The sequence below is a fragment of the Mus musculus genome, chromosome 17, assembly GCF_000001635.26.
Source record: "Mus musculus strain C57BL/6J chromosome 17, GRCm38.p6 C57BL/6J".
NCBI classification, from domain to species: Eukaryota; Metazoa; Chordata; class Mammalia; order Rodentia; family Muridae; genus Mus; species Mus musculus.
The window spans coordinates 88,963,611-89,251,968 of record NC_000083.6 but is presented as its reverse complement, the minus strand read 5'-3'; the positions used below and the strand labels follow the sequence as shown (position 1 = coordinate 89,251,968).

The 288,358-nt window shown below is 40.3% G+C and overlaps 1 protein-coding gene and 1 pseudogene across 1 annotated transcript; both read left to right on the top strand.

The window, feature by feature from the left end:
- Window positions 1-51,293: 51,293 nt before the first annotated feature.
- Fshr (follicle stimulating hormone receptor) lies at window positions 51,294-267,017 on the top strand. The gene is made up of 10 exons (NM_013523.3): window positions 51,294-51,508; window positions 154,588-154,659; window positions 205,265-205,339; window positions 206,824-206,898; window positions 240,883-240,954; window positions 242,625-242,702; window positions 250,006-250,074; window positions 250,184-250,258; window positions 263,360-263,545; window positions 265,575-267,017. Exons 1-10 carry the CDS (start codon window positions 51,357-51,359, stop codon window positions 266,797-266,799), a joined length of 2,079 nt encoding a protein of 692 aa, NP_038551.3. The 5' UTR covers window positions 51,294-51,356; the 3' UTR covers window positions 266,800-267,017.
- Marcksl1-ps2 (MARCKS-like 1, pseudogene 2) lies at window positions 268,869-269,472 on the top strand (annotated as a pseudogene).

The following is a 288,358-nucleotide window of genomic DNA, read 5'->3' as shown; positions in this document are numbered from 1 at the left end:
AATAAAATGTTCTTAGGAGAAGCCCACCCCTCTTCTAGATGTTCACTACTTGAGAGGGCAGAGAGCCATGTGACTGGGAGAGCAGGTCTAGAGCAGGAGTGAGGTCAAAAGGTCTACAAACCCTAAAAATTCTGAGGCTGGTAGGAGTTAGGACTGTGCCCTCCTTGCTCTGAGCATGCTTGTCCCGATGCAGGGAGCCATATGACCCCCACCTCTGCCAATGTATAGGTAGTCATGTAGCCTGATAGCCAAATTATAGGTTAAAGTTCTCTCTTTATAAAGACAAGTCCAGCAAGAACCTGGAATTTGTCTTCATGAAAATGAAGCATTCTCAACATCTTGGCATTAGCCAATGATGTACACTCACCCTGATACTCCCTACTCACACCCTAACGTTTATATAGCCTTTATTAGCCCCAATAAAGGAGAGCTATTCCATTGAAAACCGTGTATGAGAAGGCTGTTTCTCCCTGTACTCACCACTGACCGAGGTCCTGCAGAAACCACTGGCCCAGCTATGTTTCATTACTTCCACAGTGGTGCCAGGATACTCTTGAGAAGAAAATGTATTTTTCAATTAACCAGACTTCCATAACATCACTTTAAGTAGATATATGGTTAAAGGAAACTTTCTTCCCATTTGACTGCTATAACAAAGATAATTTCCTTTTAACTTTCTGTCCTCGGGGGACTCCAAGAGACAATGGTTGCTATTTTAAGGATAAATTGTTGGGCAAGTTGATGGTTCAGATGAATGGGCAAGTACTTTGGCAGTGAAGAAAGAATAAACGCTAGGGTGTTAGGAGAACCATTAAGAAATGCCTTGCCCAGAGGCTGAATAGAACCATCTATGGTGACATTATTCAAAACTATAGTCCAAACTGCAATTGTCTGGCAAATAGACTCTCACACCATTAAGTGAAATGACAGGTGGTGATGGCGAAATTGAATGATCCTACCTGTTATAGATACAGAATGCCAGGGGTCATTTCTCAACGTGTGGATTTCCATGTGAGGTTGACTCACTCTGACATGCTAGGTACCTGGGCAGCTGTTGCTAAGCACCAATGACATATATTAATGAAACAAATATAGCCAGAGACAAAGTGTAGTCGTTGAGGAGACAGAAGAGGTCAAACAAACGTTCATGATCTGAATGTTATCCCCTTGTCTCTTCAATCACTACTCTCTTATTATAAATTAAGGTGTATTTTTTAAACCCAATACCTAGAAGATACAATAGTAGATCTGAAGGATAAATATCCACAGGTACTCACCCAAAGACTACCTTCTGACCAGTCAAACAAACAAGAATTTACAAATTATGCTAATTTATTGCGATCAAAGGCTTATGCCTTTACTAGTCTTCTTAAGCAGTCATTTTCATAAAAATACTGTAGTATTTCTTTATAGATACTTTGTTTAATGTGAAATATCTCACCTAATGGAGATAGCTAAGTGGATTGAGTGAAAAATGATCAGACTTAGTCAAAAGCTGATCTTTTAGATTTTTTTTTAGAAAGAGAAATAAAGCTGAGAATTAGCATACACCTTAGGCTGACCAGGTCCAACCAGATTCACATAATTGCCCCAATGTAATATGCCAATAAGATGAGAAATTGGCAGCATCCAAAATCTGTAGTGAATTGGAGGAACTCACCTGTCCATCCATTTAGGCTCAAAAACCCCAACTCCATTTCAGGCTTGTTATCTTTCAGAGTTCACTCATTTAAAAAAGTAAGATGAATTGTCCTTTATATTTCAAGAGTAACTTTCAACTATATATTTCAAAACCAGTCAAATTCTCACATCTTTCCCAAGAGAGCCACAGAATATGAAATTCTTCTTAAGCTGATTGTGCTTTTTGTATAAAATGATCAGAAATCATTAGAACATAGACTTTGTGGGATGGATCATCTTTAGAAATTGTTCATTGATAAAGAACAATTCTCAGAGACTTCCCACGGAGAATTCATAACATGGTGACTTGTCTCAAAATGCTGCCAGTGGTGAGATAAATTTTGAGGGAAACAAAAGAAAAAAAAGCTCTCCTTTCTTCAAGTAGTGTGGCAAAAACAAAGAGCAAAGCAGAAACATCTATGTTTTTGTACTACCTCAACACATTTCTGGATGTGTTTGAACCTTTCTGGGTCTTAGTAGCCTTATGAGGATTCTGCAAGCTAAGGAACTGAGTTTGGATCTCCTGCATCTACATAAAATCTGGGTGTGGTGATACACAGCACTCACCCTGGTGAAAGATACGAGGGTCAGAGACAGGTATATACCAGAGCTTTATGTTCATTTGTGGGGAATTGCAGGCTGGTCTCCAGTTGAGCTGAGGTGGTGATAATTCATGACATGGTAGGTGTTCCCTAAAGCTCGTGGAACTCTGTCCCCTGCCTAACTTACCACCCCCCCCACAGCCCCCACAAGAGAAACATGGTCAGTAGTCACATAAGCAATGGCCCAAGCTTCTGACCTTCAGGCTAAACTCTTCCCCACTTACCTAGCAACAGTAAAGACCATAAAATGGGCTGTTAGGCCACCACTTTGCTCTCTCACTCCTTTGTTCTCTTACCTCTCACTTCTGTCACTACTCTCTCCTCTTTCCTTTCTCTTTGTCTTCTTCTTCTTCTTCTTCTTCTTCTTCTTCTTCTTCTTCTTCTTCTTCTTCTTCTTCTTCTTCTTCTTCTTCTTCTTTCTCCTCCTCCTCCTCCTCCTCCTCCTCTTCCTCCTCCTCCTCTCTCTCTCTCTGTCTCTCTCTCCGTGTCTGTCTCTGTCTCTCTCTCTGTCTCTCTCTCTGTCTCTCTCTCTCTTCTCTTCTCTTCTCTTCTCTTCTCTTCTCTTCTCTTCTCTTCTCTTCTCTTCTCTCTTTCCCCCTGCATTTCTATAATAAAGCTCTTAAACCATAGTCTCTGCTCCATCAAGATCTGCTGTGCACTCTGGTCAGTGTTGGGAAACTCTTCCCTTCTCCCTCTCTCCCATAACTCTGGGGCTACAGGGTGTCACCTTGGGGTCCCTGGTCAGGGACTGTTCCTTGTCCACCCGCAGTAGATTGGGTCAGAGGCTTGGATGCCCACCCGGGGCTGAGTGGAAAGCGTTCGGCAGCCCTCCCGTGTCTGCCTGCCCAGAGCACAGGAACTCTGGCCAGACGTGAGCTATTCCCCTCTTATTCCCCAGGGGTCCCCCAAGCTCCCCTTTTTTTGTTCCCACTTTCATTCAATTGTTCTAGGGCAAACCTCATACAATAGGATCAGTGAGTGATCCTGCCTCAAAGAATGATGTGAAGAGCAATGGCAAAAGATAGTAAAGTTGATCCCTGACCTCCATATGTGTCTGAATGCATAAGTATACCCATGTATACATAAACATATACCACACCCCCCACACAAAATTTAATCAATTAATAAAAAAATGTATATGGATGATACACTGTTTTTGTCCAATCCTTGCTCTCCTTCCTCAAGCTAGAGAAACAAGGTATGTCTGCTTTCTTGTCATCATGACTGGTTAGTTCGTATTGTTGTTCCACCTATAGGGTTTCAGACCCTTCAGCTGCTTAGGTACTTTCTCTAGCTCCTATATTGGGGACCCCGTGTTACATTCAATAGATGACTGTGAGCATACACTTTTGTATTTGCCAGGCACTGGCATAGTCTCATACAAGACAGCTATATCAGGGTCCTTTCAGCAAAATCTTGCTGGCATATGCAATAGTGTCTGAGTTTAGTGGCTGATTATGAGATGGATCCCCAGGTGGAGTGGTCTCTAGATGGTCCATCCTTTCGTCTTAGCTCCAAACTTTGTCTCTGTAACTCCTTTCATGGGTATTTTGTTCCTTATTCTAAGGAGGAATGAAGTATCCACATGTTGGTCTTCCTTCTTCTTGATTTTCTTGTGTTTTGCAAATTGTATCTTGGGTATTCTAAGTTTCTGGGTTAATATACACTTATCAGTGAGTGCATATCAAGTGACTTCTTTTGTGATTGGGTACAGAGAATTTTAAGGCATTTATATGTTAACTATTTCATTCAAATGTCCATTATCTGTTCTATGCTAAGCAAATGAAATGAGTGTATTGATCAGCTGTCTTTCACTGTAACAGAAACTAGATATGAATCCACCTAGAAAGGGGATTATTTTGGCCCACAGTTTCTGGAGGTTTTAGTTCATATTCTATCCCTACTGCTTTCAGAACTATGGTGAAATAGCCAGCAACATTGGCAACACATGGTGGGGCTGGTGTTGTTCACCTCAAGACCTGGAATCAAAAACAAAGAAAAGAGTGACTTAGTGACTGGAAAACATTCCCAAAGGCTCTCCCTTCTTTAGGCAACAGCCACTTTCCAACAGCACCAACCATACTGGGAACTAAGTTTTTAGTACATGGGCCTCCAGTGAATATTTCACAACCAAACTGTAGCATGTCTGTTCAATGTTTTGCATCTCGTCTAAACTTTACTAGAGCTAGGCTCTACGGAGACTATAGTAGGGAGGCTGCTATTCATTTTAGCAGTGGATCTTCTGGGCTGTCGGGGTCAATACTTTCTCCAAACTCTCTAGAGCAGCAGTTCTCAACCTCCCTAACACTGTGACCCACAGACTGGGAATCTCTACTCTAGAGACAAGCATGGTGACTATACCTACACTGACCAGGAGCCAGGAAAGGGAGGGGTCTGTCTAGACTAGAGGAAACAGAAGACATTTGCACAGTCTGGATGTTAATACAAACCAGTTTGCAAAGTTCTTCAACGGAATTCTAAGTTTCTGGTGTCTAATCTCAGGGGAAACACTCCCCCCATAACTCAGAAGGATCACGTCTCCCTTTACTGTCTCTTCCTGAAATCCCTTTATCATTGAGTCAAAATATCATTTACCTCTTGGGTAGCTGCTAAAAATGAGAGAAATTGCAATTCCAAATTGTTAAATGAGTCCTGTCTCTTGTGTCTTGGGGCAGAATTCCTGCAACACCTGCCATTGCCTGGGGAAAATAGAGAACAAGGCTGACTTCACCAGGGCATGCAAGTATATCCATTCCAATATGGCTTTACCTTCCCTAGCATGCAGCTCAGGAGTCTCTTCTTATTAACTGCTGGCACCTTGAATCTCATTTACATAGTCCCATAATGCCTCATCTACTATTTATACTAAACCTCCTTATCTACCAATCTATCTCCCAAAGTTTCTCTGCACAATGTACTTCTCAAGATCTGTGTTCCTTCACATCAGAAAGATGCCCTACATATATTTTTCATTAAAAAAAAAAACCTGATCACTCTAAAAACAGCTTCAGCCAATTTAAATCACTTTTCATAAAATATCATTTGCATCAGGTTTGACAAGCTGCCATTTTCCCCAGCCCATTATGAAATGAAACAGCTAAGCTACCAACTCTGGGAACAGCTGATTTTCTGCTGTGCCACTCAATAGCAGTGGTCACTACAAGCTGGCTTCAGCTGCCACTATAGAGCTTACTTAGCCTTGGAAACTGGGGAAAACTAGAGCAATCTGAAGAAGCTAGGAAGGACAGAGTCCTAAGTACTGTCACTGGAGAAAAGATGCCACTGATCTTCCACTCTGTGGGCCAAATGATGTTCAAGTTCCTTGGACTTTGGGAAAGTCTCTGTGGGGGACTTGAACCCCTTTCACTAAGGTGTGTAGGATGACTTAATAAATGCCTGCTTGCTCAGCAGAAAGAACTCCCCAGCCATAGTTAATAGTCAAACCTTGAAAACAGTTTGAGGACTTCCTGGAATTAAGGAACTGTCTAGGACTCTGGTTATTTTTTATGTCTCCCTGCACATTGTTTTATCACAGAATTAACATATCCCAAATCTGTCTGGTTTTGTTGTGAATCTCAGGCTGGTCTCAAACTCATAGCTCTTCTGCTACAGCCTCCTCAATGCTGGTATTACAGATATCCAACACAGTTCCCAGCTCGTGACCCACCTTCAATAGAACTGTATAATTTAGACAAGCACACAAAGGTTGGTGGAATATACTCTAACTTGTAACAGGAGGGCTTTGCTCTTCCAGTTCCAGAGATTAGGGAAGGCAGAATGCAGGAAGATTACAACTTATTGTTGCCTACCCAAGAAAGCTCTGTCTCAAAACACCTAAGGAATAAAGAAAAGGAATCTTCCCTATTTCTCTTTAGGAAGCAAGCTCAAACTTGCCTTGACTCCAATCAGCCTGCTCTTCAAGGGAAGGAGAGGACCCAATCTCCCTCCAACCCCCAGTTTCTTCAGAGGTTCTCAGACCTGGGTAAGGAGCTGTCCTAAACTTCTGGAAAAATTCAAAAGTGTACAGATAGTTCCTCCAAACGCTAAATCGTCCACTTGAACTGCCCCTTTCTCCTGGTTGATCCTAATCCAGGGCTTCTTAACACATTCCCTCAACCATGCCCCTGACCAATTTTGACTTCAGTCCACACCTTTGGCAGAGTACAGTTAAGGTTGTCCTGCCCAGCCTGACCATAATTTGGGATGGAAGGCTATAATCTCTTCTCACTTTCATTAGACAGAGTAGTGGTCTTATGACCTGTGCCAGGAGATCAGCATGCACCTGTTCAGGAAGCAGTATTTATTGACACTGTGCCAGGCACTATTCTGGGGCTTAGAGAAGGCAGCCTTGAGCAAAGAATAAGAAAAAGAAGAGGAGAAGGAAGAGGAGGAGGCAGAGGAGGAAGAGAATGAAGAGGAGGAGGAAAGTAGAGAAGAGAGGAGGGGAGAGGAGACACCCCTTTATGGGAAGATTCTAATAAGCAGAAGGATCAATGACTTTAAAGTCTTTTAAATTGTCCTTTAAAATATTTACTTTATTTCCTACATTTTCCAACAGTCGCCCCCACTCTCTCTTATTTCTGTTTCCCCATAATAAAAACAAAATTCTGTTGCTTAAATTTAAACATGAAACTGAGACTTCCTATGTATTTTCACATATTTATTGGAAACATTTTCTGAACTTATTTTGACATTATTTCCATTTACAAAAAGCTGGAAACATGATGAAAATAATTCAGGAAGACTTCACAGTGCCAACATCTTGCCAACATCTTACATAACGAATGCATACCTCATGAGATGGAAGTTTATCGTTGTAACGTCACTAACTAAAGTTTAGACTGTATTCAGATTTCACAAACTTTCTTCTTTCTCTAATTTGTCTTCAGTTCTAGGAGTCATCAGGGGCCCCCCATATCACATGTACATTCTTCCTCTAGTCCATTTGTTTGTTTTTCTTTTTCCTGAGCATTGAAGTGTGCTGGTCAAATAAAAAAACAAAACAAAAACAAAAACAAAAAAAAACAAAAAACAAAAAACAAAAACAAACAAAAAAAACCAGAAAACAAAAAAACAAAAAACCATTGTTTTCTTGTTGTTTTCATGAGATTTGCCTATGGTTTGATGGAGATTCTAGATTTGGGGACAAAGACCATAAAAAGATGGGCCCTCTTCATTGCACCTGCTCAAGAATACGTGATGAATCAACATGACTTAGTATCCATCAGCCTGGAGTGATCACTTGGCTAAATGTGTCCCCACTATAAAGTGAAACAAGTTTCTTTTATGTGATTTGTTACTAAAACAAAACTTCCAGTCCAGTCAGCTTTCAAAGAGATAGAAAGCAACCTACACCTGATAGAAATAAAAATAGTGAATAGCTTATAGGCACATTAAAATTACAAATCCAATACACATTTTGGGGTACATTCTTTCAGTATTGGTTATGAGAGAGTCTAATTAAAGTTTCACTCAGGAGTTTTAACAACCACTTATGAATCTTTGTAGCACGGTAATCTTGTGTTTTCTCCATCCTTTGCCCTCCCAAGCCCCACCTCCTTCCCTGTCTAGCAACCACCTACTCTGTGTGATGCTGTTTGTTAGCTACAGAGAAGTCCTTCCTTGAGTTTCAGTTCATAGAGTGCAGGTGCATTAAACCTGTTGTGATTTGACTACTGGAGACACTCTTCAGATCCTGCCAGGGTTTGTAGGGAATGTCTCAGTGTCTACAGACGCCAACTTATACAACTAATAGGAACATACAGAAATTGTTCAGAACAGAAAGCATAGTGGTTAAATTGTTTATTTTGGTGGAGGAGAAACAACACGGGCAATTACGGGTGTTATTTCTACTTTCGTTTCTATTACCTTAATCACTTACAAGTCCATCATTAGTACATAATGGCCCACAATTCCCTCTTCTCTGCTTGTGTCCACCTGAGTTGGTTTGTCAAGCAGGAAAACACAATGTCTGTGCCTTATAGAGATCTAACCCCACTTCCAAGAAGAGGAGAAGTAATTTGAAGAGCAAGCTCTTGCCCAGTTTAGGGGTTCCTGCTTACTGTTTCACTATAAACCCCTGTGTCTAATACAAAGCTCTTCACACTCTCTGACTCCGTGAAGATGGAGACTTGAAATGTGAGGCCTATTCCATTCTCCTCCAGGTGAGACTTGACTATATCAGCTTCTACCACTACCTCCTGTCCTCCAAGCATTCAGCAGAGCAGTGAGCAAAATGCACTTCCCATCTCAGCAACAGCTATATTGTGGCAAATTTCTAACGATAACTCCATTCATCTAATTCAGTCTACAATTATTATTTAGACTTCCTCTACTCTATTCCTTCTGCTGTTTGCTTATTTGATCATTTATTTATGCCACCTTGGCTTTGTGGGTATTTATTTCATTCCTGTTGCAGGACCCTCTGGTAATTACGAAGTGCAGATTTTAATCCACTTTAATTCCACAGCTAAAGAAAATGGTATTCAACAACTGCCAAACAGGATCCATATTTGAGTTTCCTCATCTCAGCTATCAGACCTGTCTGGCTTTGTTGGGCATACATATTGCTGTATACCATGAAGAATAAAAACTAAACAAATGAATAAACTAATAAACAAAGTTTTAAATTTGCGAATTTACTTAACAATTTAAATTGGCATGTAGCAATCTTCTTCTAATTGTACAGAAACATAGGACATGCATCAACAGAGTTTCAACAACAACCAGTACACCAATTCTATTCAAAACCAAACAGGCATCTCTGTCTATTCAAAGAGTCTTCTGTGGCTTTGACTTTGCCCAGATATTTGAATATATCATTCCATTTGGCCTGACTTGTATGAAAGAGAAACTGCAAATGAGTGCCCTGTGTAAGGAATCTCAGCTGCAGGTGTCCTGACAATTAACTGTGATCCCAACATAGAAGCCTTTCAGTGTTTCCAGGCATCTGTGAGCGCCACAGAAGATTGAGAGCATGCCATATTATTTCAAAGTTGCACTATAAGCACTCAGCTTATATTGTTGGGTGTATCTCTTGGTTTTTTTTTTGTTTGTTTGTTTTGTTTTGTTTTTTGTGGCTCTTTCTGTGGGACTTTCACATAGCCAGGGCCCTCCACGTGTTTAAAAGTCAACAGTTATAGGGAGGTTAAGTAATCAACAGATCATGTCCTAGAAACTGATCTGAGAGAAATGCCTAGTTTCTTGTTTCGCTAGTACACAGGAAGCACTAAGTGAATTTTGCAGACCAGACCCATGAAGAAATGAATGAATGACCTTCAGTAGATCAGAAGGCTTCATTACAAAAAAAGGGGGCTCCAACAGGATCAAGAATAGTGCTAGGGACAAAAGTGAATAGTGTTTCTTCTATAATTATAGGCAATGCCAGTTGATAATTGGGCATTTCCCTCTATAAGATTTCCTGATAATCATATTGAACAAATTCCTTCCAATGTCCCTACAACTATCTTTCAAGTACTCAAAGGGCCTGCTTAGTGTGTGAAATTGATCTGTAATATCAAGATCTAGCAGGCAATTACTCAGAATGCCCCCTCTCCCAAGGTACTTGTCTAATTCCACATTCTTAGCACAACTAATACTGATCTTATTAACCTGAAACAAATCACTTCTGAACTTTAGGGCTTGGTACCTCATGTCTATTTTAGTTTTTTCAAGATAATTTGTGTGTCTATATCTATATCTATATATCACAACATGAACTTACAGTAAAAGACCTCTTTCTCCCACTTAACTGGATAGACTCACAGAATCAAACATATAGACAAGGTAACAAGGATAGCTCTGGGGTCACCAAGAACTAAATCAAAGACTTGACACTTGATTATTTCCCTGTGCACCTGTCAATCAAATCCACTTGTGTCTGATTTTATTTTCTTCTATTGACAGTGATTTCCCAAAGCACAGTAGAGGCAAAGAATGAAACAAAATTGGCTAAAACTGCAAATAATTAAAACACCAAATATACATTGAGTAATTTCAAGTAATTGTAGAAATGAATGAAGCTACTGGAAGAATGAGGAAAGCAAATAAATAAGACAGACTTGAAGAGAAGACTGAAAACTGCCCTAACATTGAAATCTCAAAACCAAACTGACCTTGAAATTTTCTCATACTCCAGCATTTTTACAATCGAAGATCACAGACATTTGACACCATGCCCAGCAGAAGACTGTCCAAATATGTCTTGTGTCCTTCAAAACTTATTTTTGTTATTTATGTGGTTCTAGGAATCGAACTCAAGGTCTCTTGCATGCTAGGTAAGCCCTCTACCACTAAACCAGACACTCAGACACAATAGGGAGCCTTTACAGCCCTTTGTGTTCTCCTGAACTTGATATCTAATGCACAATTATCACTTGAATAAAGTTGAAAGTCAGTGATGTTTCTAGTTGCAACTATTGGAAGTGTTCTTTTGAGGTGTTCAGTAAATGAGGAACAGATCTGCTTTCTAATGAAGTCTTTGTAAAGAGCTTGAACAAGCTAACTAACACATCTTCATTTTTGTTGTTGCAACCTGATAGCAGAGATTTCTAAAAACTTTTCCTCTATGCATGAACACAGGTCTCAGATGCTTTGCAAGAATACTATGGCCTCTTCCCTGCCGTCGTCTGTGGAAACAGAGTGATCTGACTATGTTTCTCATTTATTGGCTAATTTTGTGATTTTCTAACATCATCTTAGTGTTCATCATACATTTTCATGTTAGATTATATCTCTTTGAATGACTAAAACATGAATCCAAGCACACACACACATGAGTTACAATGAAAGAGACTATAAAGCTCCCGAATAGAGGAGAGCAAAGAACCATCCCTAATGGTCTCCCACACAGCAACGATGGCTAGAGCATTACAATAGAGCATACTTGAAATCAAGAACTGTAAGGGCCATTATTTAACTCCAGATATTATATCCTATAACACGATAAAACACAGAGGGGATCACTGAGCAGAGGCTGGAGCGTCTTGATGCCTTAGAGGTGAGCACAGCAGTAACACAGAGAACATGCTAAGCACTCTTATCTAATCCCTATGAGACCAGGACTAAAGAAACACAGACAAGGTATTTATCCTGGCCTCTCTTTTCCTATTGAACACGGCAGTACATTTTCAGAAAAGAATACCCTGTAAGACTGAAATACAGGTCAGAAATATCTCAATATACTTGATTATAAAAATTCGGGGATTCAGCATATGTGTAAAGAGACTTTGAAAGTTTATTAATAAGCTACTATAACATATATGGATTTCACATCCCTTACTATCAGAAAACATGGGGAGTTAAGCCAATCCTGTAGCTGTGTCATACCTGAGGCAGATCTAAGCATCCATTCATGCAGAGGGAAACTAATGAAACCTTGTATATGTATGAATGACAGAGCAATAAACATTATAACATACTGAAGAAATATAGAGTTCACAAAGGTAGGTGTGTGTGTGTGTGTGTGTGTGTGTGTGTGTGTGTGTAAGAGAGAGAGAGAGAGAGAGAGAGAGAGAGAATGAACACAAGCCATGACTTTTGTGTAATTCAATAGTAGTGTCCTTGAAGGTCTGAAGAAACAAGGGCTCAGGCACATAAGTACTAAGTCTAAGTTTCTTACACTATCACAGAGAAGGAAGGACGAGATGTGCATATAAAAGACATCAAATTCAGTATTCATACTTAATAGGTCAAAATTGAAAACAAGAATATATACCAAAATCAACAAACTGGTTTCAGAATGACTCAAGAAGGTTCTAAAATTCAAAATATGATCACTAAAAATATTCAAAGAGTTAAACACTGGAACAGGCATTTTTTAGAGAAATAAGAAACTAGGATGTCAGTGTGATAAAAATGTACAGCAAATGGAGACCTTGAAACAGAAAAGAGTACTTAATGATTCATCACAGCATCTTCTACTTAAGTACAGAAATTATTAACAGGGAATCTTGGTGGGTAGTACTGAGATAATGCTTACCATATTCCCTAAAATTAATGGAAAACATTAATCCTCAGTACCAGTATTTCAGAAACCTTCCAAAAAAACATGAAATAATAGAGCTCTGTTTTATGCTATAGCACAGACTCAAATTGAAGCAATGGTAAAAATAAATTTTTAGAGCAAAGAAATAGTGGGTCTACAGGGCAACACTGAGATGACTGCTAGTATTTAAATGAGAAATATGAATCTGCATATGCATTCTTGTGAGACTATGCCGGGGCCTAGCAAACACAGAAGTGGATGCTCACAGTCAGCTAATGGATGGATCATAGGGCTCCCAATGGAGGAGCTAGAGAAAGTAGCCAAGGAGCTAAAGGGATCTGCAACCCTATAGGTGGAACAACATTATGAACTAACCAGTACCCCGGAGCTCTTGACTCTAGCTGCATATATATCAAAAGATGGCCTAGTCGGCCATCACTGGAAAGAGAGGCCCATTGGACTTGCAAACTTTATATGCCCCAGTACAGGGGAACACCAGGGCCAAAAAGGGGGAGTGGGTGGGCAGAGGAGTGGGGGTGGGTGGATATGGGGGACTTTTGGTATAGCATTGGAAATGTAAATGAGCTAAATACCTAATAAAAAATGGAAAAAAAAAGAAATTATCAAGAACACAAGTGCCAAGGAGATCATGAGTTTAAGGCCAGTCAAAGCCCCCACGAGAGTTCCAGAAGAAGTTACAAGAAAATAAAAAAGCAAAAAAAAAAAAAAAATCAAACAGAAACAGAAATAAAATAAAAATGAATTCATACACTTAAAAGATAAGTTTGTCATCAAAATGTTATTCGAGAAACAAAAATTGCCTTAAGAATAAAATAATGGACCAGCTTGTCTACTCCTCTGAAGACACCAGTCTCAAGTCCTCCCAGGAATTCCACTGCACTCAAAGGCAACTGGTAATGGACCATCCCAAACAGCTACAGCTACTAGAGACCCCAAGAAGCCCAGTAAACCTAGGGCCCATCATCCCCCAAACTCCCTGGCCCTATCCCCGAATTCCACTCCCCTTCCAGCCAGCTTCTTCTGCCAGGGCAGGTCACCAACTTGCCTGCTCCTCTGAAGACCCCACAGTCTGAAGGCTTCCTAGGAGTTCCTCTGCATGCAGAACAACAGACCCCACAGTCTGAAGGCCTCCCAGAGGAACAGCTACACACAGGGCAACAGCGTTATTGTTTCTCTGAAGACCCAAAAGTCTGAAGGCCTCCTAGGAAATCTGCTGCAGCAGGGCAACAGGTCAGCAACTTGTCTGCCCCTCTGAAGACCCCACATTCTGAAGTCCTCATAGGAGGTCTGCTACAGCCAAGGCCATAGGCCTACCATGAGACCTGCAGCAACCCAGGGACAAAAGAGGCAGGCTCCAGACAGAGACACACAGACCAGCTATCACCAGGGATAACCTGATGGTGAGAGAGAAGCACAGGACCATAAGCTACAGAAGCCAATATACTTTGGTATCATCAGAACCCTGTTTTTCCATGACAGCAAGTCCTAGATACACCAACACACCTGAAAATCAGGAAGATGACCTTAAATCCTATCTCATGAAGATAATAGAGCCTTTTTTTTGGTATTTATTTCCTTTACATTTCCAATGCTATCCCAAAAGTCCCCCACACGTGCCCCCACCCACTCCCCCAACTACCCACTCCCACTTCTTGGCCCTGGCGTTCCCCTGTACTGAGGCATGTAAAGTTTGCACAACCAATCGGCCTCTCTTTCCACTGATGGTAGACTAGGCCATCTTCTGATACATATGCAGCTAGAGACACGAGCTCTGGGGGGTACTGGTTAGTTCATATTGTTGTTCCACCTATAGGGTTTCAGATCCCCCCAGCTACTTGGTTACTTTCTCTAGCTCCTCCATTGGGGGCCCTGTGATCCATCCAATAGCTGACTGTGAGCATTAACTTCTGTGTTTGTTAGGCCCCGGAATAGTCTCACAAGAGACAGCTATATCTGGGTCCGTTCAGCAAAATCTTGCTAGTGTATGCAATGGAGTCAGCGTTTGGAAGCTGATTATGGGATGGATCCCCGGATATGGCAGTCTCTAGATGGTCCATCCTTTCATCTCAGCTCCAAACTTTGTCTCTGTAACTCCTTCCACAGGTGTTTTGTTTTTAAAGAGTGTATAAATAACTCACTGAAAGAAATACAGGAAAACACAGGTAAACAGATAGAAGACCTTAAAGAGGAAATGAATAAATACTTTAAAGAAATACAGGAAAACACAATCAAATAGGTAAAGGAATTAAACAAAGTGGTCCAAGACCTAAAAGTGGAAGTAGAAACAATAAAGAAAACATAAATGGAGACAACCCTTGAAATGGAAAATTCCTAGGGTCAGGAATTACAGATGTAAGCATCACCAACAGAATACAAGAAATAGAAGAAAGAATCTCAGGTGTACAAGATACCTTAAAAGACATTGACACATATGTCAAAGATGATTCAAAACATAAAAAAACTCCTAACTCAAAATGTCCAAGAAATCTAGGACACAATCAAAAGACCAAATCTAAGAATAATAAGAATAGAGGAGAGTGAAGATTTCTAACTCAAAGGACACGAAAGCATCTTTAACTAAATCGTGGAAGAAAACTTCCCCAACCCAAAGAAAGAGATGGCCATAAATATATAGAACACCAATAGATTGGACCAGGAAAGAAAATTTTTTCATCACATATTAATCAAAACATTAAGTGCACAGAACAAAGAAAGAATATTTAAAGCTGCCAGAGAAAAAGGCCAAGTAACATATATACAATCACAGGCCTATCAGAATTCTACTAGACTTCTCAACAGAAACACCAAAAGCCAGAAGATCCTGGACAGAGGTCATACAGACCATAAGAGAACACAAATGTCAGCCCAGGCTACTAGACCCAACAAAAATCTCAGACAACATAGATGCAGAAACCAAAATATTCCAGGATAAAACTAAAATTAAACAATATCTATTTACCAATTAAGCCCTGCCGAGGATTCTAGAAGGAAAACTCCAACACAAGGAGGATACATAGACCAAACAAAAGCTATTAATCATCTCACAACAAAAACAAAAGAAGAGAATCACATGCACATTATGGCAACAACAAACATAACAGGAACTAACAATCATTTATCTTTAATATCTCTCGATATCAACAGACTCATTTCCCCAATAAAAAGACATAAGATAAAAGACTAGATACACAAACAAGATCCAGCATTTTGCTGCATACAAGAAACACACTTCAATAACAAAGACAAACACTACCTCAGAGAAAAAGGCTTTAAAAAAAAACTTCTAAGAAAACGGTCCCAAGAAACAAGCTGAAGTTCTCATTCTAATATCCAATAAAATGACTTCCAACCAAAACTTAGGAAGTGAGATGAGGAAGGACACAATACTCATCAAAGGAAAAAATCCACACAGAGGAAGTCTCAATTCTGAACATACATGCCCCAAATGCAAGGGCACCCACATTCATAAAAGAAACTTTACTAAATCTCAAAACACATATTGAACCCCACACTATAATAGTGGGAGTCTTCAAAACCAAACTCTCACTTATTAACAAGTTATTGAAACAGAAATTAAACAGAGACACAGTGAAACAATTAAAGGCTATGAACCATATGTATTTAACAGATATCACCAGGCTGTTTTACCCTAAAACAAAAGAATATACCTTCTTCTCAGCAGCTCAGGGTACCTTCTCAAAAACTGACCATATAATTGGTTACAAAACAAGCCTCACCCTATACAAGAAGATTGAAATAATTCCATGCATCCTATCAGATCATCAGGGACTAAAGCTGGTCTTCAATAACAACAAAAACAACAGAAAACACACATACCCATGGAAACTGAAGAACTCTACTCAGTGATAACTTGGTCAGGGAAGAAACAAAAAGAAATTAAAGACTTCCTGGAATTCAATGAAAATAATGACACAAGATACCCAAACGTATGGGACACAATAAAAGCAGTGCTAAGAGGAAAATTCATAGCACTGGATGCCCTGGAAAAGATACTGGAGAGATCCAACACTATCAACTTAACAGTACACCTGAGAGCTCTAGGACACAAAGAAGCAAACACATACAAAAGGAGTAGATTGCAGGAAATTCTCGAATTCAGGCCCCAAATCAACCAAATGTAAACAAAGAGAATGATACAAAGAATCAAAAAAAAAAAAAAAAAAAAAAAAAAACAAGAGCTGGTTCTTTGAGAAAATCAATAAGACAGATAACCCCTAACCAAACTAAAGAGCCCAGAGACAGTATCCAAGTTAACAATATAAGAAATAAAAGGGGAGACATAACAACAGAAACTAAGGAAACTCAAAAAATCATCATATCCTATTACAAAAGCCTATACTCAACAAAATTCTAGATGAAATGAATCATTTTATAGACAGATACACATACCAAAGTCAAATCAAGAACAGGTAAACTATATAAATTATCCCATATCCCCTAAGGAAATAGAATTCTAGCCCAGACCTTTAAAGAATAGCTAATACCAACACTCCTCAAATTATTCCACAAAATAAAAACAGAAGCAATACTACCTAATACTTCATTCTATGAAGCCACAATTACTCTCATACCTAAAACAAGCAAGGATACAACAACAACAAAAAAGAGAACTTCAGAACAATTTTGCATAATAGTGTCAATGCAAAAATACACAATAAAATTCTCGCAAACCGAATCCAAGAACGCCAAAACCATCATTCACATGATGAAGTAGTCTTCATTCCAGGGAAACAACACCCTTCACAATAGTCACAGATAATATAGAATATCTAGAGGGTAACTCTAACTAAACAAGTAAAAGATCTGTATGACAAGAACATCTCAATACAGAAATCAATGAAGACCTCAGAAAATGGAGAGAACACCCACACTCATGGTTTGTAAGAATCAACATAGTAAAAATGGCCATCCTTCCAAAAGCAATCTAGAGATTCAATGCAATGCCCATCAAAATTCCAAAACAATTCTTTAAAGACATGGAAAGAGAAATTCTCAAATTCATCTAGAAAACCCCAAAACCCAGAATAGCAAAAACAATTCTTAACAATAAAAGAACCTCTGGGGGAAATAATCATCTATGACCTCAAGCTATGCTACAGAGCAATAGTGATGAAAGCTGCATGTTTTTAGTATAGAGATGGACAAATTGATCAATGAAATAGAATTGAAGACTCAGACGTAAAACCACACACATGAGAACACTTGATCGTTGACAATAAAGTAAAAAATATACATCAAAAAAAAAAACATGTTCTATATATGGTGCTGGTCTACTGACATTCTGTATGTACAAAAATGAAAATAGATCTATATTGTCACCTTGCAGAAAGCTCAAGTCCAAGTGGATCAAGGACCTCGCCATAAAACCAGATACATTGATTGTAATAGAAGAGACAGTGGGGAAAAGCCTTTAACTCACTGGCACAGGGGAAATTTTCCTAAACAGAACTCTAACTGCTCAGGTTCTAAGATTAAGATTTGATAAATGGGACCTCATGAAACTGAAAAGCTTCTATAAGGCAAAGGACATAGTCAATAGGACAAATTGGCAACCTAACAATTAGAAAAAAATCTTTACTAATACAACATTGGATAGAGGGCTAGTATCCAAAATATATAAAGCACTGAAGAAGCTACCAATAAAAAAAAACAATTAAAAAAATGAGGTATAGAACTAAACATGTTCAAAGAAATGTTCAAAGTCCTTAGTCATCAGGAAAATGCAATTAAAAACAACCCTGAGATTCCACCTTACACCAATCAGAATGACTAAGATCAAAAACTCAGGTGGCAGCACATATTGGGAAGAATGCAGAGAAAGAGAAACACTCCTTCATTGATGGTGGGTTGCAAACTGGTACAACCACTCTGGCAATCAATCTGGAGCTTCCTCAGAATACCCAGATATACCACTCTTGATCAAAAGGATGCCCCACCATGCCACAGGGGCACGTATCCCACTATGTTCATAGTGGCCTTATGTATGATAACAAGAACCTGGAAATAACCCAGGAATTCCACAATGGAAGAATGGATACAGAAAATGTGGCTCATTTACACAATGGAATACTACTCAGCTATCAAGAATGAGAACATCCTGAGTTTTACAGGCAAGTGGCTGGAACTAGAAAATATCATCCTGAGTGAGGAAAATCAGACCTAAAAGGGCATGCATGGTATGTACTCACTAATTATATATTAGCCAAAAAAGTACAGAATGCCCAGAATACAATCCACAGAACTCAAGAAGGTGAAAGGCTCAAGTGAGGATGACTCAATCCCACTTGGGAGGGAGAAGAAAGGAATCATGGGATACAGAGGGAGGGAGGGATCTGGGTGGGAAAGGGAATGGGGAAAATGATCAGCTATTGGGGGCTGGGGGAGAACTGAAGCCCTGAAGGCTAGCAGAAAGAATGGAAACAAGAGGTAGGAGGTGGAAGGACCTTTTAGAATATACCAGAGATCTGGGAGGTGAGAGACTCTCAGGACTCAGGGAGAGAGACCTTAGATGAAATGCCCATCAGTGGGGAGAAGGAATTTGTAGCGTACACATCCAGTAGAAAGACATCAAGTGAGGGATAGAGTTGCTATCCCACAGTCAAAATTCTGACTCAGAGTTGTTCCAGTTTGAAGGAATTGCAGGGACACAAATGGAGAAGAGCCTGAGGGAAGCGAGGTCTAGTGACCAACCTAAATTGGGATTCACCGAAAGGAGAGGATCTACTATTACTGATACTATGGTGTGCTTACAGACAGAGGCCTAGCTTGACCTGAGAGGCCAGATGAGCAGCTGAAAGAGTCAGGTACGAATACTTACACCCAACCAATGGACAGAAGGCTGAGACTCCTGTGGTTGGAATAGGAAAAACATGGAAGAAGCTAAGGAGGAAGGTGACCCCAAAAGCAGGCCAGCAGTTTCAACTAACCTGGACCCCTGAGATCTCTGACACTGAGCCACCATACTAGGCAGGATACACCAGCTGATAAGTCCCCTGGCACATATACAGCAGAGAACTGCTTGATCCGGCCTCAGTGAGAGAAGAATCACCTAACCCTCGAGAGAATTGCGGCCCCAGGGAGTGGGGAAATCTAATGGGGTTAGGGAGTGGGGACATCTGCTTGGAGTCAGAGGAGGAGGTATGGGATGAGGAACAGTCAAAGTACAAACCAGAAGGGGGATAAAGATTGAATTATTAAAAAATAAAAATAAAAAAGATGAAAGATTAAAAACATTTCCTTCTTTACTAATTTTGTGGAATATTAAAAGAACTGCTTTAAAGAGAAATAAGGATAAAATAATGACTAAAGAAAATACTAAATGTATGATTTAAACTAAACAGATATTATTTGCAGAAGATCATGAAAAGTAATTATTAAGAGCAAATAAAGAATTGAAACAGAATGTCTAGAGAATAACGGAAGGTAGATTTGGGATGTGTCCAGTTAAAGGATTTACCTAACTATAAATGGTGAGCATTTATTATAAGTAGAAACTATGCACTGGGTTAAGCAAAGTCAACAGTTATAAATAATTGCCCTAATCAAATTTGCACATGAATAATAGGTGGAAAGCAAGAATTCAAATAATACAATTTCTGTGGAGAAAACCATGAAAAGATCTTATCCCTTTATATGTTTCTTTACATGGTCATACATTATTTTTTTAAATACAGTGATATATAGGAAATTATCCAAGAAATTTTTAATTTTTGAAGAAGAGTAAAATAATTACTGTTAAGCATGTGAAAGAGAGGATATATTTTGAGATTGCACATGAGGAGAGATGTAGAATCTAATTGGAAGATGAGTCAATCATTCAATTAAAGAAAAAGTGAAAAATATATGAATATAAAAGAGAAATAATAATAAGATAAGTAAATCAAAATATTTCAGGAATTACAGTTAATGAGAATGGGCAGACTTTTTCTGAATAAATGGCATGAAATATCAGAGATGGTTACATAGAGCAATGCAAATACAAATTAAATGAAACAAGTATCATAACAGAGAGAGAGAGACATCTATGATAATGAAATAAAATAAACATATAAAGTGTATTAGGTAAAGACATCTCTTTTTCTCTACACCATTCAAAAAGGTGCCTATGAAGCTATAGCTGAAGAAAATGAGAGTATAATGAAAGGGTCCACTTTCATAAGACAGGTATTACAGCACCAATCTCCAAAATAGGTTTAGAAATATACATACATACATACATACATACATACATACATACATACATACATATATACTGGACCATGAGGAAAAATTTATAACATATCTTTGTATTAGCTTATTCAAGTCATCTGCAGATCAAAGACAACAACATAATAGCAAGCATGGTGGTATTTAAATATTAAAATGTGTATTTTCTAACATTAACAGAGGCTACTGCTTCTCAGACATGGAAGAAGGCAGACAACAAGCAACAGTGAATTTCATGGGTTTTTGAAATCTGATTTTTACTGTTGTTGTTTCTTTTTTTTTTTTTTCTGTTCATTACTTGTTTTGGTTTTGCTCTTTTGTTATTGGTAGTGGTGGCTGTTGTGGAACAATTTTAATCTCAATCAGGTGCTTCTACTCTGCCTTTGATGATTCAGTCCCCATATAAAAAACACACAACTTTTATATTCATAATGAGCCTTAATCAGCACTAGAGCTTGGCAGATATCTATCTATCCTCTAAGCTATTTGTGTTTACCTCCCTATCAATTACCCAGAGTTATGACTTGCCATGTTTCCTGTGGGCTGTTCTTACTCTGATTGAATAGCCTACATGGACAGTTCCTGCCATTGCTATGACATCTTCCTACCCTCACCACCTTCTCTTTGCCTCACAGTCTTCTCATTTCCCTGCCTATCTATTTTCAGCCCAACTGTTGGCATATGCATCTTACTTCACTAATCAAGGATAACTTGGGGGACAGAGTTGCATAGCATCACTTGAGTACCTCACTTGGGTAGTTGCAGAAGCTCTCTTTCCTGGGGCAATGAGGCCTTGGGGGCCAGTATTTACCATTACAATACAAGAAAAAAACCAAACCTCAAAAGGTGAGAGTGTGGATTTGATTTGACTTTTGCTTGTTTTGTTTTGTTTTGCTCTGTGTGAGATAGGGTCTCATGTACTTCACTGTTGCCTTGAGCTTGCTAAGTAGCTGAAAAAGTCCTTGGACTTTTCATTCTTCAACCTCTCCTGAGTCACTGCTGGGATTACAAGTATGTGAGACCACATCCAATTTCTGTGGTGATAGTGGTAAGACCGGGAGTTCTGAACATACTAAGCAAGGTCTCTATCAACCAAGCTACATCTCATCCCAATATAGTAGATTTTTAGATACAAATAAGTAAAACAACAACAAAAAAGTCCAAAAAAATGTGAAAAGAGACTATATCAAGATAATAAACATATTTAAAGCTACAAAAACATTTCTTAGAAAATTTACCATTTCCCTATAGCTAAATTTTTTATCAGAAATAATTTGAAGACCAATATCATTACATAAGCACGTAATCCCACCACCTGGGGAAAATAAAGTGGGAAAATTGAAAAATTTAGCCCATCTTGATAACAGGATCCTGTTTCAAACAAATAAGAAAATCAAGGTCTTCTGTAGCTCAACTAATACTGAAGTTACGGAGAACGCTGATGCTGACTGAAGAAGTGAGCGGGTGTGAGAAGGAAAATTCATACATTATGTGCATTTGGAACACAGGACATGGATGCAAAAACTACCACAAAAGAACCAACTAGAGTAAGCAGCATTTGAAATGCAAATCAGAGAATGATCAGATTGGATATATCTTAAGTCATAAAATACATGTCATTTAAAAACTCTATTATGATATTTACCATAGTGACATTGAATTGGAAAATCAAATGGTCACAGAGGATGAAGGAAAGGATTTTAAACAATTTAATATTGACTCATAACAAAAAAAAAAATGGAACCAACTAACAAGAAACTAGAGATTCTTTCAACAAATTGTATAGCCTCCAAAATGTATAACATGGCCACTAACTACTCAAATAGGAGAGTTATCTCCAAAAAATTTCAGGAAGGCTCATTATTTAATATTCCAACTGCGTATTTATTGGATACTTTTGTCATCAGTGTAAGTATGAAAAGGTAAAGCTTTATTAGAATTATCGTAGAAGACAGAAAATAGCACTAAATAATTGAATTGCTGTATAAAATGAACATCAAAAGGATTCTATAGACAAAATGTCAGCATTAAAAAGACTTGTGAAATGCAACTAAACAAAGCATTAATATACAGTTGATTTCTATATACCCAAAGTGGTTCTTAAATGCAATTTTAAAGAGAGTTTTGTGTTTACATATATTTATATTTTACTCAGAACACACAAAAATATGAATAAGTCATTTCATAAAATAAAACTTAAAATTTAATTTGAAGACATTAGAAAATAACCAAATAAACTTTGAGTTCATCAATAAGCAGTGATCTTGTATTAGAATATAAATAATGAAGGCACATAAAACAGTCTTAAATTAGACTCTACTTTGAGTGTAATTTTAGCCCAGTTTCCTAGTTTTCTTTAAATGTTTCAACAAGTTAATTTTCATGTCTGTAAAATCAAGACTGAGAGAATCGGTGCTTTTATGATTTTTAAGGTATGCCTGTGTGTGTGTGTGTGTATTTGTGTGTGTGTGTGTGTATTTGTGTGTGTGTGTGTGTGTGTGTGTGTGTATACACAGTATAGATTTTGAATACTACAAAATCAGATGAAAGGAACTCCAGTCTGTTGCTATTTGACTGAAAATTGTGAGAGTTTATTCTTTTCTTCCACCATGTGAGTCCCAGGGATAACATTGCCAGACTTGAGGGTAAGCACTTTCCATACCGAGAGCCCTCTCATGAGCTCCAGAGGAACTCACTTTTAAGGAAGAAGGCTTTGCTCTACTAGAAGAAGAGATTTATCATTAACTGTAATAAATACAGCAATAAGAATTCATCCAATGCTAAATAAACTCATCGTCAGAGAACAGAACCCAGAAACAAAATCTTCCATGGACACAGCTTATTACTCTGACGGGTGCAGTTTACCATGAGGGAAATGGGCTGTTTAACAAATGAAGTTGGAAAAATTGCTTGTCCATATGGAAAAACTGAAATTATACCTCTGAGGCCAAAGCACACATGCAAAGCAGTTTCTAATATAATGCAGACTTAAATAGAAAAAGCAAACTTTGAAACGCATCTCTGTGACTTTAGGGTAAAGAAGCAAGGGCTAATCACAAAAGGAAAACATTTTAGTGAATTGAAAATCATAAATGACTATGTTAATATTGAGGACTTCTGCTCATCAAAATATTTCAGAAAGAAGATGAAAATAGAAGAGAGAAACTTTTAGATAAGCACAATGATTATAGTCTTAAACACCTTCGGCAAATCAAGTGAGATGCAAACTTACATAAAGTCAGATAAAATACTGAGGATCATTCAAAGAAAAATAAACAAAAATGAACATTCACTCTAACTAGTAAGCAAAGAGTTACAATTTAAGATAATAAGCTACAATTCGTGACCAGCAATATGACAAATTAAAAATAGGACAATACTGTATGTGATTGGAATATGAGACAATAAGTATTAACACTCATTAGAATCGCCCCTTCTTAGAATTAGGAACAAAACACCCATGGAAGGAGCTACAGAGACAAAGTTTGGAGCTAAAACGAAAGGATGGACCATCCAGAGACTGCCGCACCCGGGAATGCATCCCATAATCAGTCACCAAATGCTGACGCCATTGCATACAACAGCAAGATTTTGCTGAAAGGACCCAGATATAGCTGTCTCTTGTGAGACTATGCCAGTGCCTGGCAAACACAGAAGTGGAAGCTCACAGTCAGCTATAGGATGGAACACAGGGCCCCCAATGGAGAAGCTAGAGAAAGTACCCAAGGAACTGAAGCAACACTATAGGTGGAACAACAATATGACCTAACCAGTACCCCGGAGCTCGTGTCTCTAGCTGCATATGTAGCAGAAGATGGCCTAGTTGGCCATCACTGGGAAGAGAGGCCACTTGGTATTGCAAACTTTATATGCCCCAGTACAGGGGAAAGCCAGGGCCAAGAAGTGGGAGTAGTAGGTAGGGGACAGGGGAAGGGTATGGGAGACTTTGGGGATAGCATTTGAAATGTAAATGAACAAAATACCTAATTAAAAATTGGAAAAAAAAAAGAATTATTACAACTGTTACTGTCACCTCATAATGCTTGTAAGTGAAATTCCAGGCACCAGACTTCTATACATTCACTATACCCAAAAAGTCCAAACTGTTTAATGCAAGATGCATATGTAATTTATAATTTTATAATATCCATATTCAAAATAGCATATAAATAAAATTGTTCTTATTAATGCTCAACATTTTTATTTAACCCAGTATAACCAAAGTATCATTTAAGCATGCAATCATTATGAAAGTTATTAACTAGATATTTTATATTTCAGCCCTAAGCTTAGTACTAAGTTCAGTACTAAGTTGATACAGAAGTTATTGATTTAGGCTAGCGGTAGTTCAAGTTATGAACATCCAAATTACTGGTTACCATGGCATGTAATCCAGTTTAGGACTCACGGGAAATAAGTAAAGCAAGGCTTATATTCACAACAACACTTTCCTTAATAGAAATAATCAAAATGCCCATTAAAGATTGTTCATGTGATGGAAATGTATGCAGCAACCACCATGAAGAAATGGCAGTCACAAAACTCAAGGATGCATCCTAGAAAGTAACGAGGAACAGAAAATCAGCTCTCTCAGAAATATGGAGAATGCAGCATTATTTCCGCAAGGCTCGGGGGAGAGAACTAGCTGTCTCCATTTGGGGGTGCAGACAGATATGCTAACACTGTGGAGAAAACAAGAAAGGGAAATCACTCCGAGGTAGTGCTTACCTCTGCAGGAACACAGGGAAACTGAGGGAAAGTTAACTTACAGAAGTTTTGAATAGTTTATTAAGTTTTCATTATTAAATGTATTAAAATTTTTTATTCTTAGTTACAATTTTTAAATTTAATCACAGAACCTTTTAGTATGACCTCCTCACAGTCCTCCTCCTCTCTCCGTCTATGTGTGTGTGTGTGTGTGTGTGTGTGTGTGTGTGTGTGTGTATGTGTTTGTCTGTGTGTGTGTTTATCTCATGGTACACTGGTAATTTTTCTCCACACATGGTACTCACTTCTTTTTTTCCTCTCTAGTACCCTTCGTTCTGCCAGGTAGCCTCCCTCTGATTTCAAATAGTATATGCACATTTGTGTTTATGTATAAAGTTAAAGCTAGACTCGACATTTAATAAAAAACACCTGACATTTGGTCTTTCTTCGACACATTACCTTCTTCTGCTGTAACTTACCTTCCCCTATGGCCTCTTCCTCCCTACTCACAGTACTCCATCTACCTTCATGTTACATTCACACATATGCACAAAATATTCATGTGTGTGCACATATTCAGCAGATAAGAGAAACTGTTTTGTTCACTTAACATACTTATCTCCAGTTTTGCACATTTTTTTTCACAAATGGCATAATTTCATTCTTCACGGCCATTGGGTACACAGATCCACGGTTCATTATCCATTCATCTCTCGATGCACTTCTAGACTTGTCCTGTGTCTCAGCTATTATAAACAGTGCTGATATCAACATGGATACTCAAGTATCTCTGTGTTACACCACTTAGAGCCTTGTTATGCCTGCACATTCTGTAGCTGCATTGTGTGGAACTTCTCATTTGGGTTTTGTAAGACCCCTGCACATTGATTTTCACAGTGACTGAATCAGTTTACCCTCCCACAAACAATGCAACAGGATTCCTCTTTCACCCACATCTGCACCAGCGTTTGTCAGCAGCATTTTGACAGCCTGTAATGGCACTATCATAGTTAATCTTTTTAGCATTCTGAGTCATAAGTCACATTGTTTTTTTTTACTTATGGTTCATTATGTGTTAAAGTCTATATGCACTCACTGATAAGTGGATATTAGTGCAGAAACATAGAACACCCAAGATACAATTCATAAAACACAAGAAAATCAAGAAGAGGGAAGACCAAAGTGTGCACACTTCATTCCTCCTTAGACTAGGGAACAAAATACCCGTGAAAGGAGTTACAGAGACAGTTTGGAGTTAAGACGAAAGGATGGACTATCCAGAGACTACCCCACCCGGGAATCCATCCTATAATCAGTCACCAAACCCAGACACTGTTGCATATGCCAGAAAGATTTTGCTGAAGGGACCCTGTTATAGCTGTCTCGTATGAGGTTATTCCATGCCTGGCAAATACAGAAGTGGATGCTCACAGTCATCTATAAGATGGAACACAGGGCCCCCAATGGAGAAGCTAGAGAAAGCACCCAAGGAGCTGAAGGGGTCTGCAACCCTATATGCCCCAGTACAGGGGAACGCCAGGGCCAAGAAGCAGGAGTGGGTGGGTAGGGGAGCAGGGCAGAGGGAGAGTATAGGGAACTTTTGGGATAGCATTTGAAATGTATATAAAGAAAATAACTAATAAAAAATAAATAAGAAAAAAAAAATAAGATGAGGGAACAGTTAAAAGACTGCTCTGGAAAACATCAGATTTCTTTGCCAGTTATTTCTTCCCTTTTCAATGTTTGTTGTTGTTGTTGTTTTTTTTTTTTCTAAATTTATCTACTAGCTACAGAGAAAGCATGGGATGGATAGACAATGACTGTAAGCATCAGGTTAAAACAATTAGATAAAATGAGTCACTGATGAAATAAAAAAAAAAAAAAATCCACTTGCTTAGGAAACAGCCTATAAAGGATTTAAATGAGAGCCTGAAAGGCGGTGGAGTTTAAGTCCCCACCAAGCACTTGTTAGAAATGATGTCATCGCTCCTTTTCAAGTTACTGCTCTTGCTTTTTTTTTCTTGTGAGCAGAAGTTATCAGGTGCCTTTAATCTAGAAAATAGATATTAAACAAACAACTGCCATTCATGGGGCATATTCTTTTTTTTTATTGGGTGTTTATTTCAATTACATTTCCAATGCTATCCCAAAAGTCCTCCACACGCTTCCCCACCCACTCCTACTTCTTGGCCCTGGTGTTCCCCTGTACTGAGGCATATAAAGTTTGCAAGTCCAATGGGCCTCTCTTTCCACTGATGGCCGACTAGGCCATCTTCTGATTCATATGCAGCTAGAGACACGAGCTCCAAGGGGGGTATTGGTTAGTTCATAATGTTGTTCCACCTATAGGATTGTAGATCCCTTCAGCTCCTTGAGTACTTTCCCTAGCTTCTCCATTGGGGCCCTGTAATCCATCCAATAACTGACTGTGAACATCCATGTCTGTGTTTGCCAGGCCCCGGCATAGTATCACAAGAGAGAGCCATATCTGGGTCCTTTTAGCAAAATCTTGCTAGTGTATGAAATGGTGTCAGCGTTTAGAAGCTGATTATGGGATGGATACCCGGATATGGCAGTTTCTAGATGGTCCATCTTTTTGTCTCAGCTCCAAACTTTGGCTCTGTAACTCCTTCCATGGGTGTTTTGTTCCCGATTCTAAGAAGGGGCAAAGTGTCCACACTATCGTCTCCGTTCTTCTTGAGTTTCATGCGTTTAGCAAACTGTACCTTATATCTTGGGTATTCTAAGTTCCTGGGCTAATATCCACTTATCAGTGAGTACATATTGTGTGAGTTCTTTTGTGATTGGGTTACCTCACTCAGGATGATGCCCTTCAGGTCCATCCATTTGGCTAGGAATTTCATAAATTCATTCTTTTTAATAGCTGAGTAGTACTCCATTGTGTAAATGTATCACATTTTCTGTATCCATTCCTCTGTTGAGGGGCATCTGGGTTCTTTCCAGCTTCTGGCTATTATAAATAAGGCTGCTATGAACATAGTGGAGCATGTGTCCTTCTTACCGGTTAGAACACCTTCTGGATGCCCAGGAGAGGTATTGCGGGATCCTCCGGTAGTACTATGTCCAGTTTTCTGAGGAACTGCCAGACTGATTTCCAGAGTGGTTGTACAAGCTTGCAATCCCACCAAAAATGGAGGAGTGTTCCTCTTTCTCCACATCCTTGCCAGCATCTGCTGTCACCTGAATCTTAGCCATTCTGACTGGTGTGAGGTGGAATCTCAGGGTTGTTTTGACTTGTATTTCCCTGATGATTAAGGATATTGAACATTTTTTCAGGTGCTTCTCAGACATTCAGTATTCCTCAGGTAGAATTCTTTGTTTAGCTCTGAGCCCATTTTTTAATAGGGTTATTTGATTTTCTGGAGTCCACTTTCTTGAGTTCTTGGATATTAGTCCCCTATTATTTAGGATAGGTAAAGATCCTTTCCCAATATGTTGGTGGCCTTTTTGTCTTATTGATGGTATCTTTTGCCTTGCAGAAGCTTTGCAATTTTATTAGGTCCCATTTGTCGATTCTCGATCTTACAGCACAAGCCATTGCTGTTCTATTCAGGAATTTTCCCCCTGTACCCATGGGGCACATTCTTGACAACATTGCTGAAGTGCTCTCTCTCCATGCTTGGTGATGCTGCAACCAAAGCTTTGCCATGCTGCTGGATTGCCCTTGACTTCCTTCCAACAAGAAAAAAAAATTGAGGCTCCAGTATTAGCCTAGGGTTGTGCATTTACACAGTGGCCATCACAGGATATAAATGAGCTATAACTCTAGCAAATGGGAAGCAAAGGTGCCAAGGTAGCTCAATGAAGGAGGGCTGGCATAGAAGGCTAACAGTGCTGTCCACCCCTAGCACTACAAAACAAACAGAAAAACCAAGGAAATACAAGCACATAGTGAATTCTGTCAGAAGAATTTGCAGATGAGTGAACACCCACCAAGTGAAGTATTAAATACCTCCTTTTGCGCTGGTGCAAATGCTTAAAACTGAAAATGATGCACAGTGCAAAGTACACCTGTGGGCTCTGCTTGCCCAAGTCAAGAAAGGAGGAACACATTCATCACTGTGGGCAGGAAAGGAGGTGAACTTGGCAGTGGAACCAGATGAACAAAAGGATGGTGAGGAAGAAAACTGCACGGTGATTCTACAGGATGCCTGGCCAGCTAATGAAAATGAAGGCAGGAGCAGAGTATTGGGCGATTTAAGTAGTTTTGCTTTTAAAGGTGTACTCTGAAACTCCGTGATGTGTATAGTGAATAATTCATGTTCCCTGGGATCTCAGAAAAGCTTTCGAGATGCTCTAGGAAAAAGAAGAAGGGAGAAAAATCTGTCTAGAGGGGTTTGTGGGTTTGGAGAGGGAAGCTTATGTGTACTACATGCTAATACAACCAGGAACTGGATCAGCAACTCTTACCATGAACCACATGATAAGGAATCAGACTGGCTGTCAATGGGAATTCAAGCAGCTTTCCAAAGTGTATTTTAAAAGTAATCTTCACACAGAGAACATTCTGTGTTGGCTGCAAACTGAAACGGCCTACCCTTTTTCTTCATCTCCTATTGTGTTGTCTTTCCAGGTTGCTGTGTTTTTCCCTCCAGGGCACCTGTGTCCATTAGGTTTCTGCTGTGCAGCCCCCCCCCCACCTCCCTGACACTCTGGGCAGCAGTTCTGAGGCACTAGAACAGAAACTGAAAAGCTTGAGATTCAACAACCACAAGAGAGGGTCAAGGGTCAAGGGAACCCCAGTGGAGCATCGGGTGAGGCTCTTTTGTCTGCTCTGTGACAACGGTCTGAAGCGTGTTTCAGCAGTCCTTCAGGCATTATGTCTGTGAAGTCCACCCACGAGCCATCTTCTTCCTCAGAAAGCCTCCGGTGTTCCCTTTCAAGGACCAGAGGAAATCCACAGGTCACACACACAAAGGTCCAGGCAACACAGTGAACGTAGCTAGAACATTCTTTGAAGAGAGCTGAGCTGACAGAATATTCAGGGAAAATTAAGAGCCAAGACCAGGAATATTTTATGAAAGGCCAAATGCAATGGACGATTGAAAGAGAATCATGATGATATCCATGTCCAGAAAATTCTAGAAAGAGACGTTAAGGACTCAATGACCACTTCCCAACTCTAAGGCAGTGCATGTTACAAGAAAAGGTTAAGACATTCAGGCAATGAGCAACAAGGGTATTTCATGTGCTCTTCTATATATAATGCTCTCTGTTGTATAGAAAAGTTTCTATACAAGAAGATCATATGCCTCAGTACAGGGGAATGCCAGGGCCAGGAAGTGGGAGTGGGTGGGTTGGGGAGCAGGGCGGGGGAGGGGGGAGGGTATAGGGGACTTTCGGGATAGCATTTGAAATGTAAATGAAGAAAATATCTAAAAAAATAAAAAATTTCATAAAAAGTGTCCTTGATGAGGGATGAGAGCTACATTTATCTCTGGGATAAGAGCAAGTGTTTAGAGTGCCAATAGGGATTATGCTGGCTTAATAGAAAGGTCATTGTAGGTTCTTCTCCAAGGTTCACGCCCTCAGTAGTCCTGAGAAGTTGGGTTAGGAGGGAGAAAAGAAGGAAGAGAGAAATAATAGAATCATACTATATCTCAAAAAGAAAAAAGAAAGTGGGAAAATGTGATCATGATGATTTTGTTATGCCAGTTATTTGCTATGTAACAGGATCCGTCTACTTAGAACCAGTTATCCACAAGGACCCCATGATGTAGTTGTTATGATTATAATGACTGTGGTGGAGGTGATGGTGAGAATGATGACAACTCTGACGATGGTGGCGATGCTTCATTCAGCAGATTATTGCACAGTTCAGCTAAACAACTGTTTCATGTTTAAACAGTGTTTAAGTATCAACATTCACATTTGTACTGTGGTGAGAGTTTGGACAGCCAGAGTTCAAATCAACACATCTCTTGATGTCTTTCCATCAGTGCCTAACAAAAGTGTATGATTTCTATGTCTGTTTTCAAAAGAAAAGTACTTGTGAGTCTCCAGTATTGCTTAATGCTAGCTATAGACTCCTTATAAGAGTCACCAAACCAAAACCAAACATACATTAAAAGCACTTAATAACTAATTTATAACATCAATAAAATTCAAATTTAAAACATTAATTCACTATGCTGAGGAATGGTATTCTACTTAAACTAGATCACTATTGGTTTTTAGGGGAGTCTTAAGTCAGGTTCTATACTGAATATTTTGTGTATATTTTGGCTTTAGTAATTCAGATAAAGCCCCTTAGCATAAGTATGCATTTAATTATTTCAAGATTTCACTTGCCAGTTCAAAGTAAATAGACCACATTTTCCCAAAACACTGCCAACAAATAGTTGTCAAGTGTCAATTTTCATTAGGTGTCAAGTGGTAACTCTGTAGTGGTGTGTTATGTGCGAAGAAGAAGAACATGGCACTGCTATTGAAATGTTCATTGAATTAATGCTAGCTGCCAGAAAGCCACCTCACTTCATGTGTCTGGCTGTGCTGAAAGCATACGGTTCTCTACAGGGGACCTATAAACGGTGAGTGTACAATCCAGAAGTTCCCGCCCAGGACACATGGAGGTTGATATTTTATGTGACCAGAGTGAAGAACTGGACTAGCACTTGAGTGAAAGGCTGCTGCTGGCTAATCTCTACCATCATGTTTCTTCCTGTGATGTTTTTTGTTAATGCATCATCTGGACCGTATTTGATGTTCAGTCATTGTCAGTGAGCAAAACAAAATGCAGCCAGGCAAGGTGGCCTATGCCTGCAATGCTGGTGCTGGGGATCTCCAGGCCTCTCTACGCTAGAGCACGAGGAACTATCTCCTATCACCTGAAAAGTAAATATCCACCCCAAAGTTATTTGGCAAGTCCTAAAAACCATAATCTTCAAAATGACTCATGGCATGCCTTAAAAACCTTCAGATTATCACTGAAAAAACACCACATTTCAAAAAAAGAAAACAGTTATAAAATGTTTGGACTTGAAATTTTGTGATCAGTTTGAGAGACATAAACAACACGAGCTAGTTTCCTAGCATCCAATAGGTGGGAAGCAGCTCTTTCAAGGATTCCCTACTATGAAATTTTGGTTTTGGAATCATCTTCAAATAAACAGAGCTCTGTCTGTTCTTATTCCCTTTCCACCTGACCATTAGCATAGACCCGTGTCTCTGTGTGCTCATGCTATGTGTACACGGTGAACACACAAGCATAGGAACTCCTGCTGCCCAGCATCCAGTTTGACCCAAGGAATGCCTGTAAGTAAATGAGCAGTCCCTCTGCATCCCACACTGATTCACCTGGAAAAGTGAGGCTCCTCGTCCTCTGAGAAGAGATGAGCAAATACAGCCCAAAGAATCCATTCATCACAAATCAGCAACGAAGGCACTGGCTCCCAGTTCTTGTTTATCTCACCAACATTATGCTACCATTGAGTAGCAGCTGAAGAAGTTAAAGATTCTTACATTATCCACATGTTCACGGAGGAAAAATGACTAATAAAAATGAAGGAAAGCCCTATACCTGTATCTCCATTAAAATCTGTGCTCTTCTTACCACTGTTTAGAGACAGGTTCTTGTTGTACAGCTCAGGCTGGCCTCAAATTCTCCACTCTCCTGGGTCAAACTTCTTAGTGCTCTCTTAAGACTTAATGTTTGACAAAGCTTGAACCAGAGTATTACAATGTTGAGGCCATCCTGAGCTAGAAACAAGATGTTGACTTAAAAGGAAACAACAGAAATGAATATTGATTGATATTGGTACCTCATATTTCATATATTAGTAAAGGTCACAGTAACAATCCTGATGGTAAAAGATAATTTTAGAATAACTCATTAGGCTAAACTGATCTATCTGTGGTCAACTCAAAAGCAAATTTTGAGGGGCATTTTTTCATCACAAGAGTCTAGCATCTACTTATCAATTCAGCAAATACTTATGTGATAGAATACACAGACTAACTTTACACGTTTGCATTTAATTTTGGTAAAAACTTTATTATTTGTTTATTTGACATAAAAGAAACTTCAGTTTAGAAATCATTAGGGGTTTTTGGAAGCAGATTTCCTTGTGGTAAGAGAATTCAGTTGACTGGCCCCTTGAGTTATCCCCAAACAATGCAAACACTGACAGTAGTTCTCAAAGAACAGTGATTCCCCCACCAGCACAGATGGCAAAAGTGTGTGTGTGTGTGTGTGTGTGTGTGTGTGTGTATGTGTGTGTGTGTGTGTGTGTGTGTGTGTGTGTGTGCATTTAATTGAGTAAATTGAGTGCACCCAGACTAGCTCCTTGAAGATTTAGCTAATTGTTCTAAATAGCAAGTTTAATAATTAATGTTCTTTAAATGACAGTATTTAAATTAGAATATCTCAGACTTGGAGAAATATGTTACTTAGTCTTACAACTAATCCTTTCTATGGAGTCCCTCTAAAACGAATGGATTAGTAAAATCCAGCAAACTGTTTCAAAGGAACATAAAACCCTTGCAGTAGTGCCTGTGAGCCACAGAAGTGATTGCTGTTATGACCATACACATTAAAGATGGGCTGTTCTGCCATTCTATTTGCTGTCAATAAATGTTTATGAATGTAACTGTGACACAACAACATGGTAATGTGGCACATGATGAAAGCTGTGATGTGGAGCAGAACTCACAGACAAGGGTTTTTATTTTCTACCAAGATATTTTTGAGGAGTCTCCAAATATGCATGTGGGACCTCCTTTGAAGAGAACTCATAAAAGAAATTAGACTTTTTAGAATTTCAATCATAAAATATTTTGTACTTATTTTAAGAAAAAAATAAGCAAATTTTTCTACTTAAGTGTATCACATCCACCAGAAATAAGGCTAAACAAAGGTAAATTAAAAATCAACATCACTCCATCTCAAAACACGTGGTGGATGTATGTGTGCATGTGTGTGCATGTGCATGTGTGTGTGCCTCTGTGTGTGTGTGTGTGTGTGTGTGTGTGTGTGTGTGTGTGTGTGTGTGTGTTGAAGAGAAGGGAATAGTAAACTTGTTGGGTACGTTTCAATAATAGAATTTCAGAAATAAGCTTGCTGCTTTAGAGTCAGACTACAGAAAAGTATTTGATATCTCAAAGTTCTAATTTTCTTCTGTTGCAATATGCCACAGGTTAACCTAGTGTAGGCAGAAATGACAGCAAAAGTTACAATAACCTCCTTCACACCCTTCTGTGTGTGTGTGTGTATCTTTTTCAAAATACACACACAAAGCATAGGCATTTCTCAGTCACAGGCTCTTGAGAGGTAAAGATTCCCCCTCAAGATTTCATGGGAACTGTGGTTTATCCCACTCCTTAAAAACTACATATATTTTTTTAATATACAGAAAAAGACTGAATTAGCACTTGGTTAAGATATCAGAAGAATACAAATGAAGAAAAGGAGAATCTCTGTGAACTGAATGCCAAAAAGAGAAGAGAAGTACGTAATTAACTCTGCCAACTGCTAAGTAACAGGAAGCTTATCCTCTGGGTGTCAGCATCTTTGGCATCTCTAACTCCTTTGATATGTGATATGGCTTTCACATCTTCCTAAGGGTAGCTTATATGAGGACAGCACTTATGATGCCTGCTGCAGACAGCAATAGAAAATTCACCTTCTGCATCAATGTGTCTTGTGACAATGGCTCATGTAGAGAAATCAGAACATGTGATTTCTACCTAAGGATGTAAAGGTCAAATCACCCACGCAATGGAGAAAGGAAATTTCTCTTCCCACATCTCTACCATCGCCATTGAATTTTATTGACAAGTTATTGAAAGATTTTTCATAGCTTTCCATATATATATATATATATATATATATATATATATATATATATATATATATATGGAGAGAGAGAGAGAGAGAGAGAGAGAGTCAGGGATTTGGGTTCTTGTGGTGTGATAGTGAAAATTAGGTTTCTGAAAATTTGTTCAGCACTGTCTCTGTTGGGAGGAGATACCTGTTTTCTGTGGCCTTTAAGGATGATTTGGTCCTGTGAGTGCCCAAATTCACTCTACATGAATTGTAATTTCCTCCAAGTTCTGATCTCAAGAGACTGAAGGCCTAAACAACAAATGCTCCACCAATGTTCACCAATGACACTCTTGTGGCTTTAACACTGAACAGACAAATTTGTCCTCCAAATTCCACTTTACTACTGACCACTACTAGGGATTGTTCCCTCTGAAACACATGTGCCCATTGTGAGGTATAAGGAGCCAGAGTAGCCCCACTTCCTTCTCCAACTTTCCCGATATCTCCTCTGTCATATCTCCTCTGTCATATCTCCTCTGTCATATCTCTCCTCTGTCATATCTCCTCTGTCATATCATCTCCTCTGTCATATCTCCTCTGAACTCCCTTTCTTCTTACCATGTGATAACTTGTGACATCATAAGCATGTAGCTTTTGTTTTACAACTACTCATTACAAAATAATAATAATAATAAATGGACATTGTGAAAAAATTCCCAAAGACATTTTAGACATCTTTGCATCTTCACATCACAGATCCAAAGGACAATAAGAACAAAATCATTTCAGAAAATCTTGGAAACTTTCCCCCAGCAACTACTCCCTAGGTTCGCATCGATCCCAGCACATCTCTCAAGTGAGTCCAGAAGTGGCTTGTTTCCGTTGCTCTGTATTGAGCATAGGACAGACCTTAGTATCCACATGACTAAATCTACAGCCAAACAGAATGGCAACATATGAGATTGTGTGAGATTCCAGCAAAATCTCAAAGAAAAGTTAAGGCATCCAGGGATAGGTCTCTCAGGATGTTACTGCCAAAGAGGTCATCTGATGAGGCAATGCTTGCTGGAGTCAGGGTAGCCACTAAGACCCAGAATTAGAAAACAACTGGAAGGCACCAGCCTGGAATAGGCATAACCAGTAGACTGAACAGAAAGATCTGAAGGCCAACAAATCCATAGGGCTGCTGGAGAGTTGGGGCTTGACTCTATACCAGCACACAACAGATGTTGACGTAGAGCTGTGAGATTTAACATCTGTACTTCCAGATTCAGACTCACCATAGCTCAATAAGTCTACACTTGTCTATCTGCTTGTAAAATGAGAATATAAATTGCAAGCCTGCCCCATCATTCTATATTGTAGATATGTATCTTGTTTTGATTTCATAGGTAGCAGTTCACATTTGCATCATGGGTGATCTTGTAATTTGTTTTTATAAATTTGTGCTGGGATGGAGTTTGGGAATATATAAACGACATGAATGTATTATTTGAGAAGAATGTCAGAGTCAGGAAGGTTAAAAAAATCATCATTAGCAAAAGCACAAAGACAACAATTCATTCCTTTAATATTCTCTCTTTCTATCCTCTTCTGATTCTCCTATAAGCTCTAGGGCCTTTCTGTAAATCATTTTTCACAAGTTTTCCCCCAGCACAGCATCAGAGGGACCCTCTGCTTCAGCTTCAGCCTCTCTTCCTCTTCATGCCACATTGTCTACACTCTATTTCACTTCAGCATAAATTAATGTAATGAGTTTCCTCTTCGTCCTTATGACCATGATCACGTTCTACCATCCAGTTTCTACAGGGCTGCCAGAAGACTTTTGCAAATGAGACCTCATCAATCACTCTTTACCTCAAAGCATTCCAAGTTCCCCATTGTCCAGTTTTCCATTGTCCACAAAAAAACAGTTCATTGACCAGGTAAAAATTAATATTATGATCTGACTCTAACCTCTCCAAACCTACCTTCTACAGCTCCCAAAATATGTTTTATGATCCCAACACACTGGACTATCTGTAGCCCCAAAATATTTCAAACCATCTCTCTACAATATTTTCCACTTCCCCCCACCACCACCTCACCTGTCCCACAACCCAACCATGACAGTGAGCCAACTGAAAACTTCCCAAATGAAATAACATGACTGAATGGTGAGATAGGACCCTGAAGGGGTCATAAATATTTTACACTTTCAGAGCAAATACCTGGTGCATAAATAGGAACCCAGAGCATATTGGCAGAAGCCCCTGTGTAAAAGGACAATGGCTATAAGTAGAAGCTACCCTCCTACAAACTTTGGCGTATCTACTAGTTAGAGTTGACCAATGTGCTTACAACTAAGCTCATTACCATTTGCCAGTCAGAAAAGAAATCCTCTGCATGTTAGATTGTTTGTTTGTTTGTTTGCTTGCTTGCTTGCTTGCTTGCCTGCATGAAATATCTGAATTGGAATTTCATGGGAACTCATAGGTTAACATCCTCTTTTCTTGTGTTTTGAGAGCTGTTTGCCTCACTTGGTTTGGTCAGGACTGTGCCTCCCACTTAACTCAAGTAGATGCCCTAATAAAGTCGATCTGCAACTCTTTGAATCTGGCTTCATATCTACCATTACTGGACCCAGGTCCATCATCCATTTTAGGATAGTGTTCCTTTCTGATTTTCCTTTGTGCCCACTACCTATCTTTGTTATAATAGCCCTTTTTACTAAAATAGATTCACCATAATCTACCGTAAGTATCCTCTGAATTTACAATTTATTTTTAGGAGTGTGACATTATGCAACTACGGGTGAAGTTGAGGAAAAGAAAATATGGAAGGTGGAAAAAGATCGTCAGAAAAGTAGTCAATAGCCATGATGTTCCCTGTAGATATAGTGTGCAAAGATGGATTGGATCATTGAAGGAAATCTAAGATTCTGTCAGAGTGGACCACAAACGAAGAGGTATGAATGGACATGGAAACTGTCCCTTATAAAGAAGAATTTGCCTTGGACAGCCAAAGTATTGGTGAGTTCCTTAGCAAGAAAATGAACCTGGGGTCATAGTTTGAAAGAAAAAAAAGCCAGATGATGGATAAGAGAAAGAAGAAGTTGGAGTGAATCAGAATCTTGGCATCTGTTTCTCATTATTTGGTAGTGGCAACCTTCTGAGAGTAATGAGCTCTGCTTCATTCTGCCAATCAAATCTCAATTTATTCTTTTGGAAAGCCAACAGAAAGAGTTATCCTGGGAAATAACAGTTCCCAGCTTTAGCCATATTCATCTAACATCTTTTTCTGGCAATCATCGCTCTAGATGATGAGATTGGAAGACAAGGAATAATATGATTTGTGTGCTTTAAACAGTTGAGAACTGGTGCCTGCAACATGGGAAGCAATGGAGGTATGTTGGTATGCAGAGTGATTTTGCGATTGGTGTAGATTTGTGTCTTTATTGTCAGCACTTAGGTAGATATGGGGCTCTATGTACTTGGGTTCAAAATTTTTCATGTACCAAGATGGAATTTCAGTGACTTAAACAATACAAAAGACTCCATTATGAGAGGTAAATTTAATTAAATGCCTAGATGTATCATTTATTTGTAATGTAAAGAAATAAAGAATGTTTTTCTAAAGTCATCTTTATGTTTTCAGCACCCCCAATTTTCTTCTATGGGCTGGTTTTATAGTGGGCACCGACTTTTGTTTGGTTGCTGTTGGTTGCTGCTGATGTTTTCAGGGTTGTGACAGTAATACCTACAATGACAATTCATATTATGCGGACAGACTTATTCTGAGGGTGACTGTCCTTATCATAAGTCAAAATGAGCATGAAAGTCTGAGCTAACAATGCCAGTATTTCACCTTGCCTGTCTTACATCATAGAAAGCAATGCACGTCTCTACATCAATAAAAAGAGGAGAGCAATTTCAAATCTTAAGAGTCTTACTGGACAGATTCCAGATGCTTGAGAGGCAGGAACTGGTGCAGACATCACACTTGGGGCTGAGTACTCCAAAGCCTCTCTTTTTTTTTTGCATTTTGCTCCGTTATGGGTTTCTGTGTTAATTGCTAATTACTGTAAGAACAAGCTTTTCTGGTAATGGTTGAGCAATGCACCAGTCTTTGGGTAATAACAATATTTTATTCATAATCATTTTATTGCTGCATTTCTTTAGAAGAATAATAGTAGGTTTATCCCAGGGGACATGACCTCTAACCTGAGGTGGAAGAGGTGGAAAGTAAAATTGAGAAAAGGTGGATGACTTCAAGAAAACTGTTTGCAGACACAACAGGACAATTGCAGGTATGAACTAACAGAGATAATACAGCATGCTCAAGTACCACTCAGGCTCAAGCCAGACCAGATCCTAGCCAGGAGAGGAAACATAGGCACAGTGATTCAACACTAGCCAAGAATCTTTTGGCATTGCTGCTGAATGAGGGAAAGTCAGTTTTCTTCAATGGACTGACATTTGGTATAGCAGCCACATCCCAAGGCAGGCTCCACACTTAAGAGTAGTCAGAAATATGACCTCATGGTGTTGCTGTTATTGTTGTTATTATTGTTGTTTTGCTTTGTGTGTTTTATTTTAATCTTTTGTTACTATTGTTTTGAGAGAAGGGAGAATCTTTGAAATTGTGTAGTAAAGATGTACAGTGAAATCTGGGAGGACCTGATAGATAGAAATGAATAGGTCAGAAGATACTGCAAAAAAAAAAAAATCTAAAAGAATAAATGAAAACTTGTTTTTTTTTTTTTTGAGACAGGGTTTCTCTGTGTAGCCCTGGCTGTCCTGGAACTCACTCTGTAGACCAGGCTGGCCTTGAACTCAGAAATCCACCTGCCTCTGCCTCCCAAGTGCAGGGATTAAAGGCCTGTGGCACCACTGAAAACTTTTTTAAAAGAGTCTTTGCAGGGCATGGTAATGTAGCTGTAACCCAAGTACTCATGGGAAATGGAGGATGGAACTTTAAAGGCCAGCCTGATTACATAATCAGACTTTCTCAAAGCAAATCTGCATAAAATTTTGTGAGTTGATTTCAACTCTACTGTATCCTGAGATTAAAATTTATAAATTGTGATTCTAGTGAAAACCAATGGAATATTAAAGATAATGAAGAATTTCTGGAGAAGTCACTGTGTGTGTTTTTACTTGATCAGAGTTTTTCCATGCTCACTCACTTCAAAACACAGATTCCCCTCCTCCTGCCGGTTGGTTCTTCCTAGAGGAGAAACCAAATGTCAAACACCCTGCTTGACCATGATAAGATCGTCATTTGACCAAATAGTGCATTTATGGGGCAAGTAGTATATTTATATTATATTATTCTTTCTAATTCTTTTTTTTGGGGGTGGGGGGAGTTCGAGACAGGGTTTCTCTGTGTATCCCTGGCTATCCTAGAACTCACTTTGTAGACCAAGCTGGCCTCGAACTCAGAAATCCGCCTGCCTCTGCCTCCCAAGTGCTGGGATCAAAGGCGTGTGCCACCACCTCCCAGCTCTTTCTAATTCTTAAAAGCCTTTTAACTGTGCTTAAAATTTGCAAATTGTACTACAGAAAAAAAAAACCACCACTCCTAGGTAATAATCTAGCAAGAATGTGAACACTATCACATATTATAGGTCTGGACTGTAAAAGAAGGCAAGGAGATAAGCCATGAAGAGGGGAAGAAGACAGATTCGGTGAGAAAATGAGCTATAGGGAAAAGAAGGGACTCCAGGTGGTTTTATCCAAATGGATCCAAGAAAATATATATACATGCAGGAAGTATGCATGTGATTCCTCTCCTTTGTGCTCTCCCAGTGTTCTGTGTAGAAATTTCCTTCAATTGCATGTATTTCTGATTTAACAACCAATTCTGAGACAATTTGAGAAATAAAGTTAGTATGCCCAGCTTTTTAGTTAATGATTATAACATCACAACTTTATGTCCATAACTCTCAAAATAATTACCTGTCACCTTCTGCCAACACCGCTGGGTTTACACCAAAGGTAGCATGAAGTAGCAAAGTAAAGATGTCTTCTTCAATCTTTTGCACATAACTGTTGCTGAAAATATTTTGAGAACTTTGAAATAAATGTCAGTGCAACTCTATTATCAGTAAAATATAAAATTTGCATATATGCCTAATATAAAATAAGAGACACCAATGAAATGGCAGCCTTTATAGCCATCTCTTCCCCAAACCTGTCCCTCATTATATGTGGTTGAATAGGCAGCATCAAAGAACCTCATCAAATCAAACACCATTATTTGCTTAATTTACTGATGGAACAAAACGACAAAGAGGATTTATTCATTCCCAAAGAGATTGAGATGAATGGAAGTCGCTATCTAAACTGTCAAGGTAACTAAGAAGTGGAGTTATGCTCCTTTTAATAAACAATGTAACACAAGGCAGTGTGTTATTAATCAATGGTGTTATCATAAACCAACAACCATTTGACAAAGTCAGTGCCCAAAACAGATGACATGAGGGTGAAGGGCAGAAGACAGGAGGGGTGGATATGGAGCGAAACTGCCATACTGGAATGTGTTCTAGAATCCCTTCTTCTCTGTACAACTCATCTCCCCACCTAGTGTGCCTTCATCCTCCACCTCATGGCTCATCTTCTCGACTTCTTTTAGAGCCCAGATCAAAAACATGTGTTATTGTACACATTCTTGCTATATTGCCACCTAGAAGAAAATGGTGATTTTCTGTGGTACCATTTGCAATTTTTAAGCACAGATTACAAGTTTTTAAGAATTAGAAATAATAAGTGTTTGAATTGGAATAGTCTAAATATACTACGTAGTCCACAAGCAAGTGGTTACCCTAGTTTCCCTATGTCTCCCTGACATGGTGAATCAATGACATAGCTTAGAAAGAGCTCAGGGAAGGTTGGGGAGAAAAGTCACCTAAGCCTGTGGTCTGACATCCTGCAGGAGACAACCATTGTCATTGCTGGAACAGATGAAGTACATTTGCATTTGGCTGCTTCATATCCTGAAGTTCTTTTCTGAAAAATGTGGGTTTATTTCTAGGTTAACTATGTCCTCTGGTCTCATTGATAGACTGCTATTGAGTACTTAGGAAGGTGGTGCTGGGGTTGTTCACGGAGCTCAGAGTGACCCTTCACCTCCCCAATTGTGCTGCTTTACATGGCAAGTTAGTCATTATTTTGAAACCCTCATGCTAAAAACTGGTGTTGAAGTTGAGCTATTTTATCTAAGTCAGAGCCACCAAAAAGTCAAACCACAGCTCCAATGCAGGAAACTTGGCCACATGGAAGTCAGATTGATTCTTCCTGTATATCTGGAAGGAACAAAAGAAGGAACCCATCCTTTCAGGGTCAAGGGGTCACAGAAAGAGAGTCTTGTCTCCCTAAAAAGGGCAGAAAGGCAGTTCAGTGAAGTAACTGTCAGGCTGACCTCAGAACTCAGAGGTCCACCTGCCTCTGCCTCTATAGTGCTGAGAGCAAAGGCCCCAAGTACACCACTCCTGCCTTGCTATTTATTCATGGCTTCAAAGCTAACCATCTGAGGTCCTCTTGGAAAAGTTTGGCATACTAGATTGTGGTACATGGTAACTTCTAAGACCAGGCTCTTGGCAGATACTGTGTGTACTTGTCAATTCCTAGACCTAGGCCTCTTGCAGACACTGGGGTCTATGTACCAATTCCTAGGGTTAAACCTCTTAGGAGGCAGTAGATCAATATGCATTTTACTGTTAGTTTCACTGCAAGCAATGTGGTGAGGTTTCATCTACCCTGGATTTTTAGTGGAACATTTCAGGGTTCCTACCCTTCCCACTGGTATCTGGATGTCCCTTCTGGTTCTATTTCTTATGAAGTTTAGATGTGGTAAGAGTGAAAACATTGACTCCAAGGTGACTTGCTCTGCCTGGAATGCATTCACATTCACTCCATATTTGAATGAGACAGACTTTCTGTGAAACTTTATGCAAGGCAAGAAATTAAAAATTCACTTTGTTCACTCAAAGGAACTTCAAATTCCCCAGTAAGTTAAAAAGAACACCTTCCTTTTGCTTATCTCTGGCTATTGTTGTAACTCTTTTTGTTGATATAACGTTTCCTACACAGTCTGTTATCAAAAGTAGTCAAGGACAAGCTTCTAAGAAAAGCATATTTTCACTCAATCCACAATAAATTTGCCTTGAGATGGGCATAGAGGCCCATGCTTTTAATCCCACAGTAATAGTTCAGAGGTAGAGGCAAGTGGAGCTCTGTGAGTTCAAACCCTGCCTGGTTTACATAATGAGTCAGAGATATAGAATGAGACCTAACCCTGAAATTCTACCCCTCCAAGAGAAAGTTTGCCTTGACCTCCTCAAGTCCTCAGTAGAGAATGGGTCCAATGAGGGAGTGTAGGGCAGTGAAACCACATGCTGTCATTGGAAGGGTCTGTGTACGAAAGATTTAACTGAAATGGTCCATCTGTCATTCACCATATAAACAAAGTATACAGCTTCCATAAGACTTTCATTCTCAGGTAAGCATGATAGCACATGACTATAATCCCATCACTTGCACAGAAGCAGCCTTGGCCACATAATGGGTTGGTATACAATCTGGGCTATATAAGATTCTCTCACTAATACAAAGGCAAAATTGTGTTGGGGTTGTAGCTCAGTTGGTAGAGTGATTTTAGATCATTCACGAAACATGAGCTCAATACCAGAACCTCAAAAAAAAAAGTAGGTATATTGGTGCATACCTGTGATCACAGCACTATAGAGGTAGAGTTAGGAAAACCAGAATCAAAAGTTATCTTTGATATAGATAGTTTAAGACCAACATGTGCAACATAAAATATTGTCAAAACAACAACAGCAATATAGACTTATTTGCATAGCAATGGGCTATCTGTCTCTATCATTCATCATGACATCTTGGAGGAGAATGCTATACATTCCTACAAGACTTTCTCACAGCACTGACACCTGCTATCATTCTTTCACACTTACATAAGTGTTTATACCTTCAACTCAGAGAAGAAGAAACTGAATTATAGATGATTACAAGTATTGTGAGATGTCATAACGGTAACAAAGTTATGACCAGAGCCTGGGTCTGAAAATGCCAGCATATTGCTCTTCTTTCTCAGCTTTGGAGAATACGAAATGCAGACAATGGATTGAATGCAATCCTAAATGATAACCATGCCCACCTACTCATACCACACACTCACCAGTCTCTCTTCTGCAGCCCATACACCAAAGTCTAATGAATTCTTACTCCCCAAGCCCATCTCTCAGCTGGCACTCACATGCCACTACTGTAGGGCTAGAAAGGACAGTTGTGTCTTATACACTTCTCAGGTCAACAGGCTTCACTAATATTCTAACTTGTAGAATGATCCTATCTCATTGTGGAAAAGTATATATAAGTACATTAATATATAATAAATGTATAATAATATATAATATATTATAAATATTATGCTATTTATAAATATAGTATAAATAAAATATAATATAATGTAGTACAAATATAATATACTATATTACATATATTATTAGCCTCCTATTTTTACATAATCCTTTCTATCCTTAGCATCCAAATACAAATAAAATATCACTTAAAAAGGCTAATATTAGCCCTAGCACTTGGGAGGCAGAGGCAGGTGGATTTCTGAGTTCGAGGCCAGACTGGTCTACAGAGTGAGTTCCAGGACAGCTAGGGCTACACAGAGAAACCCTGTCTCAGAAAAACGAAAAAAAAAAAAAAAAAGGACTAATATTTAAAAGCAAATGTATGTTAACAAATAAATTAATACTCTTAGTTTTATAATAATATAGTTATGTAGAAAGAAATTTGTGTCTTTATTAATCAGAGATAGAAAACAAGAATTAATAATGTAATTTTAAAAAAATGGACTGTATCATTTTTTCCCTTTGGGCATAACAAAATACTTAGCTACTAGTTTAACAAACTAGTAAAATCTGAAGCTGAATATTCAACTTTATCAGTATCACCATGTGAGTAAGCTTCACTTTGAAAAAAACAATAGAAAAAAAAAAACCCAATGCCCTCTAAATACTTCCGTGCAAGAGACAAAAGACCAGTAAAGGTGGGTGACCACAATTGTTTACACCCTTATTTGAACTTTGCTATACCATGTGTCACAGCATTGTTTTCATTTGTTGCTTCATATGGCCTAAGAGGCTACAGCAAAATTAATGATATGCAAATTTGGAGTATTTAGAATATAGTATCACATGAACAAAACCAAACCAACTTGTAGCCCCACTGAAACCATTTCAGGACAAGACCATTGTAGATCTATAGCTTACTGTAAACATGGGTGTGAACATGGCTAAGTCTCAAAATACTCAGCCCAACTAAGACCAAACTACATATCCCTGGAAGAGCAAATGAAATAATAGGTTTTTTTATAAAAAAAAAAAAATCCATAATACTGGAGGCTGGTGAGATGGCTCAGCGGGTAAGAACACAGAATGCTCTTCCGAAGGTCCTGAGTTCAAATCCCAGCAGCCACATGGTGGCTCACAACCACCGGTAATGAGATCAGATGCCCTCTTCTGACGCGTCTGAAGACAGCTACAGTGTACTTATGTATAATAATAAATAAATCTTTGGGCCGAAGTGAGAGGGGGTTGAGTGGAGCAAGCAGAGATCCTTAAAAATTCAATTCCCAACAACCACACGAAGACTCACAACCATCTGTTCAGCTACAGTGTACCCATGTACAGAAAATAAATAAATAATTTTAAAAAGGACATAATACTTTGAACCTGACTGTTACATACCGAATCTGTCTCAATTCAAAGAAGAAAACAACATTGTTGCATGATCTTCATATTTTATTTCCTTCTGATAAAAACACCCTGGCAGAACTTTCTCCACTCCATTTACAGTAAAGCTTAGAGAACTGCACCCATCATGTGACTGCTTCACCCTTAGGTTGGCTTTATCCCAAGGCAGGAAGACCAAGGAGTTCACCTAGGGATGCTGTTTCCACACGACTACACAGAAAGAAGAAAACGCTTTGGAAACCTGTTGATCAGATACGTTGTGAGCATTGCCCATTCTGACCTATGACAGACATTTCCTCATGAGGCACTAGGTACCTTTTGTGATGGCCCTAAGCGTCAGGACTAACTGAACCTACCTGAAGAAACTGCTTCATTCCCAACGCTACCCCAAGCAGAGAAATGTCTGGAGACTGTCACTGTTAAAAACTGACAAGAAATTGTTAGAGATGATTTCTATGACAGTAATCACAATCATGATAGTCTTTCATTTTCATATTTCTTCCTCTCTAATAAATAAATCTATAGAGAAGCCTGAACGATGTGGAGGAAGCTGCCATATATAAGGTAACCTTTGCTGGAAGTGGGAAGAAGCAAATGAGCTCTAGAAAATGAAACAGAATAAATGGAAGGGAAGTTGATGCCAAAATGAAATAATAAAGAAGGTCAAAGGAGAGATTCACAGAGGAGGAAATGGGATTTGGTTTTTTGGGGGTTCAAGGTTCAAATCATGACTAAGGAAAGATTTAATTCAGGTTTATCACCATTTTCCATCTAAGTCCACATAAAAGTAGAGTTTTTCTCCCTTCTGCTTATCAAAATAGTGCCATACCCTGCTCTCACAAGTGCTACTCTGCATCTCTAACTGTCATGAGTAGGGTTTGTTCCCACAGTACACGAACACAGCTCTATAGAGCTGCAGTAGGGAGATGCCACATACATACACCCCCTCAAACACAGGCCCACCCCACAGAACAAAGTCAACAATTGCAATAAAATGCAGATAACTAAGTTCATCCTAAAAAACAAGGAAATCATTGTACTGCTTCAGTCTGCCTGCATCCCTGGGGATGCTGTGTCCTTGTGTGAGCCAGGGCACTGCTAGCTCTACCCCATCCCTAAAGCCTTTCCTCTGAGCCTCCCTCTGTCTGATTATGTCACCTGCTGATTTGAAGAAGCCCTCTTTACCAAGGACCCTACAGCCACCAACTGCATGAGAACCAGACTGGGTTACAGTAACTAGTAATAGTCACAGAACAATAGTAATAGCAATGGGACATGAACCCAGCAAAGATGAAAATAAATATCTACACCAAGAAACACTTTAAATATCATAACTCCCGATGCTAGATCTCAATGCAAAAAATATAAACACAGGCACTCAGGACAGGATGCCTCTTCCAGAAGTCAGAAACCCTACTGCAATCCGCTCTAAGAACAGCAATTCAGCTGAAGCACAAGAAAAGGACTGCAAACTAGAAATTATATGTTCAGGAACCTTAAAGAGGATATAGACAAATGCCATACTGAAGATTGTAAAAGCACACAAGTGAACAAAATAATGAAAGCCATTCAACACAGGAAAGTAGAATTTAACAGAGAAATATACCATGATAGAACTCCAAACTGAAATAAAACTTAATAAAAATGTTAAAATCACAAGCAAAAACACAAAGGTAAGTAAAACTTACCAGAAGAATAAAAGTCATGGAAGGGAGGATTTTAGGTCTTGAAGACAAGAGAGGAGAAATATATCTCTCTGTCAAATAAAATAATAAGTATTTTAAAAATCCAGGCACAAAATATTCAGGAAATCTTAGAAACTATTAAAAGACAAAACCTAAGAATAATAGTTATAGTGGTAGAAGAAGAAACTCAGGCCAAAGGTACAGCAAACACTTTTTAACAAAATCATAGAAGAAAGTTTCTCCAGTCTGAAGAAAGAGATGCCTATTAACAAACAAGAACCATACAGGACACCAAAAAGGCAGAACCAAAAAAGAAAGTTCTCATAGCACATAGCTATCAAAAGGCTAAGTGTACAGACCGAAGAGACTTATAGCAGCAAGGGAAAAAGACCGAGTCACTTATGAAGGGCAGCCCCATTAGAATAATATCTGACCTCTCAGTGGAGACTCCAAGAGCTAGAAGGACCTGGAAGGATGTTCAACAAGATCTGAAAGACCACAGATGCCAGCCCACACTACTACACTTAGCAAAACTATCAATCACAATCAAAGACAAGGGGGAAAAAACATTCTATAATAAAATTAAATTCAAGAAATTTCTTTCTACCAATTCAACTCTAGAGAGGGCAATACAATAGAAAGTTCAGCCCGAAGAAGCAAGCTACACTCAAGATGACAGAAGAAAAAAAATTATTCAAGAACAGTTCACCAGAAGAAGGGGAGCCTACAAGACAGCAAATTATCAGGAGTCAGCAACACTGGTTCATGAATAACTCTCAGTGTTAATGGTCTCAGTTGCCCCAATTAAAATACATTAAAATAATCACAGACTAACAGATTGGAATACAAAACTTAAGCCATCTTTCTGCTGCCTCCAAGAAACAAATTTCACCATGAAGGATAAACTTTTCCTGACAGTATAAGGAGGACTTTAGGTCTTGAAGACAAGATAGGAGAAATAGATCTCTCTGTCAAATAAAATAATAAGTATTTTTAAAATCCAGGCACAAAATATTCAGGAAATCTTAGAAACTATTAAAAGACAAAACCTAAGAATAATAGTTATAGTGGTAGAAGAAGAAACGCAGGCCAAAGGTACAAAAAAATATATTCCAAGCAAACAGACCCAAGAATTTCCACTAAAATCAGGAACAAGATAAAATTATCCACTCTCTTCATATCTATTTGATATGGTACTTGAACAATTAGCTAGAAAAAAAATAATACAACTGAAGGAAATTAAGGGGATAAAAACTGAAAAGGAAGAAGTCAAAGTATCTTTATTTGCAAATGATACTATATTTTTTTATTAAGGTATTTTATTTATTCACATTCCAAATGTTGCCACCACTCCTGTTCCTCCATCCCAGCGTTCTTTACCCCGTTCTCTCTCCCCTTTGCCTCTGAGAGGGTGCTCCCCCACACCCAGAGCCATCCAACACCCCATGCACTCACCCCTCCTACCCGACCCCCACAAACATTCCTCTTCTCGGAGACATCGTCTTTAAAGGACTAGGTTCATCTTTTCTCCCTGAGGCCAGACAAGACAGTCCTCTGCTACCTATGTGCCAGGAGCCAAGGATCAGCCGGTGTAGAATCTTTGATTGGTGGCTTAGTCTCCAGCTGTTGGGAGGGGTCAGGGTTAGTTGACACTGTTGTTCTTCCTATGGGGTTGCCGTCTCCTTCCGCTCCTTCTGTCCTTCTCCTAACTCTTCCATAGGGGTCCCTGACCTCAGTCCAATGGATGCCTGTGAGTGTCTGCATCTGTCTCAGTCACCTGCTGGCAGAGCCTCAGAGGACATTAGTGATATTAACTTTTGTAAATAAAACAAATGACAAGAACAAACTTCAGATTAGCTGCACCTCTGTGCACTAAGTTGTAAAGAACTGACATGGAAGGTTCCATGAACTAAAAATGCAGTAGAATTTGTCACCTCCTGTGACTTTACCACACACTGTTTATTGTGTTGTGCATGTGTATTGTGGGACCATGAAAGGCAGCCTGGTTTCTGCTTGAGCTGTAATTAAAACCACGGTGAACCCACAGGTGACCCTGCAAGGGACAGTAGGCATTTTGCCACGTTCCTGGACACAAGGCCCCTGACACGAGGCCACAGCTCTCCATAATTCTTTGGCCATCAGTCATGCCAGGCAACCGCCCAAGTCCCTCCACAGGTAGAGGAGGTGACCACAGATCACATAGCCTCAAGCCAGATCTCCATTTTAATGAGGTACTTAAAAGCCTGAAGAGCTTAGCCAAGTAACCTCTCCTTCCCAGACAGTCCTCCCTGCAAAAGGTATTTAACCTCAGGCCCGCCCCGAGAAAGTAGGGTAAAATCTACTCATTGCAACTCTCCACCATGACAATAAATGCCTGAAAACCATGGACTCTTTTCATCAGGAGCCGCCTGGGGAGCAATGGAACAGACCTTCGTCCAAAGAACTGGCTGCTAATCTCTTGCAGAAGGCCTCTCATCAGCTCCCAGCCATGGCCTCTACTAAGACAAGCCACCCACTGAACAAGCCAAGGACTCTTTTTCCCACAGGACCCAGCCAGAGCACTCCTCTCTTTTCCCCCTCCTCCGTGGGCTAGATCCAGCCTGTGGACTCCCAACAACATCTGGGGTGCCCCAGAGTCTGAGAACCAGACAGTCCCAGCATCCCTGCAGGCCCACCGCCGAGCTGGCTCTGGAAGTTGCCAGGGACCTCAGTCTGCACTGCCCTACCCTTGGAGCAGGGTCCTATGGCTTCTCATGCTGGCGGTGGTTTAGGGAAAGCTCCTGCAGCCTGCCCCCGAGTGGTCAGAGCCCTGGGACTGATGCAGGCCACCATTTAACCCACAGTGTGTAACCATTTTCAGGAGATGATGTTTGCTGTGTGCAAAGATGGTACTGAAGGTAATCTTAGCAGGTAGTAAGTACTAGACATGATCTTAGAGAGGTGTACGTTTTTAGTGTTCATAGACTCTGGGTGGAAAGAAGATCATCCCTTCACTTTTGTTAAATATTCCTCAAACCCTTTATTACTAAGCTTAAAAATGCCACTGTTGCAAATACCTAGGGTGTCACTCACAGGAAATCTCTAAAATTAAAAGTATAGATGTGATACATTTATTCGTGCCAACTCTTGAATTAGGAAGAAAGGACAGTTCTTAGAGTTAGCAAAGGAAAAACAAGAGATGCCAGAAAGACTACGCATGACTGGTGAACGCTGTGACCAGAAACAGCCCATGCCTGAGGTCTCAGAAGTGAATTGTCTCCACAGAGAACCCTATCACCCACCTACAGCGGCTTAGTGCTAACACTTGCTTATGTTGTTAATCACAGGCTAACTATAGCCCAGATCTATGGTTTATAACAGATAGGTCACAGGAAAACAGCAATGCAAAATACTAAAGGTAAATTTTGTCCCCTTCATGTCAGTAGTACATTAGAGATGTGTCATATGGATGTACTTGCCGGGAAAGGGACGAACCCTGATATCACTGAGAAGAGAGTAGTGACCAGTAGGGACCTCCATGCAGTAAAATAATGTGAATCTGCTGATATCAGTCCATTAGACTGATATCTCTAAATATGCACCAAGTTTCTACTTGTTGTCATTTTGGGGTCAAGGAATAGAAAATATAGGTCTTGAAGGATAAGACAGGTGCTTATTGACAAATATTAATCACATTTCAATCATGTATTAATACATATAGTTACTACGGACACATATTAATTTTACTTGCCTGGAAGCGACAAAAGAAAAAAAAAAAAGCATCCTTTAGTGGGTCACGTGACTTTGCTGTCCTCCAAGCAGATCTCTCTTATCCGGACAGTGTGTGGAGGAGCCTGGGGAATCCGTGGAGGTTTTCGCTGCTGGAGCAGGCAGAAAGCAGGTGGATGGATAAATAAGCATGGCCTTGCTCCTGGTCTCCTTGCTGGCATTCTTGGGCTCGGGATCTGGATGTCATCACTGGCTGTGTCATTGCTCTAACAGGGTCTTCCTCTGCCAAGATAGCAAGGTGACCGAGATTCCGCCCGACCTCCCCCGGAACGCCATTGAACTGTGAGTATCGTCGCGGGGACAGCTTTGTGGCTCCCATTTGAGCATTGAGTACTATTATTATTTTCCTAATAGACTGATATCTGCTGGACTGAAATATTTCTGTCCTAACCAAAGGCTACAATAGAGTACACTCCCCCAGACAGACACTTCTGTCCTGTGGCTTTCCAGGGAGAGTTGGTGAGAGTTTATATTGGCGTTTGTCAGGGAAGGCCATAGTGGAAACTTGAATCCCAGGGAAAAGGGGAGGGGGTAGTTTGGAGGACACATTTACTCTAGGGGTCCGCACTCCATAGAGAAGCTGGAAAAATAAAAGGGAAAGCGAAGTAGAAAACTTAGGAGACCTACACTTAGAAGCAGGAGGAGCTGGCTGAGGCCCTCTATACACACAGGATCTCAGGGAGAGCACCTGAGGCGTGGCAAATCGCAGCAGATAGTTCTGAGTTCTGAGGTTCTCCTTAACTGGGGAAAGGGAGCCTGCGGAGAGCGGAGAGAGTGTGATTGAGGAAGAATGACCAAGAGGGGGAAAGAACACAGCCGGGAAAGTGATGCCAACTTTAGATTTTGATCAACTATTTAAACAGGAAGTATGCATTCTCCTAGAATTGGGCAAGAGCTGGGATGGACTTATCTCTTCCCTTTGCAATTTCGAATCTAGTGGCCACACAGTAAAGACGTTTCCAAACTCTCACAGTGCGGTAAAAGAGATCCAGTGCATATGATACAGAGGCCTGCCCTCCCCGCAAGTTCTCTTCTGCCACCCTGGCTCTTTGATTGTTCAGGTAGCACTTCCCTGAGAAGTGCAAGTATGACTCAGAGGATAAACAACCTCGGGCTTTCACTCCGAGCTACGACTGTGAATCTTAGATTGTCTCTTTAGGAGAATGTGTGGAACGTAGCATGCTCCGTTGACCTCTCAAGTCAACAGGGACTGTGCAGAGGCAGTTGCGCAGAAGGGAAAACATCGCACAGCTCATTATTTTGGCTCCACTGCCCAGATGAGACTGCACTTCCAGACTATGCGGGAGAATGTGCTGTGCACAAGTCCAGTCTGGTGGATGAGGTTACTCCAAACACAAGGAAGCCAACGCACCCTGAACTCCCGCAAGTTATCTGCACCCGAGTGCTTCAAGCCTACCCTTCCGGTGCCTCTGCCTTTTACCTCCAAAGCAATATTAATGCTTGGTTGGGAGGCTGTGCCGTATAGATAGATCCCTACCTATGTCTCCTCAATGAGTCGCCTCTCTTTGTGGCTCCCCTATTGCCTCCCATGTGACTCTGTGGGCCAAACAGTGGCATCCATGTTTTAAAGTAAATATTCCCTATATATGTAATTGTTGAGTAGCATTCCACTACTCTCTTGGACGCCCTCCCATGCCTGGCTGTCTAGTGGTTGTAATTTCTTCCTAAGAAGATAGAATTGTTTGCAGTGAAAACCTTGGGTAACGAGAAAAAGAAAAGGGAGGGAAAGAGGAATAAAAACAAAGGAAGGGATAAAAGAAAGGAGAGAGGGGGAAATGTGTATGTGATACATAATGAACCCCAAGATGGCTTGTTTTAAAACTTATTCTAACATATGAATGAATAAAATACATTCCTGTCCAAGAGCATTTCATAGCCAAGGAGCAAGCATGACTTGCTGTGATTTTATAGAAACTGAGAGAACCTTAAACAGAACGGCAGACAAATTCCATGCTCTTGACTCTTTATAGCTCTAATTATGTATATACAATAGAGAATAATGCATAGAAATTAAAAGACAAATTGATGCTGACTTGGCATTCCTTGCCACCAGCTTTGCCAACTAGGGATGAGTGTGGTTGTTTGGAAACTCTGAGGATTACATGAAGGAAAGTTCTTCCTCCCCATAGGGCTTAATCAGACTCAACTAAGTGTAGCCTGGCAGTCTTCTTGACAAAGTGCGCTGTGAAAAAGAAAATAAAGTGGGATAATGACTAGAAGTGTGTATATGTGTGCATGTGCATGTGTGTGCCTGAGTGTGTGTGTGTGTGTGTGTGTGTGTGTGTATCTCAAAAGAGAAGATAAAATGCCAAGAACAGACATTCTGTGTGAGAGAACAATTATGGTAATTTTTTACTGCTTTCATATACATATAGACTTAGGATCAAGTGGACCTTTGTCAAGGAGGTGAAATCAAGGGTTCAGCCTGGTGTTCCTCTTGCACCTTGCAGGGACAAACTCCTGGGTTTGAGTAATGACCTTAGTGATGGTCATGTCAGGGAAGGGTGGGGTGACCAGGCGAGCGTCACTGACTACAGTGGAATAATCCACCAACATGGAAAAGGGGTACTGCTCACCTAGAGGAAAGCAACGGCGTTTCCGTTTCTCCAAGTACATGTTTCTCCAGCCTTCCTGTCGAGTTTTTAGCATTTTCTATTCATTTCTTATTTTGTAATTGGATATTTCATTTATTTACAGTTCAAATGTTATCCCCCTTCTTGATTTCCCCTCCAGAACCCTCCTATCCCATCCCCCCTCACCCTGCTTCTATGAGGTTGCTACCCTACTCACCCACTTCTGCCACCCTGCCCTAGCATTCCTCTACATTGGCGCATCAAGCCTTCACAGGACCGAGGGCCTTTCCTCCCACTGATGCTCAACAAGGCCATCCTCTGCTACATATGCGGCTGGAGCCATGGGTCCCTCCTTGTGTACCCTTTGGTTGGTGATTTAATCCCTGGGAGCTCTAAAACCTGAGAGAACCTTAATAGAGTCTGGTTAGTGGGTATTGTTGTTCTTCCTATGAGTTGCAAACCCCTTCAGTCAGCTCCTTCACTCCTTTCTCTAACTCCTCCATTGGAGACCCTGTGTTCAGTCCAACAGTTGGCTGTGAGCATCTGCCTCTGTATTTGTCAGGCTCTGGCAAAGCCTCTCAGGAGACAGCTATACCAGGCTCCTGTCAGCAAGCACTTCTTGGCATCCTCAATAGTGTCTGGGTTTGGGTGTCTGTATATAGGGTGAATTCACAAGTGGAGCAATCTCTGGATGGCCTTTCTTTCAGTCTCTGTTCCACACTTTGTCTCTGTATTTCCTTTAGACAGAAGCAATTCTGGGCTAAAAATATTGGAGATGAGTGGTGGCCCATCCCCCAACTGAGAGTTTTGCCTATCCTCTGGATATGGATTCTTCTTCCCCTTTGTTGGGCATTTCAGCTAATCTCATCCCATTTGGGTACTGGGAACCTCTTGCTTTCCTGGCATCTGGGACTTGCTGTCAGCTACCCCCAGTTCCCCGTCCCCCATTTCTATACACCTCTGTTCAAATTCCTGACCCTCTGTAGACCATTCCTGTTTCCTTGAATACTTGATCCTACCCACTTTCTCTGCCCCCCTCATCCTCCTTGTTTCTTCCTCCCAAGTCCCTCCAACCCTCCAGCTTCCATGAGTATTTTGTTCTCCCTTCTAAGAAGGGCTGAAACATTCACACTTGGTCTTCCTTCTTCTTGAGCTTAATATGGTTTGTAAATTGTTTCTCGGGCATTCTGAGCATTTCCTGCTCTCTACTATGCCCATGCTGGGTGTAATCAGCAGGTACATGAATCAAATTTTCCTCAAAAAGCATTTTTTGTGTACATTGAAATTTAAATTTTATATCACCTTAAAATACAAAAAAAAATGATTTTTCTAAAACAGTAAAATAAATAAATAATAGATAGATAGATAGATAGATAGATAGATAGATAGATAGATAGATGCATAGATACATGGATACATAGATACATAGATAGATAAAATAAGAGGTAAAGAAAATACTTATAGCTCATGGCCTTAAAATGATTCCTGCTTAGTGTGAACCAGAAGCAGGAATCCTGGCTCCTGACACAGTCCTAATAAACATGACCCCTTGTGTAGGTCTCCATCGTATTGTGCCAAAGAAGTGGCAGTTTAAAGGTGTCTATTCTTATCACCAAGGTGCTTCTAACACATAGACTGTAACCACTAGAAAAACAGCCTCTTATAGTCACCTAAGTTTCAAAATTACAAACTATCTTCCTACTGCTAATAGCAAGCGTTCTCTTTCCATTGTGATGACCTTCATCCTCTGACAGAAGGACTAGTCCTCCAAGGATTTTCTATTTCCTCATTTATCCCTTCCTCTTAAATTCCTCTTCTTTCTCCAAATCAGCCTGCTTATTGCCACCCATTTCATCTGCAAAAAAAAAAAGCCATCATCACCATGTTATGAGGCATTATTTTTTTTTAAAAAAAATCATTCAATAGCTTAATCCCTTCACTTACTGGCTTATATCTCCTCACTCTCTGATAGATGAACAAACTCATCGGCTGCAGGGTTTCTCTCAAACTGCATCTCTAACTGTGTATCTTTATAAAGAATCTTGCTTCTGTTGCCCTTTCTTGGCCTCCTGCTATGCACATTAGTTAACATGATCACACTGGCAGTGAGCGTCTTTCTTGACATCATCTATGGTTACTCAGTCTTTAGTTAATCTTTCCTTCATCTGAACCAGGATGCAGCTCATTTCACACTTAATCTTGCTTTGGGTTTAATTTTTTATATGTGTCTTATTTTTCCAACTGCAGGGAAAATTTCCCTTGTGCTACTCTTTGCGTCTGAACCAATGCAATGGGAATTCTGGGTCTTCAATTATGTGTTGAACCAATGATTTAATAAATCAGGCAGAATTGCATCTGTTTATTTGCTCTGCTACTCGGTATTGAAGAAAATTTTTTTTATAAAAGATGATTATTACTCTCTCCTGCAGTGAACTATGACAGGATTTGATGATGTTCTTGTTTTCCTTGCTTTTCTTTTTTTTCTTTTATTTTTTTTAATGTTTTTATTAGATATTTTTTATTTACATTTCAAATGTTATCCCCTTTCTTAGTTTCCACTCCCAAAATCCCCTATCCTCTCCTCACTCCCCCTGCTTCCCAACCCACCCATTCCCACTTCTTGGCCCAGGCATTCCCCTATATTAGGACATAGAACCTTTAGAGGACCAAGGGCCTCTCCTCCCATTGATGACCAACTAGGCCCTCCTCTGCTATATATGCAGCTAGAGCTACAAGTCCCTCTGTGTGTTTTCTTTGATTGGTGGTTTAGTCCCAGGGAGCTCTGGGTTTACTGGTTAGTTCATATTGTTATTCCTCCTAGGGGGCTGCAAACCCCTTCAGCTCCTTGCGTGCTTTCTATAGCTCCTTCATTGGGGACCCTGTACACCATCTAATCGATGACTATGAGCATCCACTTCTGTATTAGGTGCTTGCCGAGCCTCTCAGAAGACAGCTATATCAGTCTCCTGTCAGCAGCTATTGCTGGCATCTGCAATAGTGTCTGGGTTTGGTGGTTGTTTATGGGATGGATCCCCATGTGAGGCAGTCTCTGGATGGTCATTTCTTCAGACTCTGCTCCGAACTTTGTCTCTGTAACTCCTTCTATTGGTATTTTGTTCCCCATTCTAAGAAGGAGCAAAGTGTCCACACTTTGATCTTCATTTTTCTTGAGTTTTGCAAATTGTATCTTGGGTATTCTAAGTTTCTGGGCTAATATCCACTTATCAGTGAGTGCATATCATGTGAGTTCTTTTGTGATTGGGTTACCTCACTCAGGATGATATCCTCCAGATCCATCCATTTGTCCAAAATTTTCATTAATTGATTGTTTTTAATAGCTGCATAGTACTCCATTGTGTAAATGTACCACCTATTCTGTATCCATTCCTCTGTTGAGGAACATCTGGGTTCTTTCCAGCTTCTTGCTACTATAAATAAGGCTGCAATGAACATAGTGGAGCATGTGTCCTTATTATAAGTTGGAGCATCTTCTACCCAGGAGTGGTATTGCTGGATCTTCTGTTAGAACTATGTCCAGTTTTCTAAGGAACCACCAAACTAATTTCCAGAGTGGTTGTACCAGCTTGCAGTCCCACCAGCAATGGAGAAGTGTTCCTCTTTCTCCACATCCTCGCCAGCATCTGCTGTCACCTGAGTTTTTGATCCTAGCAATTCTGGTGTGAGGTGGAATCTCAGGGTTGTTTTGATTTGGATTTCCCAGATTACTAAGGACATTCAACAGTTTTTAGGTGCTTCTCAGCCATTCAGTATTCCTCAGTTGAGAATTCTTTGTTTATCTCAGTACCCCATTTTTAATAGGGATATTTGGTTTTCTGGAGTCCAACTTCTTGAGTTCTTTATATATATTGGATATTAGCCCCCTATCAGATTTAGGATTGGTAAATATCTTTTCCCAATCTGTTGGTTGCCTTTTGGTCTTATTAACAGTGTCCTTTGCCTTACAGAAGCTTTGCAATTTTATGAGGTCCCGTTTGTCAACTCTTGATCTTACAGCACAAGCCATTGCTGTTCTGTTTAGGAATCTTTCCCCGTGCCTATATCTTCAAGGTTCTTCCCCACTTTCTCCTCTAAAAGTTTCAGTGTCTCTGGTTTTGTGTGGAATTCTTTGATCCAATTAGACTTGAGCTTTGTACAACAAGATAAGAACGGATCAATTCACATTATTCTATATGGTAACCGCCAGCTGAGCCAGCACCATTTGTTGAAGATGCTGTCTTCTTTCCACTGGATGGCTTTAGCTCCTTTGTCAAAGATCAAGTGACCATAGGTGTGTGGGTTCATTTCCAGGTCTTCATTTCTGTTCCATTGATCTACCTATCTGTCACTGTACCAGTACCATGCAGTTTTTATCACAATTGCTCTGTAGTACAGCTTGAGGTCAGGGGTGGTGATTCTACCAGAGGTTCTTTTATTGTTGAGAATAGGTTTTGCTATCCTAGGAATTTTGTTATTCCAGATGAATTTTGAAATTGCCTTTTCTAACTCTGTGAAGAATTGAGTTGGAATTTTGATGGGAATTGCATTGAATCTGTAGATTGCTTTCAGCAAGACAGCCATTTAACTATATTAATCCTGCCAATCCATGAGCATGGGAGATCTTTCCATCTTCTGAGATCTTCTTCAATTTCTTTTCTCAGAGACTTGAAGTTCTTGTCATACAGATCTTTCCCTTCCTTAGTTAGAGTCACACCAAGGCATTTTATATTATTTATGACTATTTTGAAGGGTGTTGTTTCTCTAATTTCTTTCTCAGCCTGTTTATCCTTTGTGTACAGAAAGGCCACTGATTTGTTTGAGTTAATTTTATATCCAGCTCTTCACTGAATTTGTTTATCAAGTTTAGTAATTAATTTTAATTGCCTAGAATCTGATTATAATGAGATTTGGATGTTTGTTTCTGCTCTGACCTCTCCTTGAAATATCTGAAACCATGCTTTCTGTTTCTGACCTGGACATGCCATTACCTTGTTCTTTCATATAGAATATGCCACTGATCTGAAACTCATATGTGTATATATATATATATATATATATATATATATATATATATATATATATATATGAAAACCAAGCCATGGACTTGAACTCAATTAAATTTTTAGCCTTATGAGTGGCTTGAGTTCATTCTCCCTCATCTGTTCTCTCAAACTTTCTCATCGAACAACAACATAGAGCTCTTACATCGAGTCCTATTTCAACAACTGCAATAAATGCACACCTCCATAATGTCCCACTTGATGAAAACCATTACAAATTACAGGCCCCATATGCTCAATTAAGCCTCAAAGAAACAGAAAAATCAACTGACTGAAGATACCGTGGAGAAAATTCTTATGTAGGTTGTTAGAAGATGGAACTAGAAGGATTCTGGTTCCTTTGATTCTGAGTGCTTTCATTTTATGAATACCATCCAGGCAAATAATAGACAAACCTATTACTGGATTTCCTTAGGTCTCAGATTCCAACATTCGACATTTGAATAATAATTCTAGTTGTTGGATTAAATCGGTGAGGATGCCCTTGGGCTTAATGCGCAGTTTTGTTGTGTGAAAAGCAGTTTGGAGAATCTATGTACAGACAGATTATAAGACCTAAATTCTTGTTATAGATTGACAGGAATTTTGAACAAGAATTTGCTAAGAATCTCAGACCCGACAGTGGCTTTGTGCCTAAATAAACAAAGCTGAGAGATTGCTGAGCATGCTGCCCCTCTAAAACCCACTTGGAGGACAACAGCAGTAGGAAACAGAGGTTCCTGATACTGAAGGGTCACATTCTGGAGTTCCAAAGTGTCAGGTGTAACATTACACGCTATGAAAGCATTTGAGATTGGCCTCAGAAAGGCAGATCTCACCCCTGGAAGACAGCATGGCCCATACTTGTGTTTCCCTTTACCTCATGCTCAGTCTGTCAGTCTGTCAGTCTGTCCTCTGAGCCTTCTGCCCCTACTCTCTTGGATCCCTGTGCTTAGCTCTTGTCCTGACTTGTTACCTACTGTGATCCAACTCTCAGATTCAGGACAAAAAGCCAGATGTGTTCTGGCATCAAGTCAACAGTACTGTATCCTTCCTTGTCCTTTCTGACCTCAACCTTGTTAGGTTCACACTATTATCACAGTTCTACCTCCCAGGTATATCTTCTATTTCCCTACCTAAACACAAATATTTCCTCTCATCTAAATATACTCTTCTATTCCAATATTATTCCATTTTGAGACCACGGATAAGTGGCTCATTTTTCAATACATGTTTTTTTTAACTATTAAGCACTTATTGATTATATATGTGCAAGACACTTCTCAACGACAGGCAATGTCCCTTTTCCTATGAAGTTGCAAAAAAAAAGCATCAAGTAACAACAACTGCAGTTTTCCTTATTACTACTCATAACAAACAACTCCCTAAAGAATAAACCTTATGAAGTCCACCAACATGATGGTTTATTGCATGTTGGTTATGTAATATAAAGGACATCTTATGAGAGCTAGAATAAAAGGATACCAGTGTAACTGAGTGAGAACAAGGGCTGTTGCCTCACACTGAAATAAAACTAAGGAAGACACATCAGTCTGTCTACATCTTTCTTGTTGACCACCCTTCGGTTGATTTCAGAAGCTATGTTGGGCCACTTTTCAAATGCCTGTGACTTAAAAGGTTGGAGACCATTTACTACATTTTATAAGGACAACATAGGCAAGAAAAATGATAATAACAAATACACACCAGCAAATTAATGGTAGGACATAATGGAACATGTTCATATAATTATATTTGACCTTAAGTTTTCAAATTATGAAAATGGCAAGGTTGTGTCTTCTGAGCTTGGATATGAAAGACTGACATACAACTTGGAAAGAGCAAGTAAGAAAGACTGGGCTGTTGTATTTCTTTCTCCAAATTCTTACTTTTCTCCAAAGCTACCGTGTTCCTAGATGGTGTCATGTGTTTGTTGGGTAAAATTTTGTCTATCAGTATGATATGTTTGCCAGATCCACCCAGCCATTTCCAGCAGCATCACAGCAATAGCACCACTAGCTAGGACCACCACCAGCAGCAGCAGCAGCTCTACCACCACCACTATCACAACCACCACCAGCAGCAGCAGCAGCTCTACCACCACCAGCAACAGCAGCAGCTCTACCACCACCACTATCACAACCACCACCAGCAGCAGCAGCAGCAGCTCTACCACCACCACTATCACAACCACCACCACCAGCAGCAGCAGCTCTACCACCACCACTATCACAATCACCACCATCAGCAGCAACAGCTCTACCACCACCACTATCACAACCACCATCAGTAGCAGCAGCAGCTCTACCACCACCAGCAACAGCAGCAGCTCTACCACCACCACTATCACAACCACCAGCAGCAACAGCAGCAGCTCTACCACCAGCAGCAGCAGCAGCAGCAGTAGTTAATGCATTCTCTTCAGAGTTGAAAATTTCAGTGCCTGGCCTCACAACGTCCATGAGCCTCCAAAAGCAATACACCTTCTACTATAAAGGGACACAAGTAGAGGATCCCTGAGCACCCTGGACTCTTAAGGAAATTCTCTTTCTTCTTGGTTTTAAACTCTTTTGTGTGTTTATGTTAGCTTTAAACACAGACAGATTAAATACAATACAAAACAATCACTTTCCATTTTTCAGCCCACTGCCTGAACCATCCCCAGACAACTTCAGGAGATTGCCACTTCCATATAACTGCCTGTGCTGGTCTTAGACCAGAGAAAAGAGATGCTTTGTGGGTAAACAATGTACATTTGTCTTCATGCACATACTGAAAGAGGGAGAAAATCATGCAATAAGAAATACTGGCTTAGGTTATAAAACTGAGACAGTAACAAAAAAATATGACTATTGTGACAGACAGTTGAGAGGTCATCTGGAATCCTGCCTATAGTAGCCACACTGCTTATCATAGCCCTGAGCATGAGAAATGCCTGAGTTCCTTCGAGAGGAACACACAGTCTTAGAAAGGCAGCTCATGCCCCCAAACAAACACTAGAAACAAGTGGAAGAAGAACAAACAGTTCTGATAGCCAGATAGAAAGCTCCTAGAGCAGCTCTTGGGAGTAGATCTCTTGGGGAAGACTCCTAAGAGAAAATAACAACAGTGGCAAACACTGTAATAATCACAGCAGAAGACCTAGCTGGGTCATTAAGTCGAGGGAACATCAAATCTTGGATCTGGACTGAGGCAGGTCATGTTCCCTGGAGAAAATCTTTCAGATTCCTGCAGGAGGATAAAGCTTTTGTTGTCAGCATTTTGGCACCCTGATGGATGAGTAAGGGCTCTGGGAGAAGTAACTCAGCATCTGTATTCATAACAGGTACCTCGTACCTATAAATCCACAGACTCCCTTTATGACCTATGAAGAATGCATTTTCAGCACCTGCGCTGCTGGCCTGTGTACCTAAGTTCAGCCACTTGGGAGGTTGAGGCAGGATTGCCAGCCTGGCTAGCTTGGAGTTTCAGTCTCATTTTTGGTTTGGTTTGGTTTGGTTTGGTTTGGTTTGGTTTGGTTTGGTTTGGTTTGGTTGGTTGTTTATTTTGTTTTTTTTTTTTTCCTAATCTAAAGAATTGGATTATACAGCTCAATGGCAGAGTACTTGCTTAATATTTAGGAGAGTCTGGTTCAGTCCTCAGTACTACACACACACACACACACACACACACACACACACACACACACACACACACACGTATATGAAGATGACACATGAATAAATGCAACTTTGTTGTTTTGCTAATGTGAGTAAGGGCTCTTACCTAACAACTCTCAATGGTGTCTAGATTCTAGCTGCCTATTTGTTTGTTTGTTTATTTATTTATTTATTTATTTATTTATTTATTTATGATGGGAAGGGATTTGAGACATGATCTCACTATGTAGGCCTGCTGGTCTAGGACTCTCTATGTAGAACATGCTGGCCTCAACTTCAGAGTCCTCTTGCCTCTACAATCTAAAATCCGGGATTAAAGATGTGTACCACCATACCTGGCATCTTAAACAAACTGCCAATCTTTATCCAGCTCACCTTGTTTCCACCTCTTCCCAGAGTTACTCCAGAGTTTGGGGGCTGTGCATCACCAACCACATTGCTTTAAGAGGTCATTGTGCAGAGTCTGAAATGTCAGCATGGATCTGCCTCAAAACAAAAAACAATGTAAGGCTTTCAACTCTGACTGTGCATCCTTGGGATGGTTGAGGTTCTACACGATATCCAGCCTGAAGAGGACACCACCACAGTGTTGGTCATTGGTCACCAAATCTTATTTACCAGCTTTACAATCTGAATATTTGGTTGCTCTTCTTCCTATGACCTTATAGCTTCGTACTTGAGAAAAAAATCCCCTTATGATCTCCTCAGTGGGGTTTTATGAGGAAAAAAATTGTTTGTTTAACATGTCCTCCCCAGCCAGGAATCCCCATTCATTATTCAGTTGACTCAGTCTTTCATGGCTTTGTTTTCATGTTTCCATTGAAAATCTTTCTTGTCACAAGACTGGTAATTTACTCTTTATTCTTAGTACTTTTTGATACAGTGATTTATTTTTTTGAGTTCTAATTTTTTATTAGATATTTTCTTCATTTATATTTCCAAATAGAAAAAAAAAGGTCCAGTACCAGAGGATTGCCCTCAAACTCAAATAGCAGATGTGAAGACTGCTTCCCTGTCCATGGGTTCCAAGGCCTTGGAGGACTCCAGAGAGCTGGCCAACACCTGCCCATGCTGTTTTCTCCTGACTCCATGCTCGAGCTTCCCTTACATCTCAGGCCAAACCTTAATCTTCTCTGCCAAGTTCTGCACTGATGCCCAACCTCAGATACTAGGATTTTTTTTCTGGACCATCTCTGCTGTGATCTGCATTCTCTATGATCAGCTCATCCAGTCTGTAAAGTCACATAATATATACATTGTGCCATCATCAGCTGCTTCATGGAGCCCCAAACATGGAATGCCCAACTAAAGCCTGGACACCTATACTTGGATCCCTACTTAGAGTTTCAAAATGAACATGTACAAAAAAGTACAATTAACTTCCTTCTACCAAGATCCCCACCTCTCCCTGTGTCACCAAGTTTAAGCCCCCAAATCATCCCATCACCTGGTAATAGGGATTTAGACCCTGGAGTGTGAATCTGAGGTCTTCACTTCTCCATACTGACACCACCACCATAGCTCCGGCTATTATCTCTTTCATCAGTGCTACAGAAAAAGCCCCCACAACTCTCCATATTCTGGTTCCAGTGAATCTATCCCCAGTGTGACAGCACAAAAAGCTCTAGAGTCTCCCTTAGAGTGAGATTTATTCAGCCCACATTTCATGACATCTGACTATGACTGATATGACTATACTTGCTGGAGCACCAACTGAAGGAAGAATACAAAATTCTTTCTCTTGTAGAGATCATATTCTTTGCCATGAGTACAAAGCCACCCCTGGCCAGACTTTATCTTCAGTAACATGATACCCATCATGCACTGCTTTCCCATCACCACCGAATTCCAGTCAGCCTAGTCCCACTCTGAGTGCAAACGTTTTCACTTCAGCTCTTTCCCTTCCCTTTCTCTCTACCTAGATATGCTGATCTTCTTGGCAATTTCTCATCTTCCAGCTGTACCCAAATGCCACCCCCTAAGGCAATGGTTCTCAACTTTTCTAATGCTGTCACCCTTTAATACAGCTCCTCATGAAGTGGTGACACAAACCATAAAATTATTTCAGTGCCACTCCATAACTAGAATTTCCCTACTGCTATGAATTATGGTGTAACTATCTGATATGCAGGATATCTGATATGTGACCCTCACAAAAGGGTCATTCTATCTCCCAAAGTTTCATGACCCACAGGTTGAGAACCACTGCCCCAAAGGATCTTTCTTGACACTCCACCACAGTTGCATCTCACACTACTCTAGCCTGTGATCCTCATTCTTTTCTATAAACTCATTGTAATTTATGTGTTTCATTTTCCCCTTGTCTCCCACTAGCCCTACCTCTAGAAACTGTAACTGAAGTTATGTGATGGCAAGAATTTCCTCATGCTTGATAGTTCCTGCCAGCAATTATCAGAGACCCATCCATGTCTGCCTTCCCTGTGCTAAGATTCTAAATCCAGGCCATAAATGGGTTCTAGAGACTGAACTCAGAGCATCATGTTTATGCAGCAAACGTTTTACCAGCTAAGCTATCTCCCAAGGCTAAACATGCAAAAACTTATAAGGCTCAACACACAAACGTTTTTTATCTGTTAGTTTTAAGACATAGTCTTGTCATTTAGTCCCAACTGGCTGACCTGTTTTTTGACACACAGCCCATGTTGGCCTCTAATATCCAATATATATCTCCTGTCTCAACCTTCCAAGAGCTGAGATGATAGTCATGTATGATTATGACCTGTTAAAATCCAACTATTTATGATTTTTCAAATAGTGTGCTCTGAACAGCCCTAGTTTCAGGAGACACTATACAGAAAATAAATTCATTGGAGTTTCTCTAAAACCAGGTTTGTGAAAATGCTGCATGCTATGCCTCCAATTGTAAGCATTCAAATGCACATAATAAACTAGGAGCTCTCAAAGGAAGTCTAACTCAGATAACCCATAAGAAGCTGGGATAGTGATGTAGTTAACCAAGAATATGCTTGGCCAAATGAGCTTCCATATGTCTTCTGAGGAACTGGGGACTTGAGAAAGGTAGTCTGTAGGTGGCAATGTAAAGTGACAGCAGCCACTATGGAAATCAGTATGGGGGTTTCTCAAAGAACTAAAAGTAGAAGACCACCTGACCCAACTCTCCCATCTGGGAATATACCAAAGAGCTCAGACTCCTGCTACAAAGATCCTTGTACAAAGATTCAGGTTATTGCATCACTATCCACAATAGTCAGGATGGGGCATCGGACTAGATGTCCATTCACATACGAAGGGCTAAAAGAAACACTGGTACATCTACACAATGGGATTTTATTCATTCATAAAGAAAAACATTAGCATGTGTTGGGAAATGCATATGGAACTGGAAATCATACTGTTAAGCAAACTAAGGCAGAGTCAGAAAAATATTTAATCATATGTGCATATCCTAGACTTTTATATATATATATATATATATATATATATATATATATATATATATATGCATGTATATATGTATATATATGTATACATATATATGTGCATGTAGAAAGAAAGATGATAGATAGATAGATAGATAGATAGATAGATAGATAGATAGATAGATAGATAGATAGATAGATATGGCATATGTCATGACATTAGAAAGAGGACCATGAGAGAAGAATAAGAGATCTTAAGGCAGAAGATAGGGCAAGAGCAAATAATGGGCTATATATTACATGGAGCACTACTGGGGAGCTGGAAGCAGACTACCCTGAGGAGGTCATAAAACAGAACACAGGAGAAGGAACAGAGACTGATAAAAACAACCTATGCCTGCAAATGCCATAATGAAGCCCATTGCTTTGCATTTTTATATACTAACATAAACATCAAATTCAAAGAGAGATGGAAAGGACGTGAAGCAATCATGACACATAAAGGGATTTTATCAGTGGACACCATACACATGTGTGTAAATATCTCAACAAATTTTATTAATATGTACAATTAGTCACAAAATGTTTGTTAAAGATGTGCGCACATGCACACATAGAGTGAGTGTGTTTGTGTGAGTATACGTGCACATGTGTGTTTAGGTCATAAAACTAGAATGTAAACTGTAAGAGGAAGGGAAAACTCATAAGGAGGAAGAACAATATGAAAAGTTATATGCATAATACGAAGCAGGTACTGGAACCAGTTTTCCCTCACCTATTTGGGGGGGGGGTGGTTGCTTCAAATTTTCTCACTTTTTTATTGAGACATGGTCTCTCTCTTTACCCTATACTTGCTTAGGACTCTCAATATAGCACACATTGGACTCAACCTTGCCACAATCCTCCTGAATACTGGAATTACAGGATTTGCTATGCCCAACATCCAAAACACCCTTTGAAATTCTATGTGGGGACAGGTCTTTTGTTTTGCAAACCCACTTTGTCTCACAAATCACATATTTTTCCACTAGCTGAACATGAGTCTGCATGTGAACTTCCCTCTCCTTGTTTGAAGATTGAAAAAAATAAAGCCCCATTCAATGAGATGACTTATCTGAGGTTAGGCAGGTCACTACAGGCGTGCTGTACATAGATCCTCTATTCCCCAAGACAAAGCCTTTATGTGTGCTATACCCAAACTTCTGTGAAAGACTTAGTGAAGATGAAATATACCTGCCATCCCACACAAAACCGTCTCATTCTACAACTTGTAGCCCTCTCATCCCCAAATCAAGAAGAGACCTTACAGATATTGTGGACAATTAGCATTCGATTGTCAACATTGCATAATTTTTTGAAAGAAAGCTTTCAGATGAAGTTTACACAGAATATAGCTAACACTTAACTCAATCCCAGTACCACTGATTTCCCAGCAGTTTTACCAGTGATTTAGTTCTCTACACTCTAAAACATGGTTATCATCCAGCCAATCCTTCTCCACACTCAGCACACACTAGTCTGGCTTGTCTGTTTGTAGGTTTCTCTATTCTGGTCTTGCATGTAGGTAGACTCGAACAAACTCTTAGTAATTTCGAGTTTCATTTAAGCTGTTAAACTTCACTAGTTGTAGACAGACTGAATATTTCCAGCAATTCTCTGGGGAATGAATTTCTCTACAAACAAATTCTTCCAAGTAAGATTTCTTCTACGAAGTCATTTCAGAGTGCAGAGATGGTTATTTGCTTAGAACCTAGATTGGCTCCTTTCACCTATCTTGCTTGCACAGAACCTCCTGCAAAATCTTTTACTCTACATTAGAATTGCAAAAGAATGCATGGATCTAAATGAAATTTTTTTCTGATTCTACTATTCAGGCACTCTAGTGTTGCACAGTGTAGGGAAGACACTGGCTTAAGATTTAATTTCCTTTAATTTTCTAGCATGGAACACTACCCCGTGGACTGGGCCAAACGTAAGGTCCCACTAGTCTTGAGCAATGCTCAAGTTATAAGTGAGTAAAAGCTGCCCCCAACAACATCAGCAACAGGAGGTTGGCAGCATTGTGAGAAGCACTAATGTCCTACAACTTCAGCTTGGAGTTAGACAGAGGGAAGCTATATCTAGACTGGACTCCCTTCATTTTTTGCTCTTTTTTTTTCCCCAAATTTTTTATTAGATATTTTCTTAATTTAAATTTCAAATGTTATCCCGAAAGTCCCCTAAAACCCTCCCCCGATCCTGCTCCCCTACCCACCCACTCCCAATTCTTGGCCCTGGTGTTCCCCTGTACTGGGGCATATAAAGTTTGCAAGACCAAGGGGCCTCTCTTCCTAATGATGGCCAACTGGGCCATCTTCTGCTACATATGCAGCTAGAGACACAAGCTCTGGGGGTACTGGTTAGTTCATATTGTTGTTCCACCTATAGGGCTGCAGACCCTTCAGCTCTTTGGGTACTTTCTCTAGCTCCTTCATTGGGGACCCTGTGTTCCATCCAATAGATGACTGTGAGCATCCACTTCTGTATTTGCCAGGCACTAGCATAGCCTCACAAGAGACAGCTATATCAGGGTCCTTTCAGCAAAATCTTCCTGGCATATGCAATAGTGTCTGCGTTTGGTGGCTAATTATGGGATGGATCCCCAGGTGGGGCAGTCTCTGGATCGTCCATCCTTTCGTCTCAGCTCCAAACTTTTTCTCTGTAACTCCTTCCATGGGTATTTTGTTCCCTATTCTAAGAGGAATGAAGTATCCATGCATTGGTCTTCCTTCTTCTTGATTTTCTTGTGTTTTGCAAACTGTATCTACCCCTGCATTTCTAAGGTAGGAAGTGGAAGGAAGCAGTGTTCTTGGTTCAAATAACGTGTGTGTGTTGCACTGAATTATCATACATTTTGATGATATATTTCTCACTTAATTTTTGCCATTATAGCATTTCCAGGGGCCCTAAGTATTTTGTTGTTATTTTAATAACTTTCTTAAGTTTCGCCATGGAGTAGACCAGCTAGTCTCCTTGTACTGTGGCACCTGAGGTCAATCCTACTTCATTGTTGCTAATCAAGGAAAAAAAAGTGGGTGTGGATTTTGACAGAAACAAACAGTGAGGAACCAAGATCAATCTTACGTGGCATTCCTGGTGTGCCTCTGAACAAGAAAGCAGTTGGGCAAGCCAGAAGGAAATAAAACATTACCACAACCAAATTATTAACCCAATGTTTGACTTTAGTATTTCTATGTGCATTAATAGTTTTAAATAATTCAGGACATATAGGCTCTTTCTTTCCTATTTACTCTCAACTTTTTAATTCTACCAGTATAGAAAAGCATATATATATATATATATATATATATATATATATATATATATATATGTATGTATGTGTGTATGCATATATTTATATAGAACACAATACAATAACATAGAGCACACATAATACATATACCAATAGTGTCGCGAATTATGATTATTAAACAAATATGCACATATATTAAAAGATATAGTTATAGATATTTTCATGTACTTATAAATGCATACATATGTTATTCATGAATAAGAAAGCATTTTAAAGGATAATTTTCTTTACATATTCTGCTTTCAAATATCATATTTAAAAATTTGGATGAAAGCACCACTTCAATTTTAATGATTACCTTGTGGTGGAGAAAATTCCTTCCTTTTTTTAAAAAATAAAAACAGATTCTTTTCTCATATAATATATCCTGATTATAGTTTCCCTTCCCTCTACTCCTGCCAGTTGCTCCCTACCTCCTGTCCCCTCTGGATCTACACCCTTCTGTCACTCACTAGAAAAGAACAGGCTTCTAATAAATAACAAACAAACAAAATACAATTCAAGATGAAACAATAACTTTCATATGAAAGTTGGACACTGAAACCCAACGGGAGGGGGAAAGTCCTAAAAGCTGGTAAAAGATTCAGAGAGCCACTCACTCAAAGATTCAGGAGTTGCATAACAATACTCTGCTAATAGCTATCATATATGTGCAGAGGACCTGGTGCAGAACTCTGAAGGACCAGTGCTTGCTGCTTTAGTCTCTCTGTAAGTTTATATGTACTTTGCCTAGTTAACTTAGAGCACCTGGTTCTCCTGGTGTCCTCCATCCTCTCTGACTCTCACAATCTGCCCACCTCCTCTTCCACAGCTCTGAGGGTTAGCATATGATGGAGACCTCCAGTTTAGGCTCTGACTGCATAACTTCAGGCTGTGGGTCTCTGCATCTGTCTCATCTTCTGCTTGAGGAAGCCTCTCTAATAATGATTGGATATAGCACTGATCTATGAATATGGCAGAATATCACTAGGGGTCATTCCATTGATTATTTTTAATACCAGTAGTGCTTGATTTTACTTTATGTCTCTTGACCATTTAGTCTCTAGTTCTTGGTTCCCCAAGCAGTGTCAGATGTGGGATACTTCTTGTGCAGTAGATATTAAGTCAAATCAGACCTTGGTTGACTATTTCCTAAAGGCGATCCAAAGGAGAACTCCTAATAATGAGGGATACAGAGTCCCAATATGTATACAGTTATCTCCTGTATTCAAACAAGGCTTCTACAAGAGGTACTAGGTTTCATTCAATTGACTTGTTTACCAAAGGGGTTCCATGGAAATCCCTAAATAACCCAAGCTGATGGCATGACAAAGGTTTGTTCTCTGCAAACTGACAACGCAGCCACATTGCAATGGACATTATCCATACTACTCACTGAACATGGAGAAGTTGATCTGGTGCCTAGATGGAGCCTTCACCCCTACATTGTAGTCTCTTTGATGCAGGAAAGTATTTTGCAGGCTACCAAAAGAGAAAGGTGAATACCAAGTTAGCCATAACACCTTTGATCTATAATCTGTCCTGCCTGTGAAATACACTAGGGCAATAGTGGCACAGAACTTATGAGACCTATGAGATCTATATCCTGAACATTAGTATGGTCCATGGTAATGGCTCTATCAACTGCAAATATGACATGTTTAATGAACATTTTCAATGTGAACAGCCATTTTAAGGAGGGCCAAAGCACAAAGTTTTGTGAACATGCCATTTCAGTGCAGCTAAAGATAGTAGAAGCACCCACAAGCACAGGTACATGACACATCAAGAATTTTCAAGCAACTGTGTAAAAAACATAGTATAGGCAGGAAAATATTAGCATCCTGAAATTCTTTTTTAATAGTATACATATAAAATACTATAATATATATTTATAAAAAGCTGAGATACATGCTTAATTAAAAAAAAGATTTAAATATCTGGTAGTAAGAAACTGTATACCTAGAGATCTTCTGAAATATCTGGTTAAACAGTTTTTACTCTGAAGGAAATACACTCTCTGAATTATCAGTTTTGTTCCCAGAAATCTCCTAGAGTAGAAATGGGAGAACCTGAAGTATTTCTATTCCATATCTTTTTCTGATTGTCCATCAGAGAAAAATAATGTGGTTTTCTTTTAACAGTTTTCAAAGATGTATGTAGACAGAATGAAGGTAAGATTCAGAGAAAGGCAACAGTGTAATAAATGTTTTTTTTTTTAATCCTATGACTTAAGTCCTATAAGTTAGGCTCTGCCTAAGTTTGCAACTGAGAAGTACCAATGACTTCATTTACCACATATCTTTCAATATAGAATTAATTTTTCATTCATCTCTTCAAACTGCCTATAAGACTGGCTGAGATTATATTCTACCTAGAAAGTCTTCAAATATAAAGCCACAGGTTTCTGAAATAAAGATTACTTTTGGATAAACCTTTGAGGTTTTTTTTTCTTTTTTTTCTTAGATATTCTCTTTATTTACATTTCAAATGTTATCCCCTTTCCTAGTTTCCCCTCTGAAAATCCCCTACCCCCTCCCCACTCCCCCTGCTCCCCAACCCACCCACTCCCACTCCTGGTCCATATTGCCAGACGATGTTCCAACTTGTAATAAGGACACATGCTCCACTATGTTCATAGCAGCCTTATTTATAATAGCCAAAAGCTGAAAAGAACCCAGATGTCCCTCAACAGAACAATGGATAGAGAAAATGTGGTACATTTACACAATGAAGTACTACTCAGCAATTAAAAACAATGAATTTATGAAATTCATAAGCAAGTGGATGTATCTGGAGGATATCATCCTGAGTGAGGTAACCCAATCACAAAAGAACACACTTGATATGCACTCATGGATAGGTGGATATTAGCCCAGAAATTTAGACTACCCAAGATACAATTTGCAAAACACATGAAACTCAAGAAGAAGAAAGACCAAAGTGTGGATACTTCGTTCATTCTTAGAATGGGAATCAAAATACCCATGGAAGGAGTTACAGAGACAAAGTTCAGAGCAGAGCCTGAAGGAATGACCTTTGAGTTTTAAACATTGAGTTAATCAGCCTTTTACACTTGAAAGTAAATTGGTAATTTTCAATTAAATAGAAAGTGTCCCCTAAATTGACTTTAATTTACTATTTTATTTGTCCACCTTCAACTCCTCTTTGAGAAAATAAAAAAAGAAATTAATAAATTGAACACTTAGTATGAAAATTGAATACCAAGGACTAGAGAGATTGTTCATCAGGTAAGAATTCATACTATTCTTGCAGAAGACCAGAGTTTAGTTTTCAGAGCCCCTACTGTAAGCACACGATTGTCCATAACTTCACTTTCAGAGAATCCAGTCGTGCCTCTAGCCTCCAGAAGCACCTACATCCGTGTGGATATACAAACTCACATAGAACACATAATTCGATGTAAGTTTTAAGGGGCTGAAGAGAAGACTCAGCAGTTAAGACTATTGGCTGCTTTTCCAGACATCTTGAGTTCAACTCCCAGGAACCACGTGGTGGCCCACAACCATCTGTAATGGTTCTGTAATGCAAACCTCTGGCTTGCATTAAGACAGAGCACTCATATATATATATAATAGCTAAAACTTTTTAAAGTAGTTTTTAAATTTCTTTTAGAAGTTCAAAAATAACATACTGACATAAAAATAATAAATATCAAGAAAAGCATGTAAATATCCTGCCTCAATTTCTTGAATTTCTCTAGCTCTGCCTTCAGGGTAGGCCATCAAGATCAGCCAAGATCTGTAGCCCATCTCATTTTATGTTTGCCTCACTCAGTGAAGTTGTCTCTCTTCCAATAATCATTATGGTACAAGTGACACTCCAGGGAAAATCAATTACTTTTGACTAAATAGAAATGGCTGTCTACCTCCCTGGAATCATAATCGGTGTTTTGTTTATGTCATTGTTGTTTGAACCTTGCAAGACCCACAGTTTTGTTTTCACCAAAGTTGAGCAGCTTATCTGCTACAACCTCCAGAATAGGCTTGCCAGCATTCAGGAACTCCCCCCTCAAGGACAGAATAATTAGAACCACTTAGTTATTACAAGTGAATTTTCCAGCAACTAGCTAAACATTATTGTTTTCTTCATGATTTAAGGAAAAGGGCCTTTAAGTCCTTAAGGGAGTAAAGGTTTTTTTTCTGTCCACTAGAAAGGATGTATAATGACAGAGTGTGTTGAGATTTGGGAGACCCTCAGAGAGGAAGATCCATCACCAGTGGCCTTTCTACTTGACTTAGAAATGCCAAGTACGTTATGAGTCTGAAATCACAGGAGATTATTCTGAATGAGTGTAATTAACACCTCATCGTGAGATGATGATTTATATTGAATTGGATGGTACTGCAGTGAATTGTAAGTGTGTGTTTACTAACTGACAGGTGTCCCCCGTGAGCATAGAAGAAAAGGTGTAGTGCTCTAAATGAGTAATGCTCCCCATAGACTAAGATATTTGAGCACTTGGTGCCCAGTTGGCAGCACTGTTTGAGGTGCTTATGAGCCATGTTGGAGGAACTACACCTCTGGGTTGTGCGGTGGGTTTTGGGGATCTATAGCCTTGCAGCACTTCCAGCCTGCGTTGTACACATCCTGTAAAAAGAGATGACCTCCTGTCTACTGCCATGCCTCCCCCACTGCCTAAGCCAAAACAAATGTTTCTTTCTGTACTGCTTTTAGTCATGGCATTTTATCATAGCAATGAAAATGTAACCACGACAGAAGGCCAGAGTGTTGTCTAGTCACTGTATGATCAAGGCCAGAAGTTAGAATGTCCAGGGTGTCACCTTGAGGAAACTGATTTTAAGTGACTTGGTCAAGGACGTACAGGGAAACAGGAGCTAGCTGACACTATGGGCCTGGTAATACAAGCAACACATTGTCCTCAGTCATACTGAGAGCACACTGTGTGTCAGACTCAGCTCCATACTTCACCCTCTTATCCTGAGTCTTCCCAGTGACCCAAAGAACAGGACTCTACTGCTCTGTTTTCAGCTGAAGAAACTGAAGCATGAAACATTTAAATAACTTAATATCCAGGGGGAGCATCCAGGACGGGAGCAAGGATATTAACACATTTCCCTTAAACCTTTAAGGACATGGTCAGCGGAAGAAGAGTTTATAGCTTGGCAAATTAAGAATTTATAATTTATTAAAAAGTAGAATAACAAGGTTTGAAGGAAATGGAGAAACAGAAAGTTTTTTTTCCAACTTGAGAACTTGAAATTATAAACTTTTCCAATCATCTTAACTTAACATTGTAAAGTATTCGGATTTGCCTCGATGGAGACTTCAAGTTCATTGCTGTGCAGAGCTTGTGCTGGCTTTTCATTTCTGGAGAGATCATAGAGTAAAAGCTTCCAGGAATAATACATATTCTCTTTTATGTATTTATTGATTAGTTTTAGAACAACTCTATAATGATCAATGCTTAATTGTTGTCATTGGTTCAGAGACCTTATCAGTGTTGGACACTATAATATATTTTATTTTATTAATACAGTATAGTATTAACATATTGTATTATGCAATATATGTATAACATAGTATATAAAATAAAATATTGTTTAATATAATTAATATGACATATTAATTATGTTATAGTATGCAACATTGATAAGGATATATATCAGATAGAAGATAGATAGATAGATAGATAGATAGATAGATAGATAGATAGATAGATAGATAGATAGATAGATAGATGATAGATAGATAGATAGATAATCACCCCCAACATATCCAGGAATGCTAGACCTGCCTTGTACACCAAAAGGCCTACCCACCAGTGAGGACTGACTGAATGTTTCCACTAATCCTGCCACACAGAAGGTCCTCATCAACCTGCCAAAATCAGATTTTACCAATATTATGGTCTGAAGGTACAAATTCCTCAGGGTTTTGAACAAATTTAAATTATTCCTTGATGAGTTGCTTGGCATCCTTTAGTAATGAGTAGGTCTCTGGCAGGGTGGTGGCAGCACGGAGGTAGGACATAGCTGAGAATCCTTTGGTGTTAGCAATATGATGTGAGTGAGAAAGAAGAGGCTGTGAAGGAAGCCCCAACTCTGTCCTCAGCAGGGAAATGGGAGTGGGTGCTACTGTCTGGGTTTTGCTAGCGATAGACTGATGGAAGAGGCCCCAACTCTGTCCTCAGCAGGGAAATGGGAGTGGGTGCTACTGTCTGGGTTCTGCTAGCGATAGACTGATGGAAGAGGGGGAGAATAAAATCAAAACTACAGCAGGAGACACAAATTTGAAATGTGTTTAAAGATTACTTGAAAGTCAGGAGTTATATGAAGAATCTGGGACAATTGATGTGTTCAACCAAAATCTAGATTTGAAGTGTGGATATCTACTTCAGGATAGTTCAAATCATTATCTATGAGAAGGGTGAGATATTAGAATTATAAAGGAGTCAGTTGATTTTTCTGACCTAGAGTTTCCAGATGGTTACCCTCCTACTGACAAACTGGGTAATATCATATGACATTATAGTCTAATATTACTCCTCATATCATAATTAAAGAGTCTCCTGTCCACTTGTATAAGCTGATCCATAACCCACGTGTGTCTGAGTGTTTAGATGTAGATACCCACACCTCAAACTTTACCTCCAAAATAATGGAATGCAGGGCAATGTTTCCTTGGGTAAGAAGGTAGGAAGTCAATCAACAACAGGTCTTCCATTTGCCATGTCTCCTGTGAAAGTCAGTCTCAGTAGACTGCTAACAATTGGCCCTTCCTGTGCCATGCCTTCTATGAAAGTTGGTCTCAGTAGAATGCTCATTCCTTGTTTTCTCTTTCATATGGATGTAAAACAAAATATCTTGGAGGCCCTATTTATATTCTTTTCTCTTTTTTAAATTTTCATTAATTTTTTATTAGATATTTTCTTCATTTTCATTTCAAATGCTACCCCAAAAGTCCCCTATACCCTCTCCCCGCCCTGCTCCCCAACCCACCCACTCCTACTTCCTGGCCCTGGCATTCCCCTATACTGGGGCATATAATCTTTACAAGCCAAGGGCCTCTCTTCCCAATGATGGCCCACTAGGCCATCTTCTGCTACATTTGCAGCTAGAGACAAGAGCTCAGGGGGTACTGGTTAGTTCATATTGTTGCTCCACCTATAGGGTTAACAGATTCCTTTCAGCTCCTTGGGTACTTTCTCTAGCTCCTCCTTTCGGGGTCATGCATTCCAGCCAATAGATGACTGAGAGCATCCACTTCTGTATTTTCCAGACACTGGCATAGCCTCACATGAGACAGCTATATCAGGGTCATGTCAGCAAAGTCTAGCTGGCATATGCAATAGTGTCCGTGTTTGGAGGCTGATTATGGAATAGATCGGCGGGAGGGGCAGTCTCTGGATGGTCCTTCCTTCCGTCTCAGCTCCAAACTTTGTCTCTGTAACTCTTTCCATGGGTATTTTGTTCCCCATTCTAAGGAGGAACAAAGTATCCACACTTTGGTCTTCCTTCTTCTTGAGTTTCATGTGTTTTGCAAATTGTATCTTGGGTATTCTAGGTTTCTGGGAAAATATCCACTTATCAGTGACTGCATATCATGTGAGTACATATCATTTTAGTTCTTTTGTGATTGGGTTACCTCACTCAGGATGATATCCTCCAGGTTCATTCATTTGCCTAAGAATTTCATAAATTCATTGTTTTTAATAGCTGAGTAGTACTCCATTGTGTAAATGTACCACATTTTCTGTATCCATTCCTCTGTTGTGGGACATCTGGGTTCTTTCCAGCTTCTGGCTATTATAAATAAGGTTGCTATGAACATAGTGGAGCGTGTGTCCTTCTTACCAGTTGGAACATCTTCTGGATATATGCCCAGGAGTGGTATTGCTGGAAATTTCAGTAGTACTATGTCCAATTTTCTGAGAAACCACCAGACTGATTTCCAAAGTGGTTGTATTCTTTTCAAATCTTCAGTTTTCTCTAGGATTTAAGTTTATGCTATTCTTTTTCTTTTAATTGTATTTGTTGTTTGAAAAATTTATTCACGTATATAATGTACCTGATCATATAGGTGTCTTCTACTCCTGCCTCCAAATTTTTCCAGTCACTCCATATCTCCCTCCAAACTTCATCCCACTCTTTATGTCAATCTATCATCTACCTGTCTTCTATCATCTATCTATCGATCTATCTTCTATCTATCTACCTATCAATCTATCTATCATCTATCAATTGGTCAACCTATTTATCTATGTGGCCCACTAAGTGCTGTCATGGTCACACAGTCATTCAGTAAGTCATGAATGACCTAGCAGTGGCTACAATTCTAATGAAAGGTGGCACTCCTTCTTAACTGCCATCATTTGCCTGCCAGTAGTCTCAGAGCTAGGGATAGGGGCTCAGGGTCCCCTCCCCTTTCCACATAGGTTTGATCTTATGCGACTCTTATATAAGTAACTATTGCTTACGTTCATATGCAATATTGAAAATAACATCCCACAGCATTACTCTGAGTCCTAAGGCTGTTATGTTTTTCCTGTATCCTATTTCATGATGTTCCCTGAGTATTGGTGCAGTGGTTCAGTGGTGAGTTAATACAGATGTCCTGCCTATAGCTAAACGCACTTTGAATGGAAATGAATCTTTGTCTTAACCATTACCCACTGCAATTATTGAAGGTTTAGAGCAGTACCATTTTAGGTATAAATATAAATATTTAGATGATCTTTTGCCAATGTGACCATTTAAAAATATCAATGGGATCTTACCTAGACCCAGTTTTTTTTATCATGTTTAAAATATTATACATTCTTTTCCTCTTGCAACAGACTCTAATCGAAACAGGAATGCATTTAGCTTCCCCCATTAGCAACCTTGCTGCTCTTGTACCAAAGATCACATTGTGTGTAGCAAGTCAACACTGCAGCTTGCAAGGTGCATGTGTGGATAAGGCCTCAGACTCCCACATAGTTCCTCTTGACATTATAAAAGTTAGCTAGCAGGAAGTTTCTGGCCAGTTAAAGATGGATATCTCTGCATCCTGTAACTATAATGTGTCATGTCCTCAGCAAGAGAGTTGGTCTAATTATAGTGGGAAACCAAGAGCAATGGTGATATCCTGTATTGCTATAGATGCATCTAGGCTCTGTCTGGCTAACAACTTACAAAGAGATATCTCATGCATAGCACTACAATAGTCACTTAATGATCCGTGCCTTCTGGAACTAGCATCACACACTAATGTGTGATGCTTTTATTCAAATGAATTTTAAATACTATAGTTGGGGTTTTGAGAGATTCCCCCAGCAGTTAGCAGCTCTTACATAAGACTGAAGCTTCATTTCCAGAGTTCACACCGGGTAGCTTACAACTACTTATAACTGCAGCTACAGGAATGTCTGATGCTTTTGTCTCTCCAGGCACTTGCATATACGCACAAACATACACAAAATTTTTAATTAGCTTACAATCTAGTCATGATTTGTAAGGTTTCTTCATACGTTCTTAGTTTTGTTTATCCAACCCCTTCTCCTCCCTTTCCCCACTTCCACCCCTAATTCCTGCTTAAAACTTTGGGTTTCCAGTGTTTTCTCCATGATTTTTACTATCACATTTGTTCTACTGTCTAAAAAAAATACTATTACATTTTTACTTGGGTTGAAAGATTAGATTTCTAACTAGCTTCTTTATACACATTTCACTTTTTAAGCCTTCACCTGGCCCTTCAATTTTCAATCCCTTTGCCCTTAGCAGGGTTCTCCCTTAGGGTTTCCTCTATATATTTTCATTTCACCTATATTTAACTATTGCTACTGCTTTGCTAAATGTATCGTCCCTACTCCAATGGCCATTTTCTGGTTACCTAGCTTCCTTATTCACTGCACATTAAACACATGAAACAAAGTATTTGAAGTTAGGACCCATACATGAAAGAAAGGATGTAGCATTTGTCTTGGGGTCTGGGTGATCTCACTCAACATAAGCTATTCTTTGTCTTTAACATTTTCTCCTTTCTTCTGTGCATAGTGTCAGTTTATTGACAGTACAATACTTTCCAAGCTGCTGTCTCAGCATTCCTCCACTGATTTATATGTATATACTGATTATAAATGATAATAGTTTTATCTTTATTACTCTACAAAAATATTTTTAGCTGTTCACTTACTCATTCAATAAATGTCCGCTAAACATCCTGAGAGGTAGCCAGTCTAAAATACAGAAAGGCTAATGATACTCAAGGATGCTCACAAATAAGTCTGACACAAATCAAAAGTATCACAGAGAGATGAAAGTTTAGATAAATTTATAAATTTATATGTATCAGAGGAAGTGTTAGGAGGATCACTGGGACAGCTGAGGGGTAAAAAACCAGCATGATATAGATTCCAGTGATTTGTGCCTTGACACATTTACATAAGGAGAGAGGGTGCATGTGCATGTGTGTGATCATGCACACGTGTGCTTGTGAGTACATGCATGATGGTGCTGTGGTCATTGAAGGGAAACCATAGAATTCCAGGAAAAAAATAATCTTACTGGTTGAGTTTTTAATCAATATATCAAACGTACACAAAAACACTTATTCCATATCTTAATCTCTTTACTTCTCCATAGTGAACTTTTCATATTTGTGCTCTTTTATATGATCTGATATTTCAAGTATGTTGCCACTAGTACTCCTTTCACCAAGGCTACTTATTCTTTCATGGATGCTTCTGCGACACTGAACAAACATATCTTCAGTTGCCTGCCCTTTCTCAGGCAACTCCACAAAAGTAGGACATTTTTTTTTCTGTTGAATCAAGAAGCAGAAATATTAGACAAAGGCCTTCTTGTGACAAAGGTTGTTGCTGGCTTTGTATGAAGGCCGCAGCAAGCTCCTATCCTGTAAGGTATGCCCTCAAGACAAGGAAGCCAAGCATCATGGTGCAGTGAATCTATGGGTGGTGTCAGAAAACCTAGGTGTGGTTCCAGCAGCAAACATATGTTATTATGCAAACTAGAAAGGACATGCACAGCTTTGGGCCTAGAGTTGTCCCTCTATAAAGTAATAAAAGTAAATATACTGATTCCGTAAGTCCATTCATCCATGCAAAACAGAAGAAGAATTTGAGTGCCGGAAATGAACTCTGTCTGAGGAAGTCACTCAATCATTTAATGATAAAACTAGCTGCCTATGTTGTTCACCAGCCTGCCACATTTACCACTTCCAGAGAGCTTTTACAGTTTTGTCATTTATTAATCTAGAATCCCCAGTGTGGATACACAAACAAAAATAACAAAAATACTAATTCACTTTCCTTTTCAGCATCTTTCTTCAGGCTTGTTATAAGTGAGTAGAAGGTCAAGTAAGCTAGAAGAAGCATTGTCATTTTATTGACAGTTTGCCCTTCAGATCTTGCACTGGTAAGAGGAAGTACCTGGGCTAATTGGCCTCATTAACTTTCCAAAATTTTTGTCCATAGGACTATCAGCAACTGACATTTCATCCACACCACTGGGGCTATGAGAAAAACTGGGGAGTGAGGGCTACTTTGAACATAGGTGTATAACCAGTCCTCCTAACCTAAATGCAATCACTGAGAACAACACTTTGTCGAAAGTTTAAGTTAACTAATGACATTTTGAGACTGTGATGTTATTTCCTAAAGAATTAAGTAGAAAAAGATTAGTGGGTAGCAATTCATTCATTCATTCATTCAATACATATTTATTGATTGGTAACTGTATGCTCAGTATTCTTTTATATTCTGAAAAAAATGGAAAAATGACTAGAATGTGCTAACTAGATGTCTAGTTTTCTAGGTGGTATTAAACCCATTGAAAGAAATGAACAGAGGAAGGGAAAAAGTAGCTCAGAAGTAGGAGGTGACATTGGCCAGGAAGCCCACTGGGAAAGACACCAATTCAGTGATGGCCTAAAGGTAGTTAAGAAATAAAGATTATAAATGTAAGAGAGAAAAGAATCCCAGGAGAGGAAACAAGAGCAATTGATGAGGCAGGAGCATGTCTATATGTACAAGTATTATCAGAGAAGCCCATATTAGAAATGAGGTGTGAAGAAACACAGTACTGTCAGAGGGATACAAGTTGTACGGAGTTAAGATTGTGTAGACTCTTGTGCAGCTGCTAGATTTTCTTTACACGTGGCAAGCCACCAAAGGGATGTGATCATTCTGAAACCTTTACAGTGTTACTATAAGAATTACTATTGGGGTGGACAAGGATGGGAAAAGAAGAGGTGGTGTGTATGGGGCAAATATGCTCAGTATAAAACAGACATTTGTATGTAAACTTTAAACGTAGATGAAGGAGAGCTAATTGTGGTGCTTCTTGTCAGTAATCAAAGCACCTGAGAAACAAAAATGAAGAGGATGCTGTGGTTTGAAACTAGACTGGGTTACATATTAATTCTAGGTCATCCTTAGCTACAGAGTGAGCCCTTGTCTCAAAACAATAAAAAATAAAAAGCAAGAGGATCCCAGGACCCAACCTTAGCTGAAATACACAGCGAAGGGGTGAGAGAACCTGTAGAAACTACCTCCAGTAGATATGTACAGCCCCCAGTCAAGGAACAGGGCCACCTATCCATCTCAAAGCTATTAACCCAAAAGTGTTCCTGTCTAAAAGAAAGACAGGGACAAAATATAGAGCAGAGACAGAAGGAAGGTTCATCCTGGCACTGCCCCACCTGGGGATCTATCCTATTTGCAGACAACAAACTGTTGCTGTTGCCAAAAGGTACTTGCTGACAGGAACCTAGTGTGGTTGTTCCTTGGGAGGATAGGCCAGCAACAGATCAATGCAGATGTGGATGTTTGGAGCCAACCATCAGGCTGAGTTCAGGAACCCCAATCAGGGAGGTGACAGAGGACTGGAGGAGCAGAGGAGGATCGCAACCCCATAGGAAGAACAACATCAACTGGCCAGACCACCCAGTGTTCCCAGAGACTAGACTGCCAACCAAGGAGTGTACAGGGAAGAAACTATGGCTCCAGATACATATGTAGCAGATGATGGCCATGTCTAACATCAATGGTAGGGGTGTCCCTTGGTCCTGTGGAAGTTTGATACTCCCGCAGAGGGGGATGCTGGAGCAGTGGGGTGGAGAGGGATGGGTGTCAGAGCACCCTCATAGAGGCAAAGGGGATGGGAAAGACACAGGATATGGAATGGGAGATTGTGGAAAGGTAACTGGGAAGGGGGATATCATTTGAAATGCAAACAAATGGAATGATTAATAAAAACAAGCAAAGCTGGATGTGGTGGCGCACACCTTTAATCCCAGCACTTGGGAGGCAGAGGCAGGCAGATTTCTGAGTTCGAGGCCAGCCTGGTCTACAGAGTGAGTTCCAGGACAGCCAGGGCTATACAGAGAAACTCTGTCTCTAAAAACCAAAACCAAAAAAATGAAAACAAAAACCAAAACCAAAAAAACCACCACCACCACCACCATCACCACCACCACCACCACCACCACCAACAACAACAACAACAACAAAAATAAAATAAAACAATAAAGGAGGCCAGGGAAATACATAGAAGACCTTTCAGGAATGTCTTAACGTAATCCATTGATTGAAGAGAATATACTTCAGGAAGTCATAAGAAGAAATGAAAAGAAAATCTGTGTCTGGACAAAGTTTGAAAGTACAAACAACAACCTGATGATAAATATGGGATATGGGAGGAGTGATGTTAAATATGACTAGAGCTATGAACCTGAGCACCTAGAAAGACAGAAGCCCATTTCCCAGCATTAGGAAGAATCTAGGAGAAATGGACTGTGTGGTGGAAGTCATGGGAGGGGGGAAGTGTTTCATACAGGAAAAGACAGAATATCCGGTCTGTAAAAAAGAAACTCCATAAGCCAGAGATTAAGGCTTGGATGTTTAATTTTCCTCCTTGTCATCTGATGCTGGCCACACTAAACTTGAGCCCATAACTTGCACATACAATGTTAACAATAAACATTTATAATTAAAGGTGATCAAGAAAGTCTGGATAGCTATATTATGCCTCACTAGAAGTTTTATCCATTTCTCCTAGTAAGCAACTTTCTTCAATCTCCAACCTTAAGCAATGGGCCCTGGCCCATCTAGTGATGGTGCAGGAAAGATCTGAAAATTCCTGGGTCTGTCCCCCTTGTCGTCAGCATTCCATACTGTGTCTTCCTTACTTGCTCAACTTTAAATGCCCCAGCTGCTGTCTCCTTCCCCAGCAGCTTCTCCAGGGAACAACTGTGGAAGGAAGACTGGTACCTGCATCTTGCTTGTGATGCATGTTTCCTCTTAAATCAGTCTTTACAGCTATAGTGAAGAAGGTAGGCTCTCGGTATGACTCAAGTAAGTCATTAATCTGTTTGTGTCCTGAATAGTATGTGTCGCAGGGGAAGGTGACTGTTGCACAGATCCCTTGACACACACATCGGGGGTTGAAAGGCAATAAGACTCCTCTATGTTTTTCTACTTTGTACCTCAAGCTCCTTGGCCTACAGGCTTGTGAGGATTCCTTTGTCTTCCCTGCTCTCTGATAAAAACCCTGAAGTTATAGAGCTCAAGCCAACATCCAGATCTTCACACATTTACTGGGGCATCAGACTCAGGTCCTCACCCTGACAGGGTAAACACTTTTACCCACTGTGTTAGTCTCATCAGACCTACTAGGATTTTTTTTTTTTTTTTTGAAGCTGAAATTGAAATGTGGAGGAAGGAATAAATAAGAAAGAAAAAGGAAAGAAAGAAAGAAAGAAAGAAAGAAAGAAAGAAAGAAAGAAAGAAAGAAAGAAAGAAAGAAAGAAAGAAAGAAAAATAGAGAATACTATTATAATTCTTAGAAGTGTCGGTCATTGTGAACCAGGCAGAGAGACCTCAGTAAACCTACTACACTCTTCATTTGACAGAGTAGAACCTGAGACTTAGAACCAAGATCTGGCAAAGCCGAGAATGGAACCCAAGAGAACCATACCATGTCACAGGACTGGCTTCTTTACCAAAACAGCCTTTAAGCTAACAGACAATTGTCATTCATTATAACTGATGTCGGAAAGCACTGGCAAGCCTTGGGTCAGGGATGAAAGGCTAAGCTTCTGAAATGTTCTCCTGAGGACAAAGAGGAGATCTCTATAGCTAAAAACTCATGAGGCAAACAGAACTTGATCACAGTAAAATTAGGAATAGGGGCATTTGTTGACTCTGAGACATACCAAAAAAGGTATGAGGTTTCTGGATTGTGAAAGGTGAGAAAGCAAGAGACAAGTCAAAGGAGGTCTCAACCACCATAGTGACAGAAACTAACCAGCTGCTTCACAAGCTTATTGTCACCCCATGGTTCCATTCCTAAGGATAACTAGAGCCATCGCCCACCAGAGCCCCAGGACAGTGACAGTTCTGTCAACTGAATCAGTATAGGACCAGCTCACTCCCTTGTAAGCCAAGAACACGCCCAGGTGGGTCTGCCAATCTGCTTCTGGCTCTTTCTTCCTCTCTTGAAGGTACAAAGGGAAATGCTCAGAGCATGCTTTAGGCAAAGCATATTTTATCTCAAAGCTAAGAAGCAAAAAAAGTTCACCTCTCACATCATCCAACAAGCTCTCATTCTTTAGTTATAAGCAATTTTCAGTGGCATGAGTGTCACCGGGCTGAGCAGACATTGGTAGGGAAAACACAACAGGGGATTTGATTGAAGTGCTTTGGAGGGCAATTTTCTCAAATAAATAAATAAATAACTGGGAAAACATCACATTCAAGAGAAAGGTGTTTATTTGGTCCTCATCATAGAGGAGTAAGGCAGACAGAAGTTGCTTCCTTGTGGGAGTTTTTCTTAAGAAAAAAGTTGTTATTAAAACTGAAAGACTTGGCTACTTTGATGTGATCACACCCTCCTCTGACAGATTCCAAGATGCTGGAGTTAATGTTTCCACGTATGTGGCTTTCTTGAGCTTTTTTTTTTTTTTTTAGAAAATTACAGTGACTTAAAATGCATGAAAAGATTTAAGAGCCTAGTGCCCAATGGTACTCAGGCCCCTTGGCTGGGAAAAGAAATAATTCTCTTGAGAACATCTGGAAGATAGGCAATGTCATATACATGATTAGCCTTTTTGATGCTCCACAGCCAACTCCAGAGATACACAGGACTGCAGGGTTTTTATGATATAAAAATGGTCAATACAAAGCAACTTTGCATTACCTCATCTGGCTTTTATGTTTAAAGTAGCGGCTATTGTTCTGTACTGACAAGAATACTGGAGGTCAGAAAGCTAAGTGATTTTCTCAAATATTTGTAGGAGTGTGTGTGTGTGTGTTTCAAAACTTATAAAGCAGATTGATTCAAAGATTGCTTTAAGAAATTAAAACCAGATCATGGAAAACACCCAGCAGTGAGTGACACAGAGAAACGGCTCAGTAAACAGCGACATCTGACGCCCAAACACATGGACCCTCCTGACTCACAGGACTTGATATTACATCTTCAACAATGCCTCCTCACACAGGACTGTAAAATGCAAAACGATGAGCTCTGTGAGCGCTCACTCTCTGAAAGTCCAAAGTAAGTTCTGGCTCCTGAAAATGGATTAGGCCATAAGAAAAAAAAAAAAAAAACAAAACAAACCAAAGCCATCATTGTCGACTTGGTGGGCCAGAGTGCAGCGCACTGGCATGTTCTAAGGCCTGGTTAGCCTTAGTGGAACGCTGCTTCAGAGTTTAAAACACAGAAGGAAAGCACAAAGCTCTGCACCCACATGAGGTCAGCTGACGTGGCCAGGCCTTTCCTAAGAGCCCTGTAAGGCATCCGCATTACACAGACTGGGTATGTAAGAGAATGAGGTTTTATACGTATCCAAAGCATAACTGGTATGTCACCAGCTGGGATCCGCTGTCAGCATCTTGTCTGCTCTAAGCTTCTCCTCTAAGCCCAGGACCCCTTTGGTGTAAGGATTGCTACAGTGCTTTAGACTGCAACTGAACCCACTAAAGCCCCAGCTGCTTCCCGGATGTACAGAGAGCACTCTGCATCCCAGCGCTGCTGCCTCTACCCTTCTTTTCAAGCATCTGCCAACTGCAAAAGGTCATCGTCTGTAAGGATGGATAGAGACTGTAATTCATCCATTTCACTGACAAGGAAACACATTTACCCAGGCTTTGGATTCACAGTGAATGTCACCACCTCACTAGCTTGGGAAGTGAGGTTTGTATCTAGATCACTGAGCTGTAATTCTTTTCTTCCTTATCCAAGAACTACTACTAAGCGTCCCTGCATGCCTGTCCTACCCATCTTCATGATGTGGTCTAGCTCTGTCATTTAATGCTGACAGTGATGTTACAGTGTGGAGAATAATAGTAGCCCAGCCTGCAGATGTGAAAACTGAGGTGCTGGCTCTGGTTCTGCCATCTGCAGGTGTAAGTTCTAAGAATGGCAGGCTCTTGATTCACTTTAATCTTTGTATCTATTTGTTTTAGGTTGAAAATTTCTCTTAATACCATAGCAGCCGCAAAGAGAGTGAATCCTAGAGTGATGAGAAGTCTTACAGTTACAATTCATTATAAATGTTTACATAATGTTTTCACAGAATCCTATAATATAACTCAATGTTCAAAAGATTGGGTCAAACCAAATAAAACAAATAAGTAATTTGAAAGTTGCAAAAATTAAAGTGGAACAAAATTGTGCAGGTGTGAAGTGAATTGCATCAGTGGGCTAGAAAGGAAAATGAAAATGAAACTTCAAGTATGGAAGTGTCTAGAAAAGAAAAGATGATTGAATCTGAAAAACTAAAATCCAGGTGCTTCTTTGTTCAATATTGGGCCAAATTGTGCATTGTTTGCTAATAGAACACTCCTAGCTACTCATGCTTGTTTCCTCAGGCTGCACCAGCATAACACTAACACATGATTCTCTAACAGTAATAAACCAGACAGGATCTGACTTCCTGTTCTCCTCTCTCATTCCCAAGCTCCAGCAATAGCAGCCATTATTTCATCTTCAGACAGTCCCATGATCGTCCTTGGAGTGGGTTACATATGCCCAGATGTGTCTCTACACCATCGCAGCTGCCAGGAAGCCACTTCACATGATGTTGGCTCAGTCTTGGAGGCTGAGTGGAAGGCCAAAACATCTTTTCTCCCATTTTGTCCCATTGCACCAGCCACACACTGTAATTCTCTTGCTTTGCTTGTCACAGAAGCCATGGCCTTCCCTCTCCATGTAGCCTCACTCATGAAAATGTGGTGCTCATTGACACAGGAAAGGAAACTTTCTCCTCTGCTTTTGCTGCAGGCCCCTCTGTAGAAGAGTTGAACAGAAGCCCACAGCCTGGGAGTGGATAGACACCTTCCTAGCTCTTGATTTTCCTCCCTTGGTGTACCACACAAATATCTTAACTCTCAGGAGGATTCTAGCTTATACATATATCTGTCAAATTCATGTCTTCAAAGAGAATTTCCAAAACGGCCTGCGCCTAGCCACGCCTAAGTCTAAATGTTAAGCAAATCCCTGTACCTCACCCTTGTTCCTAGTCTAGTAGGAAGTTGCCAAGTGATTAAATTGCGATCTGTGTTCCTGCACGGTTCCCTAAAATGAGGCAGAAATGCTCACATTTGATTGGGTTTTCTGCACCTTCACTATACATAGTGAGCAACACTGGTACAAAATCAAACTATGAAACAGACAAATGTGTCAACAATCAAACAGAGGGAAAGGTGTCTATGGAAGTATTTAAAAAAATGGTCAGCGGGATGAGCAGCAGAGATGGGAAAACAAGTGGAAAGAAACTTGCAAAACAGAAAGAGGCAGGTGTGGGGAGGTTAAAAGAGTCCTTGGCCCCTTCTTCACTCTAAGGAGTCCACACACATTGACTGGACTCCAGTGTCACTGAGCTCATTTTGTCATCCCCTTCAAGTAGCATCACCCAGGGCACCCCACAACATACCATAATTATCTGAAATCAAACTCTTCCGGGGACTTGTACTGGTCCTCAGCATAAATTCAAGAATAGGCCAAGTTTTTCAAGACACACTGAGCTCCAGAGAAGCACAAAGGGCAAATAGCTATCAACATGCAGCCCACTTTCCTTTTCTACAATCTTGACGATAGGGTAGCACTGTATGGATACTCTGTGAAGACACAGAACTATATAAAAATGAAGGGTGGAGGAGTTAGCTGAGGTTCTCCATTCAATATCCCCTAATGACAGTAATGATACAAAAGATGAATACACTAGCAAGATTTTATCGAAAGGACCCAGATGTAGCTGTCTCTTGTGAGACTATGCCGGGGCCTAGCAAACACAGAAGTGGATGCTCACAGTCAGCTAATGGATGGATCACAGGGCTCCCAATGGAGGAGCTAGAGAAAGAACCCAAGGAGCTAAAGGGATCTGCAACCCTATAGGTGGAACAACATTATGAACTAACCAGGACCCCGGAGCTCTTGACTCTAGCTGCATATGTATCAAAAGATGGCCTAGTCGGCCATCACTGGAAAGAGAGGCCCATTGGACTTGCAAACTTTATATGCCCCAGTACAGGGGAACGCCAGGGCCAAAAAGGGGGAGTGGGTGGGTAGGGGAGTGGGGGTGGGTGGGTATGGAGGACTTTTGGTATAGCATTGGAAATGTAAATGAGCTAAATACCTAATAAAAAATGGAAAAAAAAGATGAAGGGAGTGGGTTGTTTTTATTTGTAAATGGAGGAATGATGTCCCGAGGGAACATTAAACTCTATTCTATAGCTACCTCAGAGATTAATTTAAATGCAAAATTTTACATTTTGAATGTTTTTGCCATTTTCTTTTTCTTTTTCCTCTTCTCTTCTCTTCTCTTCTCTTCTCTTCTCTTCTCTTCTCTTCTCTTCTCTTCTCTTCTCTTCTTTTCTTTTCTTTTCTTTTCTTTCGATCTGTTGAAGAGCCAGCAGCCTCCAAACTGTACCATAGCGATAGTTATCACAACTAGCATTTCTAGGGAGCTCACACAGGGCCAAAGTTGTGTTGGCACAGGCAAGCTAAGGGGAGGAGTGTTTCTCCCCCAACCCAGAAGTTCTGCTTTCCTCACACAAATGTTTCCATCTTATCGCAGATTCTCACATAAATAGAACAAGAAGGGAAGCTGCCCTCTCATCTTTTTTTTTTTTTTTTTTTGTCTTCTTGATTGGGCCAATAAAAGAGATATTGTAGAGAGCTTGGACAAGACCCATTAGTTTGAGATGGATAGTGGCAAAATGTGAGTACATAGAAAAGTATTTTGGTGACAGACAAGGTGACTCAGCAGTCAAGGTACTTGAGCACAAGCCTGAGGACCCACCTGTGATCCGCAGACTGTGCATGGTAGAAGAGACAATTGACTCCCGAAAGCTGGCCTCTGACCTTCACAAGTACACTCTATAGATGCATGGCTACATAAATGCACACCTCTCACATTGCAATAGAAGTGCCAAGTATATAGACATATGTCATTGCAACTGAGCTTTATACAGATGCTGGGGCTTCACACTCAGGGGTTAATTTTGATAGACACTGAACAGAAAACTTAACCTACCTTCAATTTGACTCATAAACACCTCATGGGAGACCCCATTTATCCCCATTTTCCGGAGGGGAAAACTGCAGTTCAGATGTCACAGAGCTTCTAGGCATCAAAGACATTGGTCGTGGTGTGTCTAATGTTAAAGCCCACATGCTCCACATGGCCTAAGGGTTTGGAATTCACTATTTCTTCATCTTGCTTTGATTGTTTAGTATCCCCCATCCGTTCCCAGCAGGAACAAAGTTCAGATTTTCCCATGATGATTCAGTTGTGGTCTTCCCAGTATGGCTCACATTCTCACAAAGTCCTCACTTAACCCAGCTTCCTTGTGATGTAAATACAATATGTCAAGCCTGCTCTTCTCTGCAGAGTTGGCAAGAGATAGCCGACCTTGGTCTACAAGTGGTCTTCACTCTTAGCCCTGCTTTGTGTTATGCTAATACAGTGCTCCTACAGAATCAGGCACAATATCCCATCTATACCAGTATTCCAGCTTCATCAAACTATTAGCTACCACCATTCTTGTTTCCCATAGACACCTTTTCACCTACTTTACCTAGGTTATTGTACATCACAGCAAGTTGAAAGCTATGATCATCCCTCTAGATAGAGATCCCTGAGAGCAGCAGCAATGTTCTAGTCATTGTTTTAGACCCAGTACTCAACATCATGACAGGCATAAACCAAGGCCTTCAAAAATTTGGGAGCTGCAGGAGATACAACTAATGTTGCAACAAGGCCACTGGCCAGTGAGGACCTGGCCTCTTCTGCACCCTGGTGCTACAGCACTGTACTCTTGGCTGGGCTATGTCTCTCACCATGTATGCTCCCAGGTTTAAACCCATCATTAACAGTTCTTTAGACTATTCTCTATCCAGGAGACATTTCTCCTGTGATTATCTCGGCTTCTCTTCAGCAGCTTTGTAATTATTTGATATGAGTACTGTATTTTAACTATTCTAATATATTATACAATCCATAAAAAGTCAGAACCATGTTGGCCCTGATCACCCTTTCCAGATCCATTACAGTACCTAATACAAAGAAAGTATTGAGTGAGCTTAATCTTTTTGTGGAATAATAAGCTTTGTGGGTGCTTTTGTTCCATATGTATAAAATGTTGGGTTTAGAATGAGTTTTCAGAACATCTCTAGGCCTATAAACAAAGTACACCCAACTATGCAATCTCTCTCTTACTCCTGTGTCTTCTGATCTTGTTCCTCTAATATGTTCACTACTTGTAAAGGACCACACAGTGCCCAGGTCATTCTGGCTTCCCTTCTTCTCACAAGGCAAGTTTTCTCTGTGATTGGGGCAGAGAAGGCAACCTTCTACACTTTGACTCCAGGACTGGATTTACACTGAACAATAATAATAATAATAATAATCAGCCCCAAACTTCAATCAAATGAACTAAATTCTCACCCTCTTTATTTCTTTTTCAATATGAGGCAATGTTTTCTGTGTGAATTCTATCTTTCAAAGGATCCTCATTTCCCCATGCTGTGTTCATTCTTTCTTAATCAAAGCTTATGCTATAACTGTGACAATATTTAGTTCTCAAAGCCTAACATGGATTTATCATTCCCTCATGCCAAAATGTTTATGCTTTTATTTTAATTCAGGGGACTTCCTTACCCTCCCAAAAGCAGAGTGAGCGAAATCATCTCAATTTGGACAACTTCAAAATATAAATGTACAGTGAATGTTGGAATTGTTATCCATCTCCTACTCAGACATTTCACGTGCGTTGTTCCTGCTGAGTGCCATGGCAATCTCACAAAGGCTTCTGTCCTCCATGTTTCTGCTTGTAATTGGATCAACCAAGACACCGCCCCCCCAAATTAACACACTCTACGTCACATAGCTGTTAGCTACCAGACGCAAAGTTTGAAGGTAGCACTCAAAATTAATACAAAAACCTTCTCATTCATGAGTGTGTGTGTGTGTGTGTGTGTGTGTGTGTGTGTGTGTGCTTTACCAAGGCCAAGAAGAGGTTTTAGAACCAAGGAAAATAAAGCAGGTTTACTCTAACATATGTTAAAGTGATATTAGGAAAATGCTGTGTTGGTTTGTAATGAATGTGAGAGTCCACAGAGGCTCTGCAGGATAAAGAGTAGATCTTTCCCAATCACCAAATTAGGTGTTTTGGCGGCATCCATCTCTATGATGTGAAAGTCATTTGGAAAAGATTATTGAAGTGCAGGTGGTTATAAACAGATGATGTGAAGATGCTGGGGTTCCAAAGCTGTTTATTTGTATGGTGATCTTCATGCAGTCTTCTGGTGAGCACAGAGAAGAATGAAAAGAAGACACTGCTGGAAAACAGATATGCAGTGAGACAGACATCAGCCCATAGCTCTCCTACAGATCAGAATGCTAGGACACTTCATAGTGTAATGACGCAGATGAACCTCGCTTGGGTCCTCAATCCATGGCAAAACTCAGGTTCCAGTTACAGGTGGGCAAAGAGTCAGAGAGAAGGAGGGGTGACAAACAGATGCCGTAGTTCCTGTTCTACTCTATTGTATAGTCTACCTCCCCCTTAGGCCGTTGTAAATATTTGTATATGGGTGTAACTCAACTATCTATAGTTCTAAGTATCTATTCTGGTTCCTCCTTAGACCACAACCTTCCTTCTTCCTAGATAATGATAAATTCCTGCATATGGGTGTAGCTTGCCCTGAGCTTTCTAGCTCTGAGTAGTAGATAGTAATGCCTGATTTCTTCCACTATCTCTTTTACAATACTAGAAGCAATTCTGCAATTGATCTTAGGCCAAGAAGCGATTAGAGGCAATTCTGAATGTCACTGAATAAGCAACATTCTTACTGAATTCAAAGCCCAAGGTCAGCTCAAGGACTGCCTAGGACTGCCTAGGACTCTAACTTAGCTACATATCCAAAAAAAAAAAAAAATCAATCCTTAGAAGCACTTATAATAAAGCAATACTAAGGGAAACCACACAGATCCGTTTACCACTAAAGCAAGGACATTTGAGCATTCGTTATCCAGGACGCCACAGTTACAGAAGACTAAGTTTCCATGCATTTTTCCCCATCGGATGGCACCCAGGTTTTTGGGGCCTGTCGCACATGTCACTAGTGGAGAGGATGTAGCAGTGTAACTCAAGGCTCAACTCAAGGCTGACTCATTCCTCCTTCAGTTTAATCATTCTGTGTACAAAATGGGATGATGGGGCTCACTGAAGACACCAGGGATATGATGATGATAGGTGATAAAGGGTGTGGATGCATTCAAGGCCGCTGGCCTATGAGTGGCAGAGGGCGGGGCTTACTGCAGTACACCTGTCATCTACAGTTGCCCAAATGCCAGGGTTCCCTACAGAGTGCTGAGAACTCTGCTTCTCTAAGTTCTGCTCAGAAACCACCTCCTCTAAAGTGCCACTGCCAAGGTAGAAAACCCAAAGCTATGTTTCTGGTAGAGCTATTCAATGCCATTGAAGCAGTTTCTTTGAGGGGAAAGACATCAAGAAATAATGTTCGTGGGTATAAGTTACAGAGGAAAAATGCATTAGGACATAGGGAAAACAAAAATAGGCCTGAAGCATTTCTGATTTAAATCTTGCCTCCTAATCTGCCCAGTTAAGCTCCCTGATCCCTTTGTATGTATAGATTTCCCAGAACATCGGGTGGGGGCTTGCTGGGTGATCTATTTGCATGACTTCACATCCACTTAAATTGCAGGAGAAGAGATAAGAATTCACAGGAGTTTCAGAATGTAGCTTTTCCGAGGTATATCCTTTAATGCCCACTGGCTACCAGACTCTAGGAGCCTCATGAGAACATTTGCACAGGGATTCTCATCCTGGGCTTTGCCATGGGATCAACAATGCATTGAACTGGCTTAGCCTTGTCTGATAGAACTGACTCTGGAAACATGAAGCCTGAAGATATCAGACCTGCTGGAGCTCAGTGCTTGCAGTGAAAGTGTGAAAGGCACACTTCCCTGCACCTCCACCTTTCTTCATGTTCATGATGCCTCAGGCTTTCTCTCAGCTCCACCCCTTGCTTCTGTTCCACTAGGATCTTCTAACTGCCCTCCCCACTCTCCCCTATCATACTCTTAAGCACTTTTCATTTCCACCCAATTGTTTTCAGCTAACTAGGTATTTGGGACTCAGTATGGAATGAAGGTTCTCAGAGCTGGATCCCAAGTAGCCCATTCTGCATTAATGTTCCATCCAAATAAATATGCAACATCATCTCATCAGCACATCTGGTACAATGTATAAGCATAAGTAGCACATTGTCTGCAACAACGCAAGCTCATGGGACAACTGGGAATGACTAGCCCCTCACTGGGTTAAGGATGATTTTTTTCTATACCCAGAGTAAAGCTGAAAGAACAATGGATGTTTGGCTCTAGTGGTGACAGGGATTGTCTTATCTAATATTCTTTTTAATTCAGTCTACTTTTTCTGCATAAAGATTCCAAAGAGAGGCCCTTCTTCACCAGACCAGTCTACCTTTATAGCATTACCATTTTGTTCTGAAATGCTTAAATATTTACAAGTATGTATACAGAGAATAACATATTGACCAAATGCATCTAAGAGTAACAATGATGGATAAAATGACTACTCTTATTTCACCTCCAACAAAACTGTAATATTTTAAAGCAAGTCCAAGGCACTATTATTTCATCTATAAACATTTGTCTGCATATTTTGATGGGACACAATGACATTTCTCTTTCCCAGCTTCACTTTGTTATTAAACATACACATGTTCTTCCAAAGCTCCCTGGGCAGACCTTATTGTGGTATTGTCAATGAAAACCTGATGGTTAGGATGGATTGTTTTTCTTTGCCGAACTCTAGAGAGTTCACCCATATCGGCAAAGCACCCATCTCATTTTGTTTGAGAAGTAGCATCACGATGTGAGAGAAATGTGTAAGCAAGTCTCACTATCACCTTGGATCCTGGGCAGATTGCTTTCTTTTCCCAGTGTCCTTTTCCATATTGTGGAAATAATACTGCCAGCCCCATGGGCTTCACCAAAACCTGTCAAGAGTCCCACAGGATGATCTCTGTGCCATCACTGTAAATACAGTATACCATTCAATTGTGAGAAACAATTACAGAAGGGCGATGCTTACGTTGCAGAAGCTTCGCTTAGCTGGAGTATGTAAAGAAGATGGCGATTTTCTCTGCCAGCTCTGCTGCCATGGCTCCTGGGCCTTTTGTGAAAGCTCATAATGGAGGCTGAGGAGCCCTGGAGGGCACCAGCTGCAGAACTGTGTCAGGAGAGGCTTCTTCAATATGATCTCAATCAATAAAGCTGCCATCCCGGCCAGTGCAGCCTTCCTCCTCCGCAATCCAGTTCCAAGAGCTACCAGAAAAGCTCTATTTTTTTCAAGTTTTTGAGACCCAAATGGAGGAACAAACCACCATTCTTTCTCCTTAGAGGGGAGAAAAAACTATCTAATAATAATACTTTTTTTTACTGGCCCGATAAATGAAGGGATTGGCTGAACTGAGCAGAACCAATTATCCTTTTGGAAGAAACTATGATCCATCTGAATGCAAAGACCAAATGCATTTTAAAGGCAAACACCTGGGGAGAAGGATGGACAGTAAATTTCAACACAAAAATTTCCTTCGCAGGACTAGTCATAAAAAGAACAAGGGGTAGGCACCAGGATGGAATAAAACTATGGTTAGCTATACAGTGGCTCTTTGTCTGCCAGAGGCACAGCCATTTCCCCCCAACATTTAGAACATGAGTTCTCACACATTTTAGTATTTCAATGAGGACAAGATGGTGAGAACTGAACTGATCAGGACGAAGCCTCAAGAGGGGTTTCTGCCTCTAGGTAGATTATAAAGTGTGGAAGAATATTGCATTTATTATGATTAAAATAAAAATATCACTGTACAGCCAGCCAGGTGTTGGAGTATACAAGTTTAATACCGGCATTCTGGAGACAGGGGCAAGGCAGATCTCTTTGAGTGTGAGGCCAATTTGGTCTCCACAGAGATTTCCAGGTTAGTGGGGGGGGGGGCTACAAAATAATTACCTGTCTTAACAATCATATCAAAATCATCATCATCACCAACATCATCATCATCAAAATCAGCAGCCGCAGCAGCATTGTCATCATCATATGTCATCATGCCTTCATAACGGAAGCACAGCCCTCTAATAACAGTGGCTTAACACAACAACATATTCATATTTTCTTTATTAATGAAGTCTCCATTTATTTCTTCTACTCCCTTCTATTGCTAGAATTCTGAACAGCCTTGCCAGGTTGCATGGATGTAGGGGGCTTGGAAACATCTGGCCAGGAATAAGCCTAAACTCTGGAAGTGTGGCAGAGAGCTCATCTTACAGATGTGACAAACTCTGTATTAGCAGCTGTGTCTAGGACTGTGAAGCCAAAGTGTCATATGTTCTGAAAAAACAGAGGAAAACCACTGTGAATACTTGTCCCAGGTAAAGACTTCTACCTGCTGTTCTAAGAGTAAGACCTTTGAGCCTCCAAAGCTGAAACCCTAGTGAGCATGACAACTAAGCAATCAACCACCAACTGTCAAGATGTGGAATGGCTGCCCACCCCATGGTGTTTGAATTATTTGGGCTAATTTCCTTCTGTGGGATATGGGTAGGTGTTGTACCTCTACTTAGAAACAAGTCATTTACAAGGCAGGCGCTCTGCAAAGGAAGCGTTATCGAAGAGCTTATTGTGCATAACAGTTTATTAAATGATTAAGAGCATCAGTATTAGGACCAGACTGCATGTTCAAATTTTGTGGCTGCTGCTTCCTCAAGCTGATCTGCTGTCTTCCTGTTTTCTCATCTCTAAAACTGAGGGAGGGGGTTGACTTGTCTCATCTGGCAATTGAGATGACTATGTGAGTTAAAAAAGTGAATTTCTTAGAAGCACGCTTGGCATGAAGAATAATGTTAGTGTTAGCTGTCATGACTGGAGAAAAATGAATTAATACGAAGAGTATAAACAACCTTGGGTTGCTAAATATTAACATACCAATCTGGCTCCTCATATACTCACCTTGGCCTCTTCTTATCTGTTCCAATCCATCTCCAGATGTTTCCTTGGGATCTATCTGCTGCTAATATGGTCAAAACTGTCTTCCTAGGTGGCTGCTTTTTCTTAATTGCTAACAGTTCTTATCTTTTTTAAAGGTATATTTTTCTTTTCTTGATTTATAACTCTATTTCTGTCATCCTCCGGTAGCAGGTGCTTTCCTTCTCTTCATCGTGGTGAGCCAGGGCAGAAATGCACTCCTGTTTACAGGTTCAGGGGCCTTGGGTAGGTAAACAGTGCAGCCACATTTGGGGAGCTTTCTGTGGCAAGCAGCTGTTTGGATTTGACCAGTTGTCTGGCTGTCTGGTTCAGGTAGATAAAACTGAATTCACCTCATCACACCACAGCTCGTCCTCCCAAACCCAAGAAATACTGGAAGTCATACACAGGTGTGACCTTGTGGGATTCTCATTCATTGAAGTAGCTCCTGTCTTCTCCAGTCTATTCCTATACTAGTGTCATAAACATTTTTGTGGAAACCCCAAAACTCGGGTTGAGGCATCAGCACACACACACATACACACACACACACGTACACACGTACACTTTCCCATTCAGTATAGTTTCGTAAACATTCTGTATTAGCGAAGATCTCTCTACTCTCTTTTTGCAGTGAACCTTGTCCAGTACTGCTTCAATCACTGAAAAATTCCTTGTTTAGCTTTTCCATGAGAAGCAGTTGTCAGAAAAATTGAAGGTGAGATACAGACAACACTAAGAAATTCTCCAGAGGGCTTCCTGGCCAGCGGAGTTGCCTGACACTCGCAAGGGCCCCCACAGGATTCCCCACGGGATCCTAAGACCTCTGGTGAGTGGAACACAGCGCCGGCCCCAATCCAATCGTGTGGAACCTGAGACTGCGGTACATAGGGAAGCAGGCTACCTGGGCCTGATCTTGGGCACAAGTCCCTTCCGCTCCACTCGAGCCCCGGGCTACCTTGCCAGCAGAGTCTTGCCCAACACCCGCAAGGGCCCACACGGGACTCCCCACGGGATACTAAGACCTCTGGTGAGTGGAACACAGCGCCGGCCCCAATCCAATCGTGTGGAACCTGAGACTGCGGTACATAGGGAAGCAGACTACCTGGGCCTGATCTGGGGCACAAGTCCCTTCCGATCCACTCGAGCCCCGGGCTACCTTGCCAGCAGAGTCTTGCCCAACACCCGCAAGGGCCCACACGGGACTCCCCACGGGATACTAAGACCTCTGGTGAGTGGAACACAGCGCCGGCCCCAATCCAATCGCGCGGAACCTGAGACTGCAGTACATAGGGAAGCAGACTGCCCGGGCCTGACCCAGGACAAAAGCCCCTTCTGCTCCACTCCAGCCCAGGGCTTCCTGGCCAGCAGAGTTGCCTGACACCCACAAGGGCCCCCACAGGATTCTCCACGGGATCCTAAGACCTCTGGTGAGTGGAACACAGCGCCGGCCCCAATCCAATCGCGCGGAACCTGAGACTGCGGTACATAGGGAAGCAGACTGCCCAGGCCTGACCCAGGACAAAAGCCCCTTCCGCTCCACTCCAGCCCAGGGCTTCCTGGCCAGCGGAGTTGCCTGACACCCACAAGGGCCCCCACAGGATTCCTCACGGGATCCTAAGACCTCTAGTGAGTGGAACACAACTTCTGCCAGGAGTCCGGTTCGAACACCAGATATCTGGGTACCTTCCCTGCAAGAAGAGTGCTTTCCTGCAGAGAATACTCTACCCACTGAAACCAAGGAGAGTGCTACCCTCCCAGGTCTGCTTATAGAGGCTAACAGAGTCACCTGAAGTACAAGCTCTTAACAGAGACAACTATAACAGCTAGCTTCAGAGATTACCAGATGGCGAAAGGCAAACGTAAGAATCCTACTAACAGAAATCAAGACCACTCACCATCATCAGAACCCAGCACTCCCACCCCACCTAGTCCTGGGCACCCCAACACAACTAAAAATCTAGACCCAGATTTAAAATCATTTTTCATGATGATGATAGAGGACATCAAGAAGGACTTTCATAAGTCACTTAAAGAATTACAGGAGAGCACTGCTAAAGAGTTACAGGCCCTTAAAGAAAAGCAGGAAAACACAGCCAAACAGGTAGAAGTCCTTAAAGAAAAACAGGAAAACACATCCAAACAAGTAATGGAAATGAACAAAACCATACTAGAACTAAAAGGGGAAGTAGACACAGTAAAGAAAACCCAAAGCGAGGCAACGCTGGAGATAGAAACCCTAGGAAAGAGATCTGGAACCATAGATGCCAGCATCAGCAACAGAATACAAGAAATGGAAGAGAGAATCTCAGGTGCAGAAGATTCCATAGAGAACATCGACAAAACAGTCAAAGAAAATACAAAATGCAAAAGGATCCTAACTCAAAACATCCAGGAAATCCAGGACACAATGAGAAGACCAAACCTACGCATAATAGGAGTGGATGAGAATGAAGATTTTCAACTCAAAGGACCAGCAAACATCTTCAACAAAATAATTGAAGAAAACTTCCCAAACATAAAGAAAGAGATGCCCATGATCATACAAGAAGCCTACAGAACTCCAAATAGACTGGACCAGAAAAGAAATTCCTCCCGACACATAATAATCAGAACAACAAATGCACTAAATAAAGAGAGAATATTAAAAGCAGTAAGGGAGAAAGGTCAAGTAACATATAAAGGAAGGCCTATCAGAATTACACCAGACTTTTCACCAGAGACTATGAAAGCCAGAAGAGCCTGGACAGATGTTATACAGACACTAAGAGAACACAAAAGCCAGCCCAGGCTACTATACCCGGCCAAACTCTCAATTACCATAGATGGAGAAACCAAAGTATTTCACGACAAAACCAAATTCACACAATATCTTTCCACGAATCCAGCCCTTCAAAGGATAATAACAGAAAAGAAGCAATACAAGGACGGAAATCACCCCCTAGAACAAACAAGAAAGTAATCCCTCAACAAACCAAAAAGAAGACAGCCACAAGAACAGAATGCCAACTCTAACAACAAAAATAAAAGGAAGCAACAATTACTTTTCCTTAATATCTCTTAATATCAATGGACTCAATTCCCCAATAAAAAGACATAGACTAACAGACTGGCTACACAAACAGGACCCAACATTCTGCTGCTTACAGGAAACCCATCTCAGGGAAAAAGACAGACACTACCTCAGAGTGAAAGGCTGGAAAACAATTTTCCAAGCAAATGGTCTGAAGAAACAAGCTGGAGTAGCCATTCTAATATCGGATAAAATCGACTTCCAACCCAAAGTAATCAAAATAGACAAGGAAGGACACTTCATACTCATCAAAGGTAAAATCCTCCAAGAGGAACTCTCAATTCTGAATATCTACGCTCCAAATGCAAGGGCAGCCACATTCATTAAAGACATTTTAGTAAAGCTCAAAGCACACATTGCACCTCACACAATAGTAGTGGGAGACTTCAACACACCACTTTCATCAAGGGACAGATCGTGGAAACAGAAACTAAACAGGGACACAGTGAAACTAACAGAAGTTATGAAACAAATGGACCTAACAGATATCTACAGAACATTTTATCCTAAAACAAAAGGATATACCTTCTTCTCAGCACCTCACGGGACCTTCTCCAAAATTGACCATATAATTGGCCACAAAACAGGCCTTAACAGATACAAAAATATTGAAATTGTCCCATGTATCCTATCAGACCACCATGGCCTAAGGCTGATCTTCAATAACAACATAAATAATGGAAAGCCAACATTCACGTGGAAACTGAACAACACTCTTCTCAATGATACCTTGGTCAAGGAAGGAATAAAGAAAGAAATTAAAGACTTTTTAGAGTTTAATGAAAATGAAGCCACAACATACCCAAACCTTTGGGACACAATGAAAGCATTTCTAAGAGGGAAACTCATAGCTCTGAGTGCCTCCAAGAAGAAACGGGAGACAGCACATACTAGCAGCTTGACAACACATCTAAAAGCTCTAGAAAAAAAGGAAGCAAATTCACCCAAGAGGAGTAGACGGCAGGAAATAATCAAACTCAGGGGTGAAATCAACCAAGTGGAAACAAGAAGAACTATGCAAAGAATTAACCAAACGAGGAGTTGGTTCTTTGAGAAAATCAACAAAATAGATAAACCCTTAGCTAGACTTACTAAAGGGCACAGGGACAAAATCCTAATTAACAAAATCAGAACTGAAAAGGGAGACATAACAACAGATCCTGAAGAAATCCAAAACACCATCAGATCCTTCTACAAAAGGTTATACTCAACAAAACTGGAAAACCTGGACGAAATGGACAAATATCTGGACAGATACCAGGTACCAAAGTTGAGTCAGGATCAAGTTGACCATCTAAACAGTCCCATATCACCTAAAGAAATAGAAGCAGTTATTAATAGTCTCCCAGCCAAAAAAAGCCCAGGACCAGACGGGTTTAGTGCAGAGTTCTATCAGACCTTCAAAGAAGATCTAATTCCAGTTCTGCACAAACTATTTCACAAAATAGAAGTAGAAGGTTCTCTACCCAACTCATTTTATGAAGCCACTATTACTCTGATACCTAAACCACAGAAAGATTCAACAAAGATAGAGAACTTCAGACCAATTTCTCTTATGAATATCGATGAAAAATCCTCAATAAAATTCTTGCTAACCGAATCCAAGAACATATTAAAGCAATCATCCATCCTGACCAAGTAGGTTTTATTCCAGGAATGCAGGGATGGTTTAATATACGAAAATCCATCAATGTAATCCATTATATAAACAAACTCAAAGACAAAAACCACATGATCATCTCGTTAGATGCAGAAAAAGCATTTGACAAGATTCAACACCCATTCATGATAAAAGGTTTGGAAAGATCAGGAATTCAAGGCCCATACCTAAACATGATAAAACCAATCTACAGCAAACCAGTAGCCAACATCAAAGTAAATGGAGAGAAGCTGGAAGCAATCCCACTAAAATCAGGGACTAGACAAGGCTGCCCACTTTCTCTCTATCTTTTCAACATAGTACTTTTATTAGCCAGAGCAATTCGACAACAAAAGAAGATCAAGGGGATACAAATTGGAAAAGAGGAAGTCAAAATATCACTTTTTGCAGATGATATGATAGTATATATAAGTGACCCTAAAAATTCTACCAGAGAACTCCTAAACCTGATAAGCAGCTTCGGTGAAGTAGCTGGATATAAAATAAACTCAAACAAGTCAATGGCCTTTCTCTACACAAAGAATAAACAGGCTGAGAAAGAAATTAGGGAAACAACACCCTTCTCAATAGTCACAAATAGTATAAAATATCTTGGCGTAACTCTAACTAAGGAGGTGAAAGATCTGTATGATAAAAACTTCAAATCTCTGAAGAAAGAAATTAAAGAAGATCTCAGAAGATGGAAAGATCTCCCATGCTCATGGATTGGCAGGATCAACATTGTAAAAATGGCTATCTTGCCAAAAGCAATCTACAGATTCAATGCAATCCCCATCAAAATTCCAACTCAATTCTTCAACGAATTAGAAGGAGCAATTTGCAAATTCATCTGGAATAACAAAAAACCTAGGATAGCAAAAAGTCTTCTCAAGGATAAAAGAACCTCTGGTGGAATCACCATGCCTGACCTAAAGCTTTACTACAGAGCAATTGTGATAAAAACTGCATGGTACTGGTATAGAAACAGACAAGTAGACCAATGGAATAGAATTGAAGACCCAGAAATGAACCCACACACCTATGGTCACTTGATCTTCGACAAGGGAGCTAAAACCATCCAGTGGAAGAAAGACAGCATTTTCAACAATTGGTGCTGGCACAACTGGTTGTTATCATGTAGAAGAATGCGAATCGATCCATACTTATCTCCTTGTACTAAGGTCAAATCTAAGTGGATCAAAGAACTTCACATAAAACCAGAGATACTGAAACTTATAGAGGAGAAAGTGGGGAAAAGCCTTGAAGATATGGGCACAGGGGAAAAATTCCTGAACAGAACAGCAATGGCATGTGCTGTAAGATCGAGAATTGACAAATGGGACCTAATGAAACTCCAAAGTTTCTGCAAGGCAAAAGACACCGTCAACAAGACAAAAAGACCACCAACAGATTGGGAAAGGATCTTTACCTATCCTAAATCAGATAGGGGGCTAATATCCAACATATATAAAGAACTCAAGAAGGTGGACTTCAGAAAATCGAACAACCCCATTAAAAAATGGGGCTCAGAACTGAACAAAGAATTCTCACCTGAGGAATACCGAATGGCAGAGAAGCACCTGAAAAAATGTTCAACATCCTTAATCATCAGGGAAATGCAAATCAAAACAACCCTGAGATTCCACCTCACACCAGTCAGAATGGCTAAGATCAAAAATTCAGGTGACAGCAGATGCTGGCGTGGATGTGGAGAAAGAGGAACACTCCTCCATTGTTGGTGGGATTGCAGGCTTGTACAACCACTCTGGAAATCAGTCTGGCGGTTCCTCAGAAAATTGGACATAGTACTACCGGAGGATCCAGCAATACCTCTCCTGGACATTTATCCAGAAGATGCCCCAACTGGTATGAAGGACACATGCTCCACTATGTTCATAGCAGCCTTATTTATAATAGCCAGAAGCTGGAAAGCCCAGATGCCCCTCAACAGAGGATTGGATACAGAAAATGTGGTACATCTACACAATGGAGTACTACTCAGCTATTAAAAGGAATGAATTTATGAAATTCCTAGCCAAATGGATGGACCTGGAGGGCATCATCCTGAGTGAGGTAACACATTCACAAAGGAACTCACACAATATGTACTCACTGATAAGTGGATATTAGCCCCAAACCTAGGATTCCCAAGGTATAAGGTACAATTTGCTAAACACATGAAACTCAAGAAGAATGAAGACTGAAGTGTCGACACTATGCCCCTCCTTAGAATTGGGAACAAAACACCCATGGAAGGAGTTACAGAGACAAAGTTTGGAGCTGAGATGAAAGGATGGACCATGTAGAGACTGCCATATCCAGGGATCCACCCCATAATCAGCATCCAAACGCTGACACCATTGCATACCCTAGCAAGATTTTATTGAAAGGACCCAGATGTAGCTGTCTCTTGTGAGACTATGCTGGGGCCTAGCAAACACAGAAGTGGATGCTCACAGTCAGCTAATGGATGGATCACAGGGCTCCCAATGGAGGAGCTAGAGAAAGAACCCAAGGAGCTAAAGGGATCTGCAACCCTATAGGTGGAACAACATTATGAACTAACCAGTACCCCGGATCTCTTGACTCTAGCTGCATATGTAACAAAAGATGGCCTAATCGGCCATCACTGGAAAGAGAGGCCCATTGAACACGTAAACTTTGTATGCCCCAGTACAGGGGAATGCCAGGGCCAAAAAGGGGGAGTGGGTGGGTAGGGGAGTGGGGGTGGGTGGGTATGGGGGACTTTTAGTATAGCATTGGAAATGTAAATGAGCTAAATACCTAATAAAAAATGGAAAAAAAAAAGAAATTCTCCAGCCCTCAACGTACCTTAGAATCTGATATGAAAATACCAAATCTCTAATTTGGGCTTGAGTGTTCAAAATAAAACATAGGAAGGAAAAGGAAGAAGAAAACACATGTGAGACTCAGAGCTTGTGTGTGTGTGTGTGTGCATGTCTATTAGCCAGGACTCTTCAGGAAAGTAGAATTAATAGGATAGATAAATAATTTAAAGACATAAATTATATAAATAATGCTGCTGCTGCCTTTAAAGATAGGTAGATAATCAATAGATAGATGATAGATATGTAGATAGATGATAGGGGTGTGTGTGTGTGTAATAGAACATATATTTGTGGAAAGTGATGTGATCAGAGTCTGTTAGGAGAAATTGACTCATATGATCACAGAGATGTAGTAGAAAACTCACAGTTTAGTAATTTCTGAATGAATCAATGAAGCTGATTAGGAAAATTCCAACTCCAATGTTAAGACGAATGTTCCAGTTTAAATAGGCCAGCAAGGAAGCAAAGGACATGACTTCACCTTTCTCTAACTCTTGGTTCTGTTGAACAATTGGATGGTGTCTACCAATTGAGAAGGAGAAATTCTTCTTTACTGATCCACTGAATCAGATGTTAATCTTATTTTCAAACACTTTCATTGGGTACACTCTTGAAATAATGTTTTCTGAAACAATCAAATTAGCCATCACAGTATTGATGCACCCAGGTAAAGAATACATGCTCAAAAAACATCTCCGTGCACCTCTGAGAGCTATGATGCCATAGAGAAATGAATGGGTCTTAGCATTAAAGTTAAGAAATAACGTGCCTGAAACTCATCTCTGCTGCTCAGAAGCAGTATAAACTTGTGGAAGTCACGTGGTCCGCCTCAACCTCATTTTCTTCATCTATAAAAATTTAGTCTGGTTGTTCTTACTTTGTGTGGTTATTTTTAAAATGATTACGAAATGAGCCACTAAAGCCTCCTACTAGATCCTGACACACAACAGATTCCTAATAAAGGGTAGTCATTATTAGTAATTTTGTGATTAGGCATTGTCAATCTTTTTATGTTATAATCAGAGAGCCTCTCTTTTACTATTATCGATAGATCAATTGTTCCTCAGCAAGTGTTTCCTAAACACCTATAATTTTCAAAACACAAAATGAGAGAAGGACAGAGCCTGCCTCTTGAGGCTAATTATAATGGAGTAAAACAGTCAGGTCAGCAAATAACCACGGCAATGAGAGAAGCACTGTATGATAGTGTGTGCAAGACAGCAGGCAGGCTTGTTCCAGGAGGCTCTGCAGAGCCTAAGGATGCAGGAGGCCACTGCCCAGGGGCATACAAATGAAAAAAAATATTATTTCAGAACAGAGGAAACTCCCCCGAAGACCAGAAAGGAAGGTTATTTCAAGCTGAGGGGATAACATGATAAAAAGCAAGGATACAAGTACATGGTGCATTCCAGAAACAGCAGCAGTTTGAGAGGAAACCAGAAGACTCACAAGGGCTAGCCCATAGACAAATCATACATCGTGTGTTCACAGTTGCTATCCCAGAGAGTGAACTCGTTGTTGAGGTAATTTGCACTCCTTCCCTTTGCAGAGAGATGTGAGGTCTGCATTTCCAGAGTTGCTTTATATCTCTTTTAGAAAACAAACAGAGGTGCTCTAAGGTCCTAGCACATACAGAAGAATATAGTAAAGGGTGGGCTCTTGCCGTTAGCAAGAGACTTGTTTAGAGAAAAAGGCTACCCTTGGGCCTCACAGCGGGTGCACAGAAGCCAGAAAAAAAAAAGGCACAGATACACCCAGGTACACTCTTGAGGCTGCTCAGCAATATGGGTTAGGGGGCTCTGCACTGGAGGTATATAACGTTAGGCAAAGAATGTTTAGTGACTTAACTACACTAAGATGTTTTTCTAGAGGGAGAGGAAACCAATGGGGACAGCCTACGTAGCAACTGTGGTTTTACACACACTGTCCAAAATACTTCTCCCTGAGCCTGAGATTTGGTCAAGCTTAGTAAGATGTTCTGGATGGCATGGGGCATGGGGTTTGTCCTTCCTTAACTGATTATGATCTTTGCCTCTAAATTCTGAGTGTCTGTCAGTTCTCAGCCAAATAGTACAGCTAATTCCGTTGAGCCCTGGAGTTCTATCTTCCCTCTTTGATTGTAGTCTCCACATGATAACTACCCCTGTCTCAGGCCAACTACAGAACTCTGCCCCTGTCAAATGTGGTCGTGACTTACAAGGCACCTCATATAGATTTTCTGTCCTTCGGATGCTACACCATCACTTGATGTGATGACCCATTCCCCACTACTAGAGATCTTAGGAAAGAAGGTACGCATCTAGACTCCTGTCCCCATACAAGATGACAGCTCCCACATGTCATCTCTTTTGATCAGAGGGCAGAGAGAATAGCATTTGCTCCTTATAGAGCAGCAACTTATAATCCAGAATTCTGTGCCCATCAAAGAGTTCAAGAGCTTTCCACCTCGCTGACTGGGTGTGCGTAGGGAAAGGTCAGCTTGCTGTGGCTTCCCCTGTTGATTCGGCATTCCTCAACTTCTGCTTCACTCAGAAGATCCGACCAAGTCTGCATGGTGAAGTGAGGCCAACGCATCCCAGTGACCTTCTTACAGTGCTTTGTCTGTGTGCTGAGTGGCCTTGAGTCAGCATCTCCCAGCCATCTGGCATGGGAGTGCAGCTAGCAAGGACAGAGGTACATTGTCCTGAAAGACCCAATGTATCAGTGTTGAGACTGAGACGAGCTGTTTGGGGGACAGGGACTAACTAACAAGGCCTTGGATGTTCAGAAGCAGACAGCAGAGTCTGCCTTCTGAGAAAGCAGAAACCTACCTAATGTTAACTACTTCAATCTTTCCCTTTGTCCCCTTTCATCGATTGACTGATTGATTCACTTTACATCCCAATCACAGCCCCTTCCCTCCTCTCCTCACAGTCCCACTCGCACAAGCTCCTTCTCTTACTACCCTCCCCTTTCTCTTCAGAGAAGAGGAAAGTCCCCATGGATACCAACCTACTCTGCCATATCAAGCCACAGCAAGACAGAGTCTACCCTTCCACTGAGGCCAGATAAGGCAATCCAACTAGGGGAAGGAGAGCCAAAGGCAGGCAGCAGAGTCAGGGACAGCATTCCTCTCGAGCGCCACTTTAATAGTTAAAGAAAGTCTTTTCCATTTTTTCTTGTCTTGTACTCCTGGATCTTGAAGATTGTGTGTGTGTGTGTGTGTGTGTGTGTGTGTGTGTGTGTGTGTGTGTGTGTGTGTAAAATATATGTGTGTATATTATATATCTATAATGAGACGAGCAGCTCCCTTCTCGGTCTACCTTGCTTTGTGCTGGTCTACAGTCAGGAAAGCAGAGCAAGAAGAGCAAGCTGAAGACACTTTGTTCCCCTTCACTTCCTTCTCCTCTCCATTCTCTTCCATGCCATAGATACCCTTTGAACACAGCATTGCTTTAGGTATGTTTTCCTTTATTAGTTAATTGTGCAAGCCACTCTGCTTCAGGTGAGATTACCATTGGACTAAAATCCAAGGGAACACTGAGCACAAATAGTTTCTGTTTTTTTCCAAAATAGGATATTTATTGATTATTTGAGAATTTCACATAACGCACTCCAGTCATCCTCACTGCCAGTCCTCACTGAGCTGCTCCTCTACCTTTGTGAACACATGCACGCACATGCATGTACGCACACACACTCGAGCGCGCGCATGCACACACACACACACTCACACACACACACACACACACACACACACACGCACGCACATGCGTGTGCACACGCATGCACCCGCACACACCACAAAAGAAAACAAAGAGGAAAAAGAAGAAAGAAAATACTATTTTATTTTTTAATTTTAAAGCTTTTGCTATTTTCTTTATAAAATCCTTGATGGGTTTGAAAAAAAAAAAAAAAAAGGAAAGAAAAGAAATGAAAGCAGGGATTCCGGAGAGCAGAACTATTCTCAGAAGAACTTTCTTGTGGTGAATCGTCCTGAACTCTGACTGACCTGGAGGATTTCTCTATCCTTCCCAAGCAGCTAGGATCGAGATGGCAGCTGGCCCTGGTATATCAGCGACTGCTCCTTCCCAACATACAGCAGTCCTCTGCCTGACCTGGAAAAAATACAAAAACAAAACCCTGCAGCACTGTCAAGGGAGCTTGTTAATCTATCCAGCCTAATGGGACACCAGAGGAAAGCTAGTTGCCACCCTCAGGGAACACCTCTTCTTGGAGGGGTCATTAGGCCCTGGGGGCATTTTACAAAGATTAAATCTACTCTAATCTTCTCCAGCTAAAGGTTGGCTGGTTAATGACCTTCCCTGTCTCCCTGTCCAGCATGAGTACTGCTACTATCATCTTCCCCAAGTCTTTACACAGTGAAATTGCAAGGATAATTGTGAGTTCCCTCAATGTCTCCTTAAGGGATAAGGAAACCTCAGGGCACACAGTCTAAATAACCCATGGTTTTAGGCTTTGATAAGCTGGTGGAGACTCAGTCACATCAAAAGGAAAGAAGAGAGTTGCTGTTTCGACTCTGCTCTGGGCTCCTCGTTAGCCGTATTCTATCTTAGGCATAGAGTTTTCTTACACCTGCTCTGGAACCTCATGAGAGGGAAACTGATCATAGCGAGGCTGGTATTTCAGTGAAATCAAGAGAATCACAGACAGTGCCTTGATCGTTTCAGCCACATCCCTCCTCATTTAACAAGACAGGGAAATTAACAAGTCAGGACCTTGCTCTGCTCATGAACAGGCCACAGAGGCAAGCCATCATTTTCGTAGAGACACCATTTCATAGAGTGTCCTTTATCCTGAGATGTCACCTACAGTGTGGCCCCTGTCCTCCATCTGGATCAGTCCTACTCCTACTCACAGGGCTTCTGCAAAACAAACTGAGAGTTCTGGGCATTGAAAAGAGCAGTCAGAGGCCTTTGTTCTCATGGGGAAATGATAGCTCTGTTTCTCAATCTCGTTTTGTGAGAATTCCCCAGTGCTACTTGAATTTGAATCAGAATTAGTTTATAATCTTTTAACCTTAGCACAAAAAAGAAAAAAGAATACGGGAATATTTCTATATCCAGCCTTTCCCAGGTATCCTCTGGGTTTCCCATGCCTCTCAGGGACAATCCAGTTATTCATCTAGAGCATTTTCTCTCAGTAGGACAATACTGCTTGCTTTGTTTGTTTGTTTGTTTGTTTGTTTGTTTGTTTGTTTGAGACAGGGTTTCTCTGTGTAGCCCTGGCTGTCCTGGAACTCACTTTGTAGACCAGGCTGGCCTCGATCTCAGAAATCCACCTGCCTCTACTTCCCAAGTGCTAGTATTAAAGGCGTGAGCCACCACTGCCCGGCACAATACTGCTTTTAAGAAGACAAAATTTGATATTGAACCTGGAGGATGGAGGTTCTTACTCCCTTTAGGTATAAATAACATATAATATGCAAATAAATAGAAAGCAAATGGGGGAAGATTCTAGGAAAACTTCTTGCCTACAAAGATTCTTTAGGGAAGCAATAACCAAATTCATTTCATGCTAACCCTTGTATAGAGACACAGTTTTTCCATTGATTTTTAGAATTGTAAAGCCAATGCTCATTGGACACTGGACATTGTTAGTTTCATAGAGTTGATACAACAAACTAGGTAGATTAAAAATAACAGAAACCTATTCTTTCATGATTTTGGAAGCTAAAAGTGCTTTCTGGAATTCCTGTAAAAGAGCCTTAGCTCCACATCTCGTTCCTATCTTCCTGTGACAGCCAGAGACCTGTGTCTTCATGTGACATCTCTCTTCCTGTGTCTACTTTCTCCTCTTAAGACCATCAGTCATAGTGGATCAGGACCTACTCTCATCACATATGATCCAATCTTAACTTCATCACACTTGAGAAGTCCTTCCTTTAAAATCAGGTCACACTCACAATTCTGAGAGACTAGTATTGCAGCATACTCCTTTATAAGGGACATATTTCAAGCTCAGTTAATGCCCACTGCAGCGCTTACACTAGATATCACTTACACATATAAATATTACCTATTCCTCTCTCATCTAACAGTCATGATATTCAATTGAATAGTCAAGTCCTAGTTTTAGTATGTATGTGAGGAGGTACAATATATCCATATATGTTATACTTGTGTAAGTTTATGTGCATACATACCATTTTTAGGTATAGCGTATATCAGTCTCTCCTTTTAATCCTTCATTCTTTTGGCCCATTCATGCTCACATTTTCTTCACTATTCAAGTGGCAAAGTATAATCTCTGTAACCTGGTATTTATTTATGTCCTCCAGAACCTGGAACCTAATCTTAGTGCTTGACACCAATAAGATATTCTACTACCAAATGGTTGCTTTACCTTGAAATCTTTCTTCATTGTTCCATTTAAGCAGGTCAAAATCTACTGAGTGTTAAGACCCAATTCAAGCATCATTTCCTCTAGAAATGTCTCTTCTTGTTCTCCTTCTCCTCCTTTTTCTTCTTTGTTGTCATCTTCATCTTCTTCCTTTCTTATTTTTCCTTCCTTCTTCTTTCCTACTCTCCAAATCAAATCGAGTTTCCAATCCTCCTATCTTCAAAATATTCTATATTTATTGCTACTGATGCCTGTTTCATATTCCTTCATAAATTTATACAAACTTCCTCCACTAACCTATGTGCATCTAAGACAAAATTACAGCTTGTTCTTTGAAAACAATGTTTCTTGATTATGATGAGATTGCATTCTGACAATCCTATCATTAATTAACACATCATGTATTACTAAACACCATACATTAGCCTAATCTACTTTAAACATAATCCTAATATTATTTACAGGAAGCTAATGTGTCAGGGAAATTAATTAGCACGAAGTTTATTTCATAGTAAGACTCTGCCTAGCCCATGGACTATGGTGATTACAGTTTACCGATGGGGAGCAGTTTGGAGAAGCAGAGGCTTCATGATGATGACGAGCAATGCAGGAAACTATCACACCACAGACGGCTAACCTGAGAAAAGACGAAAAGTCAAAACTTGAAATCCTGTTCCTACTAACTGCTATGGTATACTACCATAACGCTTTTTAAAATCATAAATATAAACATTATTGTTCAAAGACATTCTGAACTTTTCAGACTGAGTATATAAAATAGAGACTCAGTTATAACTTTGAATTTCAAAACTCCACTAACAAATTATTCACATATGTATTTATTTGTCCATGGTATGGGTGTGTGTGTGTGTATACATTCATATGAATGTGGAGGCCCTGAGTTTACACTGGCTGTCTTTCTCCATCACTCATTAGGTTTTGGTGGGTTTTTTGGTTTTGTTTTGTTTTGTTTTGTTTTGTTTTGTTTTGTTTTGTTTTGCTTTGCTTTGCTTTGCTTTGCTTTGCTTTGCTTTGCTTTGCTTTGCTTTGCTTTGCTTTGTTTTAGTTTGTTTTGGTTTGATTTTGGTTTTATTGTTGCTGGGTTTTTTTGTTTGTTTTTCTTTTTCTTTTTTGTTGCTTTGGTTTGTTTGTGGTGATGTTAATTGATACAGGGTCTCTTACTGAACATGGAACTTACCAATTGTGGCAAATCTAACTATCTATCTTGTTCTGAAAATCCTTATACTACTGCTGATATTACAGGTGGCTGTCACACCTGCCCGACTTCTACATGCACTCTGGGGTTCTGAATCTCTACCCTCGTGTTTCTGCAAGAAGTACTTTATTCACTGAGGCACTTCTTTAGCAAGAAACCTTACTTAATATATATAATATATTTAATAGTCATGCACACATGTAATGTTTGAGTCTAATTAACCTTCATTCAGTTTCCTCCAGTTCATCTCCGACCTTCCCACCATTCTGTCCTTGAAATTTTCTATACATATATTTTTAGTTTTTTCTTGCCTACAAAGTACATATAACAAATGTATATGCGTGGGGGCCTATCTACTGGAACATGGGTGGCCTCTCAGGTCACACACCCCTGAACAAAACTGATTCATCCTGCCCAGCAACTATTAATTGCCTATAGATAGGACTGTAGATAGGACTGAGACTTCATGAGTTCTTCCCCATTTATGCTGAGATTTTGACTCCCCTGACCTTGTGCAAGCCTTGTGCATACAGTCATGCCTGATATGAGTTCGTATGTGTTGATATGTCCAACACATACTGTTTTGATACAGACATCAACTTCCTCTGGTTAAGATCTCTACCCCCTTTCTGCAATGATCCCTGGAACTTAAAGGAAGGGCATGTAAAAAGATGTCCTGTTTAGATCTGAGAAAAAGTAAATTTTAATGTATATATGTCTTGTTAAATGTCTAGACATACTTAATTAAACAAACCAACAAAACCAGAAATTAATCAAGTGATCTAATTCTGTTTTGTAATATTAAGAGTAATATACTTGTGAAAATATGTGCTTCTATAAAGGTTTATTGACTAATAAATGACAATATAGTTAAGTAATAGTAGATACCAACTACTAAGAAAATGTAAAGAAAAGAAACAATATGGTATATAAATTCAATTTTTTTTTAAACAGGGAAGCTTAAGTTTTATTATAAAAGCCGAATCTGGTTGTTTTTTTTTTATTACGCATTTTCTTCAATTACATTTCCAATGCTATCCCAAAAGTCCCTCCCCCCCATTCCCCTACCCACCCATTCCCATTTTTTGGCCCTGGCATTCCCCTGTACTGGGGCATATAACGTTTGCCTGACCAATGGGCCTCTCTTTCCAGTGATGGCCGACTAGGTCATCTTTTGATACATATGCAGCTAGAGTCAAGGGCCCTGGGGTACTGATTAGTTCATAACATTGTTGCTCCGATAGGGTTGCAGATCTCTTTAGCTCCTTGCATACTTTCTCTAGCTCCTCCATTGGGGGCCCTGTGATCCATCCAATAGTTGACTGTAAGCATCCACTTCTGTGTTTGCTAGGCCCCGGCCTAGTCTCACAAGGGACAGCTATATCACCATCCTTGCAACAAAGGCTTGCTAGTGTATGCAATGGTGTCATCGCTTGGAGGCTAATTATGGGATGGATCCCTGGATATGGCTGTCTCTAGATGGACCATCCTTTTGTCTCAGCTCCAAACTTTGTCTCTGTAACTCCTTCCATGGGTGATTGTTTTCAATTCTAAGAAAGAGCAAAGTGTCCACACTCTGGTCTTCTTTCTTCTTCAGTTTCATATATTTTACATATTGTACCTTATATCTCGCTATACTAAGTTTCTGGGCTAATATCCACTTATCAGTGAGTACATTTCATTTGAGTTCTTTTGTGATTGGGTTACCTAACTCAGGATGATGCCCTCCAGGTCCAACGATTTGCCTAGGAATTTCATGAATTCATTCTTTTTAATAGCTGAGGAGTACTCCATTGTGTAAATGTAACACATTTTTTGTATCCATTCCTCTGTTGAGGGACATCTGGGTTCTTTCCAGCTTCTGGCTATTACAAATAAGGCTGCTATGAACATAGTGGAGCATGTGTCCTTCTTACCAGTTGGGGCATCTTCTGGATATATGCCCAGGAGAGGTATTGTGGGATCCTCCAATAGTACTATGTCCAATTTTCTGAGGAACCGCCAGACTGATTTCCAGAGTGGTTGTACAAGCTTGCAATCCCACCAACAATGGAGGAGTGTTCCTCTTTCTCCACATCCTCGCCAGCATCTGCAGTCACCTGAATTTTTGATCTTAGCCATTCTGACTGGTGTGAGATGGAATCTCAGGGTTATTTTGATTTGCATTTCTCTGATGATTAAGGATGATGAACATTTTTTCAGGTGCTTCTCTGCCTTTCGGTATTCCTTGGGTGAGAATTCTTTGTTCAGCTATGAGCCCCATCTTTTAAGGGGGCTATTTGATTTTCTGGAGTCGACCCTCTTGAGTTCTTTATATATATTGGATATTACTCCCCTATCTGATTTAAGATAGGTAAAGATCCTTTCCCAATCTGTAGGTGGTCTTTTTGTCTTACTGACGGTGTCTTTTGCCTTGCAGAAGCTTTGCAGTTTCATGAGGTCCCATTTGTCAATCCGCAATCTTAAAGCACAAGCCATTGCTGTTCTATTCAGGAATTTTTTCCCTGTGCCCATATCTTCAAGACTTTTCCCCACTTTCTCCTCTATAAGTTTCAGTGTCTCTGGTTTTATGTGGAGTTCCTTGATCCACTTAGATTTGACTTAGTACAAAGAGAGAGGAATGGGTTGATTCAAATTCTTCTACATGATAACAACCAGTTGTGCCAGCACCATTTGTTGAAAATGCTGTCTTTTTTCCACTGGATGGTTTTAGCTCCCTTGTCGAAGATCAAGTGACCATAGGTATGTGGGTTCATTTCTGGGTCTTCAATTCTTTTCCATTGGTCTACTTGTCTGTCACTATACCAGTACCATGCAGTTTTTATCACAATTGCTCTGTAGTAAATCTTTAGGTCAGGCATGGTGATTCCACCAGAGGTACTTTTATCCTTGAGAAGAGCTTTTGCTATCCTAGGTTTATTGTTATTCCAGATGAATTTGCACATTGCTCTTTCTAATTCATTGAAGAATTGAGTTGGAATTTTGATGGGGATTGCATTGAATTTATAGATTGCTTTTGGCAAGATAGCCATTTTTACAATGTTGATCCTGCCAATCCATGAGCATGGGAGATCCTTCCATCTTCTGAGATCTTCTTTAATTTCTTTCTTCAGGGACTTGAAGTTTTTATCATACAGATCTTTCACTTCCTTAGTTAGAGTCACGCCAAGATATTTTATATTATTTGTGATTATTGAGAAGGGTGTTGTTTCCCTAATTTCTTTCTCAGCCTGTTTATTCTTTGTGTAGAGAAAGGCCATTGACTTGTTTGAGTTAATTTTATATCCAGCTACTTCACCGAAGCTGTTTATCAGGCTTAGGAGTTCTCTGGTGGAATTTTTAGGGTCACTTATATATACTATCATATCATCTGCAAAAAGTGATATTTTGACTTCCTCTTTTCCAACTTGTATCCCCTTGATCTCCTTTTGTTGTCGAATTGCTCTGGCTAATACTTCAAGTACTATGTTGAAGAGGTAGGGAGAAAGTGGGCAGCCTTGTCTAGTCCCTGATTCTAGTGGGATTGCTTCAAGCTTCTCAACATTTACTTTGATGTTGGCTACTGGTTTGCTGTAGATTGCTTTTATAATGTTTAGGTATGGGCCTTGAATTCCTGATCTTTCCAAGACTTTTATCATGAATGGGTGTTGGATCTTGTCGAATGCTTTTTCCGCATCTAACGAGATGATCATGTGTTTTTTGTCTTTGAGTTTGTTTATATAATGGATTACATTGATGGATTTTCGTATATTAAACCATCCCTGCATCCCTGGAATAAAACCTACTTTGTCAGGATGGATGATTGCTTTAATGTGTTCTTGGATTCGGTTAGCAAGAATTTTATTGAGGATTTTTGCATCGATATTCATAAGGGAAATTGGTCTGAAGTTCTCTATCTTTGTTGGATCTTTTTGTGGTTTAGGTATCAGAGTAATTGTGGCTTCAAAGAATGAGTTGGGTAGAGTTCCCTCTACTTCTATTTTGTGGAATAGTTTCTGCAGAACTGGAATTAGATCTTCTTTGAAGGTCTGGTAGAACTCTGCACTAAACCCATCTGGTCCTGGGCTTTTTTGGTTGGGAGACTATTAATGACTGTTTCTATTTCCTTGGGGGATATGGGACTGTTTAGATCATTAACTTGATCCTGATTTAACTTTGGTACCTGGTATCTGTCTAGAAATTTGTCCATTTCGTCCAGGTTTTCCAGTTTTGTTGAGTATAACCTTTTGTAGAAGGATCTGATGGTGTTTTGGATTTCTTCAGGATCTGTTGTTATGTCTCCCTTTTCATTTCTGATTTTGTTAATTAGGATGTTGTCCCTGTGCCCTCTAGTGAGTCTAGCTAAGGGTTTATCTATCTTGTTGATTTTCTCAAAGAACCAACTCCTCGTTTGGTTAATTCTTTGAATAGTTCTTCTTGTTTCCACTTGGTTGATTTCACCCCTGAGTTTGATTATTTCCTGCCGTCTACTCCTCTTGGGTGAGTTTTCTTCCTTTTTTTCTAGAGCTTTTAGATGTGTTGTCAAGCTGCTAGTATGTGCTCTTTCCCGTTTGTTCTTTTAGGCACTCAGAGCTATGAGTTTCCCTCTTAGAAATGCTTTCATTGTGTCCCAAAGGTTTGGGTATGTTGTGGCTTCATTTTCATTAAACTCTAAAAAGTCTTTAATTTCTTTCTTTATTCCTTCCTTGACCAAGGTATCATTGAGAAGAGTGTTGTTCAGTTTCCACGTGAATGTTGGCTTTCCATTATTTATGTTGTTATTGAAGATCAGCCTTAGGCCATGGTGGTCTGATAGGATACATGGGACAATTTCAATAATTTTGTATCTGTTGAGGCCTGTTTTGTGACCAATTATATGGTCAATTTTGGAGAAGGTCCCGTGAGGTGCTGAGAAGAAGGTATATCCTTTTGTTTTAGGATAAAATGTTCTGTAGATATCTGTCAGATCCATTTGTTTCATAACTTCTGTTAGTTTCACTCTGTCCCTGTTTAGTTTCTGTTTCCACGATTTGTCCATTGATGAAAGTGGTGTGTTGAAGTCTCCCACTATTATTGTGTGAGGTGCAATGTGTGCTTTGATCTTTACTAAAGTGTCTTTAATGAATGTGGCTGCCCTTGCATTTGGAGCATAGATATTCAGAATTGAGAGTTCCTCTTGGAGGATTTTACCTTTGATGACTATGTAGTGTCCCTCCTCGTCTTTTTTGATAACTTTGGGTTGGAAGTCGATTTTATCTGATATTAGAATGGCTACTCCAGCTTGTTTCTTCAGACCATTTGCTTGGAAAATTGTTTTCCATCCTTTCACTCTGAGGTAGTGTCTGTCTTTTTCCCTGAGATGGGTTTCCTGTAAGCAGCAGAAAGTTGGGTCCGGTTTGTGTAGCCAGTCTGTTAGTCTATGTCTTTTTATTGGGGAATTGAGTCCATTTATATTAAGAGATATTAAGGAAAAGTAAATGTTGCTTCCTTTTATTTTTGTTGTTAGAGTTGGCATTCTGTTCTTGTGGCTGTCTTCTTTTTGGTTTGTTGAGGGATTACTTTTTTGCTTGTTCTAGGGCTTGATTTCTGTCCTTGTATTGCTTCTTTTCTGTTATTATCCTTTGAAGGGCTGGATTCGTGGAAAGATAATGTGTGAATTTGGTTTTGTCATGGAATACTTTGGTTTCTCCATCTATGGTAATTGAGAGTTTGGCCGGGTATAGTAGCCCGGGCTGGCATTTGTGTACTCTTAGTGTCTGTATAACATCTGTCCAGGCTCTTCTGGCTTTCATATTCTCTGGTGAGAAATCTGGTGTAATTCTGATATGTCTGCCTTTATATGTTACTTGACCTTTCTTCCTTACTGCTTTTAATATTCTCTCTTTATTTAGTGCATTTGTTGTTCTGATTATTATGTGTCGGGAGGAATTTCTTTTCTGGTCCAGTCTATTTGGAGTTCTGTAGGCTTCTTGTATGTTCATGGGCATGTCATTCTTTAGGTTTGGGAAGTTTTCTTCTATAATTTTGTTGAATATATTTGCTGGCCCTTTAAGTTGAAAATCTTCATTCTCATCAACTCCTATTATCCATAGGTTTGGTCTTCTCATTGTGTCGTGCATCATACACTCGGCGGGGTCCCGTGCAGGGCAGATCCCAATCCTCAGAATTCTTATGATCGCGTGGCTGGTGTTATGGGTATCTGGCGGTAGTCAGCCGACTCTGAGCCCTAGCTACCCCGGTGCTGCTCGGACCGAAAGGGGCTTGTGCCCCTACTCAGACCGGGTTTTTGCTTCCCTGACTAATGCAGTCTCAAGTCCCGCGTGATTGGATTGGACTAAATTCAAATTTATAACCTTTATAAAATAGCAATATGAAAATAAAAGAAATTTCTGTTATTATTAAAACTAGATTTATTCTCTATTATGAATATGGGATATCTGCCCAGTAGTATAGCAGCTTATCAATTAAAATTCAAAGTTCAACCCACAGTTTAACTCATTTTTTTCTTCCTTTTGCTTACCTTCCCTCTTCCTTAGGACCTATTTTGAATTTCAGAAGCCAGTGTATTGCCATACGCAGTAGCCAATTGGAAATTGCTGAGCCTTCTCCTATGCCCAAACTTGATTCTACTCCTTACTTTGCTCAAAGGAACATTTTTTCATAGGTTTTATCTTTTATATAAAATGCAGGGAGGCATGTTTGAAGATCTCACCTAGCTGCATCTTAACTCTCCATCATGGCCAGCCAATGTCCTATTATCCGTGAGTGAGAGGAGGAAGAGGAAACTAAAGTCTGAATGTAAACTGATTCATTGATTAACTAATAAAAAAAAGTTTGAAGTTAGTCAGCCATATGTGAAAAAGAGTACTTATATTCAAAGTAACATACTAAAAAGGAATAATCAAAATGAAGATAATGAAAAGAATTAAACAAAACTTATATTAATAAAAGTGAGAAAACTGAGAAATAATAGGAATAAAAATTGCAACATAAATATATGAAAGAAGAAACAAAAAAATCTAACAAAGGCTCAGTATGACTTGATAATTTGATGAAATTTTAACTATAATGAGTACAACGGATTATTTAAAACACTAAACATAGAACAGAAGGCATCATAAATGAATACTGCGAAATGCATGCTAACAAAGTGAAAACCTAGGTGAAACAAATTTGTAGGATGACCTAAGCAGAAGAAATGAAAAAAGTCTGAATAGAGTTTTTCATTTATGCTGTCTTCATCATAAAGAGACTGAGTTATTAATAGTAATAGAAGAACTTCACACAAAGGATATTCCTAAACCAAGTGGCTTCAATGATATTTTTCTATTGTTGTTTTCTGAAATATAATCTTAATGCATAGCACAAACTGGATGAGAACCCCAAACCATCTGCCCCTTTCTCTCAGGTATTAGGATTATAGGGGTTTATAACACACATAATTTCATGTAAGATTTGTACTGAATTTTTTAGAAAAGAATTGACATAGATTCTTATGAGGGCATATTAATGTTGTCTACAAGTGCTTTAAGTTACATTCATAGCTATTCTTGGGTGCATGTGGCCCATGAACTGCAGGTTGAACATATGTAGAAAAGAAGTGGATAGTTGTTAGCGGATTCTATGAGATTATGATTACACTTATTTTACTATCAGACAAGAAGTTTATAAGGAAAGTGAATCATACATGGATACCCATAAACATGTAGTTATGGAATTCTAACTATAACACTTAAAATGGACTGGGATGTAGTTTGCTTCATATAGTGCTTAGCATACAGGAAGCCTTGGTTGAATTCCTAGCAACATTTACACAGAGAATGGTCTATCTGTCATCCTATCTGTCATCCAATCACTCAGGAGGGGGACGTATGAGGATAAAGGGTTCAAGGACATCACATAGTGAGTTCAAAGCTTGAGTTATCTGGGACAAGAAAACAATTCAGCAACATATAAAAAGAGATTATTCAATATAACATGATTAATGTAATTTATTCCAGAAATTAAAGATAGGTTAATCTTATATCCCCCTTTTGCGACAGGTGTTTATTATGTGTAGGAGATCCCTGGTAGAGTTTTTCAGGTCACCTATGTATACTATCATATCATCTGTGAATAGCGATATTTAACTTCCTCCTTTCCAAACAGATCCCCTGATTGATCTTTAGTTGTCTTATTGCTTTAGCTAAACTTCAAGTACTGTTTTGAATAGATATGGAGAAAGTGGGTAGTATTGTCTTGCCCCGGATTTTAGTGAAATTGCTTTAAGTTTCCATTTAATTTGATGTTGGCTGTCGGCATGCTGTACGTTGCCTTGATTAAGTGTAGGTACGCACCTCAAGTTCCTGATTTCTCTAATAGTGTTAACATCAAGGGGTTTTGGACTTTGTTAAAGTCTTCTCAGCATCTAATGAGATGACCATGTGTGTTTTTTTCTTTCACTTTGTTTATATGATGAATTATGTTGATGGAATTATACTGAATTATATTGAACCATTCCTGAATCCTTGGGATGAAGCATACTTAACTATAGTGGATGATGTTTTTTGACATGTTTTTTATTCCATTAGCAAGTATTTTACTATTTTTGCATCGGTGGCCATGAGGAAAATTGATTTGAAATTCTCTTTTTTGAATCTTTGTGTGGTTTAGGTATCAGAGTGACTATGTACTCATAAAATGAATTTTCACTGTTCCCTCTCTTTCTTTTTTGTAGAATAATTTGTGGAATAATCATATTAGATTTTCTTTAAAAGTCTGGAAGAATTCTACATTAAACCCATCTGTCACTGGGGCATTTTAATGACTGCTTCTATTTCATTAGGGGTTATAGGTCTATTCATGTTGTTTATCTGATCTTAGTAAATGATATCTGTTGGAAAATTATTCATTTCTTTTAGATTTTCCAATTTTGAGGTTTTTTGAAGTAAGACCTAATGATTTTTTTGCTTTTCTTCAGTGTCTATGGTTATGTTGCCCTTTTCATTTCTGATTTTGTTAATTTGGATAGTGTCCATCTGCCTTCTAGTTAATTTGGCTAAGGGTTAGTCTGTCTTCCTGATTTTCTCAAAGAGCCAACTCTTTGTTTCCTTGATTCTTTGTATTGTTCTTTTTGTTTCCATTGTATTGATTTCAGCCCTGTGTTTATTTCCTGATGTCTACTCCTCTTGAGTGAGTTTGACTCTTTTTTTATTTAGAGTTTTCAGTTGTACTGTTAAGTCGCTAGTATGGGATCTCGCTAACTTTTTAATGAAGGCACTTAGTGCTATGAACTTTCCTCTTAGCAGTGCTTTCATTGTGTTCCATAACTTTGAGTATGCTGTGTCTTCATTTTCATTGAATCCTAGGAAGTTATTAATTTCTTTATTTCTTCCCTGACCCAGTGGTCATTGAGTAGAAAGTTGTTCAATGTCCATGAGTTTGTAAGCTTTATATTGTTTCTGTTGCTGTTGTTGAAGTCCAGCTTTAATCCATGGAAGTTAAAGGAGGTTATTTCAATGTTTATGTATCTGTTGAGACTTGCTTCGTGGCTGAGTACATGGTCAGTTTTGGAGAAGGTTCTGTGAGGTGCTAAGAAGAAGGTATATTCTTTTGTGTTTGGATGAAATTTTCTATATATACCTGTTAAGTGCATTTGAGTTATAATATCTTTTAGCTCTGTTATTCATTTTCCTGTTTAATTTCTGTCTGGATGACCGGTCCATTGATGAGAGTGCAATGTTGAAATCTCCCTCTATGCATGGTGTTTGATGTGTGATTTAAGTTTTAATTATGTTTCTTTTTTCTATGTGGGCACCCTTTGCATTTGGGGCATAGATGTTCAGAACTGAAATGTGATCTTGGTTGATTTTTCCTTTGATGAGTATGAAGTGTGCTTCTCCATCCCTTTTTATTAGTTTTGGTTGAAATCTATTTTGTTAGGTATTAGAATGGCTATGGCAGCTTACCTGTTCAGTTGATTTGCTTGGAAAATCTTTTTTCCAGACCTTTACTCTGAGGTAACATCTATCTTTGCTGCTGGTGTGTGCTTCTTGTATACAGCAGAATGATGGATCCTGTTTTTATATACATTCTATTAGCTTGTGTATTTTTATTGGAAAATTGAGATATTAATGACCAATGACCAATTTCTGTTATTTTTATGTTTGTAGTGTTGGCTGTGTGTGTGTACATGTGTGTGTGTTTCCCTTATTTTTGTTTTGTTAGTGTCAAATTATTTCCTGTGTTTTCTTGTTTAGTTAACCTTTTTGGGGTTTTTCTTCTAATATCTTCTGTAGAACTGGATTTGTGGATATATATTGTTCAAATTTGGTTTTATTGTGAACTCTCTTCTCCACCTATGATGAGTGAAAATTTTGTTGGGTATAAAAGTCTTTATTGACATCTGTGGTTTCTTACAGTCCATAAGACATCTGCCCTGGCTCTTCTGGCTTTCAAAGTCTCTGTTGAGAAGTCATGTGTAATTCTGATATGTCTGTCTTTACTAGTTGTTCTTTTTTCTTTGCAACTTTTAATATTTTTCTTTGTTTTGTATATTTAGTGTTCTAATTATTATTTGGCAAGAGGCAGGGAGATTTTTTTTCTTCTGGTACAATCTATTTGGTGTTCTATAAGCTTCTTGTATGATTATAGGCATCATTTCAGGATATGATAATTTTTTTCTGTGATTCTTTTGAAAATATCACTCTAGTGCTTTGAGTTGCTAAATCTTATCTTATTCCTATTAGTCTTAGGGATTATCTTTTCATAGTATTCCAGAAATTCTGGATGTATTGTGTCAAGAGCTTTTCAGATTTAACATTTTCTTTCACTGATACATCAATTTCTTCAACTGTATCATCTACATCTCCTGTATCCTGTTGGTGATGCTTGTACCTGTAGTTTGGATTCTCTTACCTAGGTTTTTCATATCCAGAATTCAGTAAGTTTGTGTGTTCTTTATTAGCTCTATTTCTGTTTTTAGGTCTAAAACAAATTTACTCACTTCTTCCATCTGTTTGATTGTATTTTCTTGTATTTCTTTAAAGGATTTATTAATTCCCTCTTTATAGGACTCTATCTTCTTCAAAAGATTGTATATAAGGCCACTGTCTTATGCTTCCGTTCTGTTGAAATTCCTAGGGCCTGCTGTAGCAGGATAACTGGACTCTAAGTGATACCATATTTCTCTGGTTCCAGTTGATTGTGTTTTTATGCTGGCCTAGAGTCATCTGAGTTTTGGGTTTATATATTTTTATGTTTGGATTTGCTAGTTTACCTTTGTTACATGAGTGTATTTTGGATGTTTGTCCCTTGGTTTCTGTTTCTTCTCCGGTCTTCTGGCTGAATGTTCAGGGGTTCTGGGGCCCATCAAGTCTTCAGGTCTAGTAGCGTGTACGCACTGGGTTTTTTGTGACCTGTGAAACCTATAGGGTTTTGGATGCCAACATTGTCTCTGAGATTCCTAGAACTGAAACAGCCTCCAGGAAAGCAAAGGCCTTCTACTAAAGTTGTTGATCAGATATGGAGCCTAGAGTATTGGGTGCAGTTTACAACTGTTGGATATATTTAAAGGGGAGTTTGTTGGCATAGGACAGGATCTTACCGGGGGCCCCTGGGGCTAGCATGGCCTATGGCCTATGGGAAGGCAGCCAGAATTGTAGGCTGGAATATGGAGCCCAGGTTTTGCAAGGCTGTAGAGATGATCTCTTGTGCACTGTGTAACAGCATCAGCTGTCAATAAACAGGTTAATAGCCTAAAGCAAAGCAGGAAAAAATAGAAGTTAGGACATCTGGCAGAGATGCAGGAACACTGAGAGTCAGGTGCAGGAGATCTGCCACCAAGATTCAGAGCAAATCAGATATGTGAAACTGAAGAACAGTAACCAGCCACATGGAATGGTATAATCAGGTTATATGAGTTACAAGCTAGATGGGGAACAACCTAGCTTAAGGCCTAAGCATTATTTCGTAAATAAGTAAGCCTCCATGCATGTTATTACTTGGGAACTGTGGCGGACATAGAAAAGCCCAAAGAGTTAGGGTGCAGTTAAGGTGTTGAGTGTGCTTTAAGTGGAGTTCATAGGGATCAGGTAGAACTTTAAATGTCTTAAGTGCAAAAGATAACCTTGACCTTCCAAACATCCTGCCTCCACCTCCCAAGGGTTGAGCTTTCATGTGTGCACCACTATGCCTGACTTTATATAATACTGGGACTTAGCCCAGTTCTTCATGCATACCAGGCAAATACTCTTCCATCTGAACCACTTCTTTAGCTTAGTTACAAATTCGCTCAAAACACTGCTTTCACTGCAATCAATATGTTCTAGTGTGTTGAGGTTTTGGTTCCATTTAAAAAACAATTCCTTTAAAATATCGTCTATTACTAGGGGTGAAGGGTGTGGTAATATGCGCACATAAGTCCATCATTCAGGATAGAGAAGGAGAAAAAGCATGTAGTGACCTGAGTGACATAGTAAATTGCAGGCCAGCAAAGAGGAGAAATGAGACATCCAAAAAACCCTAAGAATTTGCTGCATAGCAATCATGAAGAAAATTCATCACCCAGAAGATGTATCATACCAAAAACAAAGTTAGAATATTGACAATAAAGTAAAAGTGGTAAAAATCTAAACTATCTGGGAATACATAATAGGTTATTCTTTCCTCTTTCTAAATTTTTAAAATATGTATGAGGTTGTTGAAAGTAAAAATCAAAGCTATGCCTGGTGGTATTTTCAATGTCTGTAAATTAAATGCCCATGACAATTATAACATGCAGGGAGGAGGCTAAACGGACTAGGTGGTAGCAAGGCGTCTGCATTCCTATTGAATTCATAAAATATTCATTCTAAGTAGATTCTGAAAATTTAAGTGTGAATATTTTAAAGCAACCACTTAAAAATTTATGCAATATGAATCTAAATACAAGTTGAAGAAAAAAATCAAATAGTCCAAAAGAACATAATAATAAAAACTGAAAGAAACACAAAACCCATCAGAAATAGTCCACGAAAATCTAAATATACTGCCAATTACCTTACACATAAGGCCATTGTAATCTATTTAAAGCTACAAATCTCAACTGCATGTTTTCTAAAATGAATCTACCCTACACTATTTATAATTATGGTAAATAAAAGAATTTTTAAGAGATCATATAAACACTAATCAAAGGAAGGATAAAAGCCCTATATCAACCATGTGAAGTAGATATTAGAAAAAGGAACATTACCAGGAATAAAAAAGACATTGCAAGAGACCATGAAGGTCAAAGATACAAATAATTTCAAATTTTTACACAAATTTAAGCTATACTTGAATTTTTTTTAGCAATCCTATAACATCAATGAAAAAGCAAGTACATCAGTAGACAGAAATTCAGTAAGGATTTTAAAGAATGCACGTTACTTGACAAGTGGATCTAATGGATATATTTATCTCATTTTATGAAGGCAGCATGACCCTACTATGAAAACCAGACAGTTACAATACAAGAAAAAGGAAGACAGATGTAAAATCTTAAATTGCACACTGGCAAATAAAACTTCCATATAGAGTTTATTCTGGAGTGTAAGATAGTGTGAATATTTGGAAATAAAGTGATGTAATCCAGAGAAACTAATGAAAAGACTAAAGAGAAACTGCAGCTATGCTAATTAATATAGAACACACGTAAAAACTGGATGACTTTTATCCATGAATGAATAATCAACAAACTAGAAAGAAAAGGAAAGTTCTGATCTATCTACCCATCCATACATTCATTTCTTTATTTATGTTTATTAATAGTAGATTTTGTCTTCTGTATTTGAAGAACTATTAACAGCCCATGGTGGCTGAGGAGAAATAGGAATTTTTCTTTAGGACTGTGTCCACTGGTATTTTTCCCATACTTCGTTTGATAGCTACAAAGTCATGACCATAGCGGCATTAATTAGACATATTTTTTTTGAAGGATGTGAAATTGAAGGGGGAACATTTTGGTGGTCCCAGAGTGAGTTGGAAGATGAAATTGGGGGTATATTTGATAACTATACATTGCATATATTTTTAAAATTCTAAAAAATTAATAAATTTTTAAATGTCAGGGTCAACCATCCCATCCTCCAGGCACCATTTGGCAAAGTTCTAGTGCTAGCATGACCTGGACTGACCTGTCACAACCCTTGGTAGAAATTTGCTTAATAACATTTACTTGTGTTTCTGATATGCTTACTATTTGAATTCCTTGCTATTAAGGATCCTTCACTGAAGCCTAGGGCTGGGATAATATAAAAATTCATATAAAAGCTGATATTAATAAGAATAAAACTAATGGTAATTTGCTGGGAGTATCAGCTATGCAAGAAATTGACTCTGCCATCTAACCTATTAGTTAAGTGATATTAATAAGCATGAGACAGGATTTGACAAAAAAATAAATAAAACCAGTAAAGAAGAACAACTTTGGGAAGTTTCAGGAGCTGACAAACCATAACTGAATAATTAGGATCTCATGTCATCCTTTCTACATATGTCTAGACTCAGTAACATAAAACGGAGGAGGTGAGGAAAAGATTTTGGTTATAGAGTCAATGCCAAACCTTTATGCAGGTGCCCTCCTGAAGGCAAAGCAAGCAGCTTTAGAAATCCTGGGGTTCTTCTACCCTTTACAGGATTGTAATAAAGACGTGGATCACACTGAAACAAGGGTTTATGACAGAGACACATAAAAACATTTTGGCTCAGTGAACTGCCTGGCTTCCTGAGCAGGTTTGTCAGATCAGGACTTTTTCTGATATTGTAAAAATATAAGGAAGATTTCTGTGTTTAAGCAATACTCGTATGCTGCCAAAAAGGCCACACAATACTTTGAAAGTCAAAGGAAATGATGGTGCTTTATAACAAATATAAAAGAAAATTAGAAGGGGAAAATGGAAAATTAAACAAAAGACTGAGAGGTTGAAGTTCTGTAGAAAGACTAAACATTCAGGTTACTAAAACAGTGCAGGGTAGGCTTTATGTAGGAAATAACTTCTGATTTATTAACTTGGTTAAATTTAAATAGAGACATCCTGTCTAGCATTTCTGTAACAATAGGTATTATAACACTGATCTTAAGGAAAAAAGACATTGAGTTAAAGAAAACTGATTTTATCATAATGTTAAATTTTAATTTTTATAAAATTAGCTGTTTCCTAGCACTGCTTCTTTTATGTGCTTATGTAATCAAGGAAGCTATACTCTAAGAAATTACGTAATTAATTATTAGAGTTTTTGATGAAATGATTGTGTGTAAGTAAAGCCTGTGAGAAACAAAGGTTGTCAGAGTAGTTCAGGCCACATAGAGATGTCCTGTCTCTCATGAAATGAAAGCAAAAGGTGTCTGGTGTCTGATTCCTTTCTTGCCGCTCCTGCATCCACCTACATCAGGCCTCCTGACCCTCACCTGTAGTTGGACTCTGGCACTCAAAGATGTTTGTCCTTTGACATGCATAGCATACACTCTGCTTGTCATACTTACTCTTCCCTCGCTTGCTATCTCTACTGATTCCCTACAATTCTCTTACGAGGAAGCTTTCTTAATTGATAAGAGTACTTAGAAAATCAGCAGTTTTATAAAGCCATGGGAAGATTGGTCTGGTGATGAGAATGAAAATACAGATGCCCACTCTCACAGCCTCTGTTATCATGTGCTAGCATCCTTCACTAGTGCAATGGAACATGAAAGACAAAAAGGACTCATTCCATTCAGACTACAAGAGAAAAATAACAAGAAGAAATAAATTGTCTCTATGAGAAGACCCAGGTGATTTTTTTTAAAAGGTCAAGAAAATGGAGAACCTACTCAGCTTGTATCCAAATGTTATAAGCTCACTGGAGTTACCAAGCCTGTTCTCTTCAAATCATTCTCGCTTAACATATTTCCAACCAAATCACAGCAAGAATTTTTTTCTATAATTAGCATATTAAATGCAAAGAAAAATTAAAACAGCCAAAATAATTCTGATAAAGATAAGCAAAAATAAGTTATCCTGGATCATATTAAGACATAGTACAAAACTTCAACAATAAAAAAAAAGGGCGGTACCTCTTTAATTATAGCTGGGGTCAAATGGAATAGGAGAACTTTATGTAAAAAAGGGAACTGTGAATTTATGCCTAAGAAAGGATTTGGGGAATGGAGAAATGGTTCAATTAAGAACAGTTGCTTCTCCAGCAATGGCTTGTTCTGTAAGATCAAGAATTGACAAATGGGACCTCATAAAACTGCAAAGCTTCTGTAAGGCAAAGGACACTGTCAATAAGACAAAATGGGAACCAACATATTGGAAAAAGATCTTTACCAACCCTAAATCTGATAGGGAGTTAATATCCAATATATATAAAGAACTCAAGAAGTTGGTCTTCAAAAAAACAAATAACCCTATTAAAAAGGGAGTACAGAGATAAACAAAGAATTCTCAACTGAAAAATACTAAATGGCTGAGAAGCACCTGAAAAAAATGTTCAGCATCCTTAATCATTAAGGAAATGCAAATCAAAACAACCCTGAGATTCCACCTCACATGAGCCAGAATGACTAAGATCCAAAACTCAGGTGACAGCAGACGCTGGTGAGGATGTAGAGAAAGAGAAACACTCCTCCATTCCTGGTGGGACTGCAAGCTAGTACAACCACTCTGGAAATCAGTTTGGTGGTTCCTCAAAAATTGGATATAGTACTACTAGAAGTTCCAGTATACCACTCCTGGGCATATACCCAGAAGATTCTCCAACTTGTATTAAGAACACATGCTCTACTATGTTCATAGCAGCCCTATTTATAATAGCAAGAAGCTGGAAAGAACCCAGATGTCCTTCAACAGATGAATGGATACAGAAAAACTGGTACATTTACACAATGGATTACTACTCAGCTATTAAAACCAATGAACTCATGAAATTATAAGACAAATGGATGGATCTGGAGGATATCATCCTGAGTGATATAACCCAATCCCAAAAGAACACACATGCACTCACTGATAAGTGGAAATCAGCCCAGAAGCTCAGAATACCCAAGATACAATTTGTAAAACACATGAAACTCATGAAGAAGGAAGATCAAAGTGTGGACACTTCAATCCTTCTTAGAATGAGGAACAAAATACCCATGGAAGTAATTACAGACACAAAGTTCACAGCAGAGACTGAAGGAATAACCATCCAGAAACTGCCCCACCTGGCGATCCATCCCATAAACAACCACCAAACCCAGACACTACTGTAGATACCAACAAAAGCTGTTGACAGGAGCCTGATATAGCTGTCTCCTGAGAGGCTCTGCCAGTGCTTGACTAATATAGAAGTGGATGATTACGGTCATCCATTACACAGAGCACAGGATCCCTAATGAAGGAACTAGAGAAAGTACCCAAGGAGTTGAAGGGGTTTGCAGTCCCCTAGGAGGAAAAGCAATATGAACTAACCAGTGACCTCAGAGCTTCCTGGGATTAAACCACCAATCAAAGAAAACACACAGAGGGACTCATGGCTCTAGCTACATATGTCTTCTTGGTCATCAATGGAAGGAGAGGCCCTTGGTCATGTGAAGATTCTATGTACCAGTATAGGGGAATGCCTGGGCCAGGAAGCTGGAGTGGGTGGGTTGGTGAGCAGGGGAAGGGGAGAGAGGATAGGGGATTTTCAGAAGGGAAACTAGGAAAAGGAATATCATTTGAAATGTAAATAAAGTATATAATAATAATGAAGAAGAAGACAAGGAAGAAGAAGAAGAAGAAGAAGAAGAAGAAGAAGAAGAAGAAGAAGAAGAAGAAGAAGAAGAAGAAGAGGAAGAGGAAGAGGAAGAGGAAGAGGAAGAGGAAGAGGAAGAGGAAGAGGAAGAGGAAGAAGAGGAGGAGGAGGAGGAGGAGGAGGAGGAGGAGGAGAAGAAGAAGAAGAAGAAGAAGAAGAAGAAGAAGAAGAAGAAGAAGAAGAAGAAGAAGAACAAGAAGAAGAAGAAGAAGAACAAGAACAAGAAGAACAAGAAGAACAAGAAGAACAAAAAGAAGAAGAACAAGAAGAACAAGAAGAACAAGAAGAACAAGAAGAAAAGAAGAACAAGAAGAAAAGAGTTGCTCTCCTCCAGGGTACCTAGATTTGATCCACAGCACCAACATCAGGCCTCTCACAAATGACGATAACTCCATCTCCATGAGATAAACTGTTTTCTCTCTTCTGCGTTCTTCAGACAACTGTGTGCACATGATGCACATACAAGCATGCAGACACATTCACATAAATTGTGGGGGTAGGGGAGATCAAAAATGCTAAAAGACATTCCAGACTCAACAGAAATAAAGAAATTTTAAAGGAAAATGTAAAAGTGAGGGGAACAATTTGATATTTCACTAAATATGACACAAGAATGATAAATGTGTGTGTGTTCTGACATCAGTATCTATTAAAATATAGTAAAAATTTTACAGTTTTTAGGATAACTTAAAAAATGCAAATAAAACAGAACTCATACTACCATATGTGTTGCTGTTGGCTGGGTGGGCAATTCCAATGTGTCAAGTGAGAAATAAATGTGTACAGCTGCCCTGTAAAATAGCCTAGTCCTTTTATGTGTACATAAACTTGTATTTGTCAAATGACAGTAAGTTCACTTGTAGGTAATTACCCTAAAAATAAAGTATTAGTGATAAGAAAAACCAATCCATCAATATTTATAAAAACTCCATTTGTAATCAACAGCTCAAATGTGCTTCAATAAATAGTAGAACAAATTGTGGTAAATCCATACAATGAATCCTCAGTAACAACGATGATAACAATATTCATTGTCTTCCACATTAAAATATATTAACATCATGAATATATGAATATGAATTATGTTGGTGAATTATATTCATATGTGATATGAATTATAAAAATATAAATATAAAATTGATGGATTATACTGACTGAAAGAAGCTAGTATGGAAGAAGGCATATATGTATAAAACTATAGATGTAGAAAGTTTTGAAAGACAGAACGATAGTGACAGAGAAGAGTTCGGCATTGTTACTGGTTAAAACAGGGGCAGAGTTTCTTTATGAAACTTTTGTGGTTAAGGAATTCTTCTACATTTTGATTGTAGTAATAGCTACACAAACATAACTGTAACTGTGAGCTTTTCTACCCAACCACTTTGTTCCCAGAATAATGACTCTAAGACTTAATTATTTATAAATAAAAGTCTAGGCCATAAGCTAGCACATAACATATAACCTATTTATTCTATTCCATGTCTGCCACATGGCTAGTTACCTCTCCTCTGTTTCATTCATCCATCTCCTTCCAGTCTGGAACAAAAATCTCCTGGTCTTGGCTCTTTCCCAAGGTCCTATCTCTCTGCCAGATGTTCCACCTTCTAATCCAGCCTCAGCTCATTGGCCACCAAATTTTTATTGACAGGTGATGCTTACACACACACACACACATACACACACACACACGTATGCCTGTATACTGCAATACACATGCCTGCACACACATCAGTTTTATTGTACATTATTAGTTTTTAACTGTAATGTGAACTGAAATCAGCATGTGGCAAAGACCCTTGAATAATGATTATTCATAGTGAGTATTTGATTACCTTTACTTCATTTTCCTAGATTTTTTCTTCTTAGTAAAGACCAAGAGGGCTGTAAGTGGCCAGAGTACTCCATAACCAGACATTAGACCCACTTGAATTAGAAAAGCCTTGTGGGTCTGCATCTGCCAGGGGTGACTCACACCTTACATCATGCTGCAGTCAAGTTAGTGCAAAGTTCTCTTTTAACCAGACCATTTATTGCTAAGGTCTATGAATGTTGTCAAGAGCCACGTGCAGTTCTCCTTCTTAGAGTAGAGTGGATACAATTCTGCCCTGGGCCACACCCTGCTGGATATTTTCTGGGTGTGATCTCAGGACTGCTGTATTACTGCTGTACTGCTCATTGCAGCCCAGATGAGCTGTTGCTGAGTTGTCACATACACGCATTCTGGAGGTAGCAATTACCACATGGATTTCACTCTTTTAAAATGAAAAGTCCTTTGTTTCTTTTGGCCATGTCTATTTATTTCTACCAGTTGAGCACTATAAAAGATAAATTTTACCAGGTGTCGTCACTTGTGCCTTCAATCCCAGAATACAGGAGGCAGATGTAGATGGATCTCTGTATGTTTGAGGTCAGCCTGGTCTACATAAAAGTTCTAGGCCATCCAGATCTACCTAATGAGACCGGTATAGTGTGAGATATTTATTCAGGCCATGCTCTGCTCATGCCCAGTAACTAGAGAAACAATGTGTACTTAGTAACTGCTTCCTATTCTGATGCAAAACAGACTTATTTAGCTTGATCTCTGCTAAAACTCTCCAGTTTCTATTCCAGAGAAACAGTATTTTAAAAGATACTTCATTTTCATCCCCACAGAGAAGGCTTAAAGTGTCAACACACACATTATTCTAGGAATTATATGCAGCTACCGTTAGATGATTATCACAATGATGAAATCACTAAATAGTCATCCTTTGAGCATATTTTTGGTCTTCAAAGTGAATTGGAAGACAGGGCTGCATTCTGGGCACTGAATCTTGGCTTTTCTTTGATTCACTTTTAAGTAGCTTTATGTGTTTTCTCTTGCCTTTACCAGAGTTCATCTGAGTGTTTGGCATTTGTATTCTATGCATTCACTAAGAGATAATTATTCTGCACATATGCTTTCTGTTTAAATGTGTGAAACATCTACATAGAAAATGGAAATTGATTGCAAACGCATTACAAAACACTTAAACCTATCTTTGGTCCCCAGAATGATGACCACCATTTCTTTCCACCTCACTGGTGACTGTCAATCAAAGAGAGCTATGGATAGCTGATTCCTGGTTAATCCCCTCCTGTGTGAACATAAACAATCCCAGATTGACCTGTGTGTGACAGTTGCTTTTCATCACTGTGTGGTGAGCTAAATGCTGTCAATAAAAATAGTAGTTAAATCAGGTGGACATCAAGTAGGGAGAACACAGGAATGGCGCAGAGGCAACGTGTGTTTGCCATTGTATTTCATTTGTCTATAGGGATAGTAAGGTATTAAAGTGGAATTCTGCTCATTCACTCTGACAGACTCCATGAAGGGAAGCCCTAAACTCTATTCAGATCAAAACTCAGGAGCCATAGCAGCACAAGATCAAGTCTGGATTAATTTGATAAAAATGACTCCCTGGAAATCACTTTGGGGACAGTGAAATAGCTCAGTAAATAAAAGCACTGAGCACCAAGCCTGATGACCTCAGAGTCAGTTCAGCTTCAGAGTACTGGATAGTGGAAGAAGAGAAGTAACTTCTACAAAAGTTGTACTCTAACCTCCATATCCATGGCCTGGGGATCATGCCCCGACTACACACATTAAATAAAGAAGTGTAAATTTCTAAATAATACCACTGTAAGGAATTTCTGGTAAAATCTTACCTTTAACATTCTTGGGGCTGCCTTGTCCTTTTCAATTTCTGTAACCTTAGAACACTCCTGTCCCCTCTGATTCACATTCCTTCTTTGTAAAGAAGCTCTTGAGCCTCATTTGTTGTGCATCCTACTTTCCTGCATCAAACCCCTTCATCTCTAAGTCTCACCCCCATCCTTTTGCACCATAGGCAGAGGCTTATAGACATAGCTTTGGGGACAAAGTTCAATTTGAGAACCAGATTTAACATTTGCTACTGTGGTGATGGTCAGTTGGCCAAACCACTCTGAACCTGGTGCCTTCATCTGTAAGTGGCCACAGACACAGTTAGCCACTTCCTAAGGTGATTTTAAGTTTATAACAGCCAATGCAAATATAATATTTAACATAGCACCTGACACAGAAAACACCAAATTGTCACCCACCTTTCTGCACTGTTCTTATTAGATTATGTCCATATATGGCAGACTTGGTAGGGGGGGAAATATAATTTCCTTACTAGATTCCCAAAGAACATTAGAAATTGTGGACAATATGTTCAAAATTAATTTAAAAATAATTAATGGTAGATATCTCTCACCTTCTTCACATTCCCTAGTCATGTATGTATGAATATGTACATGAATACATGTATGTATTCATAGAATTATAAAGAAATATTTCAGCTTTTCCTATAATGTTCTGCATTACTGAACCTATGTTTTTAGCTCCATAACCATTCCTCATCTGGTTTCTGTGTATCTCCTTGCTCTTATCTCTTACTAGAACTTAAACTCCTTATGGCACACAATTTATGTTTTGTTTGTTGATGTTGTTATGCCACTGTGTCACCAACACATAAAGCAGTGTCTAATATCTGAATAGAGGAAGAAGAAGAGCTTGAACAGGCATTGTCTGTTGCCCTTTCTGGCTGATGACTTTACTTCTGCAAGGTGGCCTGCTCTGATGTACGATCTATAATGAGTATCGCATCTGACAGAGTCTTCTTCATCATGATACTGACCCCATTACCCATAAATCCAGCTCTGTTTATCAAAGGAGTATCCACAGTAATGTGTATATGTTATTCATTTCTGTGTCTAGTTGTGTGTCAATCTCAGTAGTGTTTTAACTGTAGGTTCTTGCTGCCAAGCTGTCAAGAATGCTTTGGGCTGTACCTTTACCACATTCTGAAAGATAAAAGAACAGAGATAATGGGAGCTTCGTGAAACTGACCCCATCATGCTCCCAGTTTCTGCCAACTCCTTAACAACCAGACAGAGCAGCTTGCTGCCTACTCTTTATTTCATTTAGAGCAGGTGTTCTCAACTTTACCATGCATCCAAGTCCCCCAGCAAGCTTTTAAACTAAGGAAGACTGAAAGCCAAGACCCTTCCAGGGGTGAAGCTCAGGCACAGGTAGCATGTAAGAACTTCCATCAGAGGATTATAATACGTGACCAGGATTGAGGACCACTGCCTCCACAGTATTCTGGCTCATACAGAATACAGCTCTTCAGGCACCAGAAATCCCAAACTCAGTGTTTTAAATCATATAGCAAGATATCAGCAAATACTGACCAAAGAGCAGCTCATGGCAATGTCAGGTGTCATTTAACCAGTGCCATCCCATCCATGATTATTTAGACTGCGGCCCAGTCACACTACATCTTCTGTGTCCTCAAGAAAAGCCATAAGTCTTCCATTTTAGATGAAATCTCACAATTGGAAGTGCTGGCAACCAATTCAAATTTCTTTAAAATACTGTCTGAGCTGAAGAAAGCATGTCTTGGCCCAGATTCCATTCCTGAGCCAATAATATATAGTTTTTTTACTTTAAACCAACTTTTCTGTCATACCATAAAAATACTCTGTATATTTCTAGCATATCTGTATTAAATTTCCTAGAAAGCTCAACTCCTTCATGATTCAAAATTGTTCTAGATGTTATTTCAGAAATAACTGATCAATATAGTCAGACTAGCTTTAAGGGGTCTAGAAATTTTTACAGTTTAGAATATAAGATAGTCAGTTGCCTTAGATGTAGAACAATTGCCAGTATAAACATCAGCCAATGTCTTTCACCATTAGGTAGACTTGCAATACATAAGACACTGACTAAGCCATTTAGGTTCCACACAAGTTCCTGTGATCCAAATGTCTGGAGTTATAGGAGCTAGGTCGATGCTATTTTAGAACAAATACAGCTTAAGCCAATAAGTGGTAAAAGTCTAATGAGAGATGAATTTATACACAGTGGCTATTAAAGGAATTTACAGTTTTTAGTTAGAAAGACATGTAGTTGGGTGTGGATTAAGGCAAATGAGAGGCAGAACATGAGCATTGAATCTATGACCATTGAATCTGAATTCACAGAGACAGTGGTGAAAATAATGAATGGTACACTGGCACTCTTTGGGCTTCTTGGCTTGTTACATCTTTCTTTGGGTGAAAGAATGAGTGGCAAGCCGTATTTAAGAGCAGCTCCCTAAATGTGATAGATGAAACAGAGTAGATACAGGCACCAGACTGGAGGACCTGTGCATAGTTCCTAGGCAAGGCTACAGATGATGGGCTGAGACAGTGGCCTGACTGATGGTAGAGAGATGGGAAGGAAGACTTTGGTACAGTAAATGATATTTTATTCTGTCACGCCTTAGAATGGATTCTTTCTGTGATAGGTGATTAATACAGAGTGTTTCGTTTACTTTATAAGAAGACTAAAATAAAAGGAGCATGAATATGATCCCGTTGCATGATCATATTGTAAAACTTACCTGGCCCAACCTTATAATTTGCAGCTGGGATTTATGGGCTATGTAAAGTACAGGGATAACAGGATTCAGACTTCTAAAATTTTTGCCTGTTAGCTTTTCTCTTCCCCACAGTGCTTTTCCAATCAAAACATTCGTATATAAATAGGATAAAGAGAACAGGTCTCATGCTCTCAGGTAAGAAGAGAAAAGATAACTGAAGATCAATCCTGGTCAATGTAAACAAAGGGGAGGAGAAGGATTCCAGCCTTGCTGGGAGGTTGTGTGAAGAAGGAGATAAATTCATGCCTGCTATCAAATAGCACAGATGTTGAGATAAGGCCACAGATATGGAAGTATGTAGCTGCCAGGGGCTACAGGTTGCTGGGTTCCTGAATGGAAAGATGGGGTTGGATGGGAAAGGTAGTGAGAGATGAGAGAAATAAGGAGCCAAGGCAAAATTCTCTAATCAAGGTCCAATGTTTACTTATGAGTCTGAGCTTATAAAGAGGGGCAACCCATTCCCCACTATGCCAGGATCTCCTGATCACTTTGTCAGGATCTGTCAGGAAAACAAGCTCAGCTGTTCAGCAGGTAGCTTCTTGCAGGAAGCTGCAGATGTGGCAGAAAAAAAAAAGACTTTACCTTGGTCAGAAGACACCACTCTAGGTGAGCTAGCAAATGGGGCAAACAAGGTCTGAGCCAGCCTGCTCAAGGTTGGGGGGAGGGCACAGAAGGAAAAGGATATTCAGACTCAGAGCAGCTGTGAGTAAATGCTTGAATCAGATCCTTGAGCAACCATCATTAAAGAAGATTCCTTCAGAGAACCCTAAGACAAGAAAGACCATGCTTTCTCATTCATTCTTCTGCTCAAATTCAGAATACTGTTTCTCCCATACAGGCTTTCCAGGGGATACCTAGGAGATGCGTTTTAGCTAGACATAAGGGCATATGTATAATTTCAGCACTGGAGAGGAAGAGGCAGGTGGATCTCTGTGACTTCAAAGACTACCTGGTCTACATAGTGAAGTCCAGGACAACCAAGGCTTTGGAGAGAGACAGGGAGGGGGTGGGGGGAGAAATTGAGAGAGTTAAAAATTGAGAGACCTTGTCTCAAAAAATAATAAAATTAATATTTTTTAATTCCTGATGAAGCTATAGGTAGACACCATTGGTATCTCACTAATGTAAACAAAATAAAAGCCTAGTGCCATTATTAATGTTAAACTCTAGTGTTTGAATCTATTTAAGCACTGTTTTTTTGTTTGTTGGTTTTTCTACTTCATGGTCCTACTACTATAGGCTTGGAAATAAAACCTGATAAAGAATTACCTCCCCCTCTAGTTGCTATAGTTTCAGATCTCAAGTGAGTTGTGCTATGGAGAGAGAAAGATTGGAAGGAAAGAAATTCAATTATACCACCAATGGCCTGGTAGCCCTCAGGGCGTGGCAAGGATCCAGCCAGATATCAGTTACTATTCTCAGGTAGCTGCTGTGGGCTCCGCTGTCTCCTGACACTGAACAGCCCCTCAGGCATCCACCACTCACAGCCTCACTTCTAGTACAAATTCAATGTACAGAAAAGTCTACTTTTTCAAGGTAAGCATCTCCAATCTGTTAGGCCCAGGTCTATGTCATGGGAAAACTCAGCATTACCCAATTTTCTGTGGATCAGAAATGTCCTCCCCACCCCCAAGTAGCTAGTCACTTCCTGGATCACAGCTTAGTCATGTGCTAGTTCCTCTATCTCTGTACCCCTCAAATAACAGGAAGCACATGCTAACTGCCTTAAGTAGCTTTTCTTTTACCTCCCACACTTAGCTGGAACAGATTCCATACCTTGAAGAGATATCACAGAACATCAGTACTTCTCTTCAGAGTCCACCCTGGGAGATAATGAAGGCTAAATCTATTTATACTTCTTTATACAACCTGAAGGCAATTGATTAACTAATGTTGGCTAGACCTGTTCCCATGTGTTTGACAAAGGATAGCATCACATACTAAGTAACAGGACATTTGCAAATATCTTATTATTCTAGGCAGTTTGGATTGATACAAGAGCATAATGGATTTTTATTTTTAAAAATTAAGGTGAAGTCTCTGGGGGTAAGCACACTTGCTATACAAATGTGAGAATCTAAGTTTCTATTCCTAGAGCACACATCAATCTGGCCATTGTGGTGACTCTGTAACCTCAGAGCCCCTGTGGTGAGGTGAGATAGTGAGATGCAAAAGTCATCAGGAGCTCAAGGGTCATCTGGCCTGGCATGTGTAGCACAAACAAGAAGAAATCCTGTACACACAAGGTAGAAAGTGAAAACTAACATTTGAGGTTGCCCTCTGACCTTCATATTCATACCTAGCAGGCATATCTATATTTATACCTACATATGATATATAATCTGTCCATCCATTTATAAATCTCATCTATTATCTATCTATCTATCTATCTATCTATCTATCTATCTATTTATCTATCTATCTATCTACCTACCTATCTATCTATCTATCTATCTATCTATCTATCTATCATCTATCATCCTTTCATCCATTTATTGGTCCATGAATCAAGTAACATTGAACCTCTATTCCTACTCAGCACACAGATCTAAGACTCATGGATAACAACAGAAGAAATATAATCAATTAGATTTCCAAGTTACTTTAAAATTAGTCTGGTTATCTGCTGGGTCATGAAAAATAGTTAATGCCTGCTGCTTGCACTATTATTTCTTTCTAGTTGAACTATTTGCTTAGTACTGTCTCCCTCTTTATGTGGTATCCCTAAAACCATGCTCAGAAAGCTAATTGGGGTAGGAGTTGACCTAAAGAGTTGTGAAGCATGAAAGTCTGTGGCATGACAGGGTCAGGATGATGATGAATTCGCTTCCCTGTGTGCCCTTTGTCAAGCTGTTCTCACTTCAAATTTTAAACTCATGTGAAATTCAGAGACCATTGAGTCTAGTGTCATTTACACTTGGGCCATCATAAAAAAGGCAGATTTCTCAAAAAGAATATTGGCTGTTATCCAGGCTGCCAGAAAGCTTTTTATGGAATCTTTAAGCCAGAAAGAAAAATTAAACTTGGCCAAGGTTGAGTGCTCTTCCATAGATATGAATTACTGTGACCAGAGACAGAGTTCAAGAAAACCGTAAAGCTTCCCAACATGGGGAGAAAGAAATGCAGAGCCCACCTACCCCACTTATCCCAGAAGGACACTTACTAACTTATAAGTTAATTAAGAACATTTTCTTTTTAGAGTATCTTGGTAAATTGTTCATGCTTAGAGAAATCTTTTGTGTGCATTCTGCCCCTAACAGAGTAAGGTAAATGTGCTACCCTCCAAAGACAGATTAAGCTCTGCTGTAAAACAAACATAAATAAAAGATGCTTGGTATACAGTCTAGCAGGAATTTCAGTCTTCCAAAGTTGATCATGAAATATTTCCAATACAGAATGACATAAAAATATCCATCAAATATCAGTCAGCCTGGATAGGTGTCCATATTTGGTCACCCTTTCTCAGTTCTTTGTTAAAATGTAGAATATTTTAGAGACAGTGCTGATCACTCACTGCCTTACCTCTTGTTACAGAGATAAATACTGTCAACATCTCTGTAAGTTTTAAATGAAGGCTTCATTATTCATACGTGGTGAAGCCTAGAGGTCTGAAGACAACTATCATTGAAAAGATCATTCTTTATGCTTCCAAATACCAAGATGAGGGAAGTATGCCATAGGTGGTGGGGAGTCTCATCAAAGAGAAAGGGGGAAAGTATTAAGAAACCCTAGAAACCATGGAGAATGTACCCTTCCCTCAGCACTGGACCCTGCCTCCCATTTCCTTAGTAATACCAGGAAACAAAACATCATAACTGCCCCTCCTTAGGCATCCTGATCATCCTATCTGCTGCAAAGATGGGAACATTTCACAGATCTTACACTATTTTTTTTAAATAAAACATTCATCTTTCTGTTGGAGTCCCACTTTTTTCTGAAGGAAAATGGAGGCGTGGATCTGGAGAAAGTTTGAAGTGGTGGAAGGGATGGGAAGGGTAGAAGAAGGGGAAACTGTATTCCGGGATGTAATATATGAAAAAAGAATAAATTTTAAAAAAGTTTTTGTCATGGTTCACATCAGTTTTATCAAACACATTTTCTATGCCTATTAAACAAATTAGGCTTTTTCTCTAACATTCAATTTTATTTGACAGAATTTTCTAATATATGGCAATTTTTTAATTCTGGGAAAACTAATTTTGATAATGATTTATTATTTATTTATACTATAAGGCACATATATTATTACTGTTATTTCAGGTTGTATATTTATATTAACAAGATTTTCTTAAAATTTTTCAATCTATTTTTATGTCCATTTTGCTACCAGTTTATACTAGCCATATAAAGTTGATGGAGGTCATTCTTTTTCTCACTATGGTGGTGTATTGAGCAGTTCATGCAAAATTGGAATTTTCCTATTTCCTTGAAGAGGCACAATACAATTTTTGGTGGAAAGTTTTTGAACTATCAATCTAATTTGTTAGTAACTACTAAACTATCTGGTGTCTTATCTATCTGAGACAGTTTTCCTATCACGGGAAAGAGAGGCCCATTGGACACGCAAACTGTATATGCCCCAGTACAGGGGAACGCCAGGGCCAAAAAAATGGGAATGGGTGGGTAGGGAAGTGGGGGGGAGAGGGTATGGGGGACTTTTGGGATAGCATTAGAAATGTAATTGAGGAAAATATGTAAAAAAAAATATTAAAAAAAAACAATTTCTATGCTGTCTGATTTTTTTAAAAAAGATTTGTTATTAAAAAACATTCTTGCCAGGCATGGTGGCACATGCCTTTAATCCCAGCACTCGGAAGGCAGAGGCAGGCAGATTTCTAAGTTCAAGGCCAGTCTGCTCTACAAAGTGAATTCCAGGACAGCCAGGGCTATACAGAGTAACCCTGCCTCAAAAACAAACAAACAAACAAACAAACAAAATTCTTAGAGTTGTTTCATTTAAACTCTATCATATCTGTAGTATTTAAAATAGACTCCTTCCCTGTGCCTGTGTGTGTATGAGTCTCTATGTATAACTGTATGTGTTAATGTGTGTGAGAGAGAGAGAAAGGGGGGAAGAGGGAGAGGAAAAGAGAGGGAAGGGAGAGGATAAGAGACAGATGGGGGAGGGAGAGGGGAGGGAGGGAGGAAGGGAGGGAGAGAGAGAGAAGGGGGAGGAAGGGAAGAAGAGAGAGGGAGAGAGAGAGAGACTGTGTGTGTACATTAGTGTTTGTGTACGTGTGTGTGAGTGTGTGTTTTACTATGTATTAGTGTGAGTGTATGTAGGTGGTGTTAGTGTGTATGAGTGTGTGTATGTGAGTGTGTGTGGGTATATTTGTGTATGTGAGTGTGTGTCCTGTGCATCAAGAACACATTATATTTCTACACTATTACTCTTCCCACAGTTTCTGGTTTTGTCTGTTCTCTTTATTCTGTTTTACTTTATCGCTGCTCTTATTTCACATTGTTTTTCTGTTTACTCTCTCAAAACTAACTTAAATGTTGAAATGTATTTTAAAGCTATTCTGTTAGTTTTATGTTATTTATTCTGAAAATGAAAATTTACCAACAATATTGATTTTATATTTGCTCTTAACTTAGAAGTCTGCTCATTCCTTTGAAATTAGTTGGATGGAATTAGAGTAACTAAGTCATAATGAATTATCAGACATTTCTGATTAAGATAAACTTTGTATGACAATAAAATTTACAGTGTTAGTAATTCAATTATCTTCAATAAACAGTCAAATATAGATGTCTTTAAGAATTGTAACAAATGATAGAGTTATGAGGGTTTTAAATTTTTATTTATCTTCATTTTATGGGTGCAGGTAAACACCCATAAACAAATGTGTAAAATTTGGCCTTCGTGTATGTCTGTACAGCATCTGTGTGCACAGTTCCTGCAGACCCCAGCAGAGGGTATCATAGCTGCTGGAGCTGGAGTTACAGATGGTTGTGAGCCAGCAAATGAGTGCTGGAAATTAAGCCCAAGTCCTCGGGAGGAACAGCCTGTGCCCTGGACCTATGAATCACTTCTCCAGCCCCTACAATTATGGGATTTTAAAGACACTACACTAAACCATAAATATTACAACAAAACTATTTTTGTCCATTTTACCCACAAAGGAGAGAAAACCTTAATCTCACAAATATAGAATGGAAACTTTATATAGATTATGATTACATTTTATCAATACAGATGCTTCTTGAATCACATCTGGATAAACTGAATTTAAAGTTGGCAATATTTAAAATTAAAAATTTATTTGGGAAGATGGGGAGAATCTGGGAGGAGGAGGAGGGGAATATAATTAGATATACTGTATAAATATAACTCCAATTTTTTTTTAAAAAATCATCACACTTAAGTTAACAAACATAAGAGCTTAGCCTGACCTGCCTTGAGCATGCTGGAATAAGTGCAATGACCTGTGATTGGTCAAAGTCATCTAACCAAAGCCTATTTAATGACACTATGATGAATAGCTAATGCAATTGTTGAATACTTATAGCCAGAAAAGCAATGCCAATTCATAATAGTCATCCATCTGCATCCACAGATCCAATCAACCATGAGTCAAAAATATTTTTAATGCTAAACCTGTACAAAACACTTCTTGTCATGTTTCCCAAACAACACAGTGTAACTAGTTACCATAAGTAACCTAGAGATGGTTTACGCAGTAGTACACAGGAGAATATACATAAGATAAAAGTACTTGAGTATTCTTAGCTTTTAGTATCCTTGATGGTGTAATGTAGCCAAAAATCAATTGCCAAATGATTTCTAGGAACAAATGCTATAAAGTATCTGTTGTCTCCTTCCCTATCCTTATGTTTTCTGTGGCTGTGGCTTGTTTTTGTTGCTCATAGTAATAACCAGCCAAAGAGCAAAATGTAAAATTAGTTACAGTTTCTTTTTTTAATCTATTTTAATAGATATTTTCTTTATTTACATCTCAAGTATTATCCTCTTTCCTTTCGTGTACCCATTGAAAACTCCCTATCCCCTCTCCCCTTCCCATTCTCACCAATGCACAAACTCCCACTTCCTGACCCTGGCCTACACTGGGGCACAGAACCCTCACAGGATCAAGGGCCTCTCCTCCCATTGATGACTGACAAGGCCATCCTTTGCTACATATGCAGCTAGAGCCATTAGTCCCTCCAGGAGTTTTCTTTGGTTGGTGGTTTAGTCCTAGGGAGCTCTGAGGGTACTGGCTAGTTCATAGTTGTTCCTCCTATGGGCTGCAAACCCCTTCAGCTCCTTGGGTGCTTTCTCTAGCTCCTCCACTGAGGATCCTGTGCTCAGTCCAATGGTTGGCTGAGAGCATCCACCTCTGTATTTGTCAGGCACTGGTAGAGCCTCTCAGGAGACAGCTATATAAGACTTTTTTAAGCAAGCACTGGTCATTCACAATAGTGTCTGGGTTTGGTGACAGTATATGGAATGGATGCCCAGGTGGGGCAGTCTCCGTATGGCGTTTCCTTCTGTCTCTGCTCCACATTTTGTCTCTGTAACTCGTTCCATGGGTATTTTGTTTGCCCTTCTAAGAAGGACCTAAGTATCCACACTTTGGTCTTCTTTCTTCTTGAGCTCCATGTGGTCTGTGAATTGTATCTTAGGTATTCAAAGCTTCTATGTTAATATACACTCATCAGTGAGAGCATACCATATGTGTTCTTTTGTGATTGAGTTACGTTACTCAGGATGATATTTTCTAGTTCCATCCATTTGCCTAAGAATTTCATGAATTCATTGTTTCTAATAGCTGAGTAGTACTCCAATGTGTAAATGTACCACATTTTGTGTATTCAGTCCTCTGTTGAGGGACATCTAGGGACTTTCCAGCTCTGGCTATTATAAATAAGGCTGCTATGAACATTGTGCAACATGTGTCCTTATTACATGTTGGAACATCTTCTGGGTGTATGCCCAGATGTGGTATTGCTGGGTCCTCAGGTAGTACTATGTCAAATTTTATGAAGACCTGCCAAACTGATTTCCAGAGTAGATGTACCAGCTTGCAATCCCACCAGAAATGGAGGAGTATTCCTCTTTCTCCACATCTTTGCTAGCATCTGCTATCACCTGAGTTTTTAATCTTAGCCATTCTGACTGGTGTAAGGTGGAATCTCGGGGTTGTTTTGATTTGCATTTCCCTGATGACTAAGTATGTTGAACATTTCTTTAGGTCCTTTTAAGCCACTCAAGTTTCCTCAGTTGAGAATTCATTGTTTAACACTGTACTCCATTTTTAATAGGATTATTTGGTTCTCTGGAGTCTAACTTCTTGAGTTCTTTGTATCTAATGGATATTAGCTCTCTATTGGATGTAGGAATGGTAAAGATCTTTTCCCAATATGTTGGTTGCCATTTTGGCCTATTGATAGTGTCCTTTGCCTCACAGAAGCTTTGTAATTTTATGAAGTGCCATTTGTCAGTTCTTGATTTTAGAGCATAAACTATTGGTCTTCTGTTCAGGAAATTTTCTCCTGTGCCCATATGCTCTAGGCTCTTCCCCACTTACTTTTCTATTAATTTCAGTGTATCTGGTTATATGTGGAGGTCCTTGATACACTTGGATTTGAGCTTTGTAAAAAGAGATAAGAATGGATCAATTTGCATTCTTCTACATGCTAACCACCAGTTGAGCCAGCATCATTTGTTGAAAATGCTGTCTTTTTTCAACTGGATGTTTTTAGCTCCTTTGTCAAAGATCAAGTGACCATATGTGACTGGTTTCATTTCTGGGTGTTCAGTTCTATTCCATTGATCAACCTGTCTGTCACTGTACCAATACCATGCCGTTTTTGTTTGTTTGTTTGTTTCACTATTGCTTTGTAGTACAGGTTGAGGTAAGGGATGGTGATTCCACCAGAAGTTATTTTATTGCTGAGAATAGTTTTCATTATGCTAGGTTTTTTGTTATTCCAGATGAATTTGCAAATTACTTTCTATCTCTATGAAGAATTGAGTTGGAATTTTGATGGGGATTGCATTGAATCTGTAGATTGATTTCAGCAAGACAGACATTTTTACTATATTAATCCTGCCAATCCATTACCATGGAAGGTCTCTCCATCGTCTGAGATCTTCGATTTCTTTCTCCAGAGACTCTTGTCGTACAGATCCTTCATTTGCTTGGTTAGTCAAACCAAGGTGTTTTAAAGTATTTGACTATTGTGAAGGGTGTCATTTCCCTAATTTCTTTCTCAACCTGTTCATCCATTGAGTAGATGAAGGCTACTGATTTGTTTGAGTTAATTTTATATCCAGCTACTTTGCTGAAGTTGTTTATCATGTTTAGGAGTTCTCTGGTGAAATTATTGGGATCACTTAAGTGTACTATAACATCATCTGCAAATAGTGGTATTTTGTCTTCTTGCTTTCCAGTCTGCATCCCTTTCAACTCCTTTTGTTGTCATACTATTCTGGCTAGGATTTCAAGTACAATATTGAATAGGTAGGGAGAGAGTGTGCCCTTTTCTTATCCCTAATTTTAGTGGGATTACTTCAAGTTTCTCTCCATTTAGTTTGATGGTGGCTAATGGATTGCTTTTATTATGTTTAGTTATGGGTCTTGAATTCCTGATCTTTCTAAGACCTATATCATGAAAGAGTGTTGGATTTTGTCAAATGCTTTCTCAGTATCTAATGAAATGATATGGGTTTTTCCTTTGAGTTTGTTTGTGTGGTGGATTATGTTGATGGATTTCCATATATTGAACCATCCTTGCATCCCTGGGATGAAGCCTACTTGACAATGAGGGATGATCAGTTTGATGTATTCTTGGATTGAGTTTGTGAGTATTTTATTGAGTATTTTTGCATTTGTATTCATAACAGAAATTCATCTGAAGTTCTCTTTCTTTGTTGAGTCTTTTGTGGTTTAGGTATCAGAGTAATTGTGGCTTCATAGAACAAGTTGGGTAGAGTACCTTCTGTTTCTATTTCACAGAATAGTTTGTGAAGTATTGGTATTAGGTCTTCTTTGAAGTTTTGATAGAACTCTGCATTAAACCATCTGATCCTGGGCTATTTTTGCTTGGGAGACTATTAATGACTGCTTCTATTTCTTTAGGGGATATGGGACTGTTTAGATCATTAATCTGATCCTGATTTAACTTTGGTACGTGGTACCTGTCTAGATAATTGTTCATTTCATCTAGATTTTCTGGTCTTGTTGAGTATAGGCTTTTGTAGTAGGATCTGACAATTTTTTTTTTATTTCCTCAGATTCTGTTGTTATGTCTCCCTTTTCACTTCTGATTTTGTTAGTTAGGATACGGTCTCTGTGCCCTCTGGTTAGTCTAGCTAAGGGTTTTCTATCTTGATTTTCTCAAAGAACCATTCCTGGTTTGGTTGATTCTTTCTGTAGTGTTGTTGTTGTTGTTGTTTTCTGCTTGGTTGATTTCAGCCCTGAGTTTGATTATTTCCTGCTGTCTACTCCTCTTTGGTGAATTAGTTTCTTTTTGTTCTAGAGCTTTCAGGTGTGCTGTCACACTGCTAGTATATGTTCTCTCCAGTTTCATTTTGGAGGCACTCAGAGCTATGAGTTTTCCTCTTAGGACTGCTTTCATTGTGTCCCATAAGTTTGGGTATGTTGTGGCTTCATTTTCATTAAACTCTAAAAAGTCTTTAATTTATTTATTTATTTCTTCCTTGACCAAGTTGCCATTGATTAGAGTATTGTTCAGCGTCCATGTGTATGTGGGTTTTGTATTGTTTATATTGTTATTTAAAAACCTGCCTGAGTCCATGGTGATCTGACAGGATGCATGGGTGTACCTCTTTTTTAAAAATTTTATTAGATATTTTCTTCATTTACATTTCAAATGCTATCCTGAAAGTCCCCTATACCCTCCCCCTGCCCTGCTCCCCAACCCACCCACTCCTGCTTCCTGGCCCTGGCATTTCCCTGTACTGGGGCATATAATCTTTGTAAGACCAAGGGCCTCTCCTACCATTAATGCCAACTAGTCCATCATCTGCTACATATGCAAATAGAGACACAAGCTCTGGGGGGTAATGGTTAATTCATATTGTTGTTCCTTGGGTGTATTTCGATCTTCTTGTATCTATTATGTCCTATTTGGTGACCAATTATATGGTCAATTTTGAAGAAGATACCATAAGGTGCTGAGAAGAAGGTATATTCTTTTGTTTTAGGATAAAATACTCTATAGATATCTGTTAAATCCATTTGGTTCATAATTTCTGTTCGTCTCACTGTGTCTCTATTTAGTTTCTGTTTCTGTGATCTGTCCATTGCTGGGAGTGAGGTGTTGAAGTCTCCCACTATTATTTTGTGAGGTGCAAAGTGTGCTTTGAGCTTTACTAAAGTTTCTTTTATGAATGTGGGATGCAATTGCTTTATGAGCATTCATGTTGGGAATTGAGAGTTCTTGATAGATTTTTTTTTCCTTTGATGTGTGTGAAGTGTCATTCCTTATATTTTTTGATAATTTTAGGTTGAAAGTTGATTTTATTCGATATTAGAATGGCTACTCCAGCATGTTTCTTGGGACCATTTGCCTGAAAAATTGTTTTCTAGCCTTTTACTCTGAGGTAGTGTCTGTCTTTGTCCCTAAGGTGGGTTTCCTGTAAGCAGCAAAATGTTGGGTCCAGTTTGTGTAGCCTGTCTGTTAGTCTATGTCTTTTTATTGGGGAATTGAGTCCATTGATATTAAGAGATATTAAGAAAAAAAAAAGATTGTTGCTTCCTGTTATTTTTGTTGTTGGAGGTGGAATTATGTTTTTGTGTCTGTCTTCTTTTTTGGCTTGTTAAAAGAAGATTATTTTCTTGCATTTTCTATCATGTAGTTTACCTTCTTTTGTTGGAGCTTTCCATTTATTATCCTTTGAAGGGCTGGATTTATGGAGATTTGCTTTTGTCATGGAATATCTTGTTTTCTCCTCCTTTGGTAATTGACAGTTTTGTTGGGTATAATAGCCTGGGTTGGCATTTGTGTTCTCTTACTGTTTGTAAGATGTCTGCCCAGAATCTTCTGGTTTCATAGTCTCTGTCGAGAAGTCAAGCGTAATTCTGATAGGTCTGTCTTTATATGTTACTTGAGCATTTTCCCTTAGTGTTTTAATATTCTTTGTTTTGTGCATTTGGTGTTTTGATTATTATGTGACAGGAGGAATTTATTTTCTTTTTCAATCTATTTGAAGTTCTGTAGGCTTCTTGTATGTTCATGGATATCTCTTTCTTTAGTTTAGGGAAGTTTTCTTCTATAATTTTGTTGAAGCTATTTACTTGTCCTTTAAGGTAGGACTCTTTCCTCTCTTCTATACTTATTATCCTTAGGTTTGGTCTTCTCATTGTGTCCTGTATCCTGGATGTTTTGGGTTAGGAACTTTTTTGCATTTTGCATTTTCTTTGATTGTTGTGTCAATGTTTTCTATGGTTTCTTCTGTGCCTGATTTTCTCTCTTCTATTTTTTGTATTCTGTTGGTGACGCTTGCATCGATAGTTCCTGATCTCTTTCCTAGGTTTTCTTTCTATAGAGTTTTCTCCCTTTGTGATTTCTTTATTGTTTCTACTTCCATATTTAGATCCTGGGTGTTTTTATTCCATTCCTTCACCTGTTTAGTTGTGTTTTCCTGTATTTCTTTAAGGAATTTTTGTGTTTCCTATTTAAAGGCTTCTATCTGTTTACCTGTGTTCTCCTGTATTTCTTTAAGGGAGCTACTTCTGTCCTTAAAATCCTTTATCAGTATCATATGTGATTTTAAATTCACATCTTGCTTTTCTGGTGTGTTGAGATATCCAGGACTTGCTGAGGTGGAAAAACTGGGCCAAGTAGCCTTGGTTTTTGTTGGTAGGATACTTGCATTTGCATTTCATCATCTGGTTATTTCAGTGCTAGATGTTCTTGCTATCTCTGGCTGGAGCTTGTCCCTCTTGTCGGTCTGTAAGCCTGTGTCAGCACTCCTGGGAGACCAGCTCTCTCCTGGTGGAACTTGTGAACAGAGGGCTCTGAAACAGCCCAAGTTCTGGGTGCAGATACAGACTAGAAGGATTTTGTCCCTGCTGTTCTACTGTTCCCGTGTTCCGCCCTTTCCTGGTCATCCCTGCTTCAATTACTGGAGAGAAAGTGGAGATCTCACCTGTTGACCTGGGAGTATGAGCACTCCTAGGAGACCAGTTCTGTCCTGGCAGGACCCATGCACAGTGGGCTGTGGAATAGCTTCAGCTCCAGGGTGCAGATGGAGGACAGGCAGAATTACAGTTTCTAATAAAAGCATTTTTATTACTTCTACATCGTCATGAAATATAAAATTCATAAATCAAACTACTCGAGTGCAAGGACTTTTTATCAAATCCTAGTGTCTCCTGAATGTTTCATCTTCCCTAAACTTCTCTATTGACAGTCTCTCATTTCACCAATTGTATTACTAATGATTAGTTGTCTCTCTGCTGTGACCAAATACGTGACAAAAGCAAGGTAAGGGAAGAAGAGCTTATTCCGCTTAGAGTTTGAAGGAATGGTCCACTGTGGTGGTTTAAATGAGACTGGCTCCCAAAGGCTCATAGATATGAATACTTGGACACCATGGGGTTGCATTGTTTGAAAGGGTTAGAAGGTATGGCCTTGTTGGAGAAAGTGTGTTACTGGGCATGGGCTTTGAGATTTCAAAAAGCCTATGCCAAGCCCTGAGTCTGTCTTCCTGTTCCCTGTGCATTCAGATATAGAAATCTCAGTTATTTCTCCAGCACCATGTCTTTGTGCATACCACCATGCTTCCTGCAATGATAATTGATGAAGGCTATATGTAGATATAGGTTTTTCAAAACCTACTTTAATAAGAGTTCTTAAATGATTTAATCTTACTTCTTGCCCAGCATCCACCAGAGGCAGTTGAAAGAAAAGGTTAATAGGGCAAAGGGCGTGGGTGGACCTGTTTAGAAATGGTTCTTTTGGGTGATTCTTATCTTCATTGCCAGGAAATCAACAGTTCAGTTCACACAAATCAGCAGTGGTAGCTCAATCCACTCTCAAACACCATTCACTAATCAGCAATGGCAGTTCATTTCAAAAGTAACCCCGAGGCTCTGCCAATTGGCACTAGTAGTGGTAAGTATCGAGAAGCCATTGGAATGTCACAGGAAGTTCTTTGGTAAAATTCTCTCTACAAAGTCACTACAAATGATCAGTGAAGAAGGCAAAGTGATTCAATACCACAACATTGCCAGTCAGTGACAGCAAAGCCCAACAAAGACCCGCAAAGACTAGTAAGGCAAACCAGTGTTTCAACAATTCAGCCACTGTCTGTTGGGTTATATTTATACCCTTTCCAAACTTCATGTATTCACTCAAGTATGAACTCCAGCAAAATATCACATGCCCTTTTTCCAGGCAGCTTCCATAAAAACACCACGTGTCTGCTTTCAGCAAAATATCCACTCATGTGTCTGCTTCAGCAAAACATCCTCTCATAATACAGTTTCCAGAAAAATGTCACATGACATAAGTGAGTCTCCAACGAAACCAGAAATGTTCACTTCATAAGCCTCTGAACCTGTAAACCAGCCCCAATCAAATGCCTTCTTTTGTAAGCAATGCCAAGGTCATGTGTCTTTTTACAGCAATACAACATTGACTAAACCATATATATTATGGCTTCAGTGAATCTTGAGATGGCATGACCTTGAGGAAGCTTGATGTATTACATCGACATTAAGGAGTCTGAGATCAAGTGTAGTGCTTGGTTGCCTTGCTACTTCTTATTCAGACTAGGATCCCAGCCCATGAAGTTAGGTGTTGTCATCACAAATAACACAATGCAGATTTCCTCATATACATATGTGGGTGGTCTTTTACATGATTCCCGATCTTTTCAAGCTGACAATTGGCAGCACTAAGCATGTCAGTGTTTTTTATCATATTGCTTTTGAGTTTCACTTTAAATTCTAACAAGGAATGGAATGAGGAAGTGTTTTCTTGTGGTTTTTCTGTTTCGACAATTCAGTTCATCTACGAGTTTCTTATGTTAGATTCTTAATTCATGAATTTTCCATCTTTTTGTTCCCCCATCTACTATAATAATTTAAAGCTAAAAGTCATATATGTGTATGTATGTGTGTGTAACAGCATAACTTTTTATATTGTATTTTCTGATATTACCCAAAATCTTTTTTTAATTGTAACATTTTCTTCAACACATGTATTATCTAAAGGAGTGCTAATATTTTGGTTTTGTTTTGATTTTCCTTATGAGTGTATGTGTGTTGAGGAAAGGGAGTTAATTGTCTTACAAATAATTTCCAAGTGACCATTAATTCCATTCTTGCCAAAGAAAGTTGTTCATTTTTACACTAATTTGCTTTGTGACCTAGTTCAGAATCAATATTTTTAAGTAATCCTAATTGACTTTGTGGGGTTTTTGACCATTATGAATTCCCACCTAGTCAATGAGGGGTACAAATTTATGTTCCTCCATGGGATGTGTGTGTGTGTGTGTGTGTGTGTGTGTGTGCCTGTCTTCCTACTGAACTAAATTTTATTATCTAAAGGAATTATTCTGCTAAAAGTTTTTTAGTGTCTAATTAAATTACTGAACAAGAATCTTTATTTTACCCTTACATTTGAATGATAATTTTCTAGTCATATAATTCTAAATTGGCAATTATTTTTCTCTAATACTTTTGAAGATTTATTTAAAATCTTTTCTAAGCCATGCAGTGGTGGGGCATGCCTTTAATCCCAGTACTTGGGAGGCAGAGGCAGCCTGGTCTACAAAGTGAGTTCCAGGACAGCCAGGGCTACACAGAGAAACCCTGTCTTGGAAAAAAAAAAAAAAAAAAAAAAAAAAAAAAAAAAAAAAAAAAAACAGAACTAAAAACAAAACAAAACAAAAACTTTTCTATTTTTTTTTCCTTTGAAGATATTTTGCCTTTGCCTCTCTATGTGCTTTAAAAATATTTTATCTTGTGGATCCACGGTTTTCATGTTCAGATCTCTAGCAACAAAATTTAGTTCCTTTTTTCTAGGACAGATGGAGATTTCTCAATCTGAGGGTTTATAGCTTTCACAAATTATAGTCTTTTTCTGGGTGTGATTTCATTGGAAATGCACTGGTCTCTTCTTTCTATACATTTCTTCCTGGAATACATATAAAATGAAGGAAAATGAATTTGGAGAGAGAGAAGGGGTTAGGAGAAGGAAGAGGAAAAAGAGACAAAGGGAGTGAGAGAAGAAAGGGATGGAGAAGGGAGAGCCTTTGCATTTACTCTCTGTTATTTGATGGACCAGTTTGGCATCCATATACAAATTCCTTGGTAACTAAATCTGGAAATCCTTTGGAGTAAACATATTGCTCTCTCTATCTTCAAATTCTGGTTTGCACACACCACAATAACATCTCGGATTAAGTTTCCTACTTTAAGCTATTAAAAAGTTTTTATACTTTTGTACAAGCACAGCCATCCATATTTAAATGATATGTGTTGTGATTTATTTCTGGAGAAAATGAAAATTGAGCTTTTAAAACTGTAAAAGTCCATAAAAATATGTTCAATACTGAAGTGCAAAGTCCATTGTAAACCTACATAACTTCTATCCCAAATGACTATTCAACCACATAGTAGTTCATTGAGATATATAGACTTCAGGTCTAGTGGGTGACTTTGGTTTTGGTTGGTTTGATTTGGTTTGATTTCCCAATTTTTGCAATAGTGTTTATAGGGATTTTTAAAAAAATATTTTATTATTTTAATAACTTTGATCCACTTGATGCAGTCATGGTCCTCAGAATTTTAGAAAACAAGCCTGTTGCTAGAAGCACAGAAGTTGAGTTCGTATGAGACAGAAGAGTCAGGCCTCTGGAGCAAAGAATCATGACAGTGCTCTTCCATGGATTTTCATCATGGGCAGGGACATGACATAGCCAAGTTCAAGCAAAAGAAGATAAATGTCCAATGTAACTCTCTTGTAACTACAGAATATCTGAAAAACCGAAACCCATTCTAACCATGCAAGGTAGTCTGTGGTCAGGAATGGAAACCAAACAAACACTGTGGCTTGGAGAATTCCAAGATTTATTGCTTTGCTTCCTTGTCAGGTGCTAGTGTTCTGTAAACCTGTGTAGAGAAAGCTGCAATGTTCCAGAGACTGGTGAGATGACAACTCAAAATAAAATTCCTGCCACTGTAGAACTCTCACACTACTTATGGGGAGAAGACAATTATGTGAACATGCAGGAAAATACACAGATTGTAGAACATACTAGAAGTACCACAAAGAAAATTATAATCAGGAAAGGAAACCAAGGGATATGTCAGGGGGATTATCATTTTACATAAAGAGGTCCAAAAAAAAAAAAAAAGGAAGGAAGGAAGGAAGGAAGGAAGGAAGAAAGAAAGAAAGAAAGAAAGAAAGAAAGAAAGAAAGAAAGAAAGAAAGAAAGAAAGAAAGAAAGAAAACTAGCTGAGAATGTTGAGAGGATGGCAGATAAGGGAGCCAGATGGAAGATAGGTAGCTTGATGAGAGGATGAATCTGAATATAGTACCTAAGACATGCACTGTAAACTCTTGCTATTAATTAGACTGTTTATGAAACTTTGGAGGAAAAAAAAAGAGGTTCGAGGTCCTAGGGAACAGAAAATAGGAAGCTCCTTCGGGCTTCTGAATGCCACTGTAAATAATTTGGATTTTTCCCTGAATGAGGTGTGGAGCAGGAGCTGATGGAAGCTGGTTTTTTTGCAGGAGTGATACAGATATTTCAAACAAAAGAAATGTCAAAAACTGGAGATGGCTGACACTAAGAGAGAAGACTTCATAAATGGGGGAAATGATGGCATGTTTTTATATCAGTGGCAGAATTCAGCAAAGAAGGAGAAATAGAAGCAAGAAATGCTAAGAATGAAAAGGTGTCATTTGATGTAGTGGTTTCCCAGGACAGAGATGAAAAGATGGAGTGTAGATGGGAAGGGCTGTTCTTAGGCAGGATCCTGGAGAGCTTACCTGTGGTACTAGGTGGGTTGCCAGGTAGTGAGCTCACTGCAGTGAACTGTGAGAGTAAAAGGAAGCTTTCTTCTGCTTCCATTTCTCCACCCCCAAACCCAAGAAATGGAATGCAAAGTCAGCTCAATATGACCTTAAAGGACAATGTGTTGGTCTCTGATACAGGGAAATAGAAGAGGCTTTACACAGAATCTCATAGCTGATGAGTGGCAGGCTTTGGCTATGATCCTTGTTCATCTCTCCTACTGTGTTTCTTGAAATATAATGATAAGAATCTTACCACTTATGTTCATCTCATCATACAACAAGAACCTGGACTAGCACTTTTCTGTGAGGAGGGGGAACAATTTCAACCCTTGTTATTACGGTAGGCACTACATGTGTATTGGCTATTCCCTGAAGTCATTCATCTCACGCTCAATTGCTCATGGTTAGGTAGATTGTAATGTATGGTACACACTCTCTTTTCAGGAGATTTGTGCTCACCAAGCTTCGAGTCATTCCAAAAGGATCATTTTCTGGATTTGGGGACCTGGAGAAAATGTAGGTATCTAATGCCACTGTGTGAATGTCTCAGGTGGACTATGGAAAGTGACCTTGGATCATGTCTAGCACAGTGTCCTACACAGATGTCTATCCTTCTCAAGAGTCCCTTATCATCAGATTTAAGAAAGCATGGACTGAACATATTAGAAGGAAAATGTTCGGAAGTGTGTGTGTGTGTGTGTGTGTGTGTGTGTGTGTGTGTGCGTGTGTGTGTAATACTTATTGTCATTCCATAAGTAATACAATATTACAACTATTTATATTGGTTTACATTAGATATTACAAGTAAGCTAAAGTTTATGTGGCAGTATGCAGGAATATATGGAAACATTATGCATGTTATATTTAAAAAATCCTACAAACTGGTATGTAAGGCTTGAGCACCTATAGATCTGGTAATTAATGACATGTCCTAGAACAACTTTTTAGAAGTCACCTGATATGCCAAACATCTTTTACATGTCTTCCTATTTTCTTTCTCTATCACACTTCCTATGAAATGGTATTTAGGGACAATTGCTAATTCCATTAAAACATAATGGTCACAATAAGCATTTAGTCACTTTTCTGGATAGAAAGAGTTGCTCTCCAGAGCCTTTTGAGTAGATATTTCATAATAACTAAATCCTCTACTTCCTTTCTTCTTCCTGCTTTCAGCCATTTTTCTCTCTCAAAAAAACAAGTTCCTATGAGTTCTGGTTGACTTTGAGTTAGGAGCAAGGCTTAACATCTGTATTCTCAGCATTGTTTAGACCTCTGGTTCCCACATCATTCATGAAAGCAAAGGTCACTGATATGCAAACATTTAAATGTATAAGAACATTTTTAGGACTGGCAAAGAAGTCTCCTTTGCTATAACTAACATCACCTTTTTATTGCTGTAGTTTAACTTACAGTTGGCTCCAAAGGGAATTTTCTCAAAGTGAAGCGCAAGAGAAACCCAGAGTGATACCTTTCACATCTCAAGTAATATGCCCTTTCTTTGATAGCTTTTGGCCCATTCTCCAAGGGCTTTGGAAGGGAGACATGCTCTCCACAGTGGCACAAATAGGGTTCAGAACTTCCATGCCAGTAAGTACACTAATCAATGTCCTGGGTGTTCAGAAAGGGGAACATTTGTATTGTGGTTCAGTGAAAGCCTCCCTCCAACTCATATGCTTCTTCTAGAAGCTGTTAGAATTTTTCCACTTAATTGTTTCACCTACCTTTAAGAATATTTCCTGGTGATATCTGGGGAAGAGAGAAAGTAATCTATTATCAAAAAGGACACAAAGTGCTATGTTTCCGCAGTTAACTGCCTGCTTGCATGATAGTAGTCAGAGTCCTGGTGGGTTGCTCGTTTTCATATAAACTATGTAACTTTGAAATATCCTTTAAGACCTTTTTTTTCTCATCTGTGTTTTTAGAAAAGGAGTTTTGAAGGAAACCATTATTGTCTTATTAGATGAGAGATCAATTTAAAATGTTCTATATTTCAGTGTCTTTACCTGGTAAAGATGTTGACTACAAGGGCAGCCATTCATCTGAACAGAGCATATCATGAAAGCCATAGAGTTGGAGGGGTTTGGGATTAGGTAGATTGGTTCTTCTTGGTAGATTATCCAATGCCCTGACAATGAAGTGGCATATACTAGATGACTATAAAATAATCCTGATTACCCCCAAAACCCTTCTACTTGCATACAGACAGAAATAATGGCTACCACAAACAATGCACCTTATAAAACTTAATCAGGCAAATATGGCTGGCCCCTTACAGGGCACTCAGAATTAGAAAGACCATCCTATAGTTAAAGAGATGGCCAAAGGGAGCTAACATAGCAACAATACAAGTGCAAAGCCAGGTGGCTCCCTTAGTCCACAGGCTCACCCTCCTTCCATTATCTCACACTATGTTCTGGTCACTGCTAAGCTCTCATCTTCTTTCTGGATCCATCTTTTTCACTGAGGTCCTTCCTTTACCTTTTAGCCCATTTCCTAAATTTAAAAAGTACTGGCTTCACCTTCCATGGCTCCTTCTCCACAGACCTCTTTAATTCACTCTGCATATGACCAAATTCACTTCAATCCTCATTGAAAGGAGGAAAAGGAAATCCCTTCTCTTGAATACCCTCCTCGCCATGCCTTGTCCTCTTCTTCCATCAGCAGCACTATGATAGATCAGCCTCCCCTGCCACCCTGCCTTGCTCCCTTTCAGTCACCCCTTCACCTGCACCCACTTGCTATTTGGCTGCAAATTCTTCAAAGGTAAATAATTACTGAATCAAAGGTCTCAAGTAACAACTATAATTGCCAGATAAAGTGGCTTAGGGGAGGGTAGGGAAAAAGTGATGAGTGCGGCAGACTTCAGTGCGTCCCTGTAACATAGTTAAGTCCTCAATGAATGTCAACTACAGTGATAATAGCTGTGATGAGGGTGCTACTAAAAAACTCCTGCTAAGTTAACTCCTACCACTTTCAAGTCTCAATTCGCTTCCAGAAACCTTCTCCAAACATGGGCCACGGTGACTTTGGTGACTACGCTCTTCTATGTAAGAGGGTTAATTTTCTTTGAAGACTTTGTTTATCCAGCTATCAGCAGCAATGAATCCCTGCTGTCCCACTCACTCCGGAAGCACTGAGGCACCAGCTTCTGTTTTGTTTTGTGGTTCATTCCTCCCTCACACTAAGTACCTGTGGGTGTGGGAGACATTTCCAGCTCTAAAGATGAGTTCATAATTGAGGTGGCAGGCAGTTTGAACATCACGTTCTCTTAGCTTCCATGGGTGCTGGAGGATTGGTTCTGCAATTGGGCAAGTCATTGTAAATTTTGAGACTTTTATTGATTGAGCAATGAAAAGATCATCTCTTTCTTCAGGAATACAACTCCACAAAGAAGCAAAGCCAGGAGAGTTATCCCCATCTATCCACCAGAGGTAAAGATAAGAACAAAACTAGTGTAATGGAAAGGAAGACCCAGAGAGAACTCAACCACTAAGGACACTCTGAATGAAGCTGCCCCTAAAGCCATTTGTCCTCTCTGACCAGCAAAATAAACGAACCATTAAATCCCCTTCTTATCCTTAAACCTGTTGAGACTTTATTTTCTTCTGCCTCTCAGAACAGAAAAGTCTAGCAAATGTTCTTGTCACTGATTTTGCACATAACTTCTTATGTACTTTTAAAAATCGTGGACTGTATTTTAATTGTGACTATGTAATTACCTGTGTCACAATAGATTTTCATGCCCATCTGCTTATAGAATCCTTCACTATTGCTCATAACCATGTATATTATTTAGAATATTGTGTTCATATTTAGAAGTCTTCTCTTGCCACCTTATACTGATTATGTTTTTTTCACTCGTTTTTATGTCTGTGCTTATATATTTTTATTGTATATATTTAAGTCTCTGCAGCACAAATTCATGCTGTATAAAAAGAAGAGAAACCACAGCCTTGTGCTTATACAATTTATATTCCAATAGTGTAATTAGATATTAAATGTTGGACTGGAGGGATGGCTTAGTGGTTCGTAGCACTGACTGCTCTTCCAAAGGACCCCAGTTCAATTGCAGCACCTACATGGGAGCTCACAACTGTCTGCAACTCTTGTTTCAGGAATCTGATACCCTCTCACCAATGCACTTAAAAATGCAGTTAAACATACTATTTTTTAAAAGAATGTCATATAAGTAAATTTAAAATTGCACAGTCACAGTCACTACAGAGACTAGTGTGAGAGTGTGTTAGTAGAGAATGTTTATAATAGCAGCTTTCCCTACTGAAAAGGCTGAAGGAAGCTTTTCTGGAGCAAGACTCTGGGGAAATGACATTGGTGTAGAAATCTGAAGCAGAAGGAGTGACCACCTAAATGAATGTAACAGACCAGAAAGTATGTTCTGGCCAAAGTCTTATGGCAAGCTCTGACACTGAATGAATATACCGAAAAGGGGTAGCAGAGCCAAGTAAAACATGCAAAATGCTTACCTCTTCAAAGCAGGACCATCTCCTGTGCTAGGGGACTACCTCGCTGTGTAAAGAGACTGGTGAAGCGAAAGTTTAGGCTAGGATAAAGGAAGGGTATGTGTGTGCATAAGGACAAGTATGAGAGATGACACAAAATCAGATATTAATTCAGAAACTTATTCTTGCTGCTGCCCTATGGTGGGTACCACAAAACACACCAGTGGACAGGGACAGAATGGGAGAACATGTAAAGAGCTATGGTTTTCATCCTCTTTCTCTGTCCCACAGGCAGTAGGCTTCACCATTAGAGTCATTCTGCAGATTAGGAACCAAGTCTACAGAGATCCAATTTTCTGCCCAAGGTAACACAGTGAATAACCACTAGAAAAGATACTCCCCCTGCCAGGCAGTGGTGGCGCACACCTTTAATGCTAGCACTTGGGAGGCAGAGGCAGACGGATTTCTGATTTCAAGACCAGCCTGGTCTACAGAGTGAGTTCCAGGACAGCCAGAGCTATACAGAGAAACCCTGTTTCAAAAAAAAAAAAAAAAAAAATACTCCCAAACGGAATGTGGTTCATGCTTATGAACTTAACTAGATTATGCAGAGTCTGAGGCCACACATCTTTATTTCCTTCACCCCTTGTATCTGTCCCTATGCTATTTGAGTATCTAACCATCCATCAGCTATGAAAGTGTTAGTGATATCACCTAATTCATAATGCTGTCAGTCATCTTAAACATCCCATCTCTATATCTGGACCATCGATGGGTTTGGATCCTCATCTCTTCTTCTTGTTAAAATTACAAAAGCTCTGTGCCTTTTACCATCCAAAGAGAAAGGAAAATTAGTTTCCAACCTAACCCTTACAGATGAGTCTTCATGGTCCATTAATCCAGCTCTTTATTTTATTTCATTTTATGTTTTATTTATTCATTTTACATATTGCTCACTGCACTATTTCCCAGTTTACCCCCTCCCACAATCTTTCCCTCTATCCCTCTCTCTCCTCTTCTGAGAGAGTTTTCACCCCCTCATTATCCCCCAACACATCTAGCCCATCAAGTCTCTGAGGGGCTAGATATACCCAGGGCTTCCCGCCTTCCTCCTATCCTAGAGCTTCCCGTGGGAAAGCTCGGGTGAGAATTTTAGCCTAAAGGGAGGGGGCTGTGGCCGGGCACACTTTGTGCTCATCCACTGCAGGCCTCTGGCCAGGGCGGCTGACTGCCAGCTTTAGGTTTGCTCCCTCGAAGATGAGCCCAACTTGGCTCAGGGCTACTGTGTCCTCAGTCCTCTTGGTGACCACACAACTAACTCCAGGAGACCTCCCGGGACAGAGGAGCAGATCCCGAACAGCACTCTCTAGACAGAGACCAGCAGGGACGGACGGACGGACGGCTCCCGTCCAGTACATGAAGTGAGGGGCAGTGTCTGGGTGACCTGGACAAAGCAGGCTAGTTTTGCGGAAGCCCTGCCGCTACAGAAGCTTGTCTCTGGACAGACTATTGCTGGACAGATGGGGGACAGTGAGGACTCTGACCCTTCCCGGCAGGCCACTGCACTGGCGGAGACAGACACCTTGCAAAGCCAGAAGCGGCTGTGAAGCGCTGGGGCGGAGGAAAGCGACAGACTGGGACATTTTTGCCATTTTAACATAGAGACTGAGGCCAGACAAGGCACCCCATCTAGAAGAACATATCCCAAGGACAAGCAATAGCTTTGGGGATAGCCCCCTGTTTGAATATGCTTGGTCCAGGGAGTGGCACTATTTGGAGTTGTGGCCTTGTTGGAAGAAGTGTGTCACTGTGGGTATGGGCTTTAAGTTCATCCTAGCTACCTAGAAGACAGTCTTCTCCTGACTGCCTTCAGATCAAGATGTTGAACTCTCAGCTCCTTCTCCAATGCAGTGCCTGCCTAGATGCTGCCATGCTTCCTGCCTTGATGATTATGAACTGAACCTCTGAATCTACAAACTAGCCCCAATTAAATATTGTCCCCTATAAGAGTTGCCTTGGTCATAGTGTTTCTTCACAGCAGTAAAACCCTAATTAAGACACCCCTGCACCATTTATTCAGAACCCAAATGAAGACCAAGCTGCATATCTGCTACATATATGCAGGAAGGCCTACATCCAGCCCGGGTATGGTGGTTCAGTCTCTGAGAGCCCTAAGGGTCGAAGTTAGTTGACTCTGTTGATCTTCCTGTGGAGTTTCTATCCCCTTTGGGGCCCTCAGTCCTTCCCTCTACTCTTCTATAAGAGTCTCCAAGCTTCATCCACTGTTTGGGTGTGGGTGTCTACATCTGTCTGAATCAACTGCTGAGTGGAGTCTCTCAGAAGAAGGCCACCCTAAACTCTTGTCAGCAAGCATAACAGAGTATTGTTAATAATGGCAGGGATTGGTGCTTATCAATAAGATTGGTCTCAAGTTGGGCCAGTTAATTGGTTAGCTATTCCCCCAGTCTCTGCTCCATCCTCCATCCCTGCATTTCTTGTAGATAGGATAAAATTTGGGTTGAAAGTTTTGTGGGTGGGTTGGTATCTCTATTGATCTACTGAGGTTCCTGCCTGGCTACAGGTTCCATATCCCCAATGCTGTGAGTCACAGCTAAGGTCACCCCCATTGATTCTTGAGTGCCTCCTTTATTCCAGGTCTCTGTCACATCCTGGAGATGCCCCCTAGCTCCCTACCTTTGTCAGTTGCAAATGTCCATTCATTCTCACGGTTGTCTGGCCATATCTCCTGTCCCTCTCCACACCTGATCCTGAACCCTCCTCCATTCCTCTCACCATTTCCTGGCCATACCACTCTGAATGTGCCTGAACCCATCAGCTCTATTTCTATAATCAGGTAGCAGGAGAATCTTCTGGATGAAACGGAAGCTTCTCCATTGTAGCCTTCATCATCATCCTTATCCCAGCTCTTCATTGCTTTGGAACTTACTGGGAGAACACGGAAACCATTAAACTCTGCAATGTGAAGTGGCTTTGCAAAGTGCACTGTAAACTGTTTACATTGTTTTTAATTACTTTGGAGCCATATGTCAGCTTGGTATAAAGTGTGAAGATCATGCTGAATGGAGTGGGGGGAAGTAGGTGACAATGTGGTGATTTATGGGAACCAGGAAAATTATGTATGGAAATGAGTTCAATTTAAAAACACATCTACGTACCATTATAACACTGGAGGGGGAAGAGAAGCCAGTTTATAACAAAATATCTTTGAAAAGAGGAGCATGATGAATATGTAAATGAGACCAATCAGCATCAGCTGAGATATGGTATATGCAGATGAGACGGCAGTGAGCCAAAAAGTGAAATAGCTCCCAAGCCATAAATATGAGCGGTATAAAATTCATTTGAAATATTCATGATAACATAAGGACAAAAAAAATATAATCAAGTGATTTATTTGCATATAAAAAACAAGAACACTGGCCTGGCACTGCAGCCTCTGCCTCCATATCATAGGGAAAGAAAAGCTGTTGTAACAAAGGGACTGTAAAGTGAGCACTGTTGCTTGTAGCTAAACCAAACTGGGGCTTCTCCCAGTTCTTAATTCCTGGTGCTCAGTTGGGACTGATGAAAAGAATTGAAGCAAATGTTTTTCCTTCTTTTTTTGTTGTTGTTTGTTTGTTTTTGGTTTTTCGAGACAGGGTTTCTCTGTATAGTCCTGGCTGTCCTGGAACTTACTCTTGTAGACCAGGCTGGCCTCAAACTCAGAAATCTGCCTGCCTCTGCCTCCCAAGTGCTGGGATTAAAGGCATGTGCCACCATGCCTGGCTATGTTTTGCCTTCTTGACACTTCCTTGCTAGAGCCCTCAGGGCCCTTTCTACCCCTGCCCTTTATGCTTCTTACAATTATGAAGAAAAGTCTGGGTCCCAGTTTCTGCAATTAGCAAGAGAAACTGACCAATCCATAGGTGTCTGTGGAAAATGGCAGACCAGTGTGGACTGGGTAGCCTGCAGATGGGAAGAATGTTCTGGCGCCTCTAGGATGACAGTCACATTTTATCCCCATGGAGCTTTGGAAAAAAATCCATACATGAATTTTTAAATTCCATGTTCTATGGCAGATACAACAGTAACCCTTATAACACTTCCTTAATGATACTAATGTACCCCTAAAATAATTATAGCCATACAACAAAATCTAATTAGTAACTATAAAGAAGAATGTTGTATTGGCAAACACTGGTTTTTTTTTTTACTACATTTGTTTATTGTGTATGTGCATTTATGTAGGAGCACACAAGTGACATACACATGTAGGGTTAGGGGAGTTAGTTCTATCTTTCCACAAAATTTGTCCAGTGGCTTGAACTCAGATTGTCAGGATGTGGGGCAAGTTCCTTTACTCACCAAGCCATTTCACTAGCTCTACAGAATTCTACTATAAAATGAGAGAGATTAGAAAACTGAAGGCCATTGACCCTTCCTTTGGTATCATCCATAACTAACTAGTGGAGAGCATTTCTGCTTCTGCATATCTGAACTCTCAGAAACCAAACCCCATGTGGTATTCGACAGAGCCTGCTGAGGAGTGAAAGAATCCTCTTACTCGGGTGTTTGGCTCTGCAGCACTACTGTGCCAACTCACTTCCAGGTGAAACTTTGCTGAGAGTAACTTAGGACTGAGTATTTGAAAAATTAGAGTTGCCTGGTAAGTTGTAGATGAACTTAACAGTTGGGAAAAACAAGAGTTGGATCCATTAAGTTGTCATTATTGAGTCGGGTCAAGATGAGTTAGTGTGCAGAAAATGAGTCCTTATGTCATTTCTGTTCTGCATAAATGTCCTGAAAATAGTATTTTCATTATATTTATTGCTTCAACCAAGAACACAGATGTTCTCTTCTTGTTTCCTTTCCTGTTCTTGTGTTTTGGAGTTTCCCATAATTCTCTTTGTTTTTAACTGTTCTAAGAGGGTCCTTCAAATTTACTCCTGCAGTATCTAAAAGCTGCTAAGTTCAGGAAGGTAATGAATTTTATTCATATCCTGGCATGGGGGTTGTTTGCTTTGCTTTTATTTATTCTACATATTGCCAAGAGAATGAGTCAATCTGAAAGGGAAAACAGAGTTCCTAAAAATCTATGATTTTGCAGATAACCCTAGCTTACTTTCATTATAGATCTCCACACCTCAGTAATTTAATACTTCATCCATGAGGCCAAAAGTGGGAAGTCCTCGACTGAGGATTGCAAAGGAAAATGTAGAGTACAGATGGAGAAGAGAGCCAGGCCGTGGCCTCCCAAGCACTCAGTGACTCAGTGGGTTTTCGTCCCTTGCTTGGGACAGCGTATTCCCCTCATCACAGCTCCCACCACTAAGATCTTCCACCTCCTTTGCCATTTCATTCTGCAACATATTTATGTTGTGGTGATTTCTTCTTGGCATCTTACATTCAGCAGCTCGGGCTTAAAAAGTGGGGAATGTGACCCATTCTACTCACGGCATTTTTGGCTTGCCAGAAAGTACAGTGATTTTTCCATTTTCTACCTAACAGCCATCTTCAGGCTTTAAGATGTTGGTATCAGCACACTTTGCTCTTCTTAGTAAGGCAGGCTGTGGGAGAGACCTTCCACTCGCAGATCCACAAGAAGATAAACTGGCCTCCTTCTCTTCCCCAGTAGTAGCTCAGTGTTTGTGTCTGCCCAGGGAAGATACAATTAAGGCAGCATGATACTGAAGTTAATAATATCCTCATGGCTCTGCTCTGCAGACTCTTGCTAGTTATTTTTTTAATAGGGCAGTATTAAAATAAAGAATATATAATCTAAAGGCAAGCTCAATCGATGCACAAACAATTTATTTTTATTTCTTCATTTAGCCCATGACCATCACATCTGCATCCATCTGGGGCATTTATGACTTAATAAGATGCTTTAAACAATAAAAGACTCATATGGACTCTGGTCCAACTCACCTTCCCTCCCCTCAGCAAATAAACTATCTGAGTCTAACACTTCATAACCTCTCCGGCAGTATTCAGATGCACACCGGCCAACCCACACAGAAATCAAATGACTAGGGATGTGTTTTTATAGCTCAGTCCATTTCAGAATTTAAATGGCCAGGGAAAGAAATACACAAGAATGAGAGATAAATACCTAAGGAGAGCCTATATGAATATAGTGGAAGTCAACCACTCCAGTGGCTCTGAACCTCTAAAGAGAGTCTTTGCATAAAGATAGCAATTATTGATACCAAATGTTTTGCAAACATATAATCTGTACTTGGATGCAAGGGTACTTTGCAAAATTAAAAGTGTGTGCAAATATGATGTAAGAGGAATGAGAGCATGTGCACTCAGTTGTCTTAGGGTCTCAGCTCAGCCATGTGTGGTTCTATCTCTTGCTTTTCCCATATTTTTCAAAAACACCTAGGATGGGGCTGAACTCAAAGAAATGAGAATAGTCTTCTGCTTGTCAATTGTTTGCCCTTACCTCTTGGTTCCTTTTTTAACCTTTTAGAGTTGCACATACACACAAACACACACACACACACACACACACACACACACACACACACACACACACACGTTTTAATTTGGTCTTAGTTTAAGAAGAAAACCACTTAAAAAGTGTACTATTTCTCTAGCTCCTCCATTGGGAGCTAGAGAAATTACCCAAGGAGCTAAAGAGATCTGCAACCCTATCGGAGGAACAACATTATGAACTAACCAGTACCCCGGAGCTCTTGACTCTAGCTGAATATGTATCAAAAGATGGCCTAGTCGGCCATCACTGCAAAGAGAGGCCCATTGGATTTGCAAACTGTATATGCCCCAGTACAGGGGAACCCCAGGGCCAAAAAGGGGGAGTGGGTGGGTAGGGGATTGGGGGGGGTGGGTATGGAAGACTTTTGGGATAGCATTGAAAATGTAAACGAGGAAAATACCTAATTTAAAAAAAAGTGTACTATTCTTTGGCTGGAGAGATGGCTGAGGTTTAAAAGCACTCACTGTTCTTCCAGAGGTCCTGAGTTCGATTCCCAGCTACCACATGGTGCCTCATAACCATCTGTAATGGGATCTTGTGCCCTCTTTTGGCCTGCAGGCATACAGGCAGGCAAAATACTATAGACATAATAAATACATCTTTAAAGCTTACTATTCTTATCCTAAACATTTCTCCAGCCATATTGAAATATGAACAATGTATTTCAAAATTACATATTTAAAGTGATATTCCATATTTAAGTGATATATATGATTATATGAATATATACTATGAATGATCATCACACTCAAACGCATTTTGTAAATCAGATTCCCAACTTTTTTTTTACTTCAGTTTTCTCTCTCAGGAAAGATAATAGTCTGAAGAATTCAGTGACCCTGAGAGCCAATGAGACTCCTCACTGGTTCCTCTCAGAGAACTTCCCTTTAGAATAAGAAAATAAAGAACAAAGGAAAGCCATAGCCACTCTAGAGGACTGAATTACTAGTCGCAGGATCTTAATCAGTGTGGGACATCTCTGGATTGAATGTCGACACACACATGAACTCATGTATGGGGAAAGGATCTTCTTTGTCTAATCATGCTCATAGTGCTCTCAAGATTCACTTCGCCATTAAACAACAGAGGGACAGCAAACTGCCTGTTGCCAGTCTTCACATGGATATTTAAAATGTAACCTATTTCCTTCCCTTTAATCCACTCCTTGTTTCTCTTTATGTGACACGTAACACCCAGTGAAATAAAATACAACGTGACTTCTTAATGTTGTAAAATAAGCATTTGATTTGGGAGGGAATGATAGTGTTTTAAGTGAGTACCAAGACAACAAATGCATACCCAGCACAGAGAGTAAACCTCTCACGAACTTCATTGAAGTGAGGCCAATCCAGAGATCACTGATGGAGGTTTTTAAAGGAAAGAAATTTATAGTCTCCAGTCAAATCCTCAAGACAAATACAGAGTGATTGATGCCATCAGATAATCCATCAGGGTTCATGTAGTGAATGACTGATAGATACTTCCTTCACTCCCTACTCTTCAATGAGGATGAGGCTTGTAAAGCCAAGTAGCATCTTCAAATTGTATATACCTCTTTCAGATTAATGCACATGCTGAGTGTTTGCTCTGTCCTACTTGTGAGCAACTTTAAGAGAAATCACACACACCAGGAAAACAGTAATCCATCCATCAGGCAATGACGTAACAAATTCCTCAAATTTGGGCCCCCAAATGAATCCAATACACCAAAGAGTGATTTGATGAAACTAACATGCTGGCCACTGCTAGCTGCTATGGGCAACAGCATAGTCTCTGATCTCCAAGTGATCACCCGATAGCTGAACAGCAATAACAAAAACAATTTGTTGAACCATACTTTTACCAGAAACCTTAATTAGCCAATTTACATGGAAAGAAGTCAATGTTACATAAATATATGTTCATATAATTCTGATTTTATGTGTGGTGACAGCTGACATGTTACTATGTTGGTATCCTGCTTTATAATCCCTCCTGCACCAATTACTTTCTTAATATCCCACACTAACCCATTAATAGAAGCTGAGATGAGTAATTGTGTGATTTTCTCAGCATTGAGGATGCCCTTGGAAAAGATCTGATCCAAGCCATGAATAATCCAATGCTTCAGTAAATACATCTATTATTAAGAACTGGCCCAACTGGGCAGGGAGCAAGGAGGACATGGAGACAAGCAGATCCCCTGAGCTCATTGACCACCCATCATAGCCAGCCCAGGTTTAGTGAGGGACCATGCCTAAAAATAGGAGAAAGAACAATAGAAGAATGCACTCAACAATGCCCTCTGGACTCCACACATGCACACATAAATGAACACAACCACATATACATATGGACACCACACACACACACACACACACACACACACACACACCAAACTTGTACCACCAATTATTTTTAAAGAAAATTACCTAAGTCAATTAAATTTATTAGATTTGTTTTTTTTTTTTATTTCTCCCAATCTCAACTTAAAATTAACATTCTACTGCCATGTATACTTAACCACAACATTTTGGTCAAGACATAATATATCATCCTGAAAAAAAAAATAGTTTAATTAGTCAGCTAGTTTTAGAGAAAGGAATTCATGTAGGCCATGCTAACCTTAAAATTCCTATGTAGTCAAGGCTGGCCTTGATCTGCTGCTTCTCTTACCCCTGACTTCCAAGTACTCGATTCTATGTGTATGTCAGCATGTATAAAAGAATAATACCTTTAGTTAATCTCAGTGAATACTTCACTGCTTAGTTTCTACAGTGAGGCACATCAAATGTTAATGAACATGCCAAATACCTGTGGCCCTAACTAATACAGAAAGGCAGATTTAAAGGGCCTGGATGTTACCCAAAATTCTATAGAATCCAGGTAGACTCGATGTTTCTGGTCTAGTGTTCACACTGAATAATAAGGTCCCCCAAAATACTAGTCCTTTGTTGTAGAAGTGTGGCAGAGCATTCAGAAGAAACAGCTAGCACTCTGTTTCAGAGTAGTTGAAAAAATATGCACGAAATAGTTAGAAACAAAGCAGAGAGTGTGTGTAGAAACACATGCCTCATTATTTATTAGTCTGATAATAGGCTATGAGGGAAAGTGTTAAAGTCCATTTTACCAATGTCAGAGAGCATTTAGTACTTTAAGCACTCTTTAACTTGAGCTTTTATTTTGACTAGTCACTTATAAAAGTACCTTGCTATTTCTGAAAGTCACTCTATTGGTGCTCAAGAACCAGCTGTACACAAAAAAGTTTGATGTGTGTCCAGATGTTACCATAGCATACCACTGTATGAACACCATAGTATACTATGAACAAGGCCCTCCTAGATGCAGGATATCATAGGCAAGAATAGAAACAGAATAAAATAACTTGCCTTGAAGTCTGAGGTGAGCAGAAGACAGAAGTCGTGGCAACACATAAGGTCTCCTCCATGTAAGGCATAGCCAGAATCTTAAGTGAGATGATTCTGGAGGGGCACGCTCTAGAAAGGCACTCAGGTTGCTGGGAAGAAACGCAGAGACAGTCTTTGTTCCTCTGCACAGCCAAGACCCAGTGACATTCCTGCAACAGAATCCTAAAAGAACAGAGAGTAGAATGAACTCTGCTGGCCAGCACAAGTTCTTAAGGAAAAATGTCTAGAGCTAATCACTGGCCTGAGGTTGCCATTCGTGTCCTTCCTCCATAAGCCATTCATCAAGTTTATAGCAGCAACAGGAGTTCATTACCATGCTCCTGTTTTGCACATTCTTGAGCAAGGTTATGGCTCCAATTTTACATGTGGTATATAAAATGAATGAGGGAAGGTGGGAGGGTAGGAGGCTTCCTGAAGGGAACAGTAATAAACACCATAGGCATTCCTTGCCAACTGGAAATTCGAGTTTCCCCACCTATTTGTGACTTTGTATAATCAGAAAGAATGACATATCACTTACACTCTCAGATCCATTCCTATTAGTGGCTCCTAAACTGCTTTTATGAATTTACCTATTCATTCATCTCTCAGCCATCCTTGATGTACTGGCTAGTTTTGTGTGTTAACTTGACACAGGCTGAAATTATCACAGAGAAAGGAGCTTCAGTTGGGGAAGTGCCTCCATGAGATCAAGCTGTGGGGCATTTTCTCAATTAGTGATCAAGGGGGAAAGGCCCCTTGTGGGTGGTGCCATCCCTGGTCTGGTAGTCTTGGGTTCTATAAGAGAGCAGGCTGAGCAAGCCAGGGGAGGCAAGCCAGTAAAGAACATCCCTCCATGGCCTCTGCATCAGCTCCTGCTTCCTGACCTGCTTGAGTTCCAGGCCTGACTCCCTTTATTGATGAACAGCAATGTAGACATGTAAGCTGAATAAACCCTTTCCTCCCCAATTTGCTTCTTGGTCATGGTGTTTGTGCAGGAATAGAAATCTTGACTAAGACACTTGCATATTATGAGCTAAAAGAAAATTTAGAATTTGCTCCTAAGGAAGTTTATAGCATGCTTGTAGAAATAAGAACTTGGGTGAAATAAGACCCAAGGCTCTAAAAGTTGTTGTCCAGGGAGCAGGTGCTGAATCAGTTCGGAGCAGTGGGAGTTAGAGATGGAGGAGGGCTTTTGTGGCGAGCATAGGATTTCCACAGCCTAAGAACATATTCTGTGCAGCAGCTACTGATGAAACAGATTCAAAGTCATAATAGGCATTTGGGGTCTTCCTCAAGGGGTGTAGCCTCCTAGAACCCCTGTCATTTGATCATATTATGCACAATGAACTCCTACTGAGCTCTGAAAGCTCAAAGAGAAATTGAAGCAAAGAAACCCCACACACTGGATCAAGGCATCAGAAGTCACAGACTTTGTGCTCCACTCTGTATTCTGTAGGCAAGATACAGGGATCTTGTCCATCAATGTCCTGATAATGACTTGTATCTAATAGACAGAGTGAAATTACATCTAAAAGGGCTCAGTGTCACTGATTTCGGGAAGCTGAGGTTTAAGAAATTGGTTCTCCATAGAATAGATATCCTTCGCATAGGACTTACAAGGCCAAAGGAAATGGGGGTTTACATGGACCCACTTATTTCTTATTAAATCCATATTATCTCAGTGTAAATGACATAGCCATATCAAGGCAAGTATAAAAAATGACTTTAATTCTCTCATGCCTCTGGCTTTGTGGGTACTGTTTCCTGTGAATGTAGTAAATGTGTCCACTGCTTCTCCCCGCATCAGAACCTTATGTAGGAAAAGCAAATCATGCCAGGCATAGTTTGGCACAGCCACCCTGGATTCTAAGAAGTAGTTCTCCTTTCTGGTAAGAGAGTGAGTATATTCAGTACTCCTTCACTAAGATAGGAATAAAATCAGAAATGGAAATATTGTACCATAGCCCAGAAAACAGATCAATTTTCCCACTCTCTACTAGACACAGCTAAGTGAATGCTCATGACTCGTAAGCCTTGTTTTCTCGGATGCAGAGATTTGGTAGGGGCTTGGCATGGTGTCCCAAGATCTCCGAGATCTATCATAGTCTGTCTTTTTTTTTTTTTTTTTTTTTCATAAAATTGCAGTCAGTGTGAGGCATTGCCAATAAGCAATCTGGTGAGTGGACTCATGGATGTCATAACACTGCAGCTGGCTTCTGAGTCTCAGAAGTCCTCTACTTAAACAATGCCCATGACAGGTTTTGACTGAACTGAATATGCCACAACCACCAGCCTTTCTCATTAACTCTGTTCTTTGGTCCCAACCTTCTACCACCCTGGAGTGTAAACATGGCCAGCTTTATGGACACAGTTGGCCTTTTCCAGCTTTCTATGTCAGATTGGAAGTCATGGAAAAGGGAAATCTCTGCAAACATGTTCACTAATGTGTGCTTCAAAGCAAACCGTTAACCTCTGGACAACTTCAAAAAAACTGCAGCAGTGCAAGCATGTGGAGGATTCATGGCCATGCAAGGCAGAGGGAAGACTGCAAATGCAGTGGAGCTTTTAGCTTATTGTCGAAGGTATTGCTAGATTTTCAAAAACTTCTGTACCCCCCTGAGACTGATTTTACAGCACAGGTGACCCAGTTATAATGTCATTATAGTTCTTTGTTCTTTTTCTTTCTTGTCTCTTCTACACCCCAAACTCCTCAGGGCCCCAAGACATCTAGTCTAGCTTCATTCATACTAATAAAAGGTTTAAGGACAAGGAAGGATGTCTGGCCACCACTGAGTCTCAGGTTCAATACTAAAGAACCAGGCAGGTGGGATTTTAAAAACACTGGCTATATACTGCACTACCAACTGTAATATGGAAGAATAAATATTTGCCACATACTTGGGTGACTAAGGTAGTCTAAGCTGTTCTCATTGCCTACTTCTTGTATGTTTTGTTTCAGTTCCATGCTGACATGGAAAGAATGTCCTTCTATGAAATAGGGAATTGCCCTTTGGCTTTCAGACAAGGGACTTAAAACAAAGATTCCATGCACCACTTGGCATAGACTTCCTCAGACTGCTTTGCTGTTCTTTGTCTTAATGTTTCTAGATTATTCTACTGTGAAGTTTGCCAATGACACTTCTTTTGTGTCTCCTTGTAATAATCTAGAAATATTAAAATAAAATCCCCTGAGGCCATCAATCAAACACTACCTGGAAGGAGCACAGGGCGTATCTTCTGCCCAATCTAATTACAATTTCATTTTTTCTAGTACAATTCATGAATTCCACCTGACAGGAGGCGATCCTGACATGTCACCTCAGAAGCTGGACGAAGCGAAAAGCATACCATCTTTCTGCAGATACTGCAAAGGCATTCTCACTGTCCCATGTAAACATTTTATACTAAGTGAATTTCATTTATATCTGTATTCATCACAAATGAGCACCGCCAAAACACTCAAATACATATTCATAGTGTGCCTCCCAGATGCACTGTATGAGGAAAAAAAAACAGAGCTGAAGCATAGGGCACAGATCCACTTCACTTAATTAAAGCTTCAGAGAAGAAAAGGATCAGCGTCTCCTTAAGTGTCCTGCTTCTGCGCTGGTGTAGCTGTCTGGTATCATCGGGTGCTTTGTAATGAAATGGTGCCAAGCACAAAGCCTTTGAAACCTCACTGCTTGGCTCAGGTACTGCAAACACAGACAGAAGGAAAAGGGGGCCAGGTTCTGTTGTTATAAATTTTGAACGAGTGTATACATTCCCTTTATTGCAGATCAGTTTGAGAGGCTCACTGCTCTATTCATACCCATGCTAGAATCTGACCAAGTGTCCTGTCAGAAAGTCCTGCTTGGCTCTCAGCATGCAATCTCAGAGAGCTCACCTTTTATTGAGATTCCCCTATCGTAGTTCAACCTCATCTATCATTTTTTGTCTCAACCCGACCATCCAGCTTTGTTACTGTGACTCCTTGAGATTCTGTTCGCTAAACACCATACACTTGGTTACTGCTTCGTGTCTACATCTGTGCCTCTTGCACTGCTGTGTAATACACACATAGATACATAGCTATTTCTGTGCAGTCCTTTATTCCACATACACATTTTGCCACAGAGACATCACTGACCAAAATAAACTCAGATCCTTGCCTTCAAGGGGTGCAGACATTCAGAGCAGGAGACAAAGGATAAAGCTTTGTTTAATATATATATATATATATATATATATATATATATATATATATATATATATATATATATAATATGCATGATATGGAAAAACTGATGAGCTGTGAGGTGGTAGGAGAGGAGACAGGATCAGGCAAGGGAGATGGGGTGTGCCTCTTCTAAACAGCCTGTCTCAGGCTGAGGTCAGCAGTACTCAACATTTTCAAAGTCCATGCAAGTCCATCTACAGATCCATCGGGGGATCTTCCTATATTAATGTTTTCTAACCATAAATTAATATTAAAGACAAAGTAAACAACTATTTTCCAGTAACTCCCACACTATAGTGTATATTACTGCAGAAAGCATGTACCAGATGCCGAGTAAACCTACGGACTTCCCAAAGCTCTAGAATTAGTATAGCAGCCACTGCTGGAAGTGCTTTGGGGTTTATTTCACAAAACCAGTTGTGGTGGTTAGAATAGGAATGGTGCCCATAGACTCATGTGTTTGAATGCTTGGCCCATAGGGAGTGGCACTATTGGGAGATGACCTTGTTGGAGGAGGTGTGGCTTTGTAGGAGGAGATGTGGCCTTGTTGGAAGAGGAATGTCACTGCAAAGTCAGGGCTTTGAGGCCTTAAATGTTCAAGCTACACCCAGTAAGACACACGTCTTGTCTTGCTGCCTTCAGATCCGAACGTAGAGTTCTCACATCCTTCTCTAGCACCATGTCTGCCTGTACAAGCTCATGCTTTCTGCCATGATGAAAATGGACTAAACCTCTGAAACTGTAGGCCAGCTCAAATTAAAGGTTTGTCTTTACAGGAGTTGCCTTGGTCATGGTGTCTCTTTTCAGCAATGAAATACAAATTAAGACTTGAGATAAAATTATTTTATGCTTCTGAAAGACTGCATGCTGGCTGTACAAAAGAAAAGATGGTCCTGAAAATTTAAATAACAATTTAATTCTCTAATGAAATTGAAAACTAACATTTTAATGAATGGATTTCTATAATTTTTGTCATACATATGGATAAAATAATAAGCATGCTCATTTATTTTTATTAGAAATTTTCTTTATTTACATTTCAAATATTATCCCCTTTTCTAGTTTTCCCTCCAAAAATCCCCTATCCCCTCCTCACTCTCCCTGCTCCTCAATACACCCATTCCCAATCCTGGTTCTGGCATTCCCCTATACTGGGGCATAGAGCCTTCACCGGACCTAGGGTCTCTCCTCCCATTGATGACCAACTAGGCCATCATCTGAAACATATACAGCTAGAGCCACAAGTTCCACCATGTGTTTTCTTTGATTCGTGGTTTAGTTCCAAGGAGCTCTGTGGGTACTGGTTAGTTCATATTGATGTTACTCCTATGGGGCTGCAAACCCCCTTCAGCTCCTTACGTACTTTCTCTAGATCCTTCATTAGGGACCTTGTGCTTCATCCAATGGATAATTGTGAGCATCCACTTCTGCATTTGCCAGGCACTGGCAGAGCCCCTCAGGAGACAGCTATATCAGGCTCCTGTCAGCAACCTCTTGTTGGCACCTGTAATAGTGTCTGGGTTTGGTGGTTGTTTATCAGATGGATCCCCAAGTGGGGCAGTCTCTGGATGGTCATTCCTTCAGTCTCTGCACCAAACTTTATCTTTGTAACTCCTTCCATGTATTTTGTTCCCCATTCTAAGAAGGATTCTGAGCTTCTGCGCTAATATCCACTTATCAGTGAGTGCATATCATGTGTGTTCTTCTGTAATTGGGTTATCTCACTTAGGATGATATACTCCAGATCCATCCATTTGTATAAGAATTTCATGAATTCATTGTTTTTGATAGCTTTGTAGTTCTCCACTGTGTAAATGTACCACATTTTCTGTATCCATTCCTCTGTTGAGGAACATATGGGTTCTTTCCAGCTTCTGACTATTATAAATAAAGCTGCTATGAACATAGTGGAGCATGTGTCCTTTATTACATGTTGGAACATCTTCTGGGTGTATTCCCAGGAGAGGTATTGCTGGATCTTCAGATATAACTATGTCCAATTTTCTGAGGAACTGCCAAACTGATTTCCAGAGTAACAACTTGGAAGTACAAGCTTGCAGTCCCACCAGCAATGGAGGACTGTTCCTCTTTCTCCTCATCCTTGAAAGCATCTGCTGTTACCTGAGTTTTTTATCTTAGCCATTCTGACTGGTGTGAGGTTGTTTTGATTTGCATTTCGCTGATGACTAAGGTTGTTGAACATTTTTTTTTTTTTTTTGGTGCTTCGCAGCCATTCAGCATTCTTCAGTTGAAAATTCTTTGTTTAGCTCTGTATTTCATTTTTTTAATAGGATTGTTTGGTTTTCTGGAGTCCAACTACTTGAGTTCTTTATATATATTAGATATTAGCCCCCTATGGGATTTAAGATTGGTAAAGATCTTTTCCAAATCTGTTGGTTGCCTTTTGATCTTATTGACAGTGTCCTTTGCCTTACAGAAGCCTTGCAATTTTATGAGGTCCCATTTGTCAATTCTTGATCTTAGAGCACAAGTCATTGGTGTTCGGGAATCTTTCCCTTGTGCCCATATCGTCAAGGCTCTTTCCCATTTTCTCCTCTATAAGTTTCAGTGTCTCTGGTTTTATGTGGAGTTCTTTGATCCACTTAGACTTGAGCTTTGTACAAGGAGATAAGAATGGATTAATATGAATTCTTCTACATGATAGCTGCCAGTTGAGTAAGCACCATTTGTTGAAGATGCTGTCTTTTTTCCACTGGAAAAATTTAGCTCCAATTTGTATTCCTTTGATCTCCTTTTGTTGTCTAATTGCTCTGGCTAAGACTTCAAGTACTATATTGAATAGAAAGGGAGAAACTGGGCAGCTTTGTCTAGTCCCTGATTTTAGTGGGATTGCTTCTAGTTTCTCACCATTTAGTTTGACATTGGCTACTGGTTTGCTGTATATTGCTTTTATTACGTTTAGGTATTGGCCTTGAATTTCTGATTTTCCAAGACTTTTAACATGAAGGGGTGTTGCACTTTGTGGAATGCTTTCTCAGCACCTAAAGAGATGACCCTGTGTTTTTTGATCATTGAGTTTGTTTATATAGTGGGTAACATTGATGGATTTCCATATATTGAACCATCCCTGCATCCCTGGGATGAAGCCTACTTGATCATGATGGGTGATTGTTTCAATATGTTCTTGGATTCAGTTTGTGAGAATTTTTTTTCTTTTTTTTTTATTACGTATTTTCCTCAATTACATTTCCAATGCTATCCCAAAAGTCCCCCACACCCTCCCCCCCCCCACTCCCCTACCCACCCATTCCCATTTTTTGGCCCTGGCGTTCCCCTGTACTGGGGCATATAATGTTTGCCTGTCCAATGGGCATCTCTTTCCAGTGATGGCTGACTAGGCCATCTTTTGATACATATGCAGCTAGAGTTAAGAGCTCTGGGGTACTGGTTAGTTCATAATGTTGCACCTACAGGGTTGCAGATCTCTTTAGCTCCTTGGATACTTTCTCTAGCTCTTCCATTGGGGGCCCTGTGATCCATCCAATAGTTGACTGTGAGCATCCACTTCTGTGTTTGCTAGGCCCCGGCCTAGTCTCACAAGAGACAGCTATATCACAGTCCTTGCAACAAACGCTTGCTAGTGTATGCAATGGTGTCATCGTTTGGAGGCTAATTATGGGATGGATCCCTGGATATGGCAGTCTCTAGATGGTCCATCCTTTTGTCTCAGCTCCAAACTTTGTCTCTGTAACTCCTTCCATGGGTGATTGTTTCCAATTCTAAGAAGGGGCAAAGTGTCCACACTTTGGTCTTCGTTCTTCTTCAGTTTCATGTGTTTTGCAAATTGTACCTTATATCTCGCTATACTAAGTTTCTGGGCTAATATCCACTTATCAGTGAGTACATATCATTTGAGTTCTTTTGTGATTGTGTTACCTCACACAGGATGATGCCCTCCAGGTCCAATCATTTGCCTAGGAATTTCACAGATTCATTCTTTTTAATAGCTGAGTAGTACTCCATTGTGTAAATGTACCATATTTTTTGTATCCATTCCTCTGTTGAGGGGCATCTGGGTTCTTTCCAGCTTCCGGCTATTATAAATAAGGCTGCTATGAACATAGTGAAGCATATGTCCTTCTTACCCATTGGGACATCTTCTGGATATATGCCCAGGAAATGAGTATGTTTGCATCAATATTCATAAGGGAAATTGGTCTGAAGTTCTCTTTCTTTGTTTGGGTCTTTATGTGGTTTAGGTATCAGAGTAATTGTGGCTTCATAAAACAAATTGGGTAAAGCAACTTCTGTTTCTATTTTGTGGAATAATTTGAGGAGTACTGGAATTATGTCCTATTTGAAGGTCTGATAGAACTCTGCACTAAACCCATCCGGCCCTGGGCTTTTTTGGTTGGGAGACTATTAATGATTGTTTCTATTTCTTTAGGTAATATAGGACTGTCTAGATCATTAATCTGATCCTGATTTAACTTTGGTACCTGGTATTTGTCTAGAAAATTGTCCAGGATTTCTAGTTTTGTTGATTATATGCTTTTGTAGTAGGATATGATTATTTTTTTGATTTCTTCAGATTCTGTTGTTATGTCTCCCTTTTCATTTCTGATTTTGTTAATTAGGATACTGTCCCTGTGCCCTCAAATTAGTCTGGCTAAGGATTTATGTATCTTGTTGATTTTCTCAAAGAACCAGTGCCTGTTTTGTTTGATTCTTTGTATAGTTCTTTTTGTTTCTATTTGGTTGATTTCAACCCCAACCTTGATTATTTCCTGCTGTCTACTCTTCTTTGGTAAATTTGCTTCCTTTTGTTTTGGAACTTTTAGGTGTGCTGTCAAGCCCCTAGTGTATGCTCACTCCAGTTTCTTTTTAGAGGCACTCAGAGCTATGAGTGTACCTCTTAGGACTGCTTTCTTCCTTTCTTTTTTATTTTTTCTCATTTTTAAAAACATTTTTATTAGATATTCTCTTCATTTACATTTAAAATGCTATCCCAAAAGTCCCCTGTACCCTCCACCTGCCCTGCTCCCCAACCCCACCCACTCCTGCTTCCTGGCCCTGGCAGTCCCCTGTACTGGGGCATATGATCTTTGCAAGTTTAAGGGCTTCTCTTCCCTATGATGGCCAACTAGGTCATCCTTTGCTACATATGCAGCTAGAGACACAGTTCTGGGGGGTACTGATTACTTCATATTGTTGATCCTCCTATAGGGTTGCTGGCCCCTTTAGCTCCTTAGGTACTTTCTCTAGCTCCTTCTTTAGGTATGTTCATGGGCATCTCTTTCTGTAAGTTGGAGAAGTTTTCTTCTATAATATTGTTAAATATATTTACTGGCCCTTTAAGTTGGAAATCTTCTTTCTCGTCTATACCTATTATCCTTATGTTTATTCTTCTTTAGTTGTGTTTGTGTCCTAGATTTCCTGGATGTTTGGGGTTAGGATCTTTTTGTGTTTCGCTTTTTCTTTGATTGTTGTGTATCTTCTGCACCTGAGATTCTCTCTTCTATCTCTTGTATTCTGTTGGTTATGCTTGCATCAATGGCTCCTGACTTCTTTCCTAGGTTCTCTCTTTCCAGAGTGGTCTCCTTTTGTGATTTCTTTATTGTTTCTGCTTCCATTTTTAGATCCTGGGTGGTTTTGTTCAATTCTTTCACCTGATTGGATGTGTTCTCTTGCATTTCTTTAAGGGAGTTATTTATGTCCTCCATCATCATCATGAGAAGTGACTTTAGATCCATATCTTGCTTTTCTGGTGTGGTGGTATATCCAGGACTTGCGCTGGTGCAAAAGTTTGGTTCTGATGATACCAAATAACCTTGGTTTCTGTTGCTTCTGTTTGTATGCTCGCCTCCTGCTATTTGATTATCTCAAGTGCTCCCAGCCCTCAATATATCTGATTGGAGCCTGTCCTTCCTGTAATCCCAGTTGAGTCAGAACTCCTCAGAGTCCAGCTTTCTCTGTGATCCTGAGATTCTGGGTGTGTCAGAGTTCTTGGCAGTCAAGCTTCCTCTGAGACCCTGAGATCCTGTGTGACCAAGCTCCTGGGATCCTGGAATCCTAAGATCCTGGGCATGTTAGAGAGCATGGAAGTGGTACCTCCTCTGGGGACCATGGGGTTGTCCGCTGTGTTTGAAACCAAGTTAGATCAGTGCTGACCAGAAGAAACCTGAGCCACTGGTTGGGCAGGTTTCCGGTGTCTCTACTCCTGCTGGGCCCAACCCCTCAAGATTGTTTTGGAACAGATGTTGTGTTCAACTCACCAGTGATCCTAAGATCCTGGGCATGCTAGGGCTCCTGGGGCATGGAGAGTTGTTTGGAGACCATTGGACTGTCCCACAGAGTTTGTGCCCAAGGTGGCCTGACCAGAAGGCAACATGCTCATTTATAACCTAATTTTTCACTCAGCTGTGTATTCAGAAAAATATTTAGTGAAAAACATTCTAGCCTTAATGCTGTGAAAGCAATCAGTATGAACTCCTGGATTAAGAAAATTAGAGGTTGTCTTTGAATGGTCAGTAGAAGAAACCAGATACCAATTGAGAAAAAATAAGTAGCTGCAAAGTATTTTACCTCCATTGTAAACTAAAACCCGGCAAAATGGCCCAGCCCAGTCCACACACAATATAGACAATGAAAAGACACTTCCATAAGAAAACCTTTGTGGGTTCATATTCCTATATACCTCCACTATGGAAGCTGAGTTGTCTCTGAAAGGCACTCTGTCTATATCGTCTTTATAGTGAGTGGCATTGAATATAATTGCAGAAAGGCTAATATAAAAGACATCAGTGCTCTAGAGTACAAGTTTGGCCAAACAAGATTAAGAAGAGTCTGGATCCTTTCAAACACTGACCAGGAAATAAAGATGTGAAAAACACGATAGACCACACTGCCACATAGGCTGACGAAGAATCTCCAGACTACAGATGTTTATATAATGGTACCTGGAACAGAATGGCCTGAAAAAGTGCCAATCTTGGTATGTGTGTGTTTAAACTTTGTTTTAAAATTGTAGCTAGTACAGGTGCAAGATATTAGAAAAACGGAATTCTGAAGTTTGTGAACAGTCAAAAGCATCTAGTACTTACTCAAACATGTTCACAAACACACATACATGCATACATTTGTATATATATACATAAACATATACACATATATACACACACACATTATATATACACATGTACACAGACATATACAAATAATATGTCTTCTATTGGTGATGTTTTAAATGCCATTAGAATGCTTTTATTTCTTTTCTTTCACTGTGCACTGTTCTCATGGTCGCCCAATTAACACTAGGGTCACTAATTCTTACTAAACAATATGTGCAATTTTCAATGTTATTTTTGTTTAGTACTTCAGTTCTATCTTACTTTTATGTTCCTCCAAGTTGTTATTAGACCTGTGCTTGAACTTCATATTCAGTTAAATCAGGATTCAATTCAATTCAGCTTAGGTCAATTGAATTCATTTCAACTCAGTTTGGATTACCGTTATTTATCAAAGATTTTGCTTCTTAAATTCTACTTTTTTTTCTTCTGAGTTTAATTTCTTATTGCTAAAGAAAATTATTTAGTTATAATTTCAGTTAAGGTCATGATATAGAGAAAACAAGCTGGAAATTAGCTGGAAGCTTGCCCTTTTGGGTTAACTTTCATAGTCCCAGAAAGAGCTATGCAGGCTGTTGGTGAAATAAAGGTCTTACCCAGCTATCGATACTGCGATCTACCTATGAGATGACACCAGTCTATCAATCCTGCGATCTACCTATGAGTGACACCAGTCTATCAATCCTGCGATCTACCTATGAGATGACACCAGTCTATCAATCCTGCGATCTACCTATGAGATGACACCAGTCTATCAATCCTGCGATCTACCTATGAGATGACACCAGTCTATCAATCCTGCGATCTACCTATGAGATGAGACCAGTCTATCAATCCTGCAATCTACCTATGAGATGACACCAGTCTATCGATACTGCAATCTACCTATGAGATGACACCAGTCTATCAATCCTGCGATCTACCTATGAGATGACACCAGTCTATCAATCCTGCAATCTACCTATGAGATGACACCAGTCTATCAATCCTGCAATCTACCTATGAGATGACACCAGTCTATCAATACTGCAATCTACCTATGAGATGACACCAGTCTATCAATCCTGCGATCTACCTATGAGATGACACCAGTCTATCAATCCTGCGATCTACCTATGAGATGACACCAGTCTATCAATACTGCGATCTACCTATGAGATGAGACCAGTCTATTGATACTGCAATCTACCTATGAGATGACACCAGTCTATCAATCCTGCGATCTACCTATGAGATGACACCAGTCTATCAATCCTGCGATCTACCTATGAGATGAGACCAGTCTATCAATCCTGTGATCTACCTATGAGATAACACCAGTCTGCTAAGTAAGGTATGCCTACTTGTAGCACTGCTCTCTGCTTGAGCTTGTAACCTGCTGCATAAGAATAGATGCCTGGCCATAGCAGGGCAGATCACAGCCCTAGGAGAAAGTTGAATAGTGGTGTTTGGATAAATTTATGTAGCATTAAGCTGTCTTCTAGGCATGTATGTTTCTACCCATAGATAAACACTGTTCTCAGTCTTTATCGGTGAACTCTTTCTTTCCATTGGACTAAGTGAGAAATAAGTTTGTAGCCCTAAACAAGCCATTTATACCACCCTTCTAAGATTCAGAAAACAGAAGATGAAGGAGTGAAAAGAATATAAGAGCTAGAATTAAGAACATTGGCTGTGAAGAAACAGTTTCTGGGCAAGACGTAGCCACTGTGATTAAAAAGTCATAACAAGTCTTAAAGTGAGCCTGCACACAGAATAGCCCATCAGCAGTCAGGCACAGATGGAGGAAAGCTTCTGAAGTCCTACACTTCTCTGCTTAACTATTTGCCATCAATAGATTTAGAGAGACAGGAAATACATGCCTTCAGTTGTGGACCTATTTCTGAGCCCCATTCCCAGTCAAGCTCCAACAGATAGTATTGATTCAGTTGTCACAGAAATTGCTCTGGTTAAACTAAATGAGTCAAAACACAAAACTTGAAGTCAAAGATTGGGAAAGAGAGTGATAGGGATGGTGGTGAGAGGTGAGAGAGACAGGAATAGTAGGGGTAAGATGGGGAAGGGAGAGATTAATCAGAATGCATTTTATACTTATATGAAATTATCAAATGACAATAATAATCAATAAAAAAGCATGAACTCTTTTCAGTCTTTTTGTGTCTGATGATGTCATCTCTACACCTTCCAACCAATTAATGTTAAACTAGGTAATTTTATAAATCTTATTTGATAATAACTTACATTGAGCAGATGAATTCAAATTGAATTGAGACATACTTGAAACAATCCCACTGAAATTGGTGTCAAGACAGGATTCCCACTCTCCCCATATCTATTCAATATAGTACTTGAAATGTTAGCTGGAACAATAAGAAAACAAAAAGAGATCAAGAGGATACAAATTGGTAAAGAAGAAATAAATGTATCACTATTTGCAGATGGTATGATAGTCTACATAAGCAACCCCAAAAATTCTCTCAGAGAACTTCTCCAGCTGATAAACAACTTCAGTAAAGTGGCCGGATATAAAACTAACTCAAATAAATCAGTAGCCTTCCCTTATACAAAGGATAGACAGGTTGAGACAGAAATTTGGGGAACAATTCCCTTCACAATAGCCACAAATAGTATAAATTATCTTGGGGTAACTCTAACCAAACAAGTGGAAAACCTATGTGACAATAACTCCAAGTCTCTCAAGAGAGAATTCGAATAAGATCTCAGAAAATGGAGAGATCTCCCATGCTCATGCATTGGCAGAATTAACATAGTAAAAATGGCCATCCTACCAAAGGCAATCTATAGATTCAATGCAATCCCCATCAAATCCCAACTCAATTCTTCAAAGACATGGAAAGAGCAATTCTCAAATTCATCAGGAAAGGCAAAAAAAAAAAAAAACAAACCCAGAATAGTGAAAACAATTCTTAACAATAAAAGAACAGCTGGGGAATCACCATCCCTGATCTCAAGCTTTACTACAGATAAATAGTGATAAAAACTGCATGGTACCGGTACAGAGACAGACATGTTGATCAATGGAATAGAAGCGAAGACCCAGAAATAAAACCACACACTTACCATCACTTGATTTTTGACAAAAACGCCAAAAATATACAATGGAAAAAAGAAAGCATCTTCAATAAGTGGCGCTAGTCTAACTGGCTGTCTATATGTAGGAGAATGAAAATAGACCCATATTTGTCACCTTTTATAAAGCTCAAGTCCAAGTAGATCAAGGACCTCAACATAAAACCAGATACACTGAATCTAACAGAAGAGAAAGTGAGAAAGAGCCTTGAACTCATTGGCACAGGGGGATATTTCCTAAACAGAGCTCCAATGGCTCATGCTCAAAGATCATTCATTGATAAATGGGACCTCATGAAACTGGAAAGCTTCTGTAAGACAAAGGACATAGTCGATAAGACAAATCAGCAACCTACAGATTGGGAAAAAAACTTCACTAACCCCACATCCAATAGAGGGCTAACATCTAAAATATATAAAGAGCTTAAGAAGTTAATCACCAAAAAAACCAAACAACCCAATCAAAAAAATGGGGCATAGAACTAAACCAAGAATTCACAACTGAGGAATCTCAAATGGCTGAGAAGCACCAAAAGAAATGTACAAAGTCCTTAGTGATCAGAGAAATGCAAATCAAAACAACCCTGAGATTCTACCCTACTCCAATCATAATGGCTAAGATCAAAAACTCAGGTGACAACACATGTTGGAGAGGATGTGAAGAAAGAGGAACACTCCTTCATTGCTGGTGGGATTGCAAACTAGTACCACCACTTTGGAAATCAATCTGAAGGTTCCTCAGAAAATTGGAAATAGATCTACCTGACAACCCAGCTATACCACTCTTGGGAATACACCCAAAAGATGCCCCACCATGCCAGAGGGGCACATGTTCCACTATGTTCATAGCAGCCTTATCTGTGATAGCCAGAAGCTGGAAACAACCTAGATATCCCATGACGGAAGAAAGGATACAGAAAATGTGATTCATTTACACAATGGAATACTACTCAGCTATTAAGAACGAGGATATCCTGAGTTTTGCAGGCAAATGGATGGAGTTAGAAAATATCATCCTGAGTGAGGTAACTCAGACCCAAAAGGACATGCATGGTATGTACTCACTAATAAGTGAATATTAGGTACAAAAAAAAACCCCAATAACACAGAATACACAAGATACAGTCCATAGAACTCAAAAAGGTCAACAAACTGAAGGGCTCAAGTGAGGATGCCACTTGGGAGAGAGAAGAAAGCATTCACAAATGGGGAGGGAGGGAGGGAGGGACCTGGTGGGGGGAGTGGACAGGATGGGGTGTAGGAAGAGGGAAACCTGATCTGGTATTAGATTAGGGAAAAGACTGAAGCTCTAAGAACCAGCAGAAAGAATATAAACAGGCAGCCTCAGGAAATAGGAGGTTGGGGGAACACCCAGAATACATCAGAGACCTGAGATGTAAGAGATTCCCAGGACTCAAAGGGAGGGACCTTAGATGAAAACCCCAAAAGTAGGGAGAGGGAACTTAAAGAGCTGACTTCCAGCAGGAAGACAGGGCATCAAGTGAGGGATGCGGTTGCAATCCCACAGTCACAACTCCAACCCATAATTATTCCTGTCTGAAAGAATTACAGGGATGGAAATGGAGAGGAGAGAGCACTCATAAAAAGGGATCGATCATGACCGCAGTCCAAAAGACCCAATAATCAGCTGAAAGAGTCAGATGCAGATATTTGCACCCAACCAATGGACAGAAGCAGCTGACCCCTGTTGTTGAATTAGGAAATGCTGAAAGAAGCTGAGGAGAAGGGCAACCCTGTAGGAAAGCCAGCAGTCTTAATTAATCTGGACCCTTGAGATCTTTCAAACACTAGACTTCCAAACAGACAGATACACCAGCTGATATGAGGCTTCCAACACACATACAGAAGAGGACTTCCAGGTCTGTGTTCATTCAGATATGATGAACCAAACCCTTAAGAGACTAGAGGCCCCAGGGAACTTAAAGGTCAGGTTAGGTGGAGGATGGGGGCCTCCAGGTGGAGACAGGGTATGATGGGGAGGAGGTGTGGGATGTGGAGCAGGTCGGAGTGTGGATGATGGGGGGTGGAATATGGAGTGTAAAAAATGAATTAAAAATAAAATAAAAATTTTTAAAAAGAACCAAAGTAAGCAAATCTGTGGAAGTCTCAGTTCAAATTTTTCTGGTGAAAAAGCCCTATCTGCAGAATTTTCTGAGGGGCTCTGTATGGGGACATTTCCATGAGACAGAGTTCTAAAATAAAACATTTCTTTAGTTTACCCTAATGCCCACATTCTTCCTCCCAGCACCATCTTACACATTAAGTATCACTTTGTATCTAGACCTATATTTTAATACGGAAAAGAATCACTAGGTCTACAGAAATAACTCTAGGAGAGAATTTATCAAGCTGCTTGTAAGTTCAATCTTTTAAAAAGTATATATCTTAAGGAAAAGCATAATGGTTAAGAGGAAGAAGAGCACATAAGAGGTCAAAGAATAACGCTATCCTCAAAGAAGAATAATGATGGGGCTGCTCCTCCACCCCTGCTGAGTGAAGTTCTACTTTCTTCTGTTCCAGTTACACATGTCAATAAAATTTGAAATCAGTAAATTGGAAAATCCAGAAATAAATTGTTCATATCTTTTAAAGTTCACCTTATCCAAGTAATGTGATTAAATCACATGCCTTTCCACTAAGTATCCCCCTGGAACTGAACCTCCACTTTGTCCATTGTATCCATGCTATATGCGTTGCCCACGCATTAGGTACTTAGTAGACTCGTGTGTGTGTGTGTGTGTGTGTGTGTGTGTGTGTGTGTGTGTGTGTGTTGTATGTACCTGAGTCAGAGACAGGGAGACACAAAGAGGTGACATTCATATAGCTTTTATTATAATGTTTTTGTTTATTTATAATTAATCTAAGTTTTTAATATATTATTTTGTCTTCCTTATGAGTCAAACATCATATATATGTGTGAATAGAGGAATCTAAGGTTATGTAGGGTTCAGCACTACCTACAGCTTCAGAAATTCTCTTAAGAGTCTAGGGGCATACGAATCACTGATAAGGGAAGGGCATTATAGTAACAGGACTCTTGTAATAATCATTTTAGGCACTTTAAATTCTATGTTAAATGCTGTACAGTCACTAGATACTCTCATAGGTGATATTTTTATCATAAATACATGAGAAAGGTTTTTTTTTAACTCAGATTGCACATGACATGTATGAAATTAAAAGATTTTATCCCAGGCTATAACACACACACACACACACACACACACACACACACACAAATCAGGTTAAAAAAAACAAAAACAAAAACTAAAAACTAAAACTAAAAAATAAAACCTCCAGCCAGATGCCAGCTACTGACTGCTTCGTACCTAGATGTGTATGTGGTAGGTGGCAGATATCACATACAAAGATATCTGGATGGTCACAGACAGTAGCAGGTAATAGAATTCAGAGATTTAGCCTTTATATGTCAGACTTTGCTCAACTCCTAAGGATTTGCTGGGGGCAGGGCAGGGAATGCTTTGATGTCCTGGCATACTCTCTCATGTGAGAAGTGCTACTCCCAATCAGTCCTGAAGTTGAGAATAGCCAAAGAAGAAAAAGGGAGAGGAAAGAAGAAGGGGGTGGGGGTGGTCAGACAGAAAGTCTTTCACTCTGGGTTACATATTGGGTAAACACTTGAGGCCTCCAAACTGTAGGTCTGGTATCCTCAACTCAATGTTCCTGGACATCATGCTTTCTGTCTGCCTCTCTTAGGTTTTCTCCATGCCCGATATACATGTGAACTTTGGCCCCTAGGACAGTAACCTCACTTTCTCTTTTTCTGCACTTATAAGGACCTGAAACTTATTTATATCTAACCACAGCAGGCCATAGACGTAACTTAAAGTACTCTAGAAAAAGTTCAAAGGTTCCCAGAACATCTCCCTGACTGCTTTCCTGTGACTAGTATCCACTGAGTCTCTTTTATTAAAGTTCTTCTCCCTATAAGAAGAGTTCCCTATCTCCCTTACTATGGTAGAACTTCCACTGACTGTCAGACATTAACTGTAATTGGTTGAGTGTGGATGGGTTTCTCTTTTTTGTAACAGAGAGCTGTAGAGGGTAAGAGAACAGAGGAAGGCATTGAACAGGCCCAGATATGTAAGCTGCAAAGTCGACTATCCTTGCCAGGATGCTCAGAGCCCAGCTGTGTCTCATAGCCTCCAGTCTAGGCAAACTTCCTCTTCTCACATAGCTTTCTCCCTGTTAGCTGAAAATAGCCCTCCTGCACTTGCCTCATTATTAACCACTCTTCTACTTCCATTTATCTTCCCTTTCAAATCTATGCTTTTCCATCTTTAGTTTATGAAGCATTTGAGGACCAGTCTCCTTTTGGCAGATTATAAACTGTTGCTCCCATAAGAGGTATCTTTAGGTTATAGAGCCAGCCAGCAGCAAAGGAATCACATACTATTTCCAATCGTTTCCTGCTTCCTCACTGCACATTGGCAACATGCTTTACACACTGTGGGGCTTACCCCATCACTTACATTGTCTAATCATATTTATTGTCAGCAATTGCAGTCTAATTGAAAAGCACATTGCTATGGTAATGCCTGTGTCTTATGTCTTACATTTAAAGACACAATGATCCTAAGATGGAGGGAAGAGATTGCTTGTGCTTGGTGACAGAGAAAACCATAATTAGACATGCAAATTATAAAACTAATGTATTTAAATGAATTCTGAAATCCAAATCGGGATTTGATATAATAAATTAGTCCCACAATTTTAACCAAAAGTCCAGTGGTTCTGAGCATGCTTATTCCCCTCCCCCAAACACTTGTTTAGGAAAAAGATAAGGCACAAGCATGGTCAATTATCTTGGTTAAGGTAAGGTGCTAAAGCCATGGGTTGATCCCGTAGAGGCTCTTTATTGTACAGGGGCATTGCTCTCTTTAGGATGGAGGTGTGTTCATTAGTGTACTGCTTGGGTACCGTGCTCAAAGCCCTGTGTAAACCAGGCATGACTATGTAACCCCAGAACTTAGCAGATGAGAAGTGAAAGAATACAAACTATCCCATGAACAAGTAGAGTAAGTCAAGCTGAAAACCAGGCACACAGAGAGCCTGGGACCCTGGGGTTCAGCACTGTGCCAGAGAAAAAGCCAGCCTGAAGTTAGAGGGCTAACTGTTCCTCCTTCCTCTTTTAATTGGCTAGAAAACCAGCTGGCCTCCATGTTCTTTGCCAGGCTTCTTAGGTAAATTAACAATATAACCGTATTTCTGTCATTCCTTTAGTCTACCAACTATTGGTGAGTGAGAGCCACTAATCAGGCAGCCTGCAGGACACAATCTCTGCTCACAAAGCAATGCAGAAGACACTGCCTCTTCCTGTGGAATTCTCAGCTTCCTGAAGTCAGAAATCACTCTCTGTATATGTCCAAAGAAGATTTGGTATCAAAACTACTGAATCATTGTTCTTCTTTGTTCCCTCAACTTACACACAGAGCAAATCTGAGAAGTCTGACCTGGGCATCCAGGGACAAGAGGAGTGTGACAAGTGGTAGAGTGGCAGTCAGACCTACAACCGCAGTGCAGTTGCTGTGACCCACTGCTTCTGTCACTGTGATAAACTATTCTGATAAAAGCACAAGAACTATCCTAGGAGGCTGAGTCGATAGATAGAGTGAATGTCTTAATTCTGGGTGATTAGAGAAATTTCCCTGGAAATGACTTGAAGAGATATCTCAGAATGAGCCTGAGATTTCCTTTTGGCTGCACTGCTCAAGAATAGAGAGAATTCTTACTCTTGCTCTACTCTTACAACACAAAATTCATGACCAAAGGGCTTCTGAGGACTCCTGTGAAGAGAGCACCAAACCCTGTAGGTGCCAAATGACCACTCTACACACATTGTTACAGAATGCTTGCTATATAGCTCCACCCTACAAATACAACAAAGTCACCCAGGGAAATATGGCTCTAGATTAGACTCCTATAATTATAATTATGACAAAAAATACCAGAGCTGAGGCTGGAGAGGTGCCTTAGTGTTTAAGAGAGAATGTTTACTGCTCTTGCAAAGGAACTGAGTTTAATTCCCAGCACCCTTGTCAGGCAGATCACAAGTACTGTAACTCCAGCTCCAAGGGGATCTGACACATCTGAGCTCTGCAGGCACCTACTTACATGTACATTCCTTCCCTCCCCCAACACATGCGTGCGCACACACACACAGGCACACAGATATTCACACACGCAAGCACACACATGCCTACATGAGAACCAAACTGACCTGTGTTTCTGAAAGGTCAAAAAAGACAACTTGAACAACAGCGTTACATAAGCATTCCAAGCGGTCAAGTGACACTCTTTCACTGTGACTCATAAAGGAAGCACTTTTATGCCAAGTGTAAAAGTTAATGAGGTAGAAAATGGAAGGGCATAAAATATGGAGTAATTATGAATTATGGAGTGAGTGAAAGCAGAGACGTGAAGAGGAGGGAAGTCAGTTGGGGAAGTGGGGGTTGTTACAAGTATGGTGTAGAAGGGAAAACAGAACCGCAAGCCTGAAACTAATAAGTGTTTGAGGTGCTGTGAGGAGAGAGCAGTGGGAAGGCTAGCCCTTAGCAATTATCACATACATGCAGGCACACAGCCAAGCACATACATTTGCACACTCGTCCTTCTGGTTAAGAGGAAGCTCAGCACTGGCTTACTGGAGACATCAATGGAAAACCCACTAAGCTGATAGTAAAACACACATGCTCTTCAAGAGAGTCATGGCTCCTGCTCTTGGGTTTCATCTAGCCCAGGGCTGCTGTTGAAACCCTGGTGCTGTGCTTTCATTGGTCTTCCCTAGGAGAACTCTCAAGAAAATAGCCATGAGCTTTTGAGAAGGCTGCTTCCTGAAGGCCTTCCTCGACTCAGCCCATTAAAAATGGAAGTTGGCTGTCATGGAGAACTGCCCACGATGTGGCTGGCTGACTTTTAATAACAAAAATAATTAAAATCACAAAATTCTGAGCCTAGAAGAGACCCTAGAGATTATTTGAATCCACAGTGTTGTTTTATAGATGAAGAGCAGAAGCTCGGAAAGAGAACAGATTTGACTTCAGGAAGGTGGTTAATTAGTGGCAAAGTCAGGAGGAGAACCCAGGTCTCCTGACTCTGTGAAGTAATGAAAATGACAGGAAGCAGTGTGACCTCTGCAAACACCATGTGTCTTGTTCAAGTGCTGGCCATGCATTATTTATGTGATCATCAATAGCCCAGCCCAGCTAATAAAAAGGATTAAAGATACATGCACTTGGAGACAGAAGACCTTTGCAACATTTCACAGATAAAAATGGACTTTAGACAGCTCCAGCCATTTGCCACAGTAGTGAGGACCCTCTTCTCACCCATCTATTGGTGAGACCTTGTTTCCTGCTGCCCTGCATCTGTGAATTTTAGACAGCGAGGGGCTCGGGACCTAAACACCCCCTCAGGCTGTGAACCACTGAATCTAGTAGCCTCTGTTTTTTAATAGTAATTTTGCTTCAGACTGTTTTTGTTATTGTTTTTGCTTTGCTTTTGCATGAAATAACTAAAAAAGGGGGGGAAAGCTCCTGTGTAATTCAATGAGCAGCAACCACTTCCTGCCTGTGTTCACCGTAAATGGCCAGGCAACTCAATCACAAGCGATAAATGCTGTCACTCAGGGCGAGTGGCTTCTGGATAAATGAGGTCAAATATCAATCTAATCAAGAGGATTTTGTCATTGCTTGTTTCTTCTATTTGGCCAGAGAGTCCACTAATCAACCAGTGAGTAAAAACGTATTAAACACCACTGGGTATGTTCATGTTTCACCCCATGGTAGATGCAAAACTCTCCCCCAACCGTCACAGGAGTAGTGTTGGTTGATCAAACCCTAGACTTCACCCTGGTTATTAGCCTCTTACTTTAGGGTCAGTAGATGACAACAAGAAGCATCAAAATGTCAAGGGCTTCTTTGTCACCTGGTGATCTAAGGTGCTCTCTTCTGCACTCTGCTTAGAATTCCATGGCAGCTCCTACATCATCGGTTCTGGATTTTTAAGGTTATCCTATGCACCTCCAGGTGATAGAGGGAAAGGAGGCAGAGAAAGTAGTATCAACCCCTTCTGCTCACAGCTCCAGGCTGGGTCCTTTTTCTCTCAGAGCATCAAGGTTAAGCAAGATTGGCTAAGAAATAGATGTGGTAGCACATTCCTATAAACTGAGCTAGTCAGCAAGCTGAAACAGTATGAAAATCCTACTAAGACCTCATGACAAAAAAAAAATGCTGTTTAAAAGGTTGAGTATGTAGCTTAGTGGTATTGTATTCAGTCTCCAATACTGTTGGGAGATGAAAAAACAGGGAGGGAGAAGTAGTGAGGGAAAAGGGCAAGGAGGGATGTATTAGGTAGCTAAGCATAAATAAATGAGAGGGAGTGAATAGATTGCTTTTAGAAGATAGCTAGAAATATATTCCACACCATATATTGTCTCCATAATTCTCACAAGATTTCTAAATGGCTATACGTTTATTTCTATTGAAGTATACAAGTGTTGGACTGGAGAGATAGATGGCTCAGCAGTTAAGAACACTAACTGCTCTTCCAGAGGTCCTGAATTCAATTCCCAGCAACCACATGGTGGCTCACAACCATCTGTGATGGGAATCTGATGCCCTCTTCTGGTGCGTCTGAAGACAGTGACAGTGTACATGAAATATGCGAGTGTCATGAGTGTTCGCTGACTTGTCCCTGGTCACATACACACCAGGCAATGATCAAAGGTAAGAATCCGAATCCAAAGTCTCCCATGCATATCGTCACTCATACATGGCTACAAACTAGACAAGTACAAACCATCAAAGCCGCTTAGTGAGACTGCCTGTGTTGAACATTTAGTACAGTGTTTACTGGGCAGCAAGTGTCTAATAAAGGTTAATTATTGTCAGCAGCACCATTGCTCCTGAGGCCTCTGATACACAGCTCAAGCTTAGAAGTATTGAACCTGAAGACAGCTTACTGCAGCCCTGTGTGTCGGGCTGCTCCACTCACCCATTCCCACCTCCAAATTTGCTCAGATATAGCTGAGAAGTCTTGTTAGCACCAAGCAATCTAATCAATGTCCCTTTCCTTTTTGCTCTACACAGTCATCTGGTTTACTGCCTTGATTTCTCATCACTAAGAACACAACGGATTCCTGTTTAAACAATTTCTGACAGGCACACACAGTAATACAATAATTGTTCACCCTTGCTAGTTTCCGGGTGTAATCTGGTTCTACCTAGAGAAAGCCTAGCTCCTACTTTAAGCTCATTTGTTTTCCCCAAACCACAATCCCATTCATGGCTTTGAGAATGAGGTATCACCCACACTCCTGTTTGAAGTGGACAGCAGCTCAGTGTACCAGTGTCCACTCCACTCTTTACTCCACTTGATATTCTTTTGTTATACTTGTTGGGAGGTTATTCAACCAAGGGATACACAAACACTCTTAAAGCCAAATAGAAAGTCTGTATTGCCAGCCTGTGACGGTATACGGAACTTGCCCAAATCATCCAACCTGAGCCTTACCATTCTTTGTCATTTATGAACAAAACCACATCTTGGTTGATACATTTCAGTTAGCAAGAACAGTCAGCAAGAGTTGAAAGTATAGAAGCCAAAAGCAAGGTGAGTACATGTAGGGGCCTTCCTGAACTCTGGAACTATGGGCTAGGTCTTTAATGGATTAGGTCTTTGTTCCAGTTTTTGGCAGGTATTGAGTTCTAAGACATGTTGAGTCCTAAGGTCAGAATGGTGCCTTTAGTCATGCTAACGTCATATCTATTTTATACCTAATCCTGAGTCTACTCCAACTCCTTAAGTCAATAAAATGGGCACATTATATTTGTTTAAAAACAGCTACCCATGATTCCCATAAAGTCACTCATGTTAGCACAGGCTGTTAAGAACTGGCTGAAGAAAATGGCAAAGAGCCATAAAGATAGGAAATGGGGTCGGCAAGAAATAGTGAAGAAGCAATGGAAAGGATTTAAGGTCTTATTGCATATTAACTAACAAAGAGGTCATTAATGACCCTAGAACTAAGGCCTGAGTTTGTCCAATGGACCAGTAAATGAGGCTGTTAGCCTGGGGTTGGAATTGAGGTAGAAAGACAGTCAGGGTAAAGGGATAATCCTGCACCAGACTAGTTGTTAGAACAAGTAGTTCACACAAAAGATGGTATAACATGCCCTGAGCAGCATCAGGCATGGAGCCAACGTGGTCCAAAACGGAAGAGTATCCAAATGGCAGGCGATCCATCCGCTACAGGAGTGTGAGAAGGAGCCAGTTAAAGAGGACTTTTACCAGAAAAGATAGAGAGACCTCGAGTGGCAGCCTAAGAAGTACTAAGATTTAGAGAAAATGTAGTGTGGAAATGAACATCTGAGCGAGCACGAGTTACCAAAGGCTGAGCTCGGCACTTGGAACCCTCCCTCTCTTCCCCCACTTGTGCTCTAGAGACTTCTCACTCTCTATTTTTTTATACATGTGACTTTTATCCAATTAAATTGCAGATTCTTAAAAGACAAGGGCTCTTCTTTTTACTGTTTTATCTGTTTTAGACTTGCATAAAAATGTACTAAAAAAAGCACTTACCGTATGAGTTGCTGCTTGGAACTTTGATTTATCTGTAGGGGGAACATTTGCATGTGAACTTGTATATTGACTTGTCAGAGCTCAGCATCCGTGCAACAGGGAGGGAGGGATGATATAAAGTTATTTTATAGGCCTGTTGTTCACCCCCCCCCCAATCTGCTGTATTAGAGATTAAAATAACACTAACAGGGTTTTCTGAAGTAGAACATTTTTAGACACTGGAGACGTGCCTCTAGTCTATGCTACTTTCTGAGGCTTTGGAGAGGATGGAACCATATTCCCTGTTGACTGTATAAGCTAACTGGGCAGTGAAGAGGAATTCAGATAACCTCTCTTTGTTTTTCTTTAAAAGACAACACTTACTTTCTGAGGCAGCTCTGAGCTTCAAACACAGGAAAAAAAATGTCTGGTACATAATAAACCCTTAATACATATTGACTGCTATGATGATTTTTCATCCCGTTCTTCTGCTGCCGGGAAGAAGGGTGAGGAATATATCAATATGTGCATGACCATATTCAAGATAAGATCCCAGTGGGTACAATTAGGCTGAGCCATTAAGGGTAATTATATTGGTGTCCTTTAAAGAAACCACAGCAAAAAAAAAAAAAAAAAAAAAAAAAAACCTGGCCATGCCCATGATAAGGAAAGAGTTCTGAAAAGGAAGGACCCTCATAGGCATACTAGGAAGCAAAGGTCTGTTGTCATCTGAGGGGTCACTCTAAAGGTGAACTGTTGCACTTAAATTGACCCGCTATCTAAAGAAACAGCATATTTCTTTGGTTATAACTCCAGGAAGAGTGGCTAACCATGCCAAGGTTAGCCTTCTTGTTCTACCTAATCTCCTATGTGTGGCCAATGAAACAGGTGGCCAGGCTTTCTCTAGGAGTCAGAATGGAGCTGAGGTTTGGATTAATATCATAGCCTAGTTGAAGTCTGCAAATGACCTATAGAAGTGAATAGGAAATTTCTGGATTTCTCTGTTTAAGGACTCAAGGATTCCTAGGACACTTGCCACACATTCCCCAGCTCTGTAGTTACCCAGGGCAACATCTCCTGAACTCATTAGCCTAGATGAATTCAGTCTTAAGGAGCTGAAGGTGAGGCATGTGTTCCGGCAGGCATAGAAATATTTGAATTTGCTATCAAACAAGGATTTTATGTTACAAAGATGATTCAGTCCTTAGGGAACCCTGGAGGTGACTATTATCAACACGTGCAGACACTCAGTAATGTTCCAGCGGTAAATGACTAGTTAGATGGAGTGGGTTCAGATCCTGCTCTTATGTTAAAGCCTCTGAGTCAACCTTAAGAGATACTAGATAGGGTATGGTGTGAATTTGAAGAGCTTTACAAACATCTCAGGAAGACACTTTCATGAGAGTTTTCACTGACATTTTCTGACTTTACATTGCAAAGCACATTTCTAGAACTGAGAAAGTAGACTAGATAAAAATACAAGAAAAGACAGGATGTGTGTACTACATATATACTATCATGAAGATATGTAGCTGTATTTGTACTAACATGTACTCATATATATTACATTACAAATAAATAATTTTATAATGTAACGCATATTGTATAACACACTGTTCTCAGAATGTATAATATATATATATATATATGTATATATATATGTGTGTGTGTGTGTGTGTGTGTGTGTGTGTGCATAATATATGGTTTTATATTATATGTCTTTTCATTTGCGAAGCATGCAGTGTGTGTTGTTTGTGTATGTTTTTTCTCCTTTGAACTGTTTTATGAGATAATTATTATAATGACAAAAAGTCTTAAATTACACAGATCTATAGTAATAGATGTGACTTTAAAAGTAATTTAAAAATAAATTGTTCATCAAAGTTTTATATTAACATTTCTGTCCTGTCAATGGTATGAATAGATTTAATTAAAGATGTGTTATTTACAGAGATGAAAAGTACTGTTAAAGTCATTTCCTTTTCTAATCAGATATTTTCTTTATTTACACTTCAAATGTTATCCCCTTTCCTGGTTTCCCCTCTGAAAACACCATCCCCCTATCTTCTCCACCCTCCCCTTGCTAACCACTCCTCCCCACTCCCACTTCCTGGCTCTGGCATTCCCCTACACTGAGACATAGAGCCCTCACAGGACCAAGGACTTCTCCTCCCATTAATGACTGACTAGGCCATCCTTGGCTGCATATGCAGCTAGAGCCATGAGTCCCAACATGTTCACTCTTTGGGTGGTGGTTTAGTCCCAGGGAGCTCGGGGGTTACTGGTTAGCTCATATTGTTTTTCCTTCTAAGGGGTGCAAACCCCTTCAACCCTTCAACTCCTTGGGTATTTTCTCTAGCTCCATCATTGGGGACCCTGTGCACAGTCCAATGGGTGGATGTGAGCATCCACTTCTTTATTTGTCAGGCACTGGCAGAGCCTCTCAGGAGACAGCTATATAAGGCTCCTGTCAGCAAGCACTTGTTGGCATCCACAGTAGTGTGTGTGTTTGGTGATTGTATATGGGATGGATCCCCAGCTGGGCGGTCTCTGCATGGTCATGCATTCAGCATCGGCTCCACACTTTATCTCTGTACCTCCTGCCATCAGTATGTTGTTACCCGTTCCAAGAAGGATCCAAATGTCCACACTTGGGTCTTCCTTCTTCTTGAGTTTCATGAGGTTTGTGAATTATATCTTGGGTAATCTAAGTTTCTGGGCTAATATCCCCTTATTAGTAAGTCCATATCAGGTGTGTTCATTTGTGACTGGATTACCTCACTCAAGATGATATCCTCCAAATGCATCCATGTGCCTAAGAATCTCATAAATTCATTGTTTTTAATAGCTGAGTAGTACTCCATTGTGTAAATGTACCACATTTTCTGTATCCATCCCTCTGGTGAGGGACATATGTGTTCTTTCCAGCTTCTGACTATTATAAATTAGTCTGGGGTAACCCAATCACAAAAGAAGTCACTTGATATGTACTCACTGATAAGTAGATATTAGCCCAGAAACTTAGAATACCTAAGATACAATTTGCAAAAAAAAAAAATCAAGAAGAAGGAAGACCAATGCATGGATACTTCATTTCTCCTTAGAATAGGGACCAAAATATTCATGGAAGGAGTTACAGAGACAAAGTTTGGAGCTAAGACAAAAGGATGAACCATCCAGAGACTACCCCACCTGGGGATCCATCCCATAATCAGCCACCAAACCCAGACACTATTGCATATTCCAGCAAGATTTTGCTGAAAGGACCCTGATATAGCTGTCTCTTGTGAGGCTATGCCAGTGCCTGGCAAATACAGAAGTGCTCACAGTCATCAATTGGATGGAACACAGGGACCCCAATGGAGGAGCTAGAGAAAGTACCCAAGAAGCTGAAGGGGTCTGCAACCCTATAGGTGGACCAACAATATGAACTAATCAGTACCCCCCAGACCTTGTGTCACTAGCTGCATATGTAGCAGAAAATGGCCTAGTCGGTCATCATTGGAAAAAGAGGCCCCTTGGTCTTGCAAACATTATATGCCCCATTACAGTGAAATGCCAGGGCCAAGACGTGGGAGTGGGTGGGTAGGGGAGCAGGGTGGGGGGAGGGTATAGGGGACTTTTAGGATAGCATTTGAAATGTAAATGAAGAAAATATCTAATAAAAAATTGAGAAAAATAAATAAATAGATAGATAGATGATAGATAGATAGATAGATAGATGATAGATAGATAAGAGAGAGAGAGAGAGAGAGAGAGAGAGAGAGAGAGAGAGAGAGAGAGAGAGAGAGAGAGAAACAAACTGCTATGAACATAGAGGAGCATGTGCCCTTATTACAAGTTGGAGCATCTTCTGGGTAAATGCCCAGAAGTGCTATTACTGGATCCTCAGGTAGTGCTATGTCCAATTTTCTGAGGAACTGCCAAACTGATTTCCAGAGTGGTTGTACCAGCTTGCAGTCCCACCAGGAATTGAGGAGTGTTCCTCTTTCTCCACATCCTTTTCAGCATCTGCTGTCACCTGAGTTTTTTATCTTAGCCTTTCTGACTGGTGTGAGATGGAATCTCAGGGTTGTTTTGATTTGCCTTTCCCTGATGACTAAGAATATTGAATATTTTTTAGGTGCTTCTCAGCCATTTGGTATTCCTCAGTTGAGAATTCTTGGTTTATCTCTGTACTCCATATTTAATAGGGTTATTTGGTCGTCTGGAGTCTAAATTCTTGAGTTCTTCGTATATATTGGATATTTGCCCTCTATCAGGTGTAGATAGAAATCTTTTTCCAATCTGTTGGTAGCCTTTTTGTCTTATTGACAGTGTCCTTTGCCTTACAGAAGCTTTGCAATTTTATGAGGTCCCATTTGTTGATTCTTGATCTTAGAGCACAAGCAATTGGTGTTCTGTCCTGGAATTTTTCCCCTGTGCCCGTATCTTCTAAGCTGTTCTCTACTTTCTCCTCTATAAGTTTCAGTGTCTCTGGTGTTTTTTGGAGGTCCTTGATCCACTTGGACTTGAGTTTTGCACAATGAGATAAGAATGGATGGATTTATTTTCTTCTACAAGCTAACTGCCAGTTGAGCCAGCATCATTTGTTGAAAATGCTGTCTTTTTCCCACACCTGTATTCTCCTGTATTTCTTTAAGGGAGTTATTTATGTCTTTCTTAAAGTCCTCCTTCATTATCATGATAAGTAACTTTAGAACCATATCTTGCTTTTCTGGTGTAATGGTGTATCCAGGACTTGCTCTCATTGAGGAATTTGCTTCTGTAACCTTGGTTTCTTTTGCTTCTGTTTTTACACTTGCCTTCCACCATCTGATTATCTCAAGTGTTCCCTGCCTTCTCTATATCTGATTGGAACCTGTCCTTCCTTTAATCCTGGTTGAGTCAGAATTCCTGAGAGTCCAGCTTTCTCTGTGATCCTGTGATTTCAGGATCCTGTAATCCTAAGATCCTGGGTTTGCTAGTGTTCCTGGAGTGGAGACTCCTCTGGGGACCATGGGAGTGTCCACTAAGTTTGTGCCCAAGTTGTGTAGACCAGAGCTGATCTTGTATATGTGATTTTTTTCTAAACTCCTATAGGAATGTGCTTTGCTACTAAGTATATGTATATAATATAAATAAGTATTTACTGTATTCTTATATTTGGGGTATGTTTTATGTTAGTATGTGTAACTATACACACCATTATATATAAATATAATCTACCTATCTAGCAACCTAGATGAGGCTTAGCACATAAATTTAACTGGACTTTTGAAACCTGCAAGACCCAGATTATTCATTTCTAGGTTCTTGTTACCAATATCAGCACCCAAAACACAGATGCTGCTTGGTCAGCCTTTGCTCTGGAATTAGTTCTTCCCATTTTAACAATCCCACTCTGAGATTCTGCTGAACAAGATGTCTCCCCCTGTGTTAATGTGCAACTTGATTTGGACAGATTGTTTGCTGTGTGTGTTCAAGAGCCCAGCTTTGTTGTTCTAAAGTGAAGTGGAAAAATCTTTCCTCGTTACTCAGAGCTAATTCATTCATTTAGCAAGTAGTTCATTGGGAGCAGGACTACTAAGACAAAAGGAATGGAACTATGGAACTATCTTCTACAGCTCTCTGAGGAGAGCAGGAAACTTTCTTATTTAAACTGTGCAATTCATCTCTAGAATGCAGATCCGATGTGATATATGAGGTTCACTGACAGAGGATCTATGACCCCTTAGGCTATGGAAAGGAGAGATAATTCCATTTATTCTGATGGTAGTAAAGAAATTAAATTTTAATCCAAATATTTTTATGTGATTGGGCTCTCAATCAAGGAAAAGGAAACTACATGAATCATAGAAAAATCCATAATGAAGTGATTGGGGAGTAAATATAGAGACTTCTCATTGGTGACTATCTCCTATATTTTAGAAAAGAATACGTTCGTTTGGTGTCTTAGTCCGTTTAGTCTTGCTGTAACAGAACACCTGACATAAATATCAATAAAAGCTTTTGTCTCACAACTCTGATGACTAGAAAGTCAAACCACCATGGCACCGCCATTTGGTTGACTCACAACATGGAAGGGGCAGAAAGGAAACCCAGCATGGACAGAAGGGCCATGCCTTCCAGTAAGAGATGGGAGCAATGGGGCTGTGTTGTAACGACCCACTGAGGAGGAAGTTAATCCAGCCTGAAAACACCTAATGCACTCCTCGAAGCAAGCACTAAATCCTTCATACAGGCATCCAGTTCATCACCTCCCATTACATCCCACTACTTCCAGGTACATGGACTCTAACGATGAGCATGATGGGAACCAAATTTCCAGCAATTGGACCTTTGGACATTTGAACCAGTCTAACCCATGGCTCTGAGCCTCTCAGATGTTAACAGCTAGCAGTCACCAGGGATCTATTAAAACTCAGGTTGCAACTTCATTAGTTGATATCCCTGGAAGGCCTGCCCTTGTCTGTAGGGAAAGAAAAGAGTAGACCTGGAGGAGAGGGGAGGTGGTGGGGAGGGACTGGAAAGAGAGGAGGGAGTCCAAACTGTAATTGGGATATGATATGAGAGAGAAAAAAGCACCATAGGTTGCCATTAGAAAGGCCTGAATAGAGAGCCTCATGCTCTACACTTCTGAAAGCTTGTGTGGTGTTGCTGGTGTCAAGACTGCAATCTTCAAAGCAAGACTGGAAGCACCTTACCAGGCTTCCCCCTGGTATTCACACACATCGTAGGGATACAAAACATGATAGGATAATCTAATTATAACAGCTCAAGGGGTAAGATTTTCTTTATTAAAAAGAAAGTCTACATCACCCCTCCCCCAAAAAATATTTATAACTATTTCAGCTTGCCTGGTGCAAAAATTCTCATCAAACTTTCTGTAGTTAGATCGACTCCCACACTATTGTTGTGTCACTGGTTTGTTATTATCATTATTTCATTTCTGATCTCCCAGTCTGATCTCACTGAGATTTTAGAAACTATTTTATTCATTTGCCTCTATACTACAGTGGTGATTTTGTATACACTGATGGCTCAGGAAATGACTAGCGGATAGATAAAGAAGATAGAAAACTGAAGTGTTTGGCATCTGTGGCATCTGGTGGACTGCAGCAGAGAGGACATCTGTTCGAGGTTTTCCTTTACACCATTGTTGGTTGGCACCTTGACCAAACCTAGCACATGACTGTAAGTCTAGTCTGTGGTTTAAGCCGTTGTTTCAGGTTTTGTTTTGTTGGTGGTATTGTTTTACTAAGGCACAACAAACAAGAAGAACTTGCTTGTCTTTGTCCCATTGTTCTAAAGCTAACAGTGTAGCTCTGTCTCTATTTCCCATTGCCATAGACACTGTGTTTATACAATGAAGCCCTTGAATTGACAGAATAGCCATAGCTGAGAAAAAGTCTGGTGACCATAGAAGATTAGAAATCATTTCCCTGGAAATTTAGGAAGGTGACATTAAAGGTTCTGTCTATGTATGAAACCCATGATGTATTAAAAAAGGAGAACTATGCCTGCATGTGGCATGGGTTTCGGAGAGGCATGGCAAGTGCTGGAAAGGAGATTTCAGAAAGCACTGCATTCCTCGGATGTGTGTTCTTCTGCCCAAGAGAGTGGTGTTCATGTTCAGTACTTTTGAACACTGAAAAGGATGTTTCAATGTTCCTCGTATAAACTTTTTATCCTTTTTGTTTGTTTGTTTGTTTGTTTGTTTGGTTGGTTGGTTGGTTGGTTGGTTGGTTGGTTTTTCGAGACAGGGTTTCTCTGTGTAGCTCTGGCTGTCCTGGAACTCACTCTGTAAACCAGGCTGGCCTCGAACTCAGAAATCCGCCTGCCTCTGCCTCCCAAGTGTTGGGATTAAAGGCATGCACCACCACCACCACCACCACCACCCGGCTCTCTTAATTTTGTGTATGTATGTCTGTCTGTACTTAAATAAGAGCATAGAATTACAAGTACCTGCAGGGGCTAGAACAGAGTGGTGAACACCCTAGAACTAGAGTTAGAAGAAGATGTGACCTTTCTAGAATGGGTGCTAGGAACCAAACTCCAGTCCTCTGCAAGAGCAGCAAGTGGTCATAGTCACTTAGTCATTTTTCCAGCTTCCTACTAAAGAGAATACAAGGGACTAACTGAGCATTTGAATGTAGTTATAAATCCAGCACAAATATTTAACCTATCATAGAGTGATACTAATGTATCTATGGCCGAGTGTATTCAGTCTTACCTGATCTTGGATTGAGTCTGGTTAGTACTTGGCTATTACAATGTCATGAACATCCTCACCATTACAGCTTATATGAATTTACCAAAATCTGATGCTATTCATTTTGAGTTGAGTTACCACCAGTTTACAGAATAACAAAACAACAGCCTGTGGCTTAGGGTTAAAAGCCACACTAATTCTACAGCCATATGAGTTGGAGGAAAGGAGATAATACGAAATCAAATGCTCAGTGCTATGGTTGAGTTATGGCTCAATTGTCTCAAGGTACATGTGCTGAAAACTTAGTTCGTATGACTGGAGAGAGGTGGGGTTTATGATGCTCAGGATAAGGGAGAGAGGTGGAGCTTAGTAGGATGTGATTAAGTTTCCTTGCCTCCAAAAATTAACCTTCTGCAGCACTGTGCTTGTGGAGGCGACCCATTGCTATGACCGGGAAAAGAATTAGCAAACTATCTCACCCACCTCCTCATTTCGCAGTGAGGAATCCAAGGACCAGAGTGTTCCATGGCATGAAGAGGCAGAAGAAAGTGGGCAAGACCTGCTGACAGTCAGAGCTGGTTCTGCATACAGAACCAAAACAGCAAATTAGAGGGAATGTCTGCAACTCTCATAAACAGTAAAGACACGATAAATTGATCACAGAAATAACTAGAGAGAGAAGGGGGTTGAACTCAAAGGAGACCTAGGAATTTCTTAAGATTTCTACTATTGCACTCTGTCCTCTTTGCCCAACCCCATCTGGCCAGGGACACACTCACCAGTCCCATTACTCTCCAGTCTCTAAAGCTGACACTAAGACATAGGAACTACTTACTGAAAGACTTAGATCAGTAATGCTTCATAGCCAGTTTATGCTAATAATTTCCAGGGTATTTTTTAAACAAAATTAAAACATCCAGACATGAGTTTGGTTAAGTAGACATGTTCTAAAATTAGACAGAATATCAGCAAGAGCATGATATTCAGCTGGTGGTAAAGCTGGGAATGTTGCCAGAGGACAGTGTCTCCCAGATCCCACTTAGATTCAAGCTTTCCTCCCTATCTACTCCTTCCCTTCCTTTACAAGCTCAAATGCCTAAGTAAGAGCTTTCCACTTACAAACCCAAATTCACCAGCTTGTGAAAATGACGCTGGTACCCCAGGTCCACACGTACCTTAAGTCTCCATCTCTCTCTAAGACAGCTACTTCACTACCCTCAGCCAACTGTGCCCGTCTCTACCCTACAGATGTTCTCTGGAGCCATTTTAGAACTCTTACTCTAAGTACCAGGCCACGCCAGCAGACAGCATTTCTACCTCAGCCTATTTGAATGTATGCTGTCTGGGAGGTTTCCTGAGACAGGCAACTGAAGCATTAAAACTTCATGAGTCTTCCCAAGTGGCCTAATATGAGCCTGTTTCATCTGGAAGACACTTCATAAATATTAAGGCACCCTGTCTCCTCGGAGGCTCTGGCTTCTTCACGGCAGACTTCCTTCTCCACAACCTTCAGATAGGGTGTTTTATGGCAAGCCGTCATTAGTACCAAAGGTGAGCTTTGCTTTATCACTGGCATGGATGAGGGATAAGTTTTAATGCATGCTTATTTTTAAAATAATTGATTACACAAATAAAACCAGATCCAGGTCATCACACGTAATGAGCAATTCAAAAACATCAACAACTTGAATGGAAGACCAAACACTTAGGAACTGCTACAGTAAAACATGGCACAAGAAACCATCCCCAAAACTGACCTCACCAAAAGAACTGCCATACAATTAGTAAGTTTCTTCACAACAAAATAAACAATAGCTAGAGTGAAGAGCTACTGAAGCCTGGGAGAAAATCTTTGCTACCTGTCTATCTGATATGATTTTAATATGTAGAACCTAAGAAGAACGTAAAAGAAACAACAGAAAGAAACCTCCAGGCAATGAATGAACTAATCAACCAGATAGTTCTCAAAGAAAAAAAGTACAAATGATTAATATTTTAAGTATTCAAGACCTAAACCATTATGGAAATTAATATTCCATCTCACTCCAGTCAGAATCATTACTCTCAAAGAACAATTAACAAATTCTGACAAGGATGTGGAATACATGGAAACCTTATATAATGTAACCTTATAGGCATCATGTAAACTGGTACCATCATGTGGACATTGGTATTTAGGTTCCTGAAAAGAATTAAAAGTAGAACCATACTAAAATTAGAAATACAAAATGATCCAGTGATACCATTCACTCTTGGTATGCCTGAACGATCCTAAGTCAGCTCTCAACAAAGATAGGTGTATGTCCACCTTTACTGATGCAGCATCATGTCAGCCAAGGTCAAGAACTACCTGAGAGTCCAGCAATGATAGACAGACAGATAAAGACAGTGTGAATCATATAGTCAATGGAATTTTACTTGGTAATAACAAAAAGTGAAATTGTAGAATTCACCAGAAAGTGGATAGAACTGAAGTTCATTGTGTTTAGTGAAATAAACCAGACCCAGAAAAGAAGTATCATATGCTCCCTCTCTCATGTGTAGTGTGTATGCCTGTGTGTGTGTGTGTGTGTGTGTGTGTGTGTGTGTGTGTGTGTGTGTGTGTGTGTGTAGAACATGAAAGGACCAATAGAACCATGAGAGGAGAGAAGATGTCTACAGGAAGCAGGAGGAAGGAACAGGTGAGGGTGGTGGAATGTACGTGCTATGAAAATAGAGCATAGTCTGACTTGGCAGGGGAAGACTGCTGAGAAAGGAGGTGGGGCAGTGAAGGGCAGTGGGACTTGGGAAAGAATTACAGACACACACATGTATGTACGTATGTATATGTACATATATCATATGGATCTAATGTTACAAATGCATCAATAGACATTTTGAAAATGCCATTATTTTATTCTAACAAAAAATTTTTAAATAATTTTAAGAAAGGGAGCAAGAATGATCAGGGAAGATCCCTAAAGAAGGAAGAAAGAACAAGAATGAAAATTTACACATGTAGTTTAACAGAGAACCTGGCTCCAGAGTCAAGAGCAGGTTCAATGAACCATAACCCTTGGATCAAATTTAGCCCCATTTTTTTTAATAAATAAAGTTTTATTGGCAAACAGTTCATTTCCTATGGTTTTATTGGAACTTCATTGTTTTTGGTAGTTTTGATGCAGATCAATAAATAATCCACAAAGACAAATAAATAGCTAATGATTCATAAAGCCAGTAGATATGTACTAGGTAGATCAGAGAAAGTTGTCTGACCCCTGATCTAAGAAACTTAGTTTGATTTCATCCAGTATATTACTCTAAATACCTTTAAGTAAATCTCCCTCCTGCTTTGTTTTCTACAGCTAAAGAATGTCTAATCTCTAAATGAACCACTACCCCAGATTTATTATCTCACTGTTCTGTAAACATTAGCATCAAGCATATTAGTTTAGACTTATTGCTACAGCTGACTTGAGGAAATGAAGGCAGTTTTGTGTCTTATGAGTCCTCCTAAGCACAAGGCTCTAATTGAGCCCTTCTAAGGTTTATGGGGGAAACTAAACTAACCTGAATTATCTTTCTTTTGCTGCAGAGAGATCTCTCAGAATGATGTCTTGGAGGTAATAGAGGCAGATGTGTTCTCCAACCTACCCAACTTGCATGAAATGTAAGCAACATGCCAGTGTGTGTGTGTGTGTGTGTGTGTGTGTGTGTGTGTTTGAAAGGAAGAGAGAGACAGAAAGAGACAGAAAGACAGACAGAGATTAAGCAGTTATTTAGAAATGATACTCTGCTGATTTCTTTCTACTCGTTCTACCTCCTACCTCATGCTTCCTTGTTTTCACTAGTGTCTTATTCTTATACTCTCCCTTCACGTGTCTTCATCTTGCTCTAGTTATGAAAAGAAATGGGGCATCAAAGTCCACAAAGCATATCAGAGTAATGAACCAAAGGCACAATGTAACACACCCCTTGATCCCGTCCAGTGGACAGTAGGGCTAATGGGACAGTTCTCACATCTCCTCTTTGCATGGGGAGGTCTTCAATCCCGTGCAACACTGGCTGTGTTTAAATGATTAATTGCCTGGTACTCGGATGTGGTTAGCTACAAGCTACTGCAATATAAAAGCTAATGAAACAGGAAGGAAGTAATTAACAAGAGCATATCTGCAAATATACATTGATCCAGCAAGATGAGAAAAAGATAGGTTCTCTGAGGGAATCCAAGTATGAGCAGGCTCACTTACAGGCTATTGATCAGGACATAACAACAGGTCAAAACCACTAGGCAGAAGTCCCCATTCCCCATCTGCTAGAAGAAACCACCTTGCTCTACAAAATGGGTGTAACAGTGTCTCCTGCCAGATGCTGTCTGCAGGAAATTGGTGCTTTAAGTTAGAGACAGAGGTTAGTTGCTTTTCTCCCAGACTACCAGATTTTTTTTCTTTACCAATTCATTTCTGTTTCTCTAGTCTTTTTAGCTGCATCATCTATATCCCTTCCCTCCCCATCTCATATACTTTTCACCCTTCCTAGCTTGTCAGAATGTTCTTATTTTGTCTGCATACCCTTCTGTCGTTAAGTTTCCCATGTTAGTGTCACTTCCCAATTCTTAGTTCATCCTGTTTCTGAGACATTGTTACTAGTAAAACCCTCAGCTCTCCCCTTGTTTAAAAATGGAGTAGAGTACAGTGGCCAAGTGCTAACTGTTAAATCCACAGGGTGAATGCTCATTTTGCACAGATTTCTATAATAAGTGTTACTGCATTTGCTGAAATGATGCATGGATAGATGTATGGATGTATGGATGAATGGGTGTATGTATGATGGATGGATGGATGGATGGATGGATGGATGGATGCATGGATGGATGCATGGGTGCATGGATGCATGGATGCATGGATGCATGGATGGATGCATGGATAGATATATGGATGCATGGATGGATGCATGGATGCATGGATGGATGCATGGATAGATACATGGATGCATGGATGCATGGATGCATGAATGGATGCATGGGTGGATGCATGGATAGATACATGGATGGATGACTTCATTAATTATTTGCTGATGTACTCTGTATGACATGAAAAATAAATGACACTCCATGCCATTCAAGTTGCTTACACACACCTTCCTCTTTTACAGTAGGATTGAAAAGGCTAACAATCTGCTGTACATCAACCCTGAGGCCTTCCAGAATCTTCCCAGTCTCCGATATCTGTAAGAGCTCATACATCCCAGCACTCTTCTGTTACTAAATTGTGCATTCTTATTTTAGTAAAATCTCCAGTTGTTACTATGAGGAATTATTGCTTTTTCATTGAGGATGGGCAGGAGTGACCAAAGCAAAGGTGGGAAGACAGTTGGAAGTGAGTTTAGTTTTGTTTAATAAGCAAAGTCCACTAATGTAACAGCATTTCATTTTCATTTTCAAATGAAGGATGTCTTTCACATTTACAGGGTTGTCACACAAACTGTCTACATCTCAATCATAATTTAGGTTTAATGAGATGCAATCAAACTTTCAGCCATTTTTTTCATCTTGTAACCTTGACTTCAAAGGTACTGTTTGTCTCACTTGTTTTGCATAGAAGTAGTTTTCTCAGACAGTTCTCAGTTCTTTGTTTTGTACATTTTAGTCAATAACTGTCATGGTATTTTATCAGCAGAGAGATTTCTAATGCTGAACTCCATCCTATGGCCTGTCCCCATCAGCAAAACAGTTTCCTACATTCAAATGACTTACTTTAGCTGAGGGCTTGACAGCTATTTGAACTTTATGATGAGATCTTACAAAATAGCAGAAAAGAATGTAGACCCTGGAGTTAAACTTTCTGAGTCCATTCACTACCTTTTGTTAGAGGCAAGGACCCCATAGCTTGTTTCTTTGTCAAAAGAATGGAAATAATAATGCATGTAAGTTGCTAACATAATAATGCTGCCTAGAGCCTTAAAGTAATAACCATCTATCACTTTTTACCTGTGTCAGTTGTTCAGCCAAATAGATCTGTTGACCAGGACTGGCTTTGTCTGACATCAGCTAAACATACTCATGAATCTCTAGCAAGTCTGCAAGTCATCTGGGGCAGGGTATTGTCAAAGGTACCAGTTGGAATGACTCAGCTCTCCTCCGAATAATGATCATCTCCACCATGCTTGGGTAGGCTTATGTACACTGAGATCCCAGAGTTCCAAGAGAGACATTTGAAGTACAAGGTTTTCAGCATATACCCTGAATAGTATACCATCTCTTCTGGTGCACTTTGTTAGACACAGAAATTCACAGAACCCATCTGAATTCAAGAGGTAAAGAAATAGGTGTCAGCTCTTGACATTAGAAGCTATAGTCATGATATAGAGCTGTAAAGCAGTAAGAAAAATGAGCCTGAGGAAGGACACCTTTGCAGTCAATCCAAGTATATAAAAAGTTTTCACTGTGCCTTTTGTCATGGGGCAAGGACCCCAATGACAAAAATCAGAGTCTAAATCTGAGAGTCTTTATCAGGCCATCTGGTGACTGGCTGAAGAGAAACAGTTCTCAAAGAGTAGCCCTGAATGATTTCTGCTGCTGGGAGCTTTTAAAGGCAAAAACTATATCCTTGTTGCCAGTTCCAGGGGAAAGGAAAAGAAGCAAAAAGTTTACCAAAAGCATAAACCAGCAGTTTACTCGGTCAATTTGACCTCAAGACAGAGATGGTCGATTTTCTAACTTTTCCATAGGAAGGAGTATGAGGGAGTTGGGGATCAGCTCTGTGTCAGATCTTAAATGAAGACATCAGGGACAAGGTGGAAAAACCTTGGCTCTATCACACATATCACTATAGATATTCAGTAAATATGAGCAGCTAATAATATCATTCTGTGGCCCTAAGTTTTGGTTCACATTAACTAGACTTAGTAAGTATAAGAGGATACTGAGCCACTGTGAAACTCAGCAATCTGAATGGGAACTAAAAACTAATATTCAGCAAATGAGAATCCATTGAGCCTCGTGTACCTTATCCCTGACAGGAATCCCAGGAATGATGTAGAGACAACAGAAGGTTGGTTTTCTCTAAGCCATGTTATAGGCAAGCCAGTTGCATGGACACATACCATATGCAGTTACATAGTTGTCCACTTTTGTCCTTCCTTCTTTCTTCCTACCTCCTACCTTTTAGAAGATACCTGAGAACATGGGGCCATAGACCCTTCTGTAGCAAAACAAAAGAATTCTGGGAAGTTAAACAGAGTTTCTGGGATAGATCCAGTGGCAAACTACCCCTAATCCACCCTCTACTGCAGAGGACAGACTCATGAGGAAAACTTTATGCACACATTTCATAGCCTGTCCAAAAACAACACAACACAGCAGATAAATGAAGACTAAGAGGAACCATTCTAAACTCTGAAACTAAGCACCCAGAATTTGACTCTGGGGCTGGGGATATAGCTCAGCAGTAGAGTGCTTGTCTATCACGTGTAAGGTCTAAGATCAAACCTAAGTACCACAAAAACAAAGCTAGAGTTGGACTAGTATTGACCCATACATTGTGGCTATCACCATTCATTCTTCATTATGGGGACCCTCAACAAAGGAGGAACTTGTAGGATGCAGATATGGAATTCACTGTACAAGAGAAGCGGCCAGGGGACCATCAGTAGAATAGGAAAAACAAACAAACAAACAAACAAAAAAACCAAAGCTCAACCTTTGACCTCAGAGGAGATAACACCTGTGTCATTTGTCATCAAGCCCAGTTTCTTCTTCATGACCTTTGTCACTTTGCCATGACCTTTCCTCTTGAGTCGTTATCAGGGGAAGACTGGCTTCATGAACACAAAACCTGGAAATTTGCTCAAATCCCTATGCTCAATTGGGTTCTATATTGATCCTATCTGTTTCCTGTTACTGTTGACAGATCACAGTAGCTAGTTCCAGTCACATTGTGTTTAGGAAGATTATTCATCAGTATATTTTAAACCTGCTTTCCAAGAAACAAGATATCTAGTAAGGAATTTGGAAAGATTGCATTATTGTTAAAAAATCTGCCTTGCAAAAACAAAAAAACAAAAAAAACAAAAAAAACATAAAACATATCAAAATATTATTATCTTGATCAGTTCATACTACTACAACAGAATACTATAAGCTGGGTAGTTTAAATCATAAGTCAATATTTCTCAATTGCCTAGAGGTTAGAAATCTAACATCAGGTGATCAGTGGTCTATTCTTTGAAAGGGTCCTCTTTCTGATTCTTTCTATTGGGAGAAGAGGAAATATTCCATTTCTACACATGATTTTGTAATATCACACTCTGCTGTAGGGTTTTTACATAAATTTGGGGGAAACATCCATTGCATAGTAGTGACATTCTATACCATATAGAATCTTCTTACATATGGAGTCCTATGACTCTTCCCATAGGAACTTAAAATAGGAATTGTGTATATTAATTAAGCCTTTCGGCTCCTAGCAAAACTAAACCTTCCCCAGATATGCATATCACTTCAGCATGCAGTTCACACATGATACTGCCTGGAAAGTTAAACAACTTTGCCCTCCAATAGCACTTCAACCAGCAATACATTTGACCATGGTTGCTCTTTTGAAATATTTTCCAGGCCACTAAGACAGATACACAGTGGGATCTCATCTAGAAGGTTCTTTCGGGGAAACAATTTCCAGTTAAGCTTCTATTCTGCACTAATCCAATCTGACAACCATACTAAAATACACAAGATGGAGCCACTTAAAAGTTTATTTCAATTATGGAGGCTAGGAAAAAAATCAAGACAATGGAAAATTATGCCACTCTCTCAGATCTCATCCTGGCTTGTAGATAGCCTCATCTTCTCATCCTCAGATGGCAAAGAGGGTGTGAATATTAAAAAAAAAAAAAGCAAGAATGGGTAAGAGTAAGCCCCTGATGTTGCTTCTTATAAAGACTAACTCAATAAGGTGAGGACCCCAGTCTTATCACTTCACCAAAGCCGAATTGAATCCAAATATTTTCTCTCCACCCATAGTTATAAGGAGGACAAGGACTTGAAGTGATGAGCAGGAAGGGACCGAGCTTAGTCCCTCATATACCTCCTTGCATGCTTATTCGTGTTATAGCCACAGCAATAAATCTGCTTTGTGATCTAGCAGCCAAGTCATGAAAGAGACAATTTCAGACATTCTTTGGGATGATAGAAACGTGCTTCCAGACAAAGAAAAGCATAGAATGGACAAGGACTCAGTAGTGATGCATAGGGTTGAGCTACTGTCTGTTTGGTTTTTATGTTGATGTCATTTTGGTTTTTGCTTTCCTAAGCCAGGATAAATATTTAGCATCAATTCAGCCAAAAGCAGGAAATTACCAAGGAGCAGGGATGAGATGTCATTTGACTCGAGCATCCTAATTGCTGCACACACACACTTAGACATGTTGTTCTGAAGTTCTCCGTACTGATTCCATTTCATGCTGTTTATTTGATAGCACAGAATTCAGGACAAATAGAAATCAGCACTCTTCATCAATGCCTTCACGTTTCACAGAGGAACCAGAAGTGGTTAAGAAAGAAAGCTTATAAATAAAGAAAATCTCTTTAATCAGAAGAATATGCTCCAAAGAATTCATCTGAATGGATTTTTTAAGTCAATATTTTATTTGCAGGCAGTATTTCTTTTTTTAATGATTTGCCTTCCTGGAGCTGACCTTTTATGTATGAAAGATTATCTATTGATCTGTAAATAAGGTTTCTACAATATTCTCTTCCATTTGCATCTTGTCAATGTAATTCCCAGGCAGCTGGGTGGTAGTCTTTGCTACTCAATAAACTACAATTCCATTTAGTAAGCATGTCACACTGCTGTGTCCCCTGTCCCCAAGCCACCACAGACAACCATCTTCCACTCAGATGTAAGGCCTTAGACTTCTTCTAAATACCTTATGGTGGCTGCCAGTTTTCTTACAGACAAGCAGTTTTCTTACAGACAGCAGTTTTCTTACAGACAAGCCCCTCAGCAGTCGAGGCTGTTTTATCCCTTTCCCTGGTTCTTACCGGATTATGCATTGTTCCTAGAAATGGATCACTCTGGTCCTTTTGGTCCTCAGCCATGCAATCCTGTCTGCAGTGGCTGGTATATATATCAAAGAGAGTAATGTTGGGAGAAGGCTGACAGAGAAAGCATAGAGTAGACAGTCCTATGTATGATCTCTGAGATATCTATAAGTCACTCTTCAAGGAAAAAAAACTATACTCATGACATAACAATATCTGTAGAGCTTATCATGTATGAGAGGATTGATCCAGTGCTCTAAGCCAGAAAAGTCATGGAATAACACACTGGAGTGAGGTAATCACATGATTTAGAAAGACAGAAGAGGAAGGAGTGAAAGAAATATCCTGTGTGGAAAAAAAAGGAGAAAGTAAATATGTGCAATATGAAAGGCTCACAAATAAGGAGAAACTGAGCCCCAGGAGAAAGGAGACCACATACAGTCAAGCGGTGTCAAGTTCTCGTACATGTGGCTAAGTAAAATTGGAGGCAATCCTGAGACAGGAAAGTCTAGCCCTAATAGAGTAGGAAACAATAAGTTCTTCAAGCCTAGTGAGCAGTAGATTGGTGGTGGTGGTGATTGGATTGTAGAATACCCTATAGCAAGCTATACTCAAAGGAGACCTGCTAATGACACGTTGCCTTAAGCCAGAGGTAGAGGGATGGTGACAACGGTTGAAAGACAATGAAAATCACAGGTCACATGGTCCATGCAATTGAAATTATTTTGGTCCACACCATTACCCTGATTCATCCCCTGTGTACCTCACACACAACCATGGTACAAAAGATACTCATCAAGAATCTAGTCATCTTACATGGCACGGTGATTATTAAGATGAAATTATTAGCTGTCTTCTGGGATATCAGCATTGCATTTCAGGATGCTGCCATAACTACTAAGACGCTTGGGCACAATGAAGACTACAGAATTACTTATTTTATCAGTAACCAACCTTCCAAATGTGACTTTGCTTCACATTGTCAAGTCCAAGATAACACAGCTCTTCGAGGTAATATTTCCATCTGAGCATGACTGCTCGCTCCCAAAGGCAAGAACCTCTTATGGTTGTAATTTTGGCAATATTTTTATACTGTTAACCTTTCCTCCCTATGCAGAAAGCTTTCTTCTGTAAGAACCTAAGTCTTTTCCATCAGACAAGAAAGTAGCTGATCTAACCATTCCTAGTAACACACTCAGGTTTTATATTCTTCTTTCCAGAGTAATTAGCATTTTTCCTATGTTTGTGTCTATTTATTATATGTGTCTAGGGTAGATGTGTGAGTGTAAATATATGTTTAAGTGTCTGAATGCACATGTGGAAGCTAGAGGTCAATACCTAGTTCCTTCCTTGATGTTCTCCAATTTTTTTAAAGGCAGAGTCTCTAATCCAGAGCTCACTAGTAGCCTGTGATCTCTGAGCTTCAACTATTTGTCTACACACACATACACAGAGAGAGAGAGAGAGAGAGAGAGAGAGAGAGAGAGAGAGAGACAGAGACAGAGACAGAGACAGAGACAGAGAGACAGAGAGAGACAGAGAGACAGAGAGACTCCTGCAGACCTGCAGATTCTCTGTAATATAATTTGCTCAGGATAGCTCTTATAAGTGAGGTGTGTCCCACTCTCATTAATTTTGAAATAATACTGGCCTCCATTTCCTCACTAAAACTCATATATGAGAATAGTTCACAAAAGGATGCAGGGGAGTGGAGCTTAGCTCAGTTTCTTCCTCATTCCTAGTGCCATCTTCCTTCACCCCATCCCTAGACAGTGGTGTATTAACCCTCCCAAATTTCTTCATCTGAAAAACAAAATTAGCAAATGTACTTCAGAGAGATGGTCAGGGGGAAAAAATACCTCTAACTCCCCTAAGATCTCTTTCAGCCATCAAGTACTTGATTGCTTACCTGTAAGTTTCACATATATGAGGTTCTCAATGTTACTCTTGTCCTGAATGCAAAAGAGCAAGATCTGTCTGTGAGACAAGGACAGATCTGTCTGTAGTACATGATAGAGCCCTGCATTTCCACATACAAATATAAAGCTTGCTTTCCCTGGGCTTTAACTGTTGAAGACTTGGGGATGCACTAAGAAACTCGAGCCAGCTAAAGCTCAGCTCCTGTGCTAACGTACAACCATAGGATGCAGTCCTGCTATTATGGATCCCTGCAAATAAGCAAAACCACCTCATCACAGCCTGAGAGGCACTGGCTATGGGAACAGGTGTACAGAAGCAGACAGCATCCAGCAGCCATTGGAGGTAGCCTGATATATCCCATCTCAGGCTCAAGAAACAGCTTGGGCAGTAGAATACGGAAAGGCAGTAGCAAAGCCCACACTTGAGGACCTATACACTTTTGCTTCTAATTCCAGCTCGGGCTGTGTCCACATAGATACCTTTAGACTTGCAGTTATTTCTGGGAGAGGACACATAGTAGGGCCACCATCTCCATAAGATTTGCCCAGAGGATGAATAGGCAGCAAAAGTAGACAGGACATGGTACAGAGTTACTCACACTCTTTCACTTGCTCCCACTCTCCTTGCCTGCCTGCCTTTCTCCTTTCCTTTTTAACAGGATGGGAAACAAGTTTTCATTAGCATAAGGAGAGAAATCCCCAGAACATTGCAGCACGGATGGGAAGGATAGAAGGACAGAAGGAGGAAATGGTGAAGGTCATTTTGCTCTTAGAGCCACCTAGTTGTAATGTAAGCTTGCTGGCTGTGTCACTAGTTTCCCCTCTCATTTCCCACTTGCTGTGGGAAAGCTACATTTTCTCTTTACTTCTACACACTCACTCATGTCATCTATATTAACATCTATAGCATGTTAATATAGATGACATGAGTTAATATAGGCTGTAAGCTCCTAGAACAGATGTATTTTAGCCAAGTTCCACAAGCCCTGACTCTGCCTGGAAAGAGTGATATCCTCTGTGAGAATTTGACTGTATAGAGAAAGTATCCTTGGGCTCAGCAGACAGCAGAATCACCTGGCTCATGACTGAAGAGCAATGAATAGGCAGGCAATGCCTGCCTTGGGTTATACATAGACCCTAGCTAGAGCACATGCCATGTCCCAGTCCTCTCTGAGTCTGCGAAGGGCCAAAATCAGCACACAGTAGGCCCTTAATGAGAATGTGGACCTGGCATGGAAGCTGAGAGAAGCAGCGGCTGTTTTCAGAGTGAGAGCAGCAATGTAAGAAATGCTCTGAAGAGCAATCTTCTCCTCTTCAGCAGACACTGAGTAAATGTTTCACTGTGGTTTAATCACACACTCACCCACGGTAATCAACCCACAGATAGTGCCTATTTCCGGAGGCAATGAACTCTTCCCTCATCTAGTTGGGTATGGGGATGTGGGTAGAGAACAGAACGTTGGTGGGCCTGTGAGAGGAGCATCTTGGCAACCTTCTCATAAGGTTCATTCATCACTATCTCCCTGGCAAGAACCAAACCACACAGATCCACTCACTAGATTCGGGAAATGTGTTATCCCCAACAGAAGAGTCCAGGGACCAGGTTACAGCCCTGGCCTTACTTATGAGAACATTAAGCCCCCTGGATCTCATCAGGAAATGAAGAGAAGGGGTTCAGTGATTAATGTGCTTGCAACACAAGCAAGAGAACCAGTCTTGGGATCTCCAGAACCTACATGTGGTCATTCCATTCCTATGGCTGAGATAAAAGTACCTTATAGGAAGAGGTTTACCACAACTCACGCTTCCAGTTACAGCCCATGATAGTAGAGAAGTCAAGACTGAAACTTCTGAAACAGCTTCTCACATCACATCCAGTCAAGAGAAGAAATAAAAGGATGCATGCGTGCTCACTTGTTTGCTTGTATTCGGCTTGATGTATCCAGTGTTATGCAGTTCCGGACTCCAGGCCTGGGGAATGGTGCTGCCAAACACTGAGCTGAGACTTTCCACATCAATTGCATCAATTATAGCAACCACCAGGGACATGCTACAGAGGCCAAATCAATACAGACAAGCCCTCATTAAAATTCACTTTCCAGATGATTCCAAGTGGTGTCAAATTGCCAATTAAAGCTAACCATCATACCATGTGAATAGCAGGAAGGCACAGTGACTCAGTGAGAGTTTCAGCCTTATAAAGTGGAGACAAGCCATCCCCAGAGCAAGCTGGCTGACAAAACTTGCCATATCCTAAAACTGTAGGTCTGGCTAAGAGACACCCCACCTCAGTGGAATAAGGTGGGAAACGACTGAGTAAGATTCTGGGAGGCAGAGGGAGGCGAATTTCTTGAGTTCGAGGCCAGCCTGGTCTAAAGAATAAGTTCTAGGGCAGCCAGGGCTACACAGAGAAACACTGTCTCAGGAAAAAAAAAAAGATTCCCCACATCAACTCCAGTATTCTGCACATGCAAGTGTTCATGAGCACACATGTGTGCTCATCTGCCTGAACTCACAAACACATAAGCAGATAGACTGAACACACATGCACATAAAAAGGAGAAGATAGAAAACTGAAAAGAACTGTCACTGTGCCACCTCCAGTCACTGTCACGAAGGGAAGGTGGTACATGAAGGTCAGCGCTGTGAGGTTAAAGGGCAATGGTCACCAGTGTGGGATACAGAAATCAAGACTTCACAAAGCCCTTTCACCTTGCACTCATTTGCTTACAAAAGCACTATATGATATTTCATGACATATCTGTCTCACAGTTAAAACAGGAGGTTCTGAGACAGTGATTAAACTGAACAAAGCAAAACTACTTGGGGCAGGATGCCCAGGGAAATTCGTATTAAACATATATCAGGTGGCAGATTCTGAAGTGGGTATTTTTTTTGACACAGTTTGTCTTGCTCTTGGTTCTCAAAAAGCAGTAAGAAGTCTTTTGAAACTCAAGAGACTATATGAGGGATAGAATGAAGAACAAAAGCCACCAACACATGGCTCTCACCCAGTCCATTCTCCAATCAGAGATGTGTACTGTTGATAGAGAGAGCCCATGTAAACCTCTCCAGTGTTCAGAGCACAATGACACCTCAATTATCTAATTATCATTTGAAATTTGTGATCTATCACCCAAGCAAAGTTGAATTGTACCTAAGAAATAGCTTTCTAAATAATTTATCTCAGAAATGAGTTGTGGGAAAGGGTTGCAAACTGTTTAAAATATTAACATTGTTGTAGCTCCCAAATGTGATATAAAAGTAACTGCTTGCCTCAAATTGGTAGTTTGATTGAAGTTACTCTTATGTCAGCATTGAAGAAAGTCTCCAAAGGTGGATGCTTGGCAACAGCATTAGCTGTGTATCTAATCAGAATGGTCTTTAGGTTTTGAGAGTCCCTATGTAGACAAGAAAGTGTGCTGAGAAGAATATAATTAAGAGGGTACAAACTGAAAGCCTGGCTTTAGATAACATGTCTTCCACTTTCTAGCAGACAAATCACCATGAAGCCCCTAAGCTGTTTTCTTATCTGCAAAATGTGGCTGATAATAGAAACTTCTTCACTGAGTGAGGTAACCCAATCATAAAAGAACATACATGGTATGCACTCACTGATAAGTGGACATTAGCCCAGAAGTTTGGAATACCCAAGATGCAATTCACAGACCACATGAAGCTCAAGAAGAAGGAAGACCACAGTGTGGATACTTCTGTCCTTCTTAGAAGGGGAATAAAAATACCCATAGGAGGAGATACAGAGACAAAGTGTGGAGCAGAAACTTAAGGAAAGGCCATCTAGTGACTGTTTCACCTGGGTATCCATCCCTTCCAGAGTTACCAAACCCAGACACTATTGTGTATTCCAACAAGAGCTTGCTGAGAGGAGCCTGATATAGCTGTCTCCTGAGAGACTTTGCCAGTGCCTGACAAATACAGAAGTGGATGCTCACAGCCATCCGTTGGACTGAGCACAGAGTCTCCAAGGGAGGAGCTAGAGAAGGACTCAAGGAGTTGAAGGGGTTTGCAGTCCCATAGGAGGAACAACAATGTGAGCCAACCAGTAACCCCAGAGCTCCCAGAGACTAAACCACCAACCAAAGAGTACACATGGAGGGACTCAAAGCTCCAGCCAAATATGTAGCAGAGGATTGCCTTGTGGGACATCAATGAGAGAAGTGGCCCTTGGTCCTGTGAAGACTTGATGTCCCAGCAAAGGGGAATTCCAAGACAGGGAAGCAGAAGTGGGTGGGTTAGTGAGCAGGGAGGTGGGGTGGGTATGGGATAGAGGAGTTTTCAGAGGGGAAGTGAGGAAAGGGGATAAAAATTTGAAATGTAAATGAAGAAAATATCTAATAATAAAAACAAATAGTACATTCTTCACAGGCCTGTATGTCTGCATCAATGACTTTAAGGAATGTGAGACATTTGCCCTTGGGCATGGCACAGGCTAAGATAAAAGTCATGTTCTAACAATTATTCCTGGTTCAAACTTAGAACTTGACCTGTGCATTGCTAAGTCTTGATGCTCTTAACTATAAAAATAGGAATTCTAAAGTAGTTATGTTACAGGTGCTACAAAAATAACAAGATACTAGGAAGCAAGAGTGGGTGGGTTGGGGAGCAGGGCAGGGGGAGGGTATAGGGGACTTTCGGGATAGGATTTGAAATATACCGCCAGCACTGGGTCACCTTGGGTGCGGAGTCGGCAGACACCCTCCAAGGTCCCTAGAGGACTCTCTACAGGATCTTAGGACCACCGATGAATGGAATACAACTTCTGTTCTATTCCAAATCACGCAGGACCTGACACAGCATTAGGGAAGCAGAAAACCCAGCCTGACCAGGGTCACAAGTCCCTTCCGGTCGGCTCCAGCACAGGTCACCTTGAGCACTGAGTTGACGGACACACACCCCCAAGGTTCCTAGAGGACTCTCCACGCGATCTTAAGACCACCAGTGAGTGGAACACAATTTTTGTTCCATTCCAATCAAGCGAGACCTGAGACAGCATTAGGGAAGCAGAAAACCTGGCCTGACCAGGATCACAAGTCCCTTCCAGACAGCACCAGCACCAGGTCACCTGGGCGAGGAGTTGGAGGACACCCCCCAGGTCCCTAGAGGAGAGCTTCTGAGGCAGACCCAGTTTTGGGCTCCAGGCATCCAGGCACCTTCCCTGCAATATGACAGGTGTCCTCCCCACCTGGGAGGGTTTTGCCAGAGCACCTGGGGAAGCCATCTTGGTTCTTGGATCCCTCCAAGACTAGTCTGCCTGTGCAGGTGAGAGTGTGGATTACAGAAGCTAACAGCTGATAGGACAGGCCCTGTTTCAGGCCTTCATCTTCTGCCAGGAGGCAGGTCCGAACACCAGATATCTGTGCACCTTCCCTGAAAGAGGAGAGCTTGCCTGCAGAGAGTGCTCAGACCACTGAAACTCAGGAGAGAGCTGGTCTCCAAGGTCTTCTGATAGAGGCTAACAGAATCATGGGAGGAAAAAGCTCTAACCAGAGACAACTGTAACAACTAACTCCAGAGATTACCAGATGGCAAAAGGCAAACTTAAGAGTCTTACTACCAGAAACCAAGACCACTCACCATCATCAGAACGCAGCACTCCCACCTCACCCAGTCCTGGACACCCTAATATACCTGAAAACCTAGATCCAGATTTAAAAGAATATCTCATGGTGATAGTAGAGGACATCAAGAAGAACTTTAATAACTCACTTAAAGAAATACAGGAGAACACTGCTAAAGAGTTACAAGTCCTTAAAGAAAAACAGGAAAACACAACCAAACAGGTAGAAGTCCTTAAAGAAAAACAGGAAAGCACATCCAAACAGGTGATAGAAATAAACAAAACCATACTAGACCTAAAAAGGGAAGTAGACACAATAAAGAAAACCCAAAGTGAGGCAACGCTGGAGATAGAAACCCTAGGAAAGAAATCGGGAACCATAGATGCCAGCATTAGCAACAGAATACAAGAGATGGAAAAGAGAATCTGAGGTGCAGAAGATTCCACAGAGAACATCAGCACAACAATCAAAGAAAATGCAAAATGCAAAAAGACCCTAACTCAAAACATCCAGGAAATCCAGGACACAATGAGAAGACCAAACCTACGGATAATAGGAGTAGACAAGAATGATGATTTTCAACTTAAAGGGCCAGCAAATATCTTCAACAAAATTATAGAAGAAAACTTCCCAAACCTAAAGAAAGAATGCCCATGAACATACACAAAGCCTACAGAACTCCAAATAGACTGGACCAGAAAAGAAATTCCTCCCGACACATAATAATCAGAACAACAAATATACTAAATAAAGATAGAATATTAAAAGCATTAAGGGGAAAAAGTCAAGTAACTTATAAAGACAGGCTTATCAGAATTACACCAGATTTTTCACCAGAGACTATGAAACACAGAAGATCCTGGAGAGATATTATACAGGCACTTAGAGAATATAAATGCCAGCCCAGGCTACTATACCCAGCCAAACTTTCAATTACCATAGATGGAGAAACCAAAGTATTCCATGACAAAACCAAATTCACATATTATCTTTCCACGAATCCAGCCCTTCAGAGGATAATAACAGGGAAAAAAAAACCAATACAAGGACAGAAACCACGCCCTAGAAAAAGCAAGAAAGTAATCCTACAACAAACTTAAAAGAAGACAGCCACAAGAGCAGAATAACAAATCTAACAACAAAACTAATAGGAAGCAGCAATTACTTTTCCTTAATATCTCTTAATATCAATGGACTCAATTCCCCAATAAAAAGACTTAGACTAACAGACTGGCTACACAAATAGGACCCAACATTTTCTGCTTACAGAAAACCCATCTCAGGGAAAAAGAAAGACACTACCTCAGAATGAAAGGCTGGAAAACAATTTTCCAAGCAAATGGTCTGAGGAAAGCTGGAGTAGCCATTCTAATATCGAATAAAATCGACTTCCAACCCAAAGTCATCAAAAAAGACAAGGAGGGACACTTCATACTCATCAAAGGTAAAATCCTCCAAGAGGAACTCTCAATTCTGAATATCTATGCTCCAAATGCAAGGGCAGCCACATTCATTAAAGAGATTTTAGTAAAGCTCAAAGCACACATTGCACCTCACACAATAATAGTGGGAGACTTCAACACAACACTTTCATCAATGGGCAGATCCTGGGAACAGAAACTAAACAGGGACACAGTGAAACTTACAGAAGCTATGGAACAAATGGACTTAACAGATATCTACAGAACATTTTATCCTAAAACAAAAGGATATACCTTCTTCTCAGCAAATCATGGTGCCTTCTCCAAAATTGACCATATAATTGGTCACAAAACAGGACTTAACAGATACAAAAATATTGAAATTGTCCCATGAATCCTATCAGATCACCATGGACTAAGGCTGATCTTCAATAACAACATAAATAATAGAAAGCCATAATTCATGTGAAAACTGAACAACACTCTTCTCAATGATACCTTGGTCAAGGAAGGAATAAAGAAAGAAATTAAAGACTTTATAGAGATTAATGAAAATGAAGCAATGACATACCCAAACTTATGGGACACAATGAAATCATTTCTAAGAGGAAAACTCATAGCTCTGAGTGCCTCCAAAAAGAAACTAGAGAGAGCACACACTAGCAGTTTGACAACACACCTAAAAGCTCTAGAACAAAAGGAAGAAAATTGCCCCAAGAGGAGTAGATGGCAGGAAATAATCAAACTCAGGGGCGAAATCAACCAAGTGGAAACAAGAAGAACTATTCAAAGAATCAACCAAACGAGGAGCTGGTTCTTTGAGAAAAATCAACAAGATAGATAAACCCTTAGCCAGACTCACTAGAGGGCACAGGGACAGCATCCTAATGAACAAAATCAGAAATGAAAAGGGAGGCATAACAACAGATCCTGAAGAAATTCAAAACACTATCAGATCCTTCTACAAAAGGCTATACTCAACAGAACTGGAAAACCTGGATGAAATGGACAAATTTCTGGACAGATACCAGGTACCAAAGTTAAATCAGGATCAGGTTAATGATCTAAACAGTCCTATATCCCCTAAATAAATAGAAGCAGGCATTAATAGTCTCCCAAACAAAAAAAAAAGCCCAGAACCAGATGGGTTTAGTGTAGAGTTCTATCAGACCTTCAGAGAAGATATGATTCCAGTTCTTCACAAACTATTTCACAAAATAGAAGCAGAAGGTACTCTACCCAATTCATTCTGTGAAGCCACAATTACTCTGATACCTAAACCACAGAAAGACCCAAAAAGATAGAGAACTTCAGACCAATTTCCCTTATGAATATCAAGGCAAAAATCCTCAATAAAATTCTTGCTAACTGAATCCAAGAACACATCAAAACAATCATCCATCCTGACCAAGTAGGTTTCATTCCAGGGATGCAGGGATGGTTTAATATATGGAAAACCATCAACATAATCCAATATATAAGCAAACTGAAAAACAAAAACCACATGACCATCTCGTTCAATGCGGTGAAAGCATTTGTCAAAATCCAACACCTATTTATGATCAAAGTCTTGGAAAGATCAAGAATTCAAGGCCCATACCTAAACATGATAAAAACAATCTACAGCAAAACAGTAGCCAACATCGAAGTAAATGGTGAGAAGATGGAAGCATTCCCACTAAAATCAGGGAGTAGAAAAGGCTGCCCAATTTCTCCCTACCTATTCAACATAGTACTTAAAGTCCTAGCCAGAGGAATTCGACAACAAAAGGAGATCAACGGAATAAAAATTGGAGAAGAAGAAGTCAAAATATCACTTTTTGCAGATGATATGAAAGTATATGTAAGTGACCCTAAAAATTCCACCAGAGAACTCCTAAACCTGATAAACAGCTTCAGTGAAGTACCTGGATATAAAATTAACTCAAACAAGTCAATGGCCTTTCTCTACACAAAGGACAAACAGGCTAAGAAAGAAATTAGGGAAACAACACCCTTCTCAATAGTCACAAATAATATAAAATATCTTGGCGTGACTCTACCTAAGGAAGTGAAAGATCTGCATGATAAGAACTTCAAGTCTCTGAAGAAAGAAATTAAAGAAGATCTCAGAAGATGGAAAGACCTCCCATGCTCTTGGATTGGCAGGATCAATGTAGTAAAAATGGCTATCTTGCCAAGAGCAATTTATAGATTCAATGCAATCCCCATCAAAATTCCAATTCAATTCTTCAATGAATTAGAAAGGGCAATCTGCGAATTCATCTGGAATAACAAAAAACCTAGGATAGCAAAAACTCTTCTCAAGGAAAAAAGAACCTCTGGTGGAATCACCATGCCTGACCTAAAGCTGTACTACAGAGCAATTGTGATAAACACTGCATGGTACTTGTATAGCAACAGACAAGTAGACCAATGGAATAGAATTGAAGACCCAGAAATGAACCCACACACCTATGGTCACTTGATCTTTGACAAGGGAGCTAAAACCATCCAGTGGAAAAAAAGACAGCATTTTCAACAAATGGTGCTGGCACAACTAGAGGTTAACATGTAGAAGAATGAGAATTGATCCATTCGTATCTCCTTGTACTCAGGTCAAATCTAAGTGGATCAAGGAACTCCACATAAAACCAGAGACACTGAAACTTATAGAGGAGAAAGTGTGGAAAAGCCCCGAAGATATGGCCACAGGGGGAAAATTCCTGAATAGAACAGCAATGGCTTGTGCTGTAAGATCAAGAATTGACAAATGGGACCTCATAAAATTGTAAAGCTTCTGTAAGGCAAAAGACACCACACCGTCAATAAGACAGAAAGACCACCAACACATTGGGAAAGGATCTTTACCTATCCTAAATCAGATAGGGGACTAATATCCAATATATATAAAAAACTCAAGAAGGTGGACTCCAGAAAATCAAATAACCCCATTAAAAAAAATGGTACTCAGAGCTGAACAAAGAATTCTCACCTGAGGAATACCGAATGGCAGAGAAGCACCTGAAAAAATGTTCAACATCCTTAATCATCAGGGAAATGCAAATCAAAACAACCGTGAGATTCCATCTCACACCAGTCAGAATGGCTATGATCAAAAACTCAGGTGACAGCAGATGCTGGCGAGGATGTGAGGAAAGAGGAACACTCCTCAATTGTTGGTGGGATTGCCAGCTTGTACAACCACTCTGGAAATCAGTCTGGCGGTTCCTCAGAAAATTGGACATAGTACTACCGGAGGATCCCGCAATACCTCTCCTGGGCATATATCCAGAAGATGTCCCAACCGGTAAGAAGGACACATGCTCCACTATGTTCATAGCAGCCTTATTTATAATATCCAGAAGCTGGAAAGAACCCAGATGCCCCTCAACCGAGGAATGGATACAGAAAATGTGGTACATTTACACAATGGAGTACTACTCAGCTATTAAAAAGAATGAATTTATGAAATTCCTAGGCAAATGGATGGATCTGGAGGGCATCATCCTGAGTGAGGTAACCCAAACACAAAAAAACTCACATGATATGTACACACTGATAAGTGGATATTAGCCCAGAAACTTAGAATACCCAAGATATAAGACACAATTTGCGAAACACAGGAAACTCAAGAAGAACAAAGACCAAAGTGTGAACACTTTGCCCCTTCTTAGAATTGGGAACAAAACACTCATGGAAGGAGTTACAGAGACAAAGTTTGGAGCTGAGATGAAAGGATGGACCATCTAGAGACTTCCATATCCAGGGTTCCATCCCATAATCAGCTTCCAAACACTGACACCATTGCATATACTAGCAAGATTTTGCTGAAAGGACCCAAATATGCCGGGGCCTAGCAAACACATAAGTGGATGCTCGCAGTGGGCTATTGAATGGATCACAGGGCCCCCAATGGAGGAGCTAGAAAAAGTACCCAAGGAGCTGAAGGGGTCTGCAACCCTATAGGTGGAACAACAATATGAACTAACCAGTACCCCCCAGAGCTCGTGTCTCTAGCTGCATATGTATCAGAAGATGGTCTAGTAGGCCATCAGTGGAAAGAGAGGCCCATTGGTCATGCAAACTTTATACGCCTCAGTAAAGGGGAACACCAGGGCCAAGAAGTGGGAGTGGGTGGGGAGGGGAGTGAGGGGGGACGGTATGGGGGACTTTTGGGATAGCACTGGAAATATAAATGAAGAAAATACCTAATAAACAATGTAAATGAAGAAAATATCTAATAATAAAAAATAACAAGATATTATAACTTCTAGGTGTTCTTCTTCAAGGGCCTGCTCAGGATGGTGACTTGTATATCCAGATTCTAGGATTTTACTCCCCCACTCCCAGTAGTAGCATCTTGGCCAATACCACTACATACAGCTTCGTACATAACCCCAAGTCTCTATAGTGTGTAAAATTTGCCACGTGGTCTTCTTGTATTCTCCTTTTCATCCTAAATAGAACCACCAGCCATGATAACTGTCAAGAAGGAGAAATTCAAAACAACTGCTTTCAGAAGTCCTTCTGAAAAGAATTATCACAAATCCCATTCTTCTCTCAATTCTCATTGCCAGTGTATATGACAGATGCTTCCAGAAACCAAGAATATAGCATCCCTTGTGTTAGAGAAGATCTGACGCTCATCTCTGATTGCTCCAAGATCTGTCCTATCCATGATGATACCCTGCAGCATGTTCTACAGAGTGAGCATGTGACATCAACAGCAAGAGCTGCAGGGAGCCCATCACCAGCTTCATATTATTATTATTATTATTATTATTATTATTATTATTATTATTATTATTGCATGGTAACTAGGCCCATTTGTCAGGGATTTCTTCTCACGAGAACTAGCTCGGTTCTCCATAATTTATTTTATTTTTTACCTAGATTAAAACTGTCACAGATAGGTTGCTGAGGTAGGAGTGGGACTCCTTACCCCTGGCTCTGATAGTCTCCACAGCTGCAGATGAGTTTGCAGAGGTTACTGTCTTATGTGTCCTTGTCACAGTCTAGAGGAGCCACTATACATACACTGTCTGCACATGCTGGTTTCCACCCGAACCTGAGAGTCTGCCCTCTCACAAATGCAATTCTACTTTTCTGTACTATCAAGTTCTAATTTACATCACAGTCAAGGAAGAAACAAATTAACTGTTGCATTCTTTGCATTAAGAGAGATTTATCAGCTGTGCCCTCATAGTTATGGTATATTTAGCAACTGACCTGTACTTAAAGAAATTAGTATAGATATATGCCTTACTTTCTGCTATGGCCTCCAGAGTTGAGCAAGGCACACACAGCTCAACAAAAGGAAGGGGGTCTAAGGTTTAGAGAAAGAGTGATAGCACATGTTTTTCTTGTCATAGACACTTCTAGTGAACAATAAGGGCTCTAAGATCCCTGCAGGAAGAATAGCTCGGTCCTGTTAACACAGAATCTCCTGGTTTTATTACCACTTTCACTTTTTAAACAAAGCAGTTTTGTCCTCCAATGTTTCTAAAATGGAAGCCATCTTAGAGATCATATTTCCTGCCCTTGCACTAGGATAGCCTTCCATGTGTGAGTGCTTTGCCAGGGCTAGGAAACCCAGACCTGAACAACACAATCTTTTCTTCAATCAGCTCTCATAATAATTCTCAGTCACTGCTCCAATTATAGATATACAAGATTAGCTTGGATTCAGAAAGACCTGGTCCAACCTCCAGTTCAGCTTCTCCTTTGAGAAAGTTCCTGGACCTTTCTCAGTCTGTCTTCTAAGGTAGTAGGAAGGAATAAATAAAATAATCAATGGTAAGTGCTTGGTGTGGTACCTGACTTATAGGAAGTGTTCAATAAATGTTGACCATTATTGTTATGATCTATACCTCCTTTCCAGAACATCACAGCACAAATCTATCGCCATTTCCACTTGGCTACTTTTCAGAATCACAGGTTGCTCTTTCCAAATTAATGCCCCACACCTAACCCCCATTATAAAATATGTTCCAAAATAGACTGATTTTTAATATGGTAGATTTCCATGAAATTACAGTCTCGTGTGCTTTAGAAATAGATACAAATCTAGTGAGGATTGAAATAACGACAAATAATTAATCAATTTCTACACTTTTATCTTCCCTAATATAGTGCTCTACACGCAAGAAAGGTGTTTGGTTTGGTTGGTTTTGACTCACTGTCTATAATCCTGCTGAGAAAGCAGTATCATGGAATACGATTTGTCATTTTTCTGATATTTACTTTAATAATATGGCTGATCATAGGATACTGGATTTAAATGGCTGTCATAAACAAAAATAAACTATTAAAAGTAAATTCAGTAGAAGAACTCTGGAATTACAGCTCTTGAGTTATCATACTCAGTATTCTATCTTATAACTCTTTTATACAATTTTTTTTCAAAATTCAGCCAGTAAATTTTCTTCCCTAAGGTCAACCAGGTATTCTGTTAAACTACCTGGGAGATGTTTCATTTTTAAGTTTATAATGAAAGCATTCAAAATTCCATGAAAAAAAACTTAAGTTGCCTAGAAAAGGTACATTTTCTTATTTTTAAAATATGTAATATGAGACTTTTCACTTATAGTGGCATATCTCTTTTTCAGTGGTCAAATAAACATTTACGTATATAAATACATGGTTTTCTCTCCCCAATAGCTCTCTATGTATCATAGACTTTTTTCAAATGTTGTTGCATTCATCATTAGTAAAATATATTTTGCCAAGGAAAGACTAAATGAAAAAAGTATCTAATTTGAAACTATCTGCTTTATAATTTTGTTTCCAGTAACCACTTGTCACTAGGGAAAACGTTATACTTGAGTCATTTGGCACTTAAAATGAGTTAAGTCACATAACTCATTTTTAATTTTGTCAATTCTATAGTATTGTTTGATATGTTTTTAGATACTTTCTATGGGAATGATAAAACACCGACCAAAATAACCTCGGGCCAAATAGGCTTGTTTGATTTACACTCCCACATCACACTCCATTCTTGAGGGAATTCAGGGCAGGGACTGACTGGGAACATAGAAGGAGATCCTGAAGCAGAGATCATGGAGAAGGATTGCTTACTGGCTTGCTTTCTGGGCTCCTGCTCAGCCTGCTTGCTTTTATATCCCAGAACCACCAACCCAGGAGTGGCACTAGCCACAGTGGCCTGGGCCTACCCACATCAGTCATTACTGAAGTAAAAGCCCTACAGACATACCCACAGGTCAATCTGATGGAGGCAATTTCTCAATTGAGAGTCAGTCTTCTCTGGTAATTATAGTTTATGTCAAATTGACAAAAAATAACTAGCACACATGTCAAAAATCTAAGTTGATAATATGATACTGATTTTTTTTTCAATTTTTTATTAGATATTTTCTTCATTTACATTTCAAGCACTATCCCAAAAGTCCCCTATACCCTCCCCTCATCCTGCTCCCCTACCCACACACTCCCACTTCTTGGCCCTGGTGTTGCCCTGTACCGGGGCATATAAAGTTTGCAAGACCAAGGGGCCTCTCTTCCTAATGATGGCCAACTAGGCCATCTTCTGCTACATATGCAGCTAGAGACACGAGGTCTGGGGGTACTGGTTAGTTCATATTGTTGGTCCACCTATAGGGTTGCAGACTCCTTCAGCTCCTTGGGTACTTTCTCTAGCTCCTCCATTGGGGGCCCTGTGATCCATCCAATAGATAACTATGAGTATTCACTTCTGTATTTGCCAGGCACTGGCATAGCCTCACACGAGACAGCTATATCAGGTTCCTTTCAGCAAAATCTTGCTGGCATGTGCAACAGTGTCTGTATTTGGTGGCTGATTATGGGGTGGGTCCTCAGGTGGGGTAATCTCTGGGTGGTACATCCTTTCGTCTTAGCTCCAAACTTTGTCTCTGTTAACTCCTTCCATGGGTATTTTATTCCCTATTCTAAGGAGGAATGAAGTATCCACATGTTGGTCTTCCTCTTGATTTTCTTGTGTTTTGCAAATTGTATCTTGCAAACCTCTCTAAGGCAAAAGACACTGTCGATAAGACAAAAAGGGCACAAACAGATTGGGAAAGGATTTTTACCAATCTTAAATTTCATAGGGGACTAATATCCAACATATATGAAGAGCTCAAGAAGCTAAACTCCAGAAATTCAAATAACCCTATTAAAAAATGGGGTACAAAGCTAAACGAAGAATTCTTAACTGAGGAATACAAAGGGCTTAGAAGCACTTGAAAAAAATGTTCAACATCCTCAATCATCAGGGAAATGCAAATCAAAACAACCCTGAGATTCCACCTCACACCAGTAAGAAAGGCTAAGATCAAAAATTCAGGTGACAGCAGATGCTGGTGAGAATGTGGAGAAAGAGGAACACTCCTCCAGTGCTGATGGTATTGCAAGCTGGTACAACCACTCTGGAAATCAGTCTGGCGGTTCCTCAGAAAATTGGACATATTTCTACCAGAACATCCAGCAATACCTCTCCTGGGCATATACCCAGAAGATGTTCCAACTAGTAATAAGGACACATGCTCCACTATGTTCATTGCAGCCTTATTTATAATAGCCAGAAGCTGGAAAGAACCCAGATGTCCCTCAACAGAGCAATGGATACAGAAAAATGTGGTACATTTACACAATGGAGTTCTACTCAGCTATTAAAAACAATGAATTTATGAAATTCTTGGGCAAATAGATGTATCTGGAGGATATCATCCTGAGTGAGGTAACCCAATCATAAAATAACTCACATGATACTTACTCACTGATAAGTGGATATTAGCCCAGAAACTTAGAATACCCAAGATACTGATTTTTCAAAAGCTAAGATTCAGAGTCTATAGAGAATCTGGCAGGTAGGAGGACAATTGAGGGAGGTATATCAGAAGGAAGCAGAAGATAGTAGAAAGAGAGGAAAGGAGGAATTTGGGAAACTGTGGAGTGGCCAGCTACATGGATGACACAGAGGTCAGAGGCAAAGCATGTTATCACCCCTGAGAGAGTTAGGAAAGTGCAAGACAGGAATGAGAGAAATGAGAGTCTTAGTGTGACAACTGGAATGACAGGTGAGCACCTCACCACAGGAAAGACAGTGCTAGCGAACAGGTGAAGCTTAGTTACAAAGCTAATAAGTAAGCTTGCCCTAGGTAAAGAAAGGAAATCAGCTAGCTCTTAAGTCTAAACCAAGACATCTACCCAGATCCTCTGGGGCCCGTCAGTTCCTTTGAGACAATGCTACATGCCCTTATCCAAACCAGAAGCTCACTTCTGAGCTTCTACTGAGGTACTGGGTCAGACAGCATCTAGCCACATAGGGCTAAACTCTTGGAAGTGTTGCCCTTGGACTAATGAAATCCCTTGTGTTTACTGCAGATCCTTGTTTCCATGAAGATTAATGTATGAGTTGAATATGGAATTTAGATGGTCCCTGTTTTGAAGGTAAAAAATGGGATGGCAGGAAATGAGACTCTGGCTATCTCCTACAATTTTTTTTATGCATAGTCATTTTCCTGAGAGAAAGTAGGATTCTGCAAAGTCAACCCATTGGTTGGACATCCTCATAGCTAGGGTCACTATCCTTGAGTCTAGGGTCCTATTTATTATATTAAGCATCTTATAGGTTTTTCCATCTAACACTAAGATTCTGTGATACTGAACCCAGACAAATCTTTTTACAGTAATTCAGAAAGCATACATCAAAATCATTCATCAAATTGATTTCTGATATACAAACTTCCCAGCTAATAAAGATTTGCAGTTAAAACAAAACTCAGTATCAGCAGGCTCCATCATTAATGGCTTCTTTTTGGATATACTTGGTCCTTTTTTGCATATTATACATCTGCTAGCTCACTCACTTGTTAACGTTTATTTCCAAGTCCAAATTAGTAATTGTAAAACAGTTGGTAGCATCCCCTCCCTCCCTAAGTCAAATTCCCTAAAGCACTGGATGGAACGTTCTATCCATAGCCTGAACGCCATCCATTCCTCATGTCCTAAGCTGGCAGAGAGCTGATTTACATAGTCTCAGAGTTGCTCATTCTATACCAAGTCAGATTGGGAATAGACTATAAAGAAATGTATGACAGTTGGCATAGTGAAATCAAGAATGTCTTATATTTCTGGACATTCTATACCAGGTTTGGTGGACTGAGTATTTTTCCCCATTGTAGCTTTTCAGTTACCCCACTGGCTTGGCCTGCTTTGTACTATGAAGTCTTGAGATGAACAGACCATGAAGCCTCAGTTCTTCTCCTTCTACTATACACAACAGGCTTCCTATATTTTCTTCTCCTTCTACTATACACAACAGGCTTCCTATATTTTCTTCTCCTTCTACTATACACAACAGGCTTCCTATATTTTTTCCATCAAACCTACACTACTCTATGAACTGTCAAGAGTTCTGAAGATATAGCCTCCCCCTTCCTTTTTATACCTTCTTCTGCTTCCCACCCCACATGTGCCCTCCCTTTAACTCTTGTCCCAACTGTACACACTACAGTACAGAGCTCGGACCTCTAGTTGTTTGTCCTTCCTGGGTTAGTCCTCACTGAGCTCACTATGCTTTCCTTTCCCCAGCCCTTTGAACTGTTGAGATGTTAATGAGCAATAGCACATAGTTTAGCACTATTCCATTCCTTGAATGGTCTACCTGTGTGAATTGTAATTCGCTCCACTTTCAAATTCCCTAAAGCCAAGACATTGTCTCTGGCTTACTCTCTGGGATATAATGAAGCTACTGAGAGGATGATACTTACACTAGTACAGGATGAATAGACTCCATAAACTTAAGGGAAAGGAAAAAAAAACAGGAATCCATGAGTGCTATTACAGACAAATGAAAGTGTCCATGATGCAATGCTGTGGATTGGTTCTAATGCTATTTGTGTTAACTAGGCTCCCAAAACGACACGGGAACCTGCATGCCAGCCTGTAAAACACTGAGGGTCCCTGCCCTCATCTGGCTTTGGTTGTTGAATAAAGTTGCCTGTGGCCAATGGCTGAGCAGGTAGACAGAGGCAGGACTTTAGATTTCTCCAGCAAGAGAACCATGGGAAGAAGGAGGATTTAGAATCATGTCAGGGAAGCAGGAGGGTCAGGCAGGACAGCTGCACAAGACAGAGTAACAATCATGTAAGTGCTGGGGAAGAGCTGCCCTAAGGGGACCCTTCCTGATTGGGGCTGGGGTAGCAGAGATAGAATATAGATTTTAGTAAGTAATAAGTCAGGAGTATTGGAGGGGAGGCATTAACAACGTGGAAGGTTGGGAGTGGCCCAGTCATTGAGCTGCTTAGAGCATATTAAAAATAAGGTTTTGTGTGTGTGTGTGTGTGTGTGTGTGTGTTTCATTCAAGAATCCACAACACAGGAGCAGGATTGAGAAGTGTATGCACCCACCAGGAAGTTTAGAGCAGATTGATTTACTATGCAACAATGCAACGGATTTAGAGTTCCAGGATGATCTTTTTATGAAAGGCAAGTGTATCGGCCTGCAGCTGTAGAAGTGAGTATGACTTCCATCAAATGCAGAACCCTACTAAGTTTACTCTGAAAGGAGAGACAATTTTATTATTGCATCCTAAAGAGTTAGGGCAAATGAGGTAGAAAGGCATTAACACCAGCTCAGGAAGTGAAACTGGCTATGGGAGTGGGGAACTCCAAGCCAGTTACTTTCCATTGAAAGACTCATTTGCAGACCTTAAATTTGTTGACATTTCATTCTCAGGGCTTTAACTGTTCCAGAAGATAAAGCACAGTTGAGTGAATCAAAATAATTTTGCAACGATCATTTGACCAAGTCAAACCCAATAGAGACACAGAGCTCCTAGGTGATTACCCAATTCCAGACTCTTTCAGATGTAAATTTATTGATCAAAGCAGGAAAGATGAATTGAAAACTAAGTGTTCATCAGAACTCCATTTCTGGCCTTGGCTTGGGGTTATAGAGAATCTTAGCTACAGAGTTATAACCAATACTCCATCCAGCTGGATGGCCACTAGATCTTTTTAAGTATCTTTAAGACAACACTATTGGAATTGTTTTAGCCATTTTCCCTGTGTATTTTCTTTTCTATAGAGACAAAAGATTTCCATGCGCTTCTGTGCATGTCTGTAGACGCTCTGTTACATGGGTACAGGAGCTCATTCTGTTGCCATTAGCTAAATGTTTTGCTCTTATCTAGCCTTCATTGGAAAAGTATGACTCCTCCCTCCTTCAATGACACAAAACTCATAATCATCGGTAACTGCTAATGCCTTGTCAAATCATGTACGCTATGGATGCAGGTACTACACAACTTCTCAGACTCCGACAGCTCAAAGCACATTACCTTCCTAAAAGCTTGCTGGTGACACATGCCTTTAATCCCAGTACTCAAAAGGTAAAGACAGGGCGATCTCTGTGAGTTCAAGGCCAGCCTGGTCTACAGGCTGAGTTCCAGGACAGTGAGGACTGCATAGTGAATCCCTATATCAGAAACAAACAAAGAAATGTTGGCAAGAATTAAGCATAGTGCATGTTCCAATCAGTGTAGAAATGTTAAATTTCCAGGACAAACACAGATATGCCTTTATGCCATTCATACTGTGGTTAAATAATATATGCTTTAAATTTTTTTTAATTTTATTTTATATTAATGTATGAGTATTTTACCTACATGTATGTGTACGTACCACATATTTGCCCTGAGTCTACAGAGTCCAAGAGTGGGCTCAAATTACCAGAAAGTGGCATTTCAGACCATTGTGAGTAATTTCAGGGTACTGGGAATCAAACCCAGGTCCTCTTCTAAGAGCAGCCAGTAGTCTTAACCACTGAGCTGTCTCTCAATTTTAATGAACCACTAAAAATAAAAATTGCTAGATAAGATGCAATTGTTCTGGGAGTAAATCAGGGGATCTAATTTGCTTTTTTTTTTAACTTTAACAACATATCTTTTGCTTATTTTTGATAATTCCACACATATAAACAATGAATCCTGATCATATGCATCGCAAATCCCCCCTTCTCACTGCCCCCAGATGCCCCTACACATCCTTTTCACCCTTTCATGTGAGACTTAAAATTAATAATATAGTACATCCAATTCGATATTGCCTATTGGAATGTTGAGTACGTTTGTTCTAGAGTAAGTTCACAGGTCCAACATGCATGTAACATCCAGAAGACCTCATTTCACACACTCTTCCCTCACCTCCCTCTTCCATGTTCCCTGAGCCTTGGTGGAAGTGAAGTTGACACTGATGTATATTTATGGCTGAGCACTTAACAGTCACTTATTTTCCATTCTTTGTCCAGATCTGAGTCTCTTCATGAACTGCTCACCAATCTAGAGAGAAGGTTTTCTGACGAAGGTTGACAGCCACACTAATATAGGGGTGTATGCATAAATATCTGAAAGGCAGTTATCAGCATGTCCTTTAGCAAAATAACAGTAGTAGTTTCTTTTCTAGGTCCTATGACCTCCTGAGACATGGGCTTTTTGTCCAAGTTATAGTACTATACCTAAATTCCTGCCTGTAAACCAAATCTCAAATTCAATCTAAAAACAATTGGCTACCTCCATAAACTTGGTGCCACTATTGCGTTAGTAAGAACATCTTGTCTGAATGAATATGCAGGTATACCATTGTCACATTTTCTCCACCAGTGGTATACATAGCATCTCCCAGATCTGTGAAAGCTAGCCAGCAGGGAGAAGGTTTTCAAGGCAAGGCCTAGATTTCTCTACAACCTGCCATGGAGATGAAAGTTGTAGGGTCTTTAGTTATAGAGTCTCACCATATACTTATGGCAAGCAACCAAAAGCAATGGGAATAGCCTGTGTTATTTTGGCACCTTTGAGGCTTCTATGACCAATAACCTTTAAGATTGTATTATTTGCCTGGCCATGAGATTTTCATTTAAAAGCCTATGACTTTTAAATGAAGCATTGTCCATGCATATAAGGTAGCTCTTAGGGGCCCTATTTAGACCTGTAGACAGGTCTCTCTCTGAGGAAATTCCATTTGAAACTGAATTCTGAAGTTTCAATTGGCCGAGTTGGAAAAAAAAAATGGAGCCCTCCTGAGCAAGTATATGCAAATAACTCAAAGTAGGGAGGAGAAGAAAGAGACACACTGGGCTTGAAGCCCACTGATGAAGCAACATGAGTCAGACAGAAGAGTTCATAGTACAGATATAAATTTCACCCTGGGTCTTATGGGAAATAATAAACCTTTCACAGCGAGGGCGCAAAGCAATCTGGTTTATGTGTCTTAGAAGAATGTGCTGCATGTTGCACAGAGAACGGATTGGAAAGGAACAAGATAAACTTTGAGGCCAAAAGGAAGCTATTTAATAAGGCAGGGAAAGGTAGCAACTGTTTTAGAATGGTGTCAAATGGAGGTGGAGAAAATTGCTCAAGATAACATTTCTGAATTAAAATCTAAGAATATTTTGAAATGGTCTGGCTATTGGACGATAGAAAGAAGCAGCCAATTTTTAACAGTTCTCCAATGAATGACTGATAGATGCCAACGTACTTCTTGGGAAAGAATCATAGGGGAAATGTTTGATGGAGGTGACTGTCAGGGGACAAATTCAGCTATTACAATGGACCATTCGGGAGGATGTAGAGAGTAAGATCTCATTCCTGGCAGACTAGGGAGGTCAGACTACAGGGATGAACCCTGAACTCACAATAATCCCAATCAGAAAGCCAGAGGAAACAAAATCTACTTGACTGGAACTATTGAAGAAGAAGACTCTGCAAACTAATAGAGGAAGGGAAGAAAACAAGGCAAATGAAAGTGATCAAGAAAAGGAGCGCAAATGAGTGTGACATAACTGAAATGGAAGAGAGAGACTTGTAACCTCCCCCAGCCTTAAGCAGGCTGGCTCAGACCTTGTTGCCACTGAGAATGATACCACCTAGGGTGGAGTCTTTCCCACCTAGATGGTTCTATTTTTCTGCAAAGTTCTTCTCCAAGACACTGCTACCTGCTGAGAGGCTGAGAGATTCCTGAGAGATTCCTGAGACAACAGGCAACCCAGTGATTGACACCTTCCTGCCAAACTACTGCTATCAGACAAATTGCTAACAGGCTGGCGACTGGCATCTGGCATTGAAAGTGGATCTGCAGGAGATGGGCTTTCCCCCTATATAAGCACAGATTTTTAGTAAACATTTGGGCTTTTTTAATATAATATTTTTATTAGATATGTTCTTTATATACATTTCAAATGCTATCCTGAAAGTTCCCTATACCCTCCCCACGCCTTGCTCCCCTACCCACCCACTCCCACTTCTTGGCCCTGACATTCCCCTGTACTGGGGCATATAAAGTTTGCAAGACCAAAGGGCTCTGGTATAGCTGTCTCGTATGAGGCTTAGTATAGAACAGATGATGGACATTTTAATGAAATGATTAACATATAAATGCCTTAAAAATCTCCTTACCCAATTACAAAAGAAGTCACTTGATATGCACTCACTGATAAGTGGGTATTAGCCCAGAAACTTAGAATACCCAAGATACAATTTGCAAAACACAAGAAAATCAAGAAGAAGGAAGACCAATGCATGGATACTTCATTCCTCTTAGAATAGGGAACAAAATACCCATGGAAGGAGTTACAGAGACAAATTTTGGAGCTAAGACAAAAAGATGGACCATCCAGAGACTACCTCACCTGGGGATCCATCTCATAATCAGCCACCAAACGCAGACTATTGCATATGCCAGCAAGATTTTGCTGAAAGGACCCTGATATAGCTGTCTCTTGTGAGGCTATGCCAGTGCCTGGCAAATTCAGAAGTGGATGCTCACAGTCAGCTATTGGATGGAACACAGGGACCCCAATGGAGGAGCTAGAGAAAGTACCAAAGGAGCTGAAGGGGTCTGCAACTCTATAGGTGGAACAACAATATGAACTAACCAGTACCCCCAGAGCTCGTATCTCTAGCTGCATATGTAGCAGAAGATGGCCTAGTCGGCCATCACTGGGAAGAGAGGCCCCTTGGTATTGCAAACATTGGGCTTTGATCAGCATGTGTCTTAGCCTCTTTATTTCTCACCATCTATTCTCTTTTTGCCCCAGCCTGCTTTTCAGGAGGACCCAGTTCGTGTGGCCACGGGCAGCCACAGAGACTGGCAAGGAGAAAGGCATGCTCTGGAAAGCTCTTCACAAAATATGAACTTGAATGTTCACTAGATTTAGTACTTGGTAGGCTGGTGGGTTTGGGACACATCGTAGTTTTGAATGAAGATGTGTAGGGTGTCTAATCAGATTGGAGCAGATTGGACCATATAAATGAGTTAAGAGGCAATGAAATAGTATTGCAGATATTACTTTCTGAAAGTTTTGCTGAGAAAGAAGGAAGAGACACAGGGCTAGACCTGAATTGAACATCAGGCGAGAAGACAACTACCCATCAATCTGGGTGAAACACAGTGCAAGTTGGTGTCTGTTTTGACCTAGGGTCTCCAAAAATTCCTAAGCAAGAGATTACATGTGACTGCTTTATGTACACATACAAACTCAGAGAAAGGAAATGAATGACTGAAAAGAAAAGAATGAGGAAAGTGGGGACTTCAAAGCAAGCATGTATTATCAGGGCCAGGACTGGTGGTGTATCTCTACAGTCCAAGCTACTCTTAGGGTTAAGGAAGAGAATGACAGTTTCAAGTCCTTTCAGGACTATGATACAAGTTCCAAAGTCAGTCTGAGCAACTTAGAGAGACACTGCCTCAAAACAGAAAGTGAAAAACTGTTCAGGGTATAACTAGTTGATAGGACACTTGTTTAGTATGTATGAGCCCCTAGGATAAAGATCAAGTGTTATACGATGAGCAAAAAAATGCTTTATCAACCCACTGTCTTCAAACCTATATGTAGTAGTATACAGACAGACAATTTGAGCTCACCCATGTAAGATACATGTAAAATATATTTAGAATTGTTCATAGAAAACAAAGAGGGGGATTCCAGACCAACCAGGAATTCTCTACTGTAGTGTTAAGTCCCAATCATTTCTGGATTTGTCAAGGGTTCAGAATGGCTTGACAAGATTCTATACATGCATATCATAAAAGTGGCCTAGAAATCCCAGACAATAAAATAAAAGCTACTCAGTATAGCTGAAGCAAGCATCTGCCACATTAAATCTAACAGCAGCCTATTGCCCTAGCAGCAGCTAGAGTAAAAGTTGGCCCAAGAGAAGGTGAAATGACAAAGACACCTATGATAGAGTGCCTACCATGCTGTCCACAGTCCACACATTTTCTGGCCTGTAGTGATAAACCAGCTTGTATCCAGTTCATGCAGGAGTTCACATGCAGATTCCTGTGATTTCAAGCCTCTGGATCTCCCTGCCTCTGTTGAAGACTAATTACCCCCAAATATCAGTGATATCTGACAAGCAAATCAGCCAAATTAGAGTTTTGATACATTCCTGGTGACAGAAACTAGAAATGTTTGAGAAACATCATGCAATTGACCTGGTATTTCATGGGCACAGGCTGCATTCCAAACCTACACACAGAGGAAGATTGTCAGAAAATATTAAATATAGTCACTGCTCTGATGTCTCATTAGGAGAATACTGAAAGAACACCATGGGAAGAGATCTAAAAATAGAAAAGGCTAGATCTGATGAAATAGGATTGCAGTAAATTGTGGGTCTTTAAAGTCCCAGCATTGTTCCCAACAGCTCTGAGTAGACTCTCAGGGGTTATTGGAGAGCAATGGCGTATGTTATTTTAGTGGAAACTCCCTGTGTCAAATACTAACAGATGCTAATGCTGGGCCATGGGGTGATTTTTACTCTCTCCTGTTCATGTCTTTGTCGATTTTTCACAAGTCTCATAATAAATGCATATATTACTTTGGTATGAAAAGAATATAGGCACTTTTTAAATGGCCAAAGTATGTAGAGTGACTGGCACTCTCACACATTGCTGGTTGAGTGCAACATGGTACACTTGTTTATTTAAAATAATTGCTAAGCTGTTTTCTGTTTAAATATGTGCTTGCCATCTGACCCAGAAATTACACTCCAAGGCATTTACCCAAGAAAAAGAAAAACCTATCCCTCTTCCCTCTCTCTTACTCTGTGTGTGTGTGTGTGTGTGTGTGTGTGTGTGTGTGTGTACTTTCTTTCTCTTTCTTGCTCAACAAACAAACAACAACCATGAACAAATGTTTAAAGCACCTTTTATATGTGTATAATATATCATATGAACATTAATACATCTAACCAATATTTTTCCATGAGAAAACCCTGAAATTGCAATTGGGTAATAGAGAAATAAATTGTGAATTATTCAAAGAAGAAATTCTATTTAACAAAAAAAAGGAACTACTAAAACATACAACATGGGAGGATTTCAAATATATCACATCTTAGAAGTATTAAAAGAAAAGCCAGCCAGACTCAAAAGTTGTTTGTTCTGTGATTCTATTTTGGAAAATAGAGCCTTTGGAAAAAACATATATAGCACAGAAAACTGATGGGTGGTTATTAGGATCTGGAGGTTAGGAAGGGGTTAAATGCAATAGGAACCCATAGGGGACCAGGAAATGGCATCAAATTTTATCTGGCTGTGGTCATGGTTACATGCCTCTACACACTTACTTTCATTTGTTGACCTTAATGTCAAAATGCTCATTTCTCTATATGGAAAATGGATTTTCAAACAGGACTTCACAATGGAACCCTGACTAGCCACAAATATCAATTCCACAGGGATTCTAGGCCTACGCCATCATATCTAGCTTCTAATTTTAAAAGAAAAATTAATGTCATAACAAACCCTCAAAAAGAGTATATGAACAGCCCATTAGTCCAGTAAAAAGCAGGAGATTTTGTTGGAAGTTTAAAAAGAAAAGCTTATCAGAATGAGTTCTATTGCAATGTTAGGAACCAAGTGGGAACACAGCCTCAGAGAAGCATTCCAACAATCCATAGACAAGATTAACTGACTTTCTCAATAAAAACATGGGGAACAAAATGCCAAAACTGAGTCCAGGGATTTGGTCCTTCACAATGATGTGTATGTCAATGGGATTCTTCCTGATGGGCGTGACAAGGACCAACTATGACTTAGCTAAGCCAGACACAGAAGGAAATGAAGGTAGAACTATACTAGAGGGTTTTGAGTAACTTACAGTAGGAAATCTGAAAGAAAAAAAAATGGTGTGCCTGATGGTTTTCATGAGTCACTAGACAATTAGCAACCACTTCTACCAAAATGTCACCTGGCTTAATTAAGGTACAGCTGGACATCACCACTTCATCCAACATTTCCTCTTATTTGCTTTCTACTCCAGAGAACCATCTAAGGTATGTTAAGAGATACCTATGCAAAACTCACTGGGTTTTCATAAATATCTAATCTGAAAGTGGGGCATCTATAACATGGTGCTATCTTTGGCCATTAGGAAATATGAATCCCTTCCCTCCCTGTACACCATTCCTTCAGAGCAATAACTCTGATGCATGTGCTGTAGAACTCCTAAATCAGGTCCTTGAGATTACAAAAACTGCACCAGTAGCAGTGGCCAACACCATTACTCATGCTGGTGCTATCTTCCTCCTCCCCTTCTTCACGTTTCCTGTCTGAGATGCTCTGAACCCATAGTGGCCATTACATTAGTCATCAGCTGCTTTCATCGCAGAGTCTCGGGCTTTGATTCCCAAGGAAGCTGAACACTGGGTAGGACCAAGGGCAGATCTGCTATCATCAAATGTAGGGATTTTTAAACTATCTCTCTGCTCAGGAAAACTTATCTCCAATCACCTGCAACCACTTTCTAATTGACCCTGTTTTTTTTAGATCACTTATATACCCTGAAATCAAAGAGTATGTACTCTGGCACAGTAACCCCAAAAGAAATTCTTTAAAAGGGAAAATACTAGTTCTCCAAGAAGTATATCAAGGCTGGAAAATGGAGTAACTAGGCCAATGTTATCTCATTTTAAGTCATTTTTAAATGCTGCTAACTTATTCATATTCAAAATTAAATCAGTATATGAATGATAGTAGAATATCAATGCCTTGTAAAAAGAATTGTACATTTCTTTGCTCTAAGGAATCAACAACCATCTAGCTCCTGGTGAGATTTTTTAAAACAAAAAGCAGATAATAAAAGTATAATCTATATTGTGAGAGCTCTGACACTGTTTTTTGACAGTCCATAATTGGTATTTTGAACTTGGAAAGTTCAGCCTCTGACAGATGTTTTCATGACAGCTTCATCTCTGCTTACTCTCACTTTGTCTCAATCTCTCTAGGTTAATATCCAACACAGGCATTAAACACTTGCCAGCCTTTCACAAGATCCAGTCTCTCCAAAAGGTTTTATTGTAAGTTTTTATTAATAGGATGTCAATCATCCCTCCATCTTCATAACAAATGTGAGATAGACTTACAAAGAGACAATGATTATCTTAGTTTACACTTCCCCAAATTTTAGTTTGTGTTTGGTTGGTCCCTGACTTTGAGCTTACTATAGCCTTCTGTTCTTTTCTTTTGACTATGGTCTCTAATATCCATCACAGTACATTTTCCAAATGCATGTCTCTAGGTGAGAGAGAAAGGAAGACAGTCAGCAAGAGGGGCCGTCAAAGTTCAGTTCAAATGAAGTTTACAGGTTCTGAATTAACTATTATCCACAAACAAACTTAGAACCAAACCATCAAAGTTTTCTATACATGGATACTTAACATATGTGGAGGCCCTTTTCAACTATAGATTCCTCCACCATTTGTGTTTAATCCCAGCACAGAGAAGGGGGGGGGGGGTTGTAAGAAAGAAAGAAGAAACAAAGAGGGATGGGAGAGGGAGGGAGGAAGAGAAGGGAAGGAGAGGGGAGGGGAGGGGAGGGGAGGGGAGGGGAGGGGAGGGGAGGGGAGGGGAGGGGAGGGGAGGGGAGGGGAGGGGAGGGAAGGGAAGGGAAGGGAAGGGAAGGGAAGGGAAGGGAAGGGAAGGGAAGGGAAGGGAAGGGAAGGGAAGGGAAGGGAAGGGAAGAAAAATGTTATTTCCAATAGGGAACCTGTGAGAATCTGGACAAACCGCAAAGGAAAGGGCCAGAGTGGGTTTTAAGCAGCTGAGGATATAGGAGAGAATCTTCTAGACTTCTTGAATTTTTTCCAGCTATTAGCTCTTCTGCTGTTATATGTTCACCCAAACTGGTAGGTCAGCCTGATGGAAGGATAAGTAAAACAAACAGAGAAAAACTTTTCAGTATCTTTTAACATGGGAAGAAAAAAAATCAATAATATTTTTCCCTGTGGTTCAAGTAAAAGGATAGAAAAAAAAAACACACAATATATAAGAAAAAGATAAAAGGCCTGAGGGATAACTCAGATGTAAGTGATAAGTTTATAAGTTCGAGGGCCTGAATTTGACACCCCTGACCCCTACATTTTAAAAGCCAACCATGTACCACCATGCTTAGAGTTCCAGCACTAAGGAGGTAGAGGCAGGATAATTGGGATTTGCTGGCCAGCTAACATGGCCTACTAGTCTATTTCTAAGCCAAAGGCAGATGGTGTCTCAAGAGAAAAATTAGTGGTACTCGTGGAATGACCTGATACTGTCCTCTGACTGCACGTACATTCAGAGAAAACACTGGAAGAATGAGAAAGGAGAAGACACAAATAAAATGAACAGAGAGGTCTGTCAGTAGGTACCACGTCAGCTTCTGTGTCTATCTTATTGAGCAGAGACCAACTACTGTAGAAACAAGGCCAATAAAGAGCTGTACTGAGAAGCTCAACCCAGTGACGTCTTCTCAGGAATCCTTCAAAGAGAAAGGGTCCTATGGCTTTACAATTTCTTCCTTGGGAAGAACTAGCACAATACAGATAAGCAGGCCATTTGTTGCCCAAACTTTGAGCTTATCCTCTGAACAAAAACTCTATCAAAATGTTACTCCAGCTGCAAATCACTTGGTGTCAGCAAACTGAATGTGGGGAAATTGCACAGGTGGAGCACACCACAAACATCTAATTTGTCTGCTCTCTCTTCTTAGAGACATTCAAGATAACATAAACATCCACATCATTGCCAGGAACTCCTTCATGGGACTGAGCTTTGAAAGTGTAATTCTGTAAGTAAGTGGGCAAACCAACCCATAGCCTAACACTCGGTCCTTCACTAATCTCTGTCTTTCTCACAATGGGCTAAGTCTTTGTGTGTTTGTTTAACACTGGTATCTCCCCATTTAAATCACTCTATGGTTTCTGTGTTTCCTCTCATTTCTACATCTCTGAATCTCAACATGGAGTCACGTTAATAATTCATGATTCAGTAGTGTGATTCAAGTATTTAAAATGGCTCTTTGATGGATGGTCTCCCGTGATACAGCATCTGCTCCAAAGGACAAAATAGCTTGTGTGTCAATAAAGCTGATTACTGCATGGCAAGGCTTCTGTTGCCAAAAGGGAACAATGACGAGTGAGGTGGACGTGAGAAACATGGCCCCATCCTCAGTCGTCATAACCACAGGAAGTAGCTCCCACGCAGGCCCATGCTGAGCATGCAAAGAGTCTCCATTGCTCAGAATAATCACCCGAGCTCTTGAGCTCTCATTCATCTTTCCGGATTCTGGGGAAGGTTTTGTTTGTTTGTTTGTTTGTTTGTTTGTTTGTTTTTCATTTTTTATTTGATATTTCTTTATTTACATATCAAATGTTATCCCAGTTCCTAGTTTCCTCTTCTAAAACCTCCTCTCCCCCTCCTCTCCCTGCTCACCAACTCACCCACTACCACTTCCAGGCACTGGCATTCCCCTATACTGGGACATAGAACCTTCACAGGACCAAGGGCGTCTCCTCTCACTGATGACTGATTAGGCCATCCTCTGCTACATATGCAGATAGAGCTATGAGTATTCTTTGGTTGGTGGTTTAGTCCCAGGGCGCTCTGGGGATACTGGTTAGTTCATATTGTTGTTCCTCCTATGGGGATGCAAACCCCTTCAGCTCCTTGGGTCCTTTCTCTAGCTCCTTCATTGGGGACCCTGTGCTCCGTCCAATGGATGGCTGTGAGCATCCACTTCTGTTTGTCAGGCACTGGCAGAGCCTCTCAGGAGACAGCTGTATCAGGCTCCTGTTAGCAAGCCCTTGTTGGCATCCACAATATTGTCTGGTTTTGGTGGTTGTTTATGGGATGGATCCCCAGGTAGGGCAGTCTCTGGATAGTGATTCTTTCAATCTCTGCTTCACACTTTGTCTCTATAACTCCTTCCATGGGTGTTTTGTTCCCCCTTCTAAGAAGGATCAAAGTATCCACACTTTGTTCTTCCTTCTTCTTGAGTTTCATGTGTTTTGCAAATTGTATCTTGGGTATTCTGAGATTCTGGGCTAATATCCACACTTATCAGTGAGTGCATATCATGTGTGTTCTTTTGTGATTGGGTTACCTCACTCAGGATGATATCCTCCATATACATCCATTTGTCTAAAAATTTCATAAATTCATTGTTTTTAATAGCTGAGTAGTACTCCACTGTGTAAATGTACCACATTTTCTGTATCCATTCCTCTGGTGAGGGACATCTGGGTTCTTTCCAGCTTCTTGCTATTATAAATAAGGCTGCTATGAACATAGTGGAGCATGTATCCTTATTACATGTTGGAGCATCTTCTGGGTATATGCTCAGGAGTGGTATTGTTGGGTCCTCCAGTAGTACTATATCCAATTTTCTGAGGAACCGCCAAACTGATTTCCAGAGTGGTTGTACCAGTTTGAAATCCCACCAGCAATGGAGGAGTGTTTCTCTTTCTCCACATCCTTGCCAGCATCTGCTGTCACCTGAGTTTTTGATCTTAGCCAAACCAGAGATGCTGAAACTTATAGAGGAGAAAGTGGGGAAGAGACTCAAACATATGGGCACAGGGGGAAAATTCCTGAACAGGACACCAGTGGCTTTTGTGTAAGATCAAGAATTGACAAATGGGACCTCACAAAATTGCAAAGCTTCTGTAAGGCAAAGGATACTGTCAATAAGACAAAAGGACAACCAACAGATCTGATAGAGGGTTAATATTCAATATATACAAACAACTCAAGAAGTTAGACTATAGAGAACCAAATAACTCTGTTAAAAATGAGGTACAGAGCTAAACAAAGAATTCTCAACTGAGGAATACCACCAAATGGCTGAGAAGTACCTAAAAAAAATGTTCATCATCCTTAGTCATCAGGAAAATGCATATCTGGGGAAGTTCTTAAATGCACTAGGTGTAACTAACAAATGACTTTCTAATCCTCTCTGTTAGTAGACACTTCTCGGGATAGCAAAGAAACTAGGTTATGAACTACCAATGATTCCCAGGATTAATGCAACTTAGATGCACACAAACTAACAGTTGGGGACTGTCTGATTGCAATTATACCTTAAGAAGCGAACTCCTGCTTCCTGTTTCACAAATTGTCATGAATTCATTTCACAGTGTGATTTCTCATGATTCTGTTTTTAAATGACCTTTATTGTATGCACTCTGCCAAGAGCAGCAAACGCCATACAGATCTTGTCTGCTCTTCACCATTTTGTTTATGGCTGCTGTGTGATTCCATACCCACACACTTCTCAAGAGAGTACACTTTTCTCTTGGGAGTCAACATTTTTTCAGACATATCTCTGAAAGGTAAGTTCACACTTGTGAAGACAACATCTATTTTCTTACCTTGTGTGCTCCTTAATCCATAGATAATAGAGTAAAAGACTCTTGCTCAATGCAGCTGTGAGTTTCCAGTTGTTCTTAAGCTGGGTAGTATCTTTAATTCTGGGATGTTTTCTCCTAAGAGGGCCATCTAACGCACTCAGGGGAAATGTAATAACATGATGTTGAGCACTCGAAACCTCTCTATCTCATCACATCTTCTGAAACTTCTGAAGTTCCATTCTAAAGACAAATGTAAATATTTATTTGTTCTAAACATCCTAAAATGATCATACCCTTGGCTACTCAAAAATGAGCAGTAAAAAGCCATTTTGTAGGACCTCTGAGCTCTTTCTCACGCACTACTGGGTGAGAAAGCAGAGGAGCTACTGGGGAAAACACCTAGTGACGGCCCTCGTGAAGAATGGCTAATTCAGGAGACCAGAGATTAAGTTATATTTGTGACAACTGTTCCTAGCAGGCTTTGGTCTCAGGAGAGGATTATGTCATTCATGTTTTCCCTCTTGCTAGGTTGCCTCCCATCTAGTTTGCCCATCTGTTATGAGTCTTAATGAGCAAGGCCTCATGCGTTCAGTCCCTCAGAGAAGTCTCTGTTGAGTGAGCATGCCATTTGACTCTAGGGACAAAACAAGACTTAGGAAAGTTCAAGGGATTTTGCTTCAGCAGAACAATCGCACAGATGCTGCTTATTCTCATCTTCATCACAAACACCATCACTGTCACTGGGTCTTAAAGGGAATTCCCTGTCGTAAGAGACTAGGAACTGAGCCTAATGCTATAGACCTACAATGCCTGTGATTCAGGAGGCTAAGACAGGAAGATTGTATGTTCAATTGTATATCCTGAAATTTAAATATAGACATATTTAAATATAAATATGTATTTATATTTAACAGAAATATAGAAATAAACATATATGTATATATACACATATATACATACTCACTAAGCAATAACAATAATTTGGAAAAATTGCCTAATATATAGCTATGGATATGGATAGATATAGATAAAGATGGCAGAGGATATATCCCAGAATTAGAAAACATGTCTAGCATGATCAAGGCCTTGAATTCACCACAAAACACCCAAAGAAAGAGATTAGGGGTGCACTTTATAGCTGTTGGTATCTCAGTGTTGATAGTTGAAGTGTTCAACAGTTCAATATGAAGCCAAGGGAAAGGGTTCTGGCATAATTTGATTCTGTGTGATGATACACTATTGACATAAAAAAATAGCCATCCCTTCCTGCACAATGTGACCTGCTAATCAAGAAAACTATAAGTACAATGAATGGACTACTTTGAATACAATAATTATTATAATCTATATATACAGCAATATCTTTTCATGGGACAATTTTGTGAGTGAAGATTAATTGTCTAGTCTATAGGTAAACAGGTAGAGCCTATACAGGCCTACAGAGTCCTGGGCAAAGATTCAGAATCAGAAGAAAGACAGCATTTTCAACAATTGGTGCTGGCACAACTGGTTGTTATCATGTAGAAGAATGCGAATCGATCCATACTTATCTCCTTGTACTAAGGTCAAATCTAAGTGGATCAAGGAACTTCACATAAAAACAGAGACACTGAAACTTATAGAGGAGAAAGTGGGGAAAAGCCTTGAAGATATGGGTACAGGGGAAAAATTCCCGAACAGAACAGCAATGGCTTGCTCTGTAAGATCGAGAATTGACAAATGGGACCTAATGAAACTCCAAAGTTTCTGCAAGGCAAAAGACACCGTCAATAAGACAAAAAGACCACCAACAGATTGGGAAAGGATCTTTACCTATCCTAAATCAGATAGGGGACTAATATCCAACATATATAAAGAACTCAAGAAGGTGGACTTCAGAAAATCAAATAACCCCATTAAAAAATGGGGCTCAGAACTGAACAAAGAATTCTCACCTGAGGAATACCGAATGGCAGAGAAGCACCTGAAAAAATGCTCAACATCCTTAATCATCAGGGAAATGCAAATCAAAACAACCCTGAGATTCCACCTCACACCAGTCAGAATGGCTAAGATCAAAAATTCAGGTGACAGCAGATGCTGGCGTGGATGTGGAGAAAGAGGAACACTCCTCCATTGTTGGTGGGATTGCAGGCTTGTACAACCACTATGGAAATCAGTCTGGCGGTTCCTCAGAAAACTGGATATAGTACTACCGGAGGATCCAGCAATAACTCTCCTGGGCATATATCCAGAAGATGCCCCAACTGGTAAGAAGGACACATGCTCCACTATGTTCATAGCAGCCTTATTTATAATAGCCAGAAGCTGGAAGGAACCCAGATGCCCCTCAACAGAGGAATGGATACAGAAAATGTGGTACATCTACACAATGGAGTACTACTCAGCTATTAAAAAGAATGAATTTATGAAATTCCTAGCCAAATGGATGGACCTGGAGGGCATCATCCTGAGTGAGGTAACACATTCACAAAGGAACTCACACAATATGTACTCACTGATAAGTGGATATTAGCCCAAAACCTAAGATACCCAAGATATAAGATACAATTTCCTAAACACATGAAACTCAAGAAAAATGAAGACTGAAGTGTGAACACTATGCCCCTCCTTAGAAGTGGGAACAAAACACCCTTGGAAGGAGTTACAGAGACAAAGTTTGGAGCTGAGATAAAAGGATGGACCATGTAGACACTAGCATATCCGGGGATCCATCCCATAATCAGCTTCCAAATGCTGACACCATTGCATACACTAGCAAGATTATGCTGAAAGGACCCTGATATAGCTGTCTCTTGTCAGAGTATGCCTGGGCCTAGCAAACATAGAAGTGGATGCTCACAGTCGGCTATTGGATGGATCACATGGCCCCCAATGAAGGAGCTAGAGAAAGTACCAAAGAAGCTAAAGGGATCTGCAACCCTATAGGTGGAACAACATTATGAACTAACCAGTACCCCGGAGCTCTTGACTCTAGCTGCATATGCATCAAAAGATGGCCTAGTCGGCCATCACTGGAAAGAGAGGCCCATTGGACACGCAAACTTTATATGCCCCAGTACAGGGGAATGCCAGGGCCATAAAAGGGGAGTGGGTGGGTAGGGGAGAGGGGGTGGGTGGCTATGGGGGACTTTTGGTATAGCATTGCAAATGTAAATGAGCGAAATACCTAATAAAAATGGAAAAAAAAAAAGATTCAGAATCAGGCAACTAAAGTGCATAAGCCAACGTCAGCTTCTAACTAAGAGTGGCTTCTACAATTGACGTATATTATAAGAGATTTTTTTTTTACTTAACTACTATATTTTGTATTTGTCCAATAAAATTTGTGACCTTATTTTATGGGAACCTATATAAAGCAAATGACATCTTTAATATTGCCTCTTGGTCCATAAATTAGAGAAATTTTGTTGACACTTGTAGTTTATGTCCAACAGCTATGGATAAACAGGTTAGAAGCTGCTGCCCCAGGGACTGTCACCACCATGGACATGATGTCCACATTCTAAATGTTCCTGTGAGAGACCTTTCAGGTAGTGGTGGTAGAGAGTGGGGGCTGGTGAGAATGATGGAGTGCATGGTCACTTCTTTGTCAGGAGAAGCCTCCTTTTGGAAAAGCATAATGTTTGAAAAGATATATTTTTCTTCTCTCTAGGTTTGTTAGCTCAGTGACTTTTAGAAAGAGGGGATAGAAAGGTATATAGTTGTCTACCTGTGATTTTTTTTTGGAATTGTCTTCTAGCCTCTCAACACAGCCTAAGGAGTATTTGTAGCCCCCCAACCTACCCCCATAGCTTCTGTGTCAGCTCTGGGAACAGGGCTGCTAGTAAGCCGCCAAACCTGGCAGGAAGACTGGCTACACATAAAAAGAGCCAGTAGTTCAAGGCTCAGAACTGCCTCTCCTGACAGTGAAGTTGTTTCATTTATAAATCCACTCAAGAGGAGAACAGGGCACAACTGATAGCCTGAGGTGTCCTGAGGCACCCCTGTCCAAGCAAGCCTGCTTCTCAGCCATCTTAGTAAAATGAGCACCACTGAATACATCAGTCCCACCTCCTGGAGTTCAGCAGTGGCCACTCACTCAAGCTCATCCTGCCATAGCCCACAGTCACTGTAATTGATTTCTCATCCTCTCTGCCATAACCCACAGCCTCTTCCACAAACCTCCAATAACCAGGGTCCCATGGGTCACTGGAGATGTTCAGGTTGTCTGACAACTTAATTAGATCACTTTGATGACAGCTAGTCCTGTTGCTGTGGGTGAGCATGGGTGAAGAGCATAAAGCCTCAGAGAAAGGTGAACAAAATCATCCTGTCTCTGTCTTAGAAATATGTGTTAAATAATTATTATTTCCATCCTTCAAGTCAGGTATGATCTTTGATCTTCCTATAAAATTTTCTCTGGATGTGGGCAGTGTGTACAAAATTCTTATAGGTATACAATCCAGACGGTGTACCTTTTTAAAAACTAAATTTAATTTATTCATTCTTCTACATGAAGCCCAGTTATTCCCGAGAATAGACAATATACATACATAATGCAAAATTAAAAACTTACAAAAAAAGGTTACATAGCAATAAACCAGAATCATTTGCCCACCCATTTCATCCCTGAGCTTAAGGGTTGTATCTTATTTATGCCACTAACTATGCTGTCTGGCCCTGCTCCAGTACTTCCAATTACAAACCCCCTATATTGTCTGCATCTGACATTATTAAGTTTTTAATGGGCTTTTATTTCAGATGGCTGAATAAGAATGGGATTCAAGAAATACACAACTGTGCATTCAACGGAACCCAGCTAGATGAACTGTAAGTAGTCCTGACTGCTCTCCCAGGCCATTTAGAGGTAAATGGCTCTTACAACAGGGATATTTATGTGGCTTTCTTTTTCTTATTCTTTCTCCAACTCCATCCCCAGGAATCTAAGCGATAACAATAATTTGGAAGAATTGCCTGATGATGTTTTCCAGGGAGCCTCTGGGCCAGTCGTTTTGTGAGTAACTTCGTCTGTTTTCATGCAGAAGAGCTCAGATTATATGAGTTAGAAGTCAACTTTCTCCACTTTGAAGAAACTTCCAAGACAGGGTAGTCAAACAAGGTCAATTTTGATTTGTTGATACCTACAAAGATTTGTGGGGACAATTTTGTGTCGGTGTACAGAATGACTTTCTATACACTGGTGAGAATAACATGAAATGAGCATGTCCTGAATCTCAGAAAGTGTTCTAAGAGGTTAAAATGTATTCTCAATTAATCCTTATAAAGCCCTCTGGAATAGGAGCTATTATTGTCATTTTGAAGAAAGAAAAACTGAATTGCCTGGAGGAGTTAACAAACTCACTCAAACGCAATGTACGTTGTATAGAAGGGATTTCAAAATAAATGGTGGGACTCGTGCTAAAGTCAGGCACTCTGCTATATGTCTCCTCCTTGACAGGAAAGCTTCATTTTCCTTCCAATTCTCAGTAACCAGGATACATATACACACCCACTCAATGCAGTGAGATGCATATACACACCCACTCCATGCAGTGAGATGCATATACACACCCACTCCATGCAGTGAGATGCATATACACACCCACTCAATGCAGTGAGATACATATACACACCCACTCAATGCAGTGAGATGCATATCCACACCCACTCAATGCAGTGAGATGCATATCCACACCCACTCAATGCAGTGAGATGCATATCCACACCCACTCAATGCAGTGAGATGCATATCCACACCCACTCAATGCAGTGAGATGCATATCCACATTATTTCTGGATTCTCTTTCCAGACCCAATGGGACCATCAGTGCCTCACTCCCTGTGTCAGAACTTCGTCCCCTACCAGCTCTTCCACACTCCCAACTTTCTTCAAAAGTGGTTTTGCCCCTCTTCTTATCTATGCCTCATTTTGTGGACAATCTCCTAAGTCCTGTGTCCCCTCCAAGTCTCCCTAAAAGCCAGGCCATCAGTGATTTCCCTCTGTGACTGCCATTGTCTTTGTGATACAGAGTGGAGGAGGACACTATATCACAGTTATCAAAGGTTGTTTTTAATGTGCTTTCCTGGACTCTAAGGAAGATCCACTGAAGTAACTAAAGAATGTTCTTCAAGAGTAAAGGCACATAAAGGGAAGAAAAGATGTACAGGAAAGCTGGTAAACAAATAACTATACCCATACCACACCTAAGGCTTCCCCCACCCATATAAGTTCTATGCAGACATCTGGTGGTCACACTCCTGTCATCTTATTTACCAGTCACCATAGGCTTCCACGCATAGTCATTTACCTGCCTCCCTACCATGAGCCAGCATCACTTTCACATTCACAAATGGCCTGCATTCTCTTTTGTGAAAAAAAAACCAACTTCGTATTTTCAAAATCATGTGTGGCACAATGTTTCACAAACTCCACAAATGTTTCTTATTGATGATAAGGGGTATGCTGTAATTCTGAAGTAGGCTCTACCCTTTGAAGAAAAGAAAGTATGGGTTAAGATAGATTTATCATCCTAAGTTCAAACATTAATCCCAAGTGCCAGAGCTGCAATGGCAACATGAGAAACAGGAACAAGCACTGGCTTAAAGCCAAGCTGTTAGGGCAAACAACCATGGTTAAAACTCAGTCCTTTTTCTTTCTAAGACTCAGCTTCCTTACTTGAAGGACAGGAAAACCAGTGGTATCTACTTGTTATAGTCTGAGGCTTAAAGGCATATACCCACAGAAATGTCTATATGCACATGTATGGATAGATGTGTAACTTCTACTTGTATTTAAGAAAGCATTACCATATATTATAGGAAACCAAAAGAAGTTCTTTATCCCAAGGACATCATAGCTTATGGAAGGGGAATCAGGCAACAATCATATAGCTTAGTATATCAGATTATGATGTTTGGTTTGAAGTACAATGTAGAGCATGGAAGGGTACCAGGAACATAGTCCAAGTTTAAGTACATGGAGTATTTAAAACTCATAAAGCCTAATGTATTCTGTTGTGAGAGTTCTTAGAAAACAAGAAGACTTTGACAAAGTACTTCTGATGCTCTGTGAACGGGTAGAAGTTAACACATTTCACCTAGCTACAAGTCCTGAGTGCTTTGGGTGTTCTATGTGAGCACTGCTTTCTGTACTTGGGAGAACATGTAAGAGGTGGCATAGGCATTCAATATGCAACCTGCTAGATCTGCAGAGTCATGGCCTATTGTACACTCCTGAAAATCAGATATGACCCACAGCTGGCTCATTATCAAGCTGAGGCATCCAGGACCAGAGAAGGAAAGTGGCCCACTGAAGGTCTTACTATAACTATAAACAACACAGTTTGAAGCATAAACTAGCCTTGATACTTCACATTCCCATGTATTTCCACCATGAATATATCTACTAAGACATCTGCAAGTTAGTCATCAGCCCCCTAACAACTGGTAGCAAACTGAAGTTGAAGGGAAAATAATTCTGACCATCATGCTCCCATCCTAGGAGCACAGGTCACTGATACAGACACATGGCTCAGGTGATCATGTCCTGAGTTTGCATAAGCAGGATCTAGGCTGGACACTGACAATGTGTCTCCTCAGAATGCTAACAGAGACTACAAAACAAATCTCCCACCAATCCCTGCTATGAATGTAAGCAGGAAAGATGGAGTCAGCAAAAGCAATTCTGCAGGGTCCTGCCCTTTATTAGGACTGTGTTGTCATCCCCTTTATTGCTGAAACACATGTACGCAGAATTAGGAAAACAAACTTTGTAGAAATCCAGAGGAATTAAGAAACACTCTAATTGACTCAAAATGGTAGTCAAGTCTGGTGTGGAATGACACTGATAAACCCGGAACTCTGGAGGCAGACACAGGAGGATTTCCATGAGCTGCAGCTGGCCTAGGTCAGTTATGTAGTAAGTCTGAGGACTTCCTTATCACAAGTCTTGTCTCAAAAGGCACTCTCAAATGGTGTTAAGCAAGAATAATATCCCATATATCCCTTGCCTTTTCATGTCAGTGTATCAGGATATGTGTGCAAGAACCTGGCTGAAATCCCAGCTGTAACTGCAAATTTACTTCTGCCACTTCAAGGACAAGTTATCACATTAACTCTCAGCCTCCCCTTCTGGGACTTTGGGGTCATTCCAAATGTCCTTCACACCTCTCTCCTCAACAACTGGAATGCACTCAGATGATGGCCTATCTATCTCATTTTCTACTTCTGCAATGTTGTGCAGCAGTTGCTCAGTGGGTTGTTTGGGTGATCACATTCCTCCAGTGCTTTAAATAAGAGAGAGGAAACAGGATCGTGCTCAAACAGCCCACCACACAGCAGCTGCTGCTCAATCCACAGGTTTAGCTAGGTTTTAGGTTAGATCCCAAATCCTCACCCCCTACCCCTGCAAAAAAAGAGTGCTACAGGCTTCTCAAGTCAGGAGGCCCACTACAGCAAGCTCTCTGGGTATATGAAGAATATTGTCAGTGGAATCCTGATCTGGCTGAGTTGGTAACTGAATGGCAAAGCGTTTGTAACAGGTCAGTGGATCCCATACGGAGCCCTAGAATCAAGATGGGTCCTTAAAGTAATACTTAAGTAAGTGAAGGAAGCATGCCTCTCCATAAGTAGTCATTGTGTATGGTTGGCCCTCCGAAGGAGCCAAATTAGTTAAGTCAGCCTAGGGCAGACCCTGCAAAAGAAAACAGCTATGAGGCATCTGATTGTGAGTGGTTTTTGCCTGAGCTGCAGCAGGGTTTCTAAGTATGATTGCACATTACAAGAATATGGAGGCTTTTTAAACTAGAGATTACTAATTCTCATACTAAGAACTCTTGACTTGTTGACTCTGGCATACGCTAGTTAGTAGAGTGCTTATATATATACCAGGTACAAAACCCTGGGTTTGATCCCCAGCCTCCTATGAAATTGGGCATGGTGGCACACACTTGTAATTGCTGAACTAAAGGCAAGAGGTAGAGACAAGAGGATCGGAAGTTCAAGTTCATTGGCTGCATACCAAGTTGGAAGCCATCCTGAGTCACATAAGACCCTGTCTCAAAAGTTGGGGAGGGATGACTCAAAATCCCAGGGCCAGGGCTTAAGAACTGGTACGTTTAACAATGTACCCCAGTGGTGCTGATGCTGGTCGACCCAGAAGCTGCTCTATCCTCCTGCTCTAGAGTCAGCGTGGAGTACTGCCTCGCTCAGCCTCTACAGCATCCTCTGTTGTGTGCCTTCCTTTTCGCTTGTCTCTAGCAGATAAGCATAAAAGCTTCTAAAGGAATCGGGAGCGCTCATTCAAACTGATGGCTGATTTTTTTTTCCAGAAGGTGAAAATTCTAGCTACATGAAGAACAGTGAGCCTCTGAACACACAAGTCTAAGCTGTTTGACTACAAAGAGGGTAGGATGTAGGAAGCCACGGGCATGCAGACGAGTTCCATCACGTTTCAAAGGCACAGCATCTTCAATTCCCCTTATGACTCTTGACCTTGAGCATCAGCAGACATCTAAGTTTTCACCTGATATTGTGAACTCACTAGAGCTAGGCTTTTTTTTTAGGCAATCAAGCAATTGCTGTTTCCTTGGGAAAGAGTTTCCTGTGGGGAAAATGCAATGTATTGCTTTTGCAGGCTGGAGTCAGTACAATCATATTCTGATGGTTTATCAAATTGATTTGGCTATAGCTCAGATTCACCTGATAGTTCAGATTCAAACACTGAGTTATTTGTATAAGAACGATTCTCTTCCATTACCAGTGTACCCACAGTCCTATAGATAGTAAATTGCCTTTTTATCCCGCCTGGGATCATGAAAGAGAGGGCTTCTAGCCATCTGTCAATGTAGAATACACCAGAACTGTGCTCTCACTTATGGAAATGATTGACCTGCAATAATATCTTTGCTGGGAGAAAATAGAAATGGTTCAAATCAAATTTGCAGCAGTTCCTATCACAGACTTTATTAAAGGGGCATGGGGCTCTATTTAACTCCTGCCTCTCCTGAACTGGTGTCATTACTGACTGCTATCTCCCTTGCCAGTCTGTAACTCAGCACCAAGAATCCTAACAATGCTGAAACAGTTTAGGATTACTAAATCTCTGTGACCCAGCCATCAGCCTGAGGTCTCTCTGTTAGTAATTTTAATGGTCTAGAGTTTCAAGACTGTTCATTGCCAAAAATACAGCATGTGTTGAAATACTAACCAAAATTATATTTAAAGTGAAAAACTGCCACCATTTGACCTGACCAGGCTAGAAGACAAGGATTAGACAAACCAGCCCTCAAGCCCTGCCACCTCTCTGGCCACTGGGAATGAGGTCAAAATTGGAACATTCTCAAATACCCACTAAGGATTGAGTAGGAGAACTGTCACTGTGAATCTAGCCCGGGTATGGGTATAAGGAGCAGAGAAACTTAAAACGAACCAAAACAGTGCCTGTTCTGCAGTAGTTGGTACAAGAATAAATGCTGCCTGCTTTTGTGATAACCATGTTGGGAATTTTCTTTTTGCCTCAATAATTTAATTATTTTTATTCACTTTACATCCTAATCACAGCTACCTACTTCCTCCAAGTCTTACCATTACAAGTTCTTCCCTCCAGTGCCCCCTCCCCTTCTCCTTAGAGAAGGGGAACCTGCCCACCTTGGGTACCTCTTCTCCTGGGACAGCTAGTCTCAGCAGGACTAGGCACATCCTCTCCCACTGAGTCCAGGTAGGAAGAGAGGATTCAATGGCAGGAAACGGAAACCAAGAAACCCCCTTTTCCTCTTGTCAGGGGGCCCACACGAAGACCAGGCTGCAGATCTGCTACAAATGTGTAAAGGGCCTAGGTCCAGACCCTGCATCCTCCCTGGCCAGTGGCCCAGTCTCTGTGAGCTGACATGAGCCCAGATTAGTTGACTCTGTAGGTCTTCCTGTGGTGTTCTTGACCCCTTTGGCTTGCTCAATTCTATCTCCCACACTTCCACAAGACTCCCCGAACACCACCTGATGTCTGGCTGTGAGTCTCTGCATCTGCCTCCATCCACTACTGGATGAAGCCTCTCAGGAGACGGTTATGCTTGGTTTATTTCTGCAAGCATAGCTTAGTATCATTAATCGTATCAGGAGTTGGCTCTCTCACATGAATGGATCACAAGTTGGGGCAGGCACTGGTTGGCTGTTTCCTCAGTCTCTGCTCCATCTTGTAGACAAAACAAATTATGGGTTGAAGGTTTTCTTTCTTTCTTTTTTTTATTTTTATTATTATTTTTTTTTTATTTTTGAGACAGGGTTTCTCTATATAGCTCTGGCTGTCCTGGAACTCACTCTGTAGACTAGGCTGGTCTCAAACTCAGAAATCCACCTGGCTCTGCATCCCAAGTGCTGGGGTTAAAGTCGTGCGCCACCACTGCCCGGCTCTGGGTTGAAGGTTCTATGGGTGCATTGATGAACCCCTCTTTCTTCTGGATGTCTTGCCCAGCTAAAGGAGGTGGCCACTTTAGTCTGTATATCCCCCCTCTCAACATAGACTTTTGGTAACAGAACAGATTGCTGATTGAAACACTGTGACTTTGGTATAGTTTTGGGTTTGGGGTTTTGAAACATGCCTTACCCTGTAGCCTAGGCTGGCTTGGAACTCATCGTATAATTCAGGCTACCCTTGAAATTCCAGCAGTGCTCCTGATTCAGCCACTCTGTTACTGAGGTTGCAGTCAGGGTCCACTGTATGGGACAGCATGATGACGTATGACCAGTCAAGTGACAGTGTGAATAGAATTTGCAAACACAGGCAAATTTGTAGTCACCACACCATGTCCATTCATCTTCAGTCTCTTTTGTTTCCAGTTCATTTGATGTTCAATTTGTTGAATACTTACATATATATATATATATATATATATATATATATATATATATATATATATATATAGTGTGTGTGTGTGTGTGTGTGTGTGTGTACTATATGTTCGGATTCAACACTAAGTTCTCAAGACTAGAAAACTACAGATCTCAATGAGTTATTTTTCTGTCCGGTATAAATTCTAAATTTCTGTCTTGTTTTCAAAGCTCGGCCTTTTAATCCCATCCCATAGTTCCCTGTGTTCCTTAAAATATGATTATTCATCATAGCCTTCACTATGTTTCATTTTGTACTCTGGGAATATCTGAAATACTAGCCAAAGTATTGCTAACCACATAGTGATTGCATTAATCACAATTCTCCAGAGACATATAACCTATAACAAAGTGACAGATATAGATCCATGAAGTGAGATTCATCAGAGTAGTCAGTTCATGGAAAGGTGATAGCTGAGAAGTGCTTTCTAGGCTATCGACAGCAGCGAGAGCCAGGGAACCTGAGAGTATGGCACAGTCCAAGTTCAAATCCACTGCCCAACATCAGATAGAACAAGGAGTTACTGGTGCAAGTCCGAAGGTTGCTGACCCTGGACTTGTGTTATATGAAGAGCAGGAAAAGAAAGATACTAGCTCCAGAAGTGAGAGGCAGTATGAATTTGTCTTCTGACTGGATGATACCACCCATATTGATTAAAGGCAAATCTTCTCCAAACTCTACTAATTCAAGTACAATCTTCTGGAAATCCCCGTACATACTCAGAAGCAATGCTTTCCAGCTCTCTGGTTATCCCTCCCTTAGTCCAAAATTAACAGGTAAAAATTAACCAGTTGAGTTACAAGCACTTATATTCATAAGAATGTGAATAACTAATGTTTATTAATTATACTCCATATGTTTTCACCATGTAGGAGTGAAAGCATTTTTATAAAGAAATTATAAAGTCAAATGTCATATTTCTAAGTTATCTGAGAAAATCATAAATGTGTGTGTGTGTGTGTGTGTGTGTGTGTTTGGTAGAACAGGATAAAATGGGAATATTAGTAAAGTTATGTCTCAAACAGCACTGAACAAGACATTCTTATCTTTATTCTTGCTGATAGAAATGTATATATACTTAGTTCAAACATGGGAGTTTTGTGTGACTTTTTTTTGATAGCTTAGTTGTACAAGGTTTTGCACATGAACTTTGTAGGCAACAGTGCCATATGACAACATCTAAAGGTTAGACACATCGTGTACTTGCCAGTAGATGTTCATGGCTTTCATGGCAGCCCAGAACTCTACAAACCAATTCAGAAGACATTAATGCTCTTTTTTTTCTTTTCCATTTTTTATTAGGTATTTAGCTCATTTACATTTCCAATGCTATACCAAAAGTCCCCCATACCCACCCACCCCCACTCCCCTACCCACCCACTCCCCCTTTTTGGCCCTGGCGTTCCCCTGTACTGGGGCATATAAAGTTTGCGTGTCCAATGGGCCTCTCTTTCCAGTGATGGCCGACTAGGCCATCTTTTGATACATATGCAGCTAGAGTCAAGAGCTCCGGGGTACTGGTTAGTTCATAATGTTGTTCCACCTATAGGGTTGCAGATCCCTTGCTCTTAAACACCTGTGTCCAGAACTCAACTAGGAACACTTACATATTATGTCACTTCAAGACTTCAGAATTCATCCCATATTCAAAGGCGTGGCAAATAAATGGTTAATAGAATCTGTAATCTATCATTGATGATGTTAGATAACAGGATAGTATTCTATGGAATGTAAAAGTTTGTATCACTAGACATCTAAAATTAATATGAATTACATACATATTCCAAACTCAAGTGGAAAGACATAACTAAGAAAAAAATCCTAGCTTTCAGTTTTATATTGCTTGCTGTACTGGCTAGTTTTGTGTCAACTTGACACAGCTGGAGTTATCACAGAGAAAGGAGCTTCAGTTGAGGAAATGCCTCCATTAGATCCTACTGTAAGGCATTTTCTCAAGTAGTGATCAAGGGGGAAAGGCCCCTTGTGGGTGGGACCATCTCTGGGCTGGTAGTCTTAGTTCTATAAGAGAGCAGGTTGAGCAAGCCAGGGGAAGCAAGCCAGTAAAGAACATCCCTCCATGGCCTCTGCATCTGCTCCTGCTTTCTGACCTGCTTGAGTTCCAGTCCTGACTTCCTTTGGTGATGAACAGTAGTATGGAAGTGTAAGCCAAATAAACCCTTTCCTCCCCAACTTTCTTCTTGGTCACGATGTTTGTGCAGGAATAGAAACCCTGACTAAGACACTTGCTTTGGAGAAATGTTCTTGACAAATAACTAGTATCATTGTTTTAAATTATTCCTGATCAACTTCAATGTCCATGTCTTTCCATGGACAGATCTTTAACATAAAGAATAAGTACCTGTGAAATCTTCCACATTTGAGAGGAAAAAAAAAAAAAAGGATCCCAAAGGAGAGGGGAATGTGAACCTTGTTCACAGAGATTAGAGCATTCATGTTAATAGTAGAGCTAGTCAAAGAAGACTTGCCTAAAGAAAAAAGAAGCAAGTACCAAAAAGATCTTGTAGAGCAGAGAATTTGGGAAGCTCCAAAACAAGTAGGAAAGGAGCGAGCAGGCCAGCATAGCTGACTTATTTGGCAGCAGAGTGATGGCTCTTCAGGGGGCAATAGTTCATGTGCCAGACACATCTACTGGAACCCCAGATCTGAGAAATTCTAATTCAAAGACAAATACCAGAAAACATGCTGTAAGGCGGGTGTGGTGTCACACACCTTTAATCCCAACACTCTGGGAGGCAAAGACAGGCAAATTTCTGTGAGTTTGAAGACAGCCTGATCTAGAAAGTAAGTTCTGGGACAGCCAAGGGCTATAACACAGAGAAACCCTGACTTGAATGGGGGGGGGGAAGGGGAGGGGAGGGGAGGGGAAGGAAAGGGGAGGGGAGGAGAGGGGAGGGGAGGAAAGGAAAAGGAAAAGGAAAAGGAAAAGGAAAAGGAAAAGGAAAAGGAAAAGACGAAAGTGTACCTCAGAGGATCTGAACCTGCTCCCTATAGGGACAGCATTGAGTGAGAAACATTAGTAGTTAAAATTCTGTATATATAGGATGTTTCTTTAAGCTTGGATGTGGAATCCAAAAGACAGGAGTCAAGGATGCCATCTAAATTTGTTTATGACAAGTTGGAACACCTGACCTGCTTCAGGTGAAGCAGATTTTTCTTTTTAAAATCAAAAGCTTAAATTTTAGTATCGAAAACTTGACTTGATGATTACGCAAGCAGGGATTGTGCTGAGGTAGCTGAACTTAGAGTATGGGTTTCAGAGAAGTAGCTAGAACATAAACTGTGTTTTAATCACAAGGCTTGCCCAGTTCATAGAGAGTAAGAGAAGACAGAACAGAACACTGTAGGTATTCAGTCCCATGGGGGATGGGGAGTGTCTTAACAAGTGACAGTCCAGGAGGAACTGAAAGATACGAGAGTCAGAGTTAAGGGGCAGATATTAGTAGAGATGGAGAAAAGTATGAGAAAAATTACTCTAAATTTATAGAGGCCTAAAAATAGCCAAGACTGCATAAAGCAAGAAATAAGACAACAAGAAATATTTAAATGCAGTATCAGGACAGGAGGCTGTGTGTACTTCTCGGTAATAATAGAATTGGGGTGGGGAGATCAGTAAGTATAGAGGATTTAAATTAGAATGAGCAGATTTGATTTAATTGTCAAGAAGGAAAGTATAACACAGTTAAGTACTACCTAAAGGCAATTACTGGTTTTGAAAATGTCAGTCTACCTGACTATTTAATCAGGGACCCACAGCCTGGAGATCATCAGTGGTAGATAGCACTTCTAACCCCAGGACTTAAAGAGCAAGTACAAGTGGCCTTCCTGTGGCCAAGGAACTAGAGAGAACTAGAGAAGCGAGATCTTCAACAGACCTCTTGAGAAGCATCTGGAATGTCAGAATAGATTCAGATGCTGCCTAAGACAGGAAGCAGAAGAAGGGGATGCTCTCTTGCCATCACACAAGCCTCCCACTGACACTGTTAACAAGGAGATGCATAAAAAAAAAACAGACCTGGCAGGGTTCAGCCCTCCTGAAATGCAGAGTGGAACACAGATAAAGGCATGAAAAAGATACAATATAAACCAGGCAGAGGACAGACATACTATACCAAGGATTTGTCTTTTGCCATAGAATCATGGAGACTTGGAGGATTTGAGGTCACAATGTGATTAACACTCTAAAATTTTTACTCTGATTATGGTGGGGAGATTGCATTGGAGTCATGGTCAGGGGGATGCATTGTGGGTCCATTTTGTCTGTCCATAGAAAGACTCTGAATCCTCATTAAAGTAATAAATACAAACTGAAGGGAAGAAGAGGTGATAGATTTATGTCCAAGTAAAAAGGAGGAGAGAGTCAAAGGTAACTCCCAGGTTTCTATCTTGAATAACGGGAACCATATAGAAGAAACATACTGAAATGGGAATTAAAAGGAGGAACATGCTTGCAAGAAAAGTAAGTCCAGTTTTGATGCTCATGATACTCATCAAAATCCTGGGATCCAACGGGAAACACAGTATCTTGCTGAAGTTCTGAACTAACATACACACCTGGAAGCCACAGACACATACCTGATAGTGTGAGACTAAAGGAATGGGTGTGTGTTTGAATAAATGCCAGTGTCTAAATGAGAGGTAGAAGAGAAATGAAGTAAAGTAAAAATCAGAAGGAAATTAAAGTCGATGCCTGAAGAAATTAAAGAGAATAGGGTGCCAAGATGTAACATTTCTGGGGAAAAAAATGCTTCACATTCACAAGATAATTATGAAGTCAAGATGATGGGACCCCAGAGGTGGCCTTGGTGAACATTGTTTCTGTAAGGATGAGGAGGCAGATTGCCGGCGTATGGAACTGCCGACATCATATACAGACAAGCAATATAAGTTAGGCTGGGAGAGAGAGGTGGCAAAATTTAAGGAAATTCCACTGGACAATAGAAAGCTATGATAAATTTTGAACAAGAGAATGACAAGGGGATGTGGAGGAGACTTTGAGAATGTAATTTTCACCAGGTTGTGAGAACATATGGGGCAGCAATGATGTATTCACACTCTGAGTTTCATGGCTTTGAGTGTCTACAGCTTTGACTTACAGAGAAAGTCAACAGTGAAACACTCTTCTTCAAGTCTATCCAAGGGTGCCTTTGGTGGGGGGGGGGGTGACTAAAAGGAACCATCCAAGCCATTGCTCGCCACTGCCCTCATCAGGAACACTTACTCATAACCAAGCCAAAGTCTCTAGAGGACTAAGACGGTGCTGCTCAATCTCCTTGCTTTTGTCATGGACCTTAGCTTTGAAAGTCATGGCTGCCAGTGTTGACACCAGCAGTACACCCCCATCACTAGTGTGGCAGCCAGGAAGAGTGACACTCAGAGGCTTCTAGGAATAGGAACCATTGTACCAGCTCCTACCAGGCCTCCACTGCCTCCCCCAGGGAAAGACACTCTTACAAAGCTCTCTTTGTGAATGTGTGCAGATACATGCTTGAGTGGGATGTTTCCTCCTGATAACTGCCAGGCACTAACATCATCTAGATGGTCCTCCATTGTGGATAGATATGATTTCTAGACTCTCACTTTGCACCTGAGGAAACTGAGTCATAGAAAAGATGTAGTTTGACCAAGGTTACAGATTTAACAGGCACAAGAGCAGGCTATATATACAGGTAAGTCTTCATGAAAACCAAGCTCATACTCCCTATTTATCTGCCATCTGGACTTCCAGTGAAGGCTGCCTCTATTGCCTGCCAGATTCCTTTTCCATGGCATGTTCCCTTCTCATCATTTTCTGTGATTCAGGCCACAGAAACCACCATAGTTCATTAGAGATATTTTTATTGCTTGCCTCACAGTGGCAGAAAATGGTTTCAATCTCAGGCACTAATCAACTACAGAAGAGAGATGGCTGATTCTAATGCTCACCAGCAAGGATTAAGCCCAAACCAGCCAGAATTCAAGCTTATCCAGTTTTAGGAGCAGCCTGCTACCTAACTCCTCTCATCAAGACCAGTAGAACCAAAACTCCTATGCAAGCCAAACCTCTAAGCTGAATGTTGACCTGGCCTGTATGTGCTGTGAAACTAAAGTCTCCCTTCTCAGCCATGTAAGAAATTCATCTTACTAGAATGTCTGCTATTTTGTCTATTAGCCGGAAGCTGAAAATTTTCTACCCAAGATGATCATTGTATTTTTTTCCTTTTCTCCTTATAGAGACATCTCAAGGACAAAGGTCTATTCCCTGCCCAACCATGGCTTAGAAAATCTGAAGAAGTTGAGGGCCAGGTCAACATACCGCTTGAAAAAGCTCCCTAGTCTAGACAAGTTTGTCATGCTCATTGAGGCCAGCCTTACCTACCCCAGTCACTGCTGTGCCTTTGCAAACTGGAGGCGGCAAACGTGAGTATTCTATGTCCATCTCCATGTGTCTTGGGCCTTCACACAGTGTAGAACGGCTTCCTGGTGACATGAAGAAAACCCAAATGTGGAAAGTGCTCCTCACTGAAGGCCTAAGGCGTGCTCGGATCAAAGAGTCAGTTCTGTGGAAGGTGTTTGGGTCTTTTCCACTCAAGAGATTTACACACATAAACAAACCCAAAATAACTGTGCCATTTAGAAAATAATGGCAGGATTTCTTCCTAAAATGATGTCATTTCAATAAGTAGCATATGAAGAGAGTTTGATAAAAAGATTTGTCTTCTAAGCTGCTTGATGAAATTACTCTCCTGGTCCTCATTGGAAAACAATGCCCACAATATGGGCACACACTCCCTCTTCCTTTAGAATCAAATGAAGGCTGCTCCTCCCACAGCTGCCTGCCTCTTCTTCTTCTGGGGGCTTCCAAGGGACTTTAATGCTCTTTCTCACTTCCCTGCTGTCTGTGACTGTGATAAGTTTGAGAAAATGCTGTCATTTAATGTTGCTGTGAACTTTCCCCTTGAGCAGAAATGGAAGGAAAAGTAAAGATATATATTTAATTTCTTTTTACCATCAAAAATTCTCCCCATATGAAAAGGTCACACTGGTTAAACCTTCACATTACAACAGAAGTTTCTCTTCTGTCCACACGCAAAGTCTTAGAATATTTATACATGCACTCACAGGTTGAATATTTACCATCTGGGCTTCATTCAATTCTTTTTATAAGTCCCTCTATCTGCTGACAAGGTCTTTTATGTGTTTAAGCTTAAATGGGGGGAGGGGGGGACAGGAAAGTGCCCTGAGACGATTCAGTGGCACCCAGGGGATCTGACAACCTGAGAACAAACTAGGACCCTTTAAAACTTGTATTTGCTCTGGGGCTGCCAACTAGGGAACTATTTCATGTGAGAGAACTAGCCTTACTTTGCAGGGCAAACAAATGCCTGCGACCTATTACCACCTCTGGAAAGTGAGATGATAAAGCCCAAGATCCTGGTAGCATCTTGGGAAGATTAGCTGGCCTCTCAACAGCTTACAACCAAAGAGCCAAAGGATGAGGTTGCCTGATAATCAACTAAAGACTCTGATACTCTGGTTAGTGAAGACAAAACCTAGCAAATAAGCTCTCATTCATGTCAGAAAATATAATTGCCCAGTGATTAGAGAAATAAGAATGTCTTCTCCTGGGCAAGCTAGGAGGTGTCTGAATGGAGATGGGGGAAGGAAAGGAGTAGAGATGATATCAAGTCTGTAAATTATTTATTCTAACAGCAAGGATTAGCTAGTCCCAGGCGCCTTCCTCCCCACACTCAGGTTGTGGCCAGATGGTTTCCCCCATGGACCATCCCACTCTAGGAATATACATACACACACATTGTTCTGTTCATTTATGGTAAACAGTATTAACCCATGAATCAGCCTCAAGGGCAGACAAGATGTTGAAAAAATATCTCAGGAAGAAACCCTTATTTCTACTCTGAACAAAGATGTGATGCATTTGCCATCCTGTAACAAGGATGTTGACTGGTATTCTGTCTGGACTCCACCCTCCACAGTTACCTGGTGACAGCCAGATAGGCCTGGCACTAAAAAGGGGGCTGCTTGCCCCCCTTCTCTCTCTCTCTCTCTCTCTCTCTCTCTCTCTCTCTCTCTCTCTCTCTCTCTCTCTCCCCTGCTTCTCTCCCTTGCCTCTTGCCCCCTTGCTCCTTCTCTCTTCCCACCCCCTTCCCCCCTCTCCCCACGTGGTCATGGCCAACCTCTACTTCTCTACTCTCTCCTTCTCTCTGCCTTTCTCTGCCTCTGCTACTCTCTTATCTCCCCTCCCCATGCCCTGAATAAACTCTATTCTATACTACACTGGTGTGTGTCTGGTCCTGCAGGAGGAAGGGATGCCTTGGCATGGGCCTGCTGATACACCTCCCCTACCCCACCCCCCACCAGAACACATTCTTATAGCTCTCCTTTTTTTTATGATCACGACACTGATTCTATTTTTGTATTTTTCTAGCTCTGAACTTCATCCAATTTGCAACAAGTCTATTTCAAGGCAAGATATTGATGATATGACTCAGCCTGGGGATCAGAGAGTCTCTCTCGTAGATGATGAACCCAGTTATGGAAAAGGATCTGACATGTTGTATAGTGAATTTGACTATGACTTATGCAATGAATTTGTTGATGTGACCTGCTCGCCAAAGCCAGATGCATTTAATCCATGTGAAGACATCATGGGGTACAACATCCTCAGAGTCTTGATATGGTTTATCAGCATCCTGGCCATCACTGGGAACACCACAGTGCTGGTGGTCCTGACCACAAGCCAATACAAACTCACTGTGCCCCGGTTCCTTATGTGTAACCTCGCCTTTGCTGATCTTTGCATTGGGATCTACTTGCTACTTATAGCCTCAGTTGATATCCATACTAAGAGCCAGTACCACAATTACGCCATTGACTGGCAAACAGGAGCAGGCTGCGATGCCGCTGGCTTTTTCACTGTCTTTGCCAGTGAACTGTCAGTCTACACATTGGCAGCCATAACCCTAGAAAGATGGCATACCATCACACATGCCATGCAACTGGAATGCAAGGTACAGCTCTGCCATGCTGCCAGCATCATGGTGCTGGGCTGGGCCTTTGCCTTTGCGGCTGCTCTCTTCCCCATCTTTGGCATCAGTAGCTACATGAAAGTGAGCATCTGCCTGCCCATGGATATCGACAGCCCTTTGTCGCAGCTGTATGTTATGGCCCTCCTCGTACTCAACGCCCTGGCCTTTGTGGTCATCTGTGGTTGCTACACCCACATCTACCTCACAGTGAGGAATCCTAACATTGTGTCCTCGTCAAGAGACACCAAGATTGCCAAGCGCATGGCCACACTCATCTTCACGGACTTTCTCTGCATGGCCCCAATTTTATTCTTTGCCATTTCCGCCTCCCTCAAGGTGCCCCTCATCACTGTGTCCAAGGCCAAGATCCTCCTAGTTCTGTTCTACCCCATCAATTCTTGTGCCAATCCTTTCCTCTATGCCATTTTCACCAAGAACTTCCGCAGGGACTTCTTCGTCCTGATGAGCAAGTTTGGCTGTTATGAGGTGCAAGCCCAGATTTACAAGACAGAAACCTCATCTATTACCCACAACTTCCACTCCAGAAAGAATCCCTGTTCCTCGGCTCCCAGAGTCACCAATAGTTACGTGCTTGTCCCTCTAAATCATTCAGTCCAGAACTAAAAATCAATGTGAAAATGGATCCTCACCTTGAAAGACAAGTGTGACTTCTTTCTGGAGAGAGGGCTATGGAAGAGCTGGCAGTGTTGCTACATATTTCATCTAATTTAATCTTTCTAGGTATGTGCATGGCAGATAGGTCAGGGACCATTAATATCTCATGTGACTCATCTAAGAACTGAATTATTGGTAACCGCAATTAAAATAGTGCAACACTGCTGCATGCTTGTTTTATGTTTCTGTTTTGATTATCTCAACAGAGTTGGTAAAAAAAAAAATCATGTTCAGTAGGCTAGACAGGAATTTTTCTTGGAGTTTTACAAATGAGGAAATTAAGACCCAAAGATCTCAGTGATTTCTTTGACATTGCTCGCTAGATAGAGGCAGAGCCAGGATGAAGTATCCTGACTTTTCAAAATTTTCCATGAGAAATTCTACACCACTCATGCACATGTTTACCGGATGCCAGTGATGGTTTTGAAATGGGTCACCATGTATAGGCTCAACCACATTGCCCAGAATCCTCTTTCAGTTAGGGTGGACCACCGGAAGAACATTAACAGCCGTGCTGTGGATCAACACTGCTGCTGAAGCTGACTCAGCTCAAGGCAGCCCTCTCCCTCTGGCTGGATCCTCCCTCAGGCCACCTGAGGGGTTTCATAGCATGACTAGGAAGCACAAAACTTCTACAGGATGTTTCACCACCAAGGTCAGCGCAAGGACAGAACTGGGGCTCATCACTTGGTCTCCCTGGGGTTGCATTCTGTGTTTGCTGAGTGCATGCTTGTGATCTTTCCTTTATAAGGACATATGCCCTGAGGACACTGACAACATCCTTACACATATTGCTTAGCCAGCCTCTCAAATGTGGGAGAGACAATTCCCAGTAACAAATATTTACCACCTATACATATTTGCATTCATACATATGTATGATTGCTTCTGCTGTTCTGGCTGAACTCTAATGGAAAATACACCTATTATATGGTATGCATATAGATTACAATGTTAAGAATGCAGCAGCTTTGAAGTCAGTGTTAAGATTTTTGTTCAGATTCTGTAATACACCAGGTTCAAGCTCTTCCAGCTCACCTCTTCCTCTACAGATGTACCCACTGAGTCTCTACCTTTTAGGCTCCCAGTGATAAGGAAACAACCAATTACCAAGTGTTTTATGCTGCTGCAAATTTAATATTAATTTATCTCTTTCCTCTCAGCCCAATTCGTAGGCTAGGCACCATTTCTCCTGGCCCTTGGTCTAGAATTCATTGTTACCATCAAAAGTCTTGATGGGGTTTGTTTTCTTTTTCCACTGGAAGAATTAAATGGCAGGAGAAATCCTAAGCACTGCAGGTTGCAGCAGAGGAAGTCCTGGACACAGAAGATGGGATCGGCCAGTGAAGAAAGGCTTTTATTAGGGGTGGGGAAACACATACACAACAAATACACAGAGAAAAGGTCCCTCTGTAGAGGAGAGAGGACACTAAGGAGCCTATGGTCTAGTCTCTCAAAAAGGCCAACACGTGTCCCGTTCCAGTGTTGAACTTGTAAGACTATTCCAGAGTCTGAGGAGCCTTTAGTCAGGGGGAAAATTCCACAAAGCCTGTCCCACCTTAGCTGCCATCTTTCACTATCATTTGTAACCCCTCTTCCTATCTGTCTGCCTATCAGGGGATTTATCTAGCTGCTACTCCTTCAAGTCCATTATAGTACTTCAATACTTAGAAATGAGCATGCTACCCGCACCTGTTCACAGAAATAACCCTATCTGAATAGCTACATCATATGGAACCACCCCATAAGTTCCTCCAAGCACTGTTGTGGCCAGTCCATACAGCTTTGTGCACCAGGGGTATCTGGGGGAAGGTATGACCTCTAAGCTATAAAATCTGTGCTGTCTTTGTGAGGCCACGGCTTGGACCTGGTTCCTTGGGTGTTTTCTTGTGCCAGGAAGTAAAGGGCTGGTTGTCCCCCACCCCCAAGTCATGTCTTCTATCCCATCCCTCTTTCCCCTCCCTCTCCTGTTTCCTCCCTTCCCCTTTCCTCTCCTTTCCTCTCCTCTCCCCAACTTTCCCTTCTGTGGATTCTCCCATCAGCAATATGATTTTCCTCTTAAGGACAGTTGAAGATGGTCCCTTAGGATTTCCCATCCATTAAGTTAATGGCGTGAAATGCTCCTGCCTCTCCTTCCCTCCTGGGCTCCACCCCTGCACAAGGAAATTGTTGTTTCTCTCCTCAATTCTTTTTCAATTAGGTTCTGTTTTGCCTCCTCCCTAAACCTCTGAGCCAGAAGTGAGGGGACTTGAACTCCCAGACTTGAGTGTCCAGTCTCCCCATGCTGAGTTTTTAATCTCTTGTGCTGTGCTCATGGCACCTGGGCTGGGGAGGACTTTGTCCTGTCTAGGAGTTTATAAATATCTTTCTCAAGTTCAAGCCTCCAGCTTGTGGATCAAACGTGTGTCTTTGATTTGTTAAGCATGTCTCGGGGTATGAGGGAGTGCTATAATCGACACAACTTTTATTGTCTTTTTTTTCCCACCGGCGTCGTATGTAACTTTTAGTAGCCAAATCCCAGACCTATACTTTGGGGTGTTTTGGTTTTTTCCTTGCTAAAACATCATTCTCTTCCACCTAAAGCCACTATAACATTTGGAAAAGGAATAAATGTTGTGCCTTAAAAGAAAACAAATATTTGCCAAAGAGCAAGAAGAAGGGGGGATTGTCTTCTGTCCTGCAGAAGATTCTCAGAGCTTTGTGAACTGACCATGGTACAGCGTTAAAAGAAATTTAGGGACTTGTCGAAAGAGAATTTCGTCTTCTAAGGGATCTCCTTGGAGGAACCTTTCCCATTGCCCTCCACTCCCTGGATAGGGCAGTGCTGACTGTATGGCCCCAGCTGCCTGTTGATGAGTGGTGTCCCTATGAGTTGGCCTTCTCAAGAGTATGAAAGCAGCTTTTCCTAGAATCCTTGGAGGAAAATAGTTCGGTAGGATGGCCCAACAGGTTGAGGGATGGGGCTGCAGCCCAGAAAGTGAGTTGCACCCCTGCTCCACAGTTGCTCCCCATGCCTGCAGGCAAGAGTGCCCTGGTGAACATTATAAAGGTTATTCCTAATGCATTAACAAGGGCATTCGTTCTATTTCATCTAGACAAAAATTACAACTACCTCTGTCCATCTGACAGAGCACTTTTTCAATATATTTAAGTTGAAAATGAAAAATTAAACAGTATTCCTTGTAAATATTTTAGATTGTGAAGAGAGAAGAGGATGGAGAGAGACAGACAGACAGGCAAAAAGAGGGGGCAAGAGAAGAGGGCAAAGAAAAAGGCAGGCAGGAGGGAGGAAGTTGGGCATTCCACATTAGGAAATAGAGTCTAGACCACTGAGATGATTCAGAAAGACAAAGCATTTTCTAAGTTCTCCAGTTTTCCTCTCACCTCCATGTCTGAGATATAACTACACTAATATATTCTCACTTTTTGCTGTTATATTAAACACCACACACATACATACAACTATCACCATCATCATCACTATCACCATCCACATAATAACATTTAGAAATCAAATGCAGCTTTCTCTGAGTCTTCCAACAACATACGGGTGTTCTAGAATGTTACTGTCTAGTACAGTAGCCATGAGCTGCATGTCACTACACAACACTTAAAATGTGGCTAGCCTGGATTAAGATGAGTGGACTGCATAAAACGCACACTGGATTAGAAGGGCATAAAAACAACAAAGGAAAACAAATAGCTTAGCAATTCTTATATTGTTTACATGTGCTTAAACATATTGGAACAAACAACACAATTAATACGAATTTCAGCTGCCTTTACATTTTTATTGCAGCTTCTATAAAATTTACAATTGCACATAGAGTTTGTTCTCAAAATCTGTGGGAGAGCTGATCTAAAACCCTAAGAAAGCATAACGCTTTCCCTTCTCACTCTCCCCACCGCTCTCCCACTCCAAACCCTCCACCACGCCCACCCTGCCCACCGGTTGGCTAGACTGCTGGGTTGTCCCAGCACCACTGACAATCATTCTTCCTTGTTTGTGGCCAGAGGCAGTGAATTTCTGAATTTAGAATCAAAAGAGGAAGCTAAATCATAAATATGATGGGAAAATAATCATCTCACAACATAGCTGCTAATGGCATGCTGCTTTAACAGACTAGCTCTGACAGCAAAGAAGATGATCAGAGACGAATACACCATTCGAGGAGTTCAGACAATGCTCTGCCTGTCACTGTCATTGCAACACTTCCTGTCAAGACAGGGGACAGTTCTGAAACAGGCAAACATATTTTGGGGTAACTAAGTCAGTGCAAGTCCTTAGGGACAGAGACACCGCCTTCACTTTCTGCACTTTAATAGAAACTATTAGAATCTGCTCAGCATCCCTCATCTGCCGAGGGTAATGGTCCAGGCAGCCCTTCTGAAGCCATGCTCCTGGGGCGGCGGTTCATTTCCAGGAACATGCTGTAACAAGCACACACAATCAAAAGAAACGTCGAACAGCGCGGAGACCTTAGCCCATGGACACTGGATTCAGTCCAGCTCTCCATCACATATCATGGCAGAGTCTGCTTACTCTACCGAGTTACTCAGAAAAGCATAACTTCTACTTTTTGTCCTTTTAAAATAGAGCTGAAGAGTTCTAATGTGAGAGTCACAATGTGCTTGAATAGTGAATCTGCGGGTCTGCTTTCAATAGAGCACCAAGAAAGGGGGGGAGGGGGAGTTGGAAAGGAGGAGGAATTTCAATTAAAAGAACTACAAGTTTCTTTAACTTCATTTTTAAGGCTTTATGTTATTAATCTCTTACATATTACGTCCTGACTGCAGTTTCCCCTCCCCCTTCCCCCACTGGTCCCACTCTGCACTACCCCACCCCTGTCCCGTCCCTTTCTCCTCCTTTCCCTTCAGAAAAGGGCAGGCCTCCCAGGGATATCAACCAAACATGGCATATCAAGTTAAAATAAGACTAGGTTCCTCCCATCATATTAATGCTGGACAAGACCCAGAGATACCACTTGTGGGCATACACCAAGGGATGCTCCTTGCTATCACAGCAACACTTCCTCAACTATGTGCCTAGCTGCTGTATTCATAATAACCAGGAACTGGGAAAAAGCAACATGTACCTCAACCGAAGAATGGATAAAGAACATGTGGTATCTTTACACAATGGAGTATTACTCAGCTGTTAAAACAAATAGCATCATGAGATTTTTCCGGCAAATGGATGGCACTAGAAAATATCCTGAGTGAGATACCCCAGAGCCAGCCAGAAAGACACACATGTTGTCCACTCACTGATGAGTGGACACAGGCTGCACAGTAAAGGATGACCATGCGACAACCCACACACAGAGAGGCTAAGAGATGAGGAAATCTTAAGGAGAGACCCATGAATCTCCCTGGGAAGGGGAAACTAGGGCAGGTGGAAATGGGAACTGGAGGGATCAGGTTAAGGTTTATTTTTATTCTCAAACACCATGAAGAGGACTGGTTGCCCCCAGACAATTCCTTTATTTTTTAGTATGCAAATTTGTTTTATTGTGTAATAGTAAAATTATATGTATACTAGAGAATTCTTTTTTTTTAATATTTATTTATTTATTTATTTATTTATTTATTTATTCTTACACTCCAGATTTTATTCCCCTTCTGGTCTACCCTCTGACTGTTCCACATCCCATACCTCTTCCCCACCCTCCTATCTCCAAGAGGATGTCCCCACCCTACCCCCACCCCTCACCCCACCAGACCTCTAAACTCCCTGGGGCCTCCAATCTCTTGAGGGTTAGGTGCATTTTCTGTGATTGAACCCAGACCCGGAAGTCGTCTACTGTATATGTGTTGGGGGCCTCATAACAGCTGGTATATGCTGCCTGGTTGGTGGTCCAGTTTTTGAGAGTTCTCGGGGATCCAGGGTAATTGAGACTGCTGGTCCTCCTACAGGGTCACCCTCCTCCTCAGCTTCTTCCAGCTTTCCCATAATTCAATCACAGGGGTCAGCAGCTTCTGGCCATTGGTTGGGTGCAATTATCTGCATCTGACTCTTTCAGCTTGTTGGGTCTTTCAGAGGGCAGTCTTGATTGGTCCCTTTTTGTGGGTGCTCCATCGCCTCAGTAATAGTGTCAGGACTTGGAGCCTTCCCTTGATCCCACTTGGGGCTTGTTGCTGGAACTTCTTTTCCTCGGGCTCATCTCCATTTCCATCCCTGCAGTTCTTTCAGACAGGAATAATTATAGGTCAGAGTTTTGACTGTGGGATGGCAACCCCGTGCCCCACTTGATTCCCTGTCTTTCTGCTGGAGGTAGGCTCTACAAGTTCCCTCTCCCTGCTGTAGGGCATTTCATCTAAGGTCCCTCCCTTTGAGTCCTGAGAGTCTCACACCTCCCAGGTCTCTGATACATTCTGGAGGGTCCCCCCCAACCTCCTACCTCCTGAAGTTGCCTATTTCCATTCTTTCTGTTGACCATCAGGGCTTCAATTCTTTTCTCCCATCCAATACCAGATCATGTTCTCCTCTTCCCCCCACCCCATTCACTTTCCCTCTCAGGTCCCTCCCTCCCTCCCTGCCCTCTTGTGATTGCTTTCTTTTCCTTCCCAAGGGGACTGAGGCATCTTCACTTGGGCCCTTCAGCTTGTTGACCTTTTTGAGTTCTGTGGACAGTATATTGGTATTCTGTATTTTTAAAATATTTTTATTAGGTATTTTCCTCATTTACATCGCCAATGCTATCCCAAAAGTCCCCCAAACCCTCCCCCCCCACTCCCAGTATTTTTATTATATCCACTTATTAGTGAGTTCATACCATGCATGTCCTTTTGGGTCTCAGTGACCTCACTCAGGATGATATTTTCTAGTTCCATTCATTTGCCTGCAAAACTCAGGATGTTCTAGTTCTCAATAGCTGAGTAGTACTTCATTGTGTAAATGGACAACATTTTCTGTATCTATTCTTCTGTCGTGGGACATCTGGGCTGTTCCCAGATTCTGGCTATTATAAATAAGGCCAATATGAACATAGTGAAAAATGTGCCCCTGTGGCATGGTGGGGCATCTTTTGGGTATATTTCCAAAAGTGGTATAGCTGGGTCTTCAGGTAGATCTATTTCCATTTTTTCTGAGGAACCTCCAGATTGATTTCCAGGGTAGTTGTACCAGTTTGCAATCCCACAAGCAATGGAAGAGTGTTCCTTCTTCTCCACATCCTCTCCAACATGTGTTGTCACCTGAGGTTTTGATCTTAGCCATTTTGATTGGTGAAAAGTGGAATTTCAGGGTCGTTTTCATTTGTATTTCCCTGATCACTAAGCACTCTGAATATTTCTTTAGGTGCTTCTCAGTCATTTGAGATTCCTCTGTTGTGAATTCTTGGTTTAGTTCTATATCCCATTTTTTGATTGGGTTGTTTGGTCTTTGGTGGTTAGCCTCTTGAGTTCTTTATATATATTGGAAATTTTTTGTTTTTTGTTTTTTACCAATCTGTAGGTTGCTGATTTTTCTTATTGACTAATACACCTGTATGGCAAAGTTTGCTATTCAAAATATTAAACAACTGATACAGCCCAGGCACTGACCTCTGAGGATGGATACAAAACTTGAATTTGGCATCCAGGCACACAATGCTTGCTTGCTTGCTTGCTTGCTTCCTTTCTTTCTTTCTTTCTTTCTTCCTTTCTTTCTTTCTAGATTTATTTATTTTATTTGTATGAGTACACACTGCAGCTATCTTTAGACACACCAGAAGAGGGCATCAGATCCCATTGCAGATGGTTGTGAGCCATGCTGGGAATTTAACCTATGACCTCTGGAAGAGCAGTCAGTGCTCTTAACCACTGAGCCACCCTCTAGCCCCTGACAGACAATGCTAATACCAGCTCTGTGTACTTTACTGATGCCTTTAAACTTACCCTGGGACTATTCATATGCCTTCATGTGTTAACGCCCCCGCCCCCATAAAGTCCTTCAACCCCGCCATGGCTAGCCTCTATTTCCTTTCTCCCTTCTACCTAGCCTGCAGATATTCCCTTAACTAATATTGGGAAGCAGGCAGACCTGGTACGATACATCATGGAGGGATGCTATCAGAGAGAATAGGTAACTGCTGAAGCTTTTAGAGGGCTGATGGAGAGGGAAATCATGCACTGGCTTTTATCTTGCCATCACAGCAATGATAAGAAGAAACTGATAGCATTGTTTTACCAAGAGCCCTGTTTTTTAAAATACGGAGTCCTTCCAATCGATCCCTTTTCCTGTAAGAAGAGAAAATTCTAGAAAAAGAAAGCATTTCCTCCATATTTACTTTTAATTCATAATCCTAAACTTAGCTCTACCATCCACCTAAGGAGAAATAAGTAAAATCTGAAACCAAAGAGCAGCAGTGAGAGCACAAAGATCATGGGCTACCTCCGGCAGATGAGTGAGATGACCTCCTGAGCTGCAGAAGGAAGATGCACACACGTCAGAGCTCTCCACCAGCACTGATCTTCTCGCCACACTTGCTCTTCCTGGATCCAAGGTGCTCCGTGACTCCACAATGTTCATTTCTTCTCCTGCATTCCTAAAGAACTCACTTGCCACCCAACCACTCAGCCTCAGTAGTGCTAATCAAAGACTGGAAATGTTTGTGTTCGGCCAGGATCAAAGTCAAGATATAGAACATCCATAGCTTTCATGTTCTTAATCTCTACTGTCCTTTCCAGTGCTACCTTTCTGTGTTAGCTTATTCCATCCCTCCTGGGAACAAACCCTAGAATGCAATGACACGATGGAGATATTGCCCAATAAACTTGCTAAATTAGACAAGAAAAAGAAAAAAAAAGATACAAAAGGAAAATGAAGTCATAAATGAAAGAAGATTTAAAAGGAAGACATAGATGAGGAAAGGAAGAGGGGTAGTCTGAGGAGTAGAGAGAGCGAATGACCAGGCAAACCAAGGAAAGGGGTCATGTGGAAGAGAGCGAGTCTTACTTCTGTTCCATTGTACTGGTACTTCTTCTGCCTTTATAAAACTATGTCAGCTTGCTGCAGGGTGGCCAGAACTGAATGAACTCAGAACAGCTCCTCAGAAAGGCATGAGGACTGTGGGGCATCAGGGTCCCTCCACACACCATAGAGCAGGTCTCCATATGGAGTGTGAGGAGTGAGTAAGGGGGAAATGTTTCTGGTCATCTTCAAAGGCTCCTCACCTCAGATGTCAGGTAATGCAGAGCTGCCTTGGTCTGGTTCATGGTCCAGGGTCTTCACTATATCCTATTCTCTACTCTCCCCGCAACAGCAGAGGCCACAGCCCAAGCATTCTGTTCTCCAACAGATGGGGCACAAAAATCAAAATCCGCTGATCGTAAAGGTAACCTTTATCCACCTGAAGTTATTGCCCTCTCGGAAGCTTACTGCTGAATAAGTCCACCCTTTCTAGCCCTGTCTGAATTCCGTGTGGCTGGTCAGCTGTTCTAGCTTAAATTCATCTCCAAGCTGTTTGATTCAATCTGGCTTCTCTTGGCCTCTCACTGAATTATTCTGATTTGCCTCAAAATAACTCTGGCAATTTGTTCTACACTTGGTCTTACCCAACAGGCGAAGCAGTGGCAATTTGTTCTAATCTGGCTTCTTACTCTCTGGCTTCAACTGTCCGTGGTGACCTGCACTGAACTGTACGAACTCATAAATGAACTCAGCTCCAGTGCACTGCACTCGCTGCCCTGACTCCAAACCGAGTGAGCTGTCTTCACTCTCCCTGTACTGCTCTTAAATAACTTTGCTCCTAGTAGTTGGGCATATCCCATCTCTGACTTGTTCTGTCAATTCTCTAACTCATCACTTTTTCTACCCCTCAGTTGGACATCATTGTTTGGGATTAAAGGTGTGTACTAAGGGCATGTTCGTATCCCAGCCAGATCACACAGACCTAGAAGGTCTTTAGATGTGACCAGAGTAGCCATGTTGCTGCATTAAAAACCCTGTAAGGCTGAACCTAATGTCTGTAAGAGCATTCTTCTGTTTCCCCTTGCTTCCTTTTCTTAGTTTCCTTACCACCCAGTATCTATTTAATCCTGAAACATTTCTTACAAATACACACATTCACAAAAAGAATAACATTAAAGATCATCTTATTTTTAGTAATATTCTCCACATAATAGGATGCAAAGAACGTTTTCAGCTTGGTATTTTAAAAGCTTTCAGGCAGCCTTTCCCCCACTTATCATTAGCTGGGGGTCATTTAAACCATCAGGTATTAATAATGTGTTGCATAAAAATGTTGTTTGGCCAAGAAATGTTTGAAGTTGTTTCCAGCAGCAGGAGTTTCTCATCTCCCTTAATAAAAGCAGCTTTGCTCCTTTTATTAAAATTGAGGCATTGTGCAAGGCCGAGGGCAGGAAGTTCTAGAAAGAGTTTCGGTACCCCCAAATCTCAGTGCTTAGTGCACTTGCCAAGTCAGAAGGTACAGTATTTCCGAGATTGGATGAGCCATTGCCTTCTGGTCTTGCAACTCAGCTGGAGGAGGTTCTTGAACAGTGTGAGGATTGTACACAGCTCCATCCACTGTACAACCCTGCTTCCCTTCCTGCTGAGTGCAGTCAGAGAATGTAAGCCTTATGGAAATCATGAGATTATTTATCCAAACACTTGATTCAACACAAGAAAGCAAAGAGGAAGCAGCTTATGAAGTTCAGCAATGTATTTCAGCTATAGTCTACCTCATAACTCCCTCCTTAAACCAAGGGACTTAGCAGCATGAGCACTCATGGGCTCACACAAGTGCACCCTATACTTGAGAAAAGCTAGCTTGACTCTGGAGAGATGGTCTAGCCTCAGCTGACTTGATGTTCATGCAGAAGACCTGGGTTCTGTTCCTAGTGCTAGAATAGTAAGTTACAACTGTCCTTAACTACAGTTCTAGAAAATCTAACACCTCCTTCTGAGCTCTTCAGTAACAACACATGTAAGTCAGATACCCATACATATAAAGTAAAAAGATGAATAAATTTTTAAAAAGGAGAGACAGCTTCTCTGAACTCAGGAAATCAACCTTTAAACTATCTATTCATGTTGATTAAATAACATAGGTGTGCTGGGTAGTGGTGACAACCTCCTTTAATCCCAGCACTCAGGAGGCAGAGACAGGTGCATCTCTGTGAGATTGAGGCCACCTTGGTCTACAGAGGGATTTTGAGGACAGCTATAGCTACACCGTAAAACCTTGTCTACAAACAGAGGGAGGGGGGGTTTAGAAACAGCTATAAGAATTCACAGGTATACCCTTTCATTCATATTGATGCATTGTTTCTGTTTACTGAAAAGTCAGGTGTGATGACCTTGAAGACCTACAAGAAGGTATAGAGTGCCTGTCTCTGTCTCCTCACTTGCATATGCTTCTAAGACTCCTTGAGGCAACTGCGAACCCTCTACATCCAAAATAGATTCAGGTCATTCTCTGCACAGAAAAGGAAGCAAACAGAATGGAGTGATGTGAACTTCAGTTGTTCCCAGAGAAACCCATAATTCATTAAACAGTCTACAAGACTGACTGACTGGTTAGAGATTCAATGGTTAGGGAGATTTTGGAATTCAAACTCAGATCCTAATTATCTTGGGCTGCCTTAGCTGTGTAAATAGTCATTTGTTGACCACATTGCTGTCTGATCTAAAGTACTCCTAACTCTAAGGTAAATTCTTTTGCAATGTGTAAACAGATCTGTAATTTTCACCACACCAAAGCTAAGGATGTCATTAGATATATGAAACCTATAGCAGAGATTTCTCTGCTTTGCTATATCCAGATAGCTGATCTTTTCAGCAAGGTACTAAAAGGGTATCTCAATGTATAAAGTCCTTTGCTCTTTAAACTGAAACTGCACTTTACATGAAGCTGTTACCACATTGGAACATAGTATTTGGGTGTAACCTTTGTGTTCCTGGGCCATGATAACGTAGAATTCATTCCAGAATAAGATCATACTAAAGTGAGATTCTTTTTGCATCAACCATGGAAAAGCATACAAGAGATGACTGAGGGAAAGAAGGGAGGAGAAGAGAAATGAAGGATGAGAAGAGAAGGTGAGGTGAAGTAAAAATAATATGAAAAACACCATGAAAAGCACCCTCCAGTTTAAGACATCGGAGCCTGCACTCCAGTGAGCTAAGCAGTTACTCTAACTACAGATCTCCTCCTCTTTCTCCTCTCCCTCAAATCCAATCCCCCAGTCTCACTGCTGACTCTATAACAGAACACCTGCTTCAGTTTCTCCTCCTTTCTCCTCCCTACTCTCTCTTCCATCCTCCGGAGAATCATGCAGATGTTCTCCTTCAACCTCCATCCCCATGCATCCTGTTATCCCAACCTACAGCTCCAGCAAGCATTTCCTAGGAATCTTCCAGCAAGCTGCCAGAGAAGCAAGTAGACTAACAAAACAGGGATGCAAGCTTCAGCTTTTCACTCTCCCTCCTCTCTTCTAATATTTAACAACAAAATACAGGAGATGTGTCAGACATTGAAGACATCATAGAAAAAGTTAATAATTCAATTAGAGAAATTGCTAAATCTAAAAAACAACAACAGAAACAAAATCCAGGAACACAACATCTAGGAAATCAGGGGACACCAGCATAGGATAAAAATCTAAAAATAATAGCATATAGGAAGGAGAAGAAACCCAGGTCAAAGGCATGGAAAATATTTTTAACAAAATCATAGATGAAAATGTCTCTAGCCTAAAGAAGGAGATGCCTATGAAAGTATAGAAACATACAGAACACCAAATAGACTGGACCAGAAAAGAAAATCTCTGTACATAAGAAACAAAACTCTAAACATAAAGTACAAAGAAAGAATATTAAACGCTGCAACAGAAAAAGACCAAATAGCATAAAGACAGACTTTTTAGAATAATACCTGACTTCTCAGTGGAGACTCTAAAAGACAGAAAGACCTGGCCATATTACAGACTCAAAAAGACCACAGATGCCAGCCCAGACTACCATTCCCAGCAAAACTTTCAATCACAATAGTTGGAGAAACAAAGATATTATATAATAAAACCCAAATATCTATCTAGCAACATTTATCTACAAATCTAGCCCTATAGAAGGCACTAAAAGGAAAATCCAACCTAAAGATGTTAACACACCCAAGAAAACACAGAAAAAAAAGTAATTCCAGACCAGAAAACCAAATAGGGGAAACACACACACACACACACACACACACTCAGGCATGCATGTGCACAAAGTAAAAAGAATTGACAAGCACTACTCATTGATATCTATAACTGCAATGATCTCAATTTCCCAATAATAGGCAAGCAGAAGGAATTCAAAACCAGGATCCAGTCTTCTGCTACATCCAAGAAACATACATTAACATCAAGGATAGATATCTCCTCAGGGTAAAGGGATGGAAAAAGATATTCCAAGCACATGAACCTAAATGCAAGCTGGTGTAGCCACCTTAATACCCAACAAAAACAGATTTCAAACAAAATCAGAACCAAGAGAGAAGGACACAATAATTATCATAGGAAAAAAAAAACCACCAAACTCACATTACAAACCTTAACATCTATGCTTCAAACACAAGGGCACTAAACTTCACGAAGAAAACACACTACCACTTAAATCATGCATTGCCTTTCACACACTGATAGTGGGATTCTTTAATGTCCTACTCAAACCAATGACCAGGCCATCCAAACAAAAACTAAATGGAGAAATTCTGGACCTAACTGACCTTATAACCCAAAAGGACCTAAAAGATATATATAGAGAGAGCATTTCACTCAAACACAAAAGAATATACCTTCTTCTCAGCACCTCAACAAACTTTCCCCCAAATTGACACATACTTGGACCCAAAGGAAGATTGAACAGATACAAGAAAATTGAAATAACACCTCGAATCCTATCTGACCACAATGGATTAAAGCTGGATATTGATAACATAGAAACAACAGAAAACTTACAAACTCATGGAAGCTGAACAACTCTCTACTAAACGAAAGATGTATCAAGACATAAATTAAGAAAAGAATTAAAGACTTTGTAGCATTAAGTGAAACTAAATATACAACATACCCAAACATATGGGACACAATGAAGTCATTTCTATAAGGCATGTTCATAGCATTAGGTACCTATATTTCAAAAGTTAGAGACCTCATACTACAAAATTAACAGCACACCTGAAAGTGCTAGAATTAAAAAAAAAAGAGGAAATCACACTCAAAAGGAGTAGATGGCAAGAAATAATCAACTTTAAGGCTGAAATAAATAAAATATAAACAAAATAAAACAGTACAAAGACTCAATAAAATAAGGAGATCATTCTTTGAAAAGAAACCACTAAAACAGACAAGCCCACATGCAAATTAACTAAAAGCAAAGAAAATATATCCGAATTAATAAAATTAGAGACTAAAAAGAAAGACATAGCGATAGACACTGAGGAAATGGAGAAAATCATAAAGACATACTTTACAAACCACTACTCCACCTAATAGAAAAATCCAAAAGAAATGGATAATTTTCTAAATACCACTGGCCAAAGTTAAATCAGGATCAGATAGGCAATTTAAAGAGACCCTTAACCCCTAGTGAAATAGAAGCAGTCATTAAGTCTCCCAACCAAAAAACAAACAAACAGAAACAACAAAAAAACAAACAAACGAAAACCTGGGCCTGATGGTTCAAGGGCAGAATTCTACCAGACTTTCAAAGAAGAGTTAATGCTAATACTCCTCAAGTTATTCCACAAAATAGAACAGAAGGAACATTGCCCAGTTTACTTTATGAGGTCACAGTTACCCTGATAATCAAACCACATGAAGACCCAACAAAAAAGAAAATGACAGACCAATTTTCATTATGAACATTCATACAAAAATTCTCAATAAAATACCTGCAAGCCAAATCCAAGAGTTCCTCAAAGAGATCATCCACCATGATCAAGTAGGCTCTGTTCACGGGACGCATGGATGTCTGAACATACATAAATCAGTAAACGTAATCCACCATAGAAACAAATGGAAAGATGAAAACCATACAAAAATCTCTTTAGATGCAGAAAAGGCCTTTAATAAAATCTAGCACCACTTCATGATAAAAGTTCTGTACATGTTAGAGACTTAAGACTCATACTGCAACATAATAAAGGCAGTTTACAGCAAGCAATAACCAACCCAAATGGAGAGAAATCCAAAGCAGTTCTACCAAGATCAGAAACAATACAAGGTTGTCCACTCTCTCCATATCTATTCAGTATTTGAAGTCTTAACTAGAACAACAGCGCAATTGAAGGAGATCCAAATTGGAATGTCAAATATATCTTTATTTACTGATGATATGATAATATTGATAAGGGGTCCTAACACTTCCACCAGGAGACTCCTATGGATGGTAAACACTTTCAGCCACCATGATGGCTATTCTTGGTTGTCCGCTTGACTGTATCTGTAATAAACTTCATTCCAGATATGGAGGACACACTTGTGAGACATATTCTGCTTAACTTGAAATCAGTGGATCCACTTCTAGGACGGGTCTTTGATATAGGGAGGCACACCAGTGAACCAGATTTTGAGTAGCAAGACACACCTTTAATCTAGGCTACAACTTCTGTTAGATGTCTATATAAGGACATGGAAGAAGGAAGGTTTTGTTCTTTGCCTGCTTGCCTTCAACTTGCTAGAGTGTCCATTTCTTCACTGGCATTGGAGCCTACTTCTTCAGGATTCCAGCATATGCTGAAGACCAGCAAAGACACCCAGCCTTGTGAGACTGAGCAACTACTAATATTTTTTGGACTTTCAGTTCTTAACTAGCCATTGTTAGATTAATTAGACTAAATCCTGCAAATCATTCAAATAAATTCCCTTTTTATATCTATAAAGAGAGATGCATTCTATAAGTTCTGTGACTCTAGAGAACCTTGACACAACAAGGTAGCTGTCTTAGCTTAGAGTTTTTTGCTGTGAAGACACACCATAACCAAGGCAACTCTTACAAAGGCAAACATTTAATTTGGCCTGGCTTACAGTTTCAAAGGATTAGTCCATTATTATCATGGTGAGAAGTATGGCAATGTGCAGACAGACATGGTGCTGGAGGAGCTGAGAGTTCTGTATCTTGATCAGAAGGCAGAAGGGGACAGTCTTCTGCAGACAGTCAGGAAGAAGCTCTCTTATGCACTGGACGAAGCCTGATCATAGGAGGCCTCTAAGCCTACCTACACAGTGACATACTTCCTCCAATAAGGATACAACTTCTAATAGTGCCACTCCCTATGTCCAAGCATTCAAACACATGGATCTATGGGGGCCAGGCCTATTTAAACAACCACAGCAGCTAAATACAAAATTATCTCTCAAGAATCAGTAGCTCTCCTATATATTAATGACAGAATGCAAAAAAAAAAAAAAAAAACAGAAACAAAAACAGAAAAACAACATCATGCACAATAGCCTCAAATAATATAAAATGGGTGATGTGGAGGTCAACTTTGTGAAGGAAAAGTGGGATGGAGAATGAGGCAGCATAGGCTCCCACAACTCCTCAAAGACTCTTGATCTGCTACACATGGCATTAGATTCAAGATGGCTCCCGGAACACCAGTGAGACAGCAAAAAGGAACTGAGGCCAGGGCAGTGTCTTCACAGAAATACTCACCGGTGACAATACTCTGCATCTCTTATGTCACCTCATCAGGCAGAGATTTCGTTGCAGCACAATGACAATGTGGTGCGATACAGCTGGCCAAGGATTTAGAGGCTTGAGGTTGACACTGTATATATGGTTATAAACTGGGCAATAAACTCAGGTCTATACCCTGATGCTGCTCTTCAGAGTTAGATTTCGTAGATTTCCTAGTATTTGTTACCCGATTCCATCACCTCTCACCCCACCCACCCCACCCCATCCTTAGGCCTCTTCCCACAAGTACCTTGGAGTAATTCTAACAAAGAAAGGGAAAGACTTATATGATAAAACCTTTAGAACATTGAAAAAGATATCAGAAAATGGAAAAGATTTTAACTACCTATCCAATAAAGGACTGATATCCCAAATATACAAAGAGCTCAACAATTTAGATATTAAGAAAAATGACCCAATTTGAAAATGAGGTGCAGATCTGAACAAAGAATCCTCAAAAGAAAAATCTCAAGTAGCTAAGAAATGTAACCTTCAGGAAATAAAATAAAAAAATGTAAGGCCCAATACACAAAATGTATCCCATATGTAACACTGCTTGGGTAACCAAAAAAAGACCAGGAACCTAGGGGAAAACCAAATGGTATTTGTACTGGCTAGTTTTGTGTCAACTTGACACAGCTGGAGTTATCACAGAGAAAGGAGCTTCAGTTGAGGAAATGCCTCCATGAGATCCAGCTGTAAGGCATTTAGTGATCAAGGGGGAAAGGTCCCTTGTGGGTGGTGCCATCTCTGGGCTGGTAGTCTTGGGTTCTATAAGAGAGCAGGCTGAGCAAGCTAGGGGAAGCAAGCCAGTAAAGAACATCCTTCCATGGCCTCTGCATCAGCTCCTGCTTCCTGACCTGCTTGAGTTCCAGTCCTGACTTCCTTGGTGATGAACAGCAGTATGGAAGTGTAAGCTGAATAAACCCTTTCCTCCCCAACTTGCTTCTTGGTCATGATGTTGGTGCAGGAATAGAAACCCTGACTAAGACAGTATTGTTGGAGGCTCCTTGTCTCATAATATTGTGTCAGGACTTTTTTTCATTGTATATGTTCTCTGTCTCTGTCTCTCTGTCTCTCTCTGTCTCTCTCTGTCTCTCTGTCTCTCTGTTTCTCTCTCTCTCTCTGTCTCTCTCTCTCTCTGTCTCTCTCTCTGTCTCTCTCTCTGTCTCTCTCTCTGTTTCTCTCTCTCTCTCTCTCTCTCTCTCTCTCTCTCTCTCTCTCTCTCTGTCTCTCTCTCTCTCCACACACACACACACACACACACACCTACATACACCTACAGGTCCTTTGTGTATATACTATGACTTCCAGCATAGTGTTTGCATTGGAATCCTAAGAGTGTGAAGGAGTGAATCTCTGCATCTACACTTGGCTCATGTGCCTTTTCTAGAGCTATTCCCCTTCTGCTTCTGTGTTTTGCCCTATTGTTGTGTTATTGGTTTTTGTTTTGTTTTTGTTTTTGTTTTTTTTGGTTTGGGGGTGTTTGTTTGTTTGTTTCATTACTTTTTTTTATTAGAAGCCTGTTTGGTTTTTGTTTTGTTATGTTTTTGTTTGTTTTCTTTTGTTGGTTTGAGTTTTTGTTTGTTTATTCTGATTTTTGATTTTTGCTTTGTTGGTTGTTTTTTGTTTGGTTTTCGGTTTTTTAAGACGGGATTTTTATGTATAGATCAGGCTGGCCTCAAACTCAGAAAGATTTGCTTGCCTCCGCCTCCCCAGTGCTGGGATTAAAAGTGTGCACCATCATAAGGTTCCCTTCTTATAGACAAAGAAATCACCTTCCATACTCCCGCTACTCGGCTACGGTGCTGCAGCTGAGCAATGGGGAAAACAGCAGACATCAAGTCTCTTGGGTCCATTTTAGACTGTCTCCTTAGTGACTGGCGCAACCGGTGCAGCTTTTTAAGAATTAGGGGGAGAAAGGGGTCACGATATAGATCGGCCGCTACTGACATCAAGACGGGGTCCAGCACCAGCTGTGTGCCTCTTGGCCCCTGCTCCCTGGTCAGGATGAGGCCTCCGAGGGTTGAATTTAATCAAGTGAACACGGAGAATGAAAAAGCACAGCACAGCACTCAGGTGGCAGTGTTTTTACTAATTCCCTGAGATATCATTTCTCCCTGATCTTGAGTGTCCCCCTGACTGGCATGGAGCTGAGCTCAGCAAAAGCCAGGGAAAGAGAAAAATGAAGGCAGTGAAATAGGCTCTGGCCCAGGAGAGTGCTAACTCCAGGACCGAGCTTGGCTCTGGGCCCAACACAGAGTTTGCAAACTCTGAGGTGCCTCCTCCAGGGGAGAGTAATCTTTAGTTCAAGTGTTTCTTTGTTCATCTCTGAAGGAGCCCATTTGTTGGAAGAGAGTAGACAATCCCACGGCCTTGGACTTTTTATTGTAATCATTCCTTTCACAGATGAGTGCAGCTAGGCAGGGAAACAGGGCAACAGCAGGAACACTCGGGCCTGAGGAGCTAGGACTGGCACTGCAGAGAGTCACACCTTGGCTCCTGTGGGTGTAGTGACCAAGAACTCTCAGAGCCCATGGGACCAAGGAAACATGACTACCCACCCAATAGTACACCCAGCACACTCCATCGCAAAATCTAGAGTCACAGTGAACCTTGGCATCCTAGGAAAGTGTCGTTCCCACAGAGCAAACCCCAGGCTCCTAGAGAATGGCTGCAGTGTGATGAGGGGCTGAGAGGTACTGAGGCAGCACCAGGGGTGATGGATACAGTTGGGTTGAAGGAGAACTCTGTGGGATAGGACTTCCATTTCCACAGCTGCCTGAGTCTGACAGATTTTACAGATAGACTCTTGAAGGAGGAGATGTAAACCTCATCTTCTTTTCCCCATTGCTAAGAAACCACTCCAGCATAGCTGATGGGCTCGCACTGTCAGCCACTTTCTTGGGAAGCACATCCACGCCACCTGTTCTCCCTCTCAGACCATAACACCATGTTTATCATAACCCATGTTCTAGAGTTCAGATCGTGTGTGCGTGCGTGTGTGCGCGCGCGTGTGTGTGTGTGTGTGTGTGTGTGTGCGTGTGTGTGTGCGTGTGCGTGTGTGTGTGTGTGTGTGTGTATGTGTGTAAAAGTATATGAATGCACATACATGCTCAGGAACAAATAACAATTGGTGAAAAAGAGGCCATGAATTTGAAGGAGAGGAGGAAGAGGTGTACAGAAGGATTTGGAGGAAAAGGGGGGGAAAGGGAGAAATGTTATAGTAGAGTCTCCAAAGAAAAAGAAAAGCTTAGTCAAACAGCTTCCTTACCACCCAGAAATCAGTTTAGTTAAGATGTATACACTAAACACAATTCCATGGATGCACTCAGTTAAACAAGTTACTGTCAAGGGTGGGTGTAGGCTTTCATTTCATTTTTCAAAACCTACTTTAATAAGGGTTCTCACACACTCTGACGCCCCCTTCTAGCCCACTGACCAAAAGAAGAGGAGGAAAGGTGGGTAATAGGACACGGGGGATGTAGACATGTTTAGAAGCAGTTCTTCGGAGTAATTTAAATCCTCATTGTCAGGATATCAGCAGTCCAATTCAGTAGTGTCAGGGAACCAACAGTCCATTTTTTTTAAAAAAAAATATGTCACTAAACATGAATCAGCAGTAGCAGCACAATCTAGAAGAATGGGCACAAGCCAGTGGAAGCAGCCAAAGTCAGCTGGAAAAACAGAAGAGGTTCTGTGCCACTCTCAGTGAAAGTGAAGATCAGCGAAGACATGAGACCAACCTTCGCTGCAAGGCTAGCTATGCAAGCTCCCTGTCACTATCTGTGGAGTCCTACCTATACTCTCTCCAAACATCACGCATGCTCTCACGGATATGTTTCAGCAAAACATCCCATGAGTTTGCATCACATGACACATGAGTCTGCATCACATGACACATGAGTCTGCATCACATGACACATGAGTCTGCATCACATGACACATGAGTCTGCATCACATGACACAGGAGTCTGCATCACATGACACAGGAGTCTGCATCACATGACACAGGAGTCTGCATCACATGACACAGGAGTCTGCATCACATGACACAGGAGTCTGCATCACATGACACATGAGTCTGCATCACATGACACATGAGTCTGCATCACATGACACATGAGTCTGCATCACATGACACATGAGTCTGCATCACATGACACATGAGTCTGCATCACATGACACATGAGTCTGCATCACATGACACATGAGTCTGCATCACATGACACAGGAGTCTGCATCACATGACACATGAGTCTGCATCACATGACACATGAGTCTGCATCACATGGCACATGAGTCTGCATCACATGACACATGAGTCTGCATCACATGACACATGAGTCTGCATCACATGACACAGGCAGAAATTTCCACTTCAGGTGGTGTGTTTATTTTACCAGATTCAATTACCTGGAATTTCTGTATACATTTAGTGTGTGTGTGTGTGTGTGTGTGTGTGTGTGTGTGTGTGTGTGTAAATATGCATGTGCATGATGTGAGCATCCTGTTTAACTTCTATTAAGTAGACTACTTGAAATGAAGCCCATCTTGGGGCTAGAGAGATGGCTCACCAGATAAGAGCATATACTGCTCTTGTAGAGGACTCAGGTTCCATTTCCAGCACCCACATTTAATGGCTCAGAACTACCTATACCTCCAGTTCCAGAGGGATCTAATGTCTGTGGCTTTCAAGGCATCTGCAATCATATGCCCAGACCCACATGAAGATACACACATATACACATGTGAGAAATAACAAAAATAAATTTTAAAAATAACTTTATTTTAAACATTGAAACATATATCAATTCTGTGCCTGCTCTCTGTCTGCTACTATTCTGTGACGTTACG

What these genes read in the sequence shown, in the direction of transcription:
- Fshr (NM_013523.3), top strand. Translation starts at nt 51,357, where the DNA reads ATGGCCTTGCTCCTGGTCTCCTTGCTGGCATTCTTGGGCTCGGGATCT. An exon ending in AGCTTTGAAAGTGTAATTCT is followed by an intron (nt 242,703 to 250,005) that starts GTAAGTAAGTGG and finishes CTTTTATTTCAG; the next exon opens with ATGGCTGAATAAGAATGGGA. An exon ending in GCCTCTGGGCCAGTCGTTTT is followed by an intron (nt 250,259 to 263,359) that starts GTGAGTAACTTC and finishes TTCTCCTTATAG; the next exon opens with AGACATCTCAAGGACAAAGG.